The sequence below is a fragment of the Athene noctua genome, chromosome 4 (genome assembly GCF_965140245.1).
Source record: "Athene noctua chromosome 4, bAthNoc1.hap1.1, whole genome shotgun sequence".
Taxonomy (NCBI): domain Eukaryota; kingdom Metazoa; phylum Chordata; class Aves; order Strigiformes; family Strigidae; genus Athene; species Athene noctua.
The window spans coordinates 2,196,064-2,484,421 of record NC_134040.1 but is presented as its reverse complement, the minus strand read 5'-3'; the positions used below and the strand labels follow the sequence as shown (position 1 = coordinate 2,484,421).

Here is a 288,358-nt window from a genome sequence, read left to right as displayed (position 1 = left end):
TAGAAATAATCAAAGAACCCTCACCCCTCAGGAGCTTCCAAAAAGCCTGTCCGATACCTCCATGACATCTGTGAAATTATTCCTGACTTGCACCCTAGAGTAGAAGGATCAGGCCAAGATTCTACAAAGCTGTGCTGTGTAGCTATGCCCATCACACATGTCCCAACAGAAAGAAGGTACATTCTCTGCGGACAGACCTCATCCTGGATCATCCACCCGTCTTGTCACAGCTCCCAACACAGCTTCCCAAGGACAGAAACATCTCAGGAAGGAAACTTTGGCTGCCTCTTTGTCCCTGAGCTCCTGTCATGGTGCCATGCAGCCTCTGGGTTCAAGATGTGGCCAAGCTGTTGCTACCACAGGGCTCCAGGTGAAGAACCTGGCTCCGTTCTTGAAAGCTGGGCAGCTCTTCTAGCTCAGTGCCGCTCCAGAGGCAATTAGCTCCGCAGTGCTGAGAGCTCAGGCATGAGGCATGTTCCCACTCCTGAAACAGCCACTCCACTACTGTGCCTGGGACTTCACCCAAGTTGACCCTTGACTGAGTATTCACACTTGGCTTTTAATTACAGTTACAATTAGCATTGGTTTCTTGGCTTCCTTTTCATGCAGCTTTGCAGGGAACAGACACACTGAAGCCACTGCTGTAAGCTCACTGTGGAGGAAGGGATGTGCCTTAAAGCCCAAGATGATGACAAGGCAAGGGGAAGAAATGAGCCGAGCCGAGAACCAACAGAAGTGAACCTGTTAGAAATGCCAAGGGTCCTGTTCAGCACCTGCACAGGGGGACCGAAAGTGGTTTGAAAGAGAGCTATGGGTTTTTTTGAACACAGCTACTCGCACTGCACCTGAACACAGGGACCTGAATAAAATGCACCAGACCCATGGTGAAAAGCACAGTCCGTTGCTTTCACCTGCCTATTCAGTTCTGTGATGAGACACTCTCAGGATTTGTTCCCTTCCCTGGAAAGAGCAGCTCATACCTCATTATTTGTGAAGGTCTGACATCCATGAAGGATTCAGGTCCCAGATGAGTAAAGCCGCTGCTGCCACCACACCCTGTGAACATAAACAAGACACACAAGGAGAACTAGCAACCATATCAACTCTTGCTTTGCTAACATCTCTGCTCCGGTGATACCAGCTCTACTTGTTTCACTGATCAGCAAGTAAAACATGGAATAATCTTTTCCATCCTAATCTTGATTTGAAGTTTACTGCTTTTGTTTCAGACCTACAAAAGGCTTGGGAACCCAAAAAGCTCCTCCGTTCCTCCCACACACTTACATCTCATGCATGAGTAAGGGATGCTGCCCTTTTCTTACCATCCTACTTCATGACTCAGCTTTGGAAATCAACCTGAGTTTACATTGGGCAGTCAAGCAATGATGATGCCTCTGTGTGCATTTCTCAAGGCCTCCACAGGGTCATGGATTCTGCAGCATGACCCCAAACCACAGCAGACTGCAGAGGAGGATGGTCCTTGGCTATTTCCACGCTGAATGTCTTCCCAGACTTTTTGGGATCTGTCCAGATCTTCTCTGCCATTGACTTAGGCAGCTCCTAGGTGGCCCTTGCTCAGGCACATGCCCACTGCTGGGGCAACAGAGAGTCCTGCAGGAAAATACTATGTCCTGCAAAGCCTGTCTCCCAAGCACAGCCCTGCAGAAGCTGTGTCCACAGCCCTGAGAAGGTCCAAAGCTCTGCTATGCATCATTATTGCCAGCTCAGCCATTTCAAAAACATGATTTATATCACAACAGGCATGCAAGGAGCCTCAAAGTGAGCAATACTGTTGGTGAGGCATCTTTCTACTATCAGAGTTATTTTATCAGATCCCAGTAGCCACTTGCTTACTAGGTCTTAAGGACTGCTACTCTACTCAATTCAGCACACACTCTTGGTCATGGGAGCCCAGACTGTCCCCCACCTCTTCACCATGATGGGTCTAGATTTGACACCTTATTTCTGTGTGCTGGACGTGTCCTGCAGCACACAAAGGGTTACTGGGCAATGAAGGAGTTCCTCCTGTGGCAAGGACATACAAGGAAACCATTAATCACAAGGAAAAATGTGAGGAATGTCACCCTCTGTAAAACCAAGCCCTTGTTATCAGTTTGAAAGACTACCATTCTGGCTCAGGCTGGGGTTTGTTTCCCTCTCAGACCTTCACCAACTCAACACCACTGACATGAGGCATGATTTACCTTTCACTCTGCAGACTTGGTACTTACGTGGTCACTAGTCACCATCTAACTACAATGACAGACACCTCACTGCCTTGTCAGGCACCCTGGGACTTTGCAGAGCTGAAGGAATTTGGGGTCTCAAAACCCAGGGTCACAGCACGCCAGGGAAAGCACGCACCACCACCCTTGGGAGGACTGGATTTCGCAGGGCTGAAGACCCTGGGTGCAGGTAATGAGGCTGAAGGGCAGAGGAGAGAGACCATTAGCTCCATGCTCGGGACCGGCGGAAGAGCAAGGGTGGCACAGCGGTGATGATGAACTTGGTCAGGTTGTGGGGCAGTTGTGGGAAGGAACAGAGTTTCCAGGGGCCAGAAGGAAGGTTGCACCAGTAATGCTGTTCCTGAGTCAATTCCAAAGCCTTCCTTTCCTTGAAATGCTGTTTCCCCTTGCTGTGGGTCACTTCAGTTTGTGGGCTGGTTAGATGGGAATGTTCTTACAATACAAATAGTTTCTTATAGTCTCCTCAGGGAAAGAAGAATATACCTGAGAAACTTCCAGGCATGTAGAGGATCTTCAAAGGGTCACTCCACATTCCCAATCCACCCTCACATCTTTTCCTCCTGAGTGTTTCAGCTTGCACCCCATGAAACATTCTCAGTTTGGCTTCTGTTCTGGTGATTGCTGCAAGTGCCACTGGAGGAGGTTGAGGATGGACATCTGAAACTGAAGCTTTCCCTGTGGCCATGCTTCTCAGTCCTTGCCATCAGTTGATGGAGAAAAAGCAATCCTCTGTCTGGAAGGTTTGGTCCTCTGTAGTTCTGGCTAAACACTGAGCAGACGTAGTGCTGTGACTCCTTCCCTCCATTCACCATCAGATGGCAGAAGGAGCTTCTTACTCTCTGAGCTTTAAACCAGAGATCTCTGATGTCCCTTTACACCTAGAGAGGACTTGGAGAAGTGTTTCATTCACTAGCAGAAATGTTTTTTTCCTGGTCGTGAGTTTCACCCAGTTACATAAATTCTATAAAACATGGGTTATACACCTGAAGATAAAGGTGTTATAAAAGCCAAGTTGCGTCCCCTGGCTGCTTCGGAGCAAAGATAGTCCCAGCTTATAAATGAAGAAGCTGAGACGTAGATGAGTAAATGGTTTTCATATCATTCAAGCTCTCACTCTCAATCCTGGAGTAATCCTCTAGATTATAAGAATGGCAGCCTTGGAGGGACTCACTAGCACCCAAATATACTTTCCCCTGGCCCTGGAGTGCAAACACAGTTGGCAGTTGGCCAACACCACAGGCCATTAGTGCTACACTCTCCACTGTCCACACTTGCTCTGGAGCAGGGAATAGCAGCATCTCTCTGCCTCCAAGCACTATTCACAGCCTGAGCCAGGATCCAGCCTCGGGTGCCTCGCCAGCACGGCGCTGCTGCTCCCACCTCGGGGGTGCCATCAGCGGAAAGCAGCAGGAGGCAGGACCGAAAAGAAGAGAAGAAGATGCTTCTTCACACGCATTGTTAGCAGCGGTGGTCCTTGCTGCAATGTGTGGTGTGCACTGACAACTTAGAGCAGTTGGAAAGTCGACTGGAAGAGTTCCTGGTGGGAAATCCAGTGAGGTCTATTAATTACACCAAGCCATGAATTATTGTGGGTTGGGGGAGTATTTTGTGGTAGTGTCATGTATGTGCTCCTGTTCATTTTCTTCTCACAGCTTCTACCATGTCTGCTCTTACAAGCCAGATAATGGGCTAAGCTGTAGGACGGCTCTTCCATGCCTGTGATCCAAGGGTTTGGGGTCATTTTTTTCACTGGACTTAGGTGAAGCCAACATTTTTTGTAACAGCAAAGTCTTTTACAGCCAGACACATGAGGGCAGAACTGCAGCACTGTGTTATTCTATGGACCTGTAATCACAGCCCCAGGCCGATCATTTCAGGATTGCTGCATTTTTTTCACAGGTGGCAGATAACAGCTGACTATTCCCTAGGACAGATTCTTTGAAATAACACCTTCACACCCAATATATATGTGAAGATAGCGACAAGGAAATCATCTTCCAGGTCTGGAAAGGCCTGAAACACCAATGCAGTCTCCATCCTTGGAGGTTTTCAGAACCAGACTGGACAAAACCCTGACTAACCTGGTCTTATCTTGTAGCTGACCCTGCTTTGGGCAGGAGGTTGGGCTGGAAAAGTCCTGAGATTCCTTCCAGTCCAGATAAACCTGTGACCCTTTGAGCTATGAATACAAAAACCCGGTGTGAACAAAAACATCTCCATTGCATCTTGCAGCTTCATGGATGTGGCTGATCCAACAGCCCAACCTTCTCAGGGGTGTAGATCTCTGAAAAACAGGGTGACTGTCTGCAGCGGTGTTACCAGGATCAAAGGAAAGTCAAACCAACCTGCAGGGCCTTAGTGCTTTCCCATGTGGCTCCTTCTGCTTCTCTGACCCAAGCCACAACTATAACTAGAAGCTGGAGGAGACTTTTCTTGCTTAACTTGCTCTGTTGAGACATGCTGAGCCTCTGAAGTCTTTGCAGGTCCATTGGCTTCTGAGCTAAGGGACCCAAGGGTGAATTTTGCAGAACAGTAGTATAGTGGGAGAAGCTGGCGGGGGTTGCTTTCCTTTTTCACAAGCAAAATCAGTATAGCTGGAAGCAAAGAAGTGGGAATGAAGACCCCAAAGCTGTAGATTTACTTTGTGGGTGAATATAATTACAGATTTTTTTTTTTTTTTTAAGAGAATTTTGCACCTTTACTCTCTTGTGAGGGAGACAAGTACAAAGCCGAAGGAGCAAAGGCTTCTCTCCTCTGATTTATCCAAGTGGAAAAGGACTTGGAGCATCGCAAACCTGGTCAGTTTTTCCATGTTTCTTGAGTGGTATTGCAAACATTTTGATATTTATTCTGTATGGGTTGTTCATGATATTGGACCAATTTAGTGAAATTACAGTGCGAAAAAAAAAAATTGACTATGCGCATTTTCAAATTGTAATGCTTTAAAACTGCACAGACCTTATATGTTCGGTGACCCCAAATGGCCAAAAGCAGCTTTTACATCTCATTGGGAACTACAGCGATTCAGAACTAAAGAAAAATTGATGAGAAAATTGATTTTAACAGAATTTCAATGGAGAAGAATCCAAACAAGTCTTCTCATTTTGCACTGGCACTCATCTCCGGGTCTGCCAGTTCCTCATGGAAATATTAGTTCTCAGTGTTGTTAGTCCCAGGTTTGCTTTATGTGCTCCTCTTTTTGCCTGGATGGTAGCTCACGGGGTGGGTATCTGGCATTCCTCTTTGTTGACTGAGCTAAATCTTACCACCTTGGAGACAATTTTTTTCTCTTGTTTGATCCGAATGGTTTTTAATATATTGCTTTTCTTGGCTCAGTTCAATAGAAGAACAAATGTCAAAATCAGGGAAATTTTTCAGAAGGTGAAGCTTCCCATTTTTAAATCCTCATTAATTAACTTTCCCTTCTGGCTTCCTCCCCAGAGCTGATCTAGTCACCTTCTTGCTTTGCTGGGAAAAGCTGATGAGGTCACAGACCAATCTGAACATAAACTCCCGCCTTACACCTCTTCTATACGAAGGAAACGACATATTGCAAATCCAGTTGAGTTCTTTAATCCCAGGGTAGCATGAATCCAAGAGCAGGACACAGCTTGTTCCTTGAAACTAGACTAAAACAATTATTACTGAAATGTTTCAGGAGTGATTCTTGTTGCTAAGCTCCAGATTCATGCTAATTTCTTTGCTTAAGTTTGCAGGATTGTTTTCTTTTTATTTTTTATTTTTTTTAACCTCAGCTGACATTCTTTCCTGTCTCAAGAGCAATTTCTGTATCGCAGTTAAAGCAGCAGCTGCAAGCTGAAAGCTGCACACGCCGAGGGACATTTCAGCAAATCAATCCTCTTTGCTTTTTAAAACAGGGCAATCACTTACCCAAGAAGCCAGCAGGACACACATTGAATGCCAGCCTGTTTTGGAAGGCAACAGGGTTCAGGGCTGGCTTCTGCTGCTCAGACTGTGTGACCCCATGGACATCACTGGCCCACATCCCCAGCTCTTTGTTGGCTGTTGGAAAGGTCTCAGCCTGGTCATCCCTCACCGCAGGGGCTCCATCATGCTCTCAGAGAGCCTCGCTCGAGTCCCAGCAGCTCATACCTTCCCCTCACTTCTGTGTCAGGAAATCCCAGTGGTGCATCGCCACCCCAGGAGAGTGAATTGGGTGGCTGCTGACCTTCATCCTACCTCAAGCAAATCAAAGTCGGTCTGCTAATAGATGCTCTTTACAACTTTACTACCTACCAGAGGGATCCTGAAGCATGGGAATCTGAGTCAGCTGAGCAAGGACTTCACTTCGTGCTACCCATTTGAAGAGGGAAGATGTACCATCTCAGAGACATAAGGCATCTTGGCCTTGTAAACCTCAGGTGTCTCCCAGGCCATACCTCCCTCAACACAGCTTCCATCCATATGGATAAGACTGTCCCCTCCCTCAGACTAGACCAACCTTGTCTCCACTGCCTGGTGGAAACCATCCCTGGTCTGCACAAGGCCCTGAACCATGACTGGAGAGGGGAGGCTGACGTACCTAGTAATGGGGATCCTTGGGTAGATCTGTGGGACAAGAATGGGGTGCACTGTGCAACAAGGCTGTTGGTCCTTGTCTTCAGAAATGTTTTCCCTTGAGGAGGTGGGTACCATCCATTTGAAGAGCTCTAAATAGATGGCTTGTGTCCATTGGGGCTTAAAGATTGCTGTACCACTGTCCTTCTATGAAGGAGCTTACCTGGGAGAGAGGTTGATCCAACGAAGAGGAAGATCTTTCACCTTCCATGTTAGAGCATGGGCATACCCATACCCACTCACCAAACCTAAAAACACCTTCCTACTTGGGGTGGGAATCCCCTGGACCTCCCTCCTGCCTGCAGTTACACTTCTTAAACAAATTGCTAGTGGTCACTCTTGCTCCAATGATTTGGTGGCCTCTAGATGTCCAGGGTGAGCTCACAGATATGTAATCACGAACATATCATTCATGGATGGCCAGCTTAGTCTCCTAGACATCCCAGGCCAGAAAACCATCAATGACTCCTGCAAGAACTGTCTCTTTGAGATGTGCCCCTCTCATTTGAAGCAGCCCAAGGGCAGTCTGGCCTGGTGCTGATTTACTCTCTTTTGCCTTGGAGGAGAAGGCTGGGACAACCCTACACTGAGGCAAGAAGGAAAGCTCTGCCAGGCCAGGATGGATCTCATCTTAGTCATGAGTCCCACCAAGCTGGGATGAGGATAAGGCATTTCTAAACCTCCAAAGAGGATCTGTTTGGACCTCCTTGTTTTAAGCTGTCCATCTCTTTGGGCTCAGCCACCACCTCGGTAAGGATTGTGGCACAGAAGGTTCAGATCCAATCGCCTTGTTTGTTTGTGTGTCACAGTGCTGATCACATCACCAGCCAGGATTGTTCCAGGAGCACTGTGGGAGTTAAATACCCTGGAGAAATTCATATAAGTCTGGCCGCATTTCAATAAAATCTGGGCTCCTATGCTCCTTTGGCTCCCTTTGAAGATTTCAGCCTTTAACAAATTAATAACAAGTGAGACAAACAAAGCACTTTAAAGCACAATATGTCCAGTCCTTAGCAGAGGTCACAGGATGTCTGTCACTTTGCAGCAGCTGAGGATCTGCCCCAAGACAATTTGCTTTGTTTGGGGAAAAAATTCCTTCCTGAGCGTCTCAAACAGGTGAGCATCGGGCTTTAAATCCACCCGATTACCTTCAGCACAAATGCCCTTCAACCACAGAGGAACGTTAGAAAAAAAAAAAAATGCAGGAAAAGTTCCCTAAGTCCAAAATGAATTTAAATAAGCCAAGAGTCGAGCAGCAGACTCATTAGTCTCGCTGCTGTGTGTTGCCTCTTATTCGTGTCATGGCTTTGCACTTTCCAACAGCTGCTTCTGTCAGGGGACACACCTCCCTTCCCGCCTGGGCTGGAGGATGGAAATTTGGACCCCCAGCCCTGCCTGTTCTGACCAGCATGCTGTGCTGTAATTGCAATCTGCCATCTCGGAGAAACGGACAGATTTGTTTAAATAAAGGTAGCCCCGAAAGCACCTGTCCCCAGATGAAAATGATTCTGACTCCAAAGCCAGTATGAAAGGTGCAATTTGTGCCTGTGACTGAATTTTATTAAAAGCTCCCCCAGACTCCCTCATATCATTATCAGAGTAGGCACTGTCGCACTTTTTCTCCAGATATATCAGTATTGCTTCAGGGCTGGAAAGAGAAGTAGTTTGGGGGTATGTAAACCAGTATTTGGGTAAGTTACACGTACTACAGAGTTAAAAGCATGCTCACAGGCTGTTATTTCAGAATAGCTCAGATTAGTCACTTCACAGCTTGCCTTGCTGACAAATTTTTATTCCAGATTCAGGGATTAAATCCTCACCACTATCTCTCTCTTTTTTGATTCATCCCAGGAGGGCTTGTCTTCACATCCCTGCTGGGCACCTACACTGGAGATGCCATTGAGTGGTACCCGCTGACTCTGGTACTGTCTCTGACCATGGAAGTGCAGAAGCTGCCTGCAAAGCCCAGAAGTGTGTCCTCCCATGTGATGGTTCCTCAAGGGACACTGGAGAATGTCCTCCTCCAGATTATGACCTCTCCATCATATTCTATGGTGTGATAGGAGTCATCCTCCCTACATTGTTGTTCTGTGCCTTTCTTCAAGTGTTTACTGGGCCCATCCTTGACAATTTTGGGTTGAACAAAAGTGTTTCAGAGCTGGGGTGACACAACAAATGCCCACCTGAAGCATGAAACACCCAAACCAATGTGAGCCATGGCGCACAGCAGCACAACATGGCCCTTCATGACCCCTCAGCACAGCATGCAGGGCCTGCTGCCCGGATACACAGTACCGAGCTCAAAAACCAAGAAAATTCCCATTATTTCCTTTGAGGGAATATCCACTGCTTCCTACCTGACCATTTCTCCACTCCAGGATGATCTGTACAGTCCTCCAACATCCCGTGATCCCATGTTTGATCTCTGCTTCATGCCTCTTCTCATCCTCTCCCTCTACTCCTGTCTTTCTTCTTTCTTGTTCTCATCCTGGTAGTGTTTTCTCTCTTTCCCCCTTCAACTTCCTCCTCATCTTCCCATCTCACATTTCATTTTGCATCATAACGCTTTTGTCAAAAAATGGTGGCTACTCAGATAACTGCAAAATAAAGCTCTTGAAAAACACCTAAACTCTGTCTTAGGGAGATCAAAGAAACTTCTGAATATTTTAATTTACCCTTGAGCCAAAAAAAAAAAAAAAAAAAAGCCAGCAGATGTAGCAGCCTGTATTTTGTTCATCAGAGGAGAAGGACTCTGGAGGGATTTGAGGTCTGATCCTGCACCAGATCGGATGGGTGCTCATGTTATGCAGGCTCAGATACACAGCCTTCCCCTCTCTGCCTTCACCAGTGTAATCTTATTGATCCAGGCATAAAAAGCCATGGAGAGGAAAGAGGATGCTGAGGCGATCAGACATCAATGCAGAATTATAGTTCCTGCACGGTTTGTCTGCTGGGGTGATGCTGGGGAGCTCTGGAAGTGCCTGCGGCTGGTGGCCCTGCCCACCTGGGCAATTCGCTACGTCTGCATATTTCTGATGAGGTCCTTGGCCTCTTGTTTACTTTTCCCACCTTCTGGCAGGCAGCACTGAGTGATATTTGCCACACACTGGCCCCGACGGGAAGTTTTCCCAAGGAGAATCCATACTGGGAGAAGTAGGTGGTAAGGATTGGACACCAGGCGCACGAACACGGGGGATGTGACAGCTCCGGTCCCTGACATTTGGTACATGGCAGACTTTAATAATGCCATTGCCCACCTCCAGCAAACGAGTCCTGGAGGAGCTGCAATTCTGATTATCAGAGAGAGAGAGAAAGGGTAATTAAAAGGCCCGGTGACAGGTAATGAGAAGGATGGAGCCGCATCTCTGCTGAAAGACCTGGTGCTCTCCCAGTCCCTCTCTCCAGCACACTCCCCCGTGCCCGTGCAAGTGCCTCCCTCCACACCTCCCTCTCAGCCTGGGACCAGGAGTGACCTTCTCCAGAAACACAGACGGAATTGGACATCCTCAGCTCCCACTGCTGAAAGCGTCAATTAGCGCTAATTGGACGGTACTAGGGTGAGTGCACATAGCGGGGGAGGAAGGACAGGGACTGTAAGGCTTCATAGGTTTCTTTCTTCTTTCACTTGAAAATGCAGAAAGCTATGTGATGAATGCATTTCCATGTGAGTTCCAGCAGGACTTTTTCTCAGGATAGAACTTTTATTCAGCCGGTGAATACCAAAATCCCCCGATGAGACACTGAGTGAAGCACCCATGGTCAGAGAAGACAGAGGTCTGGATTGATGCCTTGCACTTGCATTTCCCTTGGAGCAACAATAAAACCTTTGAAGTGCCAAAAATAAGTGAGAATCAATTAGATTAGGTAACACATGCTTTTATTGGTCCCTCAGTCTCTTATGTGTAGATTTCTCCCCTCCAGCATTTATGATAGCCCTGGCTGGTCTTCTCCCACTGTCTTATATGTGAGTGTCATTTCACTTCTAATGGTGAAGGATATTAGAAATTTAAGTGAAAAAGACTTGCTCTGTGCATTGTTGTTGTTCTTATTGCCATCAGACAAGTGTTCTGACCTCTAGTGCTTCTACATTTTTTATGATCACCTACAATGAAATCTCCCCAGATTTATGTACTGTAAATGGTAAGTGCTTTGTTCTTTAGATCATGTGCCCAGGATCCAGATGGCCATGTTGTGATGGTCTGTAAAGTTTAAGGGCATTTGGGGAGCTAATCAGAACTTTTGTGCTGTTGCATTCAAAACTCTCCCAGTAGGTAACCTTCATGCACCCCCGACTGCAAGGTTTCACATGGGTGATGCCTTCATACACTGGATTTCAGACTTTCTGATATTTTGTTAAAGAAATAAGTTCCAGATTCTCTGAGGATGCCTGCATGAGGATGCTAAAGGGGCAGCTCTTGAGCTAGGCAGTTCATCCTTTATGTGGCATAAACAAGACATTTCCAAAATGCATTTCATTCTCCGGTGGTTGAATCTCAGTAGGAGGGGGAATGATGGCAGAGGTGATAGGGATACTGAGCCAGAAATAGCTGAGAGATAAAAATCCTTGTTTTAAATCCATCTGTAATAGCAAAGACAAATTGCAAAGCTGCCTGGAAAAGCAGGATGGCTATTGATAAAGAGGCAATAAGGGGATTCTCAGATACTGTGAACAGACACAGCACAAATCAACCACCCAATTTTGTGCTGCAGAGGATGCTAAGAAAAATCTACTAACAAATTTTTAAACTGGATATTGCAGAATTTATGAAATAATGTGGAGTCAATGATGTGTCCCTTTCTGAAGAGAAAGGGAAGGTTCTAGCAAAGCTCTAACACTGAGGAAGGAGAGTCACTTCTCATTGCTTTTGCTTTGTCCAGCTCAGGTGATTTAGAAAGATGCTTCATGTTTTTTCAACAGCTGTGGGAAAAGATACGGTATCACGGATCCAGGGGTGGATGGGAACAGCCCAGCTGAGCATTGGTCCCATGAGTCGCACCCCCTTACAGACTGATGAAAATGAAGGGAGGTAAAGAAAATCTAAAGCAAAAATAGAAATGCAAAAGCAAGTACCAAAAAACAAATGTAGCCATTGAAAAAGAAGAGTGATTCTGGCAATTCTAAGCGTAACTAATAGAACAAGTACTGAGCACAAGCAGTACCTACATAGTGGATAAAGAAAGAGAAAAAAGCTCAAACCCACAAGCATATGCCCAAGTATATAAGGAGTAAATCTCAGCAGAGAAATTTGTTGCCTATTTTTAGCTGAAACTATTAGTGGATAAAGAGTTTCTGTTTGGATTTTATTAAAACCCTTGCAACCCCGCTCTCCGAACGAATTCAGATACACATTGCTTAGCCAGGCTGCAATGGAGGGAAACTGGGGTGTGAAATGTATTAACTGTCTGTGGAGACTTGCAGAGGAAGGATACTGCTCTGGGATACTAATGAGGGTGTAAATAGAAGAGCATGGGTGGAAATATGGCACAGATAACTCAGCTGGATTTCAGAGAAGTTGGTCCTTGTAACATCTTCCAGGCTGCTGGAAAAAAGACAAATGGGAATCCGGTTCTTTTGGATAACTCCTACCAGAATACCTGAGACAGTGCAGTTTCTTCTCCAAACTCCAAGTCAAATCTTGCTTTCCTTCAGCACAGCTCTTAGTTCTTAATCACATTTTCACCTTTACCTTTCTCAGTGCAGAGTCACATTTTCATGATTTAACTCAAGCAAATCCCACAAGCCAAGCTTTGCGTTGCTTTGGAGAAGGAATCCCCCAGCTCTGCTCTTTGAGCTACTTCCCAGTCAGACCACAAACGGGACGTTACGAACTTTTAGGTGTCTCCTCCAAAATGTGCTCAAGTGCCTTCAGATGGGTCCTGTCTGCTTACTCCTGGTTGTCTTCAGGGAAGACAACTCCGAGTACATCAGCTTGGGAAGAGCTTGCTGGTGTTGCTGGTGGAGTCTAGGACATGACTCCTCCCATGCCAAAGAAGATGCCTTCATTCACCCAGATGGATCACACCATCATCTCCACTGACTTCACCAAAAACATTTCCACGGCGAGTTTGCACACCTAGAGAACATGGAGACACCTACATGTTCTGCTGTTTTATTTTGTGATGTCCTCACCTATGAGCTGGGTTGGGTCCTCTAGGTAATGCCAGCTGGCCATCAAAAGGGCCTGGGGTCTCCTGTGGGTCCTGTGTTCTGTCAGCCAGAACTGCATAGGTGTCTCAGACACCCCAGGGTTTCTCAAACAGCACCAGACACCTTTACATGGTCAACGGAACATTAAATAAAGTCTACTAATTTCTCTCTAGATGCCTCGTCTCCTTCAAGTTATAACAGGGACCTGGACACCTCATATGCGGGCACCTGAACTTCAGAGTCACATGTGAGAGCTGAGTCCCACAGCTAATGCTGGGAAAGGTGGTTCTTGTCCTGACAGGATTTTGGATCTGGAGGTACCAGGTTATGCTCAGATGTGAACATTTCCTTCTCTGGGTGGTCTTCTCCGTACCCAGCATTCAAGTCCGTGGAAAAACTCACAAGGATTTCTACCACCTCTGGACCTGGTCTTCACCTCAAGCCAGTGTTTGGTTTCTTTAGGTGCCCCAGAGCAGCTGAGGGGATGCGGCACTTCACAGCAGCTCTCCCTGTCACTCCAGCAAGAAGCCGTGATGGAGTGCCACAGGGCACACAGAGAGATTAAAAGCAGAGGCTCCAAGTCAGAGACGTTTTAAAAATGTGTGTGCTCAAGTAAAGGACTTTTTAATGTTTTAATAACAAATATTACAAGATATTTTTCTCCATGCCCAGTGCCTGCTGAGCCATCATGCTGAGCCTATATTTATGGCACTGTAAAGCACAATGAAGGCAACAGCACTAGGAATACTAATAGCCTCAAGTTTATTACACTAAGGCTGAGTGCTTCATTTTAATTGCATGGAAACATTTAATTTGTTAGATGAGGTGTCATGTAGTTTTCCTCAGGCACCAGTAACTCATATCCACACTGGGACAATCTAACAATCTAGGGGAGGCTTTAAAATTAAATGGATTTTACTATTTCTTACCTCTTTGGTGTGTGTGGGTGGCCAGATTCTTGGACCTTGTAGAGTTAAAATATTTCTGCCTCTTTGCTGTAAGGCTCGATTGAGGAAATCCACGTCCTCACAGGCAAAAAGTTTTCTGCAAGGCATCACCATAGGGTGTAAGTAGTCTGGTGGAAGAGCCACGTGTCCTCATCTCTCCCCATCTTGCTATATGGACCGAATGCTCACTGCTTGTCCTCAGCAGCTTGAACCTACTAATGCGACCAGCCAGCAGCAATGGGAACACAACATTTTTTGGAGGGAAGGGTGGGAGTTCAGGGCACACCTGACCAATGGATCAAAGGCACTGTCATGCTTCTCCTCAGCAGCCCTCTCCATCATTTTTCTAATCATTTATGGAGTAAAGGGGAGAGGAAACCCAACTGAACAGTAATGGGTTTATGCTCTGATGTCAAATGGAAACACATAAGAAAAACAGGCATTTTATGAAAAAGAAAAAAAAAAAAAGAACAAAAAAAAGAAAAAAATAAGAAAAAAAAAAAGAAGCTTGCCACAATGTCACACATGGTAAAAGGGACGGGACAGAGGAAAATCAAGGCCATTTGGAGACATGCTGTGTCTATCAAAATAAAGATAACATTTCCAGTTTCCTGCATAGTTCACACATGCTCAGAGAGCAATGATGAACGTGGAATAAATGTCTGAGTCGGCAATATTTTTAGGGGACCCGTAGCTCACATTAGATTTTTTTCCCCACATGCTGATCTAACATGTTTGGACACCAAAGTTAAAAAACTTCACATTGGAAATGAAAGGTGGTTTGTTTTTTGGTTTGGTTTTTTGTTGTTTTTGTTTTTGTTTTTTTTTTAACTGCACGGAGAAGAACTGCAAGAGTTTTGCGAAACTGGTGGTAAATACCTTATCACTCCAGGTTTTAAAGTGAGATAGGACTTTTGTCTAAAAGATATGCTACGGTTCAGCACTGACTTTATGGGCTCAATGCTGTCATGTCTGTGCGAAGCAAGAATAATTCTCCCAGCAGGAATTGCCAGGGAAGAGGAATATTATGCAGAAGAGGAGACTCTGATGTCCTTAATATCCACATTATCTCTTTTGAGGCAACAAAGTAGATAACATATGCAATAAGCAAACACAGTGATACACACATGACGTGAAGCCATGCGCTAATGATGGATGTCTTGGCCAAGACCCACATCTTCTCGTTACCTTCAGCCTTTGGGAAGCTGGGACTTGCACATCGCTACGGGCACAGTCCCAGCACATGTCTGGGAAAGCAGGGGACTGCAAGGAAGGTTTTCATCCCGTTGTCAGATGATGAAGAAAGAAGGAAATAACAGGAGGGGGTTGATCTTCCAAGGATGGATTTTTGCACCGCTTCTAACAAGTGCTACAGTAAGAGCTGAGAAGGGCTTTTCCATCAGCATTTGCTGGGAATTTTAAACAAACCTCTTCAAATGTGTCAGTGACACTTTTTCAAGTGTGCATTTTCTGCAAATAGTCCTGGCACCGAGATTGTTGAGGCAACAGCTACAGAAATTGGCTGCCCCCAGCCAGCATCCAGGAATGGTCATGGGGATGGAGTTTTGAATTGATTTATGAGGCTAAAATAGGCCCTGTATGTAAATGGCTATTGGATTTCAGTCATTTGCTCCCACACTGAGAGCAATAGCTTACATTTCATTAGTGCACAGTTTTTAGGAACTTGCATTCAAATTTTGAAATTTCCTCAGAAACCTGATTTTAAGTTTCTCATCCAACCAGAAAGCACAACCTTTGTTACGTCAGCTCTCTGAATTAATGGCTCAGGATATTTCCACCTTGGCCCTATACTGATATTAGCACAGAAACACCTTGCAGACATGAATAGTTTTGCCGTTATCACCAAAGCAGTCCTTGCCACGGAAGGGAAGGGTCAGCTCAGTTGTGGAGTTGGTAGCCCAGAGGCATTAAGTGACGTGACTCAGGCCAGTTGGAGATGCACTGTCCATGTAACTCTCCTGGAGGCCAGACCAATTCCTGAACCTCAGACCTGTGCCTGCTTTCAGACATTATCCTGCTCACAGACTCCTTAAAAGTAACAGAAAGGCCAAGAATATTCACAAGGTCATCAGTGAATAATTCTGAATAATCGGCAACCTTGGGAAAATCACAGGTCGCTTGCAGAGAATTCATGAGCAGTAAGAGGAAAAAAAAAAAAAAAAGTCAGAATTAATTCTTTCCCAGACACCTATCACTGCTTTAGTTTTGTTAAAATAAATGAAAGGAATTTATATCTTCAGACAATGAATTATTGTTAATGGACAGCACAGAAGAATCTCAACAGCCAATAATTTTAAATGCCAGACACCTGTAGAAAGCTCTGACTCCACGAGCAATCACACCAACTAAATAGTTTGTTGCTGCCTAAAAAGTGTTTTCTTATTTCTTCTCCCCACACTTGTTCATGACCACGTGGTCCTTCTGCTCTGACTGCGGTGCTCATGGACTCTTTTGTGATCTGATTTGGCTCTTTCACCTAGAAGAAAATTAACCCTTTTTTGATCTCAGGCAGGATTAATGAACTTAATTGGTTTTCAGATGGTACATTTCCATTGCTAAATAAAAGGATGCTGTGGAGGAAACGCTGTATCCCATCACTGTTATTGTCCGAGGTTGACTTTTGGCCAGCTCAGGATATCAACCTGTGGGGAAATGCCTAGGTAGAGTTCAGTGTAGGGTTCACTCCATCAAGCATCTCGGATGGGATGGCTCCTTCCAACCGACACAGTCCTCCACCACCATCCCTGAAGGTTTTGCATCCCTGAATTATGCCCCAGGTGCTATCAGGGAGTGCAACGAAGCCAAGTCTGTGGCAGCATGGTCCTTGTGTTATTCCAGACACGTGGAGCTGGAGAAGACACACAAAGAGCAAGGACACCTTTGGGGCAGTGGGGTTCCAGCACAGCCAGCGATCATGAGCATGGCTGGTCTGTTCAGAAGAGTTCTTAGCCGCTCCTAAAAATCTCAGGAATTTGGTTGAGCTCAGAATCACTCCCCTTTGGACCCAGTCTGCAGTGTGGATTGTGGTGAGGTACTACCTTTGACCAGGTGCTGGGGCTGGCACATGCCATGGGGTGAGGACGTGTGATGAACCATGTGCCGACGTGTTCTTCCCTTGATTTGGGACCTTAGGTCCCACCTGCCTGCGTACTCAGGAATCTAACTGCGGACATCAAATTTTGTAACTCTTGACCAATGGGCCAAATTAATTTGTAGTTGTCCTCTTATCTATTCATGAATTTATAATAGGAGAATAATTCGTCTCTATGACAAAATAAGTGTGTTCAGATGGGGGGCTGGGGGCACTCTCTTTTCTCCTTTTTGAGGAAAAGACAAAGGTACTTTGTGCCTGATTTGAATTTCAGACAAACATTTCACAGATCACTTTGCTTTCCCAAACGTACAGTGCAGCCTTTAAGAGCAAGCTAAATTGCTATAAATTAAAGTTAAATGTCAAAAAGGCAAAGATGTGCAGGAATGCAGGGGACAAGCTCTATGCAATTGGGGTTGTTACTGAGCTGCTTTTATCCACTTTGCTCGCATATTGTTAAGTGCTCTTCCTGGAAAGGGGAACTTTTTTTTCTTTCCATTTTTAAATAAGTCCCAGCCCCCTGTTCCACTGAAAATAGGGTGTTATAATTTCTCATTTCCAAATATCATCAGAGAAAGAATTATGATTGTCCACTCATTGTGCTTATCATTTCATTGGAGTTTTGCAGCCTGCTCTTAGAAAAACGCCATCCTTTTGATATAGCAGGTATCAACCTGCTCAGTAAAAGGGAAATTAAGATGCCATTTCTACCTGTGCTGAATAGTTGGCCTCTGTGGGAGAGAAGTAATGAAATGCCTGCTTCTCCTCTTACTTTTAAAATAGAAAATATAAGGGGAAATGCAGTGTGAGCTATATGTGACAGATAAGAAAACAAGGATCAGTGTTCCAGTAGCTGAACCTCACCTATCAAAAAAATTACTTCTACAAGGCCAACCTGCTCTCGCCCTCCCTGGCTCTGCACAGACCAAGCGGGGCTGAGGGCTCCCCTGCAAGCTTCATCTCCTGGGATTACATGATCTAAACACCCCCCCTGCCCTGCAGACCTCTGGATCTACAAAACCACCAATAGCCGTGTCTCCAAAGGATGGTTTTAAACTAGTTGTTTTCTTAACGACACCGAGATCCTCACAGGGAAGTTCCTTGCTGTATAATGCAGTACATGAGTAGCACGGAAGAGTGATTAGTATGATGTGTAAGGAAAATCTACCCCATTTGCTCCGGGGGCACTCTTTACTGTCCTAACCATGGGTACAGTTTTGTCAGCAATGGGGCATCAGCAGCCCACAGCAGGAAGAAGCATCTCAACAAAACAGTGCTACTGTGCAAGGCAGGCGCTGCTTTTTTAGGACTCCTGTTCAACCAGCCCTACACCACTGCGTTCCGTGGTTTTAGGGAATGAAGTTTGGATGCTCTTTGACACCTGTGCAACACTTTTACCTGATGGGAGCTGACACAGCCTCCGTGGATACTTGATATGTCGCTACAACTACTTTTTGATGTAACTTCTTTCACGCTGTGTCAAGCACCCTCTGAAGAAGTGTTTAAGACATACATATACAGGTTGTGAATGCAGATGCCTTAGGCCATTGCTTAGCAGTGCAGAAGGTTTCCATGAAACCCCAATGGCCAGGGCTAATTATTATTATCCTTGCTGCAAGGCAATATGTAGGTGAGGTGGGCAGCCCGCACACCCAAAGTCTCTCTGGAGCCTGGTTCAGCTCTACTGGAGGAGGTTACCCCTGAGATCAAGGGTTATCTGTGGCTCACGCATGGTCTGAGACACCAGATCCCAAAGCTCACTTCACAGGGAGGATTTCAAGAATTATCTCTCTTTCCCACTGTACCTGGGAAGACCTAGGGTGTATCTCCCTCTGATGCTTGTGCCATGGGAAAATATTTAGGGTTGGAGACAGCTGTAGATAGTGGGATAGGCCACACTGCATAGCAAGGAGAGGTATGGCTGATGTGATCTAGAACTGGGGATAGCTGTCCTTCAGGTGGAAAGTTGGACTAGAGACCTTCAGAGCCCTCCCTGAGCACTTTCATGATTCTGGGAACACGTGGAGATACCGCTCTCTTAGTCCTTCCTTTGGTCAATATGGTCTTTGTGCTGTTTTCCAGGGGGTTGTGTCTAGCCCATGACGGACCCTTACAGATCCCCAAGGTGGTCACAATGCTTTTAGCTGGCAACCTCATCACGCTGGCCATTCCTTTTGATGAAGTGACTACAGCATGGGGGGCTAACTCCAATTTAGCTGATGTCACTGTAGTCAGTAGATAACTATTCAATGCAAACAGGAGAGTGCAGGCCATAATTATTCTGATTTAACACAGATGTCACCCGGAGGATCTACCTTGTCCACTGACTGCACTGACTAGATTGTACTAATCATCATATAGACCATAATGACTGTCTCATGTTTGGATACTTTATACAGGGTTTAAAGTGTGATGTAGGAAGACCAGAGCTCAATTCATCTTCATCTGAACTTGCTGTCTAATGATATTCTAGACATATGCTATTTGTGATATTCTAAGACAGTGATGTCGACCACTAGAGTCTGGCAGATGGGTCATAAGATGTACAAGAGACCCGCCAACTCCATGGGTTCAGCTAGAGTCTGGAGGAGGTAAATCATCTCTAATGTAAATAGTTCTCTATATTACGCCCCCTCAGCAAGTCCCAGATGATTTAAAAGGCCCTTCTGACCTCAAAATATAGAAAGCAGAACCCATGAACCCTGCTTTTAGCTAGTATCTTGTCTTTTTTCATTTGCAATGTAAAAGTGCTGTGCATTCCTCTCTACCCACATACCAGGAAGAAGCAGGATTTCTCCTTGTTAGGCAACAAAGCACATGAGGTAAGTAAGGACACAGCTTCTGATTGACATCACAATTATGCTGTGCTAAAAGAGTGAATCCTTGAGTAGCAGCGTGAATTGTGAGCTTTCTCTGTCCCACCACTTTCTAATCAGCCAAGAATCAGGTAGAATGATCTGTCCAAGAATTCCAGGGGGGGGTCAGGAACTTGCCTGGGTACAGGACCCCTTATTTCCTGGAGAACACGGACCAGCTGTGTTTGAGGTCTTGTGTGGATCCAGTCAAGAGAGAGAAAATGTAAGGCCAGTGTCAAAGACACTTGCCACTGTTCTTGAGGTTGTCAAGAGACTGAGACTTCTGAGACTCGCGTCACCAGATTTACAGCTATAACCCAAAAAAATCACTGATCAGGCTTGTTATTTTTGGCAGGTATGTTTGAAACCCCCAGGAAGAACAAGAGGTGTGGACTTGAAACCCTGTGAGGCGTGAGGTCTCAGCTTGGCTCTGGGACAACACACATCTTGGATGGGATAAAAGCTTCCTGCCAGGATCTCGGGGTGAGACAATACGGGTGGGCGGGTTCCTCTCCAGCGAGCATCCTGGATGTGTGCATAGTTCAGGCTCATGTCTGCTGGATCTGTCTACATAAATTTTCTGTGAAGGATGTGATTATTTTTTTAGGCTGGCTTCCTAAGGAAATGAGCCCTTTATGTAACTGAAATATCTGCTTGTCTGTCTTAGTCCTCCTTCATAACTTTTGAACCCACCGACAATTTTCAGACAATTTTTCTGGCTCAAATACCTCAAGCTTCTACAGACTTTATGAAGAAATGCATCTGGCTTAAATGCACTCTGGTCCTGTCACTGGGCACCACTGGAAAGAGCCTGGCCCCATCCTCTTTGCCCCCTCCTTTCAGGTATTTATACGCATTAATAAGACCCCCTGAGCCTTCTCCAGGCTGAACAGTCCCAGCTCCCTCAGCCTTTCCTCATAGCAGAGGTGCTCCAGTCCCTTCATCATCCTCACGGCCCTTCACTGGGCTCTCTCCAGCCTGCCCGTGTCTCTCTGGTACTGGGGAGCCCAGCATGGACCCAGCCCTGCAGGCGTGGCCTCACCAGTGCTCAGCAGAGCAGCAGGATCACCTCCCTGGGCCCGCTGGCGAGGCTTTGTCTAAGGCAGCCCAGGGCACCACTGGCCCTCTTTGCCCCAAGGGCACGTTGGTGGCTCAGGGTCACCTCGGTGCCCACCAGGACCCCCAGGGCCTTTCCTGCCAAGCTGCTTGCCAGCTGGGTGGCCCCCAGCACATACTGGTGCCTGGGGTTGTTCCTCCCCAGGGGCAGGACTTTGCTCTCCTCCTTGTGGAACTCCACGAGGTTCCTCTTGGCCCATTTCCCCAGCCTGGTGAGGTCCCTCTGGATGGCAGCACGACCCCCTGGTGTATCACCCACCCCTCTAAGTTTGGTGTCATCAGCAAACTTGCTGGGGGTGCACTCTGCCCCATCATCCAGATCACTAATGAAGATATTAAACAGGACTGGACACAGCATTGACCCCTGGGGCACACCACTAGTTACTGGCCTCCAACTAGACCTCATGCTGCTGATCACCACCCTCTGCAGTCTCTGCAGCATGACCTTGGTGGTATGTTTTCTTGGGGACTTGATTTGTGTCTCTCCCTGCAATAAGGTGTCCACAGAGGGATCAGAGATGGGTGTCAAAAGGCTCCATGTAATCCTTGGAATCCTATCCTGGGAGAGCAGGGTTTAGAGCGCTGTTACATGCTGTGACCAGCCTGAAAGTTAGATTGCTGGCACAGTCAGCCTTTGGGTCATCTTCTCCCCAGTGTTTTGATCCTGCTCTCCATAAGACTCAGTGAGCATTCTGCTCGTGATTTCAGATAGGAATAGGATGATACTCTAAATTAATTGCCCCTAGTGCCTTTAGTTTAGTTATGAGTGTTTCGTTACGCGTAAACTATAAGGAAACGGGATCCGTTTGAAGAAAACCTGAGAAGATTCCAGACAAAAGTACAATCTCCTATCTAAGGAGTGCAAATCCTGCCTATAGAAAAGGGGGAAGAAAGGAGAACATACTGATTAAGCCTACATTGATATGCACACTTGAACATGATGTCACCCCCAAGCAGTCACAGTGAGATGCCCTTTTCTATTTATGTCATATCCTAGATCCTGCCCACAAGCAGGCTGTATTTCTTCCTTGAGAGCTTTCCTACGCTTTGCCTTATAGCATAACTCATAGCTCATCTTCATAAAGAACTTGCACCCCTTTCATTGCCAAGAAACTAGCCTTAGATAACAAGTCCACGGATGCTCTGCTGTATGTCTGTCTTACTGCCTGCTCATCACAGCCCATGCATTTCCAATAGATAACCTCCAGTCTTGCCTTCTTTAGGGCTTTGATGTTTTGTACTAACTTATTCCCTCAGAAAAAAAAAAAAAAAAAAAGAAAAAAAAAAAGTAAGATACAAGCCTCAGCTCCTGTCCTGAGGAAGCAGCTTCTCCCTCAGTTTCTCTCTTCAGCTCCTTTTCCTTTGGTGCAATAGTTTAAATTAATCCTTTGGATGAGCCAAGAGGCCTCTTGCCCTTCCCAAAGTAGCCAACAGCAAAGTGCTCTCCCTCTGCTCCCAGCCTTCATGTTCTTCCTGCCATCTCCAAACTGACAATGGAGATGTCTTTGCCATCCCCAAAATGAGAAGAGGACGTGCCGGGTTCCTTCCTTGTGCAATCCCATACTGGAAGGCCCAGCAAAACTCTCCACTTATTTGAAGTGTTCAGGGTCCCTGTCCCCACCCAAAATGAAACCTTTACAAAAATCACTATCAAAATATATAATTTTCCTTGTACTATTCTGTTTCTTACTTCAGTGTCTCAGTTCCCTCCAACCATCTTTAATCATTACTCAGAATCTCCTTCAAGTCCAACCTGAAGGTATGTTTAATAATATTATCTTCAGAGTCTTTTTTTTTTTTCCCTTCAGGAAAAGATGGGGATGGAAATGTAGGGTTGGGGTTTTTTTATACTGAGACACATGGACTGTGCACATGTTTCTGCCCTGGAGTATTTAGGCTCCCTACACCAGCAGTAGCCAAGCTCTCTGGATCCTCAGAGACCTCCGACCTCCCTATGCAGTAGCTGAACTGATAAAAACTGCAGCGAAAACTTGCTCCTGTGCACCAGCAGCAGAAGGTTGATTTATGACCCATTCACCCATGACATGAAGACTCACGAAGCTCAGGAATCACTGGCCCAAGAGTTTTAGAGCCATAGGAGGTGGTGACTGCATCCAACTCACAAAGAAGAAAAACAAAGACAACGACCCTACTAACTCTCTGAGCAACTGAGCTAAGAGATGTTCCTGCCAGGGTTATTCATGACAGCTATTCTGTTCTCCTGACCTGATAGAGACTTGTGCTGGTTTCAGCACTTTGAAGCTTCATGTTTTTCATTACAGTATTTTCATTTTTGCTTTTAACTGGTTCTTCCAGAAACAAAAATAAATACAGTACCCCCTATATATACATACATATATATATATATATGCACTCACACACACATATATAAGTTACACTTCATAAAATTCCTAGAGAAGCCACCAGCAGGATTGATTGAAACAGGCAATTTCGTAGCAGGCTGCAAAGTTCTTCCCTGAATCAGTGAGTCATGATGCCCTATAAAACACACACTAAAATGTCATAATGACCTACCACTATTATTTCTTCCTTAAATCTTCACTGTGAGAGGAGAGGGAGTTTTCAGAGCGAGGGCAGGAGGAATTGAGCTGACTGCAGCACAACCCGAGGCTCGCTTCTGCGAGCACACCTGGAGAGGCAAGGCTCCCCATTGCAGACAGCACTGTGGTTAGGGGGTCAAGGAGAAGACAGGACATGTGTTTGTTGGGTCGGAAATTCCCAGACCTGTTTGCATTCCTAGGAATAGAACAGGTTGGATGTTGGCAGGATTAGACGTTCAAGCCGTAATTTAATTGGTTCAGAGAGAAGGTGTGAATTAAATAAACGTCCCCTTCCACACACACACACAGACACACACATCCCCCAATGGGTTTTCTCACACTCATCTTCATAGCTATGTGAAAAGATGAACTTGTTTTCTTTCATTTTTCTAAGACCTTGCTCTACTTCCCAGTCTTCCACACTGTTTTTTCTTTTTTCTAAAGGATAACCATGACATAAAATGGAAGAAATCATGTAATCTTGAAAAAAAAGGGTTTTCTGGTTGTATGGTTTGTTTATTTGCTTCTGGAAAAGAAATGATCAGAAATATTTTCCCAGAAAACAACATGTTTTGCCTGAAAAGACTTCTCCTCTTTGTGAAACATTTTATCATCAATGTTTCTGCCAGTTCTAGGTGTTTGCTGCCAAATGAATTCTGAAGTGCAAGTGAACTTTGAACAAGCAATCTTTTCTTTTTCTAGTCAGAACTCCATGGAAATGGAATAACCACCAAATTATCTTTGATTTTCTCTGAAATGAAGAAATTTCAACTTTCACTGGAAAGCCTTGAGGACCATGACACAGAATGACTTGGAGTTTCTGATGGTTTCTGAACCTGTCTGAGGTCCCAACCACTGTGTTAGATCGTGGTATCAATGGTAAAGACAGCCTGAAGAAAGACTGTGGGCTATTCCTGGTGGCAGTGGTACTGAAGGGTTCATCTCAAAAAGGATCAGAAAGCAGTAGGATGTAATCCAGTTTACTGCTAGGTGAGTATCTTCTTCTCATACCCTTCCTGTGAAAGACAACCAGCTGGAAATGTGGGCTTAGACCACATCATCTACAAGTGGGGGCAATGCTTTTAAATTAAACTGTCAAGCCAAGTCCATGAAATAGAAAATGTGCATAGAGACTGTTGCATATAAAAAAAAAAGAGAAATAGTTCAACTTTCCCTTGGACTTGTCCTTCATTGCCTTGTACCTTGATGCAACCACTTCCATATAGAGATGGGAAGCCAAGTGCTTTGCTAGCCCCTGTGGAACGCATGACAGCTCTTAAAAGAAGACCCTGACTTCTTTTCTGTGTCTGTCAGTGCTGAGGTCAAGGAGATCCTGCATTTAGTCAAGCTTTTTGCACTGTGATATTATTAATAATATGGTCATGTATTTGTTTTATGGTTGCGAATGATGCTTTAGCAAATGGCCATGAAGGCATTGGCTCCCTCTGTCCTACACAGTCCTCCAACACTATCCCAACTTGCTTTACACCTTAACCTCTGCCCCCACGCCGCAATAAAGACCTTAAGGTTATAATATTTAGTATTATTCGCACACTTTGTAGTGCGTTACAGGGTGGCCTGCACATAACCTAGGATATAGTCTATGAGTGCATCAAGAGTCTTATGGGACCATGGCCCCAGCGGAAAGCGTTGGCTTGTGTGGGCACTGCCAGTCCTTTAGCTGCTCTGGTGCTTTGAAGTGCACCCTGCTCTAGGGGCATGGTGGAGATCAGTCACTGCATCCTTTGGATTTTGGATCAAAGATTGATCCTTTGCCCTGCTTTATTAATTGCATAGACATGTCCCAGTGGATAATTTCTAATGCACACGTTTACCCATCTGCAGGTACAAAGGCTTTCCTGTCCATGAATTAGTTGAAGGATGTTACGCTCACTGGATCAGCATCATGTTTCAAGGCAACAGGGACTGGCATCTATTTTAGGCTGCAATTAATTCCTCCCTCGCAGTGCTGATCACCTTGCACAGACTAGAGAAAGAGCCTTTTCAACTAGTTCAGCTTCCACTCCTAACTTTCTCAGAGCTCATGTGAGATCAGATCAATGATAATGTAGGAAAGACCCTACTGGGTCAAACCATATGCCCAGCACTACCTCTAAGTGTGGCTAAAAACAGATGCCAAGAGAAAACAAGTACAAGCACCTTTATCTTCCAGCTTTCAATCATTCAAGGCTAAAGGACCTTTAGGATTAGATTTAGTTTCTATGAGCCTTCAGTGGATAGCTCGTTCCTTTCCACTCTCCCTTTGAACAAGTGTGACTATTTATTATCCACAATATCTTACAGCAGGGAGTTCCTCTGTTCCTCTTCCCGATGTGCAGATAAAAAACTCCTTTTGTGTTCATTTTTCTTTCTGAACCCATCTGTCATTAACTTCCTTCAATGATCCTTAATCGTTGTAGTGGGAAAAGCAGGAAGGAATTAATCCTCTCCATAGTTTCTGTGGCACCCGTACTCTGACTTCCAGACTTTATTACCCCTTCTCACTTGTCTTTCCCAAGTTGAATCCCTTCCCCATCTTATTTCATTACTCAAGTTACATCAGATTCATGCAGGTATCATGTCGTTGACTTGGGTGGTCATCTGAACCTGACTATGGCAGTTATGCAGAAATAAGTAAAAAGCACGTTTGTGGATTATTTTGTGATGCTTGCTGATGCACACATTTTTATTGACTTTTACTGGATCAATTTTTTTATGTCTGTGTAGTTTTTTTTATAAGCAGACACCAGCAAATTTAGTTGGGATTGACAACCTAGATGTGTGGAGAGATACAGTAGCATAAATATCATTGAAATGAGACACAAGGACACCAAGGAAGATGAAAACCTTGTGACATAGAAGATAAATAACATCTAGAAAATTATTTTTTCTTAAACTTAATTTTTTGTGTCCACATCCAGATAACTGACATGTCAGCATGAGAAAGCAGATTGAAGTCCATGAAGGTATTCATGATGCTGTGAGTTAAGTGCATTTGTGAGTCTTTGCAGGACTGAAGACTCGATTAACAAAAGCAGTTTAGGAATACAAAGACATTTTTAAAAATAACTTTTAACTCTTTTTTTTTTTTTTTTTCCCCCAAGGGGCTTTGCTGTTCAGTTTATCTTATTTTTGACCAAACTCCATTTTTGTTGTCATCGTTGCTGAATGCCTTGAATTTCTTTTGATACGATTGAAACGCTATTTCCAAAAGAAAGAAAGAAAGGATGAGAGGAGGGGAGGAAGGAAGGGAGGAAGGGAGGGAGGAAGGGAGGGAGGAAGGGAGGAAGGAAGGAAGGAAGGAAGGAAGGAAGGAAGGAAGGAAGGAAGGAAGGAAGGAAGGAAGGAAGGAAGGAAGGAAGGAAGGAAGGAAGGAAGGAAGGAAGGGAAAGAAAGAAAGAAAGAAAGAAAGAAAGAAAGAAAGAAAGAAAGAAAGAAAGAAAGAAAGAAAGAAAGAGAGAGAGGAAGGAAGGAAGGAAGGAAGGAAGGAAGGAAGGAAGGAAGGAAGGAAGGAAGGAAGGAAGGAAGGAAGGAAGGAAGGAAGGAAGGAAGGAAGGAAGGAAGGAAGGGAAAGGAAGAAAGAAAGAAAGAAAGAAAGAAAGAAAGAAAGAAAGAAAGAAAGAAAGAAAGAAAGAAAGAAAGAAAGAAAGAAAGAAAGAAAGAAAGAAAAGAAAGAAACTTTCCACTGACTTATTTTATTTTTGTCTGACTTTATTACATGGTAAACAAAGCAGATTTATTTCTGTGCACACCTGTATTATTTCTGAAGAGCTGTTGAGCATCTGTGAAACGAACAGATTGTCTCTTTTTTTTTTTTAAATAAAAAAGCCCCAAAACAATACTCGCAGAGCTCGAGGCTCCTCTGTGTCATCATCCACATCGCAACAAAGTGAATGTAGCATCTCTGCTATTCAAACCTAATAGCTCTTCAAACCTCTTCTCCAGTGGTAGAAAGGCAAGAGGAAATGTGAGCCAGGGATGAGTCTGTGTCTCGGGGCTTTTAATTATGTTAATAAGTAGTTCTGGGAACAGAGGAACTCATGGAGCTTCAGTAGATTCTCTGGTGTCTAGTAGGGTTTTTTTATATGATCTTATAAGCTACAGTAATAAAAAGCCTTTCTGCTCCCCAGCTGTCTGTTTTCATTAAGTCCAAAGGAATTTAAAGTATTCACAGATCAATATATTGAAAACATTCCCTCTGTTTGAAATTATCCAAGTGATTCAAAAGTTACAGCTGAAGAGAAGAGGTAGATGTGCAGACAAACACACAGGCGAGTGAAGACAGCCCAGATGCCTAAGCTAAATGGTTTGAGTAAACCAGGCCCAAACCAGAGAGGTGCTGCTCCTGTGTAGGTTGTGCACATGGGCCTGAACCCCACAGTCACCTCCTGAACGGGGGAGCACGACTTCACTGTCACAGCACCACGAGCTACATCAGCACTCCCATCCTATGATGCAATCCCTCCTAGCCCCTCCGCTCAGGCTCTCTGCAAACACAAGCAACCATGTACTTTGTGCAGCTGATGATGAAGCTCATCACACCTAGGATCTACAGCACAGGAGCTCTTTAGGGAAATGAATTTGTCCATCACTCTTTTGGGCCAAGCTAGTTTTAACTTCTGCACCAGCAAAAGACCCTCAACGGCTTTATTCTTCCTCTATCCCCATCAGAGATGCTGATGATGTTAAGAAAAATATTCCATGTGAACCCTTGCCAGGTCAGTCCGTGCAGCTTTTTTCACTGCAAAGGCAAATTTGTGGTTGCTGGAATGATGAGCCAGTAATCCCACAAAGAGTTAAAGGACATGAAAGCCCTTCCAGAAGCAGCTTAGTGCACACAGGCAAAGCAATTGGGAAGCGGGCACATTACTGCCGCTGAATGAGTGACCCGTAACGTCATGATGACACATCACTATTGTTTCCTTGCAGAATATTTCTTTCGGGAGCAAAATGAGTGAGAAACGAGTTCCCAAATGATTGCTATCAAAAACAACAACAACAAAAAAAAAAAATTAAGGGAGGAGGGGATAAAAGGGGGGAAAAAAAAAAAAAAAAAAGCAGAAAGGCTTCATAGGCTAAGAGCAAATTACTCTGCAATTCAGAGAGTGATTTCATGGACATGCTGCAGGGATAATGTATTCTGAGTGGCTAGAATTTCATTTAATTCCACTTCATTGTTGAGCATCTTTTCCAGTGGTTTTATGACTGAACACTGTGTGCCCATTTTCCTTGTTCTTAATCTGGCTGTTTGACAGTCACTCTGGATATACAATGTTCATGTTTATTTGCGTGACGCCTCTTTACAGTATACGTCCTGAGGCAGAAATGGTGAAATGTTCACAAATGAACCCTAATTTCACTACAATTGCTGTTTAGGATAGTGACTCAAGGTTTCCGTCTCTGCCATGCACCCAAGGTAGCACAGGATGTCAATCACTCACGGATCAATTAACTGATCAATCAATATGTTTTTTTATCTTGCAGAAATCCCTGGAATTGCCTGCAATGACTGAGAGGGGCAATAAGCTCTGTGAACCTCAACAAAATGGCATGGGCCTTGGTCAGAAGCAACTCTGGGCATTCTTGTGCTGAAATCAAGAGTATCTCTGTTTTCTGTAGCTTTCTCATGAAGACACATGAAACCTCAAGCATTTTGATCAGGTTAATAGTGAATTCTGGGGTTCATTTGAATCCCTAAAATGAGAATCCTGGCAACACCAACCAAACACACGCTATGGCCAGAAGGCTGCTGAGCTCTACATAGATAGCTCTTTCTCAGCAGAGCTTTCCAAAAAAGCAAAGCAAGTAGAAAACACAAATATATTTTTTTTTTTTCACCCACACAAAGTTCAAAACTCCCATTTGAGGAGAAAAGGTGCAAAAAGAAAGAGCACTGTGACTTAAACTTCCTTCCTGACACACCTGTTCTACATAGATGTTTTTCTGAGCTCGAGACGCTCGGCTGTGCACAGAAGGGGGAGGTTATATTGATAAAAAGTATTTTTCAGGGTGTTCCAGGTGCCAGCAGTCACCTCAGCTTGGACCCAGAAATGTATGAAAAGCTGCTGGAGTCCCCAAAACTGGTTTGTTCACAGACTTACGTAAAGGCATGAAGGGAGACTCTGAACTAGCAGCTATATAGCAAAACCTGTGAGGTGTATTCCTTTATAGCAAAATAAATAAATAAATAAATGTGTCTTGCCTCTTGCCTTTTTTTGAAGGTAAGATAATTGGCTAGGCAGACCTCTGGTGCCAGGTAGTACCTTCATTCTTCCTACTTGTTATTCAAAGACCATGATGAACTTCTAGCCATGAGCTTTTGATCAGATGCAGCTTTCAATATAATTTCCTGGACCAGTTCTGGACTATTTATATTGGCCATAGGGCCACCAGCTGGAAACATCAAATTATTCCATTTTTCTACCCTTTCTGGTTTTTTTTCTCTTCTCCTCCCTTTAGTGGCTGAATCAAAGTGGTTTGTTTTGTAGTAGCAATCTGACAGCAAAATTGTCTCAAGTCATTTTTCTCTTGGATTTGCTCCATCCTTGGAAGGTCTTTTTATTACAGCGGAGGACAGGGAAACCTCTTGGAACATGTTCATTCCTATTCAGGCCGCCAGAAAATCATCTTTGGGAATGAAACTAACCCTCTTCCTTCAACTGTGACAACCTTTGCAGGTGAAGTGTGACGGGTGGAGGGAAATGGTGGCTTCACAAGTATTGGAGCTTGCTGTCCCTCCATGAGTAAAAAATGATCACAGAGTCACGAAGATGGTCAAATTTGTCTGGATGAGAGATTTTGCAGCGAGGTGCAATTGGGAATATTTGCCTGTTTTCTTGTGCAGCCCCATCTGCCTGTATCCACTGTTCTCTCTTGCTTTATAATTAGCGCTAGCATTTGTCGCAAGGACTGATTTGTCATTCTGTCTTTATACAATTTCCGGCACAATGGAGCATTGATACAAGTCACACTTCCATGTAAAACCACTATTTGCAGATCAAGAAAAAGGACAGCGTGGCCTAAAATCCCATTTTTGGCCCAATGGTGAAACGAAGGCAACAATTAGAAATGAAAAGACAATAGAGGAAAAACAGAACTAGGAAGATGGTAATTAGCAAAAATGAGAAGCTAAGAAATTCAGATAGTTGGGTAGAAAAACTCAAAGACATTAGGGAAAGTCCCAGGCTTAAAGAACTGTAGGACATGTTAAAAACACGAGGGATCTCAGCGATCATATTTAGCTCATTGCTAGTTGAGGAGAAGAAAGGAATAACATTTCTCCATCCCTCAAGATGGTCTCACCTTCTTCTCACACTTTTTAAAATAATACGTAAGAATTATTTTTTTTTCATGAATCTGATTAACAATAATTATCAAGGAAGATACTAAGAAACTACTGGGAATGTATTTGTTTAAAAATTGTTCAGTTGTTACAACGCACTTAAAATGTTGGCTTAGGAGAAGTCTGCACAAGGATGCAGTAAGCCCTGCACTGCTTAACATGAGCTTTTACTCAAAGTAAATACTTTCTCGGTCATGACAGGGATAGGAAGGATTTTAAACAGACAATTGCAAAGTTATCCATAGAGATTTAAGGAATGCAGTCCATGGTAGGGAATAGGGTTAAGGGGTCTCAGAAAACAAGCAGCTCACCAGAAATTCCCACCATGGTGCTGTAGCAAAGAGATTAACAGAGACCCTGGAAAAAACAAGGGAGTTGTAATTAGGAAAGGAGAAATGTTTTCCACTTTTATGCAAGACACCAGCAAGACTGAGATGTGTAGACCAGCTGGTTGTCTGCTGTCAGTTTGAAAAAGAGGTTTGGGGAAAGGTCTGAAGGGAGTCAAAAAAAAAAAAAAAAAAAGTGCAAGAAAAATTACTTGAGGGCTGGAGAAAGTGCCTTGCACTGAGACTTTCTGCAATCCAATCTGCTTAGTTTATCAAAAAAAGAAGATGGAGAGGTGACTGATTTGATTAAGGTGTGTAAGTACTTTCATAGGGTGAAAATTGTGGTTAGCAAAGCAATCTTTAATCTTGTAGAGAAAGGTATATTTATGACTGGAAGTGGAATCCTGACATATTCAAATAGAAATAATTTTTAACAGTGATGGACCATTTGAACAAAGTGCCGTGGAAAACACTGCATCTCTCTGCTGCTGAAGGCTTTCAAATCAAGGCTGAATTTCTTCCTCAGAGAGGAAGTCACATTCGACTTCAAGCTCTCAATACGCTGCCAACCAGCCACATTCAATAACAAATAAGTGGTCAGATGAAATGGTCAGTGATACCTTCTGGTCTTGCTGTTGCTACATCACCCGCACAGTGCTCCAAGGGGTTTGCTGTTTCACAGACTTTTTAGACCATCAGGATTAGATATAGATTCTCCGCAGCCACCACCTCTCCTAACCACCCCTCTGACCTCTTGGTGACGCACCAAAAACCCCAGGCAGAGCAGTGGGCATCTCAACCACCGCTTCTGGACTCAGTGCCACCTCCCTGAGGGATGGCCTACCCCATCTCAAACCACTCTCATGTTCTGGGTTTTATTTTAATACCTCTTTTTTTTTTTTCCCCCTTCAGTTTTTCAGTTGTTTGGAAAGGGAACACCATAAAAACCAACCTCACATGGAGCATAACAGAAGTCGTCACACCTCATCCAATATGGCCATCATCAATCCTATGATTTAGGGTGGAGCCTTTACCAGATTAAATGGCTTTGCTGGAAGTGTACTGAAATGGCACATTTCCCAGCACATATATTCTTAGTTGGTGTGAGCACAACATCTACCACAGCCGAGTTGTAGCTTTGAAGACCTGCCACAATACAAACCAGAATGGATATATGAAGGTCATAAAGGGGAAACACAGAAGCGGAAAACTCTTCATGCCCAGATGACAGAGTTCGGAGGATATCTCTAAGCAAGTAGCAATTAAAAGAAAATATGTTGTGTGCCTCCCTGCATTCCAGCAAGAGGTCTGCAGAGCATCCTGCCTTGCGAGACACGGCAGCCCTTCCCTCACCGCCCCGCGACCCGCTCTCGGCAGCCCGCCTGGTACCAGCATCTGAGTGCTGATCTTCTGTCCCTCTGGAAAATGTTAAGGGGACCTCTGGGGAGCATCACCCCAACTGAACACCAAGGAGGTTTAATTACAACACCAATGGTTAGCTGAGCTGCCAGCTGGGACTCAGCCCTTGTTGCATTCACGATATGAAAGTCATCTCACTGAAGCAGAAAATAGGAATGTGTTGAGCCATCACGTGGCCTATAAAGATAGAAGTGCTACCAGGGGTTTCTAGGCTATTTGTGTGCATCCCCTCATTTCCTAATTATTTCTTTTTTTTTCCCCCAGTCCTTTCAGCAATAAATAAATAAATAAATACATAATCATTCCCATCCCTGTGATAAGAGCTGGAGCATCTATTTAGCCCACAGCCCTTCGCCGCTATTCGCAAGGCTCGGGCTGGCACTGGTGACCGTGATTTGAATTAAAAGGATGTAGAAGGCAATTTAAAATCAATGGGCCAGATCATTAGCTGGTCCAAGTCAGTGAAGATCAGTTGAAGCCAACAGAACTAAAATTATACAGATTAAGCAGGGAGATCTGATTGTATGCTTAGGAAACCCTGCCCAACCTGTCCTTACTCATACCTCCAAGCTCTTTGCTATTTGCTATCCTCTGCAGAAAGAGAAGTTAATTACCATCATCTGGAAGCACCGGAGTGAAATTCAGTAAAGGAGGATTTAGGAGGTGTGTCAGGAAGCGTTTCCTTGCTGTGAGCTCTGCTAGCACAGTATATTCTCACGCGGACGGTGAGGGGTGTCTGATCACCTGTATCAGTGAAACTTGGGGTGTTCAAAGTGCTGGGAAAGATGCTACAAGGAGCAGCACCCCTCCATCCTGGGAAAAAGATCTGAGATCTAGCCGAGCACCTTCAATTGTTTGGTCCCTTGTTTCTGAGTGATCACATTTCCCAATGAAAGTGCTAAGCGGGGCACAGGCTATCTGAATTATTATCCAAGCAAACACTCTCATTCTCAAAATCTGGGAAGTTTTCCAGCTTAATTAACATTAACATTTGTTTTCACTAAGCCGTCTGTCAATGTGCCACCAGAAGCACTAAATATGAGCTCTGAGTACACACACGGGTAGGTAGCAATTCAGGTGGAGCATGCAGTTTTATTTCCAAGCTTCGTTCCTTACAAGGTTCGTTATTTCTCAGGTCTGTAAATCATCCCCTCTTCGAACTGCAGAACCCTTTCCCTTGACACACGGTCTCATTGAAAGCTAATGACCAACCATCATGTAACATCCTCAGCTCATCTGTACCCAGACACGAACCCTGATTGCCTTTTGCTGGTACTGATGTTGGTCTTAAGGATCAGGCAAAAAAATTGTTTTCGACTGGCATTGTGTGTCTGTTTCCTTCCACAGCTCCTTTTAGGTGTAGTTTATTAAAATATAATTCCTGTGAATGCACAGGTCTTAATTCTTCATCTTCTTGGGCTCTCTTGCCCTTTGGTCAGCTTGTGGCTTTGATGATGGTCAGTTCTCAGAGACGATGGTGAGAGAGCAGACTGATTCACTGCAGGAGGCAGCTGAAGTTGGCCAGACACGCAGCACGCTGAGAAAAAGGGACACGGAATGAGACAGGTTGCAGTGGTGGAGGGTGGCACCCAGGCTTCCCCATCCGTGCTGTACCGCGCTGCCACAAGCACACCCACCACCCCCACGCTCCCACGGCTGGCACCAGGTAAACCATTTGGGTGATTTTGTGCAATATCACAGCAAGCAGCTTCAACCTCCCATGACTGACACCTATCAACACTGCTCTTACCAGCCTAGAGAACCTTGCAAATGTCATGTTTCTCTCCCAGATGAGCTGCTCTCTGGGAAGCCCTGTGAGACAAACGGGTTCTTCCTCAATACTGATCTTGTTCCATCTTCTGCTTTGCTCTGTTTAAAAGGCAGATTCATTGTTTCTGTCACCAGCAGCAAACAGGGGCTTCCTCATACCGGAGTGCAAGGGCTGATACTCTGGACCAGACCCGGCTGCCACTGATCCCTTCCCCTGATTCATCTGATGCAAGCACAGCTCCTCTTAAGCGTATATAAACCTCCCACAAGCATTGCCAGAGGTTTGGTACATGGTTTCAAGGACAGAGTTCCTCTCAGTCCTCAGAGCCAACCTTTCTCCTTTGTTTAAACCTCCCATGTGGAAAAAGCCACAACTTGCTCCTATCCCTGCCCGTGCCAGGAAATGCAAGAGTAAAGAGCTCAGCTACAGAAACCAGGTGTATCTGACTTGGGTTAACTTCCAGCAGACTCAGCAGGGACAGGGCGCTAGGGTTTAGTCATAGGCACTGTGCAGGTTGGGTACGCTGAATTTGCTGCTGTATTTCTGTGCGGAGGAGATGGCTCCCCTTGAGATCTTTTGCCTGGTGCTGAATTGGAAGTGGAGCTATCACTCCATCCTCTGCTTGGCAACAGAAGAAAAGGTTGGCATGGCAACCCTCTTCCAATACGTAAAATGTTGTTATAAAGGGGACTGACATCAACTGTTGTCATGTCCATTGAGAAAAGGACAAGAAGGAAGGCAGCTTAATTTGAATTTTAAAAAATTTAAAATAGGGATAGTAGGGAAAACCTTCTAACCACCAAATAGTGAAACGTTGCACCTGGCTCATGAGGGAGGCCACAGCATGCCCCTCACAGAAAGGTTTGATGAATAGGTAAGGTAAAGCTGTCAAGGCTGGTCTAGATGCACTCAACCCTCTTCAGCGCAGAGCCTTGAATGGGGAGATTTCTTGAAGCTATTTCAGCTGCAGTATCCAAGGACTCCTCAGATGCTTGAACTCTTCTTGGCTCTTCTCTGTTTTGCATTAATAGGCAAGAAGCTCTTCATTTTCCAGTTTCTCCCTGCCTCTGCTATGTTGCCATCAGATGCCATCAGATCTCTGCATGCACACGTGTTGCACTCTGCTATAATACCACGTCTGGTTTTATTACCCTGTTTCTAACTTTGTTTTTCAAATTCCCAATGAACAATTAAACTTTCCTCAATTTTCTTAGTTGAATTCACCTCATTTACCAACTTCTAAACTGATTCAGAACCTGTGTCCTTTCTTCTTCTCCTCTTACAGGACACTCTGAGGTAACTGACCCTAACTACATTCTGTCTGGCTGCTTCTGAAACTTAAAATATTTCTGCTTCACAGTGCACAATTTCTGAGTTAGAAATTTCAGCTTAGCACCAGCTGGATCTTCTGAGGATTCAGATAGATACAAGAGGTAGAAGAGATGTAAGGGATATAAGAGATGACAGCTGAAGGATTCAACCCTAAATGAATACACGCTAATGGCATGGGAATCTTATGGAAAATTAACCCTTTCATCAATCTGTTTGGGATCCCAGTAGGTCCTTAAGCAACCTAACCTCTGCCTTCCAGCCAAAATATCTGGACTGGACAACAATTATCCAGAAAAAGAAAGGGGTCCTCTCCCTGTGACTGCAGAGCATTCTCGGTGCTGGATGCATTCCAAATTCATGCAAAGAAATGTCAAGAAACAGCAGAGGAACACTCTGGTAACCGAATTCAGCCCAGCACAGGCATTCCCTCTGACCTCTTCTGCAAGTCAAGCTCTGCATGAAACTGAACCACCCTGTTAATTTGGACCACATCCCCTTAAATCAGGGTTTTCTGGGCAATAGGTTTATGGTCCATTTTATCTGTTCTTAACCCATTTCATATCATTTCTTAGTCCCCTATTATACCTCTTCTTAGACCATTTCAGGGTTTCTTGAGTGAGGCAGTTTTTTATATGCTGGGTTGTAACAACAGAAGTTCAGAGAGCATCACAGCTGGTCCTTGACCTCAGTGAAACTTCTGGTTATCCAGCATAAGCTAGCAGTGCGAAGAACAGCACACATTGGGAACTGAATTATCAGGACACCATGGTGGGGTAAGGAGAAATCTAAGACTAGAAGTATCACATCAGAAGGAGCAATAACATGACTACAGAGAATTAATACCGGACCTTTAGACCTTTAACGTAAAACTCTAAGTTGGTTGCAATCATTTTCAGTAGGATCAACTAAGGAAGATAGAATCGGCCCTTCATTCCAATTTATTCTTTTACTTCGCCTGGTTAAAAAAGTGAAAAAAAGACCACAAAACCACAAGACAGAATCTCAATCTCTCCACAAAATAAATAATAAAGACAAGCAATCTTCAAGCCTCTCCGATCCCAGCACTGAATCTCGGCCTGCTATAAACACTGTTGGATTTAAATATCAAGTGTATTCAATGCATCAACAACAACAAAATATAATCCATGTTATTTCGTATGACAATGCACAGAGTACAAAAATAGAAAGGCCCGCTCCATTAAGCTTGCATCTCAAACTGCACTGAAATTATAATCAACAGCTTCTTCAGGGCAAAGGAAGAGAAAACAAAGGAAGGCAGAAGAAAAAAAAAATACATGGAGGCTTTTTCCGTGTCACTCAGAGGAACCCAGTTACAGCCTTTTTCTGGTTCCTTGGCCAAGTGCTCCAGAGTGGTTGCTGGGGCCAGGATTTGCTGAATTCTGGGGTCTTTACCAACCCACTCTCCTTTTCCAGCACTGCACATGGAACTGCAAGTCAAGAGCAAGGCAGAATCCATCATCAGGATCCACAGAGCTCCCTCGGACCGGCTGCCCTCCTCCCCTCTCCTGTCTCACCTTCTTTGATGTTCAGACAAGCCACAGGGAAAACCAAGACTGAATTCAGTCCATCAGTGGATCAGGGAGGTTTAGTGTGGGAGGCATTAGGGCATCTTCAGGGAGGACGAGCCTGACATTCAATCCAGGTCCCTGCGCACTTCAGGTCTCTCCTCTCTTGTTCTGAGGCCGTAAGAAGATGACACTAGTGTGTTTTGATTGCTTTCCAGCAAGATTTTTCAACAGACATTGTAGTACGCAGAATATTTCCATCAGCTTTCATTATTATTTTTTTAACTAGCCAGAACTAGTTGAGGTCACCATTTTAAAAGTCAAAATTTTGTGGAAAACCAACCAATGAACCAACAAGTGTAAAGTTAAAAATGCCAGTTTTAATAGTTTTTCTTGGCATCACCTCATCTTTGGGAAGTAGAAGCGGGGTCTAACTTCTCTGAGCAAGAAAAACAAGAAAAGTTTAGAAAAAATTGTCTCGCCAGTGCTGCTTTCTTTGGAGCATGTCTATAATCCCCAAAATCCTTCTTCAGATTCCCTAGATTCCCTGCAGCTACAGAATCTGATTTCTGTTATTACTTTTTTTTTTTTTCCCATCATTGATTTATGTAAATTAAATAGTAAGAAATACCAGCACTCCAGCCAAAAGGAGAAATGCTGGTTTTACAGGCTCAATATTTCACACAGATTATTCATTCTTCCTTGTGAGCAACCTCTTTTTTTCCCCTCACATTATATTTTTACTGATAGCATTAAATGCTGAATGTAGGCAATAACTTTGATATATGGACAATTTACAACACACACAGAGAACCTTGACAGGATTCTTTTTCGTTTCTTTATCATCTTGTTCATAAATTACAGCTGCTCCAGAAAGGGGGCTCAGCAATGAGAAATCAGGGCCGTGTTTGAGGGGTGAAAGCATGGTCTATCTGTAACATATGACCAGTCAAGCTCTGTTTGATGCATATATCTCCTGAATACACTAAGGTGGTTTGCTTATGGCCTGAGGGTTGTATATAGCCTCGTAGGGCAGTTAATTTTTTTTGGTGCCCTCCTGAGTGCTTTCCTTTTTCAGGACAGCTTGGGAAGGGACAAGAGGGGGGAAAGCTGACAGGATGAATTCATGCCACACCAGCGCAGACCAAAGGCTCCTCTAGCCCAGCTGCAACTGCAGAGTCACGTAGCCTGGTGATGGGCAGCAGTTTCTACCCAGAGACCTCGGGAAGGTTATAACAGGCTGATGGACTTTGTTAGCCTCCAGTGCAATACCTTACAAGTTGCTGGTCTTTTTGCCATCATTCTAGGATGGCTGCAATCCACCGCAAGCCCACATCTTACACGCTCTGTCCACTTTTTCCCCATTATGCCACCACAGGGAAGGTGCCAGCCTTGCTTTTCTGCACAACTGCTGTAGGAATGAGCATGGCTGATAACTTTCCTGTGCCATCAGAACAGCAAGAGTTGTGGGGCTCCCTTGACTTGCACACAAGGAGAAGGCATTGGGTCCCTGAGTGGCTGTCATGACTCATGCCGAGAAGGAGATGCCTACTTCTCCATCACTGCTGACAGTACTCACACCAGTCAGACACAATTCTGAGACTTTCTGACTTTTTGCCCTTGAGAGTTGTATCCGTGGAGTCCCCTTGCCTGCTCTCCCCCAACTCCCTTCAAATTCAAGACAGATGCCGTTGGCAGAGACCACAGATGGAGAGTGTAACCTTCCTCGCTAGGATGACAAGGGAGCATGTTCAAGGCCTCCACTCTGTGGAGTGGAAAGGCACCTGGAAAGAACAGAGCTGGGTGAAAGCCAGGAAGAGGGACAGATGAACTAAGAGTTTCCTTCTTCTTCTGGAATAAAAACTTTCTATTTCTTCCACTGGGTCAGTAGCAGCAGAATTAAACACTCAGCAAATTGCTAGAAGGTGGTGGGTAGGGGCAGGGGGGCGTGAGAATGAAGTGCTAGGCACAGAGCCATAATGGTGTGAACTGAAAACACATAGCATTTTTTTTCAGAAACTCTCAACTCACCCTAGTAAGCTGCTGCTCCATAAATGCAAACTTCTCACCTTCAAGTTACTCACATGAAGACACATTCAAAACATACAAGGAAATGGCCTGGCCTGGGTGGCCCCATATTGAGAAAATCATTTGCCACTGTTGATCTCAGAAAGGGCATCCAGAGCTTCCCAAGTTCTGGGAGGTCCATAAACCTCGAGGAAGGCACCATCCGATCACACAAGAGCCCTGGACAAGGAAAACACAACTTCCACAACCTGCTAACCCTGGGTGGCTGGTTTAAGTCACAGGCTGGTTCTAGGGGATCCTTTCAGAAGACAGTACTAGGTGTGTTAGTGGTAAATTGTTTAAGAGCTATATTCATCTTACTCTTCATGCATCTGCAGTCATTTTCTGCTGGTTGTAAGCAGCATTTCTCTGCATAATTGTAAACTACCCCCCAGGGTCTGTTACAAACAGAACTTGTGTTTAAAATAGAGTTGTTAATCTGATTCCTTTTTTTTGCTTTTCAAGATATAGGTCAATGCACACCTGTTACAAAACACCTGTGTGTAAAATTACTGCAGCTACCTCCATGCTATCTGCCTGGCTACTGGGCCCTGAATCATGATTGTGAAGCTGTTGTGACTTAGGATAAAAATGCCAACATTGAGTTCTTTGGCATAGGCTTTCCTACAAAACAATTGCCTAATTTCTCTGTCTCTAAACCTCCTTCCACATGGCTGTTCCTATGGGTCGGTAATCCGCCTCCAGCTGGGTCCAGAGATCTCCTTTACAGATCAACTTTTCAGGAAGACAGAACCTGCACAGATTTGATGGTTAATGAAGATGTACTGGTTTCACCCACCTAAGAATGATGGTACTTAAACTGAATGCTATAGCTGGGGTAAAGAAGAAAGTTTCCAATTTTTGTTGCCAACCGTTTGTTCAACCTGCAGTGTCTGCTGCAGTTCCTTTCGTCTTCTTCTGCAGGATGACCCAGAATCTATCACCTTATTTCCAATCTGAGCCTGGAGAAGGGCCATCCTCTCTGAAAACTTTATTCTTTTTCACCAGATAGATTATCCTAACAAAATATACTGCTGCTGTCTACAAACTTGGACTTGATAAAAACCCCAAGGTTTCCTGTCATGACCATGATGGTTCTCTGGCTCTCCTATTGCCTCTTACTGGAGCACATTTGAGTTTCTCTGGACTTTTCTATTTGTCCTTACCACGAGCCTTGTGGAAGCATTTTACAGCTTGTGGAATTAACGATCTGTCAGTCCTCCTGGACTGGCCACGTATTCATGAGTTGCCCACAGTTCTGCAGGTGGACACAGCATGGCATAGATAGTCTCTTCTGTGCCATGAGTTTTTTATGGTACCATAATCAAGTTATTCCACGGTTATCTTATTCCTGTAGGGAATGACAGATTGTGAGCAAATTGAGGAAGATGTAGTCTGTCTACATGAGGGAGATACTTCTATATATTCTCTGCTTATGAACCTTCCACAGACTGGTCTTGCTTTCTTATAAATCACAGAATCAAATAATGATTTAGAACAGAATGGACCCCTTGAGATCATCTTGCCCACCCCTCTATTTAAGCAGAGTCACCTAGAGCAGCTTGCCCAGGACTGTGTCCAGTTGTGTTTTGAGTATCTCCACAGACAGACACTCCACAGCCCCTCTGGGCAATCTGTTCCAGTGTTTCACCACCCTGACAGTAAAAAAAAACCCTTTTCCTGTGTTCAGATTGCATTTCATGTTTTTTTAATTGGCACCCATTGCCTCTCAGCTTGTCACTGGGCATCACCAAGAAGAGTCTGGCTCCCTCATCTTCATTAGCTACTCTCAGGTATTTATGCACATCGCCTCCATCATTCCATTTATACTCCATTTATGCACAAATGCCTCTATCATTCATAATTCACAGCAGATGAGCAGCACACTTCAGAAGAGATATGAAGAAAGATGCTGCCCCAGACAACAAAAGGTTGATAGTATTTGGCTGAGATTTTCAAATCTGCTCAGAAAGGGACAAACATATCAGCCCCATAAGCAATAACTGAAACATTGCCACCATTGTACTCATTTAATTCAGCTACACACCTTGTTTGAGAAGGGTTTCTGAGGCTGAGGAGATAGCTTCCAACACTGACAGCAGTGATTCATCACAGGAGACTGGATGAAATCCAGGACCTGGACAGAAGATGCCAGTGGTCTGGGACAGGATCAAGTCAAGGTAGTCACCATTTCAGCTTTACAAGCTGTGTTCAATCTGATGTTGCACTGTTGTTCCCATCATGATCATCCTCAGGTGTGTTTCCCCAGCTGTATACCAAATCCGTAAGTGATTCTGCTAGATCAGAGACCCTGGGTTTACTTCTCTGGGATCACAGTGGACCAAGCTGCTTCGTCACCTGCCATCTACAAATGGGCTTTCCTGAGCTTGAGATCCTTAATCCACTGTGGCAGACAGGCTTAACATAGACCTTGTATCTGTAACGTCTCCATCTGATGCTTTCCATGGTGAACACCCGTTTTCATGTTTTGCTTACTGATATCCCCTGAGCTGTAGACTGCAGTTGATGTTCAGTTTCTCCTGAAAGAATCTAACTCCAAAAGACCAACTTGTTACCAAGAACAAGGTTGCCTCTAATTCTTTGAACTATCTCACAGCCCCATCAGATGCTTCTGTTGCCCCTTTCTTCAGCAGAGCTCTTGCTCTGGCATGAACCAGAGCCATAACTCATTCAGAAGCAAAAGACCTTAATTTCATTAGTGCGAAATCCCTAATAGAAGCAAACCCAGTAGACAAAAGAGAAGCTGAGAATTGAGAAGCCGGAGATCAGCCTTCGTGGTGACTCACGGGACTCATGACAACTCATCAGCACTCAATAAAATGTCACACCATGAAAAATCCTCATTGTCTGGCCATAAATCCTTTTCCCAGCTGGACCATTCCCTGTCTTCTGCCCTGCTAAAGGCCACAGAGCTGTTCAGACTCACTTGTAGAGATCCCTGAACAATGTGGATTTCAGGAAGGGAGCCAATACCCTCCCAGACTGGGGCTTGGGAGGTCAACCTTTGGCTCTGACAGGATCTGGATTGGCATTTCTTTGGAGCTTGGGCTGAGAAGCAGAGTATTAGCCAGCTAGAGAGGCAGAACAGATGCCTGACTACATGATGCAGCACTGAGAAGGAGGAAAGTGTGGTCTGTAGTCACTGCTCCAATGATGTTCATCACTCTTTCTCAAAGTGGAGCAGATTCATTGCCAGAAACAGGGAGCACCTGTTGTTGGAGTACCCTGTTATTATGTTGTTGGAGCACTTACGGAAGACAAGGAGACTCATGTCACTGCAGGCAAAGGAGATAGGTATCACTTACCGGTCTCTTGTTGTTTGGGTAAATGCTGCAGCCACCAACTAATTGCAGTAGGAAAGAAGGTCCCTCTCTGCTGCTCCAGCCGTGGTCTGCAAGACCTGTTTTGGGAGGTGGGATCCCATGCTGAAACAGGCAAACTTCTGCCTATTTTGGAGGTTCTGTTAAGAGTGGCTGGTGCTTAGCCTCAGGCCACTCAGGACATGCCTAAGAGAAAATATATAGACAGTGTATGATGGGAATCATCTCTAACTTTGGGCTCTCCACAGAGAGGGAAGTGCCTCCTGAGGCTTAGTCATACCACCTGATCTATATCCAGTGGTTGAAAAGAGAAGTGTAGACATGTGATTTGGAATGGACACATGGCTTTTACACAACTAAAGGTCAGGGAAGTTAATCCTCCCATGTGAAGAAGTTCCAGAAAGTAAGCAGCCTACAAGATCAGCTATGAGTCAAGCATAGCATTGTGTTTTTGGATTATGGATGTGGGCAGAGATGAAAGTAGAATGTAAGCATTTCTTCTTATTTTAGATCTAGCTCTATCACATGTGTCTCTCAGGGCCAGCCAGCATTGGAAAACTTCTATATGTTGCCTTCACAGGCTGTTTGCAGGAATTGCAGCGTCCGTGCCTGAGAGGCTTTGTGCTGACAGAGGACATGGGAGCAGGTAAATCCTGGGACCGACAGACCCTACATATGGCCTAGGATAAGCATTCCTTAAAGGTCAACACGTTTGCTGCCTCCGACTTCAATACAAGAAGGAACACTGCTTTTTGCAGCCCATTTTACGTCAAAACACAAAAGACAATTTGGGAGCTGTTTTTCCATGCCCTGAAAGAGTGCATTAGTCAGCAGTGTGGTGAGAGCATGGCCACCCTCCTCTTCAGAGCGAGGAGAAAGGCAAGTGGTAAAAGAGACACTGTCACCTGGCAAGAGCTGAAATCTAACTCCCACACAAGACGTGACCTCAGCTCTGCTCCCAGCCTGGCAGAGCGATATTTTAGAGCATTCGTGGGTCTCTTTGGAATAGCGTAATCAGTTCAGATGTTGTCTCCATGGGCATATAAAACACCTTCCTCCCTGTGTGTCGAAGCTGGTCAGACATCCCCAAGCTGTGCATTCATAGCGGACAGATGGACAACTATCTCCAGCCATGCAAAGAAGCTGCTCTTGGCTTTGGCAAGCACCACCCCAAAGGGTGTGATAAACCACCAGCCAACCTCCCAGCAAACCCATTCTCTTTTCATCCTGGATGCTATCAGTGCATTTGGCACATGCAAAGGAAATTGGTTTTGTACAAGGTATACCTTTGGTGAGGATTGCTACCAACAGGCACATGCAGTTAACAAGCTTGCTTCGTCTCCCGTTGAAATAACCAGAAGATTTTTCATTGACGCTGTAGAAACCAATATCAGGCCATGAAAGAATTTTTTTTCCTTTGGATGATTTGAGCTTAACAAAAAGCTGTTTTGTTCCATCCCTGTGGGATGGAACAGCCTTCGGTTACACAGCTAGGGCACTGGAGAAGATTACGCTTCCATTTTATGGAGAAGCAGTCCTAAAATAGTCCAAGAAACAGCTGGAGAATGGGGAATTCCCATCTCATCCCAGATGTTTCCCATAATCAGCCCTTGCTCTGGCTGACTGGTTGCGTTCAGCTGCCCAGGAGCAGTGTGTTTGGATGGAAATTCCATTGTCCATCTGAATGCTTGGTAGCCAGAAATTTTGGTACGGTCATCACTGAACATGGTATGTATGGGACAACTTCCCCTGGTGCAGGGTCCTGTCTTTGTCTCTAGTAAGAGCAAACGTGGTCTGTCCAAAGGTCTAAAGACAGGACTCCTAGAAAAACCCACAGATAGACCCAGAGTTCGGAGATAAATAGAGCTGCTGCTTTTTTTCTATACAGCAAATAAAACTGATTTCTCTTTGACAGCATCCCACAGTGGAAAAGCCACCACAGCCTGCTGGATGGATCATTCTTGAAACCAGACATGGACCTTTCAGTCAAACAGCTTTCCCAGGAGGGCTACTTCACACCATTTAAATTTGGTGTGGAAAAACTTTTGATTTGTACATCACAAGAATGAAATGCCTCATTTTGCGCCTGGCCTTAATTATATTTTTGATAGGAAGGAATGACTTCATTGCGATTTTGGTCTCAAGTGATGCTTTTCTCTCATGTGGACATTCCATTAGCAAAATGGGACCTCCAGACTTTAAGCTGTGTTCTGAGCTGGTTTGTCTGAAGATTTTTGTCTCTCAAAGCACAAGACATTTCTTCACTGCCTAAGCTACATGATGTACTGTGAGAATCGGTGGCCAGGCTTGATATGGGAGGTATAGGTCAGCCAAGGAACAAGGCCAGTAACACACAGATCCTAGTGGGCAAAACGACATTACAAGAAATGTGTCAAAATGAGAAAACACTGATTGACAAAGGGCGTGATTTCCAGCAGAATACTGGGGAATGTGGTAATGAACTCAAGGCATATGGATTTGGGAATTTATTTAAGTGCTCTTTGGGTTAAAATTCCTGAAGCCAGTCTGGATCTCTTGGAATTACTAGGCTGCAAAAAATTTTGGAGTGTCAATGTTTTTGGCCCAGTTTGCAAGAAAAAGCCAATGTTGTATTTTCATGGGGAGGGGGACGAATTCATCATACTTTTCCGCTCAGATTAGCCTTGCCATTTGAGAAGGGGTGCAGGATCCCTCGGTTAAGGAAAGAGGGGGTTTGTAACCACTGGAGGTGGAGGGTTGGAGCATCTCTTGCCTGAGGTTGCCCTTCCTCCACTTACTCCTTTTGTTATGCCTGTCTGAGAAAATGCACCACCTCACTCCAGCCCACAGCCAGCGGATCTTGTTATCCTTTTGTGATACAAGCTGAAGAGCTCTCTCATTTGAAATTACTGTTCCCAAGCAGGTACTTACAGACAATGATAAATTACCCCTTAACCTTTTCTCCGTAACACCAGGCAGCATATGCCTCCCGTCCTTAAGGCATGTGTCCTCCCCCTGCTCCTGCCATCCTCATCCCCAAACCTTCAGTTGTACCTATGGCTCTTCCCTGAACTGTCCCCAATTAAACAACATCCTTCTGGAGCAGAGACAAAGGGAACCAAACACAGGGATGCAGAGCCAAATGCAAAAAAACCCCAACCCTGTGCCCACCTGGGTGTTGCTGTGCTGATGCTTGCTCTGCGTCTTGTCGGCAGCCAACACTCACCAAGTGCTCTTACTTGTCACGATTGCAGCTCGGCTTGGTGTAAAACCCTCCACAATTCCTCTCCAAGTCACACTAATCTCTCCTTTCCAAAAGGGCACCCCAACACCTAAAATACCCCCTCTCATCATGCTGCCTGTCTTCAAGGGAAACATTAACCAGAATGACCCAACAGAGATTAGTTAGCACTGGTTTGGGAAAAGCTGATTCTACCTCGTGGCAGAACAGCTGGTCTAGAAGATCCATGTTGGTCCTAATTTCTGAGATATTATGAAATTTCAACCCTCAGACACTATATAAATGGGAGGGAGCTGCACAAAGAGATAGAGATCTTCCCCCATAACTATGGAGGTTGCAGAAACTTTGACAGATTTAAGTGCTACCCAATATAGAATGGAGTTGTATGTAACACCCTGCTCTGGTAGCATGTCCTCTGTCTTCTCTCTAGTCCAGGAAAACACTGAAATGAGCCCTACACAATCCTTTCAGCAGTTCTTCTGACGTACCTGCTACTTGCCTACCGCTACCAGGAACCGGCAAGCAACATCCACTTGTACCTCATCAATCATCTCCAATGACACACCGTAACGTGTAGGAAGCTTAAATCAGTGGTTGCCAGAGAGCAGTCTGCCATCGGGGTAGATGAGGCTGTTTTACTTTTCTATTACATCTGACAGCTGGAGCAGTGCCAGGACAGCATGGTTTCATGATGTGTCTCTAAATTACAGTTGGACTGTGACATACTCCATCAGCGTTAATTCTATCCACAAGACATTCCGAGTGAGGAGAAAGGTCTCTTTCAGTCTGCGAGTGTATTGATCCGACTGCACGGGACCCTTGGTGGGAATGAAAAAAAAAAAAAAAGTGCTGGCATTTATGAAAGGGAAAGAGGCTGCATTGTATTTGGTGGCTGGGAGAAGAAGAAAAGCCTGCTTGTCAAATTCAATGAGCGGTTTCATATGTAGGGAACTGTTTATGGCCCTTTCTAATTGCTGTAATATTCCTGCTGCAGCCACAACTCTTTTTTCTAGCTGCTTCACTTGCTCTGACAAATCAGCTGCCAGGAGAAGAGAAAACAGTAAAGTAAATAATGTAAGCAATGAAAGGAAGGGTGACCAATCCTGCTGATTTCTCAATCTCTGCTCTCTGCTTGCAGGAAGGTGTCCAAATGACATGCAAGGACTAGCCATGCCCCATCAAGCATTGGCCTATTGACCTCTAGCTGTGGCCAATCTGCTACATACACCTTGAGGGAAAGGCTGCCTCTTCCATACAATGCATCTCATAAATTGTGCTTTATCATCCATAGGAGCTGGCAGAAAATGTCCTCCTGAGTCCAGCTCGTTATCGAAGCATGAGGGGCAGGTTGCCCTCTGTTAAACTTCAGAGCAGGAAACATACTTTGGGGCACAAAGTTCAGCATCACCTTGAAAACCACGTGCAACCTCAGAGGCAAGGTCTTGGTCCAATGACTTTCTTTCAAAATAGGTTTCACTGGAAAGCACGTTCAGTTATTGGTTAGTAAAGGACCCATGAACCTCACCTGCAGTCAGACTGTGAGCTCTCTCAGCTGCACAATTTCCCTGCTCTGCTCTTGCTATGACACAAGAAGTGGTCCCGGGGGAGAAAAAAAACTCCTATTCGTTGTCAAAATCTCCTTCATAAACTCACAAAATAGCTTCTGAAAAGTCTAGGGGCTCATTCTAGGTGTCTAAGGCTAGTTTTTGTCAGTTTGGAAATCAAAACTTGACAAAGATATAGTGAATGGGACTCACTGTCTTGGACTGGTAACACCTAAATCAAATACATATGGATAGGGGTGTCTGATGTGCATGAACCCTTCCTTGAGACAGCCGACAGCCCTGGCTGATCAGTCTCTGGATCTGGATCTGACACTTGCAGCATAAGATTGCTGCTGTTAGCAGTGGGGCAGCCGTCCCCCAGCATCAGCTTAGCAGTTACAACAGGTTACAACACCACAAAGTACTATTTCCACTCCCTGGTTGGATAGTTGGAAGAAAAAAAAAAAACACAACTCTTTCCTTGAGTATATTTTACTTCCTCCCAACATCTGGAGATTGTTGGATGCCCAAATATATCACCACTTTATCCTAAGTAAGAAAAGTCCTCAGCACTTGAACCTTTGAAGAAAAACCGCAAGCCCATTTCTTGTTACACAAAAATGCACAAAAGATTTGTTATATTGGTGGTTTGACGGAGAAGAGCTCTCAGGAAGCACACTCAATGATCTCATAATACTGAGCAGACTGACTGGAGTGCCTGGGTGGGAGTACAAATGCCTTTGAACTTGCCTGGTTGCTAATGACACACGGTTGTTCGGTCTATTGTGCTTAACTAGGGTATTGTCTGCAAATTGCTGCAAGTGGTCTTTCGTCATAGGCAGGAAAGGTAACCTGTCTTTCCTGCAGCAAAACATTCAAGTGTTGATAGGATCTGATGTCTCTATACTATGAATCATGAGGGTTTGTCTGGACACATCCTTGGAACACAGAATGGAAGGAGGGATAATTTCAAAATACTGTAAACATCTATTGAATTCTTACAATGCACAATACATTAGCCCATTCTCAACTCCCTCTGCGAGTGAGAAAACTCTAGAGCTAAACTGGAGCACTGTTCTGGGGATATTTAACCCCAGGAAGAATGTCCTATAAGCAGTAGATCTTGCTCCAGAATCTCAGTCCTCATCACTATGCCATCAAGGTTTGGACCCCCTGAACTCCCTTTACCCCCACATTTTCACACCGCAAGGCAGGCAACACACACCTTCAGAGACATGCAGTAAGTCTGATTACAACACAGGTACTGCTTTATTTTAGGTTCTTTGATCTGAAAACACACACATTCAAAAATAATTACACTTTGGCTAGAGGGGCCTAGAGGAGAGGAACCACTCTAGGGGGTGAGCGTTAGCAGCGTGGACATGAGCAGCCGTGCATCAGGTGGTTGGAAGGACAGAGACTGCTCCCCGGTCGGAGGATTTCAACACAACCTGTGTGTCTGCAGACTCTCTGGAGCTGCTTTCCAGAGGCATCCAGGAGTCTGAAGAGAGATCCCTACAGAGAGTCTTCAAAGTAGGCACTGTTCCAAACCCCGCTAGGCGTCTCTGCATCTTTAGGTACCTGAGCGCCTTTAGAAATTTGTGTTTCAGCTTCACCAGTGGAAAAGGAGTTCTAGCACCTCCAGCCTGCACAGAACTGCAGGGACGATACGTGTGAGTTGCTCATATGTATGAGTTGCTCAACTACTATGACTTTCTTGCAACTTGTTCAGAGTTGAAAGTAAAAGCTGTGCCCTTAGAGCAGTTCATTGGTTTAATCTTTACACTTTCCCTTGAGCTGCCAACTGAGAAGTCACCTGGGATCCTCCAGCCAGTTACCGTGGGACACTGGAAACTGCTGGATGAAGTCTCCTCATCCGTGCTTGGATGAAATGAGGGACTAGAGGCCGTGGCTTCCCTGTTACAAGACCCCATTGCCAGTGATCCCTTCTGCACATGTATACGAAGGTCTAACCTGAGTTACAGGTCACCCAGAAAACTGTTCCTCTGGTTCCTTTTCAGGGAAAAGGTCCAAATGAAGGAGGAGAGCAACCCTTCTCCCCACTCTTCCTGCAGCGGCTTGTGAAATTGATTAACAAACACACACCGAGAAGAAAGTATGAAGATTAAGAAATGGAATCACTGTTTCATAACAGAATGGTTGGGTTGATGAGGGGAAAAAGAAATATTAAAAATTATGGAGTCTCTCAGCAGCACGCTGCCTCCAGTGGAATATCAGAAGAGGGTTAGAAAACTAAGAGGAAGACTGAGATTTAATATTGTTGTCTCCAGTGTGCAAAGAGGCAAGAACAACTATGTGGCAATTTTCTCTGCAAATCCCAGCTTTTAGGTGAGCTCTGACAGGACAACACGGGAGAAGAGATGCTCCATGCCATGATACTGGGGGATAGATGTCCTCCTCTCCAGATCAGATGAGTTGTTATGATTGAGTTCCTGCCTGTTCCAGGTGTTTATAGTATTTTCACCAGTCTGAACTCCTCCTCAGTCCTGGGGGGAGTAGTGTTCATCTCCCCCAACCTGAGACACACAGATTGCAAATGCCACCACCTGAGCTGACTGTTGTTGGCTCACCTGGCAGTCAGCAGTAAGAAATCTGCACTCCCAGCGGGTGATCTGTTTCGGCTAATTTTGGTGGGATGAATCATGCCATAGAAGTGCCATCGACTATAAAGAGAGCTGAGGATGAATATTGCTAATGGAGACGTTGCTGTGAGTACTGTGCTGTGTAAGGTCAAGAGAGAGGCAATCAACATGAAGCACCTACTCTGCAAACGCTGGCTCCTTATTTCCCTACGGATAGAAATAACCTCTGGCATCTAAGGGAGGTGATCTTACGTGTTATAGCCACCTCCCTCCCTTGCACAGAGAGGCCAGGTCTGGCAACACTGTGCAGCAGGAAACAGGAATTGCTCTTTATAGTCATGGCTGTGTTAGGTACAGGAGCAGCACATGGATCTGGATCACTCCAGAGCATCTGCTCTGTGTAGGGGTTTCCTTATGGGGTGCAGCAACTTGGCTGCTGTCCTGATGCAGCAGAGTTGTAAGAGTGACACAGATAAATCACTGCTGTGTGCCTGCAACTCCCACTCATGGTGCTGTTCCTCCTGGGATGTCCCCAGCACCCCAAGACCAGCAAAGGCAAACCCCAAGGTGTCTGTGGGCTCTGCTGAAGGGACAGTGGGGCAGAAGGAGATGACCTGAGCATTCTGTTGTCCCTTTGATGCAGCTATTGGTTTGGACTTGAATCCTACCCTTCCTGCCTTCAACTATGCAAGTAGGGTGTGTGTCAAAAGAAAAAAAAAAATAATAAAAAAAGTAATCAGATGCAAGGAAGTTAATACTTCTCGTCTTCCCGAAAATACCACTCTGCTGGAGAATGAAGGAAAGGATTGTCTGGGTTCTCACAATTCAAGACGCTGGATGGAGTGTGGCACAAACCCTCCTTTTAATACCAGACATGACCTGGCCTGCTCACCCCTCTCTCCCAGTGCAGGGCTTGACATTTCAGGCCAGCCACGTGACACGCTGCATGAGATCACTCTGCATTTGACCCAGAGTGCTTGGTTAGAGAAATACTCACCCATCTATTCCCAGCAACACTTCAGTGTTCATTTTGTAAGGCATCAATTGCAGCAAATTAGCTGCCAGTCACAGAAGAAAATACTGCTGCTAATGAAAACTTCCCATTTAGCAGTGCAAAACTCATCATTAATATTATCATTAACATTATTTTTTATTATTTTTAATTTATCCCTGTGAGGAATTGAGGTCAGGATCAGGGTTCAACTGTTATTTGACTTTCCAAAACACAGTGATGAGTAACACCCCTCGCTTGGTCAAGCTCACAGCCTTGATCTGCTTTGCTGGAAGTTGCAAAAGGATTATGATCAGATCAAGAACATAAGGACTGACCTTCTTTTCCCTTTCTCCTTACCCTTTGTGGCGATCCTTTCTTCAGCCACGTGCTTGCATCCACAGTGAGAGGCAGGAACTGCTCTGGCTGTAGACCAGCTAGCTCTGCAGCGGCCACCTCCAGCCACAAGCTGGCCATGGACAGTTGCCTGGAGTAGGAATAAAACTCCAGAGAACTGAGTTATTCCATTTGTGGTTGGCAGTAATTACACCCATGGCCACCCAGGGCCATCAGGGTTGAGGCACTGACAGGCTGCAGCAGCTCCAGCAGAGTCAGGACCTCTTGTGCTAACACCCAACACCTGATGCAACAGTCAGGTGCTGCCCACCGACCCCCTCCCACTTTTAGCCTTTCTCAGAGATGAACAGTTCGCAGCACACATGGCTGGTCAATGTGGGTAGAAAGTCTGCTGGATGATAATTAGCGTATCCTGAGGGACGGGTCCTAAAATGTTGTCTTCTGTTACACATCTGTGTTATCCCAGTTCAAGGAGATAAAATCTTCTACTTGATTATGGAAAGAGAGAGGCATTGTAATTTTAAGGAGAAGATGAATAATACAACAAATAAAAAAAAAAAAAAAAAAAAGAAAACCCTAGTTATCCCTCACTGGTGCTCAGACACAAGCTGTCATTTCAAGAAGCAGAAGTCAAAACTAAGAACACAGCAAGAACCTTTCCGAGTGAATTTGGTGTACACTGCATTAATTCTCCATATTAACACAAATGGGGAAGCTGTAGACAATATTTGCACCCCCACACTGTGACCAGTCAACAATGATGGCCCAGAGCAGCCCCAAATGAGACAAAGCCGCCCAGTGCTGAGGTCTGAGATGGCTGAAGAGCCTCATTTTGTTTAGTGGGGTGGGAAGAGGAATGAGAGAATGGTGGCTAATGCCATTTATCAGTGGGTTGGCTTAATTGAGTGAGGATGAGGAAGATGTTTTGATGACACCTTCTTCACCCTAAGGGTGACATAGTTATTAAAGGCTCAGTTGGAAAAACTCCCTTGAAGGTTCACCTCAACATGTGCAAGAGGATAGGATACAATAAAGCAATGGGGAAAAAAAAAGTAATTTCTGTCCTGGGGGAAGTTCTGATGTTTCCTGTTTGCTCCTATTCTAGGTCAGGATGCAAACCTGAAATATTAAGGAAGAAAAAAATAGAAAGGAACAAAACTCTTAATTACTGGTGGTTTGGTGGTTGTGGGTTTTTTTTTTTCTGTAATAACAAAATGTTTCACCTCAGCCTTTCCAGTGAAGTGAAGAACTGACATGCCAGAATTGAAGCTCTGTGTTTGTTTGTTGAAATCATCCCAAATGTCACTTCTTTCACATACCCTTCGTGGTTTCAGGACTGGGTTTCTCACCCAGAAGAAGAAAGAGCTCACTTTTTAAGTCAACCTGTGGTTAAGTTCATATTACCTATAACGTAACCAGCCAGTGGTCCAGCTCTGCACGTGTATGTGTCTGTACACACGAGTGCAGGGAACACGGGCTTTGTTCTGATCCCAGGCGTATTTCACATACATGTACTTTTGCCATAGGTTTTCAGGTTCAGGTCAAATCAACTTCAGGGCTTCCTTTGACTGCATCCCAGGCAAACTCCTGTTAAAACAAAGGAGAATTTTGCAAGCTAAAATTGCTTTACAAAAAAAACGAGTAGGTTTGACTTCCTTTCCTTTCCAGCTGTCCTGTCTGGCACCAGAGTGCTGCCAACTCTGGCTGACAACACAACACCAGCCTGAAACAGCTGAAACATCAAGAGTTACTAAGAATTCGAGTCATTTTCTGACCTTTTCTAAAGGGGATGTTACTACAGTCAGAGAAATAAGGTAGAAGATAGGGTGACTGAAGTGCCTTTTGGAGAGTAAATGAGGTATATTGGCTGTCCCCGTCTCTGACCACTTGTTGGACTATTAATTATCTATCTTCCTGCAGGGGATTTATGCACTGAAATGAATTGCTGGCAGTTCTCTCATTTGCCACACTTATTTGTTAATTTAGACTGAGCTATAAATACTTACCTCCTTTTTTTATTCCATCTGAGGATCTTCCAGCTCCCTGACTGTAGAGATGGCTGTTTATTCATAACAGCACAGCACAACCAGGGCACTCAGCTCACCAAGTCCAGTCCGTGGTTGTCCCAGGTGACCTCAGAAGCTGCTCAGTTATCTCCTTCTCCCCACGCCAGCCACCCATGTTCTTGGCTGTATACCACATTCTTTGTCTTCCTACTACACCAGTGTTCTCCAGAGTGAAGTTGCAGTCTTGCTCCGTCTTGGTCTCTGCTGTCCTATTCAAAATCTTCTATCTCCAGCCATTCACTTGGCCTTAGCTACTCCAGAGAGCACTGACACAACTATCAGTCAACCATGAGTGCATCTTCGGAAGTTCTGCAAGTCCTTTCTTGCATCACCAGATGTTTCTGAGATGCCCTGTAAGTTATCTTAGTGAGGCAGAAGGAGATGTGTGAATCATTGTAGGTGACACCAAGGTATAAGGTTGGCAGAGCAGCTGTCAAGTTTCTTTGTTCCCAGGCATGACACCCCTCCCAGTGGGAGGACCCTCCTGCCCACTCTCATGGTGAAAGAGGTGACATGGTTTTGCGTGGTCATTTTGCATCTCTCAGGGATGCTGGGTCTTGCAAGGAATCACTGGTTTATCCCTTTAAATCACAGTTTATCCCTTCCTTGTGACCAGACACAGCTTGTCAGGACATCAGATCAGGCTGTCCGGACACGTGTGTGAACTCGGAAGGGATGAGAACAGACCATGTTGTTTCACTGCTGACATGGGGTGCTGCCTGTGACAAGCAGGACGCTGTTGCACTAACCCACACTTGATGCAGAAGACCCAGGATCTGTGTCAGGGCACATCTGTCCTTCCAGATCCATTTTCCCCTTCCTTGGTTGCTGAGGAGCCCCAGGGTGAAATGCTGCTGGAAGTGACCAGTACAGCTTCCCTTCCCTCCAGGGAGGCCAGGACCCCACTCAGGGCATGATGTAGAGCAGAGACAAGCTTCAGTGCTTGGACAGGGCTTTGTGCCTTAAATCTCAGTTATTTGGTGGGTGTGTATATGGCAGGGTGGGGCTGCAGTCTTAGATCCACAAAGCAAGGTCTGGAGATGTTTTCAAACCACCACAAGACAGGATGCACCAGATTATAACTCACTGCTGAAGACTGGTGACTCCAGAGCCTGGTGCTACAAGGACAGGAGCTCAGCGCACACTAATGCTCAGCACCACTAAAATCTATTCTGGGCTCACCGTGACATCACCCAAGTGCTGAGACACACTCTGGGGCTCGTGGACATAATTTTGGGAAGGATGGAGGGGAAGCCAACAGTTGGAGGATCATGCTCTGGAAAATATCCACCTTAGCACGGTGGTGACGGCTGCTGTCAATGATCTGGTGGGTAACAGCCTGTCTGCCTGAAGAGGCTGTAGGAGTTGTCAGGGAGGAGAAGGGAAGAGGGGAATGAAAGCAGCAGTTTGGTGAGGCAGCACATGTGCGAATTTCAAATGTCTCCTTGTGCCCGAAGGGCTGGTATGCTGCTCGTTGAACCAGGCTGCTAATTTCCAAATTGATACTTACTCTAATCCCATCCCTGAAGGCGCCATTATGGTGCATTCAGTAATGGGCTATTATCTGGGCTTGTTGTAGGGGGCCAGGAGAAGGAAAAGAGGAGGGAGGGTTTTTTGGAAAAGCACCCTGATGTTGGAACGAATCAGCATCGCGATGCTCCTTCCCCAATTTGCGAAGCGATTAGACTGCTTTAGAGCTATTCGCTCTCCTTTGGTTTGTCTCCAGCCTTGTTTTGGGGAGGAATTTTATGGTATTTTACTGCCTCATATAACACTTATCCCCGGCAATCAATATTGATTTTAACATAACATTTTGTTTTAAGACTCCTTTTGTTGTTTTGCATTCACTCCGCATGTTAATAAGGTTTATAAAATCCATGATTTCTCATTTTATGAAATCTTATTGGGATAATTACTTTGCTCTGTTGACAGATAGTTGTGCCTGAATTATATAAAGAACACTACTGTTATCAGCTTTTCTCCCATCTCTTGAAGAATGTTTTCCTACTTTGACATGCATTGGGTGTATGAATACAGAGTAAAGACTGAGAAATATTTACTGTATCCAGTGTAACCTTAGTTACTTTTTTGCCTCATGGAAAAGAAACTCCCAAATGCCACCCAATGCTTTCAGGTAGAGTGACCTTTACGGTAAATAGGAAATCAAACAAATGAGAAAGGATAATGGCTAAGCCTTCAGGACAGAGCATGTATTACATGCCTGTCTCTTCTACCTGTCTACACCCAACAGAGCGCAGAAATGGCTGACCAGCTCTGGAGACAGCAAGGGAAGAATGTCTTGGGGAAAACCCTTCCCAATGAAAGCACTTTCATTAAATTATGTCTAGAAGTTTTGATCCTTCTGCTTTCATGATGTGCCTGATAGAAGGAGCGTTTTGATCCTGTCTTGTCATGCTCATACACCGGTTTGGCTACAACTACAGCGATGTCTAATGTCATTCCATTGTACTGTATATGCCATTCCATCATACCACTGATTCTGGTATCACTTACATCAGTCAAAGTTATGTGAGGTGCCCCACCCTTGCGTTGTTCTACCTTTTTCTCCTGGCTGTGACATCAAGATGTTTCCCAGGCTCCTTTTCGGTGCCTTTCAGGAGTTGGACATCAAGTCTCATGTCACCCTCCAGGCCAGATGGAGGGCTGTTGAAGCAAAGAATTGGGGTCCTGAGCCACCTCTCTGAGACCTGCGTACAAAGATAGTTTTCAAACCCATGGTAAGAAAAGGAAGGGCTGGGAGATCTGCATGGGGAGTAGAGATGAGATCATCACAGGAGTTAGACAGTTGCAAGATAAGATGGAAAACGGAGAGGACTGTGTCTGACAGCCTGAAGGCTGACCCTAATTAACATTGTAGAACAAGAGCTATCTGGGACCCCAAGCTCAAGGAGCACCAAGTTTACTGCACACTGTGACATGATGTCAAACTCATAATTATTTTTTGTTTCCATCCTTTCTCAGGGTTGATGCCTCCAGACAGTCATCCTCTCATGAATCAGACTACCAAAGTCATTGCTCGTGGGAATGTCTCCTGTGAATGTAGCGCACAGTAAAGATTAGTGCTTCCTTTTCATCTTCTTGAGACCTTGCATCCCCTACAAATTATCCCTGTTGAGTGTCACAGAGTACATTGAACCTATGGACAGCCTTGATTTCTGAACTTCCAGAGACATAGTGGAGTAGAAAAGTAATAGATAAAGCTGTCCTAGTTTTGGATAATCCCCAGCAAACAGTACTTTTCTTAATCCCTCACAGAATGTTTTATTGTATATCTGTGCTTTCTTTGGCTGTTCCCAGGAATTTGCTTCTCAGTTATTAAACACAGATCACCTCTAAGTGGATAGCCCCGCAAAAAAACAGCCAATGTGAGACCAAGACCGGAGTACCACATAGCCCAGGGGTTTCCAGATGTTACAAGGAAGAGCAGAGCACTTCTCTGGGACTAGTCCTTGGAGGACTGGGCTCCCTTTGCCAAGGCTCTGGTTTGCCCCTGCAGTGCTGGATGCGACCAGCTGCAATCAGAATAAAACAAACTGGATGCAAGTGCTGTATGTGTTTGTACGGGGTTTGTGTGGCAAGGTTTTGGTGGCAGGGGGGCGCAGGGGTGGCTGCTGTGAGGAGCTGCTGAAGCTTCCCCCATGTCCGACAGAGCCAACGCCGGCCGGCTCCAGGATGGACCCAGCACTGGCCAAGGCCGAGCCCGTCAGCGAGGGTGGCAGCGCCTCCGGGAGAATGTATTTAAGGAAGATAAAGGGAAAACTGGAACAGCAGCCAGAGAGAGGAGTGCGAATGTGTGAGAGCAGCATCTCCGCAGCCCCGGTCAGTGCAGGAGGAGGGCAGAAGGTGCTCCAGGCCCGGAGCAGAGGTTCCCCTGCAGCCCGTGGGGCAGCCCATGGGGAGGCAGCTGTGCCCAGGGAGGCCACGGGGGAGCAGAGACCCACCTGCAGCCCGGGGGGACCCCACGCTGGGGCAGGGGAGGAGTGTGAGGAGTCCTCCCCTGAGGAGGAAGGGGCGGCAGAGACAAGGGGTGATGAACTGACCGCAACCCCCATCCCCTGCCATCCGTGCTGCTCAGGGAGAAAGTGAAGAAAATCAGGAGTAAAGTTAAGCCCAGGAAGAAGGGAGGGGTGGGAGGAAGGTGTTTTAAGATTTGGTTTTATTTCTCATTATCCTACTCGGATTCTATTAGTAATAAATTAAATTAATTTCCCCAAGTCAAGTCTGTTTCACCCATGATGTGGTAATTGGTGAGTGATCTCTCCCCGTCCTTATCTCGACCCACAAGACTTCAATTATATTTTCTCTTCCCTGTCCAGCTGAGGAGGGGAGTGACAGAGCAGCTTTGGTGGGCACCTGGAGTCCAGCCAGGGTCAACCCACCACAGTGTTATATAAAATTTGCAAGAAGCTTGTTCTGGAAAAACCTCAGGAAAGAGGTAGGAAGAAGAAAGGCTGTCTGGATTTGTCTCCTTTTAAAGAAAATATCTGTCCAGGTAGACTCATGTCTGAGCTGCAAGGAACAGGCAGAGGCATGGACACGGTGAATCAAACAAAACAACAGTGCAATTCCTTCCCTGGGACAGTCACCAGATCATGAGTTCAAAGTTTCTCATCTCTGTCAAGACTGTCTGTATGTTTTCTATCAGGGAAACAGCAATGTCCAAAAAGAAATAAACACTGAATTGTTCCAAGTGGGCATACAAAAAGGGAGAACAAGTATCACTTCCCCGACATGCTAGAAAGAGAGATGGGTCCTGCTGCCTTGTCTCAGGTCTCAGACAGGCAGTAACCACAAGAAACTGGGTTTGTGTAAACGCAAGACACCGAACACACAACAGATAGTCTAGGGAGAGGGAAAGAACAACTTGAGATGTCTCAAAGTGTCCCAGGTAACATTAACCGGCTGAGAGTCCAGACTCCAGTCTAACGTGGTGTCTGGGCCCCCCTCGGAGTCAATGAGGACTGGCTGGCGCTGTTTGGTTCTCTAGCTAAGACTGACTCATGTCCTGCAGACCCCAGGTAGCTTGGACTAGACTCCTGCATTTCATGAGTAAGCAGTAGATGTAGCAAATCCTCTTTTTTTTTTTTTTTTTTTTTCCTCACTGAAAGGGTCAGTTTGGATATTTAACATTGTTATGGCTGGAAGGTAAAATACCCTATTTAGATATTAACTTTCAGCTTTTCTAGCAGGATCCCAACACACTGGGGATTCCCTCTGTCTCACCTCATACCATATGAAACTCCTTGTAAAAGGGAAAGACTCCGTATGTTTTTAATTCATTTTGCAGATTTTGGGGGATTGGCTGGACATTCACAATCCCTGATTGGTGGCCCCTGGCACTGTGGGGGACAGATTTCATAGGTGACCTTTTCCATTCCTGTGTCCCAGCACTCTTAGGTAAAGCATTGCAGAGCTCTCCTTGTTAAGCCCAGCCAGATGGAAAGAGACATAAGACACAGCAAAACTCTTTCACGTACTTTAGGCACCAAGTGATTTCTGAACACCTGGTCTTTTATTCACGGTGGACTGCAACCAGGACTAGAAATAACTTAGAGCTGCACAGCTGAGTGGAGGATTGTGTCCATCAGAGCCCATCAGCACTCTCTCTACAAAACTAGAGCTGGGAAGCTTATCACAAATGGCTTGACATGTCTGAGTGACTAGGAGCCACGGACCCAGCCAACGTGCAACCCCACATTATCGTTGGATTTGTTACCTTTCCTCACAGCTGGGAACTCTGGAGAGGAGTTTCTTTTAGCTGCATTTAAGCAGACGCAGATGGCAAAGCCAGCTGCTTGTTCTTTTGTTCTAGTTGGCACCACAGCAGCGGCTCTCGGTCAATTAACAGTTATTGCTGTATGGCTGTTAGTTTTCACAGGTTGGCAGAGGCCCCCCCCCACCATGTAACTGCCGTGCCTGAGTTAGAGTGAAGCACCAGAGGCCAGACGAGAGCTGGTTCTTGGATGGAAAATCCTGCAAAGTGCTCTGGGCTTTGGTGACAGCAGGTGGCTTCTGTTGTTGATGTTTTCCAAACCACGATGATGCTGTAACTGGATGGTTCAACTGATAATGGTTCACCAAGTTCTTCCTTAAAGGGGAGGTAAAACAAGCCAAAGAGTCCTGCTGTTCTGGTCCCACAGTCCAAGGTCCAGAAGGACCTCGACAGGCTGGAGACCAACAGAGACCTCATGAAGTTCAACAAGGAAAAGTGCAAGTTCCTGCCCCTGGGGAGGAACAACCCCAGGCACCAGTATGTGCTGGGGGCCACCCAGCTGGAAAGCAGCTTGGCCGGAAAGGCCATGGGGGTCCTGGTGGACACCAAGTTGACCAGCAACAAGCCCTTGCTGCAAAGAAGACTAATGGCTTCCTGGCTTGTATTGCCAGCAGGTTGAGGGAGGTGATCCTTCCCCTCTACTCAGCACCATTGAGGCCACACCTGGGGTAGTGTATCAGTTCTGGCCTGCCCAGTACCAGAGAGACACAGCCATACTGGGGAGAGTCCATCAAAAGGCCGCAAGGATGATGGATTGGAGCATCTCACATATTAGGCAAGGCTGGGAGAGCTGGGACTGTTCAGCCTGGAGAAGGATCAGGGTGATCTTATTAATGCATATAAATATCTGAAAGGAGGGTGCAAAGAACATGGAGCTGGGCTCTTTCCAGTGGTGCCCAGTGACAGGACCAGGGGCAACAGGCACAAACTGAAACAGAGAAGGATCTGTCTGAACATCAGGAAACACTTTTTTACAGTGAGGATGCCTGAGCACTGGCACAGGTTACTCAGAAAGTTTGTGGAGTCTTCATCTTTGGAGATCTTTGAAAGACATCTTGACACAGTCTCAGGTAACCAACTGTAAGTGGCCCTGCTTGAGCAGAAGGCTGGACCAGATAACCTCCAGAGGTCCCTTCAAACTTCAAGCATTCCGTAATTTTGTGAAGCCATAACAAACAGTTTGTATATCCATGTTAGGATTCTAGAGGACTTTCTGCGAGAGAATGGCCATGTGAGCAATCCTGTGTGAGAACAGGACTGATAAGAGCCTCAGCAGAGCAAGAATGTGATAAGGATGTGACCCTGAATGAGGGGGGAGAAACTCAACGAGACGAACAACCCCCAGAAGGGGTTGGGACGGAAGAGGAAGTTCCACAAGGCAGGAAGCCTGGCAAAGCTGATGGGGCACTTTTATCCAATCATAAGAAGGTTTAAAGCGCAGGCTAAGGTAACTGTCCAATCTTGAGGACTTGTACTGCATGTTACTCACGTGTGCAGGAGAACGTTATAAAAGGGCTTTCTTAGTTGTAATAAACGGGCATTGCTTGATCACATTGGCCGTGTGCATGCTCAGCTCTCCCACATATCCAAGACTAAGTTCCGTGTCCTACAAAGGACCAAAGCAATGTTACCATGCACAGACTCACTGTGATCCCAGGAAGGTCTTGACTCATCTTGTGCAGCCATATGTTGTTTTCTGAGAAATTATATTTTCTTTGGTGACTCTATAGAGGTGAACACTGAAGAGAGTCAGGAGAGAGGCACCCACACTGCATTGAGTTAGCATTTAGATCCTTCGGTCTCAAATACAAGATGAATGGTTGGGTGTGTTTCAGGGATTCAAGGGCTCAGATCCGTGGCAACAACCACCATAATATTTACCAAATGCTACCATGTTGATGGCAATCATCGCAGAGGAGATGAGGGCTACTGAGCTGTTGACTTACCAGGCTGTGATATGTATCACAATGGTCCTTAGAGAAGATGAGAGGGCCTAGACCTTCCTCAGAGAAGACAGTCTGGGTGTCTCATGGTTCACACATTTCAATAACCCCTCCTTGTAGTCTGATCTTCTCTGTCACACCCAAGAACCAATTTAAACTTTTTCTTGAAAGTGTAAGCTCTTTTGCATGGGGATTTTGTGCAGAATTTTTTTTTTTTGTGTCTGTCTTCTGAAACAAAAGCTGGAGGGGAAAAAGCAACTCAACTTAATAAATGAGGCTCACATGGTAGCTACCAGAAGTAAATTTTACTGGGATGCACTGGCAATTCCTAGCATTCTGAAAGCTCCTTAGCTCAGTGAAGTGTCACTGTGGCATGGAGGCTACTCCTGAACTCTGTGGAGAAGTCACCGAGCAAAGTTCAAAGACAACTCCAAAACATCCTCCACTAAATGTCATTGCATTCCTGCATGATGGCATTTTAATGAGCACCAACTGTTTGCTTTTTGTCAAGATTTCCAAATAAGTGAGTACAATATGACACTGGAAGGAAAAGAATCATATTTAGGCCATTTCATAATGCCTATAAATCTTCCTCCCTCCAAAACCTAATAACTGTAATTAGGAGCAAAAGGAGACAGTTAAGCTCCGATAGCTGTCAGAAAAGTGTGCTGTAAATTTCTAGAGGATTTAAGGAGGACTGTAAGTCACCACAAACAGGCACTATTCCAAGGAAAGGGTTAACAGAGAGCCACGGACACTGTTTTTAGTGTCCCATCTATTTGCTTTTCCCTGTGCTCTGGAGGACTTTCCATAATCACACAGACACTGAATCGGAAACCTCTTGCTGAAGCCTGGCTGTCAGCAGAAGGACAAGGGGAGCCCTCTGAAAGAGTCAACAATGGTTTGAGAACCGAGCCAATAGTCCCCTGGGTTTAAATGAGCAGCCCAGCTGGCTGCCCTTCAGGGATGTTTTCTTGTCCATAACCTGAAGGTCACCACCCACTCCCAACCTGCACAAAGCTGTGAAATGACCTGCAATTATAAAGCCAGAAACTTCTCCTCATTCTTTGCTTTTGACACTCTGATGATAGAGTTTCTCACCCTAGCTGCTTCCCATAGCATCACTGAGAGCAATTTTTCTAGAGCTGATACGTGGGACAATGCCCTTAGCATCTCCCCCTAAGGCAGTAGCAAGGACAAAGTGTTATTTATCCGTTAGCAGTGCTGGCCCAGTGCTGGTTGCAGTGCTCCTGTTGGGAAGACATCACTCATGAAGATCCTCATGATACTTGTGGCATCAGAAAAGAGACAGAGCCTGTGCAGACCTGCGGTCCACACCCAGGGAGGGAGCAGGTGTCCCTGTTCCTGTTGCGATGCTTCTTGTCACCTACCTTCTACATCCCAGTCATGGCTTTCTTGAGGACTTCTTGAGAGCAGCATCAGGTATGGCTGCTTCTTTATCTGAAACAGAAAGGATTATCGTTCCCTGAATGGGGAAGTGGACACTTCAGAAGGAAGAGTAACCCTGCAGGAAAAACGGGACAGGCTGGAAGAGTGTGCCCACAAGAACCTTATGAAGTTCAACGGGGACAAGTGTAAGGTCTTGCACCTTGGAAAACATGATCCAGGAGTGCAGCACGGGCTGGGATCTACCCTTCTGTGGGAAGGGACCTGGGGGTCCTGGTGACAAGCAGCTCAATATGAGTGACCAGTGTGCTGCAGTGGCAAAGAAAGCCGAGAGAGTGCTGAGTAACATCAACAAGAGCATCACCAGCAAAGAGAAAGAAGTCATTATCCCACTCTACTCAGCTCTTACCAGGACACAACTGGAATACTGTGCTCAGTTTTGGTCCTGCTATAGAAAATAGCTGTGGACAGGCTGAAGAGGGTCCAAAGACAGGCCACAAAGATGATGAAGGAACCGGGCCGCCACATGACAAAAGGCTGAGAGAACTGGGTCTGTTCAGCCTTGAGAAGAGAAGGCTTAGGGGAGACCTTATCTCCATGTTCCAGTATTTAAAGGGTGGCTACAGAGAAGATGGAGACTCCCTCTTTACAAGGAGTCACATGGAAAAACCAAGGGGTGATGGATACAGGTTACTCCCGGTGAGATTTCAGTTGGGGATGACAGAAAAATTTTACAAAATGAGAAAAATAATCCACTGGAATAATCTCCCCAGGAAAGTGGTGAATTCCCCAACACTCGACACTTTTAAGATTCAGCTGGACAGGGGGCTGGGCCATCTTGTCTAGATCACGGTTTTGCCAAGCAAGGTTGGACCACATGATCCTTGAGGTCCCTTCCAACCTGGTGTTCTATGATTCTGTGATTCTATGATCATTTGACAAAGGCTCAGCTGTTCATGGTTGTAACAGAGAGTCCCGGAGATCCCTGAAAATCTGGGCTGGCTGTCACTGCTACCAGGAAAAAGAATGAGGACGGCAGCCGATGCTGCTGGAAGTGACTTTCTATTCACTAGAAGTAGCTAGCATCTAACTTATACCCACAGCCCATCCCCAGTGGAGTCCAGCTTCACAGACTTTGGAGCAATGGTTCATAAGATTTTGGTATCTTGACTACTTGTGTGCACGTCTGCTGTGTTGTACCCACACAAAGCCAAAGCAAAATCACAGACACTGGAGTTCTCCTTGTTGTAAAATCCCTCCTCCTTCAACAGAAAAAGCTTCTCTGGAATCGTATAGGATTTGAAGAGACTTGTACACAGCAAAATAGTTCTAACTTCACCCATTTTAGGGCAGCAGAGCACACATGCAGACACTCTATGCAACCATACATCCATACCTGTTCATGACATCTGTCAAAGAGGCAAAGTCCTTGATGGAATGACTCCTCTGTGCACCACAAGGCATCTGGATTTGATTTTTCCTATCATTTTATGTGAGAGAGAGAAAAAAGTCACAAAGCAGTTGAGTAACTCGCTGAAGGTCATGGTGTTCAAATGCTTAACAGGACCTTTTACCTGTGGTTTAATTCCCAGTCCTATACATTGGCCTCTCCAAGAACAGACAGGATTTTAAAAATACCCCAGGTAAGAGAGGAGCTGAAATCCAGGCAATACATCTCTAGAATTTAGATTTAGCCCTAGGACAATACAAGCGATTATTTGTCTACATTGAAGGGGATGTGTGTTTTGAGGGAGCACGCTACATGTGGTCACTGGAGGGACATACTTCCATACAGAGCTGGAGGGAAGTAGGATTGTGGGAAACTCAGGAAACACAGCAGTCCAAGAGCAGATACCAGCCCTGCACCCGCTTGCAACCCAAACGTAACTCAAACACAAGCCCACATCACAGTGAAAGTCTGTTCTATAGCCAGGAACTGGAACCATCTCCTCTCCCCTTAGAAACAAAATAAACCAAAACAGAATAAAAGCTCTCCCTCTTCTTGCAGTTGAAGATCTGCCAGTTTGTAACTGCTAACTATTATTTCAATTTCTCTCTTCAGTGGCTAGAAAGTGGTAATATTTTTGGCTCTGTCCCAGCTGACCTGACCTCTCTGACATCCTATATCACATGAAAACCCTCCTGTAGATCTACACTGGTGATAGTGTCATAAAAAGCATGGAAGGGGAGGGAGGTAAGGGACTGGGGAGGGAAGAGAAAGGAATGATTAAACAAAGCAATAGCCAGGCACCCACATAAAAATCTATCTAGGTGATGAAGCTGCAATAAATGTGGCACATCAGAGCTTTCGTATAAATGGTCAGGGTAAAATATATTTTTTTATATATATGAAAGAGTAGTTTAAAAATTACTCTGAGCCCACATTCCCCTCCACCAAAAGAAAAAAAAAATGTCTAAAGTGTAGCATGTTATCGATTTTTTATAAGTCAGGACCAAATTTATTGGAGAGAAAAGTTCATTATTTAGTAATCCCACAGCTCAATCTGCTCTGCTGGCCATTAACCCTCAACAGTTCCCATGATAAACTCCCCGTGAACTCTCTCCATGTGTTGCCTCAATGAACTGCAGATGAATTTTGCTGAGTGCTCATTCAGCCTCGCCTGGGTATTCATCGTGCTTTTTGCTGACATAGATCTCAACTCACCTGGGTACCATACCAGTGTCTGTACCCACTTTGGCTCCCACACAATGCCACTTCCAAGGAATCACCCTCCAAGCCCTCATCACTCATTTATCAACCCTCTGTGGGTTCCATCCATGCTGACTGAGAGCAGAAGAAAATAAAGACTGAGAAACCCTATGCATATGCATTAAATGCACCAACTCCCTTAATTCTCCCACAATTCCTAATTGAATTGGTATCATCGATTCACAAACTATAAATATGGGGGGAAAGGAGCTTTTCCACAAGCATCATGGCATCATTGGTGCTTGATGGTCACGTGTGAGTGCACGTTCATAGGTAAAACACAACTACATGCAACTCTGCATCGGCACCGGTTGCTCTGAACATACACATCAATGTGAAGCTGTGTGGTGGAGGGATGTTGCAGCCCTACACAAGGGCCTCAACGTTTTTCTGACCCAGTTCTATATATCGAGACAAGTAACACGGGGAATGCTGACAAGAGTCAAGACAAAATAGCAGTAGATGCTACTTATCTAATAGCATTTTTTACCCACCTTGCACAGGTGGAAATCTCTGCTCTGGGTAAAGGTTTGCTGGGAATAAGGCAAGGGAAGCAGAATTATAAAAAACAGCATTGTGAAATTATGAGGGGAGGCAAAATATATTTGCCTTGTATGTGAAATCTATCTTGGTAAGTCATTTGATAGAGTAGATGAATTGCTCATCCGAGGCAGGTTGAAATACAGAGTGTGGAGGAAAGAAATAATTGAAACCAGCCATCATAAACATTCAGGGTAAGGGAAATCATGCGTACAGGAAAGGTCCTAATCATCTGGTGACCATGAGGCAGGTTACAAAACACAGGGCAGCGTCTTGGAAAAGGAGATATTTCTTCACTTACCACTTCACTCCAACTCTCGTAAATCAGTGCTCTTTCATATTCCCACCTCTCAGAGACACCAGGCACTGATCCCCCTTGCACTGATGTAATGCGTTGGCTTGATGGAGAACCCCTTGAGTTTCTTTGGCCCAGAGATGGGGAACGCAGCACCAGTGAGAAGAACAAGCACAGGTGGACAGTCAAGTTATCATTAATCACTGAGTTATAGCTAATCAGCCGAGATGCAGGTCACATTAGGACAAGAACATACACCAGCCCACCAGCCAATTATGGTGTCTCTGCTGACCGGTGGTCATTTATTACTTTGTGTAGATGAATTTTGGTGGGATGTTTTTCAGCAGGGCATCTAAGCAAAAGGAGCAACCCTCAACCACCGCTAAGCTGCAGGACAGTTACTAGATGTACACAAGCCCTGTTTTGAGACCTGTATGGGAAATTTTTTGTATGGGAAGCTGGCTGGCATGTGACTGGAAGCAACAGCACTGTGGGCTTAATGGATTAAGACTTTATCCTGCAGAAGGCTTTGTCTCCCTGAAGGCATCAGCTAAGAGTGCCCCAATCACCTCCTGAAGGAGGAGTGGAAAAAATCAAGGCAAGCTCCTGTCCCCCATCTGCCCTACTGCTTCCTCCTTCCATGCTCGCACAGTGGTGTGAAGGGATGATGTTGCTGATGAGTGATGAGGACCTGTCATGGACATCAGATCATTCTGGTTCTCCTGGCTGTACCTGCAGGAATCTGGGGAGCAGATGGTTTGGGGCCAGTCCCCAGCTTGCAGGCTGTGGATGCCTTTTTCCCCTGTAACTGGGGACTCTGCTGATCTGAAAAGGGAAGGAGGGTAGGACAAGCCCTCCAAGCTCCCCACAGAGAAGGTACTGACTTGCCTAGCAGAAACTCAAAGGCTCTCTTTTTGCCCAGTGCCCTGCACCAGACCTTCGAGCAGCTACAACTAGTCTTACTAACTGTGTAGGATAACAGTGGTTTTTGGAGCTGGGCCTGCCTCAGAAGCTAGGAGATAACCTTGCTCAGCACCAGCACTCATTTCCATACAGAGCAAGCCAAGCACCTTTGCTAGGGTCCCAGCCACTGTCACCTTCACCAAAGCTGCTTCTTTGCTTTTCACAGGACGGTACTGGGCTGTGACCCCTCCTGGGACCAGTCAGTGGTATGTGCTTGTTGATATGATTATCCAACCTGAATCCAAGTTGGATAAGAAAAGTTTATTACATGGTGTTACTGAGCTTGTGCTTTGCTGGACACTACCAGCTCACCCAAAGCTTCATTGGATGACATTATTCAAAAAAAAAAATCTATACTGAGAAGCAGCATCATATACTTCAAACCGCCAACCATGATCAAGGAGTGATCAATTTATTCTGTAAGTAATCTGTATCTTAAAAATGTTCCATCTTCGCCATCTCTGGAGACCTAGATGATTTTAAAGTCACATTTCTGAGGTGGCTCAGGTGTTTCCTCCCTGCATTAATGAAGCAGGGGTTAGGGCAGGAAGAATAAGAAAATCGGGAAGGAGAATCTTCCAGTCTGGAGACAGGCATGTCACAACACACAGAAGACCTCCTAGATCTGGCCAGCTGAATAGATAGAGAGGGTTTAAAAGTCTCTTCTCTCACCCTCATCCTTCGTGTCCCATGGCTGGTGTGGAGGAGAAGGGAACTAAACAGAGCCAGAGGGAAATGCCACCACCAAATAGCCTCTGTCCTTTAATAAAGCATCATGTCATGTATGAAAACAAATCACTGTTCCCCAGGGCAATGAACTCGCTTCCTAAGCACCTGCCAGGAGGTTTCTCAGGTTTAAAAAATAGCAGGGCTTGATGATTGGAAGTTATTTATTTATGTGTTGGTTAATTCAGAGATCTGGACTCCTATGACAAAAGCCTCCAGGAAAAACTGGGTTTGAACAGGTATTTTGGCTGCTCGCTGTGACAAGCCAGTGCTTTATGCAGCCAGCACACACACGGCGACAGAGGTCCTTGGCAGAAATCATCTAATGAACATCCCACCTCCTGTGCATGGTCCCTTCAGACCGCTGCAAAATGAGGGGCAGGAGTGTCCCAGGGAGGAGGACTGGTGGGACTGGGACCCTTCCTGGCCGGGTGCATCCAAGCAGGCTTGTCCAAGCCTCCCTGTCCCAGGACGGGGGGACAACTGTTGGACCTGCTGCCTGCATGGGACTCTTCAAGGCTGTAAAAAATAAAGATCTCTGAGCTGGAGCTTCTATTTCAGATAAATCCAAGAAAGAAGCAGGTAAAACAAGAGAAGAGAAGTTCAGTCTGGCTACAAAAATGAATAGTACTGGGACTGGGCTTTCCTAAAAGCAGCACTTATTGCTGGCAGGTCTGTTGCTTATGCCTCAGCCTTGCCAAAGATGTCTGGTCTTTTCCTCTGCGTTCACAGCACCAATGCAACCCTCTTCTCCAAAGGCTTGGATGCAGCCTCGGATATAAGATGTAACCCAGCATCTCGGATGCAGCAGGTACCAAAGAAAGCCTTTGACATCAGTGAGGCTGACACTCGAGCTGGACCAGGGCCCCACTTCATGTATCCTGGCTTGACAAGTTAACGGAGCTTTGCCAATCTGCAGAGACACTTCAGACTTCCAGGACTGTGCATCGCTTTATCCAGGTCACTTGCTTTTTAGGCCTGACAGGGGCCAACGCAGCTTTTCCTCTGCCTGAAAGCGCTGGCTATGTTTGCAGCCATCTCCCAGAAGTAAAGCAAAAAGTTTTAAATCCTCTTTTTGCTTCGAGGATCAGGGAGGTGACAAAAATATTCTGAAAAGTGGCCAGCAATTAGGAAAGGATACATGAAGTTGTTTTATTGGGGGACTCTGGCTGATGAGCTTTTCAAAGAAGAAATCTGGTTTTTGGACTTTTGGACAGAGGGACCATAGCATTCAACAGTTGGGAGTGGATCCTGGACATGATTTAGTGAGGAGCAAGGCACACATTTTTACCTAAAGGACATACGTGATCATCGACCAAAATAACTTAGCACTATCTCAACATTTGCAGAGCAAAACGTGTCTTACTTTGTTAAGCCAGGCCAAGGGCAGATCTGATTACCAAGGGAGCTTTCTTTTCCCCCTTTCCAAGACACAATGTTGTGCTTGTAGAAGCCTTTACCAGCCCTTCAACTTGCGTCAGTTTTTAAAGAATGAGCAAATCAGCACACCTATGTCTCATAGGAGCGGACTGGCAGCCTTTAAATCTCCCTCAACAGCAGCTAGGGAACTGAGATTAAATGGCATGAAAAGCCAAGATTTGTGGCCCTTGCAACATCTGTTATTTATGGTCCACAGACACAGAAAAAGACTTTTCTCCATCCCACCCCTTATTAAGCTCTTCCATTGACTGCTAGTTAAATTTTGTCTGGGAATTGCTCAGAATAAACATTTAAATCTCCAGCAGCATATTGAATAACATCTTTCCAAGAAGCATAAATCCAGGTCTTCAGCCATCTGCACAAAATCACATACTGTTTATGTTTCAATCCCTGGTCCAGTGAATTTCAAGATGTAATGTTTTGGAGAGACACATCAGACATAAAAGTCCCTTAATAACCCACCAGTGCTGGTACAAAGTAAAGATGACAATGATGTCTTGTGGTTGATACAAAAGCCGTCACACCTTCAGGGGAAGAAAAGCTGTGGCTGGAAGGCAAAGAGTTTATAGCTACTTGGCTGTGTTTATTCATGGAGAAACAAAGGTTCAAAGAATATTGGTCCTCAGGGCCAATGGAGTTTGAAGTGATGAAGTTTGGCATCTCACAGCAGCTTCCACTGCCTTTCAGCCTACATAGAAAGAAAGCCCGTTCTCATGGTACCTTGAGTCTCCCCTCCCAACGGAGCAGGAATCCCTCCGCTCAGTTTCCAGCAGGACACACGGACAGAGCACAGCCATGACCTCCAAGGAAGGACATGGTGCAAGTGTGAAGGCCCCAGGGTTGCTTCAGGTGAGTTGGGCAGACACACCCTTGAAGAACACCCTACAAACAACAGTGCTTCTCTGTCCCAGGTGACAGTTGCTTCTGGTTTAAATCCTTGTATTGGGGTTTTTTTTATGGTATATTACAGTTTGCTGCTTGTGGCTTGCAGGCTGTCTGAGGGCACCAGCATTTACTTCAAAAGGCAACGAGAAAGCCCATTTACTATCAGTCTTTTACCCCTCAAGCTGTATTCACATGCCTTTGGGGGTTTTCTTCAGCAGCAGCAAAGGGTGAATCAAGGTTTGTGAAGAAATTAGGGAATGAAAATATATATTATGATGGAGCACCTTCTCATGGTGCAGCTCCTAAACTATGTTTGGTGTCCAAATCATCGCTGTGAGGTTCTTTCATGATTGTGGGCATGAGATAAAGAACATATTGGTGGTTTACCCCATGTCACACAGGTTAAAATACATCTCAGAGAAGATCCTGATTTCCAGCGCAGTGAACAGCCACTAAAACAGTGTTTTCCCAGCCCCTCTTGAGGGATCAAGCCAGCTTACAGCCAAACACCCACCAGCTGACTAATGTTGGTTGAGATGACTCAGGCATTTTTCTTTGCCTCTTCCTTAGACAGGCAACGGAGAGCTAAAATCACTGCATGAGAAGACCTTGGCTGAAGGAGCAACTTGCAGCTGTCTCACCTAGATGGTGAAGAGGACAACAGAAGGTTCAAGACCCTTCATGGTGCTTTTACTAGGACTTCCAACTCTGTGGAGAAAAGGAAATTCACCTCTGGCATGTGACTGACATGTTGCAAAAGGGGGCAGCTGTTCTCCAAACCATCGAGATACTGCCGCGAAACAAATAGTTAAAAAATATATAGCAACAACTTGAGAGAAAAAAAAATAAAATATATATATATATATATATATATTTTACACTGAATATGCTTATATGGAAAATGTTTAGATGTACACTACATGGCACAGTATTTGCATCCATAGCCTTTGACCAACTGATTTTGGCTCATAAAGTGCCTCAAAATCCCATCAAGTGTCTTAAAATCCTGTGTCATGGCTGTCAGGCAGATAACAAGACATTCCCTCCTCTACCCAGCAAAGCTGTGCTGGGCAGTAACCAACACAGTAAATTTGGGTTGCTCCAATGTGGGAGCACATCGCAGCATTTCTCACGTTGACAAGTTTGCTAATTACTGTGGGGACTAAAATGACATGAGCATTGGTTGAATTGACTGCTTGGAGATGGCTTGAAATAATTTACAAATATATTTGTATGTTTCCCAGAAACAAGTGGACAATCTAGAAAGTTCTGTGACAAAATTTCCATTTTTTTTTTTTTTATCATAGGTTTTCTGTTGTCAACAGGCTGACTACGTGTGGGTGGGTGCTACAGAAAGAGAAAGGACAAAAATTGCCGTGCTTTCATGACAGTTTCTCTAAGTTTGCGATTTTCCTTGGTTTATTTTTCTTTCATTGTGACAAATCAATCCTAAGTTATGGAAAATTTACAGAGAAATAAATATTTCCACTTTGCCTATGAATTTTTTTGGCTGAGAGTAGAATTTCAGTGCTGGAGCTTGTCTAGACTGTGATTGACTGGTTTGCATGGAGGGTGGAGAGATAAAAGTATCATCCTTTCAGTCATAAAAGTATCATCCTTTCAGTCCACCCACCACAGCAAGTGTCCTAAACCTTTATCAAAGGAGACTTCACATGTCTACCAAGCCCCACCACCATTCACACAAACCTTTTGTTATCTGAAGATGAGCTCAAAGAAATTTCTTGCATACAGGTCATTTGATAACTCTTCTGCACTAGTGACCTTGTAAGCATATTGACTTTGCAGGAATTGATAGGACCACACTGGTGCATCACTAAGAAGCCCTTCAGAAAATTGTTCCAGATCTCTGAGGGCTTCCACCTGAGGGTTTCCATGTCACTACCTCTAAGGTCCAGGAAGACTGTTGAGGAAGGGACTAACCTGTATTTGCAGTCACTGGATTGGGCTGACACGGAAGAAGATATTGAATGATGATGATAGGAGTTGGGCTGAAAGACATGAAGATGATGAAGGGTTTCACAGACTCGTGGAAAGTGAGTTAGGATGATCCATCCCTATCACATTTTGGAAAAATATGTGTCTAGTCTGACCTCCAACTCCCAGAGATGGATTTCTCACCCTTTCTCTAAGAATTTTGCGCCAGCCCTCTACTTTGTCTACTCTAAAGCCCCAAATTAGTCTTTTTCTAAATACTTTGCCAAAAATGTTTTATGCTTCTCTAATATCTGGCTCCAATTCAGTCAAAAATATGATGTGAATAGCTTTTCTGATGATGTTGTAGGCTTTACTCCTCTTGTTGGACTGAATGAAGAAGCAAAGAGGAAATGCAAACTGGGGAAGAAAATGAAAGCGATGGAATATCTCCAAAGCTCAAAACAAATTTAAAAAAATGTTTGGGTTTGAGTTCTGGGCATGCATTCAGGATGGCTGCGATTTTATTTAGACAGGGTGGCCCATATCTATGTTTATTAGGATCACTACACTAATGAAGGCTTAAAGAGAAATGCCACAAGAACAAATGTTGGGAAAGTCTTTTATGCATCTAATGACACTTAATTTCCATAGTAAATGCCTAATGTTTAACGAGTATTTTATTCTTTCCCAATTTACATATTTATAGTTAACTTTTGTAGCTGCTCATAAGTAATTAGCCGTCTGTTTAAAAGGAGCCTGTGAACTATACAACCACATGCTCATTCCAGCAATGGTAACAAAAAAACAAACAAACAAAAAACCTTGGGCACTTTTAGAGAAATATTTGATTACAGGTAGTTGAAAGAAAGCCAACCAAAAAAAAAAAAAAAAGAAAAAGAAAAAAGAGCAAGGGATTACATAATGAGTAAAACTTGAGGGAGAAAAAAATGGGACAAAATTACATTGAGTCTGAATCTGAAGGGAATTTCCTGCGTTATATTTGTCAGTCGCTCTGAGGGGAAGGGTCCCAAACTGGCCAAATGACTGCAAGACACCAGGTTGTGTGATGTATTGGCTGTTGTTCAGCCATGTTCACGCAGCTTTGTCCAAAAGCAAAATGGGGACAAGCCTTGGAATTCAAGGTACATCTTTGCACATCAAAAGGCATCTCATAGATGTGAAATAGTTGACAGCCAGACAATGGCATAAAGAAATCACCTAATTTCAGAGATTAAGTGTGTTCTTGTCACTGGTCATAAAGCCTTGCAAAAAAAAATAATAGAATCTAGCTTTTTTTATTTGCAGTAAGTGATTGCTGTGACTAAATAAGAATGAAAATTAAGACTTAAAACCAAGTGTGAAGAAGATGCTTTGGAAAAATGTTTGCTGAAACACACCCTGAATGTTACTGCTGAACAAGAATGTTCACAAAGGCCAAGTCTGTGGCTAGGAATGAAATTGAGTTTCCAGGCAGATATTAACAAAGTCATTTATTGCGCTGGCCCATAACCTTGCTACCAAACACAATAATTGGGTGTTTAACCTTTATCTTGATAGCATAAACCAGTCATGCTCTTCTTTTTCTCAAGCATTGCCTATGGCTGAAGTCTGCGGAAAATGGCAAATACAATTTATATATATGTGTATGAGGTCTGGATGTGTATCTAGGCCAGGAATCCGTCATCCAGCATAAGACCAATGAATCAGATTCCTCTTAACTCCTACTAATCATCACTAATATCAACACAGTCAGATGATGGTAACCAAGTTTAGCACACGAGCTCGTGTTCCCCAGTAGCCTGATTGGGTGTTGGTTTGTGTGTTCAGCCTCCCATCTGGACCAGTGTCGTTACAGCTCTCATGGAACAAATGGCTCTGAGAAACTGGACAGAACTGTCCTTGGAGGTATGTTGTCCACAGGAGAAAGGGCAAGAAAGACCACACTAAGGGTCAATAGACCCCATAAGGTATGTTTTGTCTTTTCTCAAGTTCCCCCTTGACCAATCTATCTAACCATTCCTGCTTCTGGAGGGTCTGTTACCCTGGGCAGGCTCAGAGACTGCTTACTAAAGCACCTCAATTTCTCCAGTGGTTGAAAATGTTTGTGCTTCCCAGCACTCTTCAGCATGAGAGTTTATGCACATTGGATCTGCTGCAGAGCTGAATCAAATCAGCAAGAGCTTTTGTATCCATTCCAATAGGCTGTGATATTTCTTCATGTTGTCTCTAGCAGTGCTGTGCTTCCCTGTTCCGGGATCCCATCCCACATTTTCCATGCACAGAGATGCACAAGAGTTCAGTTCTGACATTTCTGGAGCTGTAGGGACATCACACCGAGGAGGTGGAGAGCAGCACTTACAAGACATCTATGGGAGGAAGTGAAACCTAGCAACAGGTCTCCACTCTTCCACAGGCCCTTCTTCTGAGTAGTAGCCTCATCTCAAGTTCTCGAGAAATTCTCAAGAAATATAAAGGCACTGTGTTACATTTTCTAACCCTCTATTCCATCACATCAGGGCAGTTTAGGAGATTGTGAAGCCACTGACGCTGCAGATCTATGACCTCTTGGTGTCCAGTTTCAGGCTGGTGGAATTCCCAGCAAAATAACCCTCCAGATTCATCTAGCATTTGACCTGAGTTCATTCAGCAGGGAAATTCAGCAGGCCTTTTTCCAGTGTCCTACAGCATGTTATATTTTTTTCCATTTCTACTGGGCTCACGCTCCCACACAGTGACAGGATTTTCAAATGAGACGCATGAAAAATTCTGATATCTGTTTGGCTGAAGCAGGAGGGCACAGGGGCAGGAGCACCAGGGAAGGTGTAGTAGAAAAAAAAAAAAAAAAGAGAGAAGGAAGGGTGAGTGGAAGCAAACAGAAAGCCCAACAATACCCAGAGTGATTGAGACATCATCGAGTGACTTCTTGTCACTGCTGATCCTCCCTCTGTGTGGGCATGGGCCATGCTGCTTGGATGAAGGCCATTCAAGACAAATTTTTCATCATGTCAAGCAGGGTCATGGCTGAACAAATAGGATCACAAAGAAAACCGAGCCACTTTGCCCATGGACCTCCAGATTATAGAACAGCTCAGGGAAAGAAAAGGAGCATTTGTATCAGTAAAGCAGAAGCACTCTTGGAAGCGACGGCATGCCACTCACATGTCTCAAACTTTTTCGTTTTGCTGCCTTCTGGGGTCTTTACTGGAGGCATTAAGTTGGTGACTTTGTAAACATCTAAAATGGAGAAGTTGAGGAAAGTACAAATGAATTTCACCTCGGTTTTAATGACTATAATTTTCTCTCGTAATGGCAATTTCAGTAATTAATGGCTGCATTCTTCTATTGTTGCAGTATTTGGAGATGACACAAAATGAGCAAGTGTTTTTGTTTCAGTGACAAAAGGAGAAGATTAGCTGGTTGAATGCTGATAGGAAATGTTTGGTGGGAGGAATAAGCAAGGAAAGACTGATAACAAGTTTAGTGGCATTGTTTCTTTGCTGTATTATCTCTATTTTACTGGAAGGGAACTGCAGCGAGAGCAATGAGCTGATGGGATGTGGAAAATCCTTTTCTCCTCCAAGGAGCCCAGACACTTTAAGAGAGCTACACCCCTCACACAATATGCAAAAAGTGCTTTCTCAATTCGGAACATACCATGGGGCTTGTTTAAAAGGTCTGGGTTCAAATTTCAGCTCCTCCCAGATTTCATAGCTGATCACCCAACCTCTCTCCCTGGGCACCATCCCATTAGCGAAGGGAAGAGCCTCTTCTTTCCTGCTTCCACGGAACGTCCCCAGAAGGGCTTGTGGTCTCATTGTGGTTTGAACCAAAGCTCGGCCAATGGGAATCCAAGCACATGTGGGCTTTGTGGTGATGAGGTTTCTTTATTTATTTCAAATGAAATCTCCAACATAGTTTGATAGTAATAATAATTAATAATAGTACCGAATAATAGTACAGAATTTTTATTGTTGTTGTTGTTATTATTATTATTATTACATGTGTCAACTTCTTGGATTCCTACACAGTGACGCAAGAGTAACATGTCCCATGACAGCTAGCACTTCCCAAATGACACTCTCAGAAATAAGTTTCTGGTATCAAGCCACGACTGAACAGGGAGGTATCCCCAGTGCAGACGGCCTGGCTAGCACTGCTCACATGAGGACCGACTTCCTCTCTTCCCCAGAGAGGTCTGTAGTTACAAAATCTTAATGAGCAGTTGGGCTTTGCTGTCACCCCCTCTTCAGAGGCTTATTTAGGTGAACAGACAGCTTGACAAGAGTTAGCTTCTTTAGCTGCTGCATTCAGCAGGCTGGAGACGTGCTGGATGTTTCCAGTCTAAATTAACTTGTCTCCAAAGACTATCATCTCATGACTTTTTTTTCTGAGGCTAGAAGGCAGGGAGATAATGAAATCCAGACTTCACCTGTAACCTTCCCAGGAAAAAAAACTATGATTTCATACATACCTGGTCCCAGAATGGGGCCATCAACTCACAGATGTCCCTCTGGAATCACAATGATATTTTCTGCGTTTAATATATTCACCACCACATTTCACTGGGGGAGGTTGAGTTTCACCTCGTGACGGTGATTTTTTTTCCCCTTTTTCCTTGCCAACTGATTTCTGTTTGTTCCTCGCCCTTCACTCGTGCTTTGTCAACGAGGGAGGATGTTCATGACTGTGTGTCATTTCTGTTCCCATTCTGGGACTAGGGACTTGACTCAGTGCTTTTTTGTGCCTTCCGTTGATGCTGCTTAAAACCAGCTCCAGTATTTTATGCTGCCAAACTGCACCTGTCAGAAAGGTTACAGAAGCCTGTCCAGATATTCTTGCCATGTTTTTGGCTCGCTCTCCCCATGTTTTACTGCCATATGTTTGTTAGCTGCAGAACTGGGAAAGAGAAACATTTGAGCGCTGCTTTAGCAACAGAGCTTTTTCCTCAGGCTCAGAGACTAAACTCACGCAGTGGCTAAGAAATCAACCATGAGGAGTTCCCTACCTTAAAAATAGGTCCTTTGATTTGGTTTTAAAAGTTTGAAACCCTAAAAAAAAAAAAAAAAAAAAGCTTCCTAAATGAGGGGGCTGATGTATACTTCGCCTTCTGCAAAGTGCTTTTCCTGTACATGGTAGTCCCTGCACCACAGTACTAGGATGGAAATTTATGAATGCTTCTTCTAGCCATGCCCATGCAAAATCAGCTTTTCACTGCAAGCTGGCGTTGGAGGTGCTTTGAGCCAATACGGCTGATCCTCCACCAAGGCAGGCAGGGCCCCGACACAGGCTACTGGTGCCCAGCTCCCTCCCTCTGATTCATGGTGTCCAGCCATTAAGCAGAGAGATTTACTGAGCAGATCTCTCTTACTCTAGAGGAAAGGATGCTTTCATGCCAGTCTTCCACTTCTCTGTTAACCAGTGCAGCCAGGGAGCATTTTTTTCAGCCATAATGTTTTTGCAGCATGGGAGGGCCACAGGAACTAGGTGGCATCCTAGCCATAACAAATGGCATGAAGCTGGGTTTGTGTTAGCTAATGAGAGGCTTTCCTGATGTTGGACGCGCTCCATTTCTGACTGGGCAACTCATCCTGGCTCCCATCAGTGATCTGCCAGCACTGCCTCTTCCCATCCTCTCAGCTGGCTACTCTCACAGTGGGAAAGTGCCCTCCAGTCCCCTTTCACTCAGTTCCACCTTGTTTGCTCTAGTCACAGGCCCAACTCTTCCTCTTCCAAGGCAGAAACTGAGCTGTATTCTTCCAAAAACACAAAGCAGCTGCATGGTCGAAAACCCGCCTCCCACCCCGGGGGTGCCAGTTCCCTGTTTGCTCGGAGGAGGGCTCTGCCCCTGCCTATGGTGGGCTGTTTCTTGCTTTGCCTTCCCATGACCATTGTCTTGAGATTGACCAGCTGGAAATCAGTCATTAACTGTGGTATCTTCTGCTGAAGGTGGGGTTACCTGATACCCAGGAACAGGTACTGGCTTGCACCAGGGGCAGAATTTGAAGTGAGAGGAAGGGACTGCACATGTTAACCACAGCGCTGATTTATCTCAAGTCCTTTCTGCACTACATGAACTCCTTTGTGCTTTCCAGGGGTTGTTCTTCTACTTGGGCTGATGATGTTGGGAGTCCAAGCCAGAGAGTGAAAATCATACTAAAGTTAGTTACATACTGTTTCCATTTAGCTTTTCACTTCTGTTGCACTTGCTCCATCCCTCGCGGGGATGAGTCTGGGGCCCTCACCTCAGGGATAGCTCACCCCACAGACACAAGGTCACAGGTATTTCAAGAAGGGATTTGTAAGAGTATTCTCCAACCAGTGTTTGAATACAGCCAGATCTGGGGTGGAGGACATGTTTGGCAGCATGAGGGCATCAGGGTAAGAAAGTAGTAAAGAAGGTGCCATATGCCTATCTGTTAACAGCAGTGCTGGCTTACTTCTTTGCTTTCCTGACCTAGTTACTCCATCCTGCTCTGCATCATCCTACAAAAATATTTTGGAAAGGGCCTCGTGTTGAACTGCCAAGTAAAGATCTGGCTCAGAGCATTGCCTTGGAGACTGCTAAGTGGGCAGAAGCAGGAGTGGGGCAGGAGTGAAAGGAAGGAGCAGGGAGCTTTGCAAAGGAGGGAGGGAAGGCAGGAATCCCCTAATCCAGCATCCCTCCATGGACCACATACCATCAACACCCACCTGAGGAAGGTGCAAAGAAGATAAGTGGTGCTATGTGTGATTTGGGCAAAGGGGCACCACAATTAACCCACTGTGCAGGACCAGGTGTGGCTGCAAGGCAACAGAACATGTGGCCAGACTGCTCTGAGAAAAGATCTGGTTTAAATAACCTAATCTTTCCCTTGCCTTTTTCAAGGCTACTTTATATATACATGTAAAACCACCTTACAGATCTGGTTTAGAGCGCAAGGCCCTAAGAGTTTAACCAACGCAACTGGGATCTAGCCACAGAGCAGGGAAGGATGGCAGTGGTGGGAGGGTGGAGAGGGGGGAAGACAATCTCAGGCCATTTCCATTCCCACAACACAACTGCAACTATATTTCCCCATGGCAGACATAGGAGAAAAAAAGTGTCATTTAGCTCAAGCTTTTAAAAACAATTCTCCCACAAACTAAAAAAAAAAAAAAAAAAACAACAAAAAACAAAACAAAAACAAAACAAACAAACAAACAAAAAACAACAAAAAACCACACATTCAGTTGTGGGTTGAACCAAACCTGGAATAAACCCTTTGTTTTCTTGTTTCAGCTTTTTCTAAAAATAAAGGCTAACGGAGGTCAAATTTGAAACATCACTTCAAACCTCCAAAAAAGGAAGTATTTTGTGCTGAAATGGGCAATCAAAAATCATTTCACATCCTCAAAAAAAAAAAAAAAAAAAAAAAACCCAAACTCTTTGTTATGTGCTTTTAATCAAAATGTTTTGCTAAGTCCAGCCAGAATGAACAAGCATTTCTGGTCAGCCCGAATAGATAGGTTTTTTTTCCAGGGAGATAAAATATTCTACTGAATGTATGCATTTATTTATTATGCATTTTGGCTGTAAATACAAATGCTGGTTTATGCCCACAAAATGCACAAGCTATCATTTAAAAAAATGTTTATATTAACACTGGAAGTTGGGCGTACTGCCTAGCAGAGAAAATAATGTCAATTACCCACACAAATAGCTTTCCAAATCTCTCAGTGCCTGCTTTCTGCATGAGCAGTTAGATTCATAGAAATTAGAGATGGGAAAAGATCTTATTAGCGTATCTCATCTACCTCACTGCTAGAAAAGGTTTGTCTCCCACTGTGTGTTTTCTAGTTAGGTTTGCCCAGCCTAGATTTAAAATGATGAGGGTCTCTAGGGTAGCCTGGCTTTATATATATATATATATCTTCATTAACAAGTAGAAATGTGGAAATTCTGCTGTGGAAAACAGTGGCTTGGAGTCTGGCATCTGTATAAAAGTCTCTCACCTGTACTCAACATGCAAGAACTGAGAGCAAGCACTCCCCTGGGCTCAGCTTTGCAGAGGTAATGAGCCTTGGAGATGATGTTTCCATCACCCCTTGATGGCCTGGCAGCACTGTGATGGACAGGGATGAAAGCTTGGTTAGACAGGGTTGCTCCTCTTCCTCCAGCCTTTCTCCCTCTGTGCTGCTCTGGTACCCACAGAACCCTTTCCCCGGGGGAGACTGCAGAGCAGTTTCCATCCATGGGCTCTCTGACCGTGTCCTTCCCCAGCCACTCTCTTGCAGCCCAGATGGTTTTGCAGGCAGATGGGTGCTGTTTGATGAGATGCTGCTCCGGTGTGGGCTGGACTCTGTGACCTGCTGAGTTCCCCAGCTGAGCTGTTCCCATGGTGCTTTGGCCTCCACGCACACCACATCCATGTAGAAAGCAAAAATATCCCGAACAGGGCACCCAACCTTAAACACGGGCAATCTTCAACACGAGAGCCACGTGCAGTTTCCTGAGGTCCCCAGGGAACGCCTGAGATCTGCACTAGCCGTATCTCCCTGAGCTGCTCTGTGCTGAAAAGCCCTTGCTAACACGGACAAGTCAAGGAGACTGCAAAGCTCTGGGAAGTCCCAAGTCAATCTCTTGGGCTACTTGTGTAGCTGCTCAGCAAAAGGGGCCAACAAATCTTGCTTGTCCCTCTCCCATAGCAACGTCGAGCTGCTCCATGGGTTGGTTTCTGGTGTAACACGCCTGATGACCCTCAGCCTCGAGCAGGGGAGCTCTATACGGATGGAAGTATGATCACTGCTGACACCATGCTTGCAGGAAGGTCCCACATCTGCGTGTGGCACTAATTCTGCACACCCAGATGGACACTGCCTCTAGCAGTCCTTTTCCTTCTCCACCTTGGAGTAGCCCTGCCATTCCTGCAAGCAAGACACTGCAGGTTGCAATGCCTGAGAGGAAAAAAAAAAAAAAAAAAAAAAAAAAACACAAGACAATGGTGCAGTCTCCAGTCCTGGGACTTTTTTGTCCCAGTTCAGCTCGATGGGTGCCAAGTGGAGAGAGGGAAAATGTGCTAAAAGCTTTGTTTACCCGCCAGCTCTCTCCAGAATCTCAGCAATCAGCTTTTGAATTTGATAGCAACTTCATGCCTGTGGCTCACGTCCAGCCAAAACAACTTTGACAGTGAAACCCTGTCATATTCTTTTTAAAGGTCACCATAAGCGAGCTGGGCTCCTTCTATCAACTTATCAGTTCTTTACTTAAACCAGCTTAAAGAGAAACTTCCCATGGTGAATTATAGTTTAACAGCATGTTATTCTGTGATAAGCACAATCCATGGGGCCCAAGACACTCTCTGCTCCAGAAATTGCTGATAAGAGCAGGCCTCTTTGGTGAGACACGAAGTTATCTGCCATGACCATAATGCACCTTCTCCTCCATCTAGACACTGGGCACATAAGCAACTGGTGGGGCAAATAAGTTTTCCTGGGCACAATTTCTACTTTTGGCCAAAAAAATTTAGCTAATTCATGGTTGCTTTTAGGTAGAGGTATCTGCGTATCCTTCAAAGTCTATCATCTCGTTATCTCAGTCCTGACAATGCTCTGGTTTGTCTGTGTGTACCCCTCTCTGTGTCCTTTAAGTTCAGCATTAACACACGTCATGTATGGGTCCTCTCTGCTGCCCCACAGACTGCCTGTGGGTCAGTTCCTCTGTTAACAGCAATAAAACCCCAACAGAATTAAACTTTCCTGCAAGTTGTTCTTCCAAGCTCCTGTTTTCAGTGGCTGCAGACATTGCCAAACGGGAACGGTTTAACCTGAAATTTTTGGCATAGCGGGTATCCAGGCTGTGTGGTCTTGGAAAGCTTTAACCACTATATGGCAGATACCTCTGATTAGAGAACATTAGTGTTGCTAAAAATAAAATTATAACATCAGTGATCTGCATGGATCCGTAAGGATTCCCAGCATGCTTTTTCTGGGAAGCAGGAAACTGGGTTGCACCAGTAAAGGGTGAAAATGCTTTGAAAACATGTAAACTATGCTTTGCTGATGGCTCTCAGTGTGGTGGAAACAACTGACTTCAGACAGAACGGGATCTGTTCCTCAGAAAAGTGAACTCTCTTTCTTACCCTTCCCTCCCAATCCTGTCCCCAGGGCATCTCAGTGCCAGCCAGAAACGACGGAGCAGATTTCCAAGCCACAGAAAAGTCCCAAAAGCTCATCACTAATGTAAGCAAGATGGTCACTGGCACCCAACTCGGCACAGAGAGCTGACCCATCACTCTGAGGGGAGAACAGCCTTCTCTGCCTCTCTCCACTGCTAAATCTGGGGATTCACCAGCAACACGCTCATGGGAGGGTGGAGGTTGGTAAAACCATTTCTGATGGCATTTTTGCTAGAGGGACCACATGCACATGGCTGTGGGGAGGGTGATGGGATGATTATCCCTTTTCCTTATTACACTGCTGGAAATCTTCTAGGACACAGCCATGCCTGCACCCCACGGTTCAGGCAACCAGTTATGTCCCCTTCCCAGATGTTAGGCTTTGCACGCACGAGGGGGTTTGTGCCTTCGGGTGCATAAAGGCATCCTGAAGCCCCTGTCCATGCCAGGAAACGTTTCATCCTAGAGACATAAAAACTGACCAGCTTTCCCCAGATCAGGTTAAGGACTGCTGCAAGCTGGGCTGGGTGTCAGTCTGAGACCCTCCAGCTGGTGCAGCTTGAAACGCTGGGGTTTGAACCCCAAGCCCCCAGTTAAGGCTGACATGTGGGTGATTCCCCCAGCCCTTCCCAAAGGGGGGTGAGTTTCCCTTTAGGCTTCCCTCCAGGGTGCGGGGCCTTGCAGACAGAGCCATTGGGTAAAGGAGCCCCAGGGGTCTGCACTGAGTAACCCAAGGTCAGGTGTCCCCCTGAGGGATCAAAGCTGGGACCCCTTGCAGGGAGAGAGGAGTGTCTGTGTGTGAGGTGGGTGCCCTGTGCAGAGTTCCCTGTTGGGGAAGGACCTCCTGCCTCCCTGGGACTGGGCTCCACTCAGGTCTGGCTTTTGTAAACGCGGGCTCTGTAGAGATTCATGATGGGGCTTCCTTGGTCTGATGTGTTTGGCTGGTTGACCTGGTTGTCTCCCGTCCCTTCTATGGGAGACTGCATTTCACTGTTTATCCCACCCATTGTTGGTTGTGTGGTGTCGTTATTGGGATCATTGGGGTTGATGTTGATTATGTATAACCTGACTGACTTGTTTGTACCCCCAGCGCTCACCCATGTCCTGATCCTGTTGTGTCAAATACAATCTGGTTATTGGTTCATCTTTATGCCAGCTGTGTCCTTTATGCTAGGCCTGATAATTGGCAAAACACAGCTGAAAGTTGTACCTGGTCATAGAGATGTCTTCCACTCCAGGTTGAACCTCAAAAACAGAACACCAGAGCAGTGTCATGCCTGATGGAGGATAAGTGGGATTTGCCAGTCCAGTAAGCCTGAAGCAAATCTCCACAAGAAAAGGGCAACAAGGTAGTTTCAAAGAGTCAATAGTTTGTCAGGTCCCTCACAACTTCAGCTGAAGCTTGCTGTTTCCCTTACATTTTACAAGTGTGTGTCCAAAAGGCTTTCTCAGATCTCACACAACCAGTGTCAGTTTGGACTAATGCTGATAATTCTAAAAACATCACTCTAGATTTGAATTCCGCGTAAGCAAGTCTTGCGTGTCCTGCCTCCCCTTCTTGGACAGGGCTGGCTGGGAGTGCAGGAAACTCACCTTGGCACCGGTGCTCCTTTCAGCCTCTCCGAAACCATCTCACCAACACTCACACGGTTACGAGTCTATGCAAAGGCTTCTGCAGCATCAGTGGCTAATTCACCATTAAAGAGATGTAGATTTTCATCTCGTTAGTGTAAGTGCAGAGCAACAGTACTGGTCCAGTCACTCCAGACTTTTGTAGATGCAGCAGGCACAGAATTCATCCCTTTACTGGTTTGGTTCTTCCTCACCTGATCTACACTCAGTCCATAACATGCCCAGGCTATTGGAAATATTGTTTGGCTTCCTCGCTATCGCACACCTCGTTACCCTTCAGGCTTCTGCGGACTGCTGCTCATGGCCCAACGTTACCCAGCCATGCACCGTGCTGCACCAGAAGTTTAGAACTGACCTTCACCACAGGGAACGTTGCAGCTCCTGTCAAATGAGTCATCTGTTCTTGAAGCTTTTGTTACCAAAATATAGTGTGAGGCTGATTGACAGAGAGCTGGAGTCCTTCCCTGGCCCCTTCACACGGTTGCAGTGTGCTTCATCTCCTGCTGTCAGGGAGCATCTCTGGGGCCAAGGGACTGTTTGCTCTCTAGGAACACTTTTTTTCTTCACCTTGTTGTAGACAGAGCCATGGGGCTCCAATTCCTCCACCAGAAGGAGGGTGTTGGATCACCAGGGAGCAGAACCTGTGTAGATATGACAGCTGTGATATTTTAAAAAAAAAAAAGACAACAACCAAACTGTTTCAGTTCCCTAAAGCCCCAGCTCTCCTGCCTGGATCCCAAGTCCTTGTCGCACCACCAGTGCCCATTCAGCAAGGACAATATGTGTCGCTTTCTCCACGTCACAGGCTTGGCTTAACCATGATCCAGCTCTTCTCAGAAGAATTTAAAGCCTGAACAGCTCCTGTACTTCAGAGACAGAAATAAATACAGCAGATTTAATCCTAGGACCTATTCCAAGCTCCCTTTGTCCCTTTTCAGCTGAAAACCTGGAGGAAAACAGTCCTCTCTTCATCTCCTCTCAGCGCCTACTCTGACACAGACAAACCTTGGTTGAGGTTTTGGGGCTCTTCTGTAGGTAAGTGGGGAGTCCTAAGCACCTCAGAAATGCTGATGAACTTAGCATGACCCTGAGGAATGAACCATGCAGAGATTCAGAGATTTATTCTGCCATGGGGCAGATATTGCAGCCAGCTGCCCTTAGCTCAAAACTGCTATGTCCTCTACAAGATCACTTTTGTCCTTCTGAATGTCCCTGAATACCCCACATCCCTTTGACACCTTGGCAAGGCTGAAAAGGCAGACGTGTCCCTTTCCACCTCATGACCATCTTTCCCTAAAATCTCACTCATTTACCATATTTGTCTCTGACTAATTCCTATACCTCACTTGGTTGCATTTTTAAATTCTCTTCTTCCTTTATAATAACTTATATTCTTACTATAGCAACAGTGATTGATCAAGGAACTCAGGGATAGAATTTTTTTTTTTTTTTAATAATTCATTTTATTGCTGCTCTTCATTTCCTATTCTCTTGCTGTACTGCCTCTCTGATGTAACCCAGGACTGGATTTTCTCATTTCCAATCCCCTGCTTGCAGCCAAGTTTCATAACTCTGAGAAGGAAAATTAAAATAGTAATAATGATAATAGTAACAATAATAACAACAACAACAGTGGATAAAGATGAAACTGTAGCAGCCTGAAGGCAGACAAGCAGTTGTTAATGCTAGCTGGCACTGAGAGCTGATGTCATGCCATGGACTGATCCAGAGGTTCATGGACATGAACACGCTCTGTTGGACTCCGGAGGAGTCTTTATTAAAGCATACAGATTTTAGGCACCTGAGCTCTTCTTTATAGTGGAGTACCCCAAGACCTGATGGGAGAGATTTGGGACAGTGTCCAAGCATCTGTTGCAACACATGGAAACCAGGGGTTTGGTCCATGGACTTGCCATTGGGCTTTGCACAGAGGGGAAGTGGTGACCCACAACCACCCGGTCCTTCTCCAATGTATCATCTTCCTTTAAAACATCTTCTAAATGTCTGCACTGACCTACAAGTCGAGAGAGAATCCTCCAACATGGAAATATTTGCCATCAGCCCACAAATGGAGTGAGACCAGAAGGTTTCTTGCATCTGACCATAACATAAGCCTGTCCACAGCTCCTTCCAGATGCAGTGCCTTTAAATGCCTTCCTGCAGCTGTGTCCGAGTGTTGTTGGACATCCTTTCCCCCACTCCTTCCTGCCAGAGCTACTAAGAGGGTTAATACCTGAGTGGAAAGGAGCCTGGAAATATTTCTGAGAATATCACAGGTACCTCTCTTTTTTATGGCTTCTATTATTATGCCCATTATTCTGCTCAAATGTGGTTATTGGTTCATTAGTATTTAAATCAGCTGATAATACGTGGAGAGATATTCCTTCTGACACAGGCTTTACAGCCGGTCTCTGTAGTGTGGAGGTTATAATGGCGCCAGTTGATGTCATTTATGTCAAACAAGCTTTGATTTTTAGCCTGCAGTAGTGATAGAGCAGGGCCATGCAATTTGGTAAGATTAGCATTTTGCCATCCACAAAGGGAGGATTACAAAGTTTATTGTGGACTAGGAAAATGGGTTGTGAGGGAGCAACACCCGGTGGTTTGCTTTCTTTATGGACAATATAGCCCCGTGGCAGTGTCGAGGGAGGAGCAGAGGGTTTGTGTTTTAAGCAGCTTTGATGGCTGCAGAGTCCTGGCCACTGCCACTTTATAGGCTGGATAATGAGCCAAATCTCACAACTCCTGTGGAAAAAAAAAAAAAAAAAAAAGGTGGGGGGGAAGAGGCAGGATGGGGAGAGGAGAGCAGAAAGTGAGGAGATGGGATTGTTTAGCAAGGGAAGGATGAGAGTTGGAGCAGATGGAGAAGGTGGCTGTCCTCTCCCTCCCCACACATACCAACTCTCTATTTAGACACTTGCTTTGGCCCTTTGTAAGGAGAAAATAGCAGAATTCCAGACTTCCATTGTCCTTGGAGATCTTGCTTGTGATTTTGCCACCTTTTGCGTGGACTTGTGAACTTTCAGGCCTTGGTTTTGGAAATAAAAAAAATAGCCTAGTTTTCTCTGCCTGGAAGGTAGTTCCAGCCCCAGGTGGCTTCCTGTTTAGGTGATGACTACACACAGTATACTGGAGGTACATAAATGTACAGATTAGATGTCAGGCTCTGCACAAGTCTGTCAGATACATGGTTTAACGTGAGGATTCTTCTGGGGCAGATGGGGACTCCGTAGACTTTGTCTGGGGGACATCTCTTGTTGAGTGACACAACTCAAAATCCCGTATTCATGGTGCACTAAGGTGGTTCGGTGTTGCTCCCTATCATCTACCGTTCCTCAAGGAGACAAAGGACTTGGGAGTTTACCTGGTATCCAGCTGGCCATTGAACACAGGAGCGCCGAATGTCCCGAGACCAGATGACACAAAAATGCCAGAAGTTACCCCAGAACTGGTGATCTCCATGGGTCCTCACTGAGAGAGAGAACTTGCGAGAGAGAGCTCACAAGTTCTCCTGTGCCCTCTGACATGCAGCAGCGTTGTTCCCACACATTGGAAGAACCACCGGAACTAATTGGACTTGTGACTCCTTGAGTTAGGAATCAAGAACTGCCTTCAGCCTCATTCGTGTCCCTCAGGAAGGCCGCTCAGATGATGAACAACTCGTGCATAGGAGCTCGGGCATGTTCCTCTTCATTTTTCCATTGTAAGTGGGAGAAAAGCAGCAAGTGATGGTGCTAAACAGAGCCTTAATTTCACCCAATCACTACCCAAAATTTCTAGCACGCATTTTCTCACCTGCACTAGAGAAGCACCTCTTCCTACACCATGCACAGGGCCGGGGATGAAAACCCAACACCACCCCTGTGTTGAAGGTTTCCTCTCTCCAGTGTCAGTTCCTGTGGGATAGAGGTATATTTGTGGGGGTGATTGTGCCTGGGAAGGGGTCAGGATCCCAGACTGAACTACCTACTTGCCTCCCCAGCTAATGAATCTGCCTTATTAATCATGTCACATCCAGACATTAGCTATAAGTTCTTTAACAGGCTCCCTAAAAGGAGCACACACATTCTCAGATTCTTCTTCTCTCCCAGCTGAGGAAGAGAGATGCGTGTGTGTAGGGTTAATAGAGGAAAACTGCTCTGTGTTTTCTCCAGTGGCATGGCTCCATGAAAGAAAAAACAAAATTGGCAACAACAAAAAATTAGAAAAAAAAAAAAAAAAATCAGGAAAAAATCCCCCAGCTCAAAGCCTCTGTGCAATTCTGCATTTCAAAACACAACTCACTGTCTTCTTGTGCAACTCTCACTGTGATAACACTTCATTTCACCTATCCCAGCACACTGAAGAACAGCAGTCTGAATGGCCTATCTCCTCAAAAAAACAAAAACAAAAACAAAAACAAAAACCAACAAACCAAAAACCTAATAAAATTAGTATTAAGGAAAGAAGGCTATTTTGTGGCTGCCATCAGAGCCTGGAGGCATCATCTTTTCTAGGCCTTGACAGCAGAGAGCTGTGCTGCTGTGGCCACAGAGCCACTCACACATCCTCATTTTATTCTTTCAGGGAAAGCAGTTGTCACAACTAATTACCACCATGGTGGAGGAGTTGGTGTCCAGCCGTTGAAAGCACTTCTGGAAAAAGCTTCCACACTGGGAAGGATGATCAGGTGTCTGGGCATCTGCCTAAAGATTCAGAAGATGGATATTTGTGTCCCGGCCACCCTACAGCTTTTTTGGGTGACCTTGGCCAAGCCAAGTGCAGGCTGCCAATGGTGTTGAGCAACGTGATTCTTCATGACAATCCGCTCTGTGGCCCCTCAGCATCTTATTTACCTGTTCGTGAAATGGGAAGGGTGGTTCTTTGGTCTCCCGTATTCTACCAAGAAAATTTTCCACCCATCCTCCACCTCTCTGCCAGTTTTGTGGCTCTGCCCCAGGGGACAGGTCAATGGGGACCACGGTGGGAAAAGCAAGACCGAAGGGATGATCAGCCTCTTCTCTTGCACCTGAAGCTTTCTCAAAGCAGGGGTGGCACAAGGAAGAATCTTCACCTCTCAGAGATGTGTGCAAGGGAAACAAGCACAGCCTCTTCCAAGCACCTTCCTTGCTTTGAAGACAGGAGTGAATGCATTCCAGCCCCAGAGCGACAGGAGGATGGTACCAACCTCGCACATTCAGCAGCTGTTTTTCCTGAGGCTGGAAGGCAACTATCAGTCAAAATTAACACTGCATGAGTGCCTGTGATAAGGGTTTTTCATTGCCAAACAATAACAGGATAGGAAAGGAGAAAACTTAGCTGGAGAGAACAGCCTCATGTAGGGGATGAGGGCAAAGGGGGATTTTCACCTCTCTCCGAGTTGGGGGTTGGGAACACCTGTGTTTAAACCCCTGCTCTGCCAGAGGTTTACTGGATTAGCATAGACCAGAGTCTTACAGGTAAAATGATGTTTTGTAAGTTCTGTTCCAGAGCATGAGAGCCATATGCTATGCCAGACATTATGGGGTGTTTATCCATGTCACAGAGACACCTGAGAGGAGGTCTTGTGGAAATGTCATCTGCATGTGGATGCACCCATCCATTCTCTCCTACCTCCTGGCTCCAGACTGAGTAACTGTCAGTTGACTCATTCCAGTTGGGATGTGGTTTGCGCTGCAAGGGATCCCTGCACCCTGATGTGGGGCCACCATCTCCCCTCTCCTTACCAGCATGAGTACACATTGCTCCCTATCTACCCTACCATGCAGCCAGCATGAGCACACAGGACTTTTTGCTCCAGCAGACTTTGCACCTCTCGCTCCTCCTTGGGACCAGCACATCCCAAAGGCCCTTACTGACCTCCCCTGTGGGCAACCACCCCATGCCAACCTGAGGTTGGGGACGAGCTGCTCTGCCAGGCAAGGGGACGAGGTGAAACTATTTCCCTCATGAGGGAGCTGAACCTGAGTCCCAATTTATGGTCCTGCATTATAGTAAAAAACCCCAAAAGGACACTGTTTCCACCAAAAATAGACCCTATTCTCCTTTTCTGCAATGGGTCTGGTGCCACATCTTCTTTTATGCAGCACTGCAAGGGTCACATCATTCAGAGTCTGGCTGAATCCACCAAGAGTGACCCTAAAGAAAGAAAATGGGGATCTCACAAGGTGACTGATGTGAGAAGAGCTGGCTGGTTTCACCGCCATTCCCTGCAAAGAGATGTTCCTCACCTCCTTGCCATCACCAGAATAATGCTGTAATGAGCGTCCATCGTCCTCAGGGTGCCACAAAACCTGTGTCAACCCAAACAGAGGCTGTAGGGCCATCCTTATGGGAGCTGTGCTCTTTGGCTGTGACAGGGAGGGAACAGAGTCATCTCTGACGCTTTGGGCTGCACAGAAAATCAGAGTAAGAATTTCTCTGTGTTCTGTTCTTCAGACTAATGCATGAGTCTGAATCTCCTCTTTTTTTCAATTTTAATCTGGTAAATTTTGTTTCCCTTCTGAGCTCAGCAGAACATGTTCCCCCTTGACATCACTGCAGGATCTCAGCCCAACATTTCAAAGCTCTTTCCTCTGTCTGGACGGAGCCTTACAAACAACATTAATGATCTAAGTTTGTCTCCAAAATGAAAGAGGAATATGCTCCCTGGTGCTCTTGTATATGGTGCAAAAGCGATCCCTGCAGAGAAGAGTTTGCAAATGAAAAGTGATGGGCAATTCCCATGAAGGCATCACTTTCCTAATTGCCTTCCGTGGTATGGGCAGCAGCTCCCCACTTCTGCTCCCCCTACTTATTCTGCTAGGACAGATGTGGCCCCACAGTCTTCCCATTTCCAGGGCTGGAGGATGCCAGCAGTATTTCAGAGTTCTATGAATACCAGATTTTCCCCAGTAAAACCCAAGCCCAGTGATGCTCAGCTTGCTGTCCCCTGCACAGCAAGGGAGATCACCCCCCATCCAGAAAGGGGGGGTCTTTCATCATCCCCATTCCTCCCACCTTCTCCCATGGGTGTCTCTAGTCAAACCATGTTGTGCATGGTGTGATAAGCACGTATCAAATATGATAACAGGGATTTCAACGAGCAAAGTTAATGGCTTGGAGGGTGCTTTCATGTCTCATCGTGAGACTGGATGTGCCTCCATCACCAGGCAGCAGAGACCTTCCTTCTGCCAGGGTGGAGGCAGGTCTGGGGACACAAAAGATAGAGATCACAGCCAGAGACCATGGAGCATCCCCCTAAGGAGACCCATAGGTGAATCCTACTCTCCCCGCAGAGTGAAACTTCACCGCATCAATCAAAACAGAAAAAAAAAAAAAAACAACACCAACCCCATGCCCAAAGCAAATCAGCTTTCAGGCTAGAAACCTACGCATTTTCATAAGAAAGGCTCCTGCTTCTCCTAATTCCTCGCGATTCTATTTGCAGCCCTTTTCTATGTCGTGGGAAATAAGCTGTTCCATTTTAATTGGGAGAATTGCAGCAATAACTTGTTCAAATGCATTTTAGGCCCACCCAGAGTAAAACCCAAAGAACGGAACAAAATTAAAAATGCAGCGTTACCCCCACCTCTCCCTTCAAATCAGAGGAAAAAAAAAGTAATTTCCGGATGCACAGTAATAAGATATTATATTTTTCCTATCTTAAAGGCAAGGTTTCCGTTTGTTGCTCCCTCCCTTCATTTTACTTGTAGACTAATCACTACATTTTGCTAAATTTTGAAGTGGGACAGCACTGAAAAACAAAAAAAATCAAAACATTCCATGTGTCAAAATTATTAAAATTGAACTGTTGTGACTGTTGTACAGCAGAAAAATCTTGAAAAACAACCCCCAATAAAAAATAATAAAAAAAAAAATCCTGTAAGTGGCTTTTGACCAAATGACTGGAAAATTAGTTCACTGAGAGTTTCACTCAAGCCAAATCTGCATTTTCCAGCATAATAAACTATTTGACCAAACATCATTTCATGTGCTAGAGTGGCCTCTCTGCTACATATCAATAGGAAGGCTTTAAGAAAGAGCATGCCCAGCTGGACGCACTCTTAATGGGTCAATTTGCTGCTCATTTTCCATTATCATATGGTATGGGAGACAAGCTTCTCCCCGTTAACTGGGATCCCTGCAGGGACAATGGGTTTCAACGGGTTTTATTCCCTGCGCCATCCCTGAACTTGCCTTTGCCTCCTGTTGTTCCAGGAAATCTTTCTGAGCTCACATTGCGTGCACTTATGTTCTCGCAAGGAGAGCGTGGTGGAGAGGGTTTGTTCAGCAGGTCTGAAGGTCTCCAACATCACTTCACCTCCCAACCAGCCCCATCCACGACCCACCATGCTGCAGCATCCAAGACCTTCCACGCAATCGACTCCTTCCTACAAGGAGAGGATGAAATCGCTGGGGACACACAGCCCGTGGAAGGGCCGAGTTGCACACCGCAGCCTGGGGACAGGAGGTGGGATGGACCCCAGGGGGAGGGATGGTGGGGCTGAGCTGCAGAGCAAGGTAGCTGGCTTCTCTTCAAGGAGGCAGGAGCAGCTCCGGCCTCCAGCCTCCCCCCAGAGCGGGCAGGGTGGGTGATGCAGTAAACGAGCTCATCTGCCAAAAAGCAGAAGCCTTTGATTGCCCACATTTGTACAGAAAGATAAAGTGGATAAAGTAATGGGTATTTACTCTTCTCCGCCTGTGTACACAACAAAATTGTGTTTCTTTTAATGGGAGTTCTATTCTAATTGCAGTCATTACCGAAGTGAGACTTTAAGCTCAACACCATCTTTCTATTACCTCTGTGTGTGACATGCTGCATTTCTGGTCTGCTCACTGAAATATCCCCTTCCTTCGACACGATCTGTGCCACCGTCCAGATAACCCTCCCAAAATGTTTTTCTGGCATCCCCTCCGAAGTGTCCCCAGAGCCAGATATGTTCACAGCTCCGCAGGATCCAAAAGATCCTGGTGACGTTTCATTAATGGAGCTCGTCTACCCGCGGATCCAATTTTGTCTGCTCATCAATGCAGTCGGCATGTCGTGTGAACAGCATATGCCACAGCAGATGGCACGGACTCAATTCCAGCGAACAGCTCTGGAGTGAAATCACTCATCTGCTCTCCCCTGCTTTGGATAGACCAGGGGTGTTACTGGGAAAGAGGTGTGAGCTGAAAGGGGAGAAGGAGCAGTGGTGGAAAATTAGCTGAACTCTGGGTCAGTATCTCCATCATCTGGACCCTTTGAAGGACCCACAGACAAGCAGCCCCTGATTTCCTCTGCATCAATCCCAGCAGCCAGCAACAATGCCTTTTCTCCTGGCCAGCCCCACAGGGGAGGACCTTGAGGGCTCACGTAGGAGGTGGGGAGGCATTTGAACCCCAGCACTGGACACAGTGGACGTTGTGGACATCTCAAGGTGCTTTTGTGTTGCACCTTGTAACCTACTGTGTTGCCTTCCTTACTTGCTGATCTCTGCTCCTGCCTGCCTGTGCCACGTTGTCTGGATGCTCCTTGGGGTTTGCGTTGTGCTTTCTCCTTGCTCTGTGTTACCCTTCCTGAAGAATTAAAGACTCCTTGACCGTGAGTCCACCTGAGAGCGGACATTTCAAGTTTCTCTCCCTCTTCTGTTTGCTGACTGGTACCTGTGAGATAAGCTTGGTCTTATCGTTGCTTCACACTAGAGCTTTAAACTCAAGCACAGTCCTGTCCAGAGCCCCAACAAGAGTCATGTGTCCTTGACCATCTGGCTTTGTTGGTCAGGGGGAAGGAAGTTCAGGAGGTAGACTTTGAAAACAAACTGATCGGTAAAATGGACTGGGCCACTGAATTCTCTGTGTGTCCTCCTTGGGTGGCTCAGTCCAACCACCTCTTACAATTCAAAGTCATTGTCTGAATAAAAATGGTTGTCTGCTCTATGTAACAGGTATGTAACACCTCTTAGGTGCAGCCGTTGATGACCTGCCTCTGAGCACCTCAGAGCTTTCTTAGCCTTCATTTTTAGCAGTGCTTTGCTCTGAAAAGTTCTGAAGAGTTAAGCTGGTTCGGGCTGCGTACCTACAGATTGTCATACTGGGCTTGCGGCTTTCTCAAGTGGATCGTCTTCATTTCTCAAGTGGATCGTCTTCATTTAGAATGTGGTTTCCCAATACAAGTTTTCCCATGAACTTTCTCCAATCACCCATTGGTTAAAGAGCTTAGACACAGCTACTACCCAGCCCTCCAAAGGTTTCCTCCCCTAGTGTCTCTGTGTGCTCCATCCCCAACAGGCATGAGCAGTGTCACATGAAGCACAAACTCGTCCCTGCATCCCATTTTCCACCATGGCTGGTGTGTCTTCATGTCACTTCATAGTGGGATAGATAAGCTCAATTCCTGCAAGCATTATAGCTGCAATAGCATGGCGTTCGGACCTACCTCATCCTGCATCTTAGTTGGGTCAATTAATTTGGGAGTGTTTCTGTGCTCCTGTTTTAAGTGTCGGCCTCCGTACCTCTGCACTCTGCAAAGAACAAAGATGAGCCTGGTTTTGTACAAGGTTTTCCTCTAATTCCACTTGGCCCTTCTTCACCCACATATTGCAGGAGATTGAACCACCTCTTACACCCCCGGTTGGTACCTCTGCGTGTCATCTGAGAGAGGATCTTGCTCCTAGAGCAAAGGCTACAGCAAAGCAAACCATAGCCCTTGAGTAAGGTCTGTAGATAAACTTTTCTCTGGTTCCTGGGGTCCGTAGATGAGATAATTAACATTCTCTAGCATCCTGGTCAAAGATTTGGATGGTGGTCAGACAATAGTTCAATGCATTCAATTTACAATGCAATTAAATTTTAATAAGTGGTGACTCTTGAGGCAGGACCTGCCACCTGTCAGCTGAGATCCAGGAGCTGACCTAATCTCAGCCATGGATGGATGTGCTGCAGCTGAGTAGGTGGCAGCATAGTAAAATACAATCTATAGTAATTGTCCAGCCAGACCCTTGCTGTCTGACCTCAGCAAGTAGTGGGAAGCAGATGCCTCAATTTCCCTTTGGTGTAATAGAGGTCTTATTTCTGGCCTCATGAAGATGCTGCAGAGAATAGGAAGGTCCTTTGACTTGCCTCCTACCAGCCTGGCAGGGAATTAAAACTCTCTGGGGGAAGGGGAAAGTGAGCAAAAGCAAAAGGTTATGTACCCTCACGTCCCCCCATGCTGAGGTGGGCTGAGAGCAGCTCTAAACGAGCTTCCCCCAGCTCTGACTGCAACTGAAAGACCATCACTGGCTGCAACCGTTTAAAAAAAAAAAAAAAAAAAGTCATCTATAATCCCCAATGACAAATTCCAGAGAGGGTCAAATTCCTTTACGAGGATGAGACGAGAGGTTTTATGATCACACTGCCTTATTATACCCGGCTCCCTGTAGCGTCATGCATCCTAAGAACCAATTTACTATGTATCTCCCTCTCTCTCCAGCAACATTAAGAACAAAACAACTTCTAAATATCCTTCCACAGCCATAGCTGTTGTTTTTTCAGTAAACATTTGCTTAGTGGCATTCAGGGACCCGATCCTTGCAGAAGGGCCAAAGCATCCAAGCATCGCTGAGGAGATAAGTGGGGTTTTGTGATTCTTTCCGGGGAATAAAGGCTGAATGGTTCATTTTCTTTGCGATAGAAAAAGGTACAGTCTCCTGAGCGTGCTGTCTACAGCAAGGATTACATGAGGCTTTTGCTTTACTTTCCTCAAGTGACTTCCATCAGCAGAAGTGAAGAGTCTGTGACTTAAAGGGAGAGAGACAATTGCTCCTACAAGGGGATGATCACCTGGAGAGAACCCTCCCATGATTTTTTTCCCGGACTATGATTTTTTTGTTGTTATTTTGGGGGTGATTATTTTCTTAAACATGCACGGTACATTACCTGTTCCTTGAGCCGGAGGTGTTAATGTCACCTGGAAGAATAACGGTGGGACTCCATTTAGGCACTGTACTTTTGGTCCCTCTGCGGTTGGGGGATGTTGGGCTACAATGATGGGGGCAGCCTCTGCACTCACCGGTAGATGCTTCAACATCTTTTTTAGGTGACAGAACCACCCAGTCATCCCTGTGACAGCCGGATCCGTGCTGTTTAAGCACTGCACACAAGGTAATAACCCCACTGAGGACATGGCTAATCAGCATGAATACAGCATCCTGCAAATGAGGGTGCTCTGCCTTGTTACAGAGCCCACAGCTCCACTCCACACCTCCACGCTGGTGCTTTCCAAGAGAGCTGAGGGCTGCAAAACAGTGGGAAGTCTGTCCCTGAAAGTCCCAATAGCTGGTGCTTAGGGAAGAGCTTCAAGAAGAGGGTAGGTGTGGAACAATACCATTTTGCATAAAAACTGTCCATTTAGGGACTTTCTGAGACAGATTGTATTCACTGTGCTGCTTTTCATTGCTCTTGCGCATTATTCTTCCCTGGATGTCTTCAGCCCACAAGGAAGCAGCAGTGCTGAGCTGTTTAGACACTGGAAACTGCTGTGTCAGAACATCTTTGCTGTAATCCCTTACTGCGGATGTGTAGAGAGTTGTTACAACAGGCTCCAGGGGACTAAGTAAGTGGTGGAAGGTAACAAGGAGGTTTTTCCTTTTCGTTCTTAAGGAGAGGATAGGTCACCTGGAGCCAAACACAACTGTCCCAAAGCATTTCAGCAAAGCAAATTCAGTTCATCTGTGACCACACCACAAAGTCAAGGCTGAGAAATTATGGGAGAACCAGCAAAAGCAAGAGCTGTGTGGAAGAACATTAGAGAGCCTTTCATCCCCACCCCATCGTGCAGTCCCACGCTTGGAGCTTGCCAGTTAATTTTTCTTGAAAGGGGAACAAACGATGTATGGGGAATGGGGATTCTTCCTGGGATCTCCTTTTGTCAGGAGGGAGCTCCAAGCGATAAACTCTGAACTCTTAAACCAGCCTGGAAGGATAGATTTCACTCGCCTTTTGTATTCCCTCCCTTTGGCTTTATTTATTTGTTTTATCTCCCCATTTCATTTCTTGTAATGCTCTCAGTCTCCTATTTCTTCTTTTTCTTCCTTCTTTTCTGATTCATGCTTTCAGAGACATCCTTGGCAGAGAGGAGGGGGAGAAAGGAGACAACCCCATGGAAACTTCCCTCTTATTTTCAAGCTTGTTCAGAAAAGAAGCAGGGATGGGGGAAGAGAGAAAAAACACACTGTGTTAAAAACTCTGGAAATATGCTCCTGCTGCTTTCCTGAATGTCAGGGGAACGTTATCTGGCCTTGCACACAAGGAAGGAGAACTTGCGCCTTGTGAAGTGTAATAAGGAACACAGAGCCTAATGGAAAAATCATTTGCTTGTGGCATTTAATTAAATATGTAAATTTATGAACGGCCCTGAAATCATCAAATAAAAAGGCAGAGCTGTCATGAATTTTGATATGATTTCCTCCACGGGCTTTCCCTCCATCCTCCCTCACTCCCTTTCTCTTTAATCAAAGAGGTGGAGTGAGGGGATGGCTGAGTTGCTGCCAGGCCTGTCCTCAGGGTTTCCCCAGGGGTGACGCACACATAAGGTGGTTTTATTCCCTGCACATCAGCTGCTGGTCCAAGGAGATGGCAGATGGGTGTGTGGTTTTTTTGCTGCAGGGGATCCAGTGCACAGAGCAGGTTCTCACAAGAGGTTCTCACCATCTGGTCCTGGAGCTCGGCGGGGTGGCATCACATCCCTGGAGATCTGATACAGCAGCCGGTCCCTTGCAACATCAGTTTCCACAAACCTGCCCATCCATAAACCCATCCTGCATCTGGAGGACTGGCATTGCCTCGTGCCTTCTGCTATTCCTGGCAGGCAGCACAGTCACATCACCTTTTACCTGATGTACGAGCCTCAGCACAGCCATGGAGAAAAAAACCCTCCAGTGAGGGGGCTTCAGTCCCTTGCTGTGCTCCGAAATCTACCTTGAACTTGCAACCTGGCACCACGATTCACATCATTTAGTGCCACCACGGCATCAGGATTTCTGATGTGATGAACCCTCAGCTTCAACCTTTTCCCACAAAGATCCATGACACTGGGACTTGTGGCATAATATGCATTTCTCTAGGTGCTCAGCATTGCTCGGCATGAATCACTGACCACCCTTTTAAAAGCCACCATCCACCTTGAGAGCTGGGATGCCTAGGGAGGTGACTTTGTCAGACTTGGACTACTAAATTGGCCCTTTTGACTTGCAGCTGACCAGGCAGAATCTGGAGCTGCCTCCAGCTTCTCATACCCAGTTCAGCTTTTGGGCCTGACGCATGGGCTATAGGGTTTAGGGTGAACAATTCCTCTTACCCTTGTGTAGTCCTGGTTGCTGTAGTGCAAAGACCCCCTCAGCACAAACTTCATGGCAACCTGTGTTTATTTCCGACCTGTTATCTGCCAAGCACCTACAATGGGTGTTGAGGTGACAGAGCAGAACTACTTTTCCTCAGCTCATCGTGTCATCACCCTGATTTGTAAGGTCCATCCAGGCAGGAGTGCGTAACCGCATGGGCTTGTGTGGGAAACCCCAGCCAAAACCAGAGAGGGCAGAGATCATCAGGGAAGGTTAGAGGCATCACAGGGACAGCAGAGCTCCATGGCAGACAAAATGAGTACTGAGCTGCAGAGGAAAGAATAGCATAGAAAATGAAAAAACAGGAGAAGTTGGAGTTTGTGATGAAAAGGCCTTACATTGAGGTTTGCACAAGTCAGGAGTAAGATTGAAGCTATGTCCATGATGACATGACCATGGCTTTCTCCATCACAGCAAACCTTGCAGAGGGCACTGACCCTTTCTAGGATTTTTTATCGGATGCCAGCTTTCAGCTGGAGTGGCAAATGTGCCTGTAAGGTGACCTCATTCCCTTGAACACCACTCTGTCACCACAGCAGTGCCACCTCTGCATACGGACTGTGAGCTAGCGATGAGGAAAATCCTGAGATTTACCAAGTTTCTTCTAAAAGACCTCAGTGTTTCATTAAAATACTTTTTTCACTGAGCGACTCTAAGACATCGCTGCAACAAGTTCATCAGCATTTCCACCAGCTCCACGCCTTCCCCTCTTGGGGTGCAATGACAAACACAAATCAAGGGGTTACTTCATAGGGGACACCCCAGGTTTCCAGGGAGCAAAACTGAGCCCCTTGTTTGTCTATGAGTTTAGGAAAAGTTGAACATCTTTTCCTGCCTTCCCAGGCTGCTTTAGATCTGGGGTGAACAGGTCCCGAGGTGGAAAATACATCTCAATTTGGCACCGGCAGTTGAGATGTTGTGCAAGCACAACCCCCAGAGTAAGCGATGGGCCTTTCTTTCCACTTACAACTCCTTGTGGGAGATGCTGTGAGTAGATTGCTGACTCCCCAGGTACACCACCGTTTATCCATTTGGTTTATTTATACATCTGTCTGAAACGAGGAGAAGAAATGTGTCGTGTGTCATGCAGGGACACATTTATCCTGCCAAGATGCTGCACTGATACACTCAGAAAACAGCAAGCCATGAAGGGGTGTCCTTTCTTTCATCCTATTCCTATCTCTGGTTCTCCAAAGAGACCAGGGACAGCTCCAGCTGTGCAAACGAAGTTCAAGAGACTTAATAACATTTTAATGCATACTCTTAGCATTGAGGGTTGGGGTTTTTTCCCCTCTTCTTGCTTTCCCTTTGATGGTTATAAATGGAGGGGATGTAATTTGCTTGTACAGCTGCAAGGCCAGGTCTTTGGAGAAGGCAGGGAGGATGAGGGAGATTATTTTATGAGGAACTTAAAAGAAGGCATAAAACAGTAATATGCAGGTGTGCTGATTTCCCAGAGAGCTCTAATCAGCTAATAATCTAATCTGTCAGCCTGTCTCAGCAGTGATAAAAGTCTTCATGGCTCCTGGGGTGAAACCGCTCTGCCCATTATCCCAGCCCCAGCACCGAGCTGTTCGGGTTATTGCTGGAGAAGACAGAAATCTGGTCATGAACGTCTGCCCAGGAGCTTCCAGGGGGAAATTGTCCACCCAAGGCCTTTACCTTCACATGGTCATGATCTCCAGGAGAGGTGAAGGATGCTAAGGCTGTGCACAGAATCACAGAGGGTTGAATTCACCAGTGATAGATCCACGGGTTTTCAAGCTACGTCCGCTTCATTATCACCTTTTGGATACCAGGGTGAGAGTGTTCAGTGCTGCTTGTCTTTGTTAGGGTGAAGCCTGAGTTCTTAGTCTGCTAGCAAGGCACAGCATTACCTGGTCATCTTGTTTACCATGTGGGGTTTTTTTCCCTATGAGGTGTTCATTCCCCACAGAAGAAGAAGGGTAGTCTGAGCTGGTAATGGGCAAATGACGTCATAGGAAAATTCCTGGATGCGCCTATAGCTGTGACATCGATGTCTGCTCTCCTCTGCACCATCCTGGGCAGACAAACCCACAGCTCACAGGGTGGTGCTGAGCTTCTGGCCTTTCCAACCAGGGCACCTGAGGCCATGGTACCTGCACAGCCTCTCTGATCCAGCCACAGAGCAGGGAGAGGGAGGAGCTGAAGGTTTGCTGTGCTCTCCTTCCCTTCCTGGGCCAGAAACGTGTCCAGCCCCCCATCAGCAGAGACTGTCCATCCCTTCATCCTCCTGGCTGGGCCAGAAAGCTGGGAAGTTTTCCCAGCATCCTCAAACATCTGGGCTAAACACAGCAAAACCAAGGCAAACAGAGAAGCCATTTCTTCCTACATGTCGAGAAACGGAGCAGACACAGGTGACTGTGACCCACACCCTGAGACTCACCATGCCCATACTGAGCTTGGCCCATACTGAGATGACAGACAGGAGTCTGAAGTGAGGTTAAGGCAGAAAATGTTGGGTTTGTGTAATCCATAGTTAGGTTCCTGCTGCAACTCAGCTGCGGGAATGCTGCGACCTCCCAGTGGAGCGAGCTCTCTGGAGGTGGCATTCCCGTGATAGTGCAGCCATGGCTGGATGAAGTGGGATCTGACTGCAACAGGAATTATCATGGCATGGCCTATTAACATAATGAGCACATCTTTCTCTCTAATAGATCAGAGGAATTGCTGTTTGGAATTCTGTCCTTACTTAAAAAAAAAAATCTACTACCAAGAAAATGTTTGGTTTTGCAGCACAGGGCTTGAACCAGAGGTATCATGTTGGGAGTGGCATAGAGTGAGGCAAAGAGCCAGGGCACAGCAGACAAGGGGCAAGTGGTTGGGTGCTTCTTCGTTTGGAGAGTGCGGTCGAGCAAAACTTTTGGTACACCCATGCACACAGACCTGGAAAGTAACCCAAATGCCACCACACTTTTCCCAAGCCATCTTCACCCATCTTCTCATCAAACCAATAGAACCAAATGGCTTGCAAATATTTTTCATCTCCAGAACCAACCAATCTGTGCAGGGTAGGGTACAGATTCCCTGTCCCAGACATCACCCTTCAGCCCTCAGCAAATGTCAGTGCTACCTCTGTGCCATTCTGCTAAGCAAAGATTTGCAAAAGCGCCCAGAGATGATGAGTGTTTTTCTTATGCAGGGGGGCCACATGAGTGGTCCACACCCTGGACATGAGCCTCACTGCCCTTGGCATCCTTCAGCCTATCTTTGAAGTGGCTGAGGACAGCAGAGTGTAGCCAGAAGAGCTGTCAGTTCTCCAGGGATCTCTGATGATGAAAGACAACACAGTTTTATGAACAAATTGTTTTCCTCTCCACAATACAGCCCAGGCCCTTCCAACTGAACTAAATAGAGTAATTCTGCAAGTCTGTGTCTGGAACATCAGGCTAGAAACACTTTCTCTATCCTTTAGATACCACTGACCCCATGCAAACACACATTTTCCCCTGCATGGGGCTCTTGGAGAGTACACGTTAAGCATTATTATATCCCCTCCTCCAAATAAAATGTCTTCACTCAGGCCTTTCTAGTCTCCCCTGCACAGTTCATTTTCTTTCCAGAGCTCTTGCTGATTCTGTTTGTTTGGAGAATTGCTGGATGATGCCATTAGGGTAAAATGACACCACTCACAGCCCATGAACTCAGTGCAGAAGCGCTTTGAAAACGGGAACAGTCAGGACAGCCTGCCAGGAGAGGCCTTGGTTTGACTTTGAAGCCAGATCTCTGAATTTCTCTAAGTTCAGCCCAGCAGTTGGCTCACAACATTCCTGTATGTTACTAGTTTGCTGTTGTTGTATCAATCTCAAATTTGGGAGCTGTCACACAGAATGCGTGGGTCTGGCCCCAGAGCAATTCTGTGGGATGTGTTGAAGCTGAGGAAATGTTCTGGATTCGACTAGAGGAATGTGTAAATATGTAGGGTGTCTTCATCTCTCTGTTTGGAGCACTGTCTCCCATCAAAAAGTGCAGGATGTTCATGAAATGCCAGTACGTTACAACCAGGGGCTCTCCCAGGATCCACCCCAGCCTGTAAAAACTGGAGGAAACCAGGGAGAATGTATAAATAAACCGAGTGACTCCTGGCTTATCCCCAGGGTCAGACTCAGACCTAAGCTGAAATGATCACTGCCTCCTTGTTAGTCTAGGCTTAGTGCTGGACAAGTGGCTCTATGCAACTTATGGTTCAGGTTGCCAGCTTAGCAGCAATGTCCCGTCTGCCTGTCAGGTTCCTTGGTGACATACACCTACACCAGCATTGCCCCTGCACCAGCTGCCTCCCATTTAAAATCTGCCATACTCTGTCTGATCTTAACCATACCAACATGGCTTCATTAAGGGCAAATCATGCCTGATGGATTTGATGGCCTTATACGACCAGGTTACAACGTTGTCAGATATGGGCAGAACAACTGTCGTCACGTACCTGGACTTGTGCAAAGCTTTTGGCACTGTCCCACATGACATCCGTGTCTCTAAATTGGATTTGATGGATGGACCACTCAGTGGATCAGGAACTGGCTGGATGGTCACACTCAAAGGGTTGGTCAATAGCTCGATGTCCAAGTGGAGAGCAGTGATGGGTGCTGTTCCTCGTTGGGGTTGGGACCAGCACTGTTTAACATCTCTGTCAACAACATGGACAGTGGGATCGAGGCACCCTCAGCAAGTTTGCTGATAACACCGAGCTGTGTGGTGTGGTTGATGAGCTGGAGGGAAGGGATCCATCCAGAGGGACCTGGGCAGGCTGGAGAGGTGGGACGTGCAAACCTCATGGAGTTCAACAAGGCCAAGTGCAAGGTCCTGCCCATGGGCTGGGGCAATCCCAGGCACAAATCCAGGCTGGGCGAGGAGTGGGTTGAGAGCAGGAGAAGGACTTGGGGTTATTAGTAGAAAACTGACTGTGAGCCAGCAATGTGCACTCACAGCCCAGAAAGCCAACGGTGTGCTGGGCTGCACCCCGAGCAGGGTGGGCACAGGGCGAGGGGGGGATTCTCCCCCTCTGCTCCGCTCTGGGAGACCCCCCTGCAGGGCTGGGTCCAGCTCTGGGGCACCAACAGCAGAAGGACACGGACCTGCTGGAGCGGGGCCAGAGGAGGCCACGGAGATGCTCGGGGGGCTGGAGCCCCCCTGTGAGGAGGGGGGGTTCAGCTGGAGAAGAGAAGGCTCTGGGGAGACCTTAGAGCGGCCCCCCAGGGCTGAAAGGGGCTGCAGGAACGGGGGGAGGGACTCGTCATCAGGGGGAGGGATAGGACGAGGGGGAACGGGGTTAAACTGACAGAGGGGAGATTTAGATCAGATCTAAGGCAGAAATTGTTCCCTGTGAGGGGGGTGAGGCCCTGGCACAGGCTGCCCAGAGAAGCTGTGGCTGCCCCCTCCCTGGAAGGGCTCAAGGCCAGGTTGGACGGGGCTTTGGGCAACCTGGGCTGGTGGAAGGTGGCCCTGCCCATGGCAGGGGAGTGACTCGATGATCTTTAAGGTCCCTTCCAACCCAAACCAGTCTGATTCTAAAACCTTTTCTCATATTCCCATAAAGTCCCTCTCCCCCTGCTTTCCTTCAGCTGCTCTTTCAGCTGCTCTCAGAGGTGTGGAGCATGGGAATCAAGCACAGTTCGGAGAGTTTCTGTCCATGACCCTGGGAGACGTTAGGAAGGGCAATGCATGGAGCAGAGCAGGAGGTGACTGCTCCAGCAGAGACCATCACTGTGGTATCTACAGAGAGATGCTGAAGCCAGGAATAACAGGAGCAGGAGGAGGTGGGTAGGCACTGACAAGGGGCAGGATCTGGGAGGCACCAAGACACCCCAAGGAAGTGGGACAGAGGGTGTCTGGGGAAGTGGCCGCTGGCAGTGTCGTCACAGCTGCAGAGGTGCACAGAGGGTGTGGGCTGAGGAGGAGGATGGGTGGTGGGACTGAAGAAACCACTAGTGCAGTGTGATCCTCCTCCCAAAACCTCCTCTGTCAGGCCTTTAATCCAGCTCCCTTCAGCCTTCAGAAAGACTTCATGTGAAAAAAAACTAAGCTGTGACAAATTTTTCCCTCTTTCTGCTTTCTTCCAATGCCATCAGGGCTGGCTTGGAGCTCCAGACTCTTCCCAAAATGAGAGTAAGTGTGATGCTGCACACCGAGCTGCTGAAAACTAGTCCTTTCTTCCTCCTGGACTGGCATTCTCCAAGCTAAACTAAGCTAAGCTTAATGGCTACTAAATGTTACAGATGCTCCCCTAAGAGTTTTGGGAAACTAAGTCCCACCCATCCTCTAGGAATTAGGGCAATAAATGTTAAAAACCTGAACAGTTTTCTAATTGCTGAGGGTGTTTGCTGCCACACTTACCCACTCTGCTTCTAAACCTGCTTCTGCAGCTACCCAGCTCTGCAGGTGTTCAAGGTAGTCTCTTAATTTTGGAACCTAAGCTACACTGGGATAAAAAAAAAAAAAATTAAAATAAAAAAAAAAAAAAGACTTTTTTTTTAATCTTTCTCTCTCCAAAAAAAGCTTTCACTGCTTTCAGCAAAGAGAAGGTGGCAGAGGGTTTCTAATTCTGAAGCTGTCATCTCGTTTGTTTCTGTGGCAGCTGGAGCAAGCCGAAGTGATGAGGATCTGGAAATCGGTATGTCTGAAAGCTGTGCCTGAGCCAGCAGTTTTTATCTGGCTAATAATATTTATAATTGGTTGACTTTTATTAGAGGGAGGGGGAAAAAAAATCAGAAGGTTGAAAATCTTGTCTAGAGATTTTAATTCTGTCAAGCACCAGGCAATTTTCCATCGTGCTTTTTTTTTTTTTCTCCATGGTCAGAATCACAAATTTTTCTGTGTCTTTCTTGAGTGTTGTCTAGTGAAATTAGTGTTTATCTTTCACTAGGGCACACAGGTGCCAGCTTGGTCTTGCAATGGCTGGTGTTATTGTCATTAATGCTCAGAAAGGACTGTGTCGAAGTGGTTGTTTGGAAAGGAGGAACCCACTTTTCACCATTCCTTAGGACTAGAAGCATCAGAACTGGTGTCCCTGCACTTTGGTCATGGACCTGGACATCTAGTGAGTGGGGCAGCACAGACCCAGTGGCTGGGGAGACCAAGGCTGTATCTCAGTGCAACCTTTGTAGAGAATGGACTGTGGACAGCGGTCCTGAGACCTTCTCAAGGGTCCAGATCCTCTCATTTGGACCTTATTCTTCCATTCATGAAACGGAGATGCACTCATAGCATGCTGGCAGAGTCTGAGCTTTATTTCTCCTACCTACACCTCGCCGTTAAAACCTACCCATGGCAGCCAGCTCACTTTTCCTTTGACTGGTGATGCCTGGATACCCAGCACAGGGACAGGTCACCAAAGGCCTGGAGGTCTCAGGGATGCCCAGACCACATCCAGTATTCCCAGAGCCTGAGGCATACCCTGCTCAAGGTCAGGCTGGTGGCTGGTGGCAAGACATTCAGCAGCTTGGGGGATTAGTCAGCAAGACCCAGAGGACAGACAGATGAGGGACAGATTGACACAGCCAGCTGGTAGCAGCTCCACATCCTGGTAGCTCAGGACCGTAGAGGTCAGCAAACCAAAACCCAACATCTCCTGTGACTACAAAAAAAAAAAAAAAAAAAAATTGACCTTTCAGAATAACTCAAGTTCCTAAGATAACTCAGTGGAACAAAGTTTTTCTCTCTTTTTGTTAAGTTTGCTCATTGTAGTTTTCTTGCAGAAGTGTGGAAGCTTGCAAGGGACATCCAGCCCAGAGAAGAGCTGGTGGATGAGACTGGCAAGGGTCACCCTTCAAACTCCTCTCCCTGCTTTTCAGCAGCCTGTGGTCAGCAGGCCAGGCCAGGCCATCCGCTATGAACAGAGTGTGATCAGCTGCAGGAGTCCCTGGTCACTGTCCCCGGCCACCATCCCCGGAACTGCAGCACATTGTCACGCAGGGGAACGGGGCCAGCGCTGACCAAGGTGGGTCAAGGATGAACGGGAATCAAAGGGAGCCATGCTGGTGAGGAGCTGGGCAGGCACATAAACCTCCTTTGAAGAGTATATTTAGGACTCCAAGGATACCCAGTGTGCTGGTCTCTTTAGCAACAAAGCATCCTTTGCCCTCAATGCAAACAAAAACGAGGACTTGCCCCACACACCTTCCCCGGTGCTGCGCACAAGGTGGAAGGGTGACCTTGTCCCTGCCTGGCTAGTGACAGCCACAGAAGTGCCTTGTCCCGATCCAATGTTGGGGGAGGTTTCAATACGATCCCACAAGCGAGATTAAGACACAAACGAGGTTAAATGGCTTATGCCAAAAATAGGATTTTATTATTAAAAAGGTGAAGAGGGGTAGCAATAAGACAGAATGGAAGGAAAAGACAGAAATAAACAAGGATGCGGGATGGGGCTGCAAGAATAGTCACCACCATGGACCCAGCGGCGTCCTGTTCGTCCTCAGCTTTCAGTTCTTCGGTGGTGGGTGCACATAGATTTACACAAAGAGCAAGATTTTCTGCTGCCTTTTTAAGCCCATCATACCTGCTGATCAGCATATCTGCTCGCCTTTAGTTTTTTTTTTTCTCTGGTCCAACAGGTTTTGTTGCATCGGGCTTCAAGGACAGGAACGTTTGCCTCTCATAAATTCATTAGCAATGCAGGGATGGGGTCTGGCCTACACAATAGAGTCACAAGTGGCTACAGGATGGGGCCAGCTCAGCTCACCTCTGCCCCTTAGGCTTATCTAAAGAGTCCGGACAATGCAACTCTAAGGAAGTCAGGGGGTACATCCTTCAATACACTCCCACTTCTCTGGGCAGCATCCCCCAGACCACTTCACAGGCCACAGCAGCTTTTCTTGGAGGTTTGTACAGACACAAGCAAGCTTTGAGACAGTCATGTGACATTTCAGTCTCTCACACGCCTTCTCTCCCCAGACCCCAAACTGCAAATGATGCTGAAAAAACAGAATGACCACAATGAGGTACTGGGGATGGCTAAAAAATTCATTGAGCCAAACCACTGGAAAGGGACGTGGACATCCCATGTCCAAACTGAGAGAATCTTCAGCCCATGTTCCAGTTGGTGAACATCAGCTTCACAACATTTTTCTTGCCTTCTGCTTCCCTGGTGGGTGGCTTCTCTCAGGAGACATAGTGCAGAGCAAAGCTCTCCTCTCTGTTAGCTCAGCTCAGCTGCAAGCATGGAGGTCACTGGGCTTGCTGGGCCATTTGACAAGCTTTACCTGGGCAAGCCCGAAGTCTCAAGAGCTGACCTGGCCTTAGCTGGCAACCAGCAGGCTCAGAGCAGAGTGGTTAGCTCTTTGCAGCAGCCTGGACCCCTTTTTGTCTGAGATTTTGGAGCTGCTAATTTGCTTTCTCCCCATAGACATGATTTTTCTTCTAAGGCAGCTGAAAAAGGCTGAGAGACAAAGGGTCTTCCTCCCAGAAATTAAATCGAGCTGACAATTGGAGGATTCAGCCTGACCCAGACAGTGAAATGAAAAGGTTTTGTCCCCATCCAGGCTGGCCTGAAACCCATGCCACAGGCAGACAGGTGCTGTCAGACTGTGTAATGCTGCCAGCACAGCCAGACCAGTAAGAACAGAGGGGAGGAAACAGTTTTCTGCTGATCTCTATCACTGCAGAGGCTCGGGTCTTTGACTGGACAACAGTGTCCCTCTTATCTACCAGTTTGCCCAGACCAAGGGATACCGTGGCTGGTACCTCCCTCTGACCAGGAAATAAACCCTCAGAGGAAAATCAGTCATCGAAAAGGGGCATGCTGCCACCATGCAGATCACAGGGATCAAGTTCATTATGAATCCAAAAGCATCTCCCTCCTGAGACAGAGGAGAAATACCCTACTAGATGAAAACCCAACCAAAGGAGTCAAATCTTCACCATTACCCAGCTGAGCTGCAAAGCTCCTTGAGGCAGGAGGCTGCGATTGCTATTGCAGGGGTTCAGAAAGGGGCCAGAAGGAAATGTGTCAAGAGCTGTTAAATACAAAAAAGCCATCTCTGCTTCTCGAAGGAAAGGTTGAAGGTGGCCACTAAGCATGACAGTGCTGGGTAATGCTTTCACAGCCAGGAGCTGAGGTGTCTCTGAACATACCCTGTGTCTCATGCAGCAAACCTGAAGGTCATCCTCTGCTTGTTTTAATCTTCCTCCTTATTCATCTGCTGGTCAGAGACACTGCTCTGGCTTAGAGGCACCTTTGACCCCAGAGGGCTATCTCACTTTCTCGGGGCCCCCAGAATCAATGAGATAAGGGCATGAGGGCAGGAGAAGCTCTCAGATGGATCCAGGCTGACCACAAAACTACCTGGCACACTGCTCAGTGGTGCCTGGGAAAGGCCGGTTCTCTTCCGCTGCGTGGGACGCCGTGCTGCTCTTTATAAAGCCTGTGCTCTTCTCCAGCCTCAACAAACCAGAGCGGGCATTGTGGTGGGAAGCAAAGATCACCAAAGTCCTTCTGTCATCCTGCCTTGCCCCGTTCCCACCCCAGCCTCTGCTAGGAACCTGCAGAGACTCACACGGGCTAATTAAACACCAGTTTATTCTTTATCATCGCTTGTCTCTATCAATGACGGCAGCAGCCTGTGATGGCACGGACTAGGTCACTCTTAATTAGCCGTGAGATGAAGTGATAACCTTGAAGGCCATGGCAGACCTAAACAAGGCTAATACTCCTGTCAAACCGGCGGCATTTCAAAGGCTGTCAGCTGAGATGTGCATGAACCAGGGAAAACAAACCCACTCGCCTGGGCTCCTGAAACATCTCATGAGCAGAGAGAGACGAGGGGAGGGAAAAAAGTGTACAGCATGACTCCTGGTTCCCTAAAGCAGTGCAGGTTTTGCCTTTGAATGGTCACTGTGGACAGATGTGTAAACAGCTGGCATCACGCTGGCAGGGCAGCTGGGGGAAGGGGAGCAAGGTGGGACCCCCACCATCCAAATGAAATCTGTTGCTCCAAGACTCCCTGACTCAGAAGCAGCTGTGGGCAGGGGGGAGATGGGTGGTCAAACACAGAGGATAATCACCAACACCCTTTTCCTACAGAAAACAAGCTGTGAAGTCTCACTGAGTCAGGCTGGCTCTGCTTGAGTTCCCACTGACACAGGAACACCGCCACGGCCCTACCACACCCTCAACATCCCAAAACCTTCCATTCCCAGCTCAGCCTCTCCCTTCGGGGATGACAGTTCAGCCAGGGGCACCTCTGCTTCACTCTCCCCCGGGACAGTCAAGTGGCCCTTTTGGCCTGAAAGCTTTGTGCAGCAGGATGTGCATCCGTGAGGGCACTGCTCTAACACTGCTAAACAACATCTGTAAATTTTCACGGAGATTAACAAGGGTTTTTTGCAGAGATCTCTTGCTGTCCCAGTTCACGGGACTGGCCGTGGAAATTGCAGCCGTTTCCAGACACAGCTGTTGAGACCTGCCTCTGGGCATCCTTCTGCTGCTTCCCTCTGTCCTCACAACCACATTGCTTCACTGGTTCCTCCTCCTGCTTCTCCCACACTTGCTGGGGACCTGGATCCCAGATCTGAACTGGGCTCCAGCCTGTCACAGCGTACTCACCTCAAAGCCCAGGGTGGAAAGGACACCACATCTGTGCCTCTTTGTCTCCACAGCACACGCTTCCCTGTTTGCTTCCAGCTCCTTCCCCAAGATCCTGGTTTCATACCCACCCATGACTGTCCAGAGCAAGGACAGGGGGCACCTAAAGGAGGAAACTCTGCCCTGCATGGTGCAAAGCCAAAGCCACATCCCCTTGCTTCAGCCCCAAGCTCTTCCCACCAGCTCCAGCAGCTCCAGCAGCACTAAACCAACTTGCTCTCATGTGAGGCCTGACCCCAGAGACCCCAGAGCAAGAAATAACAAACTAGTATCTGGATGAATCACACCCCCTTCATTTGAAGGTCTTATTACACTGGGAGACCCAGTCTCTATAAACATAGACCTTGGCAAAGCATCTAATGCACATAGAGCATTTTCCACCTGACAAGCCAATGGCCTACAACCATCATGGCTATTTTAGCCTGTAAGAGTGCCACCACTGTCCACACACATGGAGACACACGGGTAGGCCTGTGGCACCCTCTCCTTACTCTTATACCCTGCTCAGCTTTTCCAGGAGCTGGTCTCACTCACTGGAAACCAATGCGATGCCAGTGGTCCTTCCGACATGGGAGCCATTAGTCCAGGGTGGGAGAGGAGGAGAAGGGGCACAGGGATACACTGTGCTGCAACACCTGAGGTGAGAGGCACGTTTCCTTCCCTTCACGGTGCTGCAGGAGGGACCTGGGGCTGGTGCCCTCAGATGATCCATCTGGCAGGCTGGGCCAGCTCCCCCTGCCTCCGGTACAAACCCTCACGGATGTAGGGGAGGGCTCAGCCTGTTCTCTAAGGAGCATGTTTTAGCAGCTGCTTGGCCTCAAAGCACTAAGGGTCCCTTTCTCCATCCTGGACTGCAATAAACTGACTTTTGAACTGACAGGAGAAGGCCATAGGCCATCATTTCTCCTTCAGACAGAACAGCCTCAAAGAGCTTGCAATGACTTTGGATCTCCCCAGGCTCCCTTGGGAATAGCAGCAATGCATTTGCACTGCCATCAGTGTATCTGGCACTCCTAAGAGTTAACACATCACAAACAGTCCCCTCCAAAAACGCAGGGAGGAGAGGAGGACACAGGGCACCTCGGCCCTGCTGTTGCTTTCTTTGGTAACTTTGCTGGAGTCCCCCAAAGGCTGCACTGCTGTGCACACCAGCCCTCATTCTCCTCATTGTAAAACTGATGAATAAAGTACCCCAAATGCCATTCTGCACACTGACCTCAAGGCTCTTAATGAACTGGCAGGTGGCAAATTCTGTTCAGCTTTCATCCCCCCAGTTCCACCCTGTCTGTTCCAGCTATGCCTATACGAGTCATCCTTTATCCACGGTCGTTTATCCATGGATATGGATATGGCCATGGGAACATCTTCTAGACTGTTCAGCTCTTGGGGTATAATTTTGGGTTGTACCAGCTAACACCTTCCCAGCCAGTGCCCTGGCATGACTGAAACTGCCACAGTTGTTCCTCCCCATGGAGGAGAAGATTACGATGTCCTTTCTAAAACCCTTTGAGACCCCCTGAAGGAGGAATGCCTGACAACAGCAAGTCCTTATGATACTTCTGCATTTACAGAGATGCAAAACAGAAATGTAGTAATAATAAAGGACTTTTCCAAAGCTGAATGCGGGATGGTCCTTGGAGAACCAGAAATGAGCCCCAAGCACATGAATTACAACCCAAATAGTAACTAGTCCTGGTCAATTGGTGCTTTCACTGCTTAAAGCGTGCTGTACCCTAGAGAGCCCAACCAGCAGTTCATCTACCTCAGTGTATTGCCTCCCATGGCACCAATAAGAGGCACAGTTTAGCGAGATGATGTGATGAACCAGGATCCTTTCTGTCAATCCTTCTCCCACATCCCTCCAGCATCCCCATTTGTTCCACTGGGGATCTTAAGGGGACATCCCTGCTCCTCTTCTATCTCTGTTTATGGACCTGCTGTCCGTAAAATTATCTAATCCCTGGTGGTCTTGGATGTGCCATATTCCTGACTACTTAGGAAGGAATTTGGGGCATAAACCAGGGTTGCAGTGCCAGCCTGGACCAGTCTCTACCCACCATTATACACAAAGCCAGCAGCACTCTAGGCAATGTGCTCTTTTACAGCCCATGAGGCAAAGCCCAGAGGCAGTTTTCCCTACACAAGCACCTGCAGGCTCCTGCTAGCCAGAATCCAGCATTTCAACACAGTATGTTCCACCTAAATTGATGTTTTTTCCCCTTTTTTTGGTGCAGCCTTGCACCCCAACTAGAAGCAAATGATGCTTATTTAGGACATACTACTTTCCATTTCAAATCACAGACCTTATAAATGGTTTGGGAGGAGAGGGACAAGTGAGAGGGAAGGAAGAGGGAATCTCTGCAACTTCCTGGCCTCTAATTTGGTCTCCTCTGATCATCCCCGAAGTGGGAAGGGAGGGAAATGCGATGCCACCCCTCTGTTTGCTGTGCTGACACTTCAAACCATTTCCACTGTTTCCTCATCACTGCTAATGACAGTAGAGTGATGGCTGTGATTGACAAGTGTCACTATCTCTATTCTCACTCCCAAAGCACCAGGACAAATACTATCTGTCTGTCTTGCAGCTCTACACATGTTACCATTTCTCCTGGAGCTGTTATGAAACCTGGTCCATCTCAGTTACCATAGGCTGTAAGATGGAGCATTGTGCAGCCCGGCCACTGAGAGGGTTAAATGTCTTGATTCACAAAGTCCTTCTAGCAAACAAACTTACTGATTCTGGGACTAATTTAACGAAAACAGACTGAAACAGTTAAGCGAGGGAGGATGTGCTATGGGTTAACCCACTTGAGGCTCTGCCAGCTAAAGCCATGGCCCCAGCACTTGACATCTTCCAGACGTGCCTGGTCGGTGGGGAAAGGGAGCAACAACCCATCCCATGAGGCTGAACTGAAGTCTGGGAGCCAACTCTTGCAGACCCTGGCTCCCAGCACACCACAGTTCTGCACCTCCTGTGTGTCCAAGAACCTCCTGACACTGTCAGGATGAGTGGGAGATACTTTCACATGCCTGACTTGCAGGTGTGAGCCCCTTGGCCCTGCAGAGCCGCAGACACAGGCTCCTCACCTGGTTTCGATCCCTATGGGTGGGATACGGGTGACTCAGCCTCTTCATCGTAGAGTAATGAAGGCCTATTCCTACTGACAAAGACACGGAGGTATCACATCCAGGCTCCACACTGCTCTGAGTCCAGTTCTTCTGCAGAGTAAGACCCAGCAGCGTTTAGCAATGACAGAGTTTGGCACGAGGTTGATGTATGCCCAGGAAGGGCAGAGACGGGACCTGCTGCCTTCCCCAAGAAAGGCACCAGCCAGCCCCTTCTCTGCAGGATCTCTTCCAGGTCCATTGGGCAAACACTTCCCTGCAAACATCTGTGAGGTCACTGCGTGCCTATCTCCAGCCAGAAACCAAAGAGGGATGGTTATCCCCATGGGCACATCCCACCCTTTGATAAAATGCTTGGCCTCACACCAGGCAGGTCTCCCAGCTGTCTCCAGGATGCTCGCCTCTCCCAGCTGGCTTCCCGGAGGGGTGTAGCTCCTCTGTTTTTTAGCTTCTGTGACCGAGGTCCTTTTTTTTTCCAGAAAAACAAATACACAACAGGTCTCAGTATCCATTTCCCGTAAGTAAACATCAAGTTTGACTAGCCAGCTTTGAGTCTGAGCTGCGGCTTTTGTGAAAAACGGGTGCTGGGGCATTTCAGTAAGCCCCACCAACCCTGAATGCTATAAAAGCTGCAGGAGACAGAGGAAAGCAGCTCACATTTCAACAAATCCATGGACTTCCATCTTCCCCATCATCATATTATTGTCATTATTAGTGCTATTATTGTAAATAAAACAGTAAAAACCCACTCCAAGTCTTGCAGAAGGGAGCAACAATTTCTTGCAGAGGCAGCAGGGAGGTCGTGTAGGAACCGCTACATGTAGTAAGAGCCACAGTCCTCCCAGGTTCTCATCCAGCTCTGAGAACAGGTCGTTGGAGATGGTTCAGAGGGTGGAAGGAGCCTTTTCTCCCTTCACAGGCAGTTTGCAGACAGAACAGGCCCTGGAAGAAAATCCTTCTGGAAACCCACCTCCCTCCCATCTCTCCTGTCTGCCTCCCAGCAAAGGGCAAGTCTGTGGTGGAGCTGGACAAGGGTCCAAGATGTTGCACCGCCAACCATGAACCTTGCAAAGGAAGATTTGCCCCAGAGGGGCAGAGGGCTGTCTCAGTCACCCCCAGAGAAGCAATGGGGTCTGCTCTCAACAGGGAAAGGGAAAGGTCGGTTCCCAAAGCCGCCAACCAGAGGCAAAGCAATTGAGGGATTCAAACGTTTAAGAGATTTTCTGCAAAGGTTTTCACTTCGATTGACCTTTTGCTGTTGCTTTTGTAGTTAAGCTGATCAGTAGGAGACATTATTAGCACTTATTTACTTTTTTTTTACCCCATCGTTTTCCAAAATGACAGTTAACTCTCTAATACCAGCCTCACCTAGAACATCTGGAAAAAACAGGTTAGTCACTCAGGTCTTACTTTTTTCGTGCATGTGCTCTTCCCTTCATCCCCTTGGCCCTGCAGAGCCACCAGCACAGACTCCTCATCCAGTGTCCCCTCCTTGCCAGCAGACCACCACCAGGCTCGCATCCAGGGCCTGGTGGATCCCAAACCACCACCCCTGAAGCACAGGTTCGTCATGATTCCCCCCCCACCTCCTCACCAGCCCCCAAAATCACCACCTTGCCAGACCAGTTCAATACACTGCCAGGAGCTGTGTCCTGGTGATGGTGGCACTGGTCCTCAGAGGAATGGGATGTAGGGCAGGAGTAACTGATTCCTCTTGATCAAGTCAGAGAAGGACCTGGAGGGGTGATTGACAGCTGGCTGAACAGGAGCCAGCAGTGTGCCCAGGGGGCCAAGGAGGCCAGTGGCATCCTGGCTTGTGTCAGCACTGTCGTGGCCAGCAGGGACAGGGAAGGGATCTGAGCCCTGGGCTCGGCACTGGGGAGGCCGCCCCTCGGGGAGTGGGTTCAGTGTTGGACCCCTCACCCCAAAAAGGCCATTGAATGACTCGAGCGTGGCCAGAGAAGGGCAACGGAGCTGGGGCAGGGTCTGGAGCACAGGTCTGCTGGGGAGCGGCTGGGGGAACTGGGGGGGTTCAGTCTGGAGAAGAGGAGGCTGAGGGGAGACCTCCTGGCCCTCTGCAACTCCCTGCCAGGAGGGGGCAGAGAGGGGGGATGAGTCTCTGGAGCCAAGGCCCCAGCGCCAGGCCCCGAGGGAATGGCCTCAAGCTGCCCAGGGCAGGGTCAGGCTGGCTCTGAGGAAGGATTTCTGTGCAGAAGGGGCTGTTGGGCGTTGGAATGGGCTGCCCAGGGCAGGGGGGAGTCCCCGGGATCCCTGGAGGGGTTGAAGAGTCGGGCTGAGCCAGCGCTGAGGGATCTGGGGGAGTTGGGAACGCTCAGGGGGAGGGTCATGCTTGGGCTGGAGGAGCTGCAAGGGCTTTTCCAACCAGGATGATTCTGGGATTCTGTAATGCATTTCTTACTTGCAGCACATTAAAACATGATGGGCCAGTATATGGAAGACAGAGACTTTCTGTACCTGGGCTTCTCCAAACGAACTTGCTGGTTGCTCCCAACATTTACATATGGTGGTAGCCTTGGCTGATGTGTTTTGAGATGCAGAATAAGCACCACATCATCATCCTCCACTCTTTGTGCTTTGATAAGCACCTGTTGGCCTCCAAACTTCACCTCCACATCCCTCACCTCCCCTGCCTCTTGCCACATCCTGGTGACATGAACCATCCCTTGGCTGATGGAGGTATCTCTGCAAAACCCTCAGCATAGCATCCCCCAGCATGGCTTTATAGGGTTCAAAACAAAATTGGTAGCAGGGCTCTGGTCCTTTTATCAAAGCCTGTCATTCCCTTTCGAGGATGTTTGCACTGAAGTTGAGGATAACTCCACCCTGAGTATGGTGCAAGGCACCTGGCAGCATTGTGGTGTTGACCTGAGTCAGGGGACATGCCAGCTCACAGATATTTCTGAATTTCAGGGGTGTCCAGGCTGAGTTCCTGCCTCATGGTACATGCCCCTCACCCAGGTCACCGCTGCTTTCAGCCACCTGGCAGCAGTTGGTGGCCACGACTTGCGGACTCGTGTCCTTCTAACAAGGACGACATTGGTTTGGTGACAACACCAGGTCCCATACAGTGGGAAAGGATAAAACGTGGTCTCACTGGGGATGAGGGAGGAAACACAACAACAGCAAAATCAAGCCAGACCACAGGCTTACCTGGCCCAGTGGCCAACAGCAGCTGCCAAAGGAAGAGCGTGAAAACCAGCCAGCACATAGTGATAGTTTCCAGATTATTCTTCCTGCTCTTTGTATTTCAGGTCTTCCACAGAAGTCATGCCTTCATCTAATTTACCACATCTGATACATTTTCTTCCTTGACTTTTTTCCCCTCTTACTCCCATGTAACCTCTTGGCACCCACAACATCCTAAGAACCCGGCAGAAGAGTCATCAAGTTAACTACCTGTTGCATGGGGCGACACGCTGTCTGTTTGGAGGCCATCACCTGTTACATCCTATTTTTGATCGTGGAGAAGTCTCTGAATGGTCAATCTTATCCATCTTCTCCATGAGCATCATGATTTTGTAGATCACCCTCATACCAATTGGTACTGTCGGTGTGTATTTGTATGTATATTTATACATTAAAAGGGGAGGAAAGATTCCTTCATTATAGCCTAAAATGCTACAAAAATAGCTACTCCCATCCTACTGGCTTGTTCGTGTTGTACCTCTGTTAATGAATTAAGGCTTTTATAGACTAAAAGGGCAGAGTATTGCCACCAAGTAAATTACCTTATCTTCCCCAGCTGAGAGGCAGTGTAAAGAGAGCACAGAAAGCTGTGGAAAAATCATACAAAAGATGTATTGATTTATTATTTTTTTTAACTCCCCTTCCCTCTTTCCCACCTCCCAGCTGGTGCCAAAGAGGAGATAAGAGCCGCCAGGGACTTCTAAGGGGATGAGTCACCTTCTTTCAAGCCCCTGTGACTTGACTTAAAAAAGTCAATGAAAGAAAAGCCTCAGCAAAATTAAAACTAAGAGATCCACCAACCCAGTGCAAAGGAGAAATTATCCAAGGAATGTCTGTTAATGGGAGCAGGAAGGGGAGGTGAGGAATTTTATGTGCAGAAGTAGTTTAAAGCCTGGCTCTGCCCCAGACTCCTGCTCTAACCCTGGGCCAGCCTGGTGGGGTGAGGCATCCCCTAACACCTTGTAATCTTGTATTTCTGCAGCCTGAATGGACAGGGCATGAACTAAACCCCCACACAGCTCAGCCCCTCCTGAGCAGGACTGGGTGTTTTCTGCACTAGCTGCGAATGAAAAATATACACAACAAGTTCACGATGGGGAAGCAGCAACCGCAGCTTGAGCATCCTCTGCAAGGTGGCAAGAGCCCCGTGTGTGGGTGCTACGTGCTCTCGTGGCAGGAGTTAAACAGGAGAGAGGTGACTGAGGAATTTTTAGGTCATTTCACATAGCAAGAGGAGCTTGCAATGATTTTCAGAGCAAGGAGCTTGTGAAAGAGTCAGCCAGCAGAGAGGACACAGAAAGGACATTTGTTCCCTTTGCCTTCATCCTCCATCACTTCAAAGCTTCCCAATCATCAGCTCGGTGGTGAGCCTGACTCACCGGAGGCTTCAAGGAGGCATTTCCCCTGCAAAACCTCTCTGAAGGCTCTGATGACTCATGGGGGCCTTTGGGCACGCTGGCTTCCAGCCCTGCTTTGCCCCTTGGGAAGGGCAAGGGAAGGACGCTGCCTTCAGCCTGCCTCCCTCATGCCGCCCTGGTCCGTGCGTTGCACGGTGACCTTGGTTGCTGGTCCTTTCTCAGCACACTCAGGACTCCTGGCTGCTTTGGACCATCCTGTTGGCAGTTCTTCATGAGTTTCCTCTCATTTCCCTCGACAGCTGCCCAAAGTGCTAGACACAATCGATTCTTGCTCAAAATCACCCAACCCTCTGCAGTTCCGCGGGTGGTTGGGCCATGGCTCCTTGTCAGCTCTCCTTGGCAATCCCACACCAGCGCTCAGCTCTGCAGCCTTCTGGTTTTACGGGATTCATCATGTCTTTGCTGCAATATTTTTGCCTGTATGCATATAAGTGTGTATATCGCGACACAGACATCTCCAGGCATAGGATGATGTGACATTTCCACCCTTTTCTGAAATTTGTGCATCACATGAAGTAATCAAGCTCCATGGGTGCTCCCCAGGCAAATCTGGTGGCTTCATCTCTCCTTGTGCAGGATGTAGCACCAGGATTTCTCTACCGTACACCGTCCAAACACTGCTGTCGACACTGAGTCCTAGACCCAGCAGGACATTTGTAAGATAGCCACTGTAAATTAGGAATCTGTCTTATACACAGACATGCCAACATTTTAGGTTGTGGTTTCAGGGGGGGTTCTAATCCATTCCCAAAGCACGGTGCTCCCTGTACAGGTGACAGAAAGGGATGGAAAGCTCAGATGGCCTCAGGGGCTGATTCTGTCCCCCAGGTTAGCTTTCTAAATAAAATACACTGATCCATTGTGTTAATCACAGACTTCCTAGCACTGCTCATTATCACAGCATCAGAGTATGTCACAACCCATTAATTAACTAATCTTTGTGTCCTTTGAGTACATTATCCCTACTTACAAATGGAGAATTGAGGTTCAAAGAGCTTAAAACTGAAAGTTTCCAGGAATGTTTATTGCTTCGTATCACACATGATCTGGAGCCCTTGCCAGCACTGGCAGAGCACTAAGATATGCACAATGGAGGCAAAGCCTTCTTCCCCCCTTTGTTGTACCAATTATTATAATTCCCATTTCTTTCCTTTTCCATTTTTCTTTCTGGCCCCTTCTTCCATCCACCTCTTTGTCTGCATTAGGTCTCTTAGAAAAATACCCACTGCCTCCCGCATCCTTATGGCACTGTGGCCTTTAAGCTGGTGTTGAAACATGGGATATGGGAGGTCCTGGTTGATCCAGATCCACTGGTGGTCATAGCTGTGACCTGTGACATTCTCAGCCCTCACTCCTGCTAAGGTGTTTCACTCTCTTCACATGAAGACTTTCCTTAGCCCTGGGTCAAACACCTCCACTGGTCATCCAAAATCATTGGCTACCATTCCCTGATGTGGCAGAGGGAAGGGAAAAGGAGAAGTTTGCAGCCTGCCTCCATGCATAGCATTTAAGAGGGTGGACACATGCCAGCCTGGGGACAGCCTGAGGTCATCCACCCCTCGTAGTGCTGCGGGGCTGGGATGGCTCCAACCATTACCGTTGGTCTGAAACGGCATGAAACAATCGCCTCCACCATCCCCAGACTGTCCCACCATTCCTCACTACTGGCCCTGACATGTCTCCTCAGCAGTCTGGTTGCTGGAAGCCGAAGTCTGCCTCCTTTCAGACTTCATGGAGAGCTACTACTACCTTAGGAAAATCAGTCTGAGAGACGGCAATGCCATCTCCCGATAAATGCCAAGAATACAAGAGTGAACCTCTTCGTGTCTGTCCATACGAACCGTCTGCCACACGCACAGGCAAGAGAAGTCCTACAGAGGAGTAACACCTTTGGTTATGAAATGAGACCCCCAACTCCTGTGTATCAGCAGAGCTGCTCCAAGCTGCCCCCATTTATCTAAGCTTCCCTTCCCCAGGTGATTTTACATCCCGTGAAGGTGGTGTTATCCAATAGCAATCATCAGCTATACAGCTTCAATTGACTATGAAATGGAGAAATTCCCAAATGGGAGTGCAATCTGTGAAGCATTTTTTGATGGATGTTTAATGTGAATATTGACTATCTGGGCTTTTCTACCTAATAAGTGGAGTGGATTTATGTGAAGGCTTATTGTTCGGCTTTCAGTGTCATAAGGCAGCTCTGTTTTGATTATGGTGATTTATTCTGCTCTGCTGCACTATCTGTAACAGCTTATAACTGATTCAATTCCCTATTACCTCCCTCCCCCCAAACAAAAAAAAAGAAAAAAAAAATCAGTTGCTTTTGGAACTTCATAGATTTTTCAAAAAGGCATGAAAAAAAATCCATTGCGATAATTTTCTCTGACCTGCTGGTCAGCCTAGCCCATGAGCTTGATGCACTAATTCCCACCTCAGATCCAATAACTGTGATCAAACAAGAATCCCTTCTTTTGAAACACAGCCTCCGTGCAAATAACGCTAACGATGGAGAATGCAACACAACCTCTGTCTGCGGCTCCTAAGTTCAATTACTCTCATCGTTAAAAAAGGTGCATATTTTTCTGGTCTGATTTGTCAAACTCGAACTTCCAGCCACTCACCCCTGTTACACTTTTGTCTGCAGGACCAGAAAGCTGTCATCGATTTCTGTTCCCCATGCAGACATTCATGGGCTGGCACAAAGTCACTCCTTAATCCTCTCTGTTGAGATAAACACGGTGAGATCCTGGAGCTTCTTACACTAAACAGGTTCCCAACCCTTTAAACTTTTTTCTTGGCTTTTCTCTGAACCCTCTCCAGTCAACTGTTGATCCCAGTCTGGACACAGTCTTCCAGTAGCTTTTGCAGTACTGCCAAAAGCAGATGATACAGCCTCCCTTTTCTCACTAAAGCATCCATTGTTTATAAGGCCAAGGCTGGCATAAGCTTATTTAGCCCCAGGCAGAGAGCTCCTCCTCAGCTCTGAGGTCTTTTGCAACCTCTGCTTCTTGGAAAACAGTCTTGCACCCTGTAAGTGGACAGACCCCAAGAGCTGGAGCTCAGACCCTCCATAGGTCTGATGCCCAATGTGTCAATTCATGTGGAGCGGCTCTGCTGAGTCTGGTCCCTCTATACACACTGTGTGGGCTCTGTCTACTGAGCCCTTTAGCTGGTTTTCTGAACCCAGAAGTGTTTTAAGATGTCCCATGCCCATGTATAAGTGTCCCTAAACTGGAGTCCCACCTTCAGATTCCATGGATATTTCTGCTAGTGCAGACTCCATGGGTACTAGACCAGACTTGAAGACCACAGTCCTGATGCACCACCCGGTGCTGTTCGGACACACACACTAACCCAGGCTGTCCTGCACAGGTGCATCTCCTCTTAAAAGTCCATATAAAAGTCAGATGAGGAGTATCCACCGTTTAATTCCTTAACCAGTAAGTTAAACTGGCTGCAAATGATCCTTCTCCCATTTCACCCTCGCCCCCACCACCCCATCCCTGGCTATAGACAGTGAATTAATCCTGGCCTCATCAGCCGGGCAGTGAGTAACTGCTCCCATTCACACACGAGATGAGACCCTCTTCTGCAACATTGCCAGAGATCTCTTTTTCCTCAGGGTTCTGGTGTTTTAAATCCTTGGCGGACATCCGTACCTTCATATTTTAAAAGCCCATCAGGTATGTAGGTCAGAAATTCACGGTGGATGTAGAGAGCAGGGAATTTTTGATGCAGGAATATCAGTTGTTGTCTGGACTAGCTTAACAAGAAGTCTGGACATCAGTCTATAGTTCATAAAATGACTCAAATCCACTTGAAAGGCAGGAAAAGCGCAGCTATGTTTGCACATAGTCACATACAGAGGTAGTTCCCAGGTTTCCAGTCAGTGATCCTTCTTTCTTTATTTCTCAGTCCAGAATCAATGGCAAGCCAGCAGATGTATCATTACCACAACCCATCCATTTACCACCTCAAAGTACTGGTACTCTTGCTTTCTTCTTGCTTTCAAGAAGCTTCAAGACTTAAAGGAAAATCAGCTCAAAAGTGAGGACACAATCCATTATTTTTGCCACGTGAAAGTTAGGAATATAGTTTAAACTAGTGTAAACTCCCTCTCTAGTCACTGGAGGGAGATCAGCACCTTCAGGAGAGATGGGTAAGGCTGGGTGAGATGAGGTCAGGCCTGGGAAGCATCCTGCCCAGCTCCTTTAAAACTTTTCCAGGCAAATGTTCCTCACCTGCTGGTGGGTATAAGGTACTTTCACCAGCAGATGAAATTTCTTACATATTCTACTTCCCAAGCCACCACTTGGCCAGGACCTATTTCCCCATCTATTGCAGCTGAGGCAGCCAGGCCCCTGGGAAGCAATCTTCCCAAGGAAAGATTTCTCCCTCTCCTTCAGTTGCTAGACTTGGGAAAGAGTTTCAAAACTTGGCTCTGCCTCAGGCTGCCCATGTGATTTTTTAACGAGTTAGATCAGGCAGGAGGTTCAAAGAGCTCAGCTCCTGTTAGAAACCCAAAAAACAAAACAAAACAAAAAAAGAGACAGATTTGTTCCTGACCATGAGGCATCTGGCATCTCCCACTGTGAATGAAGAGCCAGATCTTCAAAAGGGCTGGTTGAAATCCAGCCCTTATTCACCCTGGGGCTTCTCTTTCTTCATCCAAAAGGACAATGCTGCCTCAGATCACTGAAGTGTTTCAAGGCCAGACTCTGTAATATCTATGGACGGCATTTCGGTGGAGGAAGGAAAGGTAGATAAGATATTTGGCTGGACAGAGTGATTTTTCTCTTCTCTGTTACAGCCCTTGTAGAGATGGCAAAAGGACTTTGCCCCGAGCAAGAAATATTCCTCGCAGCATCTTTTCTTTCATGGTCTGAGGGAACTTGGCAATGCCATGACAAAACTTCTCCTGAGTGCAACCCCAGCATCCAGCCCTTGATGGCTTCCGAAACCAGACAGAGTTTCCATGCACTTAACAACCCTCAGCATATCTCTTCCCAAGGAGGTGTTATCTCCTGTTTCCCTTCACTGTTAACTTTTATCATACACCATACTGAAATTAAAGTGAAGGAGGTCTACTGCGTTAGGACCTGCAACGTGAAGACCCTCTGCTCTCGTTAGTTGTGAGCCTGTCATGGGTTAGCCAACACCAGAGCATGATAAACCACACCTTGGCCACCAAAGGGCATCCTGCAGCATGTCAGATCTATTCTTCACTGAACGGGATGGGAAGGGAAAAGAACCTGTCTCAGGAAACAAAAAAATTGCCTTGTAAGGCTCTACTTTTAAGCTAGGCTTGGGGTTGATAGAAGGCAATCAAAAATCACTCTAATTCAAGGGTCTGATTATGGATTGTGATTTCACCAGTGAAGAGCTGCTTTAATAAATTTATAAGCAATTGTTGAGGACCCCAAGAAGTTGACCTGTTCCGTGTAAACATGGATTTTATACACAAAGTACAAATACCTATAGTTCAGGCTGCCTAACACTTTCCACTACAAGAGCTCATTTGAAGTAACTTATAACTTTGTAAAGCTGAAACCAGATAGTCTAAAATTTTCTACACAGGATGCTTTACTTCAGATTGACCTCATCTACAGAAATCGTTCAGTTATTTCCAAGAATAAGATTAAGGGAATATCTACTGGTTTGCCTGTATTCATCAATTTGTGGTAAGGCTTTTGTTCTGGAAATTCTCTTGCTGTGGTACTCTGCGACAGGGAGTAAATGGAAAAAGCAGTGTGTGATTAGCACTTAGAGTTTACAGTGTATGTACGGTGGAAGGGGTGGGGGGGGGGGATGCAGATTACACAGCCAGCCTTGCAGGCAGCATTTTCCAGCTTTATGCTTTACAGCCTTAACACTATTTCATCTGGTGGCTTTGTCAGGTTTTATTTTTGTTGGTAGAGAGGTGGAAGGTGAAAACAAGCAGTCCTGTGTAACACTTATAAACCCTCCTGATGATGTCAGTGTCACGGTCTACAGGGACTGCTCTGCTCCTGACCTCTAAAGAAGTTTACCTTTTAACCGCAAAATTTTAGGCCTTTGTATTGGCAAGTCTAAATCTGATGGTTGGCTTTAAGTTCTTTGCAATGGGCTGGGGGTCAGTAGCTTACCCAGCACGGGGAGCCACATGCTCAGCAGCAGCACAGGGCAGGTTTTCATGGCAAGCCGGGATGTGCATCAGCAACCTGAGCCGAGGAGGATGTGGATGTCCATGCTGGCAGTACTGCTTGTCCCTCTCTGCCCAAAAAACCTGCCAGCAACTGGTGCCTGGAGCCATTTTTTATCCCAGCGGCCAGCCACCTCTCATCCTCGTGTCAGAGTGTCATAGCGCTGTGCTGATGGTGTTCTGCCTTCCCTGCCTGCCAGGTCCTAAACATCAACGTAGTTTTGGATCTTTCATTATCTCTGCATACAAAAATGTGGATCTAAAAGCCCGCTGCTGGTTTTCTGCCCTGGTTCCCAGCTTTCTGACTCATTCTAACTTTCTGCAGCACTTCAACTTGCGGTTTTGCACATCGGCAGCAGCTGTCCAGTCTGTTAAACAGGGAGAGGAGTTTTGACAATGTCTACTGAACGTTTCTCCTAAGCCCTCAGTATCTTGCCACTCACACCACTCATATTTATGCTGCAAAGTGGAGAGTCAGGCAGGATTTTAATGGAAACGTTCTCTAATCCATCTGCATGAGGATTTCCAGCTCTGTATTATTCAGCAGCCGAGTTCTACCTACCACAGGCAGCCCAGTACTCAGCACCTCCTGTGCAGAGGCTGAAAGCCACAATAACTCTCCCAGATGGCCAACTGCCAAGAAATAGGGCATTTGTAATGGGAACAGAGAGAAAAAACTGCTCCTGTCAGAAACAATCCAGCTGCCCTTCCCATCTTCAGTGTAGAAAGGGCTTCAATGGCAAAATGAAGGTAGGCACCCAGAATGAAGTCGCCAGCGATGCCTTGCCACGAGTAATTCTCTGTATTACTCAGCAGTGATAAAGCTCTCAGCAAAGGACAGCAGAACGCAGCCCAGCACAAGGAGCTGTGGCTCAAGCCATGGTGGCTCTGGAGCAAACAGTCCTCCCTGGGGTGGAGGCAGGACGAGGCGCCATGTCACTGCTACCTCTGTGGCCCGGGGAATGGAGATGCTGCTGATGCACAGGATGGAATTTCAGCTGTGAATTCCTGGGATCAGAGGAAGATGTCTGATCCAAAAGGATCCACCTTGTGTCCCTAATGACATGGGTCCTAGACCCAGAATCCCTTATGCATTCAGCCTCCCAGGAGGAGTTTGGCACACCCTGCCTCTCCTCGGAGGTGCCCACCAGGTCAGCTTGGGATTGGCACAGCTCTGCCATGGGTGCGGGGAGATGGCTCTGTGGGTCTGAGACAGTGATTTATCCAAAGGCTGTCACACTTACCCGCAGCTACTGAAGGAGTCCCATTAGGCTTTGTGGATCAGCCCTACTCTGTCCTCTGTGTGAGCACCTGAAACGCTGGGGTTTGAACCCCAAGCCCCCAGTTAAGGCTGACATGTGGGTGATTCCCCCAGCCCTTCCCAAAGGGGGGTGAGTTTCCCTTTAGGCTTCCCCCCAGGGTGCGGGGCCTTGCAGACAGAGCCATTGGGTAAAGGAGCCCCAGGGGTCTGCACTGAGTAACCCAAGGTCAGGTGTCCCCCTGAGGGATCAAAGCTGGGACCCCTTGCAGGGAGAGAGGAGTGTCTGTGTGTGAGGTGGGTGCCCTGTGCAGAGTTCCCTGTTGGGGAAGGACCTCCCGCCTCCCTGGGACTGGGCTCCACTCAGGTCTGGCTTTTGTAAACGCGGGCTCTGTGGGGATTCATGATGGGGCTTCCTTGGGCTGATGTGTTTGGCTGGTTGACCTGGTTGTCTCCCGTCCCTTCTATGGGAGACTGCATTTCACTGTTTATCCCACCCATTGTTGGTTGTGTGGTGTCGTTGTTGGGATCATTGGGATTGATGTTGATTATGTACAACCTGACTGACTTGTTTGTACCCCCAGCGCTCACCCATGTCCTGACCCTTTTGTATCAAATACAATCTGGTTATTGGTTCAGCTTGATGCTGGCTGGGTCCTCTATGCTAGGCCTGATAATTGGCAAAGCAGCACCAAACATCCCTACAAACTACTGAAAGACACTGCAGACATCTCAGCATCTGCTGTCCCTTCTTCCTTGTTTAAGAGACAAACTTCCAGAGAATAAAAGCAGAAAAAGTCAGAGCCATCTCCAGCAAGCATTGCCAACTTTTGTTTCTCACGGTGACCTGGGTGATCTCCGCTGTGAATGTCACTAAACTCAGCTAACTGTCTAACCTCCATGTTGCTGGAGGCTGGGACAGCCTTTGAGGGCACATCATGCTCACCCTGTCCTGCAAGCCTTTCCAGAGCATCAGCCTTAGCCATCCAGCGGGACAGTGGATAGGTAAGATATCTAGTCTGACCCAGGACATTTTGTCTCGTCAGAGAGGACAGCACTGAGCTTCTCTGTGCCAAAAATGCCCAACAAACCCACCTACAGAGGAACGATTGCCACAGGGCTGCTCTACAGGCTTGGATAGATAGCTGAGGATTTTGGATGCTATTCAGAAGAAAGCTTTTTTCCTGGTATCACACATTACAGATAATTCAGTGGCGCCTTTTCCTGTGAAGCACTTACAAAAACAACAATGACAAAAGATATCCCAACCCAGCCATTTCAAAATCCTGCACTCTCACTGCTATTAAATGAATGTCTGAAAGGTCTGAATTGTATAAAGTAAAGAGAATATGGAGACCAGATCCTCAGGTGGTGTAAGAGGGCATCCCTCCAAGGGAATCAAATGACTCTTACTGATTTTTAGCCCAACCAAACGCCTTTAAAACTCAGCAGAGAAGATTGCATTGCTATTGATCAGATACCAGCTATCACCAACGCAGGGGGAGATTTTGCTTCTTGGGATGCAATAGAACAGGCTCCCAGACCCTGCTGAGAGAAACAGCAATTTAATAAGTGTTGAAACATGCTGTCCACTGAAAGGAAATGGAATAATCATACAGACTGTTGAGAAGCAAGACATGGTTCCTACAGAGGGGACGTTTCTTTGTAAGAAGAGGATTAGCAGCCAGGCTCTGAATCCCGGTGGCTTGGCTTTCGACCAGTAGCCCCGATCTTTCACAAATCTCCCCATAATGGAGAAGGCGTCACTTAAAATAACATTAGGGCAGCAGCATCCACACCGATTTGCCTGATAAAGCCTTTATCCTAATCTTAATAGGAGCTGACAATTGTTGTCATCATGAGTTAGCAGCTCTGAGCTGCAGCCGAAGACCTGCTGAAAGGACTAAGCTGCAGCTCCTGGGTTTTTTTTTTTACTATGTTGGAAGTCTGTACAAAATACAGACCGAAGGCCAAGTTCATCTCTGTTTCTCTGGGTTTTGCTTTTGTGGAGTCTCCGGGAGGATGATAGAGGCTGAAGGTGCTGGTCCTGGTGCAACAGCTTGTGCAGACAGTGGCGAGGCTCCAGGTCTGGTGCAAAGATTGCTTGTGGGGACCAGGCTGTGAAAAGCCAGCAAAAAAAATCTCTGGGAGTCTTCCGGGCCCAGTATGGCACCAAAGTAACATTCAACAGGGACAGGGAAAGCCTAAGAGAAAGCCAATCTGTGTGGTAGGGCAGTGGATGCAGGTGCATCCATGGGACCACGAGGACAAAAACAAAACGCAGGGGAACAGGATGGCTCCTGCTCTGCAAATGAACCTCTCCAGGTATAATGATGTGAAACACTGATCTGTTCATGTTCTCCTATCACCTCTATTTCTGTCTCGCAGCTCTGATAACTTCAGATATTTACAACGCGCATATCCATTCGTCTCGGCTCTCTTTCTAGGCTGCAATTCATCTTGTTGCAGGTAGACATCCGAAAGTAGGTCATATTAATCTAAATGTGGACAAATGAATCCTACCCTAACTGACAACTTCTGTCATGTGCAATTCACCCATCTCAAACAGAGGAAGCGCATGCATCCAGCTAACAGTGTATTCTGTAGGAATTGTTTAATTTTTGGGTTTGGGTTGTTTTGTGTTTTTTTTCCAGTTGTCACCATAGATGTTATAGACATGATAAGTGTCCTGTCTGATGTCCACGGGCCATGCTAGGTAGACTATAAAAACATCCCACTTCTACAGGATTTTCAGTCAAAATTACAAGCCTGAGGGTCATTCTCAAAAAACTTAAGAGGGTCTGCTAAGCTCCACAGCCCTTCTGGAGACCGCTGCTCTACATGGTCCTGGCTGTAGGTATCTGCTCCCTGCCAAGAGATCAGATGTGCTCATGACTTAGCTAAGAAGACCTAGACTGGTACGGTCTTACAAATTCTGGCCTGGAAGTCCTATAGGTATTTATCAAATATCACACCAAATTTTTTTTTTTTTTTTTTTTCCCCTAAATTCCTGCTGGAGGTGGCAGGAAGGCAGGAATTTGGGAGGTTGTGAGCTGGACCCACTGAATGGAGAGCCTGGGCAACCTGCCCCACCTTCACCCAGAATGTGGGCCACCCTTTAAGTCTGTGTAGGGTACTCAGGGCAACTCCTGTGGATGCAAGGCAACCTCTGCCCCAGGGGGTCCCAAGGATGTCCCAGCCCAGATCCCAGGTCATGGGGTCCCTCTCTCCTGCATGGCGGTGGGTAAACAGGCAGGAGAGGCATCAGGGCCAACCACCACTGACCTGGGACACTAAACACAGGAGGGGAATATTTTTCCCCCATCCTACTCAAGGGAGGTGCTGATTTTTTCACCACACACCTCTCCCAAGATGACAGGTAACCAGATTGCAGTACTCGTACCTCATTGCTTCTCGCCTCTGTGCAGGACTGGCAAAACAGGCAGGAAAGATGCAGCGTTATTCTCATCACCCTCTTAAAAAGACCTTTGGTGGCAAATATCCCCACCTTGTTTTTGTCCTCCGTTGAAAGATTTACAGCTTAATTTTGCAGTTGTCCCACCCTCTGCCTCCCAGTCCTCCTCCTTTGCAGGATAAAAAACAATTTATTCTTTTTTCTCTGACATTTCCAGGCATTTTCCTGCCTATGAAAACTGAAAACTGACCAGCACAGATTTAACTGTGGTGGTGGGCAGGTCTTATAAAAAGGCCTAAACCGTCTTCACACTGTGCTTCCAAAGGCTTTGTGGGAGGCCACACTGTGCTTTGCAAAAATCTTAGTACTCACTCCCCATTTACTGTAGCAAGGGGCAACATCTGGCTTTGCATCATATCGTGGTCAGAAAAAATTTCCAGGTTCATATTGTTTTTTCTCTGAATTGCTCCCTAAAATCATCGATGGTGGATGCTGTACAGGACACAGCATTGCTCTTCAGGATTTTATTGCTTTCTGCCTCTACCCTGCACACTGTTTTTGCTATCATTAAGGTGTTTCTCTAATTGCAGAAACAGGCTATTATCACGTATGTCCTCTTCAAACTGCATAAACAAGATACGATACTGCATCAACTCCCTCGTTTCTAAACCAATATATATGAAGCAATGAAGCAGAGTTGTACTTAGGTCCTAAAAAGTGCTTTTTTAATAAAAAAGGCCCAAGCATATTGTGCACTGAGGAAGACAGTGCCTTCAGCTGTTAAAAAAGCACGAGTATAACCCACCCTCCTCTCCCAAATCACCAGCTTTACGTTAAACTTTTTTTTTACAAAACCCCAGAATTTGTGTTTCTTATCAGCCTGCTCATGTTTAAGGTGCTTGAGGTCTTACTTTTCAGCTTTCCTCCATAATTACAAGAGTTTTTACAAATTAGTTTTAGAGAGGGAAGAAAAAAGAAGAGTAATCATGTAATTTCTAGAACGGAGAATTTAAAAATGCATCAGCTGCTGAAATATTCATGTTAAACAGTATTGCCAGCTGAAGGACTGTTATAAAGCTTTGGACATAAGGAATTTATGTCCAAACATAAGCTTATGTCCAACGCAACTTTTGGATCACTCATCTTTCTATGGGTGATCTCTGTCTCCATGACTGTGTGGGGGTAGGTTTGACACAAGCCCTTGAATTTGGGAAACCAATTGTTCCAGTTAAAACACACAACCTTAGTACATCGCCCCAGTGCCTTCCCCCTTTCCCTGTGCCTTATGGCATCCATACCTGCCCTTTGGTTGGTCAAGTGGGACGCACACACTCAGTGCTTTCTCCCAGAGGCCATGTTTTACTCGTGCATTTGTATTTTTATATAATTTTCAATTATAGTCCTAAATCAAGTTAAGAGGACTGTGGTGTCCAGATGGCCAGAGATGGATTGACATGGGGCTGAAGAAAAGCAGAGGCACCCTGGCAATTCCTTGGAGGATGATGCTCTTTTCACCACTCCAAGCTCTCCAGTGTTGGGGAATTTATCAGAATCCTCCCAGCAGAAACCAGGAGCTGCAGACATGCCATGACAGAGGACTGCAGTTCGTGGCGTCAGATCGGATAAGACATATCTCCACACCTCCCCATCACATCTCCCCCTGACACACGCACACATACTGCTGTGCGGCAGGGGATGCTGCAGGTTGCTTATCAAAGGCGTTAGCCAGCCTTCGGAGGGCAAGAGGGAACAAACCAAGGCAGGGAAATCTGTGCACGCTCACAGCATGACATGTCAAACACTTTATGGTGGGCTGGCAGAGTTCACAGCCGGGCTGACACGCAAGGGAGAAGGAGAAGGAGGGGAGGTGGGATTGGAGAGGCAGCCCTACTCATAAGAAATGCTTTGCTCCAGACTATGCTCTGTTTTGATAATTGTGTGCAAAAGTCTGGGTATTAAAGCAGTCTGCAACCAAATTAAAACCAACGGATCGACGCGCATCTGTTTTGGCACCTCTCTGTGTAAGACTCAAAGGGGAGACTTGATTAGCGCTGGGGTTATTAAAAGCAATGTTGCTTATTTAATGCACTCCTGCAAGATACCAGTTTTTCCACACTACAGCCCTTTGATGGACAGGTAAGAAGATCAAAAATGACCATGGCACACATTAAAGGGATTCAAAGCCCTTGACTGACTGCACCTTGTGCCAACAAATGGGAAACATTTGCAAGGAAGGAGTGGTGCCCGAGGGATTGGTGCACTCTCTTCGTACCTATCAGTGACCCACAAGGAAACCTGAGTGAAGTCTACAGAAGAAATGTGATCCTAGTAGAATATACTGCTGATACAAGGCAGCCTAGATGATACGGTGAGAAGCACATAAGCAAGTGATGAGCATGATGACACCCTGCAACATATAATCAGTACAGATGCTCATGGTGTGATGATGAAGATGGTGTAGGGTTTGGATGCACAAGACAGGGACTTTGCAAGGAGAGGTGCAAGTATCATGTCTGTACGTAGCAGTAGAGACACTGGGACGCTGTATTTTGTTCTGGTACGTACATTGAAAGAAAGAGCAGAGAGTTGAATGATTGGAAAATCTGAGTTGACCAGAGAGGACCCAGGACTTCAAGTTGTTTGGTTATGAAAGAGGAAGGCCAAGGGGTGGCTGGAGCACAGTCTGCGAGACCCCTCATTAAGTGCAGAAATCTGGCATCACTTGTCAGTCTGTCAGACAAAGAGATAACAAGATCCTGAGGTGAGATATTAAAGCAGGGCAAAATCAAACAAGAAATTACATCTGGTTGCTCTTTTACTAGGAAGGGTTAATAAAAGTGGATCAATGTCCATGATGGAGTGTCCACTCTGCTGGAAAAGACTTTAAAAACTGGTTTAGGTGCGTTTTGTTCTTTTTCCCCAAAATCAACTTTCATCCCAGTAAATAGGAGAGGGACAATGTCTTTCTGAACAAGAAATCTCTGAAGCCTGTGTGTGAGCTACAGGGCAGTTTCCACGTCCACTGAAAAACTCAGGGAGGGAGTGAGCCACAGAAGTACTGTCCAGGCACAAAGTTGTAACAGCTCCCTAGAACGACTTTGATTCTTTTGCAGGATGTACTGAACATACCCCCCCCCCCCATTCCTGGGCTACTGGTTGCACATGTTCATCCTTTCTCCCTTCTGGGGAAGAGCTTGTAACCATTCCCTGGTCCCCATAGGGCACAGGCAAATTCAGCTGGGAATCCAGAGAGAAGATAAGTAGTTTTTCTTGACTTACAGTCCCTGTGAGAATCATCAGGTGGTGGAAACACTGTTCTTTCAGGGCCTTTCCTGAATCCCCTTGTGCTTTCCCAAGGATGGAGAAGGTCATCAACATCCTCTTCTCTCTCTAACATCAAAGGGGACAACCATGGAGACTCCACAAGGCTCAGCAGAGCAAGAGGCATCCAGTGTCTGCAGGGAACAGATGCTTAGAAATCACCCAGTAACAGTGCTGTGGTGTCAGGTTCTTTCTCATGGAAGAGCACGTCCTCCTGTGTCTATGATTAGATGTGATAGTATCAGTAGTGATGAAAACGTAGTTAAAAAAAAGAGAGAGAAAAAAAAATACAGCAGCCCCTAAAATCAATGAGCCATTAAATAGGTGATGATCATTTCCAGAGAAGTTTCAAAAATGTAATTAGAACAAACTGGGGGGGGGGGAAAGGTAAAAATAAAACACCTATCTGTCCTCCAGACCAGCCCCCAATGCCATTGCTGCCCAAAAATAGCACCTTTCTCTCCAAGAAGGTGGGAATTAAAAAAAGTAACAGATCCAACTCCGGGTCCCCATATCAGCTTCTCTCTGCAGGGAACATGGTGAAGAAAAGACCCCAGAGAGAGTTGCCAGCAAATGATGATGTTAATTACTTGAGTCAGGTCTAAGGCAGTGAGACCAGGACTGCTCTTTGCTCTCTGCAAGGGCACTGGGTAACACCACCACAGGGGACTGGCCCTGTTCTTCTTCATGTAATTCATCCACTGAAGCATTAAAGCCTTTTTGTCATCCTTCTCCTGGCTGTGTTGCCTTTTTCGTCTCCCCCAGCTTACCCAAAATGGTATCCAGACTATGAGACGTGCGAAGGACAGTGTCTGGCTTTGCCCAGCTGGCTTTTTGCATTGCTTCTTGACCCAAATTCAACTTCACTCCACCTAGTCTAGCAAAACCATGCTGTTCACCTGCCTTCCACCTCCCTGGGATAGTGGGTAGTGTCCTGCCTGGTCCCATCCCACCCTGTGAGGATATTCTTTTTTTGCTGGTGAAGGCTAGCAGTGCCCAGCACTATTGGGAAAACGATGCTAACACAGTTTCTAAAGTAGTTAAGAACTGGGGGCCTCCAGTAAACCATCGGCAGTGGGTAGAGGAACTGGTGGCAGTGAGTGGAGTTCCCATCCAGAATGTCTTTCATTAAGCTGGTCTAAGAAGTAGGCCAGGACTTGTCTAAGGACAGATAATCACCTACCAGAGGTGCCAGTCACTCTCTGCCCAACCCCAGAATCTAGAGGGACAGCCTACATCGGATGGTAGATGTGTAGACTGTTAAGGTTAGGCAAGACAAATCAAACCCCAAGGCCTGGAAATGATCTGTACATCATCCCACAGATGGTATGAGCCACTGCTCAAGTCAGAGTCTGTCCCCAGTCACACATGCAAGAAGGGCTGGTGGCCCTCATAGTGGCCATTGCTGTTTGGAGACGGTCAGGATGGATTTTGGCAGAGCAGTGGTTAGCCGTGTCCTGCCTCCTTGCCATCACCCCAGAAGCGATCCCAAGCAGACCAGAGCTCTTCCAGTCCTGCTTGCTTTTTAGGCTAATAAAAAGCAAAATCCAGGTGCACGTTTTTGGAACATCATTCTCAGCCCCCACCAGATCACAGTGATTTGCCTTCTTATTAACAGTTCGGACACCTCCGGAGAGCTTTTTAAATGTAATTTATTTTCCCTGCAAATGAACACAGGTCTGAATATTGGAACAAGAAGAGGAGGTTGGGAGGGAGAAAGGGGTGTATTCTGCAAGCTAATCCCCATTGGCTCTGGTTGTTATGTTGAATTGGGCTGCATCTGTCACATCTGATTAGATTGTGTTGTCCTTTTTTATCTCCCTGATCTAAGCTATGATTCTTCTGGTTTTATGTGACATTTCCTTGGCAATATAACTGCTTGGATTATATATTCAGAATGTTTCCCAAACCGTAAAACATCCAGATTGCAAAGGGTATTTATTTGCACAGTTATGTTTTGTTTGGAGGGGGGTTTTTTAATGTTGCTTTTTTTTTTTTTTTTTCTTTTTTTGTGCTGATGCTGCTTGTAAAGAGGATCCATGAGGCTTTTCGCATTAAAAAAGTATCAATGAGTTAAATTTAGAGCAAGGCTATCTGTATCATACCTGGGTAAGGACATGACTTTTCAGTTTCAGAACTGTGTCTCTCTTCTGTTGGACCTGGTGTCAGGGCAGAGTAAATTAATGAAGTCTTTTAAGTCAACAAAGGTTTAGGGGAGGCAAGAATCTCACCCAAAATTATCATATCTACACTTGACTTTGTTGGGAAGTCCCTTGCCTGTATCATGACTTGTACACAGCATGATTGTTAGGAATAGTGACAAAAATAGGGATCGGGGGCTGACATTTTCCAGCTGTGGTATCTCCAAGACCCATGAGTTACACAGTGGCCTCAACTAGTAGCAGAGAGGCCAGTATCCCAGCTAAGTCCCTCTCCAGTTGTGGATAACCTTCCAAGTCTGGGTGCGGACAGTGACAAACCCAGTCCTTCCATGCTCTGAGCTGAACACAGCTCTGATAAGCCCAAGCCCACCATCCAGAAGATCTCAGCCACCACACGGGTCCATCTAGCCTCATCTGGTGCCTTGACCCTGAGCCAGACACGACGCCTAGGGAGAAAGCATAAGAAAGAGAACAAGGATGGGGAGATCTATCTCCTCTCTCCCTCCAGCACAGAGCACCCATCGCTACTTACATATGGCTGAATGTGCTTTGGGCTGTAATGGGATCTTAAAACCACTCAGGCCTGGGAGAATGATCTGCCTCAGAAGGCTAAAAGATTGTGCTTGTTATCAAAGGGGATTCTTCCACACATATCTTCTTTCCTGTCTCAACCCCTCCTTCCACTTCATCCGAGTGGGAGTCAGCCCTGAAAAGACCCAACCGTACTCACCTCTGACCATTTCCCAGACACCCTGGCCCCAACAGTCTTGACTACTGGATTGCTAGAACGTTCCCTGATTTTAGAAGTTAACTTTTACGCTGACTTTTCCCACCAGCCCATGCATCACGCTCTACTGTTCTCCAGGTGATCCACCCCTTTCATTGTCAGCCATCTTCAAAGGACCTTGTATGTCAGAAGCAATTAAAAGCAAATAATAATGACACAGATACTAACAAGTCGATTCTATGAGCCAGCTGTTCAGCTGTGTCAATAGATGCTACTCTTGGAACATGGACAGTTGCACTTATTATATCAGCTGAGACTTTCAACATATTTTTTTCCTCTGAGATACTCCTCTTCTATAGCTTTTATTTTGTTGGATGGCTTCTTCAAGGTGCCTCTCTTCTTGCCCATGTTTTGCAGTCTCAGACTCTGCAAGGCCAATGCTGGATCACTTGGTTAACTGACCTGCACATTTGGGATTTGATGACTGCATCACTGTGGGAGATGATTGGGAAAAGCCTTTTAATCCCATTAAATGGCTTAGCTGAGGCAAACCTGGGCCACAAGAGCCTCAAGGAGAATTGATGCTGAAGATCCATAATCGTGCAGAGGGGATGTCCAGGGCTCTCTTGGCAACATTCATACCTCATCCTGGTGGCCCATGATAAGCCAACACAAAGCTTGGTGGAGGTTGTTATGAGGAGAATGATGGGCCCAAGTGGACCAAGTCCCCACACCGCCCCACTCTCTCAAACTTGCAGACCCCCCCTGCCAAATATTCCCCTGTGAAAAACATCTGATACATCTCTCCATCAACCTGACCCCATCTCACTAAACCTGGTCACATCTTTGGGTCAACATAATCTTTCCTTATTTTCATCTGTTATCAGCAAGGACTGAAAGAGTCCTATTAAAAAGCAACTTTGTGCATGTGTGCGTGTGCTCAGAAGATAAATATAATCACTGGGACTGATTGACTAATAAACTCCTTTCTAGAGTCTGCTGATTATTCCTATGGAGGCGAAACCATGCTGATGAATTAGCAATGGATTATTAGAGTAGTCCATGTGTCCTGTCTGCAGGGCTAATTTTCCTGCTGAGGTAACGTGTGTTTACCAAGCCAAATATTCAACTGTCTTATCTTTGTCTCCTTGTTTGCAGTAAAATAATTCAAAGCTTCCTCACCACGCTGTGGTCATGGATAGGGGAATGATTGAAAGGCTGAGCTGGTTTGATGGACTGGGAAAAGAGGTTGTGTAAAGAACTTCATCTCAGCTCAAACACAAGACACCTATTAAATAAACCAACAACAAAGATAGACAAACCAACTCCCACAAAGCTCAAGTTCCATCTTTGGCTCTTCCGTTTAACAAGGAGACCTTGAACATGTAGGTCAGAGCTGTCACCTGGGCATTCAATACACTGGCAAGGAAGCGTAACACCAAGAGTGGTTAACTCAGGTACCAAGGCTGTTGGGAGTCCCGTAACACAACTAAGAGAACCAAGAGCAAGATTTGTATGTAGATGAGACTTCTGTACCAAAGCGACTAACATTTTCTTCTGAGAGAAAGGGGCTCGTACAACTATATTCCTCTGCTCTGGTTCTGCAAGGGCAATGAGTCTGGTGGACCACAACCAACCAGCCATGAGTGGACAGGACCAAAACAACCAGAAGGGCAAGGCTGGGTAGGGAAGGAACTGAAGATTAATTTGGCAATGTACGATATCCTTACAGAGCCATGGAAACCAACAGGGCATAGCCCACAGTCGCCAAGTTCCTGCTCCCACACAGGTTTGAAAGGGAGTTTCTGTCCCAGGACTGAGAACGCGCAGCTCCAACTCTGCAAATGAGCAAGCCAAGGGAAATTCAAACACTTTCCACTGGAAGGACACTTTTTCTCAGCCATGTCCGGCTCTGAGCTCACCATACTGGAACTGTTTAATGGATGTGGTGGGTGAGTTACTGAAATGATGTTTTACAGAGGGTTTTTTTTCCCACTCAACAAATTATCTGCCTTTGTAATGTCCTAAATCAATGTTGAAGCCATTCGCTCTCTTTTCTCGTCTTTCCAAAGTATGTGGAAAGCTTTTCAGGCTGTATCTCTTTCAATCTCAACTCTGTTGCAATGTTTGAAGGGCTGTGCCACGGATGACCACCTGGATCTATCCTCAGCCAAGTGATTACGTGGGATGGTGATGGGGCCAGACTCAAAGGCTCCAATCACCTAAGTGCCAAACTCCCCCTCGGCATTTTTCTCCATCCCAGTCTCTTGGTATTGGATTTAGAGAAGACTCCCCAAAGCAGGAGGTCAAATGAGAAGAAAAATGATAGAGAATATGATGTGGGGAATAGTTGTGTAACAGCTGTCTGAATAGCCCATGGTCCACTGTCCCATTCTGGATCTACCTGAGCTGGCTGTGTGGAAGGGCCAGAGATCCAGGATGCCCTGAGCACTGAGCCAGGGGATGCACCCTCCCCTCGCTCGCCCATGAACGTGAGAGTATTTGCATTTAGATGGGAACAGTTATGAACTCAAACGGCCTTTTGTCACCACACAGCTGCTGCACACAGCTGCTCCTTGATGCAAAAATGTCCCTTATGGTTGTTACACATCGGGGCCCTGCAGTCCTTCGGTGTCTTCCCCCATTCATCTGAATAAAAGCGCTGGGTGGCAATGCCAGAGAGCAGCGAGATTTCCCTGGGGACCCCTCTCATCGCTCCGCGATCTCAGCGCCGCCGTGCCTGCGAACACGCCACAACGTGTTGGAGGGGGACACTCTGCACACAGATTCAGACACCTAAACATAAGCATTTCTGTGTGGTCTGGGTGCTTGATGCTGGCTGAAATGTAACGTGTGGTATGAAGGACGTGTAGGTTATCCATAGGGACACCACACTACAAAGGTGCAAGTCTCTCAGGGTTTACAATCCTCGTGCAAACACACTCCACCCCGGACCCACCCCCTGAAGAACCTCTGCATCTCAGACACACCTGGGCAGCCCAAACACCACTAGACAGCTGTGTTTAAGAAACTGAGCCAAGCCCCTAATAAATACACACTTGAGCTTGGAGAACAATTCAGCTGAGCCAGTGTCTGCTCCAGAGGGAGCAGAACTGCTCGCCAAACTCCTTGGACTATACTTACAACTTCTACCCAATTACAATATGCCTTGCTCCTAGGAGACACCTGCAAGTACAAAGCTAAAGCCAGGGTGTGAATCTGGAGCTGAATCTCTCCTGGAGTTCATTTTAAAAAAAAAAAAAGAAAAAAAAGAACAAACATATTTCTTCTATGATATAGCAGCAGAAATATTTTTTTTTTCTGTAATGCCCTGGGAAATTGGGGTTGTGCAGAGAGAAAGCCCCCGGAAAGCGTAGCCCTGATCTCCCAAACTATCACATCGTTCCCTCGATGTCCGCAGCTGTGATTTCACATTTACCCACTGCGGTGTCCAGAGGTTTCCAACAAGCTCTATGACCCAACAGGCCTGCAGGATAATTGCCCTCACCAAAAAAATTACCAATTCACTGCAACTGAAACATTTTGCTGGAACACAGTTGTTTGGGAGAGGTCAATGACTCACAGGCAATGTGGGAGCTCACACTGTCCACTCTCGGAGCTGGTGATGGGATAAAATCTAAACATCTAACACGGGACTTTATTAGGGCCCATGAACCCTGTGATTCCCCAGTGGCTGTAAAACAAACCCTTCACCTGGTGGATTCAGGTTTGCCTTTCCAACTCAGAAGCGGTAAGGAGGTGGGCTAGACTTAGCAGACAATATTCAAGATAGTTGGAATTTGGATGCTGAAAATCAGAGTTTAGTTACCAAAAAAAGGCAATAAAGATCTTCTCTGAATGTTCAGATATTTATGTATGCAAGTTTAGCTGAAATCCTGAATCTGGATGCCTTTCCTTTCCGGAAACTGAAATATTTGTAATGGGAGATTTCCCCTCTCTAGGAAGTGTCTCCCTGTCCCTTGAAGGTTCACTGTCTATTTGTTTACCAACCTTATTTTAGGACTAATATTAACAGTATTATTGTCTTGGCAGGGATGTTTTTTTCCCCCTCAATGGTAAAATTGCATGTGAATTCTGAATTTTCCAGTTAATTGAGCAAGCTAAACACTGGCAATGCAACAAGCCCCTGTAACATACATATGCTTTATTCCATTTTTCCTTGAGGTGTCCATATTAGAAGAGTCATAAGGAAAAGACCAAAAATAAAAAGAAGATGCTGTAACTTGCAGGGTCATTTTGTGAGGGTTTCTCAAATCATTTACATCTTATATTTGTCTGCATCTTGGGAGTTATCTCAGGATCCTCCAGAAGCAGTGATGAGTGATAGGTTTGAGGAAAAAAGGGTTCCAGCGGAGCTGGTTGGAAATGGGACCCTTGTTCATCAGCAAACACCTAAAAATGGCCATTCTGGGATGGAAATTTCAGCCTTTCCCGTGAAACTGGAAATCTTGGCTCAGGTTTAGGAGTTAAAGTGCAATGCTGGCAGCCTTGGCTACAGGAGGGGGACACAGCAAACTCAGGGCTCAGATCTGAAATGGAGCAACCCAGACAAATCCAGCAAAATCAGCTTGTTGGCCACCCCACCGTGGAGCCATCCCCGTCCCAAGGAGCACGTCAGCACTGATGGCTGGGGCTTCCCAGCCGGGAAAGGCAGCCCATCCACTCTATGATACAAAACCCATCAGCTGCCAGACAAAGTGTAATTGAGGGCCAGGTCCTTCGCTGATGTAAAGCATTGTGGTTCCACCAACACCCAGCAGCAGAAAGCCGGTGGGACAACGCCAGTTTAGAGTCAGCAGGGAGCTGGCCCTGTATCCAAACATGCATTAAATCTCCATTTGGGCGATAGGATTTTATTTAACATATGTTTCTTCTTGACACAGTTTGTTTTATGTGAAAAAGCATTCACATTAGGAGCATCGGCGAGAGCAGCAGATGGATGTAAACAACACACTCAGCGATTGGTCTGCCCCCCGTGCTGGAGGGGACAGGACTGGTTAAGCTCTTGGGCTGAATAAAGCTCCATATTTTTCAGACAGGGCTTGCTTTCTGCTCCAGATTTGGGACTGAGTTGCCAGTCAAAATATATGTCAGGTGTGACTTCCACTGTCAGTTTTAGTGCAGTAAATTCCTTCTCTTTTCACAAAAAAAAAAATTTAAAAAAAAAAAAAAATAGTATTCTCTCTCAGTATGAACAGGGGCTTTGCAGGAGCTCTCTTTCCCATGGCTTAAAGCCAGGGATGGAAAGCCCATGTGCTCCACCTTCATGGGTTTGGGATGTTCTTACAACAGAGAGGGACTGATTTCCAGCCCCCTATTTTTAACCTGAATTTTAAAGCCCAAAGAAAAGTTCTTACCTAAATGTTCCACTTAGGTCTCCCAAGGCATTTCCTTCTGTCCTTATGGCCACTAGAAACAAAGATTTTAGCCATTTCCAGGTCTCCCCAGTTCCTTTCCTGACTCACACTGAAGATTTGGGAAACTACTCCTAACTCAGACATCCCCTAAAATTCTTTTTTTCCTCTTCCCTTGCAAGGGTTAAGAATAAATCACCTCTGAGTACCTCAGCCACTTACTCCCAGAAACCCGTTCAAGCGGGACCTGCTGCCAGTGCCGGAACATATTTGCATCCCACTGTTCCCAGCCATGTGGCAGGTGATTCTTAGTCAAAACGAATTTACTTTACTCCTGCAGGACTGTCATCTAGTGTTTACTCCAGGATCACAGGAAATATTGCTGGTCTGAGGAAGGGCTTGAACACAGGAACTACTCATTTACCATCTTGCACAGGGTGTTATAATTTCATTAAAACCTAGACAAGCCTGACACCTTGGTGACAGAATATAATTTCCCTAACCAAATGCCTTGACACCAAAAATTAGGTTAAATTGCATTATTTTAAAGGAGCAGATGGGAATGCTAAACATTTACCCGGGGAAACGCTTAGATTGCCACAGTCCATTACTGCCACGGCACGGCAGGGTACATAATGGCCTCCATTAACGAGAGCAGAGCAGAAGGCACAGGTAAAAGCCCATCCCTGGGTGGTCATGTTCCTTCGCAAGAAATAGCTTTGCTCCTCCCCAAACACACCAGGCCTCGAGATGCTGGGGTAGAGGATCTGATTTATAGTGAGGCAGTGAAGATAAGAGGATAAGGGGTTAAAGCATGACCCGTGGGGTACCTCTCCTTTCCCTCCGCACTGGTTCTGCAGCAGAAACGGTCAGAGACGACTGCTTGGCCACGTACGTCTTCAGAAATCTCCCACTTGTCATTGACTGAAGCCTTCACAAGCAAATCCTCCACGTGCAGTTTAAGTCGAGGGCTACAGCAACGGGACTCCTGACCCACACAGTGTCTGCAGCTTTTGTTCAAGCCGAGGTGACAGCACAGACCCCAGGAATGAGAATTGCTGTCTTTCCAAGCTCTATGTGGCCAAGCCAGCCAAGAGACTGTGTCCTTGTCCCAGATGTCTGCAGCAGGTCTTCACTCTGGACCTTATATTCCCCACCCCCAAACAGCAGGATCCACACATGGATTTGAAAGCTTTACAAGGGTCAAACTAACTTTCACCTAGAGAATGGTTGGGTGTTGGGGTGCTTAGATTGGCAGGTGAGAAATGGGGATTCTTGGCTTCTCTGTCCTATCATCTCTGATGAGATAAAATCTGGAGGAGATAGATAGCTGACTACCTAAGAAAGAAGGTAGTCATGCCTACTGCATCGAGATGAAAGGGAGATACCCCCTGGAGGTTGGATGAGCATTTGTGGTCTTCAGCTCAGAACAGCTTGTTGCTTGTGTTAAACCCTGGCCTCGACTTTTGCACAGGCAACCATCAAATTTGTCCTTCACTGACTTAGAGACCATCAGCAGGGGAAGAGTTGTGCCCCTTCAAGCTAACAAATTCTCATAGGAAGAAGGCATTAGATTGGGAATCTGGAGATGCCAGCCCTGGCTTAGCCACATTTGTAGTGCGACTGTAAATCCTGGCCCTCGCCTGTAAAGTCATGAACACGTCACAGCAAAAGCCATACACCCAGAAAGCAAATGAAGCTTTATGCATGAGGCATTTACATCTCACATTTTAGCACCCACAGGGTCAGCAAACCAACCAAAACTCCACATGTGTGAAGAAGAAACTCACTGCTTCGTCTCTCACATCCTTGGATCCTCATGGGTGGAGGGAGGGAAGATGCAGGTCAGTCCAGGGCGGTTGCCTGCTCATGTCAGGGCTGTTCACCACAGCTCCTGCTTCCCGCAGTGTTTCTGGAGAGCATGCAGCTTCCCTTGTCCCTGATGACAGATTTGGGGACATATTCATGGAAGAAAACTCCATCAGGTAAACGTCAAGGCCACATTTTTGGCTCAGAAAGGTCCTGAGCTGCAGCCTGCTGGTGACTTGCTGGAGCCCTTTTGGGAAAGCATCACTCTGTGTTTGTGCTGTTCTTTGCCTTTGACATCTGTTACCAACCACTCTCAGAGGCAGGATATGTGGTGACCTGGTGTGGACAGGCTTGTCTGGTGTTGAACATGCCACCGTGCAAAGGAAGGACTGTTTTGTCCTGAGTTGAGGAACACAAAATGTTGCCTTCAGCTAGCAGCAGAGCCAAGTGCTGATTGGAGAGAAGTCCAAGCTTCGTCAAAGCCTCTATCCCCACAAGAAAAGCAGGCTGTTGTGCAAAGATCTCACCAGTTGTTGTCTTGCTGCTGCTGCTGGATCGAAAACTCTTCTGAGTGCTGGATGGGAGTGTGAGTGCAGCCCACAGTCCCCCCAGTTGCAAACCTGCGGCTGCCAGCACTGCACAGGCACTTCCATGGGGCTGGACAGGGGAGGGTGGAAGGGCTGGTGCTCCTGGGGGGTTGAAGCACATCTGCCCACATTTCCCAAGCGGGCAGTAGCAGAGAAGCAATATCGCTGGGAAAGGTGGGGGAAGGCAAGCAAGAAAATGTGAGAAATCTCCTTCACCCAGCAGCAGGGTCTGTGAAGAAAACACCCAGCCCCAGGAGCTGGGGAGGGATCTGCAGGTCCCAGCAGAGCCACAGCCTAGGGAAGGCAACTAGGTCAGGAAACTGGAGTCCTCTGCCCAGGGCTCTCTGCCACCACTGGCAGACCTGCAGGTTTGGGGTTTTTCTTTCCTCGAGGCACAGCTGAGCTCCCTGTGTCCATACACAGCACAGCTGCCCAAGCAAGGTCTGACCCAAATCATAGCTTAGTTTGAGCACTGCTGAGCTTTAATAACCTGAGAAAGCTGTTGGGCTTGCCAAATCTACTTCATTTCTGCCTCAGAGCTGTCTTGCAATTGGCTCCAACGATAAGCAGAGTGAAATCCATGCTGACACGTAACCCATGTCTTTCCCTGGACAGTGAGTTTGCTACAACTTGGATCTTTCTAGTGGCACTTTTCTGAATGCTTTCCAAATCATCAATGTGGTTTTTTGAATCAAGGACTTCATATTCAACTAGTTATGTCAACAGTTTTGGAGAAGGATGGCATATTTGACTCTCTGGATACTCCCTTGTCACACGTCCAAGGTCCCTCAGGACTTGCCAGCCCTATCCCTGACCTCAGACACCATCAGCTAGAAGTCTCTGTGAAAATAAAACAACCCAGGAAACCCAGGGCAATTTCTAGAAATGCAAACCCAAGTCCAAACTGGAGTAGATTGGACAATTTCTGCACACTCTGGAAAGCAAGGAGCGTTTAAGAAACAGTTGGGGAGAAAGCAATCAGGAGGACAACAACAACAAAAAAAAGAAAAGTGGATCTGAAAAAAAAACAACTTGGTGTGCTGGAAACAGCAGTGGTATATCTGGAAAGAGACCCCCCCAAGAGAGCAAACAGATAATGTTGGGCAGGAAGAGAGGGGAGAAAGCTGCATCAGAGAAAAAAATATAGCAAGCAGACTGAGCGAGGGACAGAGTGTGAGAGCCACAAAACAAGCAGAGAGAACACAAAACACCCATTAATTAGAGGGGGGGAAAAATAATGTGCAACAAATTGCAGAGAGCATTGGCAATTAGCGGCAAGGAATCCGTTCCCTTCTGCACACAATAGACGCCAGATAAGAACATCCATTTCAGGATGTTTTGCTCAAGTATTGCTGGAGGGCAAGTCGCCATACCGGTGGGGGCATTAGTGCTGGCACAGCCTGTGCAAAAGGGAGGAAAGATTTGTCATGAGAGGGAACAGCTGGCTGCGGGGGCAGGGTGGGGAGGGTGGAAGGCACAGAGATTGGAAAAAATGTGGGTGGCAAAGGTTTTAAGAAAAGCGTTCCTGTTTGATAACACTCTGAATGAGCTGAAGTATTTAAGACCCGGCAACATCAGGCACCTGCTTCCTCACTGGGGACCACACCTGGAGCTGATGCTTGGTGGCCCTAAACCCGTCTTGATGTCTACAGGGGTGACCCTCATTGCCTCGAACGATGCGGGACAGTGCGGGGTTGGCTACCCATATTCCCTCTGGGCTCCCTAAATAATTTAAGTGCTTTGTGCTGCAAAACTCTACAGAGATTGAAGGAAGCAGTTCTCCACCCCAATGGCTCTTGAACCAATCCAGGGCACTTTCCACAGATACAAAGATCTGTCCAGGTCCATGACTCAGTGTGAGCAAACTACCAGTGCTCCCCAGCAGCTGAAACCAGCACATTCTAAACGTGTACAAGATCACTTACTACTGGGTGGTACCTCTTTAAAGCACAATAGCTCGATTGTTTTTGAGCATGTTGCAAGAGCTTGCTTCTGCCCAAGTTTTCTGGAAGATTCCCAGCTCTGTTAGTCATCATGGCCTGCAATGAAAGGTGGAGATGACGGGGAGAGTGTTTCTTCACTTCCTGCCTAGCAAAGGGATTGCCAAATTACAGCTCAGGAACTGAGTGTGGATGGTCAAGTACAGCTCACCCCCCAACTCTGATGTAATTTAATTCACTGATCTCAATACCCACACTTAGATATCTCCATGTAGTTGTCCAAGGGTCTAAGTACCCACTGCAGACTTTAGAGTCACAGAATTGTTTAGGTTGGAAAGGACCTTTAAGATCAAGTCCAACGGTTAACCTAACACTGCCAAGGCCACCACTAAACCATGTCCCCAGGCACCACATCTACCCATCTTTTAAATACCTCCAGGGATGGTGACTCCACCACTTCCCTGGGCAGCCTGGTCCAATCAATGCTTGACAACCCTTTTGGAGAAGAAATTTTTCCTAATATCTAATCTAAACCTTCCCTGGCATAACGTCAGACCCTTTCCTCTTGTCCTATCATGTGTTACTGGGAAAAGAGGCAACACCCCCCTCTCTGCACCCTCCTGGCAGGGAGTTGCAGAGGGCCAGGAGGTCTCCCCTCAGCCTCCTCTTCTCCAGACTAAACCCCCCCAGTTCCCCCAGCCGCTCCCCAGCAGACCTGTGCTCCAGACCCTGCCCCAGCTCCGTTGCCCTTCTCTGGCCACGCTCGAGTCATTCAATGACCTTTTTGGGGTGAGGGGCCCAAAACTGAATACAGTATTCAAGACGTGGCCTCACCAGTGCTGAGTCTTGCTGGTCACATTATTTCTGACACAAGCCAGGATGCCATTGGCCTTCTTGGCCACCTAGGCACACTGCTGGCTCATGTTCAGCAGCTGTCAGCCAACCTCCCCAGGTCCTTTTCCACAAGGCAGCTTTCCATCCACTCTTCCCCAAGCCTGTAGCATTGCATGGTGTTGTTGCCACCCGAGTGCAGGACCCAGCTCTGAGCCTTTTTAAACCTCATACAGTTGGTCTCAGCCCATCAATCCAGCTTGTCTAGATCCCTCTGTAGACCCTTCCTACCCTCTAACAGATCAACACTCTCGCCTAACTTGGTGTTGCCTGCTAATTTACTGAGGGTGCATTTAATCCCCTCATGGGATTGAGTTGACTGGAGGCCCCGTCAACACAGTCAGGGGATCCTGGAGACTCATTCTGCTGACCAGAGAGATCTAATCTGAGGTGATCTATAGACCTCCAGTAGCTACAGAGGAGCTTAAATACTTGTTGCACAGTTGGGCAGCTACCTAGGGCAGCTGGAGGCCAAGCAGGATGCCTTAGAGTGCTCAATGGCAGTAGAAATGTTTAGGCAATTGAACAGAGCATTGAGTTCACTCTCCATCCAGGGCATCCAGCGCCACTGGAGATAGTCTTGGTTGTCCTATCTGACCTCCAGTATCTCCTCTAAAATGAGTCACCCCTTGTCCCACATCATATCTGCCACACTTGAGCAGCTGCTTTAGAAATATAGAGAGTCTGAATGGTGGGAAGCACCCACATCTTGGGAAAAGTGGATGGCAGGGGTGGAGTGGTGGGGGGCATGGAGGAGGAAGAGGCGATGCAATGAAAGAACAGGCAGGGTTGGCAGTATGAGGGTTGCACCTGAGGACAGTGAAGGAAGTGGAAGGCATTGGTGTCCGAGAGGTGTCGTGGCGCTCAGGGAGTGACAAGGAGGTAAGGGATGGGGGAGAAGTTAGACAGGTCCCTGATTCTTGGAGAGTTTGGTAACCCTCAAGCCAGCAGAAAAAGTCAAACCCTTTGTGTGCTCCTCCCAGAGCTGCCATCCTCTCCGGGATGGACATCGGTCTTAGAGCGAAATAAATAACCCACCTCCCTCACTTTTCAGTTCACCTTTCAGTTGTGTTCAGTGAGTTAAACACCACTGAAAGCCATGCAGACCCTGGAAAAGTGAGATAAAATTCTGCCCTGACTAAAGTGCAAGCGCAGGGACAAGAGGTCTCACTTAGGTGATTTGTCAAACGTCTTTGAAGACATCACTACTGCGGTATTGGAAGAAAATGACTCTCTCAGCCTGTGATTTTTTTCAAAGAGCATCTCAGAAGGTTTCATCTGTGAGATAAATGGTTGAAGCAAAGGGCTGGGGAGTGAGAGGAAGGAAAGAAAAACAGAGTCTGGAGCATGAACTGGTTAGAGAATGGACAAGAAAGCAATGCCAGAGATAGAAACCATCTGAGCTCGGAAACACACCACAGGAGAGGCTGCACCAACGGGGCCATCGGGGCCGTTGTGATTTATAACGGGTAGGCAGCAAAAGTCTGCAGGTTTTCAGCAGGACTGGGCAAAGACCGTCCAAGGCACAGAAATTACCTGAGGAGCCTAAATCTCTTTACAAAGTTGGTGTAGGCACCTATGTTGTTTTTTAATTCGGTTTTTAAAGACCTTTCTCCCTGGTTTTCAACAGTGCAGGGACATGAGGTCCTGAGGTGCTGAAGGAAACCTGAGGTGCTGAAGGAAAACAAACCAAACAAATTGAACAGTCCCTTTGAAACTCATTGGTTTGGGATATAACTGAATAAACTATTTATCATACAATTCCTCCCCCGAAAGGGCAAGACAGAAACATGAACTGAAGCAAGAGGCAAAGGAGAAGACACAGGATCTGCCTGTTTGGTAGAGCCAAACAGGATTTCAGATGCAAATACATTGGTGTTTGCAAATGAAAATCTCACTGCAATTTTGTTTTCTAGGGAGAGGGCTCCTGTTTCATCTTTTCTTATTCTCGTGCTGGGAATTAATGAAATATCCAGGAAAACTCTTGCATTTCAAATATGAGTCTTACGCCTTTCATTTTCCAATAACACAACTTTTCAACAACCAAAAATGGGAAGAATTAAATCCAATCCAAACTGAAAACCACATATTATTTTGTTTCTAAATTTCTTGGAAAAAAAAAAAAAACAACACAGAAAATCAAGTCTTTCCTTTTAAAGTTTAATTCTACTTTTGTATCAGTGCTATTCTGGGAAGAGAGTGTTTGGAAAACAGAGTTTTGTCAACCAGCCCATGCTACTGGGAAATTATTCCTTCGGCGCAGCTAGAGCAGCATGCTGACACTGAGAAAACCTCCTACATTAGATATTAGAATATGAACCTCACGCATGTGCCAGATATCTGGTTACCATGCATCTTTTTACCTCTTTTCTTGATTTTTTTTCAACTCCTCTATCAGAGATGCCATTCACTTTTCAATTAAATATTTCATTCAGGAGCAATGGATTCTTTTTTTGGATAAATATCTGTCACTGCCTCCTATCAGCAGTAATTAAAGTCATATGATGCAGCTCTCAGCGTCACAGGTGATGAGCGGTTCGTGGCTGTTGTTGATGGGTAACAAATTCTTTTGGGGAAGGAGCTGACAGTTACTGTACTGACATAAACCACCACCAGCCCCTGGATCCTCCCAGGACAGAGGCGCCACTGGCACCCACTATCACATTGTTCCTGGGATGCAGCAAGTTATTTACATCAGCAGGAGCCACTGATGCCAGAGCTGGCAATAAAACCTGTCTTAATAAGATCACCCGCACCCTCAGGGCAGCCTTTCCCTGGCCCCAGCCTCCTTCACTTAGCACTGAGTCCAGAAAAACTCTGTTTTCTCTTGCTCAAAGGTTCTCTGACCTTCCAGCTCCACTTCATCACCTTCCACACCAGCCACATCCCCATCCAACCCAACCCACCTTCCCCTGCCCAGGTTGCTTATCCCATCACTCTGGCTCTGTATTTGTCAGATATATTTATCTGTCCCTATATATATCTATTGGGCAGATATAACTGAGCTTAACTGACTTACATATTCATGCAGAAGAGAAGGCGGCCGTGACATCCAGCTATTTCATCACAGATCAGCCCACTGTTTTCCTACAAGTCCCCAAAACACCACGTCCCAGGGACTGACACAAGGAAAATTAGGCCCCAAAAATTCCCACCCAGCCAGAGAAAGGAAAACTTGGATGCAACTTAGAAGAGCTGATAACTCGCCCTGTCACTGTTTCTCAGGCTAAGATCCCATCCTCTCTCCCTCCTGCTGCGTCTAAGCTCCTCCAGCACTGAGGAGTGGATAGACCTTATCCTAACCCATATCCTACTTGCAGCATAGACCTGCCTTAGGTACATCCCCAGCTCATGGTAAGGAGGTGGAGAAGCTCCATCTACTTTTGATCTCAAAGAGTGTGAGACTCCCCCTCCCCAGGAGATTGAAGGGAAGGGGATGAAGTGACAATCCCAGATCACCCTCCAAAAAGTACGTGCTAAACTTAGACACAGTGCAGCCGAGGAGACTGGAAGGAGACTGGAAATTTATTAACTGCATTCCCTTCAGTCTGCACCATACATCCACACACCATCACATGCACCAGGCACCCTTCCACCCCCAGACCCGCGTGCACAAGCCACGCCACACAACGCACACAGGCACCCTGCTCTCTGCTCCCAGCACTGCTAAAGACCAGCTCTGCCTCCAGAGCTTAAACAGAAGTCAGAGCGTGGAGGCCAAGCAGCAGAGGTGATGGTTCTCATTTTTATTCCGGTTCAGTTCAGCATCCTCAAGAAGCAAAGCCACGCACAGGCACTGATAGTGGATTTCATACAAAGTAATCAGAACGCAATAATATTCTCCACAGTAACCGTCCTGGCAAAAGCCTGGGAGATGTTGACATTATTTGCATCTTTATTGTTCCTGAGGAGTAGAGCAATGATGTCGCCGTGTTTTGACTAAATAGACAAAGAGAGATGTTTTGTTGCTTCCTTGAGTATGGAAAGATTAATCCAAATTACACATTCGCTCCGTCTCCCCCCCGTTCACACACGCAGATTCCGCCTTTACCGAAATTGCAGAACCGCCCTGCGAGTTATTTAAGGTGGACATTAACAGAGTGAGTATCATCTGCACAAAATGGAGACGAATGCCACCCACCAAGGAGGATTATAATGATTTTGTCTAGATGGGTTGAGAGTGGGGGTACACAGGAGGTTCACGTCACCCCAGGAGGCCCCACAGTCCCAGCCCCAGAGAAGTTCAGTGTGCCAGGCTGTGGGCAGGTTGGGAGAGGGAGCTGGTGTGCTTCACTGTGTCCCCTTCTGTGCTGGAGGGGAGGGGAGAGGAGAGGAGAGGAGAGGAGAGGAGAGGAGAGGAGAGGAGAGGAGAGGAGAGGAGAGGAGAGGAGAGGAGAGGAGAGGAGAGGAGAGGAGAGGACCACAATCCAGCACACTCCCTGGGCAGACCAAACCCCTCCCTCCAAAATTACAGTGAGCTTTACAAAGCAGGTCCCATCCTTCCTCCCCTCGTTTTTTTGCTGTTCATGTCCTCAGACAACCCAGACCTCTGCAGTTCCCTTGCCAGGGAGAAAATTACAATGTCACTTTGGCTGTCAGGCTTCTGGCTTGGCATTGGCAAGCAGCCAGAGGAGGAGGAGGAGAAGGAGGAAGAGCTGGGGGAGCAGGGAGGGGGAGGGTGAAGGGGGCGAAGAGGAAGGCAAGCAAAGGTTTGTGCAGTAAAGTGGGCAACAGCTGCTGATGCAAAATATGAATGGCAAGGGGCCAGCATGAAGGATGTGTTTTGCTCTCTGGCCTTCCCACCTGGAGGGAAGAAGGAACTATTGGTTGAGTGTCTGGAAAAGAAAATTAAACTCCAGGTGGCGAGGCTGGCTGAAGGCAGCTCACATTAACTGGGCAAAGGTGGCACCAGGTCTTCCCCAGTTTCCTCAGAAAACTAACCATCCTTAATCTAGTTTTGAGGGTGCTGAGCAGTACAGTCAGGATCTACACAGAGCCTAAAGCTGGGGTAGCAATCTGGTGGGATGGATGCACTTAGTAGGACTATTCTAGGCTCAGGAAAATGATTCCCAGCCTGCATGGTACCTCTCCACCTTCCTCCAACCCTCCAGGCTGGGCATTGTGCACAAGCAGGTCACGGCGCAGCCTGCACAACCTTCACGTGCACCCAGAGCACACCGAGGGATGGCGCAAGCTGGGGTGATGACTCCTCATCCCACCTTGGCAGGGCTGGGGCCTGCCGGTGCAGAGGTCCTCCCTCACTGACCTGCTCCTCCATCCCTCTGCTGATGCCCTCCCCAAAGGACCTTCCCTCCAGTCCCCACAAGCTTCCCCTCCGCCAGCTGCAGCTCCCCAGCCTCGGCGGGTGGAGACTGATCAACCCTCTGTGTAAACAGCATCCTCCCGCCTGCGCATCATGAACCTCTTGCTCCGAGCACAGCACAGTCCCGCTTCTTTCCGGCCTTCCAGGTATTTTATTTAAGCTCCTGTCACCCCACTAGGGAAGAGGCTTTGCTAAGGCTTAATGCATGGCAACAGCTGATCCTTTTTCCACATCCAGCCTTCTCCTTCCGCAATTTGCAGCGCAAGTTTCTCTCTCTCCCTCTCTCCGTGTCCTCCAGAGGCTTTCAACCTACAGGACCTGTGGTTTCCTAGGGATCTGATCAAGATGCCCAAGAAAAGTATGTTCAACTTGGAGGTACTTATGGGTTTGCCTTTTTATTGTGGCATATTGGGGATTCACAAAGAAAAGGGTTGAAAACTGCAGGTGTAAATGATTTCCTCTTGTCTTCTTTCACATACCTCAAGAAGTTTAGTGAAGCTTCCTAAACCCATCGCAGGGTCCAGCTGCACCTTGTCCTCATCCCTCAGGTATCAGCTTGACCTCTCTCTCTTCTTCTGCCACCATGGTACCCCAGGGAGGTAGGAAATAAAAAGAAATTCGTGTATATTCCCCATGATACTGCCTCCAGAACTTGTTGCTGTCTGAGTTGCATCCCACCATTTTTCAAACATCCTGCAAAACAAGGAGAAACTCCATTTTCTCAGGCTGAGAACTGGTTTTGTCTGCTGTGTCCACTCTTCGCTCCACCCTGACGTGAGAAACCAAAGACAATTAAGGGTAGTTAATGGCTCTCCGGCCAGCGCAGCCACATGCTGCCAGGGTTACTTCATTTTTCACTTTCCGCCCTGAAGGAACTGAGCTGACACCAGTTAATGCTCATTTTCTGACTTCCCCCCAATTTCAGTAAAAGCAGGAACACACAGTGCTGGTTTTGTTTTTCCTGTTCAAACGAACAGAGTCTGCTAACTCTCCCAACTGCAACCACATCCACAGCATAGAAAATCAACCTAATCTTCTACAAAAGCAACAGAAAGGTGGCTGAAAGCACCACCAGAAGCTGACCCTCACCTAGCAAGGAGGCACAGAGGCAAGGACCAGCTTTAGGTCCTCATTGTGTCAGCTTTTTCATGATAAAAAAATAACGGTAGGGTGACGTTTATGGGATGGCTTTGCCTTTGAGTCCTCCAAGGCTTTCCATTTGTCAAGCAACATGTTCCCACGTAGGGGAGGAACCCAGCACCAGACGAGAAGCTGGTGAGGAACCTGCAAGTGCAGGGGCAACCACATGATACAGCCCAGTTGGGATTTGTGCACATAAATCATCCCATGGGAGAGGGGTAAATCTGGGAGAGGGATGCACTGCCCTGTAATAGCTCACCCTGGAAGGATCTGAAGAACAGATGTGTGGCGAGAAATCCAATCTGTTTTGAGCAGGGAGCAAATGGGAATGGCTGCAGAGATGGCCCAGGGTGCTGGCTTCGGTTGTGGGGTGCAGCATCTCTAGGGTTAACGGCACCTGAAAGTTTTTTTTCGCCCCACTTCAGTCCCTGAAGAATGATTGCTCTCTTCTGTAGATAGGAGATCAGACCTAAGCAAGGAGCGCTGCATTTTCTGCTCCCACCACCACCACCTCCTCCCAGGATTTCGGAAGGCTTTCAAACAGCCCAATTTTGTCATTAGCTGCGGAGAAAGAAAGGTTAGTTGCTTCTCTCCCTGGGTTGCTGCTGCTAGAAGGCTGCTCACGGAGGCAGCAGGCACAAAGCCACTGTTGGCAGCAGCTGCTTTCAAGTGCCACTGAGGCTTAGTGGAAAATGGGGAATGAGACTCACTAATTAGACAGATAGTTAACTTAAAGCCTCGCCACAATCCTGTTTTACCAGGATGCTTTTGTTGCTCTCCTCAGGTGAAGCTCACCCCCAGCGCAAGAGCTTGCATCAGGTCTGTGCACAATTTCATCCTGAATTTGAAAACATAATGAGCGCACCAAACCCCTGCAAGTGTGGATTTCCCTCTCATACCTCCCAGTTTACTAACCCCTTTCCACCTCAGCAGGACCTTCTGCCCAACTGTTGCACCCCATCCAACAGTGAGCTTTTAAATAGATGTCCCATTCAACCCAAGGAACAGCCCCTCGTGAATATTTTTGAACGTGCAAAACCCAGACATAAAGTTCCCCTTCTCTGAAAGCTTGTAAATCTGAATTTTCTTGTTATACTTAATTTTCAGACTTAACCAGATTTTCAGCATCTCTGTTTACAATTTCCCTGCTCTGAGCCTCCTGGAGAGGAGCGTGATGCATTCCCCACGTAGCCACTGGCATGGGGAGAGCTCTTAGCCTATGTGCTCACCTGGCCAGCCCTCTGACCAACTGCAGTGTGGTGCCCACATATCTCTCCAGCTCTGCTTTCCTCAGCAAGCTATCCCAGCAGCAAGCCCAAAGCTAGAATTGGGTCAGACGTGTTTATCTACCTCTAATATCATAGAATCATAGAATGGTTTGGCTTGGAAAGGGACCTTAAAGATCACCTAGTCCAATCCCCTGCCACGGGCAGAGACACCTTCTACTAGCCCAGGTTCTTCAAAGCTCCAGACAACCTGGCCTTGAACCCTTCCAATATGAGGGCTTGCAATGGTTTCCCAGTTCCAGACACTTGATTTGAGAGCTGCACTTGTATTCATGCCTCATGAGTTTGGATCGTCTCTTTTTTGAAGTGTTTCTTATCCTTAGCAACAGCGAGGAGACCAGGGGCATCTATCTGCCCTGTGTTCCAGCGTGACCAGATCCCAGTCACCTCCAAACCAGTAACCTTGGCTGGTGCAACAGCTCTCATGGGATGCTCCATGGAAGTCTCCCCAACCACCCAACTGCTCGGGGGGGTTACAGCATTGCAATGACCTGTATTTTAGGTTACTGGTTTCACACAGTCACAGCTGAACCTACTTGACAACCAGGATAGCCTGCTCTGATTCGGGTGCAGCAGTAGCTCTCCTGAGCTGTCTGGGTTCCTGGGGTCATTACTGAAGAACAATCAGCACGGTTTAGTTTATGTTTTGTTGGGCTAAAATGAGGAAAAATAACAACAGACATACCTGTTTCTCCCCATTTAAGATAAATGATGTGCTGGAGACACCAAAAGCAACCACCTACCCATGGTCTTGGGTGAAAACACCCTGGAGGAAAGCCCTCTCCTTGTATTACAGCTCATCTGCTCATCTCCAGAGAGACATGGCAATAGGAGAACTCACAGGGCTTTAATGTCACCGGCTTGTGACACAACCCCATCTGTGCCCACCACACACATCTGCATCTCGGTAGGATCCAGTGGGGTTTAGGTGCGTTAGCAAAATTGCGTCCCTTTTCTTTGTGACCAAATCTAGGGGGCTTATAAAAGATTTTCTTCTAATTGGCTGTCAATATGATGTCCTCCAAAATCCATGGGACACCCGGGGAAAAGGATCCTCAAATGCTGAGTTCTGGCTGAATTTCAGTATCAGCCACCGTGCCCCAGGGGACTGACCCTGTTCGGGTCTCTAAGAAGTTGGCTTAGTTAACAACAAACACGTTAGAAAATCCTTCCCTGCTGAAACAGGGTTTAAATAGCAGCATTTCTGCACTTCTCGGTGACATCAGGGATGGTGATTGTGGGGTAGGGGGGTGATGAGAAAAGGTTTATGATTGAACTGAAGAAAACCATTCTTTTGGACCTATCTGAAAGGTATACTTTTCAATTTTTCACTGGCAAATAATTTGAAAAAAAATAAGCCCATTTTGTTTACCCGGGAACTTCTTTCCATTTAAAATAAATACTTCTGTGTTTTAAGTTGAAGTGAAGCAAGTTAAATATTGTTTCAAACAGAGACATCAAACTGTTCGGGAGGGGGGGAAAGTAAATTGAAGCTTTTCTTTTTCAGAATTGTCTGTTTTGGTTATTTCAACCCAAACAACGAACCAAGATTGATATAAAGCCACAGCATGTTGCAGGTGACCTGAAAGTGTATCTTTCAGCGTAAAAAGTTCCAGGTGAAAATGTTTTCCTGGCTTCAGCGACAATTGATTCATGAGCAGAATTAGGATTTAAAGCTTGGGCCACACAGTTTAATCCACTCCCCACAAACCCAGCCAAATCTGCTTTGAGCATGACTGGGGTGGAGGAGAAGGGGGGAGCAGAGAAATCTGCAGGGGAAATACAAGAGCAGCTTTAGAAGGCTCTGGCATCCACTTAACTTGAAAATGAGAAAGAAAGCAGTGTAAGACCAGGACAATTAGTTCCTGAGCATCACAGACCTTTCCAAAAATGAAAGACAGCAGGGGGAATTAATGGGCCTAAATGCAACCTAGTAATTAATTGATAAATGGTATTAGAGAGTTTTCTAAAGAGGAAGACTCCAACGTGACTTATCTTCCCAAAGGCAGAAGACAATTTCTCCCTCCTTTCACCTTGCAGATAAGGACAGAGAACGGGGATCTTTCAGTTTTGAAGCTTAAGAGGAATCTGGAAGTTGAAGACAAAAGAGAAAGGAAAAAGTCCCACGCAGTAGGAGGGAACAACACAGGGGGCTGTTGTTATTGACTGAGCCGCCGATGCCGGAGGACTCCAACTATTCACCACCCAGTAATTCCTCTCGTAAAGGTGGGAGCAAAGCAGGAGGCAAAATGGGAGTGGGAGCAAAGTGAGTCCTGCTGCAAAGGCAACAGGATTAGACCTTGTAGGGAAGAGGGCACCCAGGGGCTGGGCTGGTCCACAGCTTCCCACATAAATCCCTTTGCCTTCTGCACTAGGCACCGGGGCAGGTCTGCGGTGTGGGACCACTTCTGTGTGCTGCAGCTGCAACTTCCCAGCCAGTCCCTCAAACATGTGCGTTGCCCCTTTTGGACAAAGCAAAGCCCAGCTGTGGGCTCTCCATCTCCTCTCCTTGCTGCCTCCATGCCAGCTGTAAGGTCTCCTCTGTGCTTCACCCCAGCCAAGATGCTCAAGCCAACACCCCCCACAGATAATCTGCAGGGTCCACCATCTTCTGAGACATCCTGCCAGCAGCTCCGTCGCTGCGGGTGCCCAACAGTGCAGCAATGATTTTTTCAAGGCTGAATAAGCCCAATAATTGAGATACTTCCCTCCTGCCCTGCTAGACACTTATTATTAACAACCACATTGAATCCCTAGGTGGGATTAACTGATAGATGGGAACACATAAATTTCAGTGTCTATGTGTAGGTGTCTATGCTCCTGTCACAGCCAGTGGAGACCAAAGACTCAGTTCAGTTACCTGAAGTCACTGAGAGAGTTGGGGGGTTCAGCTGGAGAAGAGAAGGCTCCGGGGAGACCTTAGAGCGGCCCCCCAGGGCTGAAAGGGGCTGCGGGAACGGGGGGAGGGACTCGTCATCAGGGGGAGGGATAGGACGAGGGGGAACGGGGTTAAACTGACAGAGGGGAGATTTAGATCAGATCTGAGGCAGAAATTGTTCCCTGTGAGGGGGGTGAGGCCCTGGCACAGGCTGCCCAGAGAAGCTGTGGCTGCCCCCTCCCTGGAAGGGCTCAAGGCCAGGTTGGACGGGGCTTTGGGCAACCTGGGCTGGTGGTGGGTGGCCCTGCCCAGGGCAGGGGAGTGGGACTGGATGATCTGTAAGATCCCTTCCAACCCAAACCAGTCTGGGATTCTAGGCATCTTGTGCCATCCGAGATGCCCAAAGGTACGCAAGACACCTGAATCCTTCAGGAGCAGCACATAGCAGACGCATGAGTTACACCAGGGCGTCAGCGTAGGATCTAGATGACCAATCTCAGTTGACACCAGCTTCTCAGTAGACAATGGCTGTCCCCATTAGTCTTTTTAATGTGTGCTAAACAGCAATTCTACTCCATGTCGACAAGATTATGTGCAGCGTGAGATTTAGCTATGATCTATTTCTCATTCTGGGAACTGGGAAGATCTCGGCTTCCCTATCCCAGGCACCATCTCTTGTCCTGTGAGCTGGTGATGGTGAAGTAAGGTCCATGACTGGAAATTCATCAAGTATTTACCTGACACCCTGACTCTTCCTGGAGCAGTTCCTCCATTCCCAGGCCTGCTGGGCAGCAGGCAAACAAAACAGCTGAGCAGCTATTCATTCTTGTCATGAAAATAGGTGTAATCTCCAGCCAACGCGCCAAGCCAATTCAGCGAAAACCTGCACAATTGCCCTGAGGTGAATCAATAGCCCCCCAGCTTCATCACTGGAACAGGTCACCTGCTTATCAAGGAAGAGCTGAAATCATTCACAGGACACTTGTGGTTTTACTGTCCTTGCGATGGCTTTCCTGAACTCTATCCAAAGCAGAGACATGTCATTTAGATTCTATTAAAACAAAAGTGCACGTCCGCACACACGGGAAGAGAAGGAGGGAAGAGAAAAGAAGGAGGGAGCTGAGTGTCCTTGAGGTTGTGTAATCTAACAAATCACGGAGAAGCCATTAGCGCCGCAAAATGACAGGAGGCAAAACAAGGCAGAACGTTAAGCGCCCGACGCTACCAAATCCATCAGCTGCCCCCCGTTATTCTGATGGTGTGTCGGTGCAGTGTATAATCATCAAAATTGGTATTCTGCTGCAAACCTTCCGTCTCCTGCTTTCACTCCAGGCTGAGTTTTGCTGGTCATTAGGGATCAAGGAGAAAGTACAGGGTCCACCTCGCATCAGTTCTTGCACAAAATCTGCTCAGCCCTCCTTCATTGGCAGAGTAAGCAGTGTCCTAAATGCAGTAACTCCTGTTGTGTGCTTGCAAAGAGGGGAAATAACTGGGACAGAGACTTAATCAGCCCTGAAGTCATGAAGACTTCAAGTGTGATGTTATTTTGGAGGTAGATGGTGACACAGCTAGCAATCTTCAAGGCCTTGGGGCTGGGTCAGCATTTGGCAGAGTCCTTGTGTTGTTTGCAGACCTGCGATGGTAAAAAAAAAGTGAATCGCCACCATAAGAGCCAGAACAAGCTGACCATAGCAGATGGGGTAACCCACACACACACACATATCGTTGTCACTCAGGGGACGGGGGCCGAAAGGGGCTCTGAGGAGTCTTACAAGGAGGAACTGGCTCTTACTCTGCATGACATTTGTGTCTCCAGCATTGACTAGGTTTTGTGAGACTCCCTTGTTGAAGCTGGCAGGGATGTTAGAATTGACCAAAGTTCCATCATCACCAGCCTTTTGCTGGAAAGAAAAAGAAGAAAGGCTCGGAGCAGACACTCCACACATCCAACGGAGGGCCTTCCCAATCAGCACCTCTGCAGTTCTTGGGAATGGATGAAATTCACATTCTGCCTTGTCTCATCTAGACCGTCACAGAACTGTGCAGCACCAGAGGATCCCGATCAGAGGCAGGAAAACCCCATGGTCATTCCCTGGCTCTCAAGGAGAGACCAGGATTGGAAGCTCTACTTGAAAGACCTCCAAGGACCTCTGTTCTCTAGAGGTTATTCAAGGGTCTGGAGCACATGTCATACAGGGAGCAGCTGAGGGAACTGGGGTTGTTTAGTCTGGAGAAGAGGAGGCTGAGGGGAGACCTTATCACCCTCTACAACTCCCTGAAAGGAAGCTGCAGAGAGCTGGGTTTGAGCCTCTTTAACCTAGTAGTAAGCGACAGGACTAGAGGGAATGGACTCAAGTTGCACCACAGAAAGTTTAGACTAGATGTCAGGAAGTATTTCTTTCCAGAAGGGGTTGTTGGGTGTTGGAATGAGCTGCCCGGGGAGGTGGTGGAGTCTCCATCCCTGGAGGTGTTTAAGAGTAGGGTCGATTTAGCGCTTCAGGATATGCTGTTGTTGGGAACTGTCAGTGCCAGGTTAATGGTTGATGATCTTGAAGGTCCTTTCCAACCTAGATGATTCTGTGATTCTGTTATCAAGGTCCAAGTAGCAGAATTCAGACCCATCATGAAGCTACCAAGAGCATTTCACAGAAAAAAGGGCCAGCAGTTCTCAAAGCTCTTTTTACACCAAGCTTTTGTCTGAATAGTGTTGGAGATCCAGCATGTGGTCATCCAAAAGGGCAGTCATGCCACCTTTACCCGTGTTCTTCCATCCTCAAACCCTGCCACAGGACATTCCCAGTGTGCCGCTGGGCATCTGAAAGGGACGGCATCATCTGGATGTTTGGAATGGCCCAGTCTCAGCTCTGCAAGTCCTGGAGAAGATCCTGACCCCGAGCTGAACATAGAGCAGAGCTCAGTTTAGCTGTACTCCAGGGCCTGTTCTCTAACAAGACAGAGCAGTAAAGAAAAGCAGCCATTTCCCATCCCAGAAAACAATGTGGGTTTTGAAGTTCAATGGAGAAAGTTCTCCAGCCAATTGTCTGCTGGGTTTTTTTTAAGTATTGTGCATGTCACTCAGTGCCAAGGATTTCAAAGTGTGTCATTGTTGATTTTCTTTTGTCATTAACTGCCAGGTTTGGGGGGTGGTTCAGAGCTAAGCCAGAGGAAGATCGGAGGCAAAGCTGACTTGATTAAGACTGTGTTTTGAAACCTTTCTGCATCTTGTTTAAATTGATTTTCTTCTGCTTCTGCTCTAAAAGGAGAACAAAAAAAAAACAAAAAAACAACAACAACAACAAAAAAACCCAAACAAAAAAAAGCAGCTCCATCCCAGGAAACATCAAAGGGAACTGAGCTATTTTCACTGCTGGTATAAAAACGAAAAACATGCAAATACGAAACTGCACGACTGTTGCTAATAAAGTGCCCGGGAACAGAGCCCTGTAGAGACAAGGCACAGGAATGGATGATAATACCTTGACTCAGTCCTGAGAGGCTTGCAGTACAAAAGCTTCACATGTGCAAATCCCTCCTGGGAAAGACTGTTGAGAAGACTGTGTGGTGAAAATATCATGCCAGGAATGATTTGAAACTCAAATAATGACTAAGCTTTGTCTTGTGGTCATGCCTTTTCTTTCTGGAAAGGGCAATCAGGGGGAGAAAACCCAACAAAATGAAGCAGAAGAAAAAACAGTTGAAAAAGCCACCTTTATTTTTATGCTCAGGAGAAAATTAGGCTCGTTATCCAAGCTGTGACTCATTTTGGATTCACTAAGAAAAGCCGGCAGAGTGGTTTGACGAGTTGGTCTCTGGCCTTTGGTCACCTCAAGTCCAATGGAGACAAGGTACCTCCTGTCACATGTTCCCTGGATGGCACCTGTACCTCTGTCCTGCGTGTTTGACCAGATGTATACACTCAGCTCAGGTCCTGCCCCAACACGTACACCAATGGCTGGAGATCTTCACACAGCAGGAGCAGTCCTGATGGAGCCACCATGTGAGAGCGGGTCTCAAGCTCTGGACACCCTCTATTTCAGTCCTGCCATGGTAGGTCCTGTCCTGCAGCTGGAAACCCTGCCTTGCCCTTCCCCTTGTGCTTTCTGCTCTTCGTTACTTTAGCAGAGTCTTGCTGTGAATCCAGAAGGGTAAATTCACACCTTGCCAGAAAATTAGTCCTAAAGCTGTATCAAGCTGGGATTGGTAAGGTGACTATTTATAAATGAAAGGGTCCTTGCAAAGGTGCTAACATTCCTGTTCCTCATATACACCACTGACCACAGAAATAACTGGCTTCTCACAATGAAAGTGGATGTTGGCACCGGGGACTCCTCCTCTAGACATTTACAGGTTCCTCTTAGATCAGTCCTTTTGCACTAATGTTGTCTAAGATGGCTTAGGGACTCTCTTCTTGTGCCTTCACCCATTGTCTGCCAACCACAGCCAGAACCAGGAGGGCTGAAAATGGACCATCCTTGCTTGAGGAGAGCCACAGAGATTAAATATATTCCTTCTCAGACTACTCCCAAAATCTGTGTCTGTACTTGTGAACTGAACACTGGGCTGAACTCAAGCTGCTGAATTGTTTAGTCCTTCCTGACCCACATTTGGCCTTAGCACAAAGCATTATATGATTCTTGCATAGCTCAGCCGCTCATGTGGTCCATGAATCATCCCAGCAGACAGTTTGCTGATGGCCACTTTGTTTTGAAGGTAGGAGAATTTAATAACACAGATGAAGACTGCTCTATGCCATTGGCCTCAGGACTCCCAAAACATTCTCAATCACAGAATCATCTGGGTTGGAAAAGCCCTCGCAGCTCCTCCAGCCCAACCATGACCCTCCCCCTGACCGTTCCCAACTCCCCCAGATCCCTCAGCGCTGGCTCAGCCCGACTCTTCAACCCCTCCAGGGATCCCGGGGACTCCCCCCTGCCCTGGGCAGCCCATTCCAACGCCCAACAGCCCCTTCTGCACAGAAATCCTTCCTCAGAGCCAGCCTGACCCTGCCCTGGGCAGCTTGAGGCCATTCCCTCGGGGCCTGGCGCTGGGGCCTTGGCTCCAGAGACTCATCCCCCCTCTCTGCCCCCTCCTGGCAGGGAGTTGCAGAGGGCCAGGAGGTCTCCCCTCAGCCTCCTCTGCTCCAGACTGAACCCCCCCAGTTCCCCCAGCCGCTCCCCAGCAGACCTGTGCTCCAGACCCTGCCCCAGCTCCGTTGCCCTTCTCTGGACACGCTTGAGTTGTTCAATGGCCTTTTTGGGGTGAGGGGCCCAAAACTGAACACAGGAATCGAGGGGTGGCCTCCCCAGTGCCGAGCCCAGGGCTCAGATCCCTTCCCTGTCCCTGCTGGCCACGCCAGTGCTGACACAAGCCAGGATGCCGTTGCCCTCCTTGGCCCCCCGGGCACACTCTGGCTCATTCTCACCCCCCCCAGTCCCTCTCTGACCAGCAGCTCTCCAGCCACTCCTCCCCAGGCCTGTAGCCCTGCTGGGGGTTGTTGTGGCCCAAGGGCAGCCCCCGGCATTTGGCCTCATTGAAACTCATACCCATGTCACTTTTCCAATAAACATGAAGAAACAAACAAATAAAAAATTATAAATAAATAAATAAAGCGCATTATAATCTACAAGCATAAAGTTGACCAAAGCTCCTTGCTCTGCAAGCCTTGGGATCACAAAGTGCAGGAAGTCACTCAGTCACAGTGGGCTACTTCGGACTGAAACAGCTTCTTTATTTATTATTATGCAAACTCAATGAAGATAAAATGGCCTCTTTATGACAAAAATTACATCTATACCTATTTCTTTAAAGCACCTTTGGGTACTAAAGAAGAGGCAGTAATAGCAACAAAGAGCCCTCTGTCCCTGGGCGAGTGTCCCACCAGCTTTCCCTGTCTGAGGGACCTTCAGCCTTCCTGACCTTCAGCCCTTTTCTGCAGGCAGGCACAGTGGAGGTGTGGGCTGGAGGGGCGACAGCAAACTCAGCCGTTCTCCTGGGCACTGTCAACCCCATTCAGTCCTTGGCTAGTCATGATTGTCCCCTGCAAACCTCTGATAGCATCTCGCCAGTGGCCACTGTGTAAAGGAGGCCAGGAAAGAGCTTTGAGAGGCGTTTCTCAAGGAATAATTCAGTTTGTCTTTGCTAATTAGGTGAGAACAACTCTTTCATTTATATACCTCATCTGCTGACAAGAGCGGAACGCCTGGGTCTCACGCAGTGCATTTGAAGCCACACTGTTTCCACCTCCATCTCTACATTCTCCAACTTCCTAATTTTACTTCTTTGGAATGGTTTGGTTTGACTATCTCAGCTGAGCATCTGGGGCCAAAACAGGCACGTTGCACCGTGCCCTCTGATACCCAGGTACAGCCCTGCCTCCGCTCACCCATGTTCTTCAAACCACCGTGGACGGCAGAAGCAGTGTCTTCACATCAAGACGCCACATCATCACGAAGCCACGGGGTAAAGCTTCACCTTAGCTCCAAATGTTGTCCAAACCTGCACTGATTTCTTCATTTGTTTCTCCGAGCAAGGATTTAAAACAGAAAGGAAAGTTGGAGAGGGAGAACCGCATCCTGCTTTGACACTGCTGACATAGAAGTTCTCCATCTCCAAGCTGACTTTGTACTTCATAGTGCTGGGACTTGAAAGACACTCACTTCTTTAAGAAATACTTGGAAATTAGAGAGATAAGACATAGCTTTAGGCAACACTTCAGTGACAGCACTCAACAGGACCTCAGTCTTTAGCATGTGTGTGTATAATATTATAAATTTATTTCTCTCCTTCTCTCCGCATATATAGAAATGTTGACGCAGTGAATTAAAATCAAGCTGTGCTTTATACTTTCATTTTTAATGGGACCATTCTCAGCTCCAAGGAGAGAGCTATCAGCCCCTGAACGGCAGGAACGGGTGGAGAGAGCAATCGTCTTCTGCCAAAGACAAATAAAGTAAAAGGAAAGAAAAGGCGCTGGAAGATGATGAATGGTTCAACTTCTTCGGCTGCAGGAGCCTCTTCATTAACGCCTTCACTGCCTTTTTTTTTTCATTTTTTCATTCTTTTTTTTTTTTTTTTTCCCTTTGGCTCTGTGCATGAGTCTGTCTGCCTGTGCTCTGTATGCCTGGGAGTGTCTTGCCTGCCAGCAGCTGTGTACTTCCAGTTCAGGTGTCCATCCCCCTCATCTCTCCCACCCCAGGATACAGCATTAAATGAGAAAAAATAAAAAAGAAGGTGGTTTTACATTTTACGCTAGCAATGTCACCTCGTGCTGCATCCCATGGGACAGGGCCTGCCTGGTGCCAGGACACCCACAGCGCACTCAGTGCAGACTTGGTGCACCTCAAAATTCAGGCTCCAGGGAGCCAAGGATGACACTTCTTGTCCTAAGGTGACTTCCCCAGTGTGCTGCAGAAAAGCCCCCCAATTTCTGAAGCTCACTGGCCTCCACTCAATTGCTGGGGACTCTCCCTTGTCCCCTCCATTGCTTGGCCCTTCCTCCACATCCCCCTTCATCCCTTGGAAACCCCTGCAGAGCCCAAGCCGGCCAGAAGCCCATGGACCTGCTGTGGGTCAGGATCTGGCCTCTTGCTTTGGTTCTTGCGCCACAGTGTGACTGGGCAGGACAGGGCACGGATGGGACAGATGAAGGACTGATGGCTCCATCCTCAAAATGAGAGGAACTGAGGCACGGAGACAGAGGCAACGACTTGCCCATGGGCAAGGATATCTTGCTGGCTTCACCACAAGTCTGGTGGGCAACAGTAGCCCCCTGAAACAGCCAGGGAGGTACAGTCCGGAGTCCCTTTGCAAGCTGAGCTGTCTTCTGCTCCACAGGGAAAAGCAGCCAGTCCCTGTGAGTCCATTAATGTGCTGGGGAAGATATTCTGTGTCTGGACATCCACAGAGTCATGGTGTTCTCCTTCCAGCAAGCTACATCAGTCCTGCCTCAAACACAGGACCTAACTGAGGCCCAGTGTCCCGGCCAGGTTTGCCTGTGACCAATAGCTCGGTCTCAGGGCGGAGTTGCCAGCATGGAGGTGAAGCTGGTTGTAACCTCCCCTCCACTGCCACCTGAGATGTTTCCCTATGGTGTCACATATCCTTGGCCACCCCCCAGGACCAGAATGGGCCCAAATGAGCCCCACCAGCTCAGCAAGATTATTTTTACAGGCTGAGGCTGTCATATCACCTAGATGTTTACTTCCAAGGAGACCACCATGTTAAAAGGAAGACTGGGAGATTTTAAAACACCCCAATGGACACTCCTACACCCCCTAATCAGCCCTGATAAGAGTGAAATCATCCAGAAAGCCCAGAGGCCCCCTACTAATTTTATAGTAGGCTGGATCACAAGTGTTTTTGTTTGCAAAGTGCCTGGTGCGCAGGGACCTCAGAAGTCTTGGCAATAATGCTGACAATGATGAGACACAGCAAGAGAAGAGCAGCAATGCAGAGAAAGAGCCATCGCTGGAGATGGCCCACCCAGGTTACCCAGCTTCTCCCCTATTCCATTTGCACAGGTCCTAGAGTATTTCAGTGCAGGAGGAACATGGAGACTGATAAATCAGAGGAAAGATGGAGAAAACATTCGTACCATGGGGAGGAAGGCACGGGAAGATGCTTCCTGTACCACTGTGGGCTCTCCATTGCTGAAGGGTTGAAGAACATAAAGGCAATTATACCAGGACAGAGGAAAGAGCTGACACCAGGCTCCTTCAGAGATCAGGTTAAAATCTGAAAGGAGCTGGGCTTTGCTCCACCTTGTCTTCTGAAATGTCTGGATCTTGCTGTTGTTGACAACCGGACATCAGATTAAATGGACTGAGGAGATGGACCCATCCTGTCTTCCAAGATGTTACTGGGAATTAGAAGTGTGGTTGCTCTCCCCAGCATGTAGAGTGTAAAGCTGTTTGATGTAGACGTGTTCTCCTGAGCCAGCCAGGAGGTTTTAGTCTTCCCCATTTCAATCACACAAACTCTGCCACATGGATAAATGAGAAATATGCACACGAAGGGATCTCGCAAACCACCAGCAAAGCATCAGCCTGAGCCTCTCAGCCTCAAGCCTTGCTCAAGAGCTTACTGCAAGTAGTTTCAGCACACATCTCCATAATCATGGGCCCAGGTTCTCCATTACCTGACCCGAGGGGAAATGGTGAGGCCCAACCTCCCAGCAGATGCAGCATTTTGTGGACACTTTTGTTGCGAGAGCCGTCCAGGCCAATGCCAAGCACAGATGGGCTAAAGCAGGTTATAGCACTCGGTATACTCACTCTGGTGCTGGTAAAGTGTGTACAGGGACAGACATGATATATGAGTTAGCTTAGACAGCAGCAGAGCTGGGATGAGCCCGCAGAAACGTCAAGGTGATGAAAGCAAAACGGTCTGATTCTCTATCTCACACCCACCCCTCCTAGGCTTAGGGAGACTAAAAGGTATTTAAGCAGCAGATGGGACCACGATGCATGTCTCAGTGCCCCAGGTTTCAGTGAAATGACTGAGACAGGACCAGCACCACAGGAGCCCTCCCCTCTCCCCTTCACCCTTCACCCAGCACATGCTGTCTGAGGGAGGCTCCATTAGCCAAGAAGGTGCCTTTGATGCTGAAGACACAGTACAGTGAAGACCTGTGTTTTTTCTGCTCTCCACCATCATTTTCCAAAGGTACCCAAGCTTGCAGTGGACCCCTTTATAAAGGGGAATACTCTGCTTGATGGGCTTCAAGCTCAACGAGTCATCAGAGGCACTTGGCAGTTTTCATGCCCAGCTCACACTTTTAATGGGATTGCAGGTGCTGGGGTAGGGGGGGAAGAGCAAGGGGTAAATTTGCACTTAAGGATCTGGTCCCTGGAAATTCCAGCCACAATTAAGAGGCAGGGCTGAGCAGAGGCTTTCATGGTCATCTGCTGCCATCTAGTGTCTGCTGGACACCCAAAAGCCCTGCCTGGATTCATGAATTTCTCTAACCAGTCCTCAAGTCCCATCCATCCCATGGACCACAAGCCACGCCTTACATTTGTAGGTGATTAGGATGGACACCATCCATCTGCACTCCCTGTGACCATCTCAGGTTAGACAGAGCCAGCAAACAGACCGCTGTGCACCATCCCTAAATTACAACCCCCCTGTATCTCTGCTCCCAGAGGGGAGCCGGCTTGTAGATCAGGGGCAGAAGACCTGAGTTGGCCTGGGCATGTGGACTGGGAGTGCTGCTCTTGGCGCTGCTGCTCCTGCCTGGGGAAAAGGGATGAGGGGCCATTCTGCACCATGGCACAGCCAGTCTGCCTCAAGAACAATCTGCTGGTGGATGTAAGCACATCTCCCAGGCAGAGAAAGGGCCTTTGAGAAGATTGAAAACATCACTGTTGAGTACTCATTGCACTGCTGAGTGGAACCCTAGATCAGTACATCTTTGCAGGTTCCCTGAGATCAGAAATGGGGATTTCTACCAATTCCTTTCTAGTCTGAACAGCTCAAATTTAGCCCTCAGATGTGCATGTCCTAGCTCTGCGCTGTTGGTGAAGTTTGGATAGCTGTAGAAGGTCAGCTCTCCATATCTCCTCACCGGCAACAGGAGGAGACAAAGGGGAGTGTGATGGCCACGCAGGTGACACTAATGGGCATGAATACAAGCCCAGGGGCATTGCAGAAGCTTGATGTGATCACTCAATCGCTGGTCTCACAGTAAGGTGTTTGACTGCAGCGCTATCATCCCTCACTTTGTCATTAAGTAAATGGTCTGACTCATTGAGAAAAGTTTCTTCCGATCACTTCATCATGGCAGCAACTTTTGCAAACCCTCGCCAACTGTTTAACCCTCTGCTAGCACCTATACTGGACAACAGAAGTGAGGGCGTTCCCAGGCAGGGAGCAGGGTTTCTCATCTTCAGGAGCTACATAGGCTCTTCCTCAAGTCTGACGATGTCAGAAGTCCTTAGGAGATCACTAAAAACAATGGGGCCTTGGGAAGATTGAGACTGGTTCATTTATCCTGTCCTCTGGAGGTCATCGGATGATCGCAAGAGGTCCCTTTCAACCTAAACGACTCTGTGATTTTTGTGACCTGTTATCAGAGTAAGAGGATCTGCTGGATGCTACATCCCACCTAAATACGGAGGTACCAGAGATGCTTGAGGGAAGATCCATGTGCATGACCAAAGACTTCAAAATAGCCTGATCATAAGAGAGTAAGGACAGCTTAGGTTAAGGTGGTTGTAATCACAACCTGAACCTAGCAGCCCATTTTGTAACACTGGGGATAATGAAACACCAGAACAGTTTCCTGAGGGTTGTCCCTGAGCCTACATCATGAAGAACCTTTACACTGGCAGGACTCAAAAACTTGTCCTAGGACAGATGGGATCTGTACCAGAGTAGCTGACATGTCACACACAGTTGGGCCGAATGATCCCAGGTTTAAGGGCTAAGAGAAGGGGTTCCAGTGATATCTCTTTGCACCAGTGTGGTGGGAGACCCAGAGTCCTTGGTGTCTAAAGGGTGAGGGAACTTCTGAGCAAGAAAAAAGCCAGAGGAGCCAGGGGACTGTACAAAGCCTTTGTTCTCATTTCAGACCCTGACAGAGCCGCATGTCAAGTCATAGGAAAGTAGCACGGTACAGTACTGTGCAAGTCAACAGCACCTTTCATCTGAGGATTGTAAAGCCCTTTCAAGACATCAGTTTGTTAAACCTCACAACACCCCTGTGAGGTAGGTATTACCCCCCATTTTACAGACGGGGGGAACTGAGGCACAGAGAAATGCAATGGCCTGGCCAAGGCCTTTGGGCAAGGCAATGACACGGGCAAGAGGCCTTCCTGCTCTTGTTTCCGGCTTGTGGCTCCTTCCCCCTTTGGACAGCAGAGTGTTAGCAGCTCACAGAGCCACTGCTGGGCTTGCCCCATGAGCAGGGAACATGCAACGTTTTATGGAGGGCTCCTGAGCCCCTCAAAAGCACCCTGGTAACCAGCTGCCACCAGCACTTCAGACATTAAACCATTTCCCAGGCACCTTCTCCTTCCAGGTACAGCCCCAGGATTGACACTGTTTTGTCTTTGTGCAATCAGACAGGAGGCCAGGAGGAGCCTGAGAACTTGGATCCTTCACGGAAATGTCCCCGCACTGTATGGCACAGTCCAAACTGGAAACCACTTTTCTCTCATGGCAAATGTCTCGCCGGAGACAATGCCCAGCATTGAGCTCTGGTGTCAGTGGGTGGTGGGGAGGGTCTCACCTGGCCTGAAGGAGAAGGAGGAGGTAGCTAGAAGGATATTACACGGCTTTCACTGCCACTGTCATCAGCATCTTAAGTCAGTGTTGGATGTTTTCTTGATCCCAAGTCACCCCATCCCAGCCCATGTGCAATGTCAAGAAGAAACTAAAGCTGGGGGGTAATTTGTCAAGGAAGTGATGCCAGGAGCTGTGGTGGAGTCTCCATCACGGTAACCCCACCACCAGCCCACCCCAACCCTTAGTTATGTCATGGTACCGATTTCCCCTCTCCTCCCCCCCACCACTACAGTTTTTGTGCTGAATACATATTCTGTCTTATAAAAATAGTCCTCTGGTATCAAAAGACAAATAAAACAAGAGAAGAATAAAAGACCCCTGTCGCCAGCAGCAGTGCAAATCAGGAGAGCCAGCTCAGGAAGGATGGGCTTAAGGTGTCCTTGGTTTGTCACTTCTTCAAGGGGAAGGAGGTTGATTGGACCTTGATGGCTGGGACTGGCCTAAAGCAAGGAGAAAGGAGACAACTCATTTGAGTGCAGAGATCAAGCATCTACCACCTCCGCCACAACCATCCTCCCACAGCTCAGGGAAGCCAGACCAGCTTCTGTCCCTGAGACCAGAAGGGACCTGGGACTGTCACAGTCACTCAGGTCCTCTCTCAAAAATACAGTCCCAGATTGTATCACTTTGAAGAGTTTTCCTTTGGTGCACCCTCAAATCCCGGAGTGATCAGACACAGAACCCACCAACGCATGTGGTGGCACCAGGCAGTAACCAGTGGTGAGAACTGTGAGGTGCCAACTGCAGGAACCACGTCCCTGAAGGGATCACTGCTCTCAGCTTCCCAAAAACTGCCAAGGTGGTTTGTACACTACCAAGAGATGTCACCAATCAACCAACCCGATGCAGATCCTATAGTCCATCCAGAAGACAGTTCCCTGGCCCTCTCTTCCTGTGTTGGTGGTGTCAAGTAACAAATCCAGACCAGGACATGGGCATGTCCTGCTCCCAGGCACAAGTCTGGCCCTGCCAGTCAACACTTCTAACATGGGCACCGTTTCGAGAGAAGATAGCCAGGGACTGCTCCCTGTGGGCAGCAAGAACCAAGCTACCCCACCTGGGGAGGGAGCCGAGTTTGGCTGCTGGGATGTGCCAAATCTTCCTCTTCTGGGACCACAGAAGAAGCCTGTTTTATCTACTAGAAGAGATGAGCTGTAGGGATTGAGTTACACTGATAAATTTTGGGGCATATTCAGCCTCCTTGTGGTGGCGACTACAAAGACATAGGAACCTAAAATGGTCCCAGAGCATCAAAGCAATAATTACTAAAGCAGACTGTTTTAGGGTGAGGGCCAAATTCAGTCCACCGTGGTGCCTCCTCTCCATGGCTGGATATTGCCCACCAGCCTTGGCCAGCAGGAGTGGGTGCAAGCACAATCCCCTGAGGCTCCACGAACCTATTTCCAGAGGATTTAGCAATACAGCAAGAGCTGAAAGTAGTGGTGATATTGTAAAGGACTTGGACTGAATCTCCCAGCTCCAAACTGGAAAGCCCGTGTCCTCCATTTCCCTCAGACAGGGGTGCCCAAGCCCTGCTATTGTTTGGGTACATGTCCTGCTCTTCTAAGAGCCTCTGGGAATTTCATCCCCAGTCTCTTGGGTCCCAGCTCAGTGCTTAACCAAAGGCCATCTCCCCCCACAAGCAGCAAAGACCATCCCACATGGTGCTGCATGTGTCTGTGACTCACCTTTGAGGTGGCATCGGTCTGTAGGGAGGAAAGATGAAACAGAGCATCAGTGTCCATCCCTTCCCTCCACTGTCCCCCAGCAGCTCACCAACAGCCCCCTCCATGCTGCCACAAGGGGCCACAGGCACCCACCACAGGATGCCATCTCCCTTAGCCCATCAGGACACTATAAGACCCAAAGTCCCAACCTCGGTCACCACTGGCCAACTTTGGCCAAACCCTGTGGGCTCCTGCCAGGTGGAGGCATGGTGCAGACCCCAGACCCCACAGGTAACTCACTCATGTGGGCAGGCTTTTCTCCTGCACCACGCAAGAGGGAGCATGGGCAAGGGGTCGTTTATGTACGTAGGGTCCCCATCTGGACAAACACTTCCGTTGTGCTTGCTCCCCAGGTAGTAGGATCTGGGATATCTTCTGATTTCCTTTTCTACATGTTGCTGTTTCTCCCAGATAACCTGTACCAAAGATCACCAGTGCCCTACAGACCAGTTAAAGCTGGTGAGCTTCAAACTCCTCTGTAGTTACAGCAGCAGGTACAGACCCACACAGCCCAGAGCATCTCATAGAATCACTGAATGGTTTGTGTTGGAAGGGACCTTAAAGATCATCCAGTCCCACCCCCCTGCCATGGGCAGGGACACCTTCCACTAGATGAAGTTGCCCAAAGCCTCATCCATTTCTCCTGCTCTTCAGAAGCCTGACCTGTCCACACCAGCTATTGTGGGAAGAGGCAGGAAAAACCCAGGTCATGGTGAAGACACCACGAGGGGAAGACCAGAGCACACCACAGTGACATTTGGGATGTCCCACTCAGACGTGACCCACAAGACACCCCACTGCATCCACCTGCAGGACCCCAACAGTGGCGAGAGATAGCTGAACTCCCCTCTCAACTTACTTTAATGGCCTCGTGGGTTGGCTAATGGCCCTTGTACCCGATGCCTTGAAGTTGGTAGGAGGGACCATGACCAGCAGGGTCTGTCCATGTGCAGGAGGCAGCTCTTTGGCCAGAAGAGGACTTCCAGGCAGTGGCCGACGGGGGGGCTGGTGCTTTGGGACGATCTGGGATCACAAAGTGTGTGGGGAGAGACAGTATCCTTAGAGGAGCATCCAGTGACCTCCCACAAACCTCCCTCACCTGCTGCAGAGCTGAGATGCTTCAAAGCACATAACCACACCCCCCAAACTACCTTAAAATGTTCTCATTATCTAATGAACTTTCAGCATTGCAAGAGCTTCCTCTCTTTGGATGGTGTGACAGCTCCTCAATAGTCCCCAACCCAAAAGAGCCACAGGCAGCAAAAACCAGAGAATTTCTAGGAATTTGGCAGGAAAGCACAGCCAACCAGCAAAGCTCACCAGTGGGGTCCTCACGGGGCTGCAGGGAAGAGGTTTCTTCGGAGGCGGCAGCTTAGCCTGGGAGACGACGGTTTTGGTGGGAACCATGGGGGATTTGCTGAGCGGTGGAGGTGGCCTGGCAGGCTTGGGGTCTCTCGGGCGTGGAGGGATGGAGTGGGGAGCTGGGCGAAGAGGGTGGACAACGTTGACAGGCTGAGAGCCGGGCTGGTGAGCGCTGGGTTTGGAGGGGAAGGCAGCTCGTGTTGCCTGAGAAAAGCAGAGGTATGGAGAAAATCCTTAGGTGTGTTTTCCTTGGTGCTGAAAAGTAGATGTCCCTCAAGGTCTGGGTGCAAGTTGCAGGAGGGACACTAGATATTTATTCCACTTTCTGGGACCACCACTTTTATCATTCCGTCCAAAAGCTGAACATGTTTGCTCCTCACTAACCATATGAAAGCACACAAGGCTGAGACAGGTGCTGATCTTGGATGATCTGGAGCACGGACAGCTCTGGTGAATCCATACCACATTTCCACCAGACGGGAGACATCATCCATCTGCCTCACTCTCAGCTACTGTGGCCGTGCTCAAAAAATCTAAATTCTTCCTAAATTCAGCTCCAGGCTTACCCACCCCAAGGTCACCAGAGCTGACACAATCAGCAGGAGAAGCATCTGCCTCCCTGGAGACCCAACACAAAGTCATCAGCGGGATTGCACAGCCCCATCTAAGCTTTGCCACAGTGATGGGCAATTTCCCGGCAGAGGTTCCTGGCAATCACCAGGGTCTTTTTGAGCTGGCAGAGCAAAACAGACTCACTTTTAAGAGGGATGTGTACTACAGACCGAGGGTTTGCAGTGCAGACACAACGCAAAACCATCCTGGAGCACCACTTGTTTGCCCAGTTGGCAGAGGTAGATGCGATCACCCACAAGTATCAAGTCCCAGAGAGGGAAAGTAAACCTGGAAGGTGAGTTATTACTTACTTTATTAGTGTGGCTGGAGGTGGAAATGTTCCGCAAGGTGAAAGCAGCTTTGGGATGGCCACCGGTTGACTTTCGACTGATGGTTTTGTTCCTGTCCAGGATCACAAATGTAAATCGCAGATTGCAAAATAAAGCAACCATTTTTGCAGCAGCTGCCTCCTGAAATGCTGCACACCAGCGAGATGCTGTCTCCATTAACAGATCATTAACAGACAGTCTTGCAGTGCTGGGTGAGCAGGGATGACAAGTCTTGAGATAATGAAGGTAATGAAGGAGGTTGTTTGGTTCTCAATTTTTTTCTCAAATTATTGCAGGGGCTCTAAGGTATGTGTGTGTCTGTACCATTACTGGGAGGGGGAAATAATGACAATATCCGAATTCAGAGCCCTTCCAGCTCTTGCAGCCTGCTAGGAGCAGATGGCAAGAAAGCTCCTTGGTACCAGGACACATTCATCATCACTCTCTAGGGTTGTCCTGTCCAACTGATCATTCCTGTTCTCTTCTCAGGGGATCTCTGAGAGCCTCAGATTGTCCCAGGAGAGAGAGCTCTTCATATCTCAAACTTAAGTCTCACACCAGTTTGAAACAGACCTTGTGCACCACCAGCTCCCTGACAAAAGTTCCTACCAGCCTGGATGATGCCAGTGGCAAGAAAACAAGGTTTTAGAGTCTCACTAGAACCTCAAGAGAGAAAGGACTGAGAACCTATCACCCACCTATATGTCTCATGGCTCCTTCTCCTCATCTCCTTTATCCATTTATTCAGGAGCGAGTTCTCCCGCCGGTACCAGAAGTAGATGCTCATCATCAGGGCGGGGAGGAAGAGCAGGAAGATGAGCAGAAGGGTTATTAAGATGGCTTCGTGATCTGGCAAGGAAAGCACAAAGATGAGTGCGGGGCTGGGAGAGCAAGCAGCCTCCGGCTTCACTCAATGGAAATGTCGGTCCCATCTGCCCATTCCTGGCCACACAGACTAGAGACATCCTTACTGATCACACCTCCGAAAAGGGAGCAGTGGCCTCTGATAAAAAGGGGTGGCCACCAAGCAACCAGAGCTGGGCACAGGCCGTGAGTCTGCCTGAACGGACCCCACAGAGCTGTCAGCAGCAGCGTTACTGCCCCACCTCCCCCTCTCGTGGCATCGCTCCACCCCACCTGTGTCATGAGGCACCAGAGGAGAAGTCGTGACTTACTGTCGTGCTGCACAGGGCCACTGTCCACGCTGCCGCCCAAGCCTGGCTTCTCGCAGTAGGGGGGAGCCCAGCCAGCATCGCAGTGGCAGTTCTTGTTGCTGTTGCAGACCTGCAGAGAGAGAAGGAGGGTTGGAGACCACAAGGGATGTGTGGAAGCGATGGTCTGTACAGTGGGGGTGAGAGCAGAGAGCCAATGGCAGGAGTCCAGGCTGAAGGAGCTTAACCCCTGCCAATATTCAACCCCTGGACATCACTCGGATCGTATCCGTGTTGCCCTCAAATCTGCGATTGCAACGTACAGAAATATTTTGTTGATACTTTCATTTCCCCGCTCTTTGCAGAAACCTTGAAAACAGGTACCTTACACCCTCAGCTTTCACACCACTTGACCAGATAAGCCTGACACCCTTAATACTTTCTGTTAGGCCAGAAGTTTGTTAAACATCTTTCCCTTGGGTTCTTCCTATTAAACCACAACATTCTTGTTGCTTTATCGGACAAAGCCCTGCGTTCTGCGGAGGTCAAATGTTTGTAGCCTTTAAGCTTTGGACAACAGTGGCTCTTTCTATTCGTTGAACCATTTCCCTGCCTTTTTGTAGTCCCAGTTGTGTTTCTAACTCTTGCTTTGCTCTCAGAGAGAACAGGCACCTGCTCTGAGCTCCAAACACTCTCCAGTTCAAATGGAACCTCGATCCAAATTTTGCAGATGGTCCTTACATCATGAATGATCTTTTTCCTCTAACTTGAACATGGGTAAGCAAAAGATCTCAACTCAGTCTCCCCATAGCTGAGGCATGTGAGAGTTACGAAAAGCAGATGCCCACTGTGTTGCAAGGCTCGTCCCTGGGGGAGACACTTGGTTTTCCTTAAGAATCTGTGCTCATCTCAGGAGCCTGTCTCAGGCAATAACTCACCCCATGACCGTTGCACTGGGAAACACACTTTTCCAGCTCAAAAAGGGAAGCATTCTGGCACCGGCGATCTTTGCAAACCTGAGAGAGAGCCAAGAAGTTGAGGTTAGAGAAATACCCGAGAGAGAGGGGACAGCGATCTTCTGACTTCACAGACAGGAGTCCTGTGGAAGGATGTAGTCCGCTGGAAAATGGTTAAATCATCTTGTTCCAGGTCAACGCATTTCACTCCGATTTTCAGCAGAGCCCAGGAAACCTCTGCCATTCCTCCATCCAGGATGGCTCAGCAGAGCAGCCGCCACCACTCCCACCTCCCTCCCCTGACAACCCACCTGGCAGCTCCTGGAGAAGGCATTTCCCATCTGGCCCTCAAAGGCGGGAACCAGCCAAAAGAAAGAAAGGACACTGGATTTCAAAACCAGCCATTCTTTCTCATGAAAATGTTGACATTTTGGCCTTCCATCCCAAACCGGGATGAAAATTTCACAACTGAAATGCTAAACAGCAAAGGCCATTTCTCCGCAGCCAGCTCTGGTGTGCATCCCTACTACCATGTTGTCTACCAGGCTTCTGCCCTTTCTCAGCTGAACTGACCCTCTGTAAAGTACTTGGAGATGCAGGGGCTGTAAAAGAGACTAATGCTCAGTTAGCAGCATCTGTTTGGAAGTGTCATCTTGATTCTGAACACAGCTTTCCTCTGGGAGACAATTTATTCATGGGAGGAAGCCTCATCCATCAAGCCCCCCAGCACGTAATTCTTGTTGGGTTTGCTCCACTGTGCATTAAATCAATAAAGAAGCATGGAGGCCAGAGGGAAGAATTTGGTGGCCTACACACAAGCATCCGATGATGACTAGAAACACCCCAGCTGAGATGTCAATGGGCAGTGTCTGCAAGCATGGAGGAAACCATGTCCTACGGCCCAGCTGTAACCAAGAGAAGAGCCAGTGTCCACACTAGAGCTGGGATAAGAGCCAAGGAGATGACCCCAGCTCTAAGAAGAGGTACTCACCATCCCGTCTCCGCATTTCGTCCCCGTCATCACCAGCCCAGGGTCGGAGAGGTCTTCCTCGTCGTCCTTTGCAGTGTACATGTAGGTGCCTCGGCACTTCACCTCCCGCCCGTTGAAGCGGATGGTGGTGTCGATGGAGACGGTGTTGGTCCCCTGGGGCTTCTTAGCTGAGCTCTGGCACTGGATCTTGCCACACATAGCATCCCTGAGAGCAGGGCACCACCGAGGTGAGGGCAGGACATGTGGGTACCAGCCACCTCCCCCTCACTGCCTCATCACCCCCTGCAGCACTGCTTGCTGGCTCATCTCCCTCTGAATTTACGGCCATGTTAGGTTGTGATGGGAGAGGCTCAGCACATTCAGAAAGGACTTAGATATATGATGGACAGCACAGAGAAATGCTGGAGGGAACAGGCAGGGGTGGTCCCTCTAACATCCCTGGTCTAACTGGGAATACTGGAGAGCACACGCTCCCCAGATAGCATCTGCTGTTGATGCTGCCTTTGATCTTCCCTTCAGGCTGGGCTCGAGGTGATGCATGGTGGTGGGACAACCTCCCAGCAGCGATGGGGATTGAGTCCAGGAAGGACCTGGCGGCTTCCTCAGGTCCAAATTAGAGCCGGCCCAAGGGGTGATGCCAGCAGGTTGGGGTAGGACCCAGCAATTCCTTTGCAGGGGTGGGCAGCGGGGAGCTGTGAGTGTGGGAGGAGGAGATGGGGCACCCACGGGTGCCAGCACTGGACCCACCTCTTGTCACATTTCACATAGCGCCCTTGGCTGTCTTTCCCGCAGTTGCCGTAGGTGTTGCCAGCCATGTTCACGTCCTGGAAACAGGCATCAGGGGCCGGCCAGGCACCTGCAGGGAGGGAGAAAGGTTTCACGTGGGATGGGAAAAGCAGCCAGAAGGGAGAAATACAAAAACCAGGAGCAGCGTCTGGTTGCTCATGGAGAAAACACCATGGAAAAGTTTCTGGATGAGCTGTTGCTGTGGGTGCCGAGCCAAGAACAGCACAAGAGGGATGAAATCCCATTTTCTGTGGGGTCTTGTGGAGGATTTTGGCCCTGGGGGAGGATTCCCCCCTGTGCTGGCTGCAGCTCTCCTGGGGCACCCACAGGCGCTGGCCCTTGGGGTGACAGCACTGCTATGCAAATGGGGACCTGTGTGCCCTGTTTGGGGTGGGAGCAGTAGAGGGGAGTATGTGGGTGCAAGCGGCGTGTTGGGAGTGTGGGTATGGGGGCCGTAGTGTGCAGAGGGGCGGGGTACCCTATGGTGGGAGCCATACGCAGCATAGGGGCTGTATATAACGTATGGGCTGTATGCAGTGTATGACCCATAGGCAGTGGGCGGATGGGCCCAGACACCTGTGAGTGTGTGTGCACAGCACCCCCAGACCCCCACGGATGCAGCCCCCAAACCTGGATGGGGACAGCACAACCCCTCCAGCCCCACGGGCCACGGGGACCCCACGTGCAGACCCAGCGCTGAGACCCAACGTGGCTCCTACTCTGGAGAAGGATGGCAAAGAGGTGGGGGGACCCACCTGGTCCCCAGAGCTGGACACACTGCTGGTGGTGTGTCATGCACATGCCGTTGTTGCAGTAAGCCTCGCCGTAGGCACAGGACGAGCCATCCAGCAGGTACACATTGGCCGGGCAGTAGGGTGAGGCACCCGTGCAGTATTCGGGGAGGTCACAGGATCCCGCTGCTTCCCTGCAGATCGTCCCAGCCACCTTTAGCTGCCACAGGAGGAGAGAGAAACATCAGCACTGAGCAGCAGCAAAGGGCACAAGCTGGGATTGTGCCTCCTGGCTCAACCTGGGACCATAAACCATCTATAACGTCCCCTGTAGGACTATACGGCGCGGTCAAGGTATAAAGGTAAATTCCTGGGCTGGACCCCAGCCACAAAGCAGCCAGCAGAGACTCCCCCGCAGACACCAGTTTGTGCATAACCCTCATCTGGCACCAGGGGGTTTGACCTTCTGGACATGAGTCCCAAGGGAATGGTGGGTGCTGTTTCTCCCTGCTCAGCTCATGGGCAGGTGGGGGATTTACCTTGCAGCTCTGGCAGCAGTCGCCGTGGGCACACTGGGCCCCCGCCTTCAGCGTGCAGTTGTGCGCGTTGCAGCATGGGTTGGTGCACTCCTGCGTGGGGAGAAGACACCACCATGATCAGCGAGTCCATCCCTTCTCCACAGCTGCCCTCAGCCCCTTCTCCACTCACTGCTCTTCTCATTTTGCCAACGGGGAAACTGAGGCACGGGAGGAATGAGGAGACCTGAGCACTCTAGGGCAAAGTCAAGAAGAAAGCCAGCACCAGGTTAAATGGATTTAGGAAGGTGGGACTGGGCAGAGACCTTGGTTTGGAGTCCCTCTGGTGACCAGCAAACCTCTTTCCCTTGGAAATACCCCTCTCCACGTGGTCCGTGACCTGCCACCCAGCAGCTGAGCTGAGCTGCAACAGCCTCTGTGGGAAAGCGACGCAGCACCCAGCGCCGTACCTCCACCTCCCCGCAGTCACAGTCTTCTCCTTCCTCCAGAAAGCCGTTGCCACATTTCCGTCCCACCACCAGGTCCTTGGTGTCGGGCAGGTTGAAGAGACACATGCCACCTCCCTTCTGGAAGTAGTTCTCCAGCTGCCTCTTGCTGCAGGAGCTGAACACGCGAGGGAAGGGGTGTCTGCGCAGGGGACAGATGGGGAGGGATGGGAACCAGGGCGATCAGGGCCAGGAGAAGGTGGAAAACCACAGTCAGAGCTGGGAAATAAGGACACAGGCAAACTGGCACAAACCCTTCCAAGAGCAGAAGCCACCATCGACCAGATGCATCAAGACCACTAACATCTCCCACCCCAGCTTGCACAGCTGAGCGCCAGACTAACAACCAGGGGACACCACACTGAGCCCAAATATTTTCCAGAATGGGATGGGGTGGACAAGCAGAGCTGCTCTACGCCACCCCCAGAGCATCAGCCCTCCAGCAAGAGACCTCTTGGTGATTGGAGACCCCCACGGCCAAGGAGCACCCACTCCTGCAGGCTCTGCCAGCTTGATGCTGGTGGAGGTGTCACCTCTGTGCCTTGCTCCTCTGCACCTGGGACACCCCAGAGCCCCCCCGTCCTAACCACAAGGCAGGTCTCCACATCTGCAGCGACTATCTGCTCAGGATGTCTGCTAAATATGTGCCTGCTGTCACTGAGCTGCTGATGGGAAATACCCGTTTGGGGCTACAAATACGTCTGAGGGTGAAATGGAGAAAAATCCTCTAAAAAATTAAAGAAAAAGGGAAAAGAAACACATATAAAAAAAAAAAAATCAGAGCCTACAACATGTAAGGTCATTTCTCTAACAGTCCAACGGGTCTGTCCCATAAGGAGCTGGAGAGAAATGGTGATTTTCTAGAGAAGCCCTGAGCATGGTTCTGTATTTTTTCACAAGTTTGTGGGTTTTCTGTGTGTGATGTACTAAGAAGGAGGAAGCAGAGAGTAAGAGCTGTGCACTGTCCTTTGCTTCGGTGCTGGTTTCATTTCCTCCTATCGTTGAAAAAAAGTTTTATTTCATATTAGAACATCTCATTTCCGAGATGACACAGAGGGCATTTTTTAAAAGCACTTTTGAAGTCGAGGGGAAATCTCTTGAGCTGTAAGGAAAGCTGTAAATCCATGCAAGTTATGGGAGGGTGAGCAAGTAAATATACCAAATAAGCTGATTCATGAACGTGCAAATAGGGATAGGTGGAAGACAGTCAAAAGGTGCCAATGTGGGGAAAAAAAAAATATTTTGGTAAAAATAAGAAGGAAGAAACGTCACGGGGGAGAGATCAGCTCCGCGAGCTTTGCCTGCAGGGGTGAGCAGGGGCACAGCTGAGCTACAGCATCTGCTACCGCTTTGCACCATTGCATCCAGACCCGGTGGGTGGGGGCAGGATAGCTAATTAGTAGTATAATTGAACAAACAAGGGCACAACTGCCTCATCCGGGAAAGCCAGTGCTTTTCCCCACAACAATCCACCTAGGCAGAGACTAAACCCCACGGGGTCAGCGTCGTGGTCTGACAGCCCAAAGAGCCTGGAGACACCCTGACACCGTATCGTGGGTTTTGACTGTTATTTATTAATTGAAAGAGTGAGTGGGTTCAAATAACGGAGAATAAACAGCTGCTTTTCTGCAGCACAGGGAAATCTGGGGTGACTGTATTGTTGGGAGCTGGAAAACCCAACAAGAAAAGGACTTTGGAAGGGAAAGTGTCACCAACTGGCTGAATTTCATACAGCTCGAGGGTGAATTAAAGGGTAAGAGCACAGGAAAACAAACCCTGGCTGGATGCCAGAAGGCATGAAACATAATGCCTGCCACTCCAGAGCATCCCACACCCAGATTTAGTGGGGTTGGGGTGGGGGGGATGCGAGCTCACCCCACCACAGGCCCGCGTTGCTGTGAGTCCCACCAGCATAACAGGGGACTGGGCGCCCCGTGGCCCGCCAATCTTACAATAAAAAATAATTTCATTGTGCCGAGGTGTGGGTTAGCACAAGAAAAATGCCTTGAATTCCTGTAGCGTGTCTACCAGATAACAGCCATTTGCTTCCGCCCCTGGCTCTTTGGGGATGGGGCTGCTACCCCTCTGCTACCCTCTCCTACCCCCTGGAGACCATGAGTCCTGCCCGCTCCTGGGCCCTGGGATGGGCTCTCCCCAGGGAACTGGGATGTGCAGGGCAAACGGGGAGGAGGGTAACTAAGCCAGGTTCCCCCTTTGCAACAGGGCACCACACCCACAATGGTGCCTTGCAGGACAGGACCTCCTCCCCTCTCCCCAGTACCCCTGGCTGCAAACAGCACCCACAACCTTCTGGGGGGGCTCAGGGGCCACATCCCATCCCCACCGCTACTTACCCGGTGGCTGCTGCCATGACACAGCCGCCTTGCTCCGGGGTGGCCTCCACGCAGCAGCCCGTGCTGTCATGGCTCATGCCGAAATTGTGGCCGATTTCATGGGCCATAGTGGCGGCTGCTCCGATGGGCTGCTCCGAGTGGTCCTGCACAGGGGAGGGGGATGCATCAGCACAGCATCCAGGAGCGATGGAGAGGGGTGATCCAGCACCAGGGAATGGGGTTGGGGTGATGGAGGGATCACAGCATCCCTGGGATTGCAACTGGATCCCATGGGAGGGACAGAGAAAGGGATGGAGAAGGATTTGTGGCAGAAGTGGGGGTATGGTCTCCTAAAAGTCCTGCACAGGACTGTTGGAAGCTCTTTTTGCCAGAGCCAGCTGCTGAAAACCTGGGGCCTTGGAATGTACAGCCAAAACCCAGAAACCTCAGTGCCCCAGAGCACCACCCTACCTAGGGACCACAGGTCACCAGGGCCACCATCAGGAGGAGGAGTTATCTGGGGTGGAGATGACCCTACAAAACCAGAGAGCACAAGCAGGGAACAAACAGGGGCTCTTCAATGTGAGAGGCAGAAGCAATGCAGGACATCCCAGCACTGCTGCCAGCTGCAAGCCGGGGGTGTACATGGGGCAGAAGACCTTTAAACCAGCCCTTTCCCACCCTCCTTAGCACTTGGCCAACATCTGAGAGGGGTAAGGGGATACCAGAAGCCTCCTGCCCTCTCAGGCTGCATCCCAAGACGAACCACAGGTGGCTGGTCCTCCAAACCCATGAAGAACCCCAGCAAGACAGGGTGGTGATGGGGTCCCCCAGTCTGGGAGAAGCAGCAGGGACCCCCGTGCCCCTCTTACCACGCTGACGCCTCCAGAGTTATCCACGCTGCACATCCCCTCCAGCGGGGCCATACCGATGGTTGTCCCCCTGAAGGTCTTCCCCCTGCCCAGGAAGGAGAACGGAGGGGCAGTCAGCACCCCAGGGGTGGTTTGGAGACCCCAGTCCGAGCTGGGACCCCCTTGCCCCAACACCCCCAGGCCCATAGGGGTGCTCACGTCAGCAGCTGGGCGTTGTCGTGCTTCTTGCGTGACCTCAGCGCCTTCTTCCACTGCAGAAAGGACCAGAGCGTGGCGTTGGCATCGCTGGTCACGGCACACTGGTCCCGTTCTGTCCACACCTCCAGGCCGATCAGGGCCACCTTGATATTCAGCAACCTGTAAAACTGCAGGGAGGGGACAGGGATGGAGGGGACAGGGACTGGCGTTTGCTGTACATCCTTCATCCCCGCCACAGCGTTTCAGCTGGTGGGTCTCCACGCTTTCCCTCCAGCTGGGTGACTTGAGTACACATTTGTCCCAATCCACCTGCAAGTATGAGCTCTACAAACACAGGCGTGGGCACAGGAGCCAGTCAGGATGGCACAACACCACCCATCAGCTGACAATGCCTAAACAGCAAAGAATTTTCACCACGTGCTCACATCTGCCATCTCAACTCCTAGCCCTAGTGACACGGGGACAGTCCCTGAGGGTCACCACCAGGCTGGCCCCAAGCTCAGGTGCTTCCACATGTGCTTTCAGTGATGGACACAGTCACAAGACGGAGGTGGTCACAGGATGGAGGTGGTCACAGGATGGAGGAGGTCGCAAGGGACCAGCAGGTCCCTCTTGTTGGCCATTACCTTGTCCACATAGTTTGCGATCTCCACGATGCGCTGCTTGGTGTGGCCCAGGTTGAGGTTCTGGTTCCTGTACTGCAGAGAGATGGGGATGGGGAAGGGTCACCGGAGGAAAAGCAGGGAGGGAGACAGAGAGGGGTCCCAGCATTTCAGCAGGGGACCAGGCTCCCCCACAGCGCTCACCAGTGTGTGATCAGCAACAATGAAGAGCTCCATGTACTTCATGGTTCTCCAAGCATCTCTCTTTGCCTGCAAGACAGAAGCAAGGCTCAGAGGAGTGAAGGAGCGGGTAGCCCACGGTGCTGGGCATCTCAGGCTTCCCAGAGACTGCTCGAGAAGGACAGCTGAGAGGGGAAACTGAGGCACGAGGCAACAAGGAAAATTTGAGTAGCTACAGTGCCATTCCCAAAGCTGCCCCACAGCATGTCCCACCCCGTGCGGCGCAGCACTGGCACCCATCCCACACCCATCTCTGAGGTCTCCTGCCCAAAGTCCAACCAGGTAAGCTGCCCACACAGACCCCTCATGCCCCGTCTGCCTACGCAACTCTGCCCAGACGCCAGGCTGATGGGCACCCCGCCACAAGTTGCAGGTATCTAGCAGGGGTGCAGAGAGCCCCACTCCCAGCCCTCTGCCCCTCTGCAAGCAAAGGTCCCCGGGATGGATTTACCCGGCGGTGCACCGGCTGGAAGAGCCGAGCGATGTCAGCGATGGTGCTCCCGAAATCGTCACCGTGGCCACAGGTCCCGCCCTGGATGGGCAAGTGCTCTGCTCGGTGGATGATGTGGTGTCCTGGCTCGGGGGTCCCCGAAGGTTTCAGGTAGTAGCTGGCATTGCTGCTCAGCACTATCAGGCCCCTGGCAATGGAGAGCAGTCCCCCATGGCTCCTGTGGTGCTTTCACTCTGCCTTCCCCAGCCCCCGCTGAGGCCCCACAAGCTCACTGCACCGCAGCTTGGTCCATACCCGGGGTGGGGGTCTCCGTCAGTACGACCCTATGAGCTAATATATCCTTAGCACTAAAACCTCTGCACTGGTCAGACCATGTGAACACAGGATGGCAGCTGGTGGTTGCAACGGGGTGACACTCAATTCTGGGGTACCCACTGCAGGGTGGTGGGTCTTGCCTCCTCCAGAGATGAATTTCCTTGAAGGCAGTTTGCGCTGCCAGAAAAAGGGCCTCTCCCCCTCCCTGCCCACTCCCGGGGTTGGGTGAAGGATGGGAGAAGGGGAGAGGTGGCAAATCAGCCCCGTGAAGCATCTGGAGCTGGGCTTGCAGGACCATCGGTGTTGCGCCAAGGGGTCCCCAGAGGGGGTCCCTGCCAAGAGGAAGGGGGCAGCCAGATCCAGCCCCCTCTTCACCAGCCCCACAGCCCCCCTGCCCTGCACATCTCCATACCGAATTCCCGAGCAGGTGCTGAGGACAACCCAGGAGCCGCCGTAGCCGCGGACGTGCCCGTGGTAGTAACAATGGTCCTGGAGAGAGGCGATGGAGCGCTCCGTTAGAAACCCCCACGCGGCACTGGGCAGTGACAAACCCCATGTGCTCGGCCCAAAAAACCACCCATTTTGCATTTCCCAGCCAGACGAGGGGTGTCCCCTCTGCACCAGGGAACAGGAGGGACAGAGCCAGGAGGCTGCCAGCTCCAGCAGTTCAACCCAGGACACAGACAGCCCCGCGCCCAGCTCGGCGTGTTGGAAGGGTGACAAAAAGCCGGTGGGGGGACGTCGGGGAGAGCAAGAGCTGCTCGAGCCCGGCACTGCCTGTGTTTATTTCCCGAGGTGCTGTATCGCGGCCAAGAGATACAGGAGCCACGTGTTGCTGCATTCCTCCCGCGACAGGCGCCGGGGATGCTGCCAGCGAAAACACCACGCCTCATCCCGGTGGGGCTCTGGCTTCGTCCCAAGTGCCAAGGCACCCTGAAAAGCAGAGATGAGTTACGTCCGTCCCCCAGCACCCACCGTGTGGTTGGGGGTCACCGTCACCGGCTTCCCATCCGTGGTGTAGTGTGTCTCGGTGTAGCCCGGCGCCAGCAGCCTGCAGAGAGAGGGGAGAGGGGTGAGGACCCTCGAGCTGCTCTGGGTGTGCCGGCACAGTGACGCACAGAGGCTCGGTGTGCCTCTGTGGCTGAGCCATCAGCACAGTCCCCCTTCCCAGCCCCCCTTTGCAAAGCTTTGGGCAGCGGAGCTGGCAGTGTGGCCATCACCGCTGCCTCAGGGCTGGTCCCCGACCAGTGGTTGCCCATGGCCAGTGGTGACATGAATCACAGTCCAACATCCCCCTTTGTGTCTCAGCCCATTCTGCTTCAAAGTCTTGCTGGTCTGGGACAGGGGACCTGCACCGGGGAAGCCCAGCTGCCCACCCACCCCTGGCTCAAGGGCCACCTTGCCACCCTTGAGGACGAGCAGCCAGGCAGGGTGACAGCTCCTCCATCAGTGCCAAACCTCCCCAAACCTAAACCCTCGCAGCAGGAGAAGTATTCAGGGTCCAGCTGAGGACACAGGAGGTTTGAGGTCTCCAATACAGCCAACCCCTCCAGCCCCAGGCATGTCACTTCACCTCACTCATGGCACAGCGAGGGTGATGCTCCTGATGCAACGCCCCAGCAACAGGGTCGGGGGGTCCCCAAAAAAACAGAGCTGATCATGAGAAAGCTCAGGCTGCTTTTAGTAAAACCTGCACCCCTCTGCCTTCAACCCACGTGCCTCAGCTTTCCCCCAGTTGACAGCCAACACCCACCAAACCCAGCCCCGGGGCCGCCTGTGCCACAGCCCTGTCCCGCCCTGACAAATTGTTTCCTGCTGTGGGGAAGAGCCAGAACTGAGTTTGCAACCAGCGAGTGCGAGGACCTGAGGGTCCCAGAGAGCAGGCGGGAAGGATTTAGACCAAAATAACCCCACGGGTGGTGGAAAAGAAGAGAAAGGGATGGAGGTTTCCCACACCACCGAAGGCTGCACAGCCCTGTCCAGATGCCACAGTGATGGGCGTCCCACCACAAGCTTGCAGGCACTGTGGGGACAGCAGGTCTCCCAAGGGACAATGCGCATGCAGGGGTCTTGGCCACGCAAAGAAGGAGAAAGCAGGCCTGGGTTTACCCCTGCTGACAGTTTGGCCCTTTATTTGTGGGGTTTGGCCCCATCCCAGAGGTTTTATTCTGCAGCAGAGGAAAATAAACCAAGCAGCCAGCCCCAGAACAGCCCTCCCGCCTCTTGGTTTCTATTTTGCAACCAGTCTGGCCCCAAAAATGTCACTGTGGGCATGTTCCCGCCTTCCTAGCCCGCCTGTGAGTGGGTGCCTGGCACCAGTAACTCCAGTTACAGCAGAGAAAGGAGACAGGAGCTCAGTCTGGTTCCTGGCAAGGGACCCGTGGGCAGCTTGGCAAGACAAGTGTCCGGCCAGCACGGGGGCAGACAGGCAGCTGCCCGTACAGGATGGGGACAGGTATGGGGACGGGTCAGCTGAGGACAGCAGAGAGGCAAAAACCTCCATGCCATGCCTGGGGAACAGGAAGAACTGGGAGGGTTGAGCCGATCCCCTATCCAGGGGCACAACGAGTCCCAGCATGGCTCAGACCACTGGGATGTCCTCTCCAGGGCAGGCCAAGGACCAGGAGTTTTGGGCAGGGAGGACGAGGAGATGTGTATTCTCCTCCAGCTGAAAGCAAGGCCTTTTCGGAAAACACCCCAAAGGACAGTTTTGGGGGCCAACCACATCTCCCAGTACCAGAATAAAAGAAGATTTGAGGTCTAGCATGGCCTCACTGGCCCATGAGCTACCAGGTCTAAGGGTATCTGGCACAAGGCAGCATCTTAGATGGCCAGGGCTGCACTGGTCTCCCCAGTAGACCAGTACAGCCAGTCCTGGGTGTCGTGGACTACCCTGGGTGCCATATGGACTGCCTTGGGTGCCATGGCTTGTCCTGGGTGTCATAGGCTGTCCTGGGTGCCATGGACTGCCCTGGGTGTCACAGATGTTCTTGGATGCCACATACTATCCTGGGTGCCAGGAATGATCTTGAGTGCCATGGACTATCACAAGTGCCACAAGGTGTCTTGGGTGCCACGGATGGTCTGGTGTGCTATGGGTGCTCTTTGATGCCATGGAAAGTCCTGGGTGCCACAGACAGTCCTGAGTGTCATGGACAGTTCTGGGTGCCACAGATGCTTTTGGGTGCCATGGATGATCCCTGGTACCATGGACTGTCCTGGGTGATCAGCTCCCTTTCACTGCCACCAACCCCTTCATCTGTTGCACTGTGCCCTCATCCAGAGCTCAACATCCTGCAATGCCCCACACTCCTCCAGTCCTGCCAGACGCATCACAGCCACCAGGTGTATTCCCCTCCAGCTCAAGGGAAGGCCTTGTTGGAAAACCCCCAAAGGATGGTTTTGGAGGCCAGCCACATCTCCCAGTACCAGAAAAAAGATCTGAGGTCTAACATGGCCACCCTTCACCCCTCCCGGCCACACTCATCCATCATGGCAATGATGGCCATGAGAAGACATGCAAACATCTGCAGGCCTGAGGCACCAGGCTAAGAAACAAGGTTAAGCTTTGCACATGAGCTTTCAATCCCCACTGCCAACCTCACCACTGCCCACAGTCCTAAAACACAATGTGGATGGGAGCCCCCCAGTTCTCCTTCCCGCACACCAAAAGCTCCTCTGCAGGTCAGCAGGGCTGCATGGGGCACACGGTGGTGACTGCTTTTGTACCCAAACAGCAGCAGGAAGAGGGACCTGCCAGGCGTGAGCCTCCCCCGGCTGCTGGCAAGAAGCAGAAGTGGAAGCAGAAGCTCGTCCTGCAGAAATCGGCTTTCTGCCCTGCTCCATCACGGGGCTGCCTGGCACCGAGAGGGACCCGAATGTGCAAGGGGACAAATGTCACAAGGTCTCGGGGAGAGGGGCAAGGAGAGCAGGGCAGGAGATGGAGATGATTGCTCTCCTTGCTCCAGCCCTGGCACGAGGGGATGCCAGGCTGGGTGAGCATCACAGGGACAGACACTGCTGGTACCTGCACCCAAAGAAGGACCCCAGAAAGGCTCGAGTGAGGCTACGTGGCAAGGTCACCCAGGAATGGTGGCCAAACCCCAGAACAAACCAACAGAAGAGCAGCAAAGGTTTCCAAATCCCTGCCAGCAGTCAGCAGTGCCCACCATGAGACACCTCCACAGACCTCACAGGATCAGCCCACCCAGCAGGACGGCAGCCCAAGAGCCCCCCCATCCCCCTGAGCCTCCACCTGGCACATCTCCATCCCCTAAGCACCCCACCTCGCCTTCACCTGTGCTGCATCCTGCACCATGGCATCGAGCCAGGGCTGTTTCATGCACAACACGGGTGTGGGCAGCGGAAAAAGGAACATTTCAGCCCAAACTGCCACATGAGCCGCAGCTGGCAGGAAGCCACACCGAGCTGTCCCTTCCCCTGCAGGCAGGAGAGCCAGGACAGGGTGGCCAGGATACTACTGCTCCAAGTGGGAGCATGCCAGGGACACCCAACACCTTGCCCCAGCCCCAGCCCAGACACTTACTGGTTCCTCTCCAGCACCAGGACGAGCTCCCTGCCCTCGGCCATCACAGCCACCTTTGCCCGGGCAGGCACTGGCACCTACGGAGGAAGCAAAGGAGGGACAGTGTTAGCAAAGACAGAGCCCAGGGTGCTGCCTGCCTGTCCATCCCTCTGCCCGCCTGTATTATTGTAGGACCTACTGCTCTGTTAGCAACACAGAGCCCCATCCCTGTTTAGAAACCCAGGAGCTGCTTTTCCAACTACAAAAACGCAGCAGGAGCAGTGAAAGCACATGTGCTGCAGGGCAGGGGCGGGTGTCAGTGGTGATGCAGAGAGGGGCCAGGAGGTCCCTGAGCATTCCCAGTCACTCTGCAGGGGACATTCCCCACCAACCTGCATCACCTCTCTCCTCCCAAAAGCTCAGTCCCTCCATTCAAGCTGGCGGCAGACCATGGGGCACACACCAGACACCATCTCCTCTGCCCATCCCCGTCCCCAGTGCCTTCCTCTGCTCCCCAGCTCAGGGCACATCCCACCCTCTCCTCCGTGGATCTGCTCCACCTAACTGCAAGCCCGTGGAAGGTGAAAAATAAACCCTCCGGCTTGATTTCCCGTGAATTCCCAGCCTAGCAGGGGATAAAAGAGGATCTGCACTGAGATTCACCCCACAAGGATGGGATGAGACAGTAAATCCCAACTCTGCTGGCTGCTTCCCCAGGGAAAGGCAACAAGGGAGAACCAAGACGGGATACGGGATGGGGAGCAGCACCACGAGCACCCTGAGCAGGGTCTCTGCGTGCTCCATCCCACCATGGCTCCATCCCACCAGTGATCCTGAGCCAGGGCAAAGGGTCTCATCCCCTGAAGAGGCTGGTCCCTGGGGGGGTCAGCACCTGCGTGCACCCTTGTGGGGTACAAAAAAAGTAGTAACCGCCCAGGCACTGGGTAAGGGCACTGTTAAAAATACTGCAGGGCAGCAAGAGGAAACAATTGACTCAGCTTCCCCAGGATGACAGTGGTTTTTACTCACTCCCTCACTTTGGAGGGCGTTTAACAGGAACCCTACGCAGGGACCCACACCAGTATGGCTCATCTGTGTGTGACAGGATGCGCTGGAGCCCAGAAGTGCTCTGATGTCCCCACGTCCCTTCCCTGGCTCCAGCACTGGGGACACTAAAAGCATCGCCCTGTCTCTTGTTTATGGCTGGGTCAGCGTGGGTGGTTCTGTCTCCCTCGCTCCGTCCCTCCCCATCCATGACGGATGCAGGGAGCCCGGCGGGCTGCCAGCCCTCAGCGCCAAGTTCGGGATCCACTGCGGGGCCTCGGCACCCTGGCTGTCAGCTGACGAGGTTTTCCCAGCTCTGGAGGGAAAGGGGAGAGGAAGGACCCATCCTGCTCAGCTCTGGCTTGGGCTGCTCTTAACATCACGGGGTTTTACAGCCACTCATTAGGAATCCAGCGGGGCGGGGGCAAAGTTGGGTGATTCCCAGCTTGGGCTAAACAAGAGGTCAGAACCTGCTGTCCCCTCTCATCCCTACGGAGAGGGCCGGGAGGGCTTTGCTCCTTATGCAACCCAGTCCCCACCCCATGGGGAGACTGGAGGGACCCCCAACCTGGCAGCCACCCCCCAGGGACCATCATGCTTATAAGGAGCAGCATCACGGGACAAATTTCAGGGTGCAGGGCAGCCAGGTACCACCACTGCTGCACTCCAGGACATGGGGTTTGTGCTCCCAGGATGGGTGTTCCTGCAGGTTCACCCCAAATTGAGCTCTAGGGATGGAGGTACCCCATTAAGCTGCTCAAATTAGCCACAGAGATGCTTCTGACCCCAAGGAGACTCGTGGGTCTGAGTCCTTACAGCCCCATTTCCCAAGGGCAGGGAGGTGCCGGTTACCCCAGGGGGACGCAGTGACAGAGTCGGCCTGGCTGAGCCCCCCCTCTGCCTCCAACACTGTCTTCTCAGCTCCAAAAAAGGAGACCAGACACAGTGAAAAAAAAAAAAAAAAAAAAAAAAAAACCACCCAACAGCAAACGGGCTGAGTTCGAGGCCCTGTCACTTCCCGGCGAGCCCCTTTGGCACAGCCACAGCCATGATCACAGCATGGCCACGGTCCCCCACTCCTGGCGAGGGGCCCTGGGTGATGCGGGGAGGAGGAGGAAGCCGGGGCAGAGGGCTCCCCTCCTTCAGTGATGGTGGGAATGGGCTGTATTTTTAGAACATGATCTTATACAAACATCACTCCCTGGCCAAACATGGTCTGTACATTTTTCTTGCTGTTTCACTTCTTTCCCCCCCTCTCGCCCTCCCTTTTTTCAAGCCTGTTTCTCCCCGTCTCTGATCTCCCTAACACCCACTCCCCGCAGTCCACCTCCTCCTCCTCCTTCTCCCCAAGTCCCTGCCGGCTCCTTCCCGGTTTTAAATTCCCCAGCAATTACTCCCTGCCTCGACTTAAGGGCCTTTACTGGCAAAATGCTCTTTCCCAGCTGCCGTCTTAAAGGGACATGTGAGTGTACAGAGTTACCCCGGCATCCGCAGCTCCCCGTGCAAGCACCGGCCCGTCTCCCCGGCTGCTGAAGGCTGCAAAACAAACTGCTGCTAATGGGATCTGTGTTCGGCCCCTGCAAGGTGATGCATCGCAAGCTCTCCCCTTCCCTGTGCCTCAGTTTCCCCCTGAGAGCACATGGAGAAGCAGTGGGGAGCAGGGGACTGATCCTGGTTTCAGTTGGGATGGGCTGAAACCAGCTCAGCGTCTAGAGAAATAAATAGCAGGAAAAAGAGAGAGAAGGAGGGTGCGAGCACCATGCACACCAGAGAGGAGTCAAATAACCCAACTCTAAGGCCAGGAAAGGTTATTGCGTTAATTAAGCACTGATAATTTTGCCTTGAGCCTAACTGGCAGGCAGCTGGGTCCCCGTGAGCTGCCTGCCAAAGTGTTGTGCACCAGGAATGAGTGGGGATCAGCACCTTCCTGGACTCCAGCATTGTCCCAAGCTCCAGCATCATCCCAGGTTCCAATATCATCCAGGGCTCCAGCACCTTCCCAGGCCCCAGCATCATCCAGGATTCCAGCATTGTCCCAGTCTCCAGCACCATCCTGGGCTAAAGCATCTTCCCAGGCTCCTGCATCCCCCTGGGCTCCAGTGTCATCCCAGGCTCCAGCACCATGCAGGGCTCCAGCATCATCCCAAATTCCAATATCATCCTGGGCTCCAGCACCATCTAGGGGTCCAGCACCTTCCTGGGCTCCAGCATCTTTCTCCCCCACCCAAACACCACCACCTCCTCTCTCCAGCAGACATGAAAAGGAGGCACCAGTCCCTACCACAGGCTGCAGGAACCCCCTTCTCTCAGCCCTGGCTGCATGTGGAGGTGATGGCCCCTCTCCAGGCCATCCCAGTAAAACCAGTCCCACCGGGGGCTGGGCTGGGAGAGGCAAAGAGCAGCTGAGATGAATGTGCCCTGGCCAGGACCCAGCCCAGGAACAGCCCAGAAGACCCACCGGGCTGAGCTCAAGTCTGTTTTTCAATCCGCTGATCAGGAACACCGCAGCAATGTTTGCAGAGGAGCCGAGGTCAAGAGCGATGCTCTTTGAGGGGAAAGATGATCTTTGTTTCCCCACGGCTCCTGGCCATCTTCCTCGCCCAGGCTCCCTCCTCACCCTTGCTGGAAAAGCTCTCGCTGCCCTGCAGGAGAGTGGCTCTCCCAGAACCGGGCTCAGAGAGCACTGAGCCCCTTGGGAAATCACTAGTTAAGCCAAAATCCAAAAGCCAAGCTCAAATCACAGCCCAGCCATCTGCTCGGGCAGGTCCCATAAGCCCTGGTTTCCTAAGTAAGCACACGCAAGCCTGGATGTAAGGAGGAAGACGGGGATCGGAGGTACCAGGAGATGCTCCGTAGAGGATTTGGTGATGGGTTTTGCAGCTGGAGCATCATGGCTGAGCCAGGTCCTCCCCAGGCAGCTGGATCTGAGCAGCAGAGTTAAGGTTTGAAGAACACAGGCTGGGGACTGCCTTGTCCTAAATACACATCGGATCAGGATCCAAGACCTCAAGGACAAGCCTCTCACTCCGAGTTGCTCGCTGGAAAAGAATCCTGGGGGCAGGCAGCTCCAGGGCAGCTGGGGGAACCAGGGCAATCCAGGCCCCGGAGGCAGAGGCAGGATTTTGGTTACTTTGAAGCCAAGTTGGCTCAGGGACCACATCAGGGTTTTGTCAGTCCTGCCACACCTTGCAAAGGGAAAAGGGCTTCCCTGCAGGAAACAGACTGTGGGAATGCGTATCCTCAGCACCTGCAGCCCGCCCCAAGCCCTCTCCTCCCTTTCTCCTCCCTTCCTCCTCTGGAGCAGGGCTGTGACCCCACACTATGTGATGCTTCCCAGGGAGGGGCCTGGGGTATCACACCCTGGCTGTGACACGAGGGGATGCTCCAAGCGTTAGTCAGCAAGGAGGAAGGGGATGACCATGTCCCACCCCCGGGACAGGGAGACACTGGCTGCTCCAGGGACCCAGCGGATGTGGTGTGGGGGGAAGCAGTGGGTGGAAGGATGCTCCATCCATGCCAAGGTGTGTTCCCACACAGGGACAGGGAGCCAGGGGGTTGAGGGGCTCCTCTGCCTGGGTGTTCCTCAGCCCTTGTGATGAATAGAATCTCAGACAGGTTTGGCTTGGAAGGGACCTCAAAGATCATCCTGTCCCACCCCCCTGCCATGGGTTGACCTTCCACCAGCCCAGGTTGCCCAAAGCCCCGTCCAACCTGGCCTGGAACCCTTCCAGGGAGGGGGCAGCCACAGCTTCTCTGGGCAGCCTGTGCCAGGGCCTCACCCCCCTCATTATAAAACATTTTTTCCTTATGTCCAGTCTAAAGGTGTTTTCTTTCAGTTTAAAACCACTGCAGTGAGAAACCATACTTGAGAAAAAAAAAATAAGAGATCACCACAGGCAGCATGACAGGCTGGGCGGGTCCCCAGGGTGGGAACAGGGGACTCATGGGGCTGGATACTGGTGGAATACCTGGGCCAGGATACTGGGCCCAACCTCCATTTCCAGCTCCGAAAGGCTGGAAAAGCCCACAGTCAGCTCCAGGAGCTTTCACTCTGTGCCCTGAGCTGGGAGAAAGGAGTGGGAGGAGGAGGATGCCAGTAGCAGTGGGGTAGGATCCCACCTCAAGCCGGTAGCAGCGAGGGAGCTGTTTGCAATCAGGGTCCCCACGACCTCCTCCCCGGCCTCTCCAGAATCGCTTCCATGTGTGTCGGGAGCCGTCGAGCCCACAGGGAGTTCAGCCCCGAACAATAGGAGAGAGGAGGGTGTAGAGGGGGGAGGCAGGGTCTGGCCCCCCCCAGCGCCATGCCAGCCCACACACGATGGGTCTGCAGGGCCGCCACCACCATCCTCCTCCTCATCATCATCCCCCTGGCTCAACCTTGCTCCTCCAGGAGGAGGGAAAGGAGACGTGGTGATGTCCCCCAGGACAGTGACAGGGGCCACCCCGCAGCATCCCACCCGCTGCACAGAGGAGCAGCCCCCGGGGACAGGACGGAGGAGCCTCAGGGCTGTCACCACGCTTGAACCCATCATTTCACACGCTCGGATGTTGTCTCCTTCGGGCCAGACTCCCGCCCCGAAAGCCAGCCCTGCCCAGACAGACAGAGCAGGCTGGCGGCAATCACATGGCTGTATTTATTTCCAGGATCTTTGCTAGAGGGCAGAAAGAGACGGGGCGGGGATGGGGTGGACTAGATTGATCCTAAAAATACACACATCAGCGCTACCAGGGCAAAAAAGGGCTGGGGAGCCCGCTCACCCCTACCCTGTCCTTTGGTTGCCACCATCCTGCCCCCTTGAAGCCTCCCCGCTCCCGGCTGCGACCACCCTCCCTCTCCGGCCTTCCGCCCTCTCCAAGGAACAGGAGCCTCCTTGTTTCGGGCTGGCTGGAGCCAGCGGAGGCAGAGCAGATGCTAGAAAACACGTCGGGACCTTCCCAGCCACCCTGACCCTGGCCAGTGGCCGTCCCAGCCCCACATCCCCCGTCACACGGATTTGCACCCACCCAGCACAATTTTGGGCAGCGGGGTGTGAGCAAAAGTATAAATAAACCTCCTGCTGCCACGCGTTCCCCGTCTCGAGTGCCCTCCAACCTAAATATAGAGCGATCCGGGGTTGCTGGAAAGGGAGGGGACGTTTCTGCAGGCTGACCACAGCATCCCCAACGCGATGGGCTGTTTCAGCTACCGGAGAAGCACAATTCCCAGCAGCCAGCACCAATGGGAGCGATGCTCCCGATTCCCCTGGGAAAAGGCACTGTCCAGCCCCTCGGAGGAGTCAGAGCAGCACAAACTGGGAGGTGGGGTTGACTCCACCTTTGGTATCTCCTGCCTGGAGCAAGGAGGCCTCGCTTGGAGGCACCTCAGGTGGCTTCAGAGCTGTGTCCTCAGCCCCTGCTCCAGGGAGATGCCACCAGAGGAGGTCACCTCCCAGCACTGAGTCTTCTCAGCAGCAAATCTGCTCATCCCCAAAACCCGACGGTTTCCCGCAACCATCCACATCGGTGCTTGTTGTGCTGGGAAGCGATTTGATCCACCCTGAAGGAGACCGCAGCCCCCAGAGCCCCTCCAGCTGCTGGGTATGACCAGCTGCTGTGACCGACGGGCAGCTGCAGAGCTGTTTAACCCCAGAGTCGGGCAAGGTGCCAAAATCCAGGCAAGGGTCATGACAAGCACCTCATCAAGTGGTTTGGAAGCACTGGGGGTGGCAGGGAGGGCGCAACAGGCCAGCGGAGCAGCCTTCAGAAGAGATGTCCTCTCCTCCCTGCAGCCTGAAGCCGGCTTCTCCGCAGTCCTCCCAAGGACATTGCTCTTAAATCCCTCAGCACCTTCCCTTTAGCTAGTACTGCTGGTCCGCCCATCCCAGCCAAACCAGCACTGTGAGAAATTAGCTGCACCTCCTCCTTCTAAACTGCCCATCTCCTTTCTGCTCACCCCACAGCTCTTGGCCATCCTTCCTACTGCCCAACAGTTAAGGTCACACTTAATTAACCCACTGTTGTATCCCCCATGTGAACAAGGTGATGGGTCCATCATCTGACAGCCTGACACAGGACCTGAAACTCAAACTCTCATCCGAGCCCCACCATGAAGACCTCGAGGTGCAGGACCCGGCCGCGTGGTGCCCAGGGGAGGAACCATCCCCACCTTTACCTTTTCATCCAGACTGACGGCTCGTCTGGTACGACCCCTGAGGAGCCAGTGTGGGGTGACCCGCTCTCCATGGGATGGCGGCCCTGGACAAGAGAAGACCTGGTGAGCACATGAACAGACCTTGCAAGCCCCCAGGAGTGGGAGCTCCTCCGCAGCCACACCAGGAGTGAAATGGGAGGAAGGGACAGAGCTGAGGACTCTGACCAACACCCAGGGCCACCTCTTGGGTGTTTCTGGGGGACGGACATCAGCACGATGCCAAAGCATCACCCCCTCCCCAAGCCAGCACCCTCATCACCGGCCCAGCCTCACTCCTGGAAGCCTCCCAGGAGCATTGCTGCCCACCCAGGTCCCAAAGCAGTGGCCTAAATCCCCTGAAACTCACCCTGGAGAAGCAGCCAGCACATGGGTGGCACCACCCTGGCCCCGCTCACATCCCCACTGTCACCAACCAGTCCAGACAAACCCCAAGGAGCACCCCCAGAACACCCCATCACGGGGCGAGGGCAGGGGCTGTGCGGGCAGCAGCACAGCCTCCTGCCTGCTCTATCTCTCCTGAATTACACAAGCCTTTTTTTTTTTTTTGGCTTTCTGCTTTTACACCATTGATTGTCGTCATTTACGGGATGGGGAAGCGTGGTTCGATCACCCAGAAATCGAGCCATCATCTTTCCAGCCAGAGCTGGGCTCGAGCAGAGGAGCTAAAAGAGCAGTACAAGCGATTCCTTGGCTCAATTAGTGACAGGCAGACTTTCTAAGATTTATTTTTTTCCCCAAAACAATGTGGCTGCATTTGATTGCAGCAGAGGGAGCAGCTACTGATGACTTCAGCCTGGACAACAACAGGAAAAAAACAAATAAAACTCTGAAGATGCTGCAGAGAGGGGATGAAGTCTAGCGAAAATGTCAAGACTTGGACCACTTTGCCAAGCCAAATGTTGTCAGTGAAAGCTCAGATCTAGTAACCTTCCCCAGCAAAGGGGAAAGTTATTTACTAAGGGAGTGGAATAACAGGGCTGATTGGCTTTATAATTTTATAATGCTTGTTTTGGTTCCCCGTGCAATGATCTAGGGGGATTTGGCTTAAGGAAAGACAAAGTTATTGAAATGTAAAAAGCAAAAAAGATGGAGTTGTTGGGAATTGCAGAGTGAGTGTTTAACGTGACTGAGCTACCCAGCCCAGCCACATCCGTCCCAGCAGGCCCCGGGACGTGCCCGGCGCTATCACACAGTGGCATTTAATCAACTTTCATTATATATAGCATGTAATCTGCAGTTATTCCCGGAATCTGATAAGGTGGTGGCAGGAGCCCAGTTTCCCTCTCCTCACCTCCTCCGAAAGCCTTAGCCAGGCCCTCCAACCCCCCAGCCCTACCTAAGCCTCATTTTCTGGTGGTGAAACTGAGGCACGGCTGCAATGCGCCTTGCATTCAGCCACGCAGGGTGAGAGGCTCTGGTGGGGTTTGCTGCCTTCCCGTTTCACAGAAAGGGGGAAAAAAAAACAGATTTTTTTTTTTTTTTTTTTTCTTCAGAGAGAGATGGCCACTGCCTCTCCCAGCTCGCTGCAGAGCCCGTCTTTCTCCCACGCTGTCTGGGGAGAGGATGGGAGGCGAGGGGCAGCCGTTCTGCAGGGATTACTGGGCTGGGCTTTGGGCCACGTTGTAAAAACCTCTTGGTTATTAGATTAAGCTTCTCCCTGTTTTGACTATAACTTTTGCTGGGAATCAGAGACACTCAGAGCATGAGACAGGGCTTGAAAAAACTAAGTCAAACTCAAATGTAGTGCAGAGGGGGTTCCCCATCCCCCTTCCCCCCACCCTACGCCCCTTTTTTTTTTTTTTTTTTTTTTTTCTCGGGGAAAACACGCTTATTCCCAGCTGCTTTGAGATGTTCACACCATCGCTGCCGGGGATGTCCGAGCCCAGCGATGAGCCCCGCCGTGCCCAGGCTCCAACCGGCAGCTTTCCCGGTCCGCTCTTCCTCTCCTCTTTAAATCCAAACAGAGGTTTCTGGCTCCCACCACCCTCCCCGTTCCTCTCCCAGCTCCCCGGCTCGCACGGGTTTCTCTTGGAGTGGCTGGAAAACTTATTTGCAGCAGCGAACCCAGCAAAGCTCGAAAATAAAATAAAATAATAATAAAAACGGTGCTTTGCGTGGAGAAGCATCAGCCCCGGCTTCCTGGTGGGGTTGTGGAAAGAATTAGGGATGGAGAAAAGAGGCTGAACCCAACCTGGCAGCCCCCCTATTCCTCCTATTTGAAAAGTGATAGGAACCGCTGGGGAAAATAACGGACTTCCTCAACAACAGAAAAAAGCCAGTTTCACCCCAAAACATACCTCGGCAGCACAAGCCGCCGCCTTTCAAGGTGCCACCGCCCGCAGCTGGGATGGGTGCGGGGACCCAAGGGAGGTGCGGGATGGGGACACGAGGGGTGTCTCTGCCCTTCGGGGGGTGCCGGGGGAGCGGGGGGGTGTGAGGGGCCGAATCCAGCCCCTGTCTCGGGAGGGGGGCCGGCTGGTGCCAGCCCTCCCATCCCAAGCAGCCCATGTAGAGTCAGAGCGCAGAGCCCTGACAGCGCTGGGCTTTTGGGGGACACTCCGAGAGGGGGGGATTTGGGGGGCACATCCCCGCCCTGCGGGGCGATGGGGGTGAAGGGAGGGAGCGTTGCCCGCTGCCTTCCCCCCCCTGCTTCTAGTCCAGAGACACCCCCCCCCCATCCATTCTTCCCCTGCAAAAACCGGGGTACCCCCCCCGCACCCCGGGGTACCCCCCCCCTCCTCCTTACCTCGCGGTCCGGCAGCATCCCCCCGCCCGGGGAGCAGCAGCAGCAGCAACCACCACCCCAACAAAAGGATGCGGCTCCCCCAAACAGCAGCCGAGCCCCCGCGGCCGCAGGGTTTGCGGGGGGGCCGCCCGGCCATGCCGGCGCTCCCCGGGGCTGTCACCGTCTCTGCTCGCCGCCGCCCGCCCTCCCTTCCCCTCTTATCCTCTCGGGTCCCCTCCCCTCCGCCCGGTTTCCCCCCCCCAGCCCCATTCACTCGCCCTCCAGCCGGTCCCGCTCGCCCCGGCGGCCGGAGCCCCCGTTCCCAGGCGCCCGGCTGGATCCGGGCTGGGCGGCGGGAGGGAGGAGGAGGAGGAGGAGGAGGAGGAGGAGGAGGAGGAGGAGGAGGGAAGGGGGGGGGACGGCATTGTTCGCTTTTATTTATTGCTGTGTTTCTTGGCCCAGCCGGGCCGCTTAATGAAAACCAGACGGGAGGAGAAGGCGGCTCCCAGGCTCCCCCCGCCGGGGCATCCCGCTGCAGCGGGGCCGGCAGCCGCCTACTCCCCCCCCGGGGTCCCCCCCGCTGCTTCACCCCCTTTTCTCCAGGAGGGTACGACAGGCTGCCTGCACAAGGAAGGAAGAGGGGGGACAAAAAAAGGCAATGAAATAACCCCCTCCATCCCAGCAGGATGGATGAGCCCAGAGCCACCTCTGCACCCAACACGCTCCACGGGTTTTTTTAATCATTATTATTATTATTAATAATAATTTTTTTTTTTTTTTCTAACAGATGGGTGCCAGCATCCAGCCCCCTCAAAGCAGGGGGGGTGGCACAGCTCAGGGCCCCATACAGTGAGGGGGTGCCACTCACTTTCCCTCTTCCACACACACCGCACCATCCCCGCTCTGCTTCGACCCTTTCCAGGCCCTTCCTGGGGTCACCCAACTCTCCGCCTAAAGTCAGGGTGAGGATTCACCAATAGTTATTGAAGCCCTAATAATATTGATTAATGCTAATAATGAAAGCTTTTTGAATTATTTTACTCTAAAAACGGGGACAGACCTACCCAAAGGGCTCCAGGCACTCTGGACACACCTGCTCAAGGTGACATTTTGGAAGAGGAAGGGACAGGGGACTTTTCTGGGGTTTCCCAGCACAAAGGGCAAATGGAAATGGCACAGCCGTGGCTGCAGGAGCGTGGTGGGAGCCCTCCTGGCACTCAAACACACGCAAGCAGCAGATGCAAACATCTGGACAGTGCTAATGAGCGTTCCCCGTTAGCCTCGGACACAGCGTTTTTCAGGTGGGTTAATGGCATTTAGCAACATCTCACTCTCACCACTACCTCTCCCAAGAATCTTCCAGCGTTCCTGGGTCCAGCTCTGCAGCGCATCAGGAATGACTCGCTGAAGTTGAAGGTGGTCTCCTGCTAAAGCTCACCACTGAGGGGCTGTGCAGGTCCTGCCACTTCCACGAGAGGCCAAACGCTGCAAAAAATAAAGTCACTCCTAAAAAAAAAAAAAAAGCTGTGGAAGTGTGGTGAGAAACAGAGGGCATTGCTGTCCCTTCTGGGATCCAGGCAGCTCGGTGGAAGCGGTGTAGAGCTGCTGTAAATCAGCAGCCTGGCACACAACTGGGCGAGATTTCAGATGCATGACGGGGCTTTCAGCCATCAGGAAACCATCAGCAGCAACGTCCGGAGGGACGAGGCTGCACAGGGCTGCAGAGAGCCGTGAAAAGTCTTTCCAAGAAAGGGCAGTTGGTGGCCAGGACTGCCGCGGAGGGGTGAGCCAGGGGCTGGGATGGAGTAGAATGAGGAAACCCAGGGCAGGCAACAGGCTCCAGCCTTCCCCTGGCAGCCCATCAATCCCAGCCTAGCTTCACCATTACTACATTACGTGACATTTTTCCTCATTCCTTCACTCTCTCAACCAGCTCGAAGTACTGAATGTAGCACAGTCTCGAGGCTCGGTGAAGGCAGATGTCTGCTTGCTGCTGGCCGTGGAGTACGTGGCCCTCCACGGGGCTGGGGATGGCAACGGCTGGTGGTTATCCAGAGCAGCTTATAAAAGGGGTTTTTGTGCAAAGGAACAGGCGTTCTTCCCCCTGCCTCCATCACTCGATCCCTCTGCTGACAAAAGCCAACAGAGGCCGTGGCACCCGACCACGGGCTGCAGCTGGGTCACACAGCCTGGCAGCTGAGCCCAAGACCAGGGATTTCTGTGTCCCAGCCTAAGCCAAGAGCAGCACGTGTGAAGCAGGGGCGGGGAAACGCTCACAACATGGAATTAAAGACACGGAGAGCCCCTCTGTATCTATTTTCAGGGTGCTTCTGTCCTCCCAGGCACTCGCTCTTCAGAGTCGTGAGAGAGACAACCAGCACGCGGAGCAGACGAGCACACGAGGTGTGCTCAGGGCACCCACACTTTGGGTCTTCCACCACTGCCTCATCAGCACAAGTGCCATCACTCTGAGCCTGTGACAGGTCCTTCTGCAAAGGACAAGGACAGCTGTAGTGCAGTAAAACAGCTCTGTATCATCGGTAAAAACCCGTGCCCTGATAGACCTAAAAAAAAAAAAAGTCTCCTTAGGCCAAATTTCACATCACCTCCTATTAAAATGAGTATTTGGTCTGCACACAGTGCCACAGGAACTCAACTCCTTGTTCAGGAGGCCACGGAGTGTAGCTGGCACACTACTTCCTCCAGATCCAACCGGTGAGTCGCAGAGTCCAAAGAGACTTACCCATCTCCGGAGGAAGGTCAAGGCTGGCTACTCAGCAGATGACTCAACAAGCCTGGGCAGTGGCCAGCAGCGAGCCTCCGGCAGCAGGGTGATTCATGGGAAGTACCAAATCGAATTCGGGTAGGGGAGCCAACACAACTTTGGGGAAAGGAGCTGGAGTCTCTCTTTTACATCATGAAGACGAGTTTGAAGTAGCTTCTGATAAAGCTAGAAAGCGACAGGGCTGCAGCACATGAGTAAAATTAGATTGTATTAAACCCAAACTTCTCCCCTATCAAGACCTCACAACTGTCCTCATCACCGTGGAATTTGAGTGCCTTCCAGAAGTGTATTAATCAACGTGGCTTTCATTTGTCATGCAGAGGTCATTCACCCTCCCGCAGGGTCTAATTTGGCCTGGAGAACTCAGTTTATCTGCTGATGTAGGGAGAAAAATATTAATAAAAGTTTGACTTTCAAACCTTGCTTGTGTGAAAGAATCGTGACTTTTCCATTTACAGCAGTTCAGCCAAATTCTTTCCCCAAGCCTATGAGAAGGATGTCCAATGACTTCACGTTACACTTTTAAGCTTTGCAGAAGTACAGCCACCCAGCTGGACAACTAATAAATGCAGCATAAGGGAAGTGATATATTAAGATCTTCTTTACCGGATTAAAGTTTGATCTGGACTAACGAACAGGCAGCCAGGAAGTCATTTCTTCATTAGGGCATTGTTTCAGGAAAAGTGAAGTATAAACCAGGATGCTCTCACGGGTAAGCAGAAGACATTAGCTTGCCTGCTTTCGCACGGGGCAAATCTTTCTTCAGTCTCCTCCTCTCCATTCAGTTGTGTTCTCCCACAGGCACAACCACTAATGAATCCACCACGGCAGCAGCGAAGAGCAAAAGTCCTTCTGGGAAGCATCCTCCAGGAGTCAACCACCCCAGACTAGGCTACATCTAGACAGATGTACAGTGACACGACTATATTCTGTAGGGAATTTCTACTTCCAAGGAAATTGTGCATTTCAACTATATTTTTACATCATCCTCGCACTTGGTTTCCATGGTGATCTTTCCAGTTGCCAGCAATGAGAGAACGTGTCCCAAACAACATCCACTGCCTGATGTGGTATATCTCTAACTTGGGGATGGTTCTCTGTAGAAAGGGCCCCAAAAACATTCTCCAAGAACCAGAGGACTTACCATGTTATTTTAAAAGCTCCGTCAGGATGGAATTTACAGCATAAAATGTAGAACTAGTGGAAATGGTCATGAAAGAGGACATGGAAGGTGCTTCTGGAGGGCAACCGAGCCTCTTGTTTTAAAAAAAGGAACTTTTCAAAGCTTAAGGTGGCTTTTTACACCCCTTTTCCCTGCCACTTCCTTGCCTTGTCCGCATCCACCACACTTCCCACCTCACGTTCAGTTTGTAGACATCTACAGGCAAGTCAAAGCCAAAGCCCAGCCAGTGTATTGACGTGATGATGAACAAGGTACAAAGGAACAGTGATCAAAGCGGCTTTCAGTTTCTAGAGACAACAGACAACCGTGCTGCCCGTCCCCAGTTTTTGAGTCAGCAACTACCATAGCTGGCCTTTTGGTGAGCCTCAAACAGGCATCTGGCATCTACACAATAATCAAATGCTGATCAAAGATCGTTTCTGATTAACTAAGAACAAAAGCCCGTTCCTGGAGGGTTAAAAATAAAAATAGTTCTGCCCTCTTTACAGTGTCAAAGATTTGCAGAACTTACCCTAAAAGTCTCTGTGTAGCAGTGGATTAAGAAGAGATGACTCCACTCTGGAATCCACACAAGACAAGCATAATTTCCTGAGTTTTTGGAAACAAGTTTTGCGTGTTGGAACCAATGACTCCAGATGTCAGCAGCCTCCTTCCATCAGAACTATAAACAGTGGAGGCTTTGCCCCAGCACAAGCTTTATCTGACCTGATGACAGGGAATGGAAATGGAATGGGTGCGAGTCAGCTTCACTACATCCCTCATGAAGAAATCAAGAGAAGGCCGGATGGTAACGCTGCTGGAGCACGGGGCTGAGGAGGAGACCTGCCTCCTTTAAACCTGGCCACGCAGAATCTCATTTTCAGAAGTTCTGAGAAGCTTCAGCTCCTCCCAATTTCACCTGGAATTGCGGGTGCTTGCTCCTCTGCGGAGAAAAGTCAGACAATCTCATAGTGTTCCTCTACAAAACCTTCATTTTCTCCCCTGTGTGCGCGAAGAGAATGTTTGCTTTCCAACATTTCAGAAAGCAGAATGTAAACGCTTTGTGCAGCCCGAGACCAGCGTGATACATCCAAGCACAATTTTCAGATCACACACTGTGATCTATCAAAGCGTGCCCAAACCGAAAGTGTTTAGCAGAAGCAAATGCTTCTCCCTTAGCAAAGGGAAACCCTGCAATATTATTACCAAATGAGGAATTACAGCTGCTAAATCTCTCAAGGTGCAACTCTAACAACTCACAGAACGACAGCCACTGTCATTACTTTGGTAGTTAGTAACCATTTTTAAGCGCGGTAAAACAAAAAAAAAAAAAATGCAGCCAGCTCTTCCTTTGTTTTGACAGGTTTTACAATGTGTAGTTCTCTACTTCGATGAGGATGGGTGCTTTAAGTAGTTGATATGGACCTGCCTCTACCTTTATTTGATTTGCAGTGCGCTTGATTACTGGCCTCTCTGCTTTTTGTTAGGGAGCACCAAGCAGGCACACTGCGGACGTTTAAATAAAAACAACCACGGGCTGTGTTATCTCACTGTAAGAAGAGTTCCAAGAATCCCCTGAGGCATCAGCAGGGCCCTCAAACTCTCTTTGTTTTTTTCATCAGTTGAAAGCTTAAAAGCGTATTTAAGAAGCTAACTGGCTTTAAATGAGCACTCAGTGAGGCAAGATCTTGTCGTGACTCCAACACAACTGAATTTCTTGTGGCAAGGAACAAGCCTATTCATATGTATATCAGAGAACCGCACGAGAAACAGCAGCAGCAGCAAGTTTTAGCACCTTCTGCTTCAGCAACTACAAAGCTGCTTTTCAGCCCCTGAAGAGCGCTTGGAAAGGGAAAGCAGCAACCTGCATCCAAATTGATCTCAAGGACATGAGAGTGGAAGGAGCAAATAGGTAAAAAGAGACTTTGAAAAGTGGAAAGCTCTGAGGAGATAAGTCATTCTCTGAGCTGATTTATCACAGCCATGTGAAACTGTATTATTTTTAACTTGTACTTTTAACTTCAGATTTCCAAGACCAGACCAGCTATGCCTTCCAACATACCAGATCATGGTTTTGTGGTGGCTAGGTTGGTTTTTTTGTTTTTTGTTTTTGTTTTTTTTTTTACACGTTATTCTGATGAGTATATCCAGGTAAACCACAAATTTTACACCTGGATCTATTCTCACACTCTGCAGCAGGTCTGACAGCTGCTTGAGCAGCATGTGGTACCACCAGCGCAGGACACAGTGGGAAAAATACTGTGCCAAATCTTTGTCTAGTGTAATTCAGTGTAGTTCTACTGACCTTCAAGGGAATCACATTATTTCCCTTTATTTGGAGGTTTGATTCATTACACCCCAATGCGAACTCCAAGGGTATCTGGCAGAGCTGGACTGTAGCCACCGCTGGATGGCTTAGCCAAGGGGTGAAACAGTTTTATGAAACTCTTAGTGAAGACATGAGGTCAAAATCTCCGAGTTGTGCCTCACCGACTGCAGAATCACATTTGCAGAATCACATTTACTGTTACAGCTTTTCCTTGAACTAAATTACTATGAACACCTGAAGCACAGAAAATAGGAAACCACTGTTCACACCCACTTAGTTTTCAGATGATGTACAAACAGGAAAAGATATATTAACCACATTGTGATAAGCACATGAAACTTAGACTTCAGGCTTCTATCATCAAGAACCACAACCTTTATATTTCATCTTTTGCCACTGTGATGCTAGTTACGTGTATAACCAAGTATCCTGTCAGAATGCAAGCCTCTAATGAAGTGAAGGGGACTCTTACAGGCAAGGCTTAAAAATTCCCAGTATCATAAAACATTTCTCTGATTAGACTCTCCTGGTTCATACAGAAAGACAGCTAACCAAGCGAAAGCTCAGTGAAGTCACAAATCCTCCACTCTTAGTGCTAACAACGTCCAGTTTAAACGGCCATTATCCTTACCTTGGAAGTTCTTAAGTTCTGTGTTGAGAAAGAGGTGATCGTGACCTGGTTCCTTTAGATGTTGCCCATATGGACAGTGAAAATACATGTCATGATTGCTGCAACAGTTACTACAAAATGATCTGATGTTATTTATTTAAAGGGTTCTTGCAGTAAAAACTTTACAAGATTTCTACATTGAAATAGAAAATTTAAAAAAAAAATCATTGTTAAATCCAATTTAAAATAAAAATATAAAACTGCTATTTCAATCAGGTCATTATAAATACATCGTGAACCAAGTAGTTCCAAACTATGTTTACATTGGAAGTGCATAACATCACTACAAAACCCAGCCATTTATTTTAAAACCTGACATTCATATCAAATCACTGATTCTTAAATAGGGCAAGATTGTATTAGTACAAAAATAACACAACTGAACACCACAAAACGTACACCGCACAAGTATTTACTGCGTTATTTTTTTCACATCTCACAATCTCCTTTACGCTGCAAGTCTGCTAAGCACAATACACCTTCGTTTGAACAGGAGATCTCTATCAGTTCCAAGGAACCTTCCTCCCCAAGACACGGTTGGTGATTTTCTGAAAGATAACAAAGCGAGAGATATAAGTATTATTTGTCTAAAAATTAAAAAAGCTAAGCGTGAGGTTATTGTTAGTAAGTTTTCTGAACAGAATATCAAGGAGTAATAGAACACTAAGAAAAAGCTATTATTACCTTTTAGGACAGATAAAGCAGCCTCGTTTTTTCTCACTCATGAGTATGAAAACCACCAGGATACCCCGGGCTGGCTGCTGTGGAAGTGGTGAGGAACGAGTCTAAAGAGTCAGAATACATCTTGACCTTGGCTGACAGATTGTTTCCTTAAGACATGATGCACATCTCTCCCTTCACCTTCTGAATCCAGACTTCTGGGAGTCATGTGTTCCCCAGATTGCGACACATTTATGAAAGGACACAGGGAAAAGTAGACGGAGAGGAGTAACAAGCATAGTGGAAGGTACAGCAGGTGTTTTCTACAATAAACAACTGAATAAATTAGGACTCTTCACCACAGTGGGAGGGATGAGCCATGACTGGAGCGGAAGAGAGGAAAGTCTGTACAATCCTAAGCAGCCTGAAGCAGGTGAAAAGTAACATTATTTGCAGACTGTTCAAAAAATAATCTGGGGAGGCACTGTATAAAATAACTGGTAGAAGATTTTAAGGAAGCAAAACCAAAAAACCCACAGAATACTCTTTAAAGAGTCACCGCCCTGTGCAGTTAAACTGTGGAACTCTGCCCTGCGGTGCTGTGAACACCAGATGAAGCAAGTGGAGAAATTCATGAAAGGAAAAAACAAAACAAAACAAAACAAACCCACCAATGCAAAGATGGATTCAAAGCCCCTTGGTCACAAATCGCACCAGACTCTGAGTATCTTTAGAAAGCACTGCTAATGGTGGCTCTGTTAGGGTGTTCTTCCCCAGCGACCTGCTCTTACAGTGATGGGCAACCCTCATCACTCTGCCAGCTCAGCCAGCAGATCGCTGACGCTGTGAAGTGTGGAATACACATTACGTGGCTTTAGAGGAGTGGAGGATAAAGGAAAAGCTTTGGGTAATTCATGTATTACTAAGAGCAGTGGGAATGATACAGCCATTACCTGAGGAGACCTTCTGCATCACACAGATGAAGGCGAGACACGGCTCAGCTAGTTATACGAACGCAGAGTATGCAGTGTGTGTGTACACGCTACATACACATATATAGTGCATAAACCAGCACAGAATATACTCTGCTTACACACAGACATAGAAAAAGCAAAGCTGCTGACACGAATCTCAGTGTGGAATCTGCCCTCAGTACTTCACGAAGCCTCAGAAGGGCTCAAAACGTCTCACATCACAAAACCTCTGATCAGTCCTCCCAGCTCGCAGGCCCTTTTGCAACCTCATCAGCAAACCCAGACGGCAATTAGATGTTATCTGGCTTCTTTGCTCCATTTCCAGGAAATGGGTACAAAACAAAAAACTCTAACATGTCGCTGAGAGGAGGGAAAATGTAGCCAAGGGGATGAAAAACAAACATTAACAAAAAGATTTACTGTAAAGCAACAAGTAAAGTGCAATTTAGTTTCACACCTCTCCAAGGATGTGCTTTTTCCTTGGGGGTAGTGACACCTTGTGGCCCCTACCTTGTATAGGCTCTAAGGACACATCCCATCCATACACAAAAGAGTGTTTAGTGTTCCTGAATGCTATATTTATCCTTTTTTAAGGGATAGAGGGAAATAGATAAAACAATAATTTCGCTATCCCCTTTATGGAGGTTTCTCCCATGCTTCCTATTTATAAAAATTACTACATCTAATGGAGAAGCTTCAGGAACGGAACAAATTTGCATCTGATAAACTCACCAAATTCATTTTCATTTCACTGGGGTTGAAAGAGTTCTGATTTATGCTGCCATCAGATCAGAAAACTGTCTCAACTACACAGTTTCCAAAATTAAAGGGCATGCACCATCCCCTTATCTGATCAATACGATTTTATGCTCTATTTGAAATTAAAAGTACAGAAGCAAAGGCATACTGTGACAGAACATCAGCCCAGCCCCACGTGCATCCTGTGACAAAAATAACTTTGCTGTCTTAATAAAGTATGTAACGATTCAAAAAATTAGGAATGCCTGTGCTCTCATTCGCCTTCTAGCAGAGGGATTTGGGTAAGTTTCCAGTTATATATGAGCCCATGCTGTTTCCTTCCGAGGGTGCCGTCAAGTGAAGGTAAAGAAATTTTGCTCGTATCTATTCTCTTCATATATATTTCACTAATTCGGGGGCTTATTTTGAGCCAGATAAGCTCAGTTGCATCTCATCCCTCAACCTAGACACAAAGATCATTATTCTTGATTCCCTCCAGCTAACGACGAGACACACGCTGCCTCCAGAGAGCAGTATGTCCCACACAGTAGCTCACACGGGAAACACACAAGTAAGTTTGTTTGTTTTCTCCTTACAAGACATCTCTAAGAAGGTGGTGTTCATTTTTCTTCTTGAAGCACTGGCCCACAAATTACATCAATATGTAGTTATAGCTAACACACCTTTAAATTCCAGGGTGAGGATACTTCAACAACACTTACCCGTGCTTATGTATGTACAGATATGAGTATGGATCACAGAATCATCCAGGTTGGAAAAGCTCTTGCAGCTCCTCCAGCCCAAGCATGACCCTCCCCCTGACCGTTCCCAACTCCCCCAGATCCCTCAGCGCTGGCTCAGCCCGACTCTTCAACCCCTCCAGGGATCCCGGGGACTCCCCCCTGCCCTGGGCAGCCCATTCCAACGCCCAACAGCCCCTTCTGCACAGAAATCCTTCCTCAGAGCCAGCCTGACCCTGCCCTGGGCAGCTTGAGGCCATTCCCTCGGGGCCTGGCGCTGGGGCCTTGGCTCCAGAGACTCATCCCCCCTCTCTGCCCCCTCCTGGCAGGGAGTTGCAGAGGGCCAGGAGGTCTCCCCTCAGCCTCCTCTGCTCCAGACTGAACCCCCCCAGTTCCCCCAGCCGCTCCCCAGCAGACCTGTGCTCCAGACCCTGCCCCAGCTCCGTTGCCCTTCTCTGGCCACGCTCGAGTCATTCAATGGCCTTTTTGGGGTGAGGGGCCCAGAACTGAACCCACTCCCCGAGGGGCGGCCTCCCCAGTGCCGAGCCCAGGGCTCAGATCCCTTCCCTGTCCCTGCTGGCCACGCCAGTGCTGACACAAGCCAGGATGCCACTGGCCTCCTTGGCCCCCTGGGCACACTGCTGGCTCCTGTTCAGCCGGCTGGCAATCACTCCCCAGGTCCCTCTCTGACTGGCAGTGTACATGTTTAATTCATTGCTTCCTTCCCCAAATTTTAATCACCCCTAACCTGTGAGCCCTCAACGCCCTGTAGAGATGGCACACACGCTGCACTGCTAGGCAATGCCATCCTCAGAGCCAGCAGCACTGCTACTAGGGAGGTGTACACCTAGTTTTACTTTTACATGTCTACTCCTCCGGTATCAGTGACAGAAATAGAAGCAACCAGTGTCCCAGGGCCACATTACATCACATTTGATGTGATAAATTTAGGATATAAGCACACTTCACTCTTAAGACAGTGCTCAGCCACAGGTGCTGGGAGAGGAGAATAAGTGCTCGGACTCTCCTTCTCTAAGCCCACCGGTCTGGGAGTTCAAGACATCCCCATCTGCAGTTTAAAACATCCCCACCTGCAGTTTCATTAGTGCTCCTCTGTCAGGAATTACCATTTGCACCGCGCAAAGTCAGGCGAGAAAATAGGAGCGTAAGCCTCGGACTCTCCCGAACAGAGTGCCTGAGCATGCACTTTCACCTACTAAGCTGCACCCTGGAGTGGCTGGGGCATGAGTAGATCTTTTCCCCATCAAGATGATCAGTTCTAGCATCAAAATCCAAAGAGTGAAGGACAAAAGTTTCTTTAGGGACAGGTCACGTCACTAAGTCAGAGGATACGAGTACTACAGCCGGCTCCACCACTGACCCCCACACAAACTTGAGCAGGACCCTCGGCTCTCTGCCTCCTGCTCCTTTCCCAAGCTTTGTCTGGATATATGCCAAATGATCTTGGAAGGAACTGTTCCCTCTTAGGTTTGTATGAGGCACAATAAGGCTCCCCTAGGTGACTGCAATTAAAACAAGACTCAGATCTACTCCAGAGTACTGATCTGCTACTCTACATCGGCAGTTCACAAACTTGCCACTATGAGAGATACTCAGCCCACAGTCTGGGTACAGCGCTTCCAGATCATTCAGACGCTACAACCCTAGATTACATGCCGTTTTAGTCTAGCTTTTGTCCCAGCCGTTTTCTTCTCCTAATACTCTGTGTCATCTTTGGAGTCATGCCACAAAATCTGCGGTTCTTTTTTTTCACGCACAATCAGATCCGCTTAGAAACTGATGCTCTCAGCAACACATTCACCAAATTCTAAACAAACCATTCAATGTATTTACAGCTACACTGCATCATCAGACAAAAAGATTACAATATTTACTGCAATGAATCATCATCCCTCTTCTAATCAAAACCACACTTATATACAAAACTTTTGATCTGATTCCTTATCTGCTTGCAGATGACTGCGCTACTCCAAGTCAATGACTGACAGCATTCATTAACTCTTAAGACTTTATTGTACCAGCATCTGAAATTCTCAACCTAGTAGAAAAAAAAACCATCCTGAATATACCCGGCAGAAGTATAGCATCAAATTCAAGTAATTCTAGTAGTAAATACCCACAATCAGATTAGGAAGATATTCTGGATAATACATCACGTTACAAGCCCTGACTTTTAAAATCCAATTACTGCTGTTCCCAACAAATAACTAGCCCTATTATTCCAACTCTGGTAGGATAACTCAGCCATTAAAGAATTGCAATGCTGAAACTGAAGTGTAACCTTAAGATCCAGAGGGGAAAAAAAAAAAACAAACCAAAACAGTTTTAATTTTTAATGCGTGTCCTTAAACTACCGAGGCTTATAATGCAGTTTATTGCCTGCTGCCAGAGTCCCCCAGAAGGCTGCATATTATGGTATGGGTTAGCTAAAGAGCGAGAAGGTAAATCAGATTAGAACCTCAGTGTTTGTTACAAACAGTTGTTTCTCAGCTTTTAGTTTTTGTTAAGTCTTAAGAGAATGCTTACGCATATGGATGTCTAAGAGCAGCTCCAGAAGTGACACACTGGTCAGTTTTGGAGATGTGCTTCTCAGAGGGGACAAATGAGCCTCCTCAGGACATTCACCACATCACTGTGTATAAATTGATACTGCCTGTTACCCAGAAATACTAGATAATCAGATGTGTGCACATGGGAAGGCATATGGACAGAACACTCTCTTCCTTGTTACTTACAGTGCTCAACCCAGGTGAATCTCTAGCACAGGGTTCTTCAGCCTTCCTATCATTAATTAAACCTGTGCTTTGTGTCTGTCTGTTAACCACATTACACAGCTTGGAGAGCCAGAGGGGAAGAGCATTAGCAGCACTTGTTAGGTGGGACAGAAACAGCTCCCTGCAGGGATCTCACTGCTTCCAGGCAGAACGAGGCAGGAGTCAGCAGAGTCCTGGAGTAACCCAGTAAAACGGGCCCCCAGTTTCCTTCTCCTGCTCACCAAAATCCTGGAGTCCTCACCCCACCTTTGCACTGCTGCTGGTTAGGTGGTGAGGCCCCAGCACAGAAACCGTTCTTGAGACGCTGGATAAGTGTTTGTGGTTCAAAGTTAGTCATACCCACACTTAGGGGCACTGGTTTATTCTACAACTTGTCTGACAGAGGAGATTCGAGGCTGATCCAGGCCAGTGTGGTAAGACCACACAGTCAGCTGAACAAACACTTGATGACATCCACAGCCCCCAAAGTTAACAAATTGCCACCAGGACTGCCAGTACTCCACTGGAGAAAAATTAAGAATGATGACTCCAGGCTTTGTTTGCAAAGTTGGCTGTGAACTGGGTAAGCTAAATCCACCTACAGCAAGGGTACACGAGAGCAAAACCAGCAGCCTTCAGGTCAAAGAGCCTGCCCATGGAATATTTTCTTTAAATATGCTCCACAAGCCCTCTGTGTTCTGCCCTCAAGACTGCCCAAGACCTTTTTTATATGCTTTAATCAGGACCATGATTCCTTGTCTTTTTTCCAATACACCATGTGTAGGTACTGGAAGGATTTTGGGTTATGTAGGGGGATTTTTTTTTTGTTCCGTGTTTTGCTAAGCTTTACTCTGATTAAATGTTAATGTATTCTATCCATCTAGAAGTTGCAAAATAACACCACAGTGTTATCTAGTAAATATTACTATAATGCTGTAATACTTTTGACCTCAAAAAAAAAAAAAAGATTCTAAAATGTTCCAGTACAAATACTTGCCCAGAACACCTACCATTTTGTAAAGCTGTGCTTTCAGGCGGTATGAGTTATATTCCATTTTTCTCTTCTCTTCCTCCCGTTTCTTCTGCACCTCTGGCAGCTGCTCATAGATCCTTAAATGTAAAAACAAGAAGTCAAAAATAGTGACCTGGAAGGAAGGACCTTACTGATATAAAAACAACATCCTCTGCTTTAGCTTCACATTCTGTTAAAGGCTACTGGCCAGCCCCAGCATAGAAACAGTCATTTGGGGGTTTACTAGTGTCACACAAGGGAAAACGCAGAATATATAGCAGTTGTGATACCGGAAATTCCCACAGCCCATAATGTCCTTCTCTTACAAGCAGCACCCTCCTAAAAGGAATATTTTTAACACTATAATGATGAGACAGATGATGTGATTACCCAGCTGCAAAAGGTTCAATATCTTCAGCACAGAACAGCCCCATTGCTTTGAGGATATGCTGATGCTGGGCAACACGTTTATCCACCGATAGCAATATTTTTATCACAAGTTAAGCCATTTAGGCATCTTCTCAATATTTTAGTATTTTCAACATTCAACAGTGTTGCCCCGGTTTAGGTGAGGCATGCTTTGAGCTGAACAGAAGGTGCTCAGCACAGAGCCAGTGCACTATTCCAGTCTGCTTTACGTGCTACCATCTAAAGGAGGAACCCGAGAGCTTGGATGGCAGTGTATGGCTCACACTGCCTTCCCCAAATCTTCCTCTGACATCATAAAGCTTTACTAATTTCATGACAGTGGCTGCCAAGAAATCTGCAGCTTCAAAAACGTTGTGGTTTATGGGAGGTGAAAAAATCAATGATGTCCAAAAATTTCAGTCCTGTAATCTTTCAAGCGAGACAGATCTTACTCTAACTCTTTTCTTAACATGATGATTTGATAATCAGCAAATAGAAAAAAAAATTAAAGCCATCCTATTACAGATACAATACCGCATTACGCTCCTTTAGAGACTGTTTCATTCTTACATCAGTATAATATCTTTGCATAATTACTGTTGGCACTTCATATATTTGTAAACACATCTATGCCTTCAACTCGTATTATCTGAAAGCACTTTGACACACTCCATTTTGAACACTGCAAATCAATACAGCCCACCAGCCAGGAGGGGCACCTTTGACCAGTTGCCTTGGTACTAATTCCAGTAGGAAAAGAAATAATACTTCAGCCCAGCAAGAGAAGTGAGGGAGGCAAATGTGTATCAGTTTGCAGGCATTTGCTATTTCATCAGCACAAGTTAGGTGTCACTTGCACGTTTCAAAGGACAGAAGGACCAGGAGTTAGCTGGAAAACAAATAGGAAGCTGTATGATAACTCATAACTAAGTAGGCAGAATCACAAAAGCAAGGAATCAAATCCAGATCTCAATTGGGACTGAATTTTCCCTTCTGTCTAATTCAGCAGCATCAGCTAGGGAGAACCAAACACATTTGTGGCTTCTACAGTCCCCCACACAAATGTGTTTACCAGTCCATCAGACTTCACAGTGGAGTTGATAAGCAAGAACATACACATCCAACACAAAAAAAAAAAAAAAGAAGAAAAAAAAAAAGCAACTGCACTCCTTCCAGTGACCTACCTTCCTGTGGATCCCTATTTTCCTACTCTCTGCAGCTGCTCTTAGGAGGTCATCTTTCCTAAATATGTCACTACCCAGATTACTGCCACAGAAAAGAGAAAATAAATCACATTTTCACATTTCTTTTACTCCTCCTATGCTTTGCTGGATGGCAGCAGAGGGTGCTAGGTCTATGCGTGTGTTACTGGATGGAGGGAGGGACACAGCCAAGATGTGGGGCTTTGCTTTACTACCACCTCACCATCCTCTAAAGGCTTTTGCCATTCTAGGGCTCCCCTCACACAAGATCAAGATTTACCCCTGACAAACCATCCCACATAAAGATGTTTAGAGCAAGAACTGGGCAATGCAGAATTATAGGTAAATTCATTAGAAATTGGTTTCATTACTTCTGGCTAATTTGCCATGAAAAATTCCATTTATACCCTCACAGAGAAAAAGAAAAAAGCTTCTGCACTCATTATAGGTGTGGATTTCGAAAGAATGGTACAGAATAAATTACTTCTCAGCTCCAACTGAGAGCTGGAGTATGACAGCAGCAAGAACAAAAAAAAGTCACCAAGTGTGACTGCCTGAATCAGTCTCCATAGAAATCCTGCTGACTTTGGTTATTACGAAATCAGAGTTTCTGAAAATATATGAGTTCAGATACATCGATCTCACAGTCCAAGTGACCTGAACCTGAATCCTTCTCCTTCAGTTAAAACATGGGGAGATGCATTCCTTTGGGGAATGGACATATTTCCCGTATTTACCACTTCTGTCACCTCTCTCATAACACCCTAAAAATACTTTAAAATTAAAATAAACCATTATTTTTGGACTCTCCCATCATATATAACAAAGGGTTTACTTTATATATGGCATATTCCAGTAGACATTTTGTAGAATCACCACATAATGGAGGTTGGAAGACACCTCCTGAGGTCACCTAGACCAACCTCCTGCTCAGCGCAGGGATAACTTCAAGGCTAGATCAGGTTGCTCAGGCCTCATCCTCTCAACCTGTGACTCTTCCCACGGACGCCAGCTCTATCCCTCTGCGGGGCCCTGGCCCACCACTTCACCACCCTCCTCCCAAAGAACTGCCTTCCTCCTCTCCTGCTCAGGTTTCTCCTTCCCGTAACACAACGCTGCTGCTTGGCCTGGCACTGTGCACCTCCAAGAAGAGTCTTCCTCTGCCTTCTGTAAACCCTCCTTCTGGCAGGGAAGCGCCACCGCAGATCCTCACCTTCAGCCTCCTCCCTGGGCCAAACAACCTTCAGCCTCTTCCTCCTCCTCCTCCCTGGGCCAAACAACCTTCAGCCTCTTCCTCCTCCTCCTCCCTGGGCCAAACAACCTTCAGCCTCTTCCTCCTCCTCCTCCCTGGGCCAAACAACCTTCAGCCTCTTCCTCCTCCTCCTCCCTGGGCCAAACAACCTTCAGCCTCTTCCTCCTCCTCCTCCCTGGGCCAAACAACCTTCAGCCTCTTCCTCCTCCTCCTCCCTGGGCCAAACAACCTTCAGCCTCTTCCTCCTCCTCCTCCCTGGGCCAAACAACCTTCAGCTGCCTCCTCCTCCTCCTTGGGCCAAACAACCTTCAGCTGCCTCCTCCTCCTCCTCCCTGGGCCAAACAACCTTCAGCCGCCTCCTCCTCCTCCCTGGGCCAAACCAACCCAGGCCCCACAGCTTCTCCCCATCCACTGTGTGCTCCAGCCCCCTGAGTGTCTTGGTGGCCTCCACCAGCCTCGGGCCACTTTGCTGACAGAACAGGAGACAGGATCCAGCTGTGGTCCCATGAGTGCTCAGCAGGGGGAATATTCACTTCCCTCCACCTGCATGAAATGCAGCGTGCTGCTGGCCTTCATCCCTGCCAGTACTGCTGACCTGTGTTTGATCTGCCTCCCAGCAGCTCCTGGGCCCCCAAGACCCTTTCCAGAAGGGCCACTCCACAGGCAGTCTGTCCTCAGACATTGCCACCAGGATGTCCTTGGGGGTTTCTGTCCCATGGAGACACTTTGTATTTGTCATTGCTGAACTTCATGAGATTCCTCTTCACCCTTTCCTCCAGCCTGCAGAGATCTCTAGAAACTGTAGACCTACTCTCCAGCACCCTGACTGGTCCTCCCAGTCCAGCGTCACCTGCAGACCTGTTGAGGTGTCCTCCATCCCATTGCCACTAGCGAGGAAGATGATGTGAAACAGCCCCGGCCCACAGTATTGTCCCTTTCACACAGCACAAACCCTTCCCTGCACGTTGCCTGCACATTCCAAGACTTCAAGGCCACAAAGCACTTTAATACATGCTGAAATCCCAACTACTTAAAATATCCCTTGCCTCAAGGTACACTTGACCTTTGTTTTGTTTTGACTCTAAATAATTTACAGTATCAATGTATTTTTATGTAACTTTACAAGTTAACAGAGACGACTTCATAAGTCTCCAATTTACTTTTAAGTATTTATGCTGTTTCTCAGCTGGTACTCTTCCAAACCACCCCCTCTTGACCCCACTACTGTTTCAGAATCTGGCTGCAATACATTCAATTTTTTATTATACCTTCACATGCTCTCTGTGTAGTATAGGTATTCCAAACGTTTAATACACTGTTACTGTGCTGTGCATTTTATATATGAATTGAGTCAAAAATAAGGCAAAAAAAAAATAATAATCTATGGTAAGGTGGTTTTCTTCAAGGGTAAAAGCCTCTGTAGTCCTTTGTGAGTAATTAGTTCTTCCATCAAGCTACTTTCATTTGGTGAAATGAAACCTCACTTTCTGCACCAATTACCTAGTTTGTTAATGTTTAAAATTATACAGACCACTCTAGTGGCCCACACCCTACATTTCTTCTCCTTTCAGGCTCCAGTACTTGCAGAGTTTGCTCTAGTGCCTGGATGGCAGATACTGCAGCAGAATACTCAGGTTTACTTACAGAAATCATTTTTCCAAAATGATGTTGTTTTTCAGATTTTCTAAACAGGTGCTTTGTCCCTCTGATAAGATGCCTACATCTTGCACTGAAAAAGCTGAGTTATCCCCAACACTCAATTCTCTGACTGCAGATACCATTCATCCATCTTTTCCACCCAGGTCACTTATCCACCTGAAACAAATTTTTCTTAACCTTACCGTTTAGATCTTTGAACCATTTCACTCTTTGGAATTGTTCTTCTCTTTTCTCTAATCAGAAAACCTAAATGGGAAAATTTTGAGATAAGAATGAACAAGTCTACTTCTCACAAAGAATACTACTGCAACAATGTGACTCCTTCATAAATTATGGATTCTTATAGACAATAATGTTAAGTAATTGTAATACTTTTATGAAAAATACACACACCCTTAAGGATAATGTGGAAATTCACTATTTCCTATAGAACGTACAAAGCAGAACCACGAAGGTACCTCTGTCAGACATCATGTGACTTGCACTCCTGTAGCCCTTTCTTTTCCCTGGAGGATTAAATAGCTTCTCTCGTTCAGACTGCAGTACACTCTGTATCCTCCTCTCCTCCATTACAAGCTTCAGATGCTTCACACGCTCTCCAGAACGGGAGATGAAATCAGGGCGATGCACTGCAAGAGCCTCCTAAGATGGGATGACACAAAACAGTCTAAAGTGGCCAGACTGTCTCCCTACAACTGGAAGGGAATAAACAAAATATCTAACACCATTAGCAAAGTATGGGGAAAAAACCAACAAAGTAGCATTTGTTATAACATACAAAATCTTGCATCCTTAATGCTGGTTAGATCCTCAGAGAACTTGTTAAACTGTCAACAACCAGAAAACTAACTGGGCAGAAAGAATAAAAAAATGGCTAAAATGATTAGCAAAAGGGACATAAACCTCTTCTCAAAAAAGCGTAGCAAAAAGTTAAAGCTGAGCCCATAGGACAGAAGATTCTATAAATTGCAGTCTCCCTTGTTATAAATTAGTTGGCACATCAACATTAGGAATTTGTTTTGGTTAAGAAGTGGAATTTTGGAAACCATCTCCATTTGCCACACTCCTGTTTCCATCACGGGGCAGTCTGAGTGCACAAACAGATGCGACTGAACTCAGATAAACTTCAGACATGCACCTTAGTTAGAACTTCCCAATTTACATTTCATTTGCGTGGATGATCTCTTTCCAAAATATTTCTGCACACTGTATCTTGTATTTTTCCACCAGTAGAGTGATCACTCTTGATCTGAAGTGTACACGTACGTGCACCTGTATGTTTGTACACACACACACAGTTGGCACTGTATGAATTAAAGCCCTTTTTAATCATGTACCGTGTACATCACACAGTATTATTTCTGCATGGAAGCAACTATGACTTGATATTATGTCAGCTACATTCCCTCTAGTTCCTGAAGCCAAATGATTTAAGCCCTAAAATATTAGATCAATTCAAATAGATTAGTAGATTGTGGAAAGCCAGATTACCATAAACAAAAAGCATGAATTTGTTGGGCTTGTTGGATTTTTTTGACTTTTTTTATTTTTAAAGGGGAACAGTTTGCAACATGTTGACTTCCAATGATTATAAAGGTGAAATAATAAACAAATAAAAGGAACAAAAAGCGTTTCCGAAAGATTCAGCGTAACTCCTGCAATCCTACCAAGATTTCAGCAGCCTTATAGCACGGTGTGGCTTTACCTGTAGCGTCAGCTTCACGAACGGCCGCGAGGACCTGTGCTCAGCATCTCTTTCTGGAACTGCTGGCCGAATCGTGTTGCAGTGCTGCTGCTCTTGCCAGTTCTTCTCCCGGAGAGGCTCTCTCCAAGGCTTCGTGCTGGTCAATGGTTCAAACCAAGATGGTCCGGGACCAGAAAAGGAATTGGAATGGTTTTCTTTCCTAGATTCAGATTTCAAGTCTTCTGCTTGGACGAACCAGGAAATCCCTGTTAAAAGGCCACAGAAGAGAATAAAGATTTGTACACAATACGTGTGCCTGTTTTCCATCCCCATCTATGACCATTTATGCCTGTGCTGGTTTTGGCTGGGAGAGAGTTAATTTTCTTCACAGTAGTCAGTATGGGCTGTGTTTTGGATTTGTGCTGAAAAGAGCGTAGATAACAAAGAGGTGTTTTTGTTATTGCCGAGCAGGGCTTACACAGAGTCAAGGCCTTTTCTGCCTCTCACCCACCAGCGAGCAGGCTGGGGGGCACAACAAGTCAGGAAGAGACACAGCTGGGACAGCTGACCCCAACTGCCCCCAGGGATGTCCCAGACCATATGGCATCATGCTCAGCTCATAAATCTGGGAGAAGGAGGAGGAAGAGGGGGACGTTCAGAGTGGTGGTGTTTGTCTTCCCAAGTCACCGTTACATGTGATGGAGCCCAGATTTCCTGGAGATGGCTGAACCCTGCCTGCCCAAGTGAAGGGGTGAAGGAATTCCTTGTTCTGCTTTGCTTGCATGCGCCGCTTTTGCTTTCCTTATTCAACTGTTTTTATCTCAACCCACGAGTTTTCTCACTTTTACCCTTCCGATTCTCTCCCCATCCCACCAACAGGGGAGCGAGCAAGCGACTGGGTAGGGCTGAGCCGCCGGCTGGGCTTAAACCACAACAAAGCCCAAGGTCTTAGGTAAATCCAATCAGTGGCTTAACACTGCAATAAATACTCGCTTCAGTTTAATAACAGTGGGACTCTGTAGCAGGCACCTTTGACAGTTTCAAAAGAATTTCCTTGCCAAGTGTCAGAAAACCAGCAAGTCTTTATCAAACAACACTTTCGAAAAAGCACAAAATGGCTTAGTTTGCAAGTTTGTCTCTATAGACAGAAGAGTTATTTATCAGCAATTACATCTCTTTAAGAAGCCTCTCTGCTGTCCTAAGCCCTATGGCTTTTTATATATATTTTTGAAGATCAAATGCTTTACATCTTCTAAATGTTAAATATGTATACAAGAATTAGATTACTCACAGTTTACATACATAACGGGATTTGAATACATCAGCTAGTACTCTGAGCAGATATTCTAAAATTTCTAAATTAAACCAGTATGAGAGAGTATGATTTGTCCCAACAACAGCAGCAATGATGACTAAGGAAAATATTTTTAAACATTTAATCATGACATTGTGAAGACTGACAGGAAATTTAAAAGAAAAAGAAAAAAGTGAGGAGGCTACACCATCGGCCCAAAAATGCAACTCTAGCTAAAAGAGGGAGATGAGTCTAGTTCTTCAGGTACCACAATCTTCCCTCAAGTACTCCTGAATAAGTATTTGTTCTTTGAAGCCTCAGTACATGAAACAGTAAGTACAGCTTAGAGCAACCAGTTACCCAGAGTTTAACAGAACCTTTTATACCTTGAAAAATCAAAATTAAATACCTACATGATTCCCATCTCATTCATCTTTCCTTGCCTTATTTATTGCTTCCTATCTACTACCACTACTGGCTAGGTTGCATCTAACAGCTTGACTGAAAATGCCATCACAACAGAGCACTAGAGAGTTCACTTGACTTAAGTGTTTCTGTTTAAAATTCACTGATTAAAAACAGAATAAGAACTGACTGTACTACTGACAGACTGTACTACTGACAGACTACTCTGTGTCCTAGCTAATCCTCCTCACATATTGTGCTGGTTGCTGTTGAGATGTACAGCTTTTCTGGTCTGCAGCGAAAGTGTATTTTGGACTGACCTTGTGGCAAATGCAGCCTGCTCCTTTTTGTCCTTTTCTCCACAAAAAAATTGCCTGGCTGTCCCTTCTGCTTATCCTTGCTTCCTGCTGCCTGATGATCTGTGACCATACCATCTGACTCTTCAAAAATACCATCCACACAATGCCAGGGTTCCTGTGGCCGTTGATTTGGCTGGCTAGATCTTGGGGTAGGAAAAGTCACACCAACATCTCGAGTGTTCTTCTTAGTTGCACTGTTCACAATCTCCAAGTCTCCTGTAGTTGAAAATGAAGCAGAACCATCTTATTCCAGAGCAGCTGGAAGGTCTCCCAACATCAGCACGCGTGACACGCATAGTTCAGGGGATGACCCTTAATTTTTAGTCGGATGCTGAAGGATCACTTTCTTTACCCCACCTTCAAAAGGCAAAATCTTTTATATTCCCACTTCCAACTCAAAGAGAGTTTAGAATGACTCAGGATAGTTACTATATGATAATCTGACTTAAATTAAAGTGGTGTAAAGTGCCCCAAGCAAAGCAAGCATGTGTGTGTATATATATATATATATTTATATATGTGTGTGTATATGTGTGTGTATATATATACACGGGGCAGGAATTAAACCTGAACCATGCCCCTGGCTGGGGACCTGAGTTGACTCTCAGAAGAGTCAACTTCAAAACCACTGCTGAAAGACCCAATGGCAGCTCAACACACAGCTTTGCAGTTTGGACAATGGAACTGTAGGTTTTCCTGGACCTGTTAGTTTATCCAGTGCATCCCATCTGAAACTATGTTTTAGCTATAGGAGATTGGTTTGCTCACAGCACTACCAATGTTTAACAGAAACACCAGCACAAATATTTAACAGAAACCTATAAAGTGGAAGGTGTCAACTAACATTCGAAAAGTCATAACGTGATCTTGAAAACAAGCCATGAAAATATTTTTCTGATTCAATCCATTTGCACGTGGAAAAAAAAAAAAGCAGTAATAAACAAATAATTGATGTCTGATGAATAAAACAAAGCTGTTAATCTGATGACTGGAAGTTAGCATGTAAATGAAAGCTACGAAAAAAGCTGATAATTGCCACCAGAAAAACCCAAATGCAGAACCGCAGCAGTCCAGGATCAGTTTATGTTTTAAACAGAATATAACATCCAAAATATTACCAAGAAGAATATGAAACACTGCAGTTGCTTTCTGAAAGAAAGGATGTCTACAAAATACATTCTGTGAGTAGCAGATACCTTGCAGAAAAAACAATATATAAAAAAATACAGTTACTCCACCTTTGCTGTTGAAAGGGACCAGAAGCTTAGGAGGTTAATAAACTTCTAAGTATGTGAGAAAACTGGCTACTAAAGGCAGACCAAGAAAGGAAATGAAATGGCTCATTTTTCTTACAACATGACATCTCTCTCTAAAAGCATTCGAAGTGAATTTGAAGAATGCTGCTTGTACATACCCGTCACCAGAAACATGTAACAGGCTTTGGAGAGTGTTTTCCAGAGATGAAAAGCAGAAGCAAATACAGAAAAGAGAAGTCTGGGATTCAACACCTCACCTGCTTGGATACCTTTGTTTAGCATCCGAGTCCGTCGCTTGTTACTAAGAGCAGAGCTTGGCCCCCAGGAACTGCTGCTTGCAGAGGTTGAATCCAGTGAAAGGGAGACAGCACTCTAGAAAAAAAAACCAAAACATGTACAAGAAGAGAAATTCCTGAAATACTAACCAAAACGATCAGAAAGTGAGTTCTAAACAGCGAAAAAAGCTATAGCCATCACTCTTTACTTGTTGTACCTTCATTCTGTTGCTGTTTAGATGTTTATCACAGGCTGATCGGTGTCTTTTATTGCTGTGCCACACAACGGCCAGCCTTGACTTTATCCTTGTGCACTTTCAGCATCCCTTTATAGCAAGAAAAGCACATTATTTCTGTAAGGCAAGAGCTTGCCTGTGACCAGATTCTGTACGGTGCTGAGCATCCTCCAATTCATTTGTTCAAAGTTCATGGGACCATGTGGCCTGTCAAGACAGACTTACAAAAAACCTTCGCCGTGGCAAGACCATTTGTTGGCTGGATTTCCATGAGAGGTTGCAAACTACTTTGGAAAGAAGGAGAATAACCTGTAAACTGAAGCCTATATTCCTACCCTCTCAAACCAAAAGCCTTTAAAGGTTGCTTTGTAATTTTACAACGTGCTCCAGTTTTATACCATTGCAACGAAAGAGCAAAGGCCTTTCAAAACACGGGAAGCTGTCTCACCCTGTGACCCTCATTACACAAAATTCTCCAGGTCAAGAAAATTAAACTCAATAAAGACAAGAAATAGAAGACACTTAGTAAGAGCACGGCTTAGGCAAAACACCAGTTTCACATCTTCACCATTCACACAAACGGAAGCGCCAGCTGCGGGGATGTAAGCAGCACAACTCCGTAATAATAAATTAATTTCAATTTTATGACATGTTGTAACTTTAGAGCCATTTAGAAAGGAATATACTCTGTAAGTGTAATGTATCTAGTCCACAAGCTTTCTGGTTATATAAAATACAGAGAAGGTTAGTGCTTTATTAACAGCAATTAACTGACAGTGCTTCCCCAGGCTTCAAATCCAACAGTGGAGCACAGACCAAGCTCTGCAACTTCACTGAATTTAATTTTTAATTACGAAACAGATTTTTTTTTTTTTTCCTTGATCATAGCAATTAGTATCCTATTAGTAAATCATAACGCTAGCCATGATGGAAATGAGCAGAGGCTTTATTACCTTTTTATTGAATCTCTGCTACCACTTCAATGCTAAACATAATTTCATTTCAACATTAAAAGGAGGCAATTTCTATTCTCACTCATCCTGGCAAAAACTGAGTTTTTTTAGTTTTATAAAACCATTACAGCTCTAGCAGAGTGCACTAGACAGATGTTGTAGATATGTCTCTTCTTTCAGAGAACAGAGGCAAATTTGAGTATGTGCTCAGCAAAAGGGAGTCTAAAGGAAGGGAAAAAACCCCCAAGATAACCCATTTACATGCACATGCATATCAGCCCGCAGAAATAAATATCAGCAGCCATTCAATACGGAATATTGACATGCACATTCCTATTTGGACTAGAATAATCAGTGCAGTGCTTTCAAAGCCCTTCAGCAGTTGAATAGCGCAACCTTTAGCTTTGTACCTGCTACCAGATGGCAGCTTGAAGAGTGCTTTAGAAATAACAGAAACTGGAATAGATAAAAACCTTCTGGGGTGGGTTCAGCAGCTATAAATAAAAAAAGCTGTAACCAAGTTTTCTGGAAGCAGAGCTGACAATAGGCTGTCATATATATAAAAGAAAAAAAGCTACAAAATGCAGCACTTGCCTGAAAGATCCATACAGTAGTCTCTCTAGGAGTAGGGTTCCTGCTATAAATAAATATCTGTCTCTGAACTACAGATATTTGCAACTAAAAAAAAATAAATCTTGATTTTTGCTCAGCCAAGCATCACAGAAATTACCAAAATTTTGATTTTAAACTAAGTTTGCCATTTTGCCATCAATTTTCTCTCGCTCCTTATTTAAGGTGGGTCATGTGTCTGTCTATATGTATTTTTAAAAAGAACACTACATCAGCAAATAAAAGATACTACTTTTTAAAGCCACCTGGCTTCAATGCAACATCAAGCACTGGGAACAGTGAGCCTTTATTCTCAGGTAAGTACTACTGCAATCAGTTATTTCACAGGTGATTCTAACAGGCAAAAGGTTAGATGTTGGTTTCAAGGTCCAAATAGCCATGGAATAAAATCATCTCTTAAATACCACAAGCCTGCAAGAAATGTTGGATCCTAATTTCATTGTTAGATGGTCAGTGTTCTGGTTAATGGTCCTCATGTTGCAATGTTTATGACAACTTGATTTTACCTTTAAATAAATATTACAAAGAAAAATATTAATAAAAATATTTTTTTAAACCGTTCATAGTCTTGAAAAAGACTGTTTCTCCCCCAGACATGCATTCATTAGCTTACTTGACACATAGAATGAGTTTGAGTTGTTTCTATAAAAAAACCCTAACTCGTTTCAATGAAATCTATTAGTAATGATGACAATACCACTTTCTTCTGGTAGTACGAAAAAAACAAAGAAATATTTCTCACTTGTTCCTGTACTTTTCAGCAGTAACATATATTACAGAACACCAAAACTGTCATTTCTTACTATAATCACCAAATCAACGCCAAGGCTCCCTTTTGGGAAATTGATTTTAATTTCTCCTCCAAAGGGCAACAGATGTATTCAATTGAAATGATCAGAACGATTTCCTCCACTTTAAAACAGTTCTACTCCAGGCTTTTCACCTAGAATCCTTAGGGTTGAGAACTGGTCTTTTATTACACCTAAACTGGCAAATACAAAAACTGAAGAAGCTTACAACCAACACTCATCCAGACAAAGTAATTCCAACATTTAAGATAGAGAAACAGTAAGAAAATTCACATAATAATTCCCATCTTTATGAAATGGTATCTATCATTGCCCAGAGATATTCAGGCAGCAATAGGAAGTCAAAATCTACAACCTCAACTTACCACCACTGTCTTTAGGATTGCTAACACAAAGAACCTCCAGGTAACTAGAAATCAGATACAGCAGGATCTGGCTTCCCAAGACAAAGGAAGAGAAAAAAGAGAAATAAGAACAAAGGGAAAGAAAGCACAATTGAGGTTTTGATATTTCAATCTCGTCCTTACTCCTGGAAAGGCAGAGGGACTTGTTTGATCAAAGACAGAGGCCTACCATATAAACAACACTCTGGAAAATTTTAAATAATTCTCTGAATAACAACCTCTGCTGTACAGCAGCTTAAGAGTTCCTGTAAAGATGAGTTAAAATTATCTTCTGGTCTAACTGACCACATACCTGGATCTCTTTCCTTTTCTTGTGTCTCTCAGAAGTGACCTTTGGATATTCTACACCCACTTCTTTGCCACTTCCCTTGTCCCGCTTTTCAGAGCGACTTTTCTGATGGTTGATTGTACAATAAAGTTGGGAGAGTCTTGGGGACAGCCGCACTCTTTCGTGCCCAAAAGCCCTGATCAGCCTGGCAGTATCAATGGTGGAAATGGAACTGCTCACCTCAGTCTGAGTAGCAGTTTCTGCCTCTGTTTGGGTCACCGCATCCGATTCTGAGGTGGTGGAACTGATCGTGGTGCTATGACCTCTACTAAGCCTTGTTTCTGTGGAAACGTCACTAGGAGTTTCCAAGTACTGCTGGTGCTCCGAAATTTTATTCGTGTGGCGGATAATTTTCTCACCTGACTTATTTTTCCCGAGTTCAACAAGGTTATTTTTATCATGGGTGATTTGTGGTCTTTCTTTAACATGCGTTGCATTAGGCTCTAAGGTGTTTTCAGACAAGCTCCTTTCTGGAAGTTTTATTTTAGTCTGTTCTCTTCCCTTTATTTTCTTCTCAGAAACATTATTTTCAGATCTTGTTGGTATTAATGTATGCTGAATGGGATTCTGAAGGACCCTGGCCAATCGATCAAGGCGTTCAACAAGGGACAGTTCACCCTTACTCTTAAAATCACGGTGCTGGTGTCTCTTCTGACACTCCAAAAACTTAATCCAGAGCTCATCTAAGCTACCAGGGGAGTGGGCGCTCTGTCTCGGTGGTATGTCTTTCTCCACATTCTCATTACGGCGAGTGGTTTGGCTACTTGGTGAAGTATAATTTCTAGCTGCCTTTTGTTCTGCTTCTCTTCCTCCACGTTGAGGTAGCTCCTTCCGTGGCATTTCATTCCCCAAAGATGTGCTAACATTTAGATACTCACTGTTGCTGTAATCCGCTTCTGCAGTGAGCGGACAGAATTCATTTCCACCATCTTTTTTATGACAAACAGAGAAAACACGCTGATGACGACGTGCTTTTTTCCAGTTCTGTAAGATGGCACTTGAGGAAGGTCTAGCATGTCCAATACCAGAACTGTCTTCTGACAGCTCGCTGTTAGACAAGAAGTAGCTCTCACAGATGGGCGTTGGATGATGAAGGTAGAACCGTGCAGATTTGAAGACTGAATGAGTGGTTTTTACAGACTTCGAACGATCTGTGCATTCTAGAAGAAAGGAAAACACTTTAACTTTTTGTTTCTTTACAGGGAAGCAAGTAGCAAACAGAAAATCATAAACAGGATGAGTTTCATCCTAACACTTTCCAGTCACTTCAAAGGATTAAAAGCAGGAATCACTGTACCCAATTCCAAAAATGCAACAAACTTAGAAACGAAGTTGCAGCATTATTAAAAGTACATAAATAATACTTTCTATCATTTGCAACACAGAATCCAAGAGAATATTATATCCAACTGAATCTGAAGGAGGAATCTAATTACACCACAGGTAATTACTCCGGCCAAGATTTGGACTCATCTTTATTTATATTTATGGAAACTCATGACAGGCAGCCACAACTCGTTTTGCCTCTTTTCAGACCAACGTGCAGGGAGTACAAACATCCCCTAAGATTATGCCTGAACGTTATCTCTTAACAAACTCAAAACAACCGATGTAATTTCCTGTACAGCTCTTAAAACTGTCTCTGACAGCATACCCAGATCTAGCCCTGTTTTGCTTTCAAGCTCAGATAACACACTTTAGTTCAAAGCAGCACTGAAATCCCCCCAGAATATGCTACTATCTGAAATCATAAAGAACTATATGCAGAAATCCAATTATAATCTCATTTGTAATAGGCATATATTAAGTACACATGCAGCACGTGCCAGCAGGAATATACTCCAAAATAATTTTAAAGCTGTTTGTAATATACTGTAAAAAAGAAAAAAAAAATCAAAATTAAAGAAGTAAAAATGTGTTTCCTGTTATGTTCTTTGTACAACAGACTGAATTATATAATGAACCATGAAGGCAGAAAGTAGGAATTATAGATGCTAGTGCCAGAAGGATTTTGCAAGCCTCTATGCTTATTGCAAGATATTCCATGTCATTTTAGCCAAGTATGTTGTTAAAGGATGCCTTATAGGGCAGTAATAGCTTTAGTATAAACAAAAAAGTTAATACAAAAAAAAACCCAGTTCATTTACTAATGGTACCACCAGTGACTAAGTAGTGGGGAGCTGTCAGCAAATGCCTATCAAGCTCCATTAATGGCACTATCACGCTCGTACTAGATTTTCTCCCAAGTTTGTTTTTTTTTTTGTTTGTCTTTCTGTTGTTTGGTTTGAAACGCTCTTGTTTCTGTGACTGTGATCTACTGATGAAAACAGAACCAGAAACCAGGTCTTCTTTTTGTTCACTTGAGCAAGCTTTGCCACCGGTTCAGCAAAAGGGTGGCAAGTCCAAGCCTCTCCCTACCCAGCAGGAAAATACCTATTTACCTCACCAAGAATCACAAGCTAGGTTTTTATAAAACCTCAATTCTACATGGGAAGATGTGATGCAAAATAAGCTCAAGAAGGGTCACAACTGCGTGAACTCATGCTGTTAACACCGCCTCATAAACCTTACTTTTATTTAGTCACTTGTTTTCCTTATGTTTTATACATCTCTTCCCTTCCCAACACAGAGACACTTCAGTGCAATGTCAAGATCATGAATAGCATAATCTGACCCAGTCTCACTAACTCTGAAGTTGGAGGAGTTTGTCTTTCCATACAAGGTCAATGTTTATATACTCATGTAAGAGGATTCCTCCACATCCTCCTGACAAATGAGATCAGGCTTGGGAATACTATGAAGAATTTTCGCTATTTCTGTATTTTTAAAAAGTTACCAACAAAATGGAAGGAATGCAAACAGGCGAAAAATAAAAATAAGTTTATATAGAGAAACTTTTTTAAAAAAATACATAACTTGCATAATTTTAAGCTCTAGACAAGCTCTGTGGGTAGAGGTAATCTTTTATTAGACCATCTAAAAATACAGTTGAAAAGTCAGAGAAGATTTTAGACATGCAAGTCTCTTTAGAAAGCTTGCTTAAATTTCCAGCTGTACTGGCTGGTTTAACAAAAGATTAGTCCTACTTACAGTTCCTTTCTTGCCTGTGTCTTTAGACCACCCTAGCTACAGAAAAATACTATTAGGTAATTTTATATTAACACTTGTGTTCCCCTTTCATTATTATGCAGGCTATTCAGAAAGACAAGTATCCACTGATCTCTGCTCCAGCATGCTATTTTGTTTGTTATTGCAGATTCTTGTTCAGCGAGCTCACTTCTATATATGCACTCTTTCTGGAGTTCTACCACCATGACTGAGCATTCCTCTTCTGAGTTACCCACATTTTTCTATCTTACTCCACCTGGTTCCATACACTTGCCTTTCATAAATGCTCACAGAGAATTATTTCTTCCATTAGAAAAAATAGGTTAAGACAACATTGTCTTTAATGTTGCCCTAATTCAACTATTCGTCCTATGTACAGTTACCAAAAAAGTAAAATGAACATAAAATAATGCAGTTCAGTGTGTCTTATGCAATCATTTTAAATTACCTTCTGGAAATAAAAATTATCTTCTGGAAATACCAAAACCTCTCCATTCTAAAGAGAAGAATTAATACAAAAGAATTAAAATCATCAGAAGGAATCCCTACCAATGCATCAGCACTGCCCTGTGGGGTGACCTTATCCCAGGCATAGAGAGCTGCCTGCTTAAGGACAAAAATAATCACGTTGAGGTACTTCATAAAAATCTGTTTCATTAAATGTCTTCATTTATTGAAATGAGTTTATGAGATACTAAGAAAAATAAATAGGCTCCCAAACCCCCTATATATGTGACTGCTTAGAAGAGAACAGGAACTCTCTAATTCAGAATCCATTATGCAGTTCACATGTTTTGGGTCCCATCCTTCATTAACAGCCACAATTCTATTACCCCCTTGCACTTTGCTCACTCTTTGTTTAATATAGCACATGTCCCAAAACACTGTACTGTGCAATAAACAGCTTCCCCGAGGAACTAATAGCTGCATTTAGGAGAGACAGCAAACACGCAGCAATTTTCTATTTACTTCTGAACAGGAACAAGATGCGATTCTCAAACACAACAAAAATCCTCATCCCTACGCAGACTTGAGGAAGTATATCAGCCACTCAAAATCACAGAATGAGGTTTTGTACAAAAGGAGTGGCCGTCAGGACTAATTTTTGCCACTGTCATGAGATACAGTGTCAAAATCATCAGTTAGCACAGCATCATTTCATTTTGTCAGCATTCTCAACAAATAAAGCCTTAAAGTAAGCTACTGTCATGGTAAACTCTGACCTTCATCCCTCAGGAGTACCACCCAGCAACGTTAATGGAGGGGAAGAACAAAGAGACATCAGTTAAATCAAATTAAAATTCACTTAAATACCAACATTACAGAGATACTTTCCACCACATCACAAGACAGCGGTGTATTTGTGGGCAGGAACACAACCCCAACCCAATATACAGAACCATCCCAACTGTTTTTATTTACCAAGGCATTTCTGTCGTTTTCTACACCGCCATCCTTTCTACACTTAAAGAAGACTTTGCACTTCAAAACTTAAGAGTGCCTTAAAAAAAAAACCCCAACACAAAACCCAAATAAAACCCCACCAAAACCCAAAAGATCTTACAAAAGCTCTGATAAGCATTGGAGCCACTGGAATGCTAGGAAATACTAATGTCCAAGTATTTGAGCGGTCAGGGAGAAGCAGAAAGATAAAGAAGAGAAAAGTGAGTCAAATTCAGCATCTTCAGGAAGACTATCAGCAATATCATGAGACCAGAAATCTTGGAACCTCAAATGCAATTCTTTTGCTCTGCTTTGTTTTACGTGTATGAAATCACATGTAAAATTGAACACACTTTAACTACCTGAGGAAGCTTCCAGTGGTATCATTTGCTCCTCAGCCCAGGCTAGCTTGGGCTTGGCCCTCTTCGTGTAGATTCCTTCTTTACACTTGATAGCTGTACTGTCTGGAGGATTATCATCCCTTAAACCAAGCATGTTTGCTGGAAACCTTGGAGGAAGAGCATCATTTGACTCTGCAGAGAAAGAAAGCAATAACTATGAGTAGAAAGAGGAAGCAGGAAAAATAGATACAGAGATTTCACAACAAAGACAACGTCTGAAAGCAAACCTATTATCCAAGTAGTGGTGCCAGTATATTCAACCAACCAACAATCATGATTCCTAGTGAGCAGTTCTAGTGAATAACAGCAGCAGTAGGTATTGCACCACATTGTTTTCCATGATCTTTGGTGACAAGGTTCTTCTCTGAGAGGTAGATAGAATTTATCTATTCCACTAATGAGCAAAGATGAAGACAAGAAAATGAGCGTTAGACAAGTCTGCTAGGAAGCCAGACACAGGACTTGGAATGTCCAGACTCCCTCTTGCTCACATTAAAATTCCAGACATTTCACTGACTGATGTAGATATCTATTTTCCGAGCTCAGAATAGCAATGGAGAAAAACTGGAAGACTAGAGTAGGTCTGTATAACCTCTACAGAAGAATTCAAGTCAACAGCAGAGCTCTCCTACTATCATATCGCTGCCTCCTAATGTTAGAAACCTGAAATGGCCCTTAACTGATTTATCATCCCTGTCAACACCACCTGGTTACATTCAGCGGACTCGCTCAGCTCCGTTTCCTTTAGCTACTGCTCATGAGCTAAGAATCCCAGCTGCAGCAGGGAGTTTAGAAAACAAAATTTAGTTTTCAATTCTGCTACATATTTTCTAGAACCTTGCACTGCCTCATATGCATATTGAATTTTTATATCTAGCATCATAAGTTTCTGCAAAACAACAGACTCGCATCACATTTGTTTCTCTCATTTTGACCATATCACAACAGACAGACTGGAAAAAGATAATGAGCAGAGACACAGAAACAATTACAAGAACAATTTGTGACTATAATGACTAACCTGTGCATTTATGGCCACTGTTGTGGCAACCTACTCCCCTGGGGCACATCTGTCAGGAACTGGACACCTCTGTTAATAGTAGTTTTGTCTACAAATAACTTTGGATGTCAGAAAGATCTGACTGAAAACAACCTGCAAATAAGACCTATAATGCTTAAGTGATGTGTTCGTTATGTATAGAAGAGAACTGAAAAATAACAGCAGGCAAAGCAAAAGAAGTTGATGAATCACAGAGCACCCTTTCCCCTAGTGAATGGGAAGTGTTTTTTACTGGGAGATGAGAGGATGTGGGGAAGAGGCGAATATGTATTTTAAACCACAGTTATGAATTACATTGTTTATAGAAAGGCTTTCTACACTGGAATCCCCTAACATGGAAAGAAATTCAGTACTGAGAAAGGTATTATCTGAAATGCATGCTGTGTTATGCAGATATTTCAGAATGCACGCATAACAAATTAATAAAAAAAGGGGAGAATGTACATAAATAAGGGAACTCAAAAGGAGGAGAACTGGCAGAAATAGGAAAGAGACCAAACTGAATAGTAATTCCCACAGGAAAGTAAAGAATTATCAAGCTGTAAAACACTGAGCCTTGTTTCTTTTCACGGCCAGAACGGAGCGCTAACATCCCTTTCATCAAAGAAATTGAAACCATAGCCTTCAGTCAGGACTTAACACATCTTTGCGTTGTAAAGTGGTGTGAACATGAACAAAGACATATTTCTATTAAAATCAATGCACTTACTCTAAACCGGTAGGACGGAAGAGTTCTGAGCTCAACCGAGACAATTCTGCATACAAAATTATATTTTGATATATTTTGATCCAAATGCAAAGTGATACTTGTAGTTCATGGAAGACCTAAGATAAATAAGTACCTGAGTGAGAGCTCTCAACATTGGTTTCTGACCCATCTCGAGAAATTATGGATTTTGTCTTTAGATAAGGAACATAATACATCCCAGTACTTCCAGAAGGTTTATAGGGCAGCAGTAAGGGCTGATCTGTGGGGAAGGAAGGCAAAGCAATTAGCAGAAGTCAGGCTTTAATCCTTTAAGGCAACCGAAGATAAAAGCAACAAATCAGGACCCAAGGAGAGTGCTGAAGATGTTCACTGCAGTAAATCTAGAGAAATATCCTATTCTTTAGGAAAATAAATTACCATTATTAATTATTTAATTTATTATTTAATACCCGCCCAATGCTCGGAAGGTTGACTGTTGCTTAGCTACAAGAAACAGCTTACTTACCTATTCACTATTAAATTTCTGACTAGGGTGACAAACACTGACTTAAAAAAAAAACCAAAACCATTCACATAATCCACATAGCTCCCACTTGATCCATGCTTAACGAAATAATTTTAAATGAGCATGGATATCTGTCTCTCAAGTCAATAAAAACAGTGTGCTGTCGTAACAGAATTCCAGTAAACGTTTGGACCAGAACATTAGCTGACTTCTAATAGCAAAGAGCAGAGATGATCAGATAGCTGAAATATTTTTTGCGCTCTTGATATATTGCAAGAATCTGCTCTCTCAACTCATACTATTTTAAACACCTTGCGAATAGAGATACAAAGCCTGGAGCCCAGAAAAAAAAAAAATCATGAAAACTATCCAAGTCTACACACATTAGTATAAAACACCACTGTGGGAAAACACTGTGCAACATCCACATTCTTCTGCCAACAGATTTTAAAAGCCCTGCACATTTTTCTATTTTAATTCTACTGAAAATAGCACATGCATATTTTCCTTAGATTTTGTACTACCTTGGCTAGAGTAAACCAGTAATCAGATATATCTCTTGATAAACTCTAAGCAGCGAACCAATTCAAATTATCTAGAAACAGGTGTCAGAAAATTTTCTTGAACCAGACTTGAACACAACAAATTCCGTTCCTGAATCACAACTGTACTGATACAATTCCCTACCCGCAGGACCGCAAAGGCCAAGTTTAAGGGTTGGGTTTTTTCCCATACAAGCAACTTTAAATATCAACATTATCTCAAAAATGTTACTTCCGCAAAAATGCTGGGTTTGGTTTTGGTTTTTAATACCTATAAATATCTCAAACTTGAACAGATGAAAGTCTACACATACATATAAAATGCTAATTTGCTCACCACCCTGCCTTGGGAAAGGGGAAATCTTGTTAAGAGATAAAGTTGCATTGTTGGGAAGTTCATGTGCTTTCTGGAGAGATGACTGGTGGACAGCATTTCCGTCGTCTTGTGAATTAACATAAATTTCTGCTGAGAAGGTTGTTTTTTCAGGACTTTCTGTTGTTATCTGAGTGGCAGCATCAGAAGTACTTTTCCCAGTTTTTGCAGGAACTACAGAGTTGAAGATATTCTTCAGATTACACCCTCCTGAACCCTGAGCTTGTGGTCTCTCAGCAGTTTGCAGAGACTGCTCCTGCCCTGCTGTGCTTGTAACAGAGGAAAGCACCAGGCAGGGATCTGCTGAAGACACGGGCATTGGGAAAGATAAAGATCTTTGATCTTCTGGAATAAGGTTAGCAGCTGGTAATTTAGAAACAGCTTCTACTAAAGTTTCTGGAATATTTAAAGACACTGGTTGAGCATTAACTTCGGGTTTATCCCCCGATCTCATTTCATTTTCAGTATTCACGTCACTGTGCAGCTCTGAGTTGTTACACTTTGAGGAGAGGGTTATATGGACACAAGACAGTACTTTCTTCGTTGGTGATGAACGAGATACAGACGTGGTGGATAAAATCTCATCTGTAGACGAATGATGAGACGTACCGATTTGCTCTCTCGCAGCCTCTTTCTGAATAAGAGGTACTTCATCAGAAGGACTTTTCTCCTCTTCTGCCAACAGCTTAATGCGGTCCTTCAGCAAATCAGTTTGGCTGGCTGGACCTGAACCTTCTAAGCTTCCATACAATTGGCTGTGACCAGCCGGGCTTCTTTTCTCCTGCTGGTCAGAGCTTATAGAATGGGGTTCATTAAATCTATTAATTTCTTGACTGGATCTTGTATCACAGTCAAGCCCCACCAGTCTGGCACGATGCCTGCCCAATTCAGTTACATCTTGAGGCAGAACATCAGAATTTTTTGCACTAAGGGTCTGTCTTTTATCAGCATGGATGCTTACAGAATCCTGATCTAATGAACAGTCTGTTTCTCGATAAGCTCCAACTCTGTTACTGTCAGCAAAGACATGATGAAACCTGTCTTTCTCAGCAGAAAAACCAATCTCTTTAGACACTGAGCCAGCAAGCATTGGACTTGAAGGAGGACAGGTCTTAGATCCTCCCCAGTGTTGTTTGCTATGGCTCTGTTCCTCAGGGCTAGCAGAGTCAACCTCCAAAGGCATTATCCCATCAAGGCCATCTCTAGCAAGACTACAGCCGAGTGCCATGGAAGTCAAACGTCTCCGAGACGAAAAGGTGATAGAAGTAATTTGCTTTGCCATATCTTCAGAACACTCTTCCAGAGACAGCTTCTTCTGACCTGGTAAATGGACATCTGTTTGAACATCTGAAGCAGCTGCAGACATGATTGTGCATGAATTCCACTCCTTCTGCGATGGGGGGTGAAGTTCAACAACAGGATCAGAATGACTAGTTGTAACTGTTCGATGCATTGGTGTTTGAACGGTGCTTGAAGTTTTAAACTGCGTATCCTCCAGCAGGCAACAATCAGAAGAATCAGCTCGACGTAATGGCACGGCTTGTTGTAAGCTTGACTCTACAGTCTCCTCAGTCCTGATGGCTTTTGTCAAAGTTTTGTCAAATCTTTTGTCACTTGGAGCTTGGAAATAGTCTATGTCCTGTTCCTGATTATGGCTATACTCAGAAGCAGCTTCCAAAACACATACTCGTGGATCCTGAAAAACAGAGAAGAATTCACATAGGTTATGTGGACAACTTCCTGCCCCCGACAAAATGTGGATTGCAGAATTCAGACTAGTGTCAATAATCAAGAGTCTGTCATCAGGAATGAGCATATGCTCTCTCTGAACTCATCTGTTAATAGAACTAATTAAAAATTTGTCATATTTTAAGTGCCAGTAAATTAGTTGACATGGTTTTGATGCTATAACCAACAGCAGCAGTGACATCTGTAATAGAACTATTTAGTTTTGTGAACTATCAAGTTGTAACTCTGTTACTTAGACTAAGTCGTAAATACCTCTCACCATCGCTCCACTCACTGGAAAACAAGAGAAAAACCCCAAAACTTTCTTCCTTTCTATCAGTTGGCTTCATAGAGAGTTGGACATTTATCGTAAACCCAGTTCATAATATACTGAGAAAAATTACTATCTTTTCAATGACTATTTATTCACAATCTAAGTTCAAAGGGATTCAGGAAGAGACAAAGACACTCTGCTAAAGCTTTGTAATTTCACTGATAATCTTATTAATTAAAAAGATAGCCAATTAGCTCCTCAAAATCACAGAAACACTTTGGTTGGAAGAGACCTTTGGAAGTCTCTAGTCTGAGCTCTAGTCTAGCTCAAAGTAGGACTAACCTCAACATCAGAACAGGCTGCTCAGGGCCTTGTCCCATCAAAAATCTCCAAGGATGGTGATCGTGTATACAACTTAACTACTTGTGATCTGTAAATGACTGATGAAAGGTGTCCCTTCGTAGCTCCATGGAAAAACAAAACAACACAGAAACCCACATTTACTTCCAGTTATATGTGGTCAAACCTTAACGAAGTATGCAACGTTAACGTTTTCTTGGAGGTTGCCAAATCGGGGAGCAGACACACACTAAACCTCTTCTGGTTTGTGCCAGAATCCAAACAAACTCCACACTATCAAAGCACTACATTACGTGACATTTTAGAGTTACAGGGATAATTCTGCATCTGACATTTTGCTATGCCATAACTATCACTATATGAAACAGAACTTGATATAAAAGGGTTTCCCTTGCACTTGAGTTGTTTGACTCTAGCGTTTATGAAGCAGAACTAAAATGAAAGGAACTCGGTTACACAGAAACAAGTGGGAAGAAAAGCTGTCCTTTACAAAGCATAAGAAAATATTTAATTAGAAAAGCTTTAATTTTCCATAATTGCTCTTCCTTTTTCCCCTAAAACAAATCTGCCAATTTCTCTCTCAGACAAGAGCTGTAATAAATCTTTTTATCTTTACGGTCACCACCCACTGATGACAATAATTAAAAATGACTGAAAATAATCAGAGCTTTGATTTGCTCTTCAAGGTAAATGATAATTTGTAAAAACTTTCCAATTCTCAGGTGCAGATCATTTTCATTCTCCCATCAAAACAGGTATGTTTGCCCCAAATACTGTTTTTTTTGATGTGAAAGCTGATGACAATACTGCAAAAAAGAGAAGGTATTTCTCACAACAGATAAAACCCTAATCCCACCAAAACCAAGGAAGTTCACTGTCATTTTAAAAAATATGAGCAAAGACAAGTGACATTTCCATCTTTGACCACGCAAATTGCCCCACATCTGTACCACTCCCCAATATCAGAGCCACTATATTTAGGGCTCTGCTACATGTATTCAGGCATCTCTGGCCCGTATTATACACAACAGTATAAAATACAGTGTCTTAAATTACCTGCCTGTGGTCATTTAGGAAACTGAAACTAATGATTTACTTCAGTACTAACTTCTATCCCAGTTTCTTCGCCCGATTTTACTAACCATTCTAATTTTCAGCGTGTTCTCCAGTCCCCATTGCTTCATCTTCTCCTTCACCCCATTCCACCATCAAAAAAACCTCCCAACAGCAACAATCAACAGCAATTTATCATACCAGGTAAATAAAAATTAAAGCAACATACGCTATAGCCCCTCAGCAGAATCAGACAGAAAAAAATCCACACCCTACACTCTGAGCATACTCATCAGATGGTGTTACCTTTCAGCTGCCTCTTAATGAGGCAAATTACTGACACTGCAGCTAACTGGAAAATTCCCAGGGCTACAGCGCTAAGGAACCTACACCTTCTCCTGGCATCTCAAAACAGAACCTGATTTTTCTCAACACACCTTTTGCAGACGAGGCACTAAATATACCATACAGAGATAAAAATAAAGAGGGATCGGCAAATGGCTCCAGTCACCTGCCAAGCAACGTAGAAATAAATGTGTCTAAACACTCGAGGAAATTTAGATATTCCAGACTTTTCTTTCAGCTCATTAGAAACAGCAGATACTAACAAGGCACATTCATTGCCTGCAGAGATTTACCGAGATCAACAAGGGAGATAAACAAAACATGATCTTCTCTCTCACCACCCTCATTCCCTATGTCGTGGAGCGATCACGAGGCAGGGATGGATGGGACCTTTGCCTCCAAGACTTCTCTCATTACAGCAGAAACTCCCAAATGCTGATAGCTGATCTTCGCAGCAACTTACCTGACTGGTGTAAGGAGAAGGTAGTTTGGAAGAAAAGAAACGCAAATACCTCTAGATCAAAGATCACACTACTAACAAGTGAATAAAACATCACACTGCCAGATGCGTGCATACTCTAAGAGCAGAAAGAGAAAGCCTTGGAAGCCCAGCTGGGAAAACCTTATGGTACCACTCACAGTAATTTATTACTGTCGGTGTTGATCAAAAAACTGCAACAGCTTTTGCCCTGAAGCAAATTAAGGCAACTACTCACCTGATCCGTTAACAATGCAGCTCCAACGAGGGGCAACAACAGAACTACTCAAACACTAACCTTTGGAAGTAGCTGTACCCATTCTAGAGACATTACACACTGAGATTCCCCTCACTTAGACACTCACTAAAACAGGTATCACAGAGTCAGTCCCATTCCTGACACAAAATCCCACACCACACTTCACACAACATGCTAGAAAGCAGCTCCCTCTTACATTATTTCACCCCGATTCTTTTCGATGGGTCAGTTTAGCGTCAGAGGCAGTACCATGGTTAGTGAACACTGGCAATGGACAAGACAAAAGACAAATAATTTCATCAAACCTTACACCCAAATCATCTGAGCTAATCTATCAACTACAGGCCACCAGCCTTCTTTAGAAAAAATTTCTTAAGCGTCATCATCATTTTATTAATTTATCAGAATCTGCACTTCCTTAATTTAAGTGTCATTAAAAATTACAATGCTCCCATTGAGGTGCAGAGAGCAAACCTGAGATAAGTATTCTGCCATGGAGATGGGCCAGATAAGCTTACTCAAATAAAAAGAAAAAAAATCGAGGCTATTTTTATTTTTTCCTACTGATTGGAACAACTGTGGAAACAGCAGAGTATATTTCATTAATAAAATGCAACACAGGTCCCTGGATGATTACACCCTAGTCGGAATTTGGAAATCAGTCAGAAAACATTTTTGGTGTCAGTTTATACAAAGCATAAACAAGTATTCCACAACAGATTTTCCTTCCTTTCTACATCCCAGATGTCATTAGCAGTAAACTATTTTAGAAAGCCCTGGATTATTATTCTAAAACTGTACTTTTCAGTGGCCTTATCTATTCTAAGGCAACTAAACTAGTTTATCTGGCTTCCTGTATTTCCTATAGCCAAGAGGGACAACAAGGGACTGTAGAAGAATGCAAGGACACAGAGTAGCCCTGTGCCAGAGTAGAGGTGAGAGATCTCTTCCTTAAACCACATCCCAGTTCAACGGCCTGAAGTAATACACAGCAACTCCTACTACTGAAAGCAAGCACAGAAGTTGCTATAAACTCATCTTCCCAAGCCTTTCACATGTTTTATTGTGCTTGTTATGTGTCATCTTTCCAAAAAAGATCTGTATGGCATATGATCCACAAGAGATTGCAGTGCAAATTTATAGCTACAACTCAGTGAACTTCCTGAAAAAGTGAGAAAGTACAAGGAGTGGAAAAATACAGCATATAGTGGAAGAATACTGTATACAAAGGGGGAACGCTCTTAGGCAAGTCAAGAGGGAGCTATTTGGCACCCATAAAAATACAGGGTGGGGTAATAAGGTCCTCAATTCAAGGAAAATTCTTAGGTTTAATACGCTGAACCTGTACTTACATCTAACAGCAACTCAAAACCCCTCAATCTCAACTGGGGGGCCAAATCAAATGCACATGCACAAGAAGAAGGTTAAATTTGAAAGACAATGTTCCTGGAATAGAAGACGACCTACAAGTCTTTGGCTTTTCCCTGTTATTCTTGAAAATCTATCTGGAAAGACTCCAATGATTTCAGTGGAAGAACAGTTAACAGGGCTGATCTCTGGAAACTATGATTGACCTTTCATATGCTTTTCCTAAAAATCCCAGACTTCACGTTGCTTATAGCTCTTTGTGACTGAAGAGCATCACCCACCCTAGAGTTAAACTCCTCAAGCCTATCAAAAGAGTAAGTACCCTACTGCCCATTTACCTCCTCCAGCAAAAACCAGATCTCTGCAGCCACACCAGCATGGCCACAGATGTAGGAATTATTCATCAAGCAGTAATGTATCTATAGGAATGTCTTGGCAACTCTTTGCCTCTCTTCGTCACAAACAGGTTTATAGGAGAGTGCCATCAATTTATCATAAGTTTCACAAGACCCATCTCTGGACAGTCTGAGATTTGACTTTTCTTTTGCCCATTTACAAAATATTTGCAGTTAATAAATCCACAGCCTTCGTCTCCTTTTTGTCCTAAGCAAGGTCAAGGCATGGTGCTTTCTCTTTCCATGACTGGCCAATTAAGACCTTTAGGAAGAGTCAGTATGAAATGGAATCAGTATGAAATTTAGAAAGAAACCCTCTATGTCAAGACTTACATGTTTGCCATTTATTCCTAAGCATTTCTGTCAGACTTTAGTGTTTATAAGAAAAGCAAAACTGCGTATTTCTCTCCTTGTGTAAGGGAAGAGCAATAAATCAACAGAAAGACTCCACAGATGAAGTGTACAGAGAACAGATTCGCTACTCAAGGTTTGTCCATCTTACTAAAGAGAAAGCAAGGAAGATACAACTGAGTTACACTCATCAGCATTGTTTGCTATTAGAGATACATCTTCAAAATTAAATTTTCACACTGAATGTTCTCGATTTTGGGCCACTATTTAGCTGAGCGCTTGAGTACAAGTTTGGAGCCCATTTATGCGCATATGTCCCAATCACCTCCTTAAACACTCTGCTCAGCTAAAACTTGAGAAATCATTATGATGCTTCTTTCTTAGCGCGTCTGTTAACACATCACCAGTGACAAACAGCTATCAAACAGATACTTGACTATCTCAAAAGACGGAACAATCTTTAGAATTAAAAGATCACTGAGAAGAACTCTCCCAAGCTGTCCTGCTCCTTTGTTGCATTTTCTTTTTTTTTTTATATAGACAAGCTTCACATGCTTCCTGTTGGAAACAATAAAATATCACAGTGGTACATTATATTTCTTGAGTTGACACCTATAAAAACAAGAGGCAGAGTCTAAACTTTCCAGAAAGAACACTCATCATAAGCCTGCAGCAGAAGCACTAAATAAAGATGATGGTCTGACGAAAGAATTGTTTGCTTGAGTGCTAGGAACAGTTTGTCTTTCTCAGTCTTTAAAGCTTAGTAGAAGGAAAATATCTTTTCATAATCTTTGTTCTGTTCTAAGTCAGCACATGGCCAGCTCTATAAATTCAACAGGTATTTTACAGAACAGTTTCTATTAAATTTATAGTACATTATTTTGTCAGCAACAAAACTGACTGCATTTTTTTCAGTTACACAGTTTTCAACAATCTGTATTTTTTCAGTGACACGTTGTTTTGCTTGGAGTGAAAAATACATTTATATCTTACCAGCCACCTTCATTCTGCAAACTCAAAGCCATTTTTTGTCTGAAACCAAAGCCATCAGAGTAAAATATTATCAAGATCAAAGGAGAAAATGCTGTGGTTGACCTAAAGCAATTTCTTGGAATCATGGTTTGCAAAATTATGATTAATTTTTTCTTATTCTAAATTGGGATAAAACAATTCATAGCTGACACTGAATCAGATAGAGGTAGAATACTTGGCTCCAGTCTGTAACAAGTCAGTGTTAGGGACAAAGCTGTGATCTACAAAAAAAAAAAATCTAAAAGTTGGGGGAAAAAAAAGCTTCAGGGCCTCTAGTTTTTCATTGAGTAGACTGAAGAAAAAATTTGTGTTTTCTTTCTCTTTTTTAAGAATTTTCTGCATTTCTAAAAATTAATAAAATTAAATATTTTTTTTTTCAGGGTCCCCACTCAAAGATTACATCAATACCTGAATAACTAAAAAGTTAGTCTGATGGTTTTTGGAAGCTAATATCTGTATTACCAACACTGTTCATGCCTAAGAAACTATAACACAAACACAGACTACTCTTGAAAAACTATTTTTCATTCTTGATGATGCAAGGTTTTTTAAATAAACAAACAAACAAAACCCTACTGCTTTTCCTGGGAGGCAGGCAGTCTATACAAAAAAAAAAAAAAAAGAAAAAAAAGAAAAAAAAAGGAAGATATTGCTAAAGCTAAGGACATTTTTCGGAAACACCTGATTAAGGACAGATTGTCTTTTCAAATGCAAGTTTTCTACATTCTCCTCAGAAACTGCCCCAACCTTTAGCTCTGCTTAATTACCCAGTCTCCATTCCACCAACTCATGGTATATAAGCATCTCCACATTTTTCCAGCCTGTTCTTTTAATCAAAATACTCTCTATGAATTGTGCCCTATCTTGGGACACACAGACAGCCCCTAGAATTCATGACACAATTAGACTGGACATCAGATGAATGCTGAAAATGGATATTTAAAGTCAAATTGAAGGTAATATGCTCCTACTTAGACAAATTCCAATCCAGATATATTATATAATAAATGAACTAGAAGTGTTTCAAAGGAGATATGCAACACATGACAACAATTCAGTGTCAAGTTTTCACAGAAAAATAGAGCTGTAAGAGTCTGAAAGCTCATCTAGTCCATATCCCTGCCCCAAATCAGCATTAACTACACTTATTCTTTATAGATACTTACCCCAGCTCTTCTTAAAAACATATTATGACTAACACTCTATAATCTTCCTCTCATCATCCTTACCATTAAGGAGTTTCTTTCCTAAGATGACTCTTCTTCGAACTCAAATACAGACAACACAAAGGAGGAACAATTTACTCCCTCCTTCCCTGAAACACCCTTGAAAAAATAAATAATCACACTCCTTTGTAAACATTTCAGAACACATTGGAAGTAACACAACAAATACTGCTATTATCTAGATGATATTGCCTTGTAAATTACACAGAAGGCGTTTACAAGGCACAATCAGCACATGCATAAATACTTTGTGAAAAGCAGAACTCATTAAGCCAATTAAGAATCATGAGCTGTGTGCACTTTCTCTCCATAGTAACACCAGTTCTCCCATCACGTCATCACTAACCACATCTCTGTCCTTCATACCTTCCATCAGAATATCTTCAGTTGTGTGCCACCCCCTGCACCCCAAACCACTCCCCCTTCGCCCAAGAGACCTAACTACAGCCTGAGGAGAAAAAAAAAAAAACAAAACACACCACCCAAACAAAAAAACCACGAAACCACGAGAGCCTGTGCCATGGCTGGTCCTAAAACATGTGTAGGAACTGAGTAAGCTGAAACAAGCAGCTCTCATTAATTTGCATCCCCCCCCTCTCCCTGTCTAGCTACCAATCTTCAAAATTATTGCAGGAATAGAATTCATCCTTTTAAGATCACAAGCAAGACAGTAGCATTTATCTCCCACTTCAAAAATTTTCTCCAGAGCAAGTGGTTTGTCTGTTTTGTACCTTGGCTAGTGCAGATTTCTTGGCACTCAGAAGCAGCTCTGCCTTTATTCCCTCTAGTCTTTGTTGGTCCTCTTCACTCGAGTCTGACACAGATCCCTGAGATTGGCTGGCCAGTTTGAGCTTCACCCATGCTACACAAAGAACATAAACCAGAAAGTAGTTCCATTTCCATTTTCTCACATCATGTATGATAACAGTTTTATAACTTATAATCAAAACTTTACTATGCATTTCTAGCTACTGTGACTGAGGGAACAAAGACCACTATCAAATACCAGAGCTGACAGACATTTAAAAATGGCCAGCTCTATAAATTCAACAGGTATTTTACAGAACAGTTTCTATTAAATTTATAGTATTGTTTTGTCAACAACAAAAACTGGCTGCATTTTTTCCATAGTTTTCAACAATCTGTATTCTTCAGTGACATACATTGTTTTGCTTGGAGTGAAAAATACATTTATATCTTACCAGCCACCTTCATCCTTTGGAACGTTCCTTTGGAAAGATGGATCCAAGACCCACTGCCCGGTTCTGTCAGCTTTACAGTCTCAGACTCAAGTCAACACTCTCTCACACAGTCCCTAATCCCTAGCACATGCTTAACAGCTATGTGGACATAACTTCCTCGTGCCAATGTTAGGCAGAAGAAGGTATTCAAACTGAAATCATTCTATCATACTACATAAGATGCCTAAAAAACTTTGAACATTTAAGCCTTGCCCTGTTAAAGCTTATCGTTAATACATTAATATAAACCCTTTTAAAATCAGGGGAGCGGACTCAGATGACCTCAGAGGTGCTCATACATCCATACCCCTTCATTTCAAAGTAATCCCTTAAACATACACCTAAAGATTTGCCATTCTAACACATCACTTGATAAAACCCAACTGGGATGCTTCATTACCTCGTGCTTTCCTCTCCTCTTCATCTGCGCTCTTCAGCATTTGTGTTGTGTGTGCGACAGGTGATCCATTTCTCAGGAGGTTTTTGACACGGGCAGCTAGTGAATCCCCACTGCTACTGTCATCGCTCTCTCGCATCCCTCCTGCCTTGCTTCTGGCTGCAGTGCCCTTAGACAACATGCTCTGGAAGCCTCCTGAAACATCTGTGGCACTGCCTAAAGCCTCTGAGGAAGAAGGATTCCTCAGGAGGTTTTTGACACGGGCAGCTAGTGAATCCCCACTGCTACTATCATCGCTCTCTCGCATCCCTCCTACTTTGCCTCTGGCTGCAGTGCCCTTAGACAACATGCTCTGGAAGTCTCCTGCGACATCAACATTTCCTAGAGGCTCTGAGGAAGGATTCCCCAGAAGGGTTCTGACACAGGCAGCTATTGAATCCCCACTGCTACTATCCTCGCTCCCTCGCATGCCTCCTGCTTTGCTTCTGGCTACACTAGCTCTAGACATGCTCTGGAAGCCTCCTGTGACATCGGTCACCCTGCCTAGAGGCTCTGAGGAAGAAGGATTCTCCAACTCTGAGGTTCTTCCAGTGCTGACTTCACTACTTGCATCATTTTGTTCAAGACCCACAAAACCAGGTTGATTTCTGTCTGTGGTTACACTACTACAGCCTTCTGGCTCAGACCTTCCTACAGATTTACCTGTCCTAAACTCTTTGGTCATTTCCTTCATCATCTCTTCACTATTGTGCAAATTAATATCAAAAGAATTTTCCCATCTTAAATTGCATGTGTTATAACTCAGAGGCTTTATTACCAACCCCTCCTCTTGCATACTTCTTCTGGTTGTAGTCTCATCCCATGACGGTGTCTTCTGAAACTGAGGGACTCTGTCCTTCACTAACCTGGAATCTTTGGTGCCATCCTCCTTACTAATCAGCGCTGGGGAAGACTCACCAGTTTCACTAGAAGAGGCAGTGGAAAGGACACGCCACCTGCCAGATATATCGTCTGCCTCTGCCAAAAGCTTACGTATTTCTTGCAAAGCACCAGATCCAATCGAAGAACCACTTTCTTGACCCTTATTCCTCTTACTACCTACACTTGGAGTCTGTGATCCTCTGTCAACTTCCACCTCGTTTGTAACTCCAGCCAAAGATCTGGCAGTCCATCTCTGCGGGCTGCTATTCACATCTTTTGACTCATTTTTAGCTAGCAGATCCTGAAGACTTTTTGCAACAGGCATGGGACTCTCTCTGTCGGAATGGCAGTCAGGTGAAACAGTCTGCGGCTGCTGGTTTGGTTCAGCTCCTTTGGAGACAGCTGAACACTCTGCCGCCCGTTGCGGGGAAAGCAGAGCAGTGATCTCCAGTTGGTGGCATGACATACTGCACTGACTCACTGGTTTGTCTCCAAAAGATCTTGAGAAGCGGGGAGAGAGTTCACGGGGTGACAGAATATCAGAGCCAACTTCTGAATTCATTGGTATAGACATACTGAGAGAAGAAGTGCCGGAGTTAAAACTTGTTTGCATAATTTCAACTGCTGACAGCAATTTATCTACAAAGAAACAGAAGATTCATTAAGTTTGGGGCTCCAGAAAACAGCTGCATCAATAAAGACTACTTTTTCTTGTACTACGGGGCTTGTAAAGGAAGGGAAGAATTAAAATATCAGAAAACATTTAGGAAACTGTTTTCAGAATGAGACTAAGATTTGCATCAGAATTGTCTACTGAAAGAAATCTCTTAGACCATTTTGGATAAATAGAGAATATCAAAGAAACTACAGATCTTGACTTAAATAACTTGCTTTTAAATAAATGCTTAAACTAGAAATAAATGTTCTTAGATAAAGGACATAGTGGTGCATGAATGTCCAAATGAACACTTGGATTATAAAAGTATCCCCGCAAGAAACAGAAGGGTTGTGGGATATTTCCAAAATATCCTTTTGGAATAAGGCAAAGGACACACTATGGATACACTCGTTTCTCACCACAGCTTAGAAAAGTCCAAAAGCAGACGAGATGCACTTATAGCATTTGGATATATAACACCTAATTGTTTCTTAAAAAAAAAAAAAAAAAAAAAAAAAAAAAAAAAAAGCAGCCAAACTTAAGTACAAATGCTGTTCCTAAATCCATGCTGGCAGGTACACACAACAGTGAAGAGCCAGCTCCCAGGTAGGCCTACCAACAGCAATTTTTATTTGTTTCAAACACAATTTTGTTTCATGGCCCAACTCTGATATATTTTCAGGTACATTAAGTAGTCAGGAGCTCAGCTGAATAATCTCTCTACCGAGGACAGCTCTGCCCCTGTATTGATTGCCAAGATGTTTCAGTTGCCAAGGCTCCCACCTTGCTTAAAGAAGGAAAAAATAATAAAAGAAAATAAGCAAGCCCAAAAGGTGTAAGAAGAGATGCATTTAATCACTTCTGGTCAGAAAAACAGGTCAGTGCAGGATTCCTGAAGCCACAGATATTCAAAGGGTTAGACAGGTACTTGTTGGGAAGAGACTTCAGATCTGCTCTTCCCCACTGGGTACAAGATTCAAATGCCAAAACAGAATATGCTCAGGAAAATACATATTTTACATAGTTGCAATGCACATTTTCACATTTTAATGACATTCTGCATGGGCATGCCACCAAAGAACATCATAACCCTAACTGAGCACACTTGGTTCTTCATATAGAAATGACTCAATGCTTGTTAAGGTCATATTGATTTTTTTCTTTTTTTTAATGTTTTGAGATGGATGGATTTATGAACTGATCTGATCATAGTTATAAAAATGTGTCTGACTTTTTGTCACACTGAACACACCAAAAAGTCTCAAAAAGAAAGAGAAACCGAGACGTTATTTCTCTCACAGAAAGAAAGTCTGGTAACATTTCTTTAATCTTCAGACACAACACATTTCCTTCTTAAGAACTATTGTAAAAAGAAAAATAAAGATAAAAAGAAGATAAAATGCCACTGCACTGGCTAGAACACACCACATAGCCATGACCCCTCAGAGAGAAGGCTTTTAAGGCTCACTTTTCCAATGCCAAACCTTTCACATTTGAGATGGAAGAAGATCAACTCATAGGAACGCAACAGAGCATTGCACGAGCAGAAACACACTTGACACCACCAGGCCAAGAACAACCTCACGGGTGAGTCTGAAGTTCTGTGCTCTCTAAGCACAAGGTTTTCCTTGCCCATACCCTGTGGCTGCGGAGCGGCCCTCGTCAGCGTGTCAGTGGAGTCCTTCAGCGTTCTAAGCTCTGAAGGGGAAAATTCAACTTCCCTGATGGGTCCTCGGGGTACAAACGGCATCAGTATAGTTCCAGGTGACTGATCAATGCCAAGGTTGCGAAGATAAAGCTGCCAAGAGAAGAAATAAGTAAGACATATGGCACTCTCACAGAATGTCAATGGATTCTGAAGTCGCATTCATTTTCCGTGTCATCTTAAATGCAAACAACTTGCTTTAAAACATCTTAAGCCTCCATCGTGTTCAACTCGCACTAACAGTTCGCCCAAAATACTAAAGCAGTCACATATGAGACATCATCTCCAGCTTATTCTAGTCTTTGGACAAGCCTTTTTTCTAGCTAGTATGACTAGGCCTACATAATGGGCACCTCACGGGCAGCCCAGCAAAGCAACTGACACATCTTCCAATCTAGTCCTCATTCATTTCTGTTTTGGCAGCAGTTCGGACAGAAGCTGCAAGAACCGTTTCTGCTGGTGATACCTTGTGCTTGCGCTCACCGACAGGTTTTTTTTTCCCGGGGGCTTTCCTGACATTTTCTTCATCACGTGCCAAAGACAGCAACTGGCAGGAGCCTGCTACCACCAAACCAGCACACAGCCCTTTCCATGGGGTCCAGAAACGATGGGAAAGGTCAAAGAAGAGGCAACATATCCTGTTCTTGTGACAAGAGTCGACTGCTTATAGTCTTTTTACTCAAATGCTCTGTACACTGCATGAGCAACAAGTCTGATACTTCAGAGGAGACTGGTAAACTTCAACCTCACTTGTTTAAAACGACATTTGCCAGCTGGAAGGAGAACACCGATATTTGGTTTAAAAATCTTTTTCCTCCCCAAATGACTGCTGCACAGAAAACATTGTCAGAATTTGAAATTCCAGCTAGGCAGCAGGAAAATTCCTCACTCTTTAGAACAAATTTATTATGGGCTAGTCTTCAAGGCAAATAATTGGGAACCTTTTTATCAGAGCTGGTTAAAAAAACATCACGAAACAGCTTTTGTGATGTTGCTGTAGGGAACGAACTCATACTGGCCAAGGAACACAAGTAGCCTAATAGGTAATGGCCCATCTACTCAGTGGCCTAGCCTGCAATGAACAAATTTCAGCAGTACCTCAAAAACCTCCTGGGCTATGAAACCACTTCTAGAAACCATCTATTGCACTGGTTTAAGTCTATAAACCGTAGGATACTCAAGAGTACAAATTCTACATACAACCAAGGCTTAGTTTTACTAGTGCAGCTAAAGCAATAACCCCTTCTTAGTAAAGATGGCACAAAATGCATGTCTTTTTCCCTTTTCCATAACTACAGAACAAATACACACAAGCACTATTTATATATCACATATATATCTCTCTATAAAAAAATCACTAGCCAAGTATAACTTCATTAACATTAAACAAAGCAGTTAGTTTAGAGAAGCCAAACAAAAATCATACTCAAAACCTAAAACTCTGCGATATACTAGAGAAAGATGTTATGTGGATGAGACCAACTCTCTCTGTGCAACACCCCGGGAGGTGGTCGGTTCAGACACAGAGCGTCATTCCCTGTATTAATATATTTTGAAAGCTGGAGGAGTCTCATGGAGGTAAGAGCCTAACAAAGACTCTTTATGATCTCCTGTGAAAGTAACTTTGTCCCTTTTCACAAAGCATCTAAGTTTACATATAGACATTATGTGAAAAAAAAAAAAAAAGAACAAAATTAAACTTAACCTGTAGGGGCTAATTAATTTCAACTCATCTGTAGCATGTCCTAAACTACCCAACAAAAGGACATAAATTACCTTACCAATCTTAGCCACCTCTATTTCCTATTATTTTATTATAAACCTATATATTAACAGCCATATATGTGACCTAATCTCTTTTACCTTGTCAGTGATTTACGAGAGAAAAATTCCTCAGAACTAGGGCTGGAGAACATGCCTAATTATAGCCATTAAAAAAAAAAAAAAAGGAGGTAACAGACAACCTTTACATCTCACGGATTTCATTTAAGATATCCTCCCTACAATATTTATATTTGTTTCAACACGTATTTGCAAAGACAACTGAGAGAAGAGTGCTTCTGAAACACAGTTCCAAAGATCTAATGATTATAGGAGTCATCTTGTGAGAGGAACAGCCACTTACTCAGAAGATAATTACATGTTTATCATTAACATAAATCTGCATTTAATTTTCTCTAACACTCAACAGCTATTAGTATAGTTAACATGGCTGCCACAGTCTGCCCTCCATTCTCACCAACCATCCTAAAATGGGGAAGGGAAGAAAGAAATCTGCATCAGCCAAATGAGATATAAAGGAGGAAAGGTATGTAGAGCCTTCGAACAGCTTTTATGAGCAATATACAAAGAATCAAGAATTTATGCCTTAGATACTGGAACAAAGTGAACAAGCAAAACCAGTATTTATAGAAAAAAAAGCAATTTGATTTGCCAAGGAGTTCTGTGTTGGTTTTGCTATTATTGCAGATCCGTGGGTGTGTGAAGTTCATCTCTCTTTTCTGCAGCCTAGCATTTCCTTAGTCAGCAGTTGAGTCTCAACCTCATGTTTGGATAATTATAACCTGATCTTTTGAAAGAATCTGGAAGATCAGAAATGGCTTATCAATGTTCTGCTAAAAGAGCACCAATCTTTACATTTCTCTTGCATTCTGTTACCATGATACTATCATCTATACCTGGAAAAAAAGAACACAAAAAAAACCCTTTCCCAAATCCAATGCTTGTTTTCCCCATGCTAAATATTACCTAAAAGTTATTTTTTCCACCTCTGTAGTTAAGACAAGCTGAACTAATATCATGGATGAAATTCACCAGTAGCGCAGACCAGTGTAAAACCATTTAATTTAGTCTGTAGTGATGTAGATCTTACCAAAATATTCTAAAAGAACAGTGTGAGGGGAAAAAAAAAAAAGGTCTAACTCTGAAATCAGAGTTCAAATTAGAATCTATTCTGAAGGGTCCTTTAAGATTTTTTTAAGCTTACATAAAAGATGCATTTGCTAATATTTCTAGAAGATGAACTCCTGCCTGACAGGTTCCCAATGTGAGGGGATATTGGAAGTGAACTCTAAGCATGCCAGCATCTCGTTCCCGTGGTACCTTCTGCACTTCTGTCCTACTCACCCTATGACAGCCAAGCGTACTCTGATCTCTTCATAATCAAAAGGTAAAAAAAAAAAAAAAAAAAAAAAAAAGGAGTTACAAGTTTTTATTAAAACCTAACTTACTGGGATCCTTTCTTCAATATTAAGCTCTTCTTTCTCTGGAGTTTCCAAAGAAGTTGCTCCAACAGGGATGAAGTTGTCACCTTTTGCAGGGGTGAAGAAGTGCCTGGAAACCACTGAAGAGCACCCAGCAGAGCCCAAGCCCCCATGGCTACTTTCTCCAGAACTAACAGGAAGATTCAAACTATCTGGGGAAATATCACTGAAATTGTCCATGCAGACATGACCAGTAGGAATACTTAGGCTGTGAGACTGGTTTTCAAGAGCATCACAATTCTTCCAGTCAGAAGTTGGAGAGTTTCTGTCCTCTCTAAGGGGCAGAGCAACTCCTGCACTGGCAACGAAAACATTTGGGTCTGAACTTTGTCCTCTACTATTAATTTCTGCATCTTCATCACTAGATCCAGAAACAATCTCAGCTATAAACTTTTGTATCATGGAGCCTCCTAAGCTATTTGTAGACACTAAAACATTACTTTTTTCTTCTAGAGGCTGCACTGCCTCTGTTGAGTTTGCTGGCGGAGTAACTTCAACCAAGGATTTGTTGCTACTACAAATATTTACTGTGTTGTCAGACTGAGATCTAGTAAGAGGGTGGACAAGGAGTAAGTTTTTATCATGAAAATGCAAACTTCCCAGGGAACCTGTCTCTCCTAAGGAAGCAGCAACATAATCTTTGGGACCTCTACCACTTTTTTCTATTGACAAAATATTGTTTGAAGAACTGGCAATTGTGCTGTAGGCTTTCCTCCTAGGAGATACTCCACCTAGGTCATGTGAAGTCACTGCATCAGGTGCCTCCTCTGGCTGGCTCACGTTCCAAGCCCCTACCTTCTCCATGAAACTAAGCGATGGGAGAGACTGAATTCGTCCAGTGTGGGGATATTTCAATTTTAAGGACTCAAAATATTCATTGTTTTCTTTCTGAGCACATTGGAGTGCATGTTGCTTCTCAAGAGATACAAGTGTCCTGGTAGATAAACTCCCTGAGGTTTCTTCATTTAAGCAGGAAGGAGGGGCCTGAGTATCTGGTTTGATCATAAGGACACCAAGTTCTTCTGCCTTAACATTTTTCTGTAGAAGTATCCCTGGAGTAGACTGATAGCTTGGATGAGCAAAGTGTACAGAGAATGAGCCATCACCTACAAGATTTAAGGAAGAGGAAATGCCTGTAACTTTATGGCCCCTCTCTATGGAAAAATCTGAAATAGTTAATTCACTCTTGCTCACTCCAGGTTCTACTTCCACTGAGGCATCCTCACTGCATGAAGAAGGAGCTTCCATGTTAGTCACAACCAGTTGTTCAGGTGCACAGTCACTGGTGCTTGTCACAGTAGGGATAAACTCCCTTTTCTCAAATCTCACCGCAGGAGCTAGTTGTTTCTGCTGGTGATCTAGGAAAGCTCCCTGGAGTTCCTCAGTAGCAGCTGTGAATTTCAAGCTTTCAGAGAGATTTAAATCCACTTCACGTTCCTTTGGCAGTTTGGCTATTTCAGAAGTCTTTGCAGAAAAATCATCTCGTGCATCTGAATTTTTACAATTGTCTTTCCCCAAACCATCAGATAAATTATCAGACACATCAATCTCAGGAAGGTTCTTTGCTTTTTCCAGCTTCTCTAGCTGCCTCATGCACCCTTCTGACTCACTCTCAGCCATTTTTACCTTTTCCTTTGGCACCTCTCTTTCACTTTTTTCTGAATTCTTAGTCAGTGCTGTTTTACAAGAGGAGTTTCCTGAAGATGAGAACTCATCACGTCTCAGCAACCCTTCTTCTTTCTCTGAAAGCTCAAAGCCAGTAGCTGGTACATTGCTGTCATGGAAATGTTCATCTTTCACAGACATGCTACAGGTTTGCACTGGAAGAGAAGCTTCCATTAGGCTCAGTCTAAATGCCTTGGATAGCATCACCTGGGAAGTGGAGTTTGCTAAACTGTCACTTGAAGGGGGAATCAATGCCTCCTCATTAGTTACATTTTTACAATCTTCATTTGCTTCCTTGCTCACAAGTAGTTGTCCAGAAAAAGAAGCTTGTTGAGACAAACCACCACTGCATCTGGCATCACAAGGTTCCACAAGTCTGAACGAAAAGGGATGCTGGGACAAAGTAAAGCAGTCGCTGGGTGCATCAGAGGGAGAGTCTGTCAGTGACACAGCTTCGGGGATGTGCAAAGGCTTTGAATGCTCCTCAGACACACCAGAAACATCAGGGACTCCTCTGCAAGAGGCAAGAAAAGCAAGTGAGTTTCTGATCATATTTTTTATTTCAACAGCCATATTCTCTGCTTTAACATAAGGGGCAAAAGTAGAACTTCACTCAAATAACTGTTGGTTTAGTAACATACACATATATACATCCCCTAAACAGGCCAGAATGAAGAAATGTAAAGAAAGTCCAAACAATTTCAAAGAGCCCTATAAAATAAAGGTTTGAAAATAATATTTCTACTTAGTATGTCAATATTTTTCAACCTATTTAGGACTGAAGTCTTTTTTACTAACGGGGTGTTTATTAGTTAAATAAAATATAGGAGTTACTTACATATAGAAATTTGTGTGTGTTGTTTGTTATTTTTAATATAAATCACCTACTTCGGTTTCACTACATCAATTATTTCTTTAAAGGATATAAAATAAGCCAGGTCCCAGATGAAGACAATCAGCAAATTCCTATCAACTTCTAATATTTTTATTGTGGATTTTGAATTCATACTTATTTTATATGAAAATGATCAAACCCCAATTATATTACTTCATGCAAACAGACCACCAGCTCTGGTGCAACTAAGTTGTGATCCACAAAGTGAAGTCACAGTTTATCCCCTTAGGTAACAAATCTGCCTCCTGTCACACAACAACAACAAAAAAAAATAACCCCAAGGAAGCCTAAACATCAATGACACTGTAAATATGTGTGTTTATATGCACACATTCTTTTTTTTTTTTTTTCCTCTTTTTAATAAAGGGCAAGAGATTTCTTGCCTTCTTTGCACAAAAGGAATCATTTATCACACCTTGAAATGAAGGCTTGGAAAGACTTTTACTGGAATAGCTATTTCTTTATGTATTCATACTTTATATAAAAATACGTCTTTTAAATTACTCATAACATATTACTCCAGTATATACAAAATACATTATTATTAAATGTATATGTATGAATGTATTTACTACTGTAAATAGAAGCAGCATCTGATTTTTGTCCCCAGAATTTCATGAAGTTTATGTCAGAGTGTAAGAAAGCTAAAAAGATGTCTGAGAGAGTGGAGTTCCTCATTTCCCCATTTTCTTCAGGTACATTAGGGTAACAAGTTCAGAAGAGGCTTGTTCTGGTTTTCCCTTGTTCAAACTCTTTTGAAGGCAAAATAAAAAGATTAGCAGAACTCTGACAATGCTTTCTGTCCATTCATAACAAAGAGTAAACCACACTGTTGTCTTGTTTCTGTGACCATAAAACTGTAATTATTTCATTCTCAAACGCAGGACAATTCATGGCCACTCAGGAAAAAGGGTTTGCACTCTGTCATGACACCAGGAAACTTTATCCTACCTTAAGGGAAAAAAATCCATTTCTGATCGCTGGAGAAGTGTCTCATCTGACAATCTTCGGCCTTGTGTTGAATACATCAGCAGTGGAAGATGGGGAGAGAATTGACTGTCCTGAATATCTGTTAAAAATAATAACACAGTAATAAAAGCTTTTGAGGCAATCCCTCTTTCAACTGCTCTGCCAACTAATACAGCCTTCAAAATTCAAAAACATGCCAACTGCAGTGAAAATGATGTAATCCCATCAATTAAATCCTCTGCTGAAGCATGTTCCCTCAGGTATTAAATTCAGCATTCTTACCACGTATCAAATTCAGGTTTCTTCTCATCAATCTCAGAACACTGACATCTCCAACTTACCCTCTCATCCTTAAACTTCTTTCTGGGCACATCCCTGTCCTTTTCCACTCACTAGTCAGCACCTCCCCGCGTGATTTCCACATGGACTATACACGTTGGAGAATGTCCACAGGACTTCTACCCAGGTTTACCTCTTTAAAACCCAACAATCCCCACCGATGCCTTCCCCAGGCTCCATTTTTCCATAAATTTTGATTATAGCAAAGGCTGCATAGGTGTTTTTTAGCATTTCAATAATAAATATTTCACTAATAATAGTAAAACTAAAACTATTTAAAAATAAATATTTCCATAATAATAATAAAACTTAGTCATCACAATTATACTAGTACCACTGTCTACTACTGTAGCAACACATTTTAGTTTCTATCAAATATTTCTTTGTTCTTTGAGGTCGTTGGCACTTCTTTTTCCAGTTCAATGCTTACAAAAACAAACTGAAATGTTTTATACCACAAGAATAGACACAACTATAAGCTGATAGCTGAGAAGTGTAAATGACTACATAGACGTGTGACGGATGTAAAAAAAAAAATCACTTCCAATACTTTGTTATGTAAGCTTTTTTTTTTTTAAAGCAAAAAAAGCTATTTGCCATCAAGAGTATGACTTTCAGAACCAGAATTCATATTCATTTAATTTAGGTTCATTAGTTTCAACCATCTCAGACAAGCTATACTCTGCATCACTTACAGATGCATGATCACATCAGATAAGATGACCATTACATACAAATAAATCAGATTTACCTTACGTCAGCTTTATCCTGAGGCTTTCTACGGCCTGTATTACATCACCTGATGAGTGATATCCAACCACAAGATGACCTTTCTGATTCATTTTTTAATTTAATACTTCCAGTCAACATTATTTTTTTTTATTTACTTTAGAACACTGTGTAGTAAGAGGATATTTATATGGACAGAAATAATTCTACATGACACAGGTTCAAAATTTGGATGCCCCCTAGTCCCACCTCAGCAGCAGCTAGAAAACTCATAATGTGACTGCAATATAGTTTCAAGGATTCCATCCTATCTGGGCAGCTGTCTCCACCACATGGCCAGCCTAATGTCTCCTAGAGGAAGCCAAATTTATACTTTAGCATCTGTAGTACAGATGGCACAAACACACTAGGGCAACTTAAGTGGGGTGTCTCGGTTTTTCTAGCACCCAGTACCTCATTGAAGCTAAACTCTCCCCCTTACTTTATTAGATAAAGTCATTGCACTAGTCACCACTCCGTTTCACTTTCATCTTAACTATGCACAATGCCAAACATAAATGTTTTAAAAGTCACCTGCTTTTTTGGAAGTTTATAGGAAAGGAAATTATATGTATCTTAAAAAAAAAAAAAAAAAAACAAAAAAAAAAAACAGGTACAAATAGCTACTCCTGAGCAACTTGACAAGAGGAGGCATTCAGAAGAGGCTCCAACATAGACTGGTAAGCACCTGTGCAAAGCTGGATGAAAGAATACACGTGGAAAGTGTAAAAAACCATAGAAAAGAAAACAGCAGCATCAGCACAGAGGGAGCAGGAGCCAAGAAAACAGGGAACAAGGTCAGGGATGTCTCATTTGTAATACAACACTGCCTCAGGGCTCTGCTATATTATAGGGCACAACCACGTGTGGTCTAATGTACCAGACCGATTAGTGTGATTATGTGATTTAAATCACAATTAGAATCATGATTTAAAAATCATGGAACAGGAGACTGATCTAATTCACTGTAATCTCCTTAGCATTTATTTAAAATGTACTTTACAGAAAACAAAGAGGTTTGGTTTTGGTGGCTTATATTGACTTGGAAGCAGAGCTTTCACATTAGATTCCTTATTCCCAACCACTAACTGGGAGTAGACAGTATTTACAGTGCATTTATTCTGTTTAGTGTACATTCACTCAATTTTTTTTTTGTTATTATACTTGAAAATACTGAGTAGATTAACTATAGTTAGCCAGGATACAGAACTGCATTAAAGAAACAAAAAATGTATTTTGAGAAACATTAAGCAAGTCGGAATCTAAACTCAGTTGTGTTAGATGAACTTTTTTTCCTCCCAAATCTTGTTTTACATTTAAAATTATATTAGTGAATAAAGGCAATAGTAATTGCAGTTATCAAATTAGACTTGTCATCTCACATCATGATACACTTCAGGTTTTCAGAACTGGCATCTCATTTTTATTCATACAATGTTAGAGGAAAATAAGCTTTCCCGAATTTCAGCTTAACTTCTTCACTTTGAATGAAAATGCGTTTTCCAGCTAAACTGAAAATCAGGAGTCATTAAAGAAAAAGCTTTTCTGCACAATAAAGACTGGGTGCTGTCTTTGTAAATGAAGAAATAAAAAAGACTGTCAGAGGGAACCAAAAATAATTGGAAAAAAAAAAGCTGTCAAATGCTGTCAAAAATAGATCTTGCCAAACAATTTTTTAATGTAACTACGCATGTATTGATAAAATAAATGTGCGTATATGCATATACATGCTCACACAGAACAGAAGTCACAACATTTGGCTGATAAATCAACGTTTTAAAGATATATCAACAAAAATGTAAGTACCACTCAACGTTTCTATTAAGAAAAGTCAACCCAGCACTTACAACAGAAGAAAAATTATTTAGCATTCTCCAAGCAGAAGTATAAACAGGAAATCCTCTCTGCATGGGTACACATCTAGGCAGCCCCTGCAAGAGCCGTTCTTGTCCCTGCCCTATTGGAAACTTCAGAAATAAGGATTTTACAGCAAAGTTCTTACAGCGAAGGCACACGGATGAGGCAGATATTTGCCAAGCAAGAACTATCCCCCTGCACAGACCACTGATACGGGACTGTTTGAGTCCCCTGGCATCACAGCATGGCAAAAGATACAAGTTTTAGTGTAACTGAAGTCCAGTCATCTGCTGAACCAGCAAGTCCAACAGAGTCAAGGGCTACCTCAGAAAGCAACAATTCAAATGAGGACTTGGGGTCACGATAAACAAACCACCAACAGGCTGGTGCAATACTGCATCCCAAATGGCAAGCAAATTTTTCATACCTATAAGAAAAAGAATAGTAAATTAGTAGTAAGACTACTCTTTCCAACCTCGTACTGAAACTACTGTTGAAATGGTATTTTCAGGATCTGATGACCATAACTCTGTATCTGCAAACATCACAGGAGGATCAGAGAAAAAAAATTGAAAAAACATGCCTCATCTCAAGAACCTCCTGGAACTAAATCTGTGTAATATAATCAAAGAGAAGATTAAGGGTGACTTGATTACATTTATATGTACGAATGCAAGAACAGAAATTTGGTCATTACCAGCATTTCAGTACATGTTATATATAACAAGAATCCAAGCTATGCAGACCTAGGTGACATTTCCGAGTGCGCTGATACGATACAACAACATAGCTGGCTCTCTACAAAACGTGCAAGGCAGTTCAGACAGATCATTAATGGCTTCAACAGTTATTTGAACAGCACAAGTCTCTTCCCTCCCTCGTCAGCCTCTTAGATGTAGTCCTGAGCAAAAGCCTCCACATTCTCCATCTCTGCTTGAAGCAGTAAGACTACACCTCAGCAAGAAGGGACAGCCCCAACCTCTCCACTCCAGCCCAGAGGTGTTTTTCCCTCTCCTTTTGTTGCACAGGCAAGGGAACTCTGATCCAGCTGCAAACGTAACCATCTCCATTTCCAACACAATCAGTGCCTTTGAGTCTGAACAGCAAGTTGATCTAATTGCACCGATTCACGTCGTGGGTTTAGCAGAGGGGATACAGCAGAACAAGGAAAAGCCAGACTCCTGCTTTTCAGTAGCAGAGTTTAGCTGACTAAATACACTGTGAAACTGTACCCTCAGCCTAGCCTCCATTTCAGGCAATCTTGCTCCCCTGACTTCTCCAGAGAGCATTCTGGTTTTGCCATGTAGCAGGAATCTGCCTTAGGCTGACAGTACCCAACCTTCCCCAGAGGTTTCCAGTCAGAAGAACTGTGGTGATGATCACTGACTTGAAGCAGATGACTGACAAGGCCATGAAAGAAGAATGAGAGAAAAAAGGGAACGGAAAAAAAAAAAAAAAAAAGGAGGAAAGAGAATAGTCAAGATTCACTGCAGCCACATCTTCGGTGGAACACCAGCTTGCCCCCTGCATCAACCTGCAGAGATGACCTGTGAAAGCACCCTTATGGAGTTCAATAGATGACATTTAACTGGGGATACAAAACTGATTTTTTTTTTTATATATATAAAATATAATTTCAGCCATGTCACCTGTTCTACCTCCTCCAGGGTTTTTTTGAATCTTACAGCACATGAACTCTGGTGTTTTCAGTAACTTATTTTCTTCAGGAGGCAGAAAGATCATCACTATCATACTTCGGATGCTTACGATGATTTAGGAGCTCATTATGCTCAGACATAACCTAGGTTTTGCAGGCAGAGAAGCAGGTGCTCGAGGCTTAAAGCAGCAAGTGACGTCAGTACAACACTCTTCGAGCATCTTGTGTCAAAACAGTAATTCTTCCCGCTGTCGCTCTGAAGGTCAAAAGCTTCCTCACAGTTGAATTCACTGAACAAGCAAAGCTGGGCATGCTACTTTATCTTACAGCCTGCTGACAATTCTGAATGCCAGAGTCAAATTGCCATTTGTGGAAGATAAAAAAGGAAGGCAAAACAAAAACAAAACCTTCTTGGCTTTGTCAATCTGTTCCACAATGTAGCAGGAGCAATTTCAATACAACTGTCATTGTGATTTCCCCCCCCCCTCCCTAAATGAAGTTCAAAACACTTTTTGAGGAGAACGAATAAATTAGTATAATAGCTTATGTTTCTCCCTTCCCTCTCACCTTTCCTCCCATATCTGGAAATTTTAGTGTACATACAAAAAAGGCTGTAGCTACTGGCACACTTGCTAGAGAGCAACAAATAAAATATCAGCAGGATACAGAATTCTTACATCTCTGTATCATACTAAAAAGCCTTAGGCATTCTCTTTAATTCCAGTTGCATTTAAAACTCAAACCTTGACAAATATCAGGAAATTTTCCTTGATGAAACGGCTTTGCAAACCACAATAATGTGGACAAAATGCTATAAAATACACTAAATACAACAATCCTATACAGAGGATGTAGGCAAAACCAAAGCATGCCTAACCTGCCCTGCCCTTCCCCTTTTTGTATGTCAAACCTGAATTTCCTACATGGCAAAACATTAAAAATGGAGTTTTATTCAATATTAGCCAACTCTAGCCAAATAGGAACTCGCTGTGATGCACACAGGGCTTTTAATTATGAAGCTGTCTGTAGGCCCAAACATCAGATAGCCAAGAGTGCTTTTTATTTCATAAAGAACACCTCTTCAAAAACATCCCAGAAATAGTTTCAACTCCACAGCAGACAGCAATTAATTCAGCCATACCAAGCTTGTCAGTCTGTGTTATGCCAGAATTTCACTTAATCTTCCTAACATGAAAAGAAAAAAAAAATGGAAATAAATAAAAAATAATTTTTAAAAATTCTTAAGGCAGCAAGGGACTGGGCTTAGTGTCCAGTGTAGACTCAAAGCAGCCTATTAAGTCTGTATTGGAAAATGTTTGGGATTTCCAGTACATTATCCAAAGTTTCTAAGAAACCAGAAAAAGTGCTGCTCTTTCCTTTAATCCTTCTGTATCACCCACAGGATTTTTAAAGTTTCTTCAGCAGAAGTGTTACCTCTACCAAAGCTAATCTCGTCCCACATTCTGCCTTTACAGACAGAAGTCATCTCCTGTCTTGTTTTCCTTCACAGAAATCCATGTATATTCACCACCATATACAAGAGAAACCCTGAATGAGTAAAACATGAGGTTCAAGCAAAGAAATGGCAACTTTTTGAACCAGATAATCCAAGTTACCAACCCCAAATTCAATCTTTGAAGAAAGCCTAACAGGAGACACGAGGGACAGTTGTAGCTATCAGTGCAAGACCTACAGTGGAAGGGACTGAGCCTTGGGCCTCGGAGGGGTTCCATATGAACCAGGAACCTCTGGATCCAGATCCACCAGAAATGTTCCCTCCCCCCTTACAGGCTCCTTCACAAAGGATGGATCAAAGGATTATGAAAAATAACCAGAAAAAATGATGAAAAGGAGTAAGATCTGCACGTTGTAGTAACAGCCAAACTCATAAAACCCTGAGGAGTTGCCATGAATGTCTCCCAGGTTATTCCCAAGGCAATTTCAACTCCATCCTCTTAAGCAGTTGCTTAGCTTCAGGAAAAAGAGAAAGAAAAAAAAACAAACAACCTACATACAAGTAAGATTACACAAGCAGGTACAGGAATGACAAACTGCAAGTTGAACTGGAAGCAACACAGGTTTATTTTAAAGTATCACAAGCAATCATGTTATTTGCCTGCAATAGTTTTGTTTGTGAAATAATCTAGCCTAATGGTGCAGTGAAAACAGTTTCTGAAGCATCTTTATTCAGCAATTTCAGTTGTGTCCTGGAAAAGTGAGTCACAAACATAATAACCTAATGGGTGGGGTAACAGTTGATTTTGCAGAGTGATCCTCTAAGGGATATCAATACAAAAAGAAACACTTTGGGCTTAGTAACAGCATTGTTAAGTTACGTGTTTCCAAGGAAGTGTCTAAGTATATACATAAAAGGAGTCTAGGTGCCACGTGATGAAAGTAAAGAAGAAAGAAAAATAAGTGTTATCAGCAGGTAAGAAGTTAACAGATGACATAACAGTGAGTTACAGTATACATACACAAAGGTTTGGGCAGGAAAAGTTCATAATTCAATTGGAATTGACAGAGGTAACTTTGAAAGCCAAAGTTAACATACAGTGCATGACTGAATCTGATGTCAGAACTAGCTTTTAAGAGTTAAAAAAAAAAAAAAGAAATCTGTGCCTAAATGCAACAACTGCTAATTTAAGAGTGAAATCAGTGAATAACAGTCACGTCTGGGGGTCTGGTGAACAGTTGTTTAGCACAGTAGCTTGGATGTGTAAGGAAGCAGAAACGCAATAAATGGAAATAACTCAACTGCAGGAAGGCAAGCAAGGGGAGTGTTCTAGCCTGTGTAACTAAAACAGTTATTGATAACATTTTGGCTAGTTTTGTCTTCCACAGATAGCACAGAAGAGAAAGGAAACCGCTTCAGCCATGAGTATTGTTAACTATGCGTTGCTTAGTTCTGCTTTCGCTGATTTTGGTGTTGTTAAATGTGCATGGACAAAAAGAGAAAGAATTCTTTAGAGATTAACTGCCACAGCTGAAGCTTGAAGTTAAAAAGCAAGAGGAAAATACAAGTGAATAAAGGTAATAAAGAAAAATGGATCTGATAACAGTTGGCTTTATTTCCAAGAGAAACAGATTTATTTTGTTGGGGACAGATGCGTTTCCTATGATTAAGAGCAATGAGTGACGAAAGTGGGCATCTCCATTTCCACCATTTTTGAGGATTAGTTGAAATTATTACAAAGAATCAGTAATATGATCTGTGTCTTAAAATGCAGAGAATAACGATGGGTTATAAAGAGAAGCTTTCTTTTTCAAAGATGTACTACTATCAGTGGACTAAAAATGATACCACCAGAATTGACCAGAACACTCTGAGTCCACACAGATGAGAAAGAATGAGGTGAAGAAAGAAATGGCCTGTTCACTCAAGGTGAACAGGTGAAATATTAAATCTTGGAACTTCTCAAACCAATCTTTAGCTAAGCTGTGATGATTAGATGTGAAAAGAAGCAATAGAAATGCTCAGTTTTTCTAAAGTAGAGGTGTTAGAACTGGAAAGTATTACTGGGAGTAATATAAATTGCACTGAAATGCAAGTGGTAGAAATAAGGACTACTGATAGAATATTAAACACTATAAGTAGTGGTTTTATTTTCACAAAAATATAAATAAACTGAACAATCATGGAGGGGAGAGGAGAGGGAAAACCAAAAACCAGGTGCCTAGATTGGTGTAAATTCCAGGCACGAAACAGAATACAACCATGTCATTAGGAGAAATAAAAAACAGCATATTTTATGTCAAAAATAAAGATGACTGCCAAATAATAGATGCACAATCCCCAGTAGCATTACCAAAAATAATCCATCAGTCGCTTTGGATACCTAAAGTGAGAGCTTGATGCATCACTAATGGTGTATTAATAGAGCTAAAAACATGTTATGAAAAATGGAGTTAGAACAAATTCATCTGTCCTACATGAATACAGCCTGAAGAATGCTGGACTTGAATGCAGCAACCACTCCCTGCAATTAGCAGTTAATGTTTCTCTCACCTTTGAGACTGGAAATGGCTGCACGCACATTCTTTCCCTGTACTCAGCCTGGCAGGAATCACATCAGAACGCTGAACCTCACGTGGAAAAAACAGTAACGTCCTTTCTGTATACATCCAGGCTGAAATAGATACGGTGTCCACCCATATCATTCAGCAGGTATTGTATCAAATTATATATTCTGATATTATACATCAGAATTAGATAACATGGAAGAGTGCTACACCGGGATCGGTAAGGCTGGAACAAACTTACTGGTGAATCACAATAAATAGAACAAGGAGTTAAAGTACAAGGAAACAGCAAGTCAGAAAACTCTGTATTATGTTAGAAAACCAACCACTATTACACCTAAGTGATGCAGAAACCCTAACTATTCACCATTGGTGTATTATTCTTAAAGGATGCTCACAGCTGTATTACGATTAGGTTTTTAACACCCCACAGGTTGGGGTTTTTTTGCATTTCAAATTGCATCGCCAATGATAAAATTTGTAATAGACCACACACGGGCCTTCACATCTTAGCTCTATGATTAACACCACTGCAGATTGCACAGCAATTGAAAAAACATCCTGAGGCCCAGATGATCAATACCCATATTGATGTGGTACATGTCAATGCGGGTATTGTCCAAGCCCAGAGAAAATGTAAGGACGTGTAACAGAGATACTAATATCGATGTGAGCGAAGTAAGAATGTGTGTATAAACTTGTGCTAGAGCACCAGAATAGAGAACTCATAGGCAGAAGGTCCTGTGCTCTGACAAACAAACAAAAAAACCAAACCCACAAAAAAAGAGCTGGTGCTTATTGAGTGCAACAGTCAAAGTAGGTAAACATCAACTTAGACATTTTGTAAATAATCACCACCTTCCCCTTTCATGTAGCCTTTGTTACGCTAACTTCCTACATAAGTAATTCCCTTTATCTGGATAGTTTGGGTTAAATCTTGCAGTAGTACAGTAATTCTAGCTATTATTTCTCAGTTGTTCCTCTTATCTGAAAAGGAGTACATATACTGATTAAAGAGCACTAACACTTACAAGATACCTTTGTAAAGGGCTATTGAAAAACCTCTTTTTCAATATCTTGATAAAAGTATTCAATACCTTGAAAACTGTATTTGAAGATTACTTTGTCTATAAAGAGATCCTATAAGAAGCAGTGAAACACCAAAGCAATACGCAGTAGTTTGAATATATGAGAAAAGGGGTGCAGGCATGCGCACACATCAAATCGTTTTTAAAAGTTATCAGTGCAACTGTATCTACTTTACTATTATATCTAGTATTTTGAAATTTAAAAAATATTTTTGACTAGGAAATTAATACAGACTTTAAGGATTCAGAGAACTACCACCTCACCTAGAGAGAGCCCTATTTACTATTAATTCTGAAGGAAAACAAGGTAATTGGTTCCCCTGTTAAAAGATCCAGGGAAGGTAAACAAGCCCTCTATCTTATTTTGAAGATGGGCTTTGCAATGAAATGACACAGAACGTATTTTGTAGACACCAGTTCTCACTAAAAGAAGTCAAATCCAGGTTAGGGATTGATTTTAAAAGGAAAGCAAAATCCTAATTGTTTAGCAGTTAAACAAAAGGCAGCTTTGAACATACTCAGCAGTAAGCCATGTGCTCTGTTTCCAGGAGACTGCCTTCTAGATGCTTCTGCTGAAGGCAACACTCCTTCCTCCAGTGTAGGGAACTCCGTCAGGTCATTTCTGTCACAAGTCAGGCCAAGCTTGGTCTCTGAGGCAGCAGTTAAATGGCTGGCATCCACTTCTGGTGGAAGTTGATACCATGAGTCAATTCCCTAACAGGCAAGGAAGGAAGAAAAAAAAAAAAAAAGTGCTCAAGCATCAAGAAAGTTTTATAAGCCATGTTTACAAAGGAAATAAGGACTAAGTTGTGAAACAATGGAATTATTCCTTCTAAATTGTATATCCTATACAAATACTCAGTTTTTAATGTAGATGAATTACAATGCTCTATGAACTGCTGAAGTCCACAAATCATTCTCACTACTGCCTAAGTTGTCACCGCTCACTATGTGATCACCAGCCTTCCACCACTTGACTGCAGCTGAGCTCCTGCTCCAAATCCTGGAGATATCCACCCCAGAAGACTTTTTCTAAACAGAATGAAATTTGTCACTTAGAAAGAAAAATCTTGTTAAGGACAAATGCTTTAGTAGGATGCTGGGCCAACCCAGTTCCTGACACTGCATAGTAAAGATGGTTTGCACCGTACAACTGCGGAGCAACAAGCAGAACATTTTCTGACTTGCCTTTAAAGAAAGTTTCTAGTTACATAAATTCTGAGTTCACAGAGATAATGCCTGAGAATCTTAGCCAACTCTTTGGTGTATTTTAAGAAAAAGACTTTCAGATCATGTTCAAATGAAAAGAAGCATCTTTAGTTCACATAATTCATTAAAGAATTTGCATTGGGATTACTGGGGGAGTAATTAAACAGATAAATTTTAATTATGGAAAAGGCACAGACCAGTCTTCAGTGCAGAGAATTAAGAATATAAATCATTTATATGGCAAACTATTAGCAGCATATATAACCTATAATTACATTTACGTTAATATAAGCCAGAAAGCGTCCCAGTGAACTGGCAGAAGTACAGTACTAACCTTACTTAATACTGCAAGCTCTTCTAGATTTTGAAATATTACTAAGGTATTAAAAGCCATTTTTCACATCAGAATTTTGCTGTATGGACTATAATTTTTGCACAAGATTCTTATAATCATTTGGAAATGAAATCTTTTGATCAACTCCGTCTTTTCAAAACACCTGTGATCTTATGCAATTCTCAGAGTAAATATTTAGCAGCATATCCATCAGCTAGAACTACTGTGACTGTACCATGATGTCAGTACAGTTTGCCTTAATCACATATGGAACACGTCATTAAAACCAAGGTCTAAAAGTAGTCAGATTTCACGTGAACCGAAGCACGGCTCTGTGCTAACGTGTAAATTGGCTATTTTGAGGTAGACAGATCTGACAATTTCAGAAGCAGACAGATCTGACAATCTAAGAGGCAGTAGCAGGACCAGGATTGTAGCAAATTAGAAACTGAATGCAGATCAAAGATACTGTTGCGAAGAAGAAAACATTACAGTGGAAAATATACTAGGTTTGTAACGACAGAACAGAAAGGCGGTGAAAAATAAACAAATAAACAAAACCGCTGAACTACTGGGGATTCAGTTTTGAATGATAAATGGCAAAAAGCTGTGTAGCACTTGGATCAAGACTAGACTAGATGACCTGTCAGACTACACAGCACTCCTGTTTTTCTGCAGTTCCAGGATAGAGAAACACAGACCTTTACAGGGCAAGGATGGTGGAGGTCTAAATTATACAGATAAAGCACTTCATATTATTTGCAATCACATAATTAACCTTCAACCTCAAGCAAAACAAAGCACGGTGGAAATACCCAGTTAATAGCAGTTTTCTGACGTATTGCTTCTCCTAGGGAGATCCCACTGGTCACCGACGCCTGCGTTTCACTGCTGCTGTGGCTTAAGGATTCCTCCTTCCAGCCATGACGTGGTGGAGTTGTTGCAATAGGCTAAAAGAAACAATATGTGTTTTAAAAAAAGAAAATAACGTCTCGATAGTTCAACATGTGTGTATATTTAAGCAACAGACAATGAAATATATAAAATACTCCAGCCACCTCCAATGCCAAAAGTTGGGCATCTACCTCAACGTATTTAGGCAGTGACCTAAATTCCATTCAGCGACCCAAACTTAACTAAAAGAAGTAGGGTTTTTGTCACTTTAGGTCCCGAAAAACAGTGAGCGTGATTTTCTGCACATTTGCCAATCATTTCTGAGGGCCAGAAATTTATTTCTCATTTCCAACCCATGTACATGAAGCACCGAGTAAATCACAAAATACCGAAAAGACGCATCACCTTGATCAAAGTCAGGCATCTGGTTTACTAACAGTGTTTGCTGGATTTTTTAATAGTGATTTTTTTTATTTTTTGTATTAATTATTTTACTAAAAACAGAAGGGTTTTTTTTTAAATCAATGTTATAAACTAGATTTCAAAATCCATCTGATGTATGTCACTTAAAGCGAGTCTAGGTTGATTTCTATATTATAATTTAGCAATACCTGACATACTTTGAGGGCATGACTTGAAGTTAAATTGGACTTCTGCCTAGAAAAGCAGCTGTAACAGTTTTTTTTTCCCACGAGGTAACAGAGGAAGCTGTTCTGAAGTCAGAATGAAATTTCTGTTCTATAATATCCCATGCCTGAGGTCACAGAGACTCTAACAGCTTTCCCTAGACAAGACAGGCAGCCAGGTTCAAACATAATGGTATATAATTGTGAAAACAGACATTTCTGGAACACCGAGGTACAGCCCAAACAAAAGTGTTCCAGGAAAGCAGTTAAAAAAACCCCAAAACCTGGAGACTAGCACTGGAGAATATCAGGTAATATTATTAATGCAGCAATTTAACATGAAGCCTTAGCCAGAAGACAGGCTTGCAGTTCCCCCATCTCTTTAATACTCCTCTATGTCCTCATCCTCTTCCTCATGTCAACTCTAGTTCCAATTTAACACACTAATAATAATATTTTAAAAAGCCAGGCTAGCCTTGGAGGTATATTTTTCAGTGGCCATGGCAGCAAGTGAGGGTATGTGATGGAAGCAGGGGCAGGGGGAAGCTCCCTGCCACCTCCTCCTGTACTGGGAATTCTTTATCTGCCTGCCATGAGAAATACAACAACCCATCACATGGGCAAGCGACGTGTGAAGGGCAGGAGTAAAAGGTCACAGGCTGAGAAAAGGAGAGGGTCAAGTGAGAAAGAAAAAAATGATTTCCCAGAAGCTTGTCTTCTACATGAATAACTGTAATAGTGTTGGATGTGTGCCTTCAGTGATGAAGCCCTCCAGGGACAACTACCTTTTTTTTTATAAATAGATTTTCTGATAAATTAGTCTAACATTCATTTGGAAACTTCCATTCAGTAGCACAGATCTGCTTTGATGGACTGAGCATACCATTTGCAACCCTTATCATAAAAAAAAAAACACCTCAAGCCATGAGAGTTTTCGTGACGACATTAACTACATTCTTAAAAAAAAAAAAAGAGATCAGACACAAACTTAGAGAAGAGTCGAGAACACAGACCTGTTTCAATGTAAAAGAAACATGCAAAATTCCACATTTGAGACTGGTTTTTTTTAAATGTGAATATCACCTACTACATTAGCTAAGCTGACACGTGAATTCTGTTTCATTCTTTTTATGCCCTAAAAAGCTGGAAAGATGTGAATAAAAGCTTGTTGGTTTTTTTTTTTTAATTTATTGCAAGACTGCTAGTCCATATTGGAACTTTAGAAACGTGAGTTCACTCTTATGGCACCTCAGTTGAATGCGATTCTTCTACAAAACATAACAACACCTTTAATCCATCTACAAAAATATCAATTACAGCCATCACAAATGAATCTTTATCCATCTCTTATGTTCCTAAGAAGCCATTAATTCTACTACGGAGACAGTGAATTTACAAATTTCAGAGATAAGCTGAGGAAAAACCCCTTGCATTCTGACTCACGTGTTGAGGAGGCACCACCACAGTGGCTGGGTTGTCACCTACGGAGAGAGAGTTTGGGCCTTCCCTCTAATTCCCAGCTACCAGGCATCCAAGCATCCAGTGAAGAGGTTCTTTTCAGCCTTGCTAAGCCTGAGAACATGCTGAGCTGAAGAGAAGCTGAACTTCTCCTGCTTTTAAAGAGCATTAGGTCAGGAGACTGCCAAGACCCACTGGCAAAGCCCAAATTCTGCCCGTGAACAACGGGTAACCCTTAAACTCATCCTGGAAATTGCAGCCCTCTTCACTTGCAAGATGGGGTTCCAATTCAAGATTTGTCCTTTTACCCCTTAAACGCACAGTTTTTCCTTTAAAATAAGCCACTTGCTCAAATGTCCAGTTACAAACTAAAGAACACCACTGGGGCAACACCTCTGTGTTTTTCAGGCACAGTTACAAAAACCTCAACCCTACATAGTAAACTCACAAATATTAGCTTTTGGAAGGACAACAATTTCCAGAATTTCAGTACCGTATGCCATCTTAAATCCTTCCACAAAAGAGCATCACTGAAATAAAAACATGACGTAGCTTTCTATACAGGTCAGTACTGCCAAGTAAATTACTTGGCATGACAAGAATATTTTTGTCCAAGTTTAAAAAAGCTACAGCACTCGAAAGGAAGATGTTTATTACTGATCATGTGTAAATCACACCTATGAAACTAGGATTCAGCCAGGCAGAAACTAATCTTCCAAATTAAATCCCTGCACAAAATAGGTTTGTTTGGGCTTTGTATCGGGACTAAATAACTGTAGCCTGTATGCATATATTCAACCCCTATTGCATTCCCCTAGTTCCTATTGTTCATACTAATCAAGTCATCAAAAGAAGCAGCACTGAAGTGTACGTGACAATAACTCTGAAGGCAAAGCGTTCCGGTAACTATTTGGTAATTTAATTAAGGCCTATTATTGAAAATTTGGTTGTACAATCTGCATCTTCAGAAAAGGGCAATTTTATTAATCCAACTGGAAATTAATAGTGTTAGGTACTGGAAATTAATAGCGTTAGGTAAGGGATCTATAGTGTGACTAGAAAACTAATTCCAAAAAGAAAAGGTACTGATTTTATTTAGATAGGCTGCGCACAGCTAATTAAGTGGGTGTTCTAGACGATATCAGAAGGGATGAGTAATGACAGCATTCAAGATGCACACAATGAACAAAAGACTAAACAACCAAACTGCACGTGTCATTCTTTGTTCTCCCCTTTAAAATGACCTTCTTTAGCCTACAGTGAGCAATTCCTCTCAAAATCGTTTCATTACTCGTGTACCTGTCAGCCACTTAAACTATAATCCTTTTTCTACGCCGCAGCACCTGCATCACAGACTTCCCTCACTACCCACCAGCATGCCGGAGGAACCACTTCACATGAAGACAGTTCTTCAGTTCCCAAAGCCTACTGATTAACTTGCTTTCAGGAAAAAAAAAAAAAAGTTGACTGGCAACCTAAACAAAATATCACCAAGATAATCATTTCATTAAACCTTACAGACAAACTTTGAATTTCAGACTTTTCCTGTAGAGGTTCAATGCACCTCAAGTGACATATTCTTTGTCACAACACTGCGAGAAAAATAACTTGAAGAACATAATCTGAACAGGTTTCTTCTACCTATAGCTTCATATCTTAATCTTTTACCAATATATTTTATTATAGAATGGAAAAAAAAAAAAAGCACAATTCACTATCACCTGAAGTCAGCAAGAAACTTCCTTGGAGAGAGAATTTACCTTGAACAAGTCTTAGGCAAATGGGGGTAAAATGAGAGTACAGAAGGATAAAGTACAACTGAGTTTTTACTTTGTGAAAAATTTCTTTCCCAGAAGTACTTCATCCTCCCAAATGCTCCCTTACCACTTACAGTTTTCAAAACCCATTCATTTTGTGTTAGAATTTGGAATAGGTTCGACCAGTCTTATTTTGGGAAAACAGAGCCAAAGACATATCATATGGAGATTTCTCAAGAAGAAATTGGTGAAGAAATGCTAATGAGTTATGATGCGATTACTACAAATAGCAATATTCTAGAAGATTCAGAGTATAATTATATCCAGAGCTACCAAAGGCTCAAATACTCAGTCACCCAGAAGAGCAGGAAGGAATCAAAGTAGTATTACTATTGCTAAGAGTACTTACATAGCGCCTTTTTTTTTTCATAAACACTGATTCACAGCACTGCTTTAGAATGTGCATGATAAATATTTATCCTCCTTTTACTAGGCACAGAGAACTTAGTGTACAACAATATGGCAAATCAGCGGCAGAGCCGATTCCCCAAGTAGTCTGATCTGACCATGATGCACATCTCTTATTTGATGCTCTAAAATTTCATCTGTCTTTGCCTGTAGGTTATGAGAGAAAAATCAAAAAGAAGAACACCTACAGCATCATAAACCAGGGAGATTAAAGCATGAATGAGAACGTGAAATAAGATGTGAAATAAATGTTTGTATCGCGATTAGATAATGTGATAGCCTTTACCTATTTTAGTATTTCATGTAAGTAGCTGCTGTCATCGTCACAGTGACGCTATAGCATCACAACCAGGAAAGGTGGTCTGCACACTGGCAGACTGTAGAAGAAAGTGGCAGAACTGTACAGAAAAGATATTTAGAGTCGATTCCTGTTAAAACATAATTCAAACGACTTTGCAGCGCACACCTCCCTGATCTAAACAAGAAACATACTTAAGCAAGCAGAAAAAAATACGACAGAAAAGCAAGGAACACTCATTGTTAGTCTCCCAACTCCATGCAGGTTGACCAGTTCCGATTTCTAGTTCGCTATCTGACAGCATTTCTTATCAAAATACCCATAAACTTCTGATCTGTCTGCAATGCTATTGTGGGGTGGGAGGGGAAGAGGATTGGAATCGAGGGGTGGGAGATGAAGCAGGAGCCCCGAGAAAGGAACATGCTTATAATTAGTGAATCATGCTCCTCACAAAACACCAGTAGCGTTCAACCCAACAGATCTCATGTGAAAGAAAACTTTGCCATCAATGACTGATTCTCCCAGGAAGGCAACTACCCTGAAAAAACAGACACTCAGAATAAGCCAAAAGCTCTACAAATCCAGAAGCAATCCTACCACCTCAGCTTCAGAGCAGCCCACCCAGCAAACACTCAGCAAACCCAATGCAGTTACCCATTCCAATCCCGCTAATTAAATCATTCATCTCTCGCTCAGCATCACAAGAACCATGTCTGTGTTTCTCTCAAACTCTGTTAGTTAAACCAATACATTTCAGAAGATCTTCCCAGAAAAACCTAAGACTTCTTTGGAGTTTGCTCTTTCAAAATTTCCTTCAAAGAAAAGAAAAAAATGCCAAGATTTATACAACTGCCTGTATCTACGACTGCATATATCCAAATGTTATGCTCTAAACCAAAGCCAACTAAAAACTTGAGATGCTTAAGTAATAGGAAGACCTTAAGGAAAGATGATCACTCCCTGCAGTCAAATACTTCCCACACCAGTAGGATTCTCCTGCTAGCACCCGAGCTCGATTTGTGTTTTCACATAACAAATGCCCCAGCTCAAAGGCAAGGCTTAAGGCCCCCACACTCACCAGCTGTAGCTGCTCGTGCTTGCATACATAAGGCTGTGCGATGCATTTAGCATCGCTCTTTAAAGAAACCTGACACGGCGTTCACGAAACACCATAAAGGAAATAAATCTCTCCTTTTCAAAGACAGCCAAGTCACTAGGACCTCATGGGTTAGCAGCTGGAAGGAAGCAAATGGGCAACAGCACGTTCCGCCTCATTATTTCATTTTTAATCCTCATACCAAAGAGCAATATTAAAAAAAAATAGCACAATGGAAGAAATCTGGCACGTATTAGCACTGTGTGTACCAGGGTACAGGGTACATAAAGCAGTTGCAAGCAAGAAATAAGTTAGGATTTACTAAATTAGTATAATCATCTCTGAGGGCTTCCATATAATTAAACTCAAATGAAGAGAATTTAACAAGGTTTTTCTTCCTGAAATCCAATACATCAAAAGTTAGCTTTTGCTGCTAAATACATAATGAGAGGAAAAGACAAAAATAAAGCTGAACAACTACAACCACCTCCACACAACACAGTGCCATTAATTTAAATGGTAGGAACAGCAGCTCCTGTTGGCATTCTTAACTGATGCTGCATTTCATAATGAAATAGGAACATTTCTCAGTTTTGGACTAATGGAAGTTCGAATATCCAGGCTTAAATGTCCTTACTTTACTCTGACCCACAAAATACCGAAAATGTCCCAGTAAAAATATCATACAATAGAACACAGCACAACAAAGATCTAGAGAGATATGGGAAAGAGAGCTCCCTATATGTGTAATTCTAACAATCTGATCTCCTCAAAACATCAGAAATAGACTTTAATTTATTCCAAACCCTTCATTTCATCTCATTTCTCCCTCCTAAAAACTCAGAGGTACCTGGCCTGGTTAATTCAATCTCAATCAGTGTTTCAGTTTCCTTATCCAGCTGAACAGGCAGCTGCAAAATCATCAGCTCTGCAAAAACAGGCAGTGGAGTTGAGGACCAATTCTTCCAACATCAGCAAGCATTTACACCAAATTAAGGTGATCAGGACATCACAGTGCTAGAGGCAGATCCCACCCAGAACTTGCCTTTGATGGATTCCATCTTCCTAATTTCAGGGCTTATTTTTCCCCATTCTGTAAAGATCATTCCCGATTCCAGTATCATTTTCCAGAGCATTTATCACTTTCCCCAGTCCAGTCTTATCTACTTATTTTCTGGGTCTCACCGTCTCCGAATTATGAGATTCATCAACGAAAAAACAGAAGCAAGCCAGGAAAACACATCAAAAACTGTACCTGAAATGCCTTTCAAACTTGCTGAATATTTTCTTGGTTTGTCCCAAGATCAAAAACTCTTCAGAGGTCATGATACAATCCCACTCCACCACGCCTTTGGCTACTAGATCACTTACCCTCTCAGAGATAATAATTAAACAGGTTTGAAATCTATTGTCCTTAACAGTCACACTGGGTATTGTCTTAATTTATTTCGAGTGGTTTCAAATATTTCGTTCTAAATTCTTGCATTTCTGTGCTAGCGGATAAACACACATACAATATCAAAATCACGATTAACGAATAATTAAATCAGCATATTTCAGACAAGTAGGAATTTGACTGTCTGAAACAAGCCAAGGTGTGAGCAGCTCCCATCACCTGATGTGCAGTGCAAGCCTCATGCCACTTGGAGTCAGCAACCCGCTGCTGCAGGGCAAGGTCCTCCCCAGCTGTGCGGCAGGAACAAAGGAACGGGGAGAAACAGGCACATATTTACCTGTTAAAACACGGAATTAACCACTGTGCCCCTGCAAATTAAAGAAACGATTTCGCCAGAACACTAAGGATGTAGGTCACACTGTCTTACACCTGCCTGCTCATTTCATGGCACAATTATCAGCTTGTAATGAATGGGGCAAAGCAACTGTGGTGCAAAAACCCATCAGAGGCTACACACAAACTCAGAATTCCCTTAACGCTACATAAATGTGATTGCATTTCCCAATAAACCAACAATTTCATTTATTGTGGCTTTATAGTCCGTGTCAACCCTACTTTGTGTGTCAGAAGACCAAAAAAAAAAAAAAAAAGAAGTCTCATTCAAATGCAGAGTAAGTTTTTGACATCAAAGATTTTTATTTTTTTTTTGGCCAGAAGCCCAGTACCACAAATCACATGAAAATTTTTAGCATTTAAGTCCAGCTACTGAAATGAATAACAAAATTCTCATTATCTGCAAATAATTCAGCACTAGAAGATCATCTGTGAACGTACCAGTAAATAATATGGATATCAAAAATATTATTCAGAAGAATGTAACAATGACTTGGTGCTGTCAGGTATGAGAAACACAAATTATTTAAGCTGTACCTTGTTTTTCCAGTAAGGACTGGCGTGCTAGCAGTACTTTCCAGACCCACACCACTCCTGGCACAAAGGCACCACCAACCCGTACACCAGGCGCTGTGTAAATTCTGACCTATTTTATTACTTTTGTGTGACAAACATCGGGCTTTCGAATGGCCATGAGAGATTAGAACCAGCACAGCAGAGCTCAGATGCAACAAGAGAAGATTCACGACACAGGGGGATGTGCTGAAAGGGTTCCGGGAAGGTAACGTGTATTTACACAACGTACACCGACATTGCAAAGATTGTCAGCGCATCGTTTTGATTCTCTCAAAAACAGTAGTTTCCACTGTCAAGTTTATAACATCAGTAGCTTTATGGAAGGTCCTAAATAATGCGTGGAAAATTAATCATTGCTATCTGCACCAAGTCAGCCTATTTTTTGCTCAGTTTCCTAGGAAGGTAAAGCTTCCAAGGCTGACAGCACTCTGTTCAGTCACGCCTCAGCCGTGGGCAGTGTAAGGCAACCTGAAAGCCAATTACTGTAATACACATTAATGCCTGGAGCAGAAGTTTTACCTGTGTAATCACAGTGTAACAGAGTTGGAAGGCACCTCCTGAGGTCACCTAGACCAACCTCCTGCTCAGCACAGGGATAACTTCAAGGCTAGATCAGGTTGCTCAGGCCTCATCCTCTCAACCTGTGACTCTTCCCACGGACGCCAGCTCTATCCCTCTGCGGGGCCCTGGCCCACCACTTCACCACCCTCCTCCCAAAGAACTGCCTTCCTCCTCTCCTGCTCAGGTTTCTCCTTCCCGTAACACAACGCTGCTGCTTGGCCTGGCACTGTGCACCTCCAAGAAGAGTCTTCCTCTGCCTTCTGTAAACCCTCCTTCTGGCAGGGAAGCGCCACCGCAGATCCTCACCTTCAGCCTCCTCCCTGGGCCAAACAACCTATAGCTGCCGCCGCCTCCTCCTCCTCCCTGGGCCAAACAACCTTCAGCTGCCTCCTCCTCCTCCTCCCTGGGCCAAACAACCTTCAGCTGCCTCCTCCTCCTCCTCCCTGGGCCAAACAACCTATAGCTGCCTCCTCCTCCTCCTCCTCCCTGGGCCAAACAACCTTCAGCTGCCTCCTCCTCCCTGGGCCAAACAACCTTCAGCTGCCTCCTCCTCCCTGGGCCAAACAACCTTCAGCTGCCTCCTCCTCCTCCTCCCTGGGCCAAACAACCTTCAGCTGCCTCCTCCTCCTCCTCCCTGGGCCAAACAACCTTCAGCTGCCTCCTCCTCCTCCTCCTCCTCCCTGGGCCAAACAACCTTCAACTGCCTCCTCCTCCTCCTCCTCCCTGGGCCAAACAACCTTCAGCTGCCTCCTCCTCCTCCTCCTCCCTGGGCCAAACAACCTTCAGCCGCCTCCTCCTCCTCCTCCTCCTCCTCCCTGGGCCAAACAACCTTCAGCCACCTCCTCCTCCTCCCTGGGCCAAAGCAACCCAGGCCCCACAGCTTCTCCTCATCCACTGTGTGCTCCAGCCCCCTGAGTGTCTTGGTGGCTTCCACCAGCCTCGGGCCACTTTGCTGACAGCCCAGAACAGGAGACAGGATCCAGCTGTGGCCAGGAAGATGGAATATTCAGTTCATTCAGATCCCCCCAGCTGTCCCTTCTGCTCTTATTAACACAGCCCAATGCATGGCAGGCCTTCATGGCTGCAGAGGGCAAGCTGTCAGCTCACATTCAATGTGCCATCCACCAGGTCCTCAGGTTCTTCTCTGAAGGACCACCAGTCAGTACTGATGTACAGGGATTTTATTCCTCAGCGAGCAAGACTCTACATTTTTCATAGCTAAAGTTTATGTGATTCCTCTTGGGCCATTAATCCAGCTGGCCAAGGTGCCTCTGAATGGCAGCCCTGTCCTCCAGCGTATCATCCACTCCCTCCAACTTGCTGTCATCCGCAAACTCGATGCGAGCGCATTCACCCCATCCCCCGGGTCACCGGTGATGACATAATGCAGCGTTAGCCCAAGGATTGACCCCGGAGGAATACCACCAGTTCAATTTTGAACAGCTGACTAGGCTAACTGTGTGGTAGTTCTTCAGGGCCTCTTCCCTGCCCTTCTTGAAAAAGAGCATAACCAACCTTTTGGCAGTTATTACAGGTATCTCCCAGTCATCACAACCTTTCAAAGACAATAGAGAGGGGTCTTTCATGACATCAGTCAGCTCCACTACCCCCCCTCAGATCCACCCTGTCCAGCCCTCTGGACTTGCATATGTCCAGTTTACCTAAGCCTCCACCACCCCAGGCACTACCTCTCACCCACAAGCTCTACTGGGCACACGGAGTAAAGAAAGTCTAAATGAAACTATGGGTTTATCCCATTTCTTTGCAACTGAAGCTGGATTCCTCTTCCAATGATTCAGAACTAATCATTTTGGGTTTCAGAGAATAGGTCAGTTGGAAGGAACCTCAAAAGATCATCTGGTCCAACCTCTCATGGGACATGGAACCTAGATGAGAGCCTAATTCCCAATTATAAGAACATAATAAATTCCTAATAGGTTAACACTGCTACAGCACCTTCAGCAACCTAACGGTTATTAATCAAAACCATTAACTTTCCTCCAAGCATCAACCTCTTGTCTACTTATTGTAAATAAAGACAAAAATTTAGTTTCACACATGGCAGCTTATTTTCATTCCTGTGCAAAAATCCCTTAACTGCTTGCTGTCCAAATCATAACTCCAATATGAACATTTAACAACGTTCCTGAAGGTCAACTACTTCTTTAAATTCTTGAGTTTGGACCACTGAAAAAGCACTGAGTATCCCCTGATTTTTTTTTTGTTTAGATCATACTTACAAGATCTGTAATTTGTATTATACTGTCCTCTGAGTTTTAAGAAAATGCTCATTCCTTTATCTTTTCCACGCTAAATTATCATTGAAATAAAAAAGTACTCTTGTCATTAGGTACCTTAGTTTGATGTTTTTACTTAGTTTTAAAAAAGAAAAAGGAGAAAGAAAAAAATTCTATTAATGATGGGCTTTTTGGAATGCAGCCATCAATTTGAACATTTAAAAATAAGAAACAAAAACTAGATCCTCCTGGATCTTATTTGTAATACCTACACTTAGCTACATGTAGAATCAAAAAGTTTGCAGGACAGGGCTTAAATCATCCTCAAAATCAAAAATAAGCTGAAAAAGGAAACGGACAAAGTGTTTTCACCGATAAAACAAGAGATAGCATAAACAGTAAAAAGTATCACTATGCTGGTTACAGAATTTCTTCCCACTCTTAACAGTCTGATGCCAGAAGTTCCATAATGCCTTTAAATGATCATAAACTGGCACTTTGGTGGAAGATACAGTCCCACTCTCTCTTCAGTAAGCAAAAACTTGAGGTAAGAGTTGAGTAGATGTTTCTTAAGCCAACTCTAAGCGCGGTTAACAGCCCAGTGCCTAGCTGCGCTGGTTTGCTGTCTGTTGGAGTAAGTGACAAAACAACATAGAGGCAACAAAAAGTAACCAGGACACAGCAGCACAGGTCACTTCGGAGAGGAGAGCTGGGGCTTCGTGGTTTCTAAGGCTCTGGTGAAGCTACAGTCTTGCATGTTACAAGTTACAAACATCCGTTTTCAATGTTATTCTCTGTCAATTGAGATTATAGCTAAAATAGTTTCCCGCAACAGAAATATACACTAAAGGTGTAAGAGCTGCCATTCTACAACAAACAGAAGATCTGTCTGGCCTACTATCTATCTGCACCTGCACCCCCTTGACCCAGAAGAGCAGCAGTACACTAGCAACAAGCTTGGCTCAGCTCCATCTGGTATTCCCAGAGCTGAGCTCTGGTTGTCAGAGCAGCAATTAAACCACCAGGCAAAACAAACACAGCAAAGGGAGGCATGGCTGCCATAAAACAACAAAACTTGACACCCAGAAAGGATCAAAATAAACTGACCTGTGATGAACGCTGCGAAGGTAAAACAAGGAGCAGGAGGCAAGTTCATTGGTCTGTAACAGCACATACAGTTTGGAATCATAAAGTTAACTGTGAAATTTGTCTGTAAATCAGCATTCAAATGCATTTCCTCTCTAGTTAAATCTGTACAGGACTACAGAGTAGTGCAAGAACTGTCCCTTCTGTGGCAAATTAGCCTTCCTGAAAACATACGAAAAAGGTCGTTCAGCACAAGGCTTTTGGAAAATCAAATAAGATGACACTATCCGAGTTCCCGTATTCACATGTTTGTTAAGGTCTTTAACATGCCGTATTTATTCACACGGTCATTTCCATTCTTTCTTTTAGTTTCTATCATTTTTCCTGATAAGACTGAAACCTGTACCAACCCATGGTTCTTCCCAGGGACTGTTTATAGAATTGGTATGGCATCTACCACTGGTTGCCATTTGGCTGTTGCGCCTCTGAGCTCCTTCAGAGCTCTGGGACAAAGCTCTAGAGTGGTCACCACCTTGTAACTTTTTATTTTGGGTTGCGTTCTTACACTTCTCCTAACACAGAACGGTGGACGTGATATCTATAAACATCTCCAGACTCAAGTGACCAACATCAGCTGTTCAAGCACCCTGCACAAAGATGCCTCCCAACAGTTTGCAAGAGTGAAAACTTGTGTAGGTGCTACAAACCCTTCACACTTCTGGAAACCACCATGAGAACAGCAGGACAGCTAAAACCAAGCGCCAGAACAGCACACAACCACTGGAAGGAAGCTTCCCAATGTCTCACAAGAGGCAACTTCAAAAAAACATTGATTCCAGTACACGGAGGTGGCAGGACGTGATGGGATATCCATGATCTCCAGAATCTCCTCCTCCCCGTCCCCAGCATTGACACGAACACAGCAAAGAGCACAGAGCCATGTATGAGCCCTTCTAGGGCAGGAATAGCTCCCTGAGGCCGCTCCAGCCCCACTGGCTCTGGCTTCCCGGGGGGGGCCAACTGCACCCACCCCTCTCCAGGGCAGAATAAGGCACAAAGGAAAGAGGACAATTACACACACACCCTCATCCCAGGCGGGGAGGAGGAATCAGGCCATGCAGCCACCCTTCTCCCAGTAATGAATGCAGGGGATGGAGAGGGACCAGGCTGGTCTCAGCTCCCTTTTTCTCCGGGGCAGGAGAAAGAGGGGGTGTCTCAGGTCAGTTGCATCCCCCCTTTTTCTGGGGGGCAATCAGCCAGTAATATCTCCTTTCTGGGGCAGAGAGTGAGAGCGGGACAGTTCCCCCTGCCCGGGCAGAGGGAAAGAGAGACGCGAGTGAACCAACCAGCCTGTCACAGCCCCCTGCCCAAGGCCGGAGAGGGGCTGAGGGGCTGCTCAGAGCTGCTACCGCCCTCCCGGCCACATTGCCCCCGCAGGCCGCCTGCCCGAACCCCTCCGCAGACCCCGTACTCACAGGAACCCGCTCCTCCTCCTCTTCCTCCTCCTCCTCCTTTTCTTCCCCCTCTCCCGGCTCCATAGCGGCCCCCGGCCGCCCCCTTCCCCTCACGGCGGCCGCCCCGGGGCCGCGGCGCCAACCCGCCCCGCCCTACGGCGCATGCGCCGCCGCCCTGCCAACCCGCCCCGTCGTTAGGGACTCGCTGCCTCCCGGCGCATGCGCGGGATCCGCCCCCTCCGAGCACCGCCAGCGCCCATTGGAAGGCGGGGCGGGGAGGGGCGGGGCGAGCACCGCCGAGTGGCGGCGGGGGGAGCGCGCGCTGGCGTTTTGGCGGGCAGAGCGGCTCTGAGGGCCCGGATGGGAGCGCTGGGGGGGACACACACACCAACCGGGCTCCAGCCCTGCCGGCTCTCGCCAGCCGCCTGCTGCGCCAGGGTGTCGTACCGGAAAGTCGCAAAAGAACCCTCTAAGACTTAGTTTGAAGTTTTTAGAATGTGGGCGTTCTTCGTTCTTAGTGTGCCCAGGGGGCCAAGAAGGCCAACGGCATCCTGGCTTGTGTCAGCACTGGCGTGGCCAGCAGGGACAGGGAAGGGATCTGAGCCCTGGGCTCGGCACTGGGGAGGCCGCCCCTCGGGGAGCGGGTTCAGTTCTGGGCCCCTCACCCCAAAAAGGCCATTGAATGACTCGAGCGTGGCCAGAGAAGGGCAACGGAGCTGGGGCAGGGTCTGGAGCACAGGTCTGCTGGGGAGCGGCTGGGGGAACTGGGGGGGTTCAGTCTGGAGCAGAGGAGGCTGAGGGGAGACCTCCTGGCCCTCTGCAACTCCCTGCCAGGAGGGGGCAGAGAGGGGGGATGAGTCTCTGGAGCCAAGGCCCCAGCGCCAGGCCCCGAGGGAATGGCCTCAAGCTGCCCAGGGCAGGGTCAGGCTGGCTCTGAGGAAGGATTTCTGTGCAGAAGGGGCTGTTGGGCGTTGGAATGGGCTGCCCAGGGCAGGGGGGAGTCCCCGGGATCCCTGGAGGGGTTGAAGAGTCGGGCTGAGCCAGCGCTGAGGGATCTGGGGGAGTTGGGAACGGTCAGGGGGAGGGTCATGCTTGGATTAGATGACCTTCAAGGGCTTTTCCGACCTAGACGATTCTGGGATTCATTGCAGCGCTGGATGATGCACGGGGGATCATTCCACCTAACAGGCGTACACTAAAACAAAAGTTCATCTTTATATACCTTAAACACATGAATATTCATACATTTGCCAAGAATTCTCTGCCTTTCTGCCTATTACATTTACATAATGCTGGTGTTGCAAAATTACACTACGCATGCACAGGGATCTCGGGTGGTTGTTTGGGGAGTTAGCCCCTTACTTTTTCCTTTTTATGGTCACGAGTCTTTTGAGGACAATCTCTTCTCCTTGCATGTTTCCCAACTCTGTTGTGTGGCCGAAATGTTCTTTCTTATCCACCTTGTTTGACCATTTCTGCCAGGATGTATCTATTCTCAAGGTTAGGATATTTTCTCTTCATTTTAATCCCTCAGGCCTTGTTAAATACCAAGTTAAATATTGTTTGGCAAAATGATTTCTTAATACTTCAGGTATAAAGGATCACTAATTGTTACAGGCCTCAACTTGCAGGCATCATCTAGCAGACATCGGGTGATCTGGAAGTAGGTGTGTGCTGAGGGGAAATTTGAGGGGTTTTTCAAATGAGTGGGGTGGCTGCCTGCTTTTCCTGTGACAGTGAACCGTTTCCTTTGCTCTTCTTGCTGGAGGCCACTTGTAGAGAGGCGATACCTGATCATAGTGAGCTTTGGGGCTTGGTGGTGGGCATACATTAAAATCTGGCAGCAGACATTTTGAGATTGTCGTGGTGTTACCAGGGGCTGAGATGTGATTTTCCTAGGTAGGAAGTCACAGAATCGTCTAGGTTGGAAAAGACCTTGAAGATCATCCAGTCCAACCATTGACCTCCCCCTGACCATTCCCAACTCCCCCAGATCCCTCAGCGCTGGCTCAGCCCGACTCTTCAACCCCTCCAGGGATCCAGGGGACTCCCCCCTGCCCTGGGCAGCCCATTCCAACGCCCAACAGCCCCTTCTGCAAAGAAATGCTTCTTAATATCTACTCTAAACCTTCCCTGGCACAAGTCCATTCAGCTTACTCAAAACTCTCTCCCAGGAGAGGTGGTCTGTCAGTGATGGTCTATCAGGGACTGTATTCCCAGTCAGCAAAAGGACAGGCCTCGAGTTTGGGGAGATACTCTGCTGCCTGGGCAGGCGGAGAAGTTGAGATGAACCTCTGCAAGGACTCTTTTGGGCGTGGGTGTCAGTGGGCTCCCTGCAGTCGTTCACTGCTTCCCTCTGGGTGCCATGAAGGAAGAAGGAGCCCCGCTTTTCCCCAAACACAGCCGTAATGCACTCCCTGAGGCATTCAGTGCAAGTATGGAGTGACATGTTGCAGCTGGGTGTCAGCAAGAGCAAGTAAGGAATCTCCCCCTAAAATCACAATCATCCAGCTGCGTTTTATTTACTTACTCTTCCTCTAAAGCACCAAGGTACAGTTGAAGCTGGAGCAGCAGAAGATGCAGGTCATTGATCTGGGAAGGTACTGACAGTCCTTCCCCCACAGCTCCAGAGGTACAGAGGAGTGAGACGAGTCTCCAGGGTCATTGACTGCAGCTTCACGACCCATGCTTCACAGACAGAACATCGTTTAATCTTTCATCAAGTTATCGAGCTCCTTCTCAAAAGCAATTAAGCTTTTCTGGTGTTAGTATAAGCAATATATCCAGCTGTCCATATGAATATAGCTCCAGACTGTCCACCTCTGTGGATATAAGAAAATAAATAACTGCACCAGTTTTCATTCCCTACTAAGCAGAGGGAAGAAGTAGACTGAAAAATAAAGGCGCCTCCATAACATTTTCTGTCTCCTGAGTTATTTATTCTCCTCGTAGCACTTATCTGCCATGTATCCAACGTAACATCTCCCAAAAGGGAGTGTATGTTCATTTTTGTCTGCGTTGATTCTGCAGTGAATTGGGTGCTATTTTTCAGCGCTAGATAAATCAGAATACTAAAGTACGTCAAGGCAAACATTCCTTAAAATAATTAAAATGATGACAAGAAAAGGCAGCTTTATATCCGAACCCATCTCCTATTATAAATGCAATTAAATTCGCTGGTCTCAGCTTATCCTAGTCCTTGTTTATGCACATCCCCAAAAATCATCACCTTATAATTTATGAGTGAGGCTTAAGAAAATACCATGGTGCGTGCCTGGGGTGACTGGGTGAGGAAGAGAAGAGGCAGCAATAAAAAAGTAAATAACTGCTGCGAGAGGCAGCGCTCCCGTGCTTGCTTTCCCTGGGAAGTAGGAGGAATAGCCTGCTTGATTTCAGTGCCATTTTCCCCTAATTACAGCAGTGCGAGGGAGAGCAGAATTCAGCCCGTACGTTGTAGCACTAATAACAGTTCCAAATGTCATCTGTGAGAAAGCTTGCCATTTGCTTTTCTCTGCTGCAAGTGACTGAAGGGCTCCTCTTGTCATACAATACAGAAATTCTGTCATTCCCTTTATTTTTAGAAGAGCAATTCACAGGCAGAGAGGGGAGGAGGAAGGGTTTTCTGAATGTTTATCGCTTACACATCATACAGGAAGCTGTTCACATTCTTTATTAATTTTCTAACAATATCCAGAGACTTACTCAGTCTGAGATGTAATATGCTAAAATCCTTTCCAATAAAATGTCACCTGAAATAAAAATCAGAGAGGAGTTTTAAAAAATGCCATCACTGTGGAAGATTTTCAGAGCGAGCCAGGCCTACCGGTTCAGCTTCCCCTATGTAAGGTCCAAGGGCTTGTAAAGGTGAAATATAATGTATTGAAATACAGTGATTGATTAACGTGCTGATTCCGGAGGAGAATATAAAGTACAGGTGTCCCTCACGCCTGCGAATATCTTGGAAAAAGGAATATTTAAAGCTTCTAACGTGGGGATTCTTTCTATCTAGCGCAAAAGCACCCAGGCGGGGAGGGCTCTGGGTGTGACCTCACTGGATGTGTTTCATAAAAGCAGATCTACAATACAGTGACTATAACGACCTGTTAATTAAGAGTCCCTGTCCTTACCACAACCGATGGTACTAGGCAGCCTGAGAGGATAAAAAATGATCTACGAATAGTTGTGATACCCCAGCTACTGAACTTTTTAACCAACCTCTTGGCACGCCAGCAAAATACTAAACTAGTTTTATGTATTTTGCTGAAGATCTAGTTGAGTTCTTAGGCTGTTGGACCTTCATGCACTGAGGTAGTTGGAAACCCATAATTATTGGGATCTGATCAACAGGATTATTCAGCTGTCCTGGAAAATCTCAGTCGTTTTAGTGTTTGCGTGTCTCAGGTATCATCTCAAGAACATTTATACCCGACAGAGCCAACTCCACTCTGTTTCTTCCTGGTTTGTGATTGAAAAAATTTATGCGGTTTAGTGGGAGAGACCAAGGTAATCTACATGTAGTCTTGGTTAAAAAAAAAAAACAAAAAACAAAAAAAAAAAAAACAACAAACGGAGGGAAAAAGCAAGTGAAGATAAAGTGTGTCAGTGGGCAGAAGGGTGGGCAGCAAGGAGAAAGGAAGTGCCTATACACAAGAAGACTGATTTAAGTAGGTGATTCGATTAGTGAAAGGACAGTGGGAGTGCTCCGTTAAAAGAGGAGCTGAAATGTGTATGTATCAGTGCAAGTGAAGGAGTTCAAACTGCGGATGCAGGACATGAAACCAGGTATTAGGATAACGATGATAATAATGAGTTAGAGCTCATGACTAGGCATCAAAGAGTCAGTGCTGCTTGGGGATGATGGAAATAAATGTATGAATGGAGAGGCTGCGCTGCGTGCCATGGTTTACTAGGCTGGAGAAATAGGAGCTGGAACGGGTGGAAGAGAACTGGCGTAGGTCAACGTGACTTTGAGGAAAGCTGAAAAAAGATTTTTCTCCTTGCTGTCTGCGCTAGCGCTAACAATCTGCCGTAATTACAGAAATACCATCGGAAAAAGCAGGAGTGTTTATTAGCTGATTCTGTCTAAATCAGATTGAGGGATAAACAGAATCTGGGCTTAACTGCCGTTTCCAATCTCAAAAGGGCAAATCGGGATTAAACCGAGAAATCTCTTTAATGACATAAAATTATCTGAGGAACTTCGGGCCAGCATCACTCCCCCAAACCTCAGGCACCTAACTGGGTTATTTAAGTTGGGCCAGCGGTTGCCTTGCAGTCCCTAATGAGTTACAGGGTCATAACATGGTTTGGGTTGGAAGTGACCTTAAAGATCATCTAGTTCAACCCCCTGCCACAGGCAGGGCCACCTTCCACTAGCCCAGGTTGCCCAAAGCCCCGTCCAACCTGGCCTTGAACCCTTCCAGGGAGGGGGCAGCCACAGCTTCTCTGGGCAGCCTGTGCCAGGGCCTCACCACCTTCATTGTAAAAAAAAAGATTCAGCATGCCTAAAATGGACTCTCTGAGGGTACATGATTCCTTCCAGTACCAGAAGGTGCCTAGGATAACTAAACACCTAAGTTAGGTACTCTGGGAAGATGCCCAAAATTAGTTTAAATAGACCCAGGTTTTTGGGACCTGAACATGGAGAAAGCTTGACATTTCTTTCTGTCGGTGGTGCAGGAGATGTTTAAAATTTTATCCCATATACAGGGGGAAAAACCTTGTGTTGAAAGGCTCTGGACCTGGGCGGAAAACAACCCCAAAGAGACAACTGGGAATAAACAGAGACCCTGAGAGAGTGATCAAGAGGTCCCCTCACCAAAGAAAGCTTTATCTTAGCTTATTTTAGCTTATCTCAGAGGTCAGAGAGCTTAGGATGAAGTTAGGAGTGTGAAAGGCTAAGCTAGGGTGAGTGCCTTCCTCCCAAAGAGTGGGTCATGCTTAGCCCCCAATTTCAGGCAAAAAGAGAACATTTTAGTCAACCTTTCTCCAGTGACCCAAAATCGGCTGATACCGCTGCTGCAAAGTGTGCTGTTTATTGCCATCCCAACCGACAAACAGACAGTGCAGCTCCTGCAAGTATCGCAGTCACAGATTCAGGACTGGTGTCTTGACTCATATCTTATGCAATCCTTCTCCTCACCAGGAAGCGAGAAAGAACCTATTAAATCTGCCCACACAGCGTCTCTAATGCCGGAGCTGAAAGTGGTAGGAAATTATGATAGATGTATGGAGCCCTTCCCCAGGTTTCAGGCAAATCAGGGGAAAGTTCCTTCGGAAAAATGTACAACTAATTATGGATTTTCCAGCTGCGATAATGTTTGGCGGTCTAAGTCTTTCTTTAATTAAATCAGAGGTTTACGACTGAACGCTCACATTTCTGGTAGGAGTCTGTAGGGAGTAGCCTTTGAATTGGTAAATCAGCTGCCTGAATAAACCGCTTGTCAAGCTAAAACGGTACGTTCTTCGAGTTATGTGCTAAGTTTAAACAAGAAAATAAATAAGTGAATTTAGTGGGGGATGAAAAATGACAAACTGGCAGTGCTGGAAACTGGAGTCTTTCTTTTTTACCCACAGGTTCAGAATAGCTCCTGCAGTACACTTTCTGTCTGTGCCATCCCAGCGCAACCGTTGGCACTCCATCACCCATTCAGTCTGCATTTTGTGGGCTGCACGGGGCTGCCAGAAATACAATCAGCACTTTGGACCTGGTTGTGCCAGGGCTACCTAGTTCTTCAGGCTGATCGCCCTGATAAAATCTGCGGTAGCATCAGGGCTCTGAGGCTGTGCCTGTGGAAGCCAAGACATCTGTTTTATGCTTGAAATATTGAGGAGTCTATTTCATTCTATCTTCTTCCTTAGCAGACTCCTGAGTCCATCCGTCACGGCAATGCCCTCATGCCATGTATCTGAGTTACAGACCAAGGGTGAAGTTCAGCTGACAGATGACATAAACCTGAGTTTAAATCATGTTTTTACATGTGGGTTGTGTGTTTACACCCCTCTGCAACTGGTGGCAATGCAGGATGGGATCCAGTTGCCTAAAACCAGCGCCTAGTTCAGTCCGAGGTACTTCCACATCTGCCTGGAGCTGGTGGGGGAGGTCCCTCACCCTTCTGCTATAGCAGCTTTCAGTGATTCCTGACGCATTCAACTGCCGACACGTGGGTCTCGACTCCAGGGTTGGTTGAATCACTCCTACGCTTCACTGGGCTCAACTCTTGTTACCTACCCACAGTAGTAGGTACATCTAGTGCCACCTGAGATGTAGCAGAGTGCCCAAGACATCCATGCAGAGGTGGTAAATTCGACACCAGACCTATGGGAGCCCTGTGCCCTGATGGAAATGGAGATGTGATACCACTGGGCATCTCAAGTAGCACTCGATGCCTATGTCTGGGCAGCAGAACTGATCCTTAGATTTTAGTCGACCTTAAAGGGATCTTAGACACCTCATTCGGATGCAGGTGTCCACATGTTCACATGCTCCTGTTTCAGGAGCACCAGTCTCATACTTGCAACTCCTAGTCAGCTTTCTCACTCTCGAGAGGAGCCACACACTCAGTACTCTCAAGAGTTCTGTGTTTTCTCTGATGACAATTTCTGAAGCAGCCTGCTCTCCCTCAGCATTGGCCATAAACCCACAGTCCAGGTGACCAGTATTAATGAATTGTCTTCTGTGCTCAGTCATCTCACCTCTGTCTTGTCTCCACTCTTCAGTGTCTTCTACCTTGGACCCTTCTGCCCTTCTTTCCCACAGCAAGTCTTAGCTCATCCCCGATACCAGTTCCCTGCTCCCGTGTTCAGACCGCAGCGTTTGGGGTGGACAGGCAGCGTGGCACTTAACTGAAGTTATATTCCTGCAGTGCAGACTTCTAATCTGAACTCAGGTGTGTAAAATCCCTTGATAATCTGTGGGAAAAAATGATACTCTTTTAGGGCGTGAGTCAGCTGATCTGTTTTAGATCTCTATTTTAGGATGAGATGAAGCATGCCCTCAAAGTCTCTGTTCTTCTGTGATGACTTTAAAGGGAACCCAGGGTGACTTGCTCAGATGGAGATATCTGTGCTAGGAAAGTCTATCTTTGGTCTGATGAATTGCAACAATGAAAAGCAAGGGTGACTTCATCCATTATGTATTCACTCTTTTGAGTGGATCACTCAATCTCGGGTTCTGCTCCCTGGCTCAGTCTGTTAAGACTTTTGCACTGTTCACTCCTTGAGGTTCCCTTTCTTTGCTCTGCTTCTCTCCAAGGGCAGGATCTTGCCTAATACTCCCAAGAGTTTATGGACAACATCTGTTGTGAAACTTCCTTACCTCTGTGCTTCCCTGCCCTCCATCTGCCTTTCATTCTTCTCTGAGATCACCAATGGAGGAGTTTCTTGACCATCCCCACACTTGCCTCGAATATTTCTCGCTGATTCCTTTACACTCACTTTTATCCCATCCCCTACTCTCTCCTTACACCCTCATTCTTGACTACTAATTTCTCCTCACAGTACAGTCGTGCTTTAGGTTCGATCATCTCCAAAAACTTCCACTCTAAAACCCATTTGCCACCTCCATTTCTGCCCCACTTTGCCTTCTCTCTCCACCTCTAAGCTCACTGAACACACTGAACGATTGCTGCCAGAGATTCACAGAATACTCCAGGGCTGGAAGGGACATAGCAGATCCAGCCAGATCAGGTTGCTCAGGACTTTGCCCAGTGAAGTTTGGAATATCTTCAAAGATGGACATACCAAACCTATCTTGGATTCTTCCAGTGTCCATCCCTTCCAGTACCTAAGAAATGCTCATTCCAGAGTCCCTTATGACTTCTTTATGGCTAAATCTCAAAAACAATACTTCATCCTCACCTTTCCTGTCCTGTCAATCAATTCCAGAAGTTACTTGAAGTCTTGTCTTTCTCTGCCAGCTTCCTATTTCTCCAGTGGATCCTTCGGCATGGACTTTGGAGAACATTTCTAGCTCCCAGGCTCTCTGCGTAGGTCTCACAGGGCTCTGTGTGCTGAGGGCTGTCCTTGTTACATCTCCTCTGGGAGAATCTCACAGACACAAACCCAGGTGCTGCCCCTGTGATAGTGACTCACAGGTCCAGCCCTTTACTCCACCTGCCCTCCTCAGTCTGGGGCAGAAGCCCAGCCTGCGTTTGGTATCCTCAAATCGCGGATGTCAGTTCACGCTCTGAGTGGCTTCTGCCAGTCCTCCTCTACTTTTCTTACCAGATATCCCTCAGATCTTTCATTTGAGCCCCACCTTTGGCTTGGCTCTTTCCCCTGGTCCCTTCACTCAAGCTGTCTAAATCTCTCTGACTCCACCTGAAGGCTCTGAGATGCCGTCACCCACCCCCAGCCATCCCCCCTCCCGGTTCCAAATGCTGCCATATCCCCTTCCCGGGACTTCACAGCCTAACCCCACCTCCTCTTACCCGAGGGCCAGCTACAAACCTAACATTCTGCTTCCGATGCCTTGCATCCTCTGGCTCACTCCTCCCTGTTGCCGCCACCTCGAAGGCTCCGACTCATTCTCAAAGCCCTTTTTACTTACTCTTGGCACATCCTTCCCCTTTCATCAGCCCCAGAAAGCCAGCGGTGCCAGCCTTCGTTACCTCTGTGCTAGCCTGCAGACAGGCACCTTCATGCTCTTTCCCATGCCACTCCCCGCATTTTGCCATGATTCCTGCAAAAAGCTGCTTAACAGACTACTGGGGTGCTGAGCTGACTTCCCGTCATGCTGACTGACATTGTATCATTGTTTTCTTGCTTTCCTCCATC

General features: G+C 46.1%; 2 protein-coding genes across 4 annotated transcripts; both read right to left on the bottom strand.

The window, feature by feature from the left end:
* Positions 1–167,377: 167,377 nt before the first annotated feature.
* On the bottom strand, positions 167,378–197,473 carry ADAM33 (ADAM metallopeptidase domain 33). 2 transcript variants are annotated; one of them, XM_074904252.1, is made up of 24 exons: positions 197,306–197,473; positions 194,521–194,603; positions 187,347–187,423; positions 183,776–183,851; positions 183,213–183,289; positions 182,486–182,672; positions 181,999–182,064; positions 181,819–181,890; positions 181,193–181,359; positions 180,995–181,079; positions 180,144–180,286; positions 177,754–177,931; positions 177,308–177,397; positions 176,793–176,988; positions 175,999–176,107; positions 175,252–175,456; positions 174,243–174,320; positions 173,329–173,437; positions 172,852–173,002; positions 172,136–172,226; positions 171,171–171,416; positions 170,710–170,873; positions 169,812–169,829; positions 167,378–168,563 (listed from the first exon to the last, which is right to left on the bottom strand). In XM_074904252.1, exons 1-24 carry the CDS (start codon positions 197,439–197,441, stop codon positions 168,512–168,514), a joined length of 2,856 nt encoding a protein of 951 aa, XP_074760353.1. In that variant the 5' UTR covers positions 197,442–197,473; the 3' UTR covers positions 167,378–168,511. The 2 variants fall into 2 exon arrangements, with proteins under 2 accessions (XP_074760353.1, XP_074760354.1); XM_074904253.1 differs by lacking the exon at positions 197,306–197,473 and adding an exon at positions 194,906–196,270.
* Positions 197,474–204,309: 6,836 nt separating this feature from the next.
* Positions 204,310–278,712, bottom strand: ALMS1 (ALMS1 centrosome and basal body associated protein). Of its 2 annotated transcripts, none has more exons than XM_074904250.1 (19): positions 278,603–278,712; positions 265,097–265,231; positions 263,257–263,452; positions 252,989–253,106; positions 249,445–251,656; positions 246,148–246,307; positions 242,934–244,490; positions 242,024–242,154; positions 232,388–234,119; positions 231,137–231,262; positions 229,196–229,366; positions 224,247–225,442; positions 220,905–221,019; positions 219,353–219,607; positions 217,355–217,599; positions 216,108–216,291; positions 215,832–215,895; positions 211,127–211,226; positions 204,310–204,778 (listed from the first exon to the last, which is right to left on the bottom strand). In XM_074904250.1, the coding sequence occupies exons 1-19, from the start codon at positions 278,663–278,665 to the stop codon at positions 204,734–204,736; spliced, it is 8,805 nt and encodes a 2,934-aa protein (XP_074760351.1). In that variant the 5' UTR covers positions 278,666–278,712; the 3' UTR covers positions 204,310–204,733. The 2 variants fall into 2 exon arrangements, with proteins under 2 accessions (XP_074760351.1, XP_074760352.1); XM_074904251.1 differs by having other exon boundaries at positions 224,463–225,442.
* Between the last annotated feature and the right edge of the window lie 9,646 nt (positions 278,713–288,358).

Excerpts from the sequence above, each read along its gene's own strand:
- ADAM33 (XM_074904252.1), bottom strand. The coding sequence starts at position 197,441 with ATGGCCGGGCGGCCCCCCCGCAAACCCTGCGGCCGCGGGGGCTCGGCT. Across the intron at positions 172,227-172,851 it reads AGGAGCCATGAGACATATAG|GAACAAAACCATCAGTCGAA; the intron begins GTGGGTGATAGG and ends GATCCTGGACAG. Across the intron at positions 170,874-171,170 it reads GCCCCGTGAGGACCCCACTG|ATCGTCCCAAAGCACCAGCC; the intron begins GTGAGCTTTGCT and ends TTGTGATCCCAG.
- ALMS1 (XM_074904250.1), bottom strand. The coding sequence starts at position 278,665 with ATGGAGCCGGGAGAGGGGGAAGAAAAGGAGGAGGAGGAGGAAGAGGAG. Across the intron at positions 221,020-224,246 it reads AGAAAAGGAAAGAGATCCAG|AGTGCTGTCTCCCTTTCACT; the intron begins GTATGTGGTCAG and ends TTTTTTTTCTAG. Across the intron at positions 211,227-215,831 it reads ATGGTTCAAAGATCTAAACG|GATCTATGAGCAGCTGCCAG; the intron begins GTAAGGTTAAGA and ends TTTACATTTAAG.